Raw genomic sequence first — 247,518 nt, forward strand, 5'->3', positions numbered from 1 at the left:
TATGTTTTAAAATTGGTTTCAGAGATGACTTATGACTAAAGCAGAGACATTTTTACTGGTGCTGGGTGAAGGTGTGTGATCTGTCCATGATGGTGTTTGGTGTTCCATAGTCACCTGCATGTTGATGTGAAGAAGCAACTGAAAAATTTCAAAGGCTATCTCATCTTTGCAGAAGTGGGGAATAATTTTGCCTGTTGAAATAACTGATGAAAAGATAATTTTTTTAACTTACAAAGCAAAGTTTTGGATTTTTGGCCATAACACCAAATAATTTTCCTCAGTGATGGATAATTTCTCTAAACCAAATCCAAGTATAACATTAAACTTTTAATTGTAGTGTACTTATTTATATGCAAAAGAGGTATCAATTGGTGTAGAATTTATTCAGATAAATGGAGTATGGCTTTTTATGTGATTATTGAATGAACTACTCTTCATTATAAATAAATCAAAATGTGTAATCAAAGTAAGTATGCCAGATTTTTTTTTCGGGGGGTGGGGGGACAGGAGGGAGTGGAATGCCTAAGCTCTAAGGGTTTTAACATAAGGATTTTTCCAAATGCAAGCACATATTGACTATGATCCAGTTGGTCTTCTGTGAGTCTAATTTATTAACTTTTCAAGGGACCAGAGCTGGAAGCTTCTAGTAACAAAGATATTCACAGATCTACTGACATTCCAGACCTCTGGGGCCAGGCACTATGCTGGAGGGTGGGCTACCATGGTGTGTTTAAAAAGATGATGCTCAGCCCCTCTCAGCTCCAGCAAGGTTCATCTCTTTTCTTCACCTTACCTGGTGTTCATGGTGCCCTTCCCTACACCCCTCTTCTCCACATGCTTTCATTTCTGCAGATGTTAAGTGTTTTTTCCCGTAAAAAGAGATGGAAACTACAGATGAGTTAAATATGTTTAGTGATACAGAAGTTCTGCAAAGGTCTGGGAACAGATGTCAAACCAGGAACCGGGTTTTGCCTGCAGTGAAAAGAAGTTGTTCTCATGGGTGGAGAAGACTTGTTCCCTCAAGGCGTTTGTCCCTTTCCCCTTTCTCTCCAGCTGGGGACAGGATGCATGATATCAGCCAGAAAAATTTCATTTAACAAGGTGGAAGTGCCTGGTGACTTCCTGCTGAATTCTCATGACCCAAGTAAATTAATTGCTGATTGAAATATGTTATGAAAATAAAATCTAATGTAATAGAAAACTAAACCATAGTCCTTGAAGATAAGGAACTTAGCCTTATGTCACATAGCAGTTGATATAACAATAAAATACTTAAGACAAAGTAATAGGATATTACTTAGCTAAATAATTATATAAATTAATGGGCACTGACAAGCAAGGCTTCAGGAGGACTGTTTTGTTCCATGTGTGCATCTAAAGGGCTCTTAAGTATGTTGCTTAAATCATTGCAAAGAAGAGAGAAAAATCAGAAATTACTGTGGAAAGGAAAACAGAAATAAGTATCTTGAGATGGTGTGGATACAGTCTGGGGTTTTGTAAGAGGAAATAATCAGTATTAGAAGTACTGGAGAGACTGGAGGTGAATTAAAAGCTTAAGCAAGAATTGCCTAATGCAGGATTTCTTTTATAAATCTGAGAATTAAAGGTTAGATATGTAAGCATTTTCTGACAATCTTTTATTTAAGGCAAAACCATTTGGAATTCACAATACTATAGGTTTTTATGTGAAATCTTACTTTCACAGAATCACAGAATCGACTGGGTTGGAAAAGACCTCAGAGATCATCAAGTCCAACCGTTGGTCCAACTCTAGTCCGTGGTAGATGTGGTAGTTATAGTGATGGATTTGGATTTAACGTAGCTTCAGGACAAATGTGAGAAATAAGTCCACCTCAAAAAATATGTGTCCTTCTGGCATGAAATTGCTATACCTTTGTGGTGTGACTTGGACTGACTTGATCTGTTCTGTTTTAGAAAAGGAGATGTGCTAAAAAATAAAGCATTGGTCCAGCTGAATGGTTGATTCTTTATTTATTGTAGACACTTTTGTAAAATTAATTCCTTCAGTGTCCTAGAGTTAGGTTCCTGGAAACTTCCTGGTGATTTTGCTCATATATGAAGAAAACCTTAGCTTTTATAGTTCTGTGGCTCATTTGAGCTGCTAGGGGCATGGTAACCAATATGTACTTCATTGTTTTGCTCAACCCTGTATGTAGTCGCATTCAATCAGAGTCCTCTATTTCAGTGTCTCAGTTGACAATTATAATAACTGTATGGCTGATGAATGTTGTAACGGGTACATTGATGGGAGTGATTTAATGTTATTTCTTCTATCTGAACCTTTCCTACAACACTGAGGCAATATCTTTCAGTTTTTTTCCTGTGAAAATTTAATCCTGTGAGAATATCGTCAAAATGTTAGGGAGGAGGAATGTTATGCTTTCCCTGCCTCCAATGTGTTGTGGAAGGTGGGATATCCTGGATGAACTATACTGGATTAATGCTTGTTTATTTTCGTGATTTTCTACATCTCTAAACTTCATGGCCATTTTTAGATGATGGCAAACTATGAAATTAATCATCAAAATCTGAAGCATGGATTGTGATGGATTCTGTCCTTGCAGTGCTCCAGTGTGTGCTGCCTTGAATTCAGTATCCTGCAAGCAGATGGTTACAAGTTACCTTTCCAGTACTGTCTTAATAACACAAAATTCTTGTATTATAAAAAAATGGAAAAAAAAAAAAAAGTAGTATTTTTCAAATTTGCCTCAGTTCAGCTGCCCCGGCTGTTTTCTTATTTCCATTCATGAGCTGGCTTAGAGGGAAGAAGCGGCAGGGAGAGGTGCTTTTCTCTGCAGAGCAGACTGAGGAGTAACACAGTGGCAAGCGTGGTGCCCGTGTGCACAATTCCTCTTGACATTAATGGCCATTATGAATATAAAGTGAGGCTAGCATGCAGTGATTACACATGAGGAGCCAAATTATTATTGTTAATGATGATGTGTATATGTTTCAACAAAGGCTGGATTGCTTCCAATGGGTTTAGTTTTCAGTTCCTTTGTTCACTGTGAGGTACTTCTGGCTCCTGAGTTCTTGTTTTAAATAGAACTCCCCTCTTCTCCTGTCTGTGAAACATAATTCCTGGTTTCTCTCTGTTGATTTACCCACTTTTATTTCTGCTGTTCTTTTTTTATTTTTTTTGTTTGTTTTGTTCTTCAGCTGTCAAAAGAAGCATCATATTTTCACATATATAAATTAGACTATATATAAACTATGTGAACTATAAGGGAAGGCTATACATTGAGAGAGAAGTTTGCAAGTAATAGTGGATCAAAAGCAAGGGAACTGGGATTTTAGAGGAGGGAGGGAATACGAGGAAAAGCGTTCCTGCTGCTGGGGCTGAGTGTGCCCAGGCAGTTGGGAAGGTGTTACCATGGCGAAGGGGCTGCGCTGGAAGGGGTGCAGCTGGGAGGAAGGATTTTGAGCCGTCATTCAGGTAGTGGGGTCCATGCACACTTGTGCTGGATCCATTGGCTGCAGCCAAGGAGAATCTCTTGTGAGCAGCAAGACTTGGTTGCCAGTTCTGTTTCACTGGTTTATGGTGTGCTTGCACCATATGTATATTGTGGTTTAGATGTATATTGCTAATGAGAGAAGTGGCCAAGATATTTCTTGTCCTCCTCCCTAGCTCCTGGCTGTGTTTCCTTGTACCAGTTTGTTGGTCGGTGGAAAGCTTCCCTATCTTCCACCCTCACTGACCCCATGCAGCCCATGTTGACACCCTGACCCTCCTTCATTCAGCTATGGCATGGCTGCATGATTGTGAAATGCAGCGCAAGGGAGGGCTTCCCAAAGAAAGGGACTGTCCCTTTTGGTGTCTTCCTGACTTGGTTAAAACGAAGCACTCAAGTCTGTGCCTCAGCCTCCGACTCAGGTACGACTCGCTGCTGTGTGTGAGTTTACGGCAAGGAAGGGCATTCAGTAATCAGGTGGGATCTCAGATGAGGAGGGGAGGTTTGCCTGTTGTCTATCAGAAACGTTAGTGAAGTGGGTATAATTGTCACTAATTCCTCTACACCTAGGAAAGCTCCTCAGGCCACTCAGGAGAACAGTTCGCAAGCCTGGTTCACTGATGGGTAACAGGCCTTATTTATGCACTTCCTAATGTTCGGTGTCTCTCTCTGAGTTTCTGTATTTGGCAGCCCAGCCTGGGATGCCTTCTGGGATGCTTCCCACCCCATCTTCTAATGATGCTAATGCTGAAACAGCATGACAAGTGATACTTGGATGTTAGCTTGTTCCTGGCAAAGAGTATGAGCAGCCAAGCTTAAAACATCTGCCATTAAAATAATAAAATAATGTCTGAGTGTTTCATCTGGAGACAAAGATTTACCTGTTACATTAAATGAGTCTTCATTTGCTGCAGAAAACTGAAAGAAAAAAGAAATAAATAAAGAAAATTTTGGTGGTTTTGGTCAGTCTTCCTCATGAACAAATTGCCACGGAAATGAAATTTGTTACAAGTGCTGTTGGCGAACCTGAATCGTGTGTATTGTTCAGCTTCTTAAGAGGAGCTTTCAAAGAAGAAAACAACCAGAATACTCTACCGGAAGTAAAAAAAATACTGTGAAATTAGTCCTGTGTCCCAGGAAGTCTTCATAAAAGATACCCTTCCTATTTAACCAGGTAAGAGAAATAGGAGCTGGGAATTTTGAACAGAAGAGGTGTTTTGATATTTTATTATTTTATTATTACTTGTTTGTTTAACAAATCAGAAGTGGAGCCTTGTTGTGAGTTAAACTGAAAACTTAATATCAAGGTCAGACATGTCAGTAAACCCAGATGGATTTTCTCCCCAAGACATTTCAGAGCAACTACACTAAGTTAATTTCATTTCTTTCTGCTTTTTCAAAGTGCTTTGCTTGGAAATCAAGTGAGGTTTAGCTCAGGAAACTCTAGTTTTGTGTAGTTGTCACTATCAAGCGTGGACAGTGCTTACCAAAAGATTTTTATTACATCTTTAATAATTTCAAGCTATGTTTTTGTTTTCTTTACTGTCTCCAGACTGAGAGGATTTTAGTGGCCTCCAGGCAACTGCTTAATTTACCTAATGCACATTATGGTATTGAAAAAGCTATCTCCATGTCTGTGAAGGGAGGTACAGATTAAAGGCTAGGAATAGCTGGCATAGCAGTTGGTTTCTGCTGATACTTTATTTTGGCAACCGCCAGCTTTCTGATAAGATTTAATATTTGCAGCTGTTCTTAATAGGGCATTAGTTTATTAGCCTTCAGTAAAGATTTCCTTTCTTTAGTCACAGTAGGATAAGTGTTACATTGGGCTTATTTGTTCTCGTACTTTTTGGTTGTGCCGAAAGACTTATGTACAGTGCAGGATGGAAGCATATTGCAAATAGAACTGGGTGGGAAAGGATAGAAACTATACAACTCGAGGAAGAACATCCAGATTTGGTCCATGGGGTAGAGGGAGATAATTATGACAGGAAAAGAGAGGTGTGAGACAGGGAAAGTAGGTTGGATTAGGAGCTCCTTTGGGGTAAGGAGAAGCAGAAGGTTGCATACATTCATCATGCATACATTTTGGCTTTTACCCATGTATCTTAAGGTTTCATTTTGACACAGATTTGGGTTCACTTTCAAAATGCTAAGTAACTTTAAAATAAATCCTGAATCTCTAAATCTGCAGTGCAGACCTCTTAGGGCATGAGGAAAAGAAGCCATTTTGATTATCCTGGGGAGCCAAGTGATAGGAAGAAGCTTGATACATTTGTTTCTATTAAAACTGGTAGGCAATAGGACAATACAGGAGTCAAGTTCAGGCTTCAGACCTGGGAGGTGAGTGCTGTCCGTAGATCAGTCATAAAACAGCCAAAAAATAATTACCTCGCATGATCAGTCCAAGAGTCCATTAATTTATTGGCTTGGTGACAGTTGCATAGATCTGCTGCATGGGTGGGTGAAAATTGCTTTAGTTTATAGGGAAGGGCAAGAAATCATTGCTGTAGGTAAAAGGCAAAGGGAAACCTAGAAACACAGTCAAATCTCTGTTAAAAAGAAACAGAAGTATAGATCTTTCTGCTTTGTTTCTGGGGGAGAGATGAGATGTGATCTAGTTGAAATGATGACATATACTTAAAATCGACCATTCTTGAGATGCAGAGGTATGTGTGTGTTGTTTGGGATTTTTCGTTGTTGTTTTGTTTTGTGAAGTTCTCCAGTATTTGGATTCAGATTAGTGATGGTTGCAGTTCTCATAATTTTCTGTCGAAAGTTATTATAATGACACTCATAATTTAAAGGGAGGGGAAGAGATATAGGATAATATCACACAGTTATGCAGTGAAAGGTGATACTTGGCTTTTTTTTTTTTTTTCCCTAGTTGCTTTAATAATTTATTCACCCAATATTGTGATTCTGGGATTGAGGAACAAATTATTGGCAGCTACAGAGCTCAACCCTACTTCTGAATCACTCTCTCAGAGGAATGAGCACTCTTTTTGTTCCCCAGTGACCATTTGGTACACCAAATTAACATCTCTTGCTTGGTGTAGTTGCAAGAGCGCCCTAAGGAAATGACACTGTAGCTTTACTAAACAATAACAGAGCTGGGATATGATACATGATTGAGATGCTCTTAGGTCTACCCAGGCTGACAGTATTAACATGCCAAAACATGTTTGGACTTAAATAATTGCTCTCATGTTTTATCTTAGCTGTGTAGTTATGGTCTTAGAGAGTTAGTAAAGTAATGGAAAAAACCAAACTTATTGTATTTCAATTGTATTTCAGGAATTATGCTTGACTAATCTAAATCCACTGTTACTAAGCAGGCAGGAGGCAAATGCTGGTTCACTCACCTCATATGCTCTGAGATTGTAACGAGCCAAAGGATACATCTTCCACACACTCCTGTGTCCCTGTCCCAAGTCTCCCAGCTGTGCTCAATCCTGCCTTTTTTTTTTTCTTTTTTCTTTTTTTTTTTTTTTAAATTGGCAAAGCTTAGTTCAAAAATCCTGAAGAAGCCACCTTGACCAAGCAAAGTTTGAATCTGGGTTCAGAGAGGATCCTCCAGATGGAAGAAGATAGGTCATTCCTGTGTTGGACACAAGGGACACGCATATTTCTGGAGTTAGTGTTGTGTTGGGACAGCTGTTGAAATCAGGCTGGGGAAGGCTTCCTACCACTGTTTTACATGCCTGCAAGTGATCAGGAGTTTGATTTGGCTTGTGTAATTTCCAGGTCCTGACTATTTTATTTTCTGTATTTTTGCTTGAAGGATAACATCAAAATTGAAACTTTTTGTTACTACGAAGTGAACGTATGATTAATACAGGCCCAGTGCTTTGACAGGGGAAAAAAAAATCCCCAAACCAGATGCTGGTGTTAATTGGACACTCGAATCGCTTCAAATCATTCATTAGCCTGTAGGTACATTGTTCCCAATCACCTGCAGATTCTTTTCAGTTAGAAAGTGATAAGATAATCTTTCTTTAATTAAAGTGACATTATAAATTAACCTGTCAATAAATGGCATTAACTTTTTCAGCAGTGCAGTTACAAGTGGATGGATTTCTAGCACTGCTCTTTAGCAAAAAGAGAAATACTGAATTCTGTATGCAGTTGTTAAATACTGATGAATAATTTATTTAATGAATTTTGCCTTCCTCTGGTCAGAATTACTCTGATATTTCGGGCCTTGTTTTTATTGATGTGCTACCCAGGTTGCTAACTCCTTTGCTGTATTTTGGATTTGGTAAGTACCTTATCTGTTAACCTCCCTGGTCTGGCTGAGAAAAATTTTTGTATTATAGGTTTTGGTGGGAATGTTTATTGGTAATTAGTTTTTAAATTCAGTTTCTATGGAAGCTTAAGTTGTGTGCTCTACTGTAAATTTGATTGCATAAATGATCATGAATGTGCAGTGTCTCACTCATCAAAGTGAATTAAAAATATGTCAGACTACAGTAATATTTTATACCATATCTGATTGGATTCAGCTTATTATTCTCTTTTACAAGATTAATAGGACTTATGGAAGAAAAGTGAACTGTCTCCAAAACCATTATTGGAAGAAAATTGGCTTTCAATGCACATTTGGTGTAAAGAAATATGTAATAAAATTATTTCCAAGATTCATAAATGCTTGTATTAGAGGAGTCAAAGCTATAGGTCCAGCTGTTCATTACTGAACTGTTGATTGAACTCTCTTCAGAAGATGCTCTGCATATATAGTATCTCTTGACCAGATTTAAAAATAAAACAAAACAAACACTATGAAGTACTCAGGTGTAGTGTGCTGTGGTGAAAATGAAAATCAGAGTCTGTGGAAGGGGGTAGGGGGGAGCTGTATTGGGATGGGTCTTTTGCTGGAAGTGTTGCCCTGATGTGAAGAGCAATCCTGAGGCGTATGTGGAGCTAGTGAGTGTCATGGCTGCTCTTGTTCATGGGCTGCTGCTGCATTTTAAGCTCATGTGCTCCTGCTGCTGGCTCATCCCATACGCTGCAGTAATCTGGTTTGCAGGAAGACACTTGACATTTCAAGATTTGTCTTGTGCTTATTTTTCTCTTTGTCATCTTCTGACATTTGCACACGATTTAAAATTGTGATAGCACTGTCCTTATGTCTTACTCCATCATCCGCTTCTTGAAGGCTACTAAATCTGCTTCTGTGGGAAGAGATTTTCTTGTGTCTCTTTTCTCTTGCCCTCTAGCAGGCAGTTAAGTTTGGAGGTTGTCACTGAGGTCTGAGGAGATGTTTTTCATTTCTAAGTGTGAAAGAGAGAGGCACATGAAGGAGCTCATACGTAGACTTGGACAGAGGCAGGAGAAAAAGGGCTTTGGTACTCATTGCTGGACCTCTGCTGGGAGCAGTTGTGGGACCAAGGTCAAAATATTTCAAGTGCAAATGCAGTTTGCTTAGTCCCTGAACACAGATTGTTTGGCTTACCTGGTCTGTCACAGGCAATAGCTTTTAACTGGTCTTTAAAATAATTGGTGTGATAATTTTTATGGCACACTGGCTTTTACTGAAAGTCTCTGTCCTACAGAAAACCAGGACCCAGGTCCTGAACATATGTGCTTTGAGCAGTAGTCAATTATTTGATAGCTGGCTGTCCCCCTGCTATTTCCATGACGTTATATGTGGTGTTACCCACAGGCATATTGGGATGCTGAAGTGGATTTTTTTTTTTAATTACTCTTTCTGATTGATTTCAGAGGGCATGGAGGAGTGTGAGGAACTAGTAGTGAAGGTAAACAAAAAAAAGAAAACAAAGCACCTAAAAAAGCCAAGCCACAAGACACTGAACAGTGATTCAGTTGCATTTATTCTCCCTTTGCAAAATATAATAATTACTTTTTAATTCCTATTTCCTGTCTGAATTAATTGTATTTTGTACTCAAATATGTGTTCTTCTGAATTATTATCTTCTTAATGGAATTCCTGTTTAACTGCATTTTTTCTCCTGTGCCCTTCATAGTAACAAAAATGTTTGTATTTGTTTCCTATTCCCTACTTTTTATATATTCCCCCACAGTTCATACCTTTCAGCAGTGCTTTGAGCTGCCACTTTTTTTTTGCTTGAATTCATTACATGTACCAAAGGCTGTTGATTTTGTCAGTTGGCAGTTTCACCTATTTTAAGGAAGACTAGGCAAATTCTATGTTGCTGTACAATGCTGTAGCAGTGAGAGCAGGAGATCTGATATTACTCAGGGACTTCCAAAGGATCTGTAGCCTAGAGGGAAATGTGGAGAATGTGTGGATTAAATAAAAGAAATATTTATTTTTTTTACGTTTCTAGCGGTGCTGTAACTCACCAGGAGGCAAGAAAAGAAGCTGATTTTCCTTCAGCCTCTTGCAGAGACTGTGTATACACTTTGTTTAGGTTGTTGAATGGTAAGTAGAAAATTAAAGGTTGGCCGGTGTGGAGTTTCACCCTAAATGGAGGAAGCTGCTCTCAGCTCAAAAAAACAGAGAGCAGGCTGTCTTCTCAGGATGGTATGGAGAAAACACTTTGCTAGATTTTGTGCTCAGAAGGGAGCAAACCTGCTTGCCCAATGCTAGGTTAGTCTGAACATCAGAAAATGCTTCACTTGAGAGAGTGATCTTCTCTCCCTCTCTGGCCAAAAAATATTATCAATTTAAATTAGCACCATTTTAGGACTTCACTCTTGGTTTTGGCCCTTGCAAATTCATGCTAAACTATTTTCTTGGTGGCATGCATGGTTTTGCGTGCTCTGTGTGAGAGTAGCTGTGTGCTGGTCTGTCATCATCCCCTTCGTCATCTGTCTTTTGGTATTGACAGGGCAATTGTAGGAGTCTCCACTTTTTCTGATTTTATTTTTCAAGGGTTCGACTTATCTAGGGATTTTGATCTTGAATACCAAAACCTTTTAGCAGAAGAGCTTGAATGCACTCTTTACTGTGTAAGCCTAAATGAAGGTCTGTGGCTTTGGTGGATGGATGCATTTTTGGCCATTGACAATTGATTTAGCTGCCAGCCTGGAGCTACTAAATGAATGGAAATTCTCAGAGAGAGAGACAGCGCCAACAGGCAAGCACCTATTCTGAGCTTGCTCGGTATGCCAGACAACCAAAGTTTTGTGAAGCTGCATAACACTTGCATTGTGATTAGTTGCATCGCTTATTCATGTTCTGCAAAATAAACACATTTAGGTGTCCGACCATGGCAAGCATTTCAAGAAGTAATGATCTTTGAGCGTCAGCAAAGACATAATTAAGCTGAATATTGAAAAGAGCTTCACAGCTGTGAGTATAGTTCATCAATGCAATGGACTCCGGGAAAAGCCAGGGATGTGCCACATCAGCTTTCAGTCCTATACTTTTGAGTCCTAGAATAACGTAATTAATACCCTACTTAAGGTGGTTGAGCCTTGATGCGGACAGTAACCATCCATTAATGCAGGGCCTCTGAAGCCTTTTGGGGAGTTGCTGTGCTGTAACCCTGCTGGGGATGGGCATACAGTGGGTTAATTCAGAAGATGAGATGCTTTTATGTCATTTACAGGAGGAACGATTGCTGATATGAAGTGGGTGATAGTGTGTTCAGCAGTAGACAAAGTGCACAGTAACATGGCGCTCACAGTACAAGTCCTCGGGCTTTTCTTTAATAAGAGGAAATGTAGTTTTCCACAATAAGACATTTTATGCTACTGTGTTTCAGCTATGAATGCCTTGGTCTTCAGAACACTCACTGTGACCCCATTTCATTTCAGCCATAGTTACATACCTTAGTTGCTTAGCTGCTTAGTTTTACAAATGCTGGTCTTGTAGCAGCAGCCTGATCAAACTCTGAGGTTTCACTTTCTGCATGGTGGTTAAGATGATGGAACCAGACACGTACAGGCTGTTGTCATCTGAGCTGGTCTGCAAATTTGGGCTTGCTGGAAAGGGACAGGAGACATGCAACAGACATCCAGTTGTGCTCATTTCAGCAGCACATAAACTAAAATTGGAACCATGCGGAGGAGATCAGTATTGCCCCTGCACAAAGACGATATGCAAATTTATGGAATATTCCATATTTTAGGGAAGTGGTCACAGCACCAAGCCTCTTTGGGGAAGTCTTTGTATCAGTCCTTTCTCTTTACATTTGGTAGAGTGCTTACCCAGTTTAGCGCTGGTTTGATGATCTTCTAGTAACAAATTTCCGTGTGTACAATGGATACTATGAGTATTCCTCTGCAGCATGAGAATTTGTTGGTTGTTCCCTCCCCACACTCCTCCTTTCCTCCTGGCTATAGATTTTGTCACGGTTTCTTATGAACCATCAGTACATTTATTCTTGAAGTTGAGTTTGCCTCCTTGTTATCTGAGTGGCAACTATAGGCAGTCAACACTGTCTTTTGAGTTTGTGCAGACAGGCATGCAGCTCCTGCTGCGTTGGGTGGCATCCTTGGTCGGTGCAAGCAGGAAATTGGAACTTTATTCACTTACCCGTGACCCGGAATGAAACTGGGCCATGGCTGGGGCCTTCTGCAGAGGACGAGCACAGAGATTGTGGCAGAGATTGAAAGTCCTGAAATGGTTTAGTCCCTGATTTACTTCCATTTTAGAATTAATAGCACAAAAGAGGACTTACCTGGAGTTTTTAACTCATTTGGTTCAAATGGGGTAAGTGGAGATCGGTATAATAGAACAACTACTCTATTGTGCACATGGGTGGTGCTTCCAGTTCGAGGTCTCTGAGTACTGCCTCCTTGCTGCACCTCTTTGCTATTTATGAGTAAAGGTAAAGCAGCTGAAAAAAGGAGTTTCCTCAGCAGGCAAAGTAGAAAAGTCTTGATCTGAATACAAAACACCTATTACTTTTCCTGGAATTATTCAGCAAGGGACACACTAGAAAGAGGGTGCCTTCTTAGCTCAGAATAAAACCGAACAAATCAAATATTGAACTAGTAGGTAGTTGACATTCCTTCAGCTCTTAGATTGTTCCCTCTTACACGTGTCTCATAGCTATGATGTTAATTAAGTTGTAGCGCAGTCAGTAGTCTTGAGCAGATCCAATTTCCATCAGATGGAATGTATGCACTTCAATCCATCTTCTACTTCAAATAGGGAAGACAGGAATATTTTTCTTGCCTGAGAATTTTTTGGTTTGTTTTTGGGTTTCTTGTGTGTGTGTGTGTGTTTTGTTTTGTTTGTTTGTTTGTTTTGTTTTTTATTGTTGTAGTTGTTTGTGGTTTTGTTTGTGGGTTTTTTTGTGGTTTTTTTTTCTTCCTGTTCATTTGAGGGAAAGAGGGTGTTTGATAAATGGATGCCTTAAGCTTTTGCCTAACCTCCATATTGAAAAACCAGAAACCCCCCATATTTGAAGGTGCAATAATTAACTTGCAGTCTGTTTTGAACAGGAACAAATATGGAACCGGCTGATACTGAAAACCCCTAATAGGTGATTACATGTTGAATGAACAAAAATCTGAATGTTCCTCTGCTATCTAGAAATCCCTTGATGCTCTGTTTCCCCACCAGACAGGCATTTCCGTAGAAGAGCATGGAGCTACAGTGCACATGGAATTGGCAACTCTGCCTATATAGAAAGTTTTTAAAAATTCTTCATTGCAAGTGTGAACTGCAATCAGTACAACAGGGGAAAAAAAGATACCAAATGAAAGTGTAGGACTAGTTCAGCAAACACTTCTGCACATGACTGTCTTAGGCGTAACTCATGAAGCATATGAGCCTTTGCCAACATCAGCATGTATTGCATAAAATCTCAGCATGAAGCCAGAAGGTACAAAAATTGAATCTCGGTTCACGCAAGAATAGTTGATAGTTTTCCATCTGAAAATGTTATATTTATGTATATAATTTACAATTAGTATAATTCTCTGGAGAACACTACTTTGTCAGAACTTATGTTTCCAAAATTGTGTCCTTAAATTTACTGTTTTTCTGTAATACAGTTGCTGTGTCATTGCCTTCCTCTGGACATGCTCTTATGGCCGATTCCCATTGAAGATTAAACAGAAGGAAAGGAGGTTCTTTCTCTTTATTTCCAAAAATGATGGATTGCCATCTTTACATGTTGTTACTTCTTTTCTCCACTAAAAAGATAAGCAGATAATAGAATAGCATCAACAACAGTAAACAGAATAGAAAGACTTGGAAAAAAATGTCCATAGTATTTTCTTTTCAGCATCTTACTACACTGCTGAATGTTTCCAAAAACAAGGTTGTTTGGAGTTGTGTGTCTTCATGCTCTTTCTAAATTGCCACCAGTCTTTAAGGATCACCAAGAATTTAAGCAGAATGATTTTGTCACACTGGGGATACCGCCAGTTTGGCCTATCAGCCCATAAAGCCCCCGACAATTTGTGTGATAAGTCCTTAACACAACATAGCCTGTGGTGTTGCATCTGTAAAGAAAATCTCATTTCCAACAGTGTGAGACCTTTCTGAAACTCCAGTTGTACTTTGTGGGATTACATTGTGGAGGATCCCTTCCTTGGCATGCTGAGCAATAGTTGAGATTTATCCAGGACAGTCAGTGGAGATTTGTGGTGTATCCCACCCGCCCCTGAGCCAAACAGTCAGATGCTCTATAGAAAATTCCTGGGGTCAATCCTGCTGCATAAGTGGTGATAAAGAGATGGTGTTTCAGTAAGCATGTAGTGATAGAATAAGAAATACGGTGTTAAGAGGCGTGAATATTAAGTATATAGTGAAAAGAATAACAAGAAACAAATAAATGGAAAAAGCAAGGAAGATACAGAAGCCATCAAGATGACTTATATTTTTAAAGCTTCATTTTATTGGACTTTTATTGTTTTAACAAAGATAATAGTGAAAGGTATTGCCATAGCACTTTTCGGGAACTCAATATTTCTAAGAGATTTTCATTTTGAATGGCAGCATCTCTGTCCCATTACTTGTGGCATGCATTTTTATTATGACTAGGAAACCATATTTTTAAAAGAATAATTTTTCCTTCTGGCTGTCCTGGAATGGAAGATCTTTGCAGCAGAGTCTACTTTCCTACCTGTGTAGAAGGCGATTACTGTGTGAAGAATGCTCCTGAAATATAAATAATGTATTGATAGAACTGTAGAACCATGTAGGTGGAGGACTAGAAAAACTGAATGTTTGCCAGGCTCTTTTATTATTTATCAAAGCTGGTGAAATCTAGTTGTCATAGCCCAAGATACTCAAAGATCTCAGTAAAAGCCATTCTTTCTATAAGTCATGTTTCTTTAACCAAAAATAACAGTTGCACTAGTAACGTTCTTTAAAGGGATGCAGGCTCTAGGAAGTTGGTTATGGTTTTGTAGGTTTTTTTTTTTTGTTTCTTATTTATTTTGGGTTTTATAAACAGGTTATAACCAACAAATTTTTGCTGACAAGTTCAGAAATTATAATTTTTTGTCATATGGAACTCTGATACTACAGACAAAATAACAATTTTTAATTAAGAACTGTATTTTTTAATTAAACTACTAGGCTTTCCTCTGAGAAACAGCCAGTTTATAAAATGAACTTACCTTTAAGCACGTTTGAAAATCCAAGCCCTTCTATTTTTGCTTTTGGAAGCCAAAATAGTTTTCAAACTGGTTGTTATTAACCAGAAAGTTAGGTGTATGTAATATCAGCATAGGTTTGTTTGTTTGTTTTTTGTCAGTATCACATATGAGTGCTTGGAGTGGCAGGGTTGGTTATTTTTTAAATAGCCTCAATTGGGTTATAATGCACGTGTGATTTATAGCATTCCTATAAGGTACCGAAGGTAAATAGAAGTTTATGGATAGCATCTGGCCGTAAAAGAAGTGGAATGGTTGCAGGCATGTTGACACATGCTAGTGAGAAGAAAGAGAGCCCGGTAATAAAATCTCATTGGGGATGCAGAGAGTACGTTTCGGCATTAGGCATTCTCCTCAGGTTTCACATAAATGCATCCTCCTCTCCTGAGAGAATGAACAGCATTTGCACCGACTCATTCAAATTGAATGTTGGTAAAAGAAGAGTCTTGAGCAAACACCGAACACTCTGGCATTTTTTAAAGACAGGAGGAAGGTTAAGCTGTCTGCTGTTTAAACTGCTGTTTATTGGATGTTTATTTGCTGACCCTGTGTATTGAAGGTGGCGACGGCATCATTGGCAAGATTTCGGATGGCTGCATAGCACAGGTCAGGATTGTATTAAACTAAGGCTGCTTTTACAATAAAGTTAGATCTTCATAAGTGACTTAGTATGTTTTTATATCTGAGGGTAGTTAGATTGCATTTTACTGAGAGATAAAAGAGGGTAGGATGTGCCTTCTCTGTATCCTTTTCTGCTCTCTCTGACAGCACTGCAGCTTTAACTTCACTTAGACCTATAGTAAATAAGAAACTTTGCTAGATATGGCATTTACTAACCAGAACAGTTATTAAAAATATTTAAAGATAGACTTCACTACCAGTATTTTGTTTCTGTTATTTTTGTTTGTTATTTTGAAAATAACGTAGAGCTCACTGAACCCAAACTTGCTGATTTTCTCCTTAATGTACTGAGTGGCTGCGTGGAGGAGAGTCAGAGTCACTCTTTTGGGTGAAGCACAGCGTCATCTTGCAGTGCCTGAGGCATATTTTAAAAGCATCACTAGTTAATTGTAGGAAGAAAAGGTAAGGCTATACGTGCACACTAGATTAAATCTTGCATTGCTCTCACAGTGAAGAGATTTATAAGAACCAAAGAATTTTTGATGTTATTCTAAATTATTTGCCTGTTTAACTCTTTCACCCTGCAACAGACACGCATGACCACCACCTATGTATGTAGAAGAGTATCAGAGATGAATGCCTTCACTGTTTCAACAAAGCCTTTGTTTAATGGTGTCATAAACATTAGGGAAAGTCTTGTGTTATAAACAAACCTGAAGTGTTTTTACTTCTCTTTCTGTGCATCCACACTCTCTGTTGTTTTTTGTTGTTTTTTTTTTTTGTCCGTTTATTATTAATTTTATTTTGAAGGCACCTTTTCCGAAGCTTTAATACTGATATATATTTTATTATTATTATTAATTCCTCATTTATTTTTCTGTGTCTTTCCCAGAGATAGGATAAAATGTCTTGCAAGACAACTGCTGCAGTGAAACTTTGTGTTCCTGTGTGTGAAGTCTTGCTTGTTTAGTGGAAGTAGTCTGCAATAGTTGCTCAAGGGAGCTGTCACTGAGAAAATGTTCAAAATAAGAGTGAATTACTAAAAAAATATGTCAGTGTGTGTATTTTTCATTTATGTCTATAAATATATGCTATAGGCATGGTATCTAGAGCTGGTTTTGATATGTCTGTGCAAAACAGACATATATAGTAGTTGCGTAAGCAATACTGTCTTCAGATGGCTTAGACAATCTTCCATGGACGTTCTGGATCAGAGGTTCTACAGGAATAACACGAACTTGCATGCACTTCATCTTGGGGTTGACTGGCTCTGTTTGGATGATTTACTGTACAGATGCTGTAAGCAGTGATATGTTCCTTGGAAACTTTGATTGCATTAGGTGAATGGCAGGTGGTCCTGCTGTCATTAATGGTAGTAAAGTATGCATTGGTAAATAAACTTACGAAGTCTATATAGTATTTCAGTACTAGAATGTGGTTTTGCTTTGGTGGGTTTTTCTTGTGGTAGGAAAAACAGTCTTGCACTGCTCTGTGTGTATGTACCGTATGAGCTGCAGTCACACTGGAAATCAGAGTAAATCTGGAAGCATAAGGCCATAAAATGTGCTCCAGAGCTAGATAAATGCTTTCTGCAGGTTTCCCAGGTATCTGTTCAATAGGTTTCCAGAAGGTGTGGTTTAACTGCATGTTTGCATGGAAGCGTTAAGTGAGCAGCGCAACAAAGATTTGTTCCAAGACTCTCCCCTACCACTTCTGTTGCAGCAGCTTTTTATGAAAACCCTGGATGTCATGTTCGGTTTGCAGTGAAAGAGGCTGCTATGGAAAAAGTCATGACAGAAAACCTACCAAATTATTGTAGTCCAAGGGATTGCTTTGTTGCCCTCGTGTTTTTCAAATACTCTGGATTTGACTATATTTGTTGCTTGGTCCAGTGGGGAATGACAGGCAACTGTAATGTGACAGTGTTTGGGGAGGGGGAGAAATTGATGCAAGTCAACATTTTCACCACTTTCAGTACTGATTGAAAGGCTGAAAGACACTAATGGTTTCCTAGGCTGGACAGCCCTCTTCCTATCCCATACACACAGTGGGTTTTTATTTAATTCTATTTTATGCTGTTAAATTTATGTCAGTTTGTGGGGCATGTGTGGTTTTATTTGGCTGTTGTTGGGTTTTATTTTTTTAATCAACCCATTTTGTACTCTCCTTTGAAAACTGGGAGTAGACTCTCAGTATTAGCTTAAATATTAATTAACTTTCAGTACCAGAAGATAGCTTCTTGCTCTTCTGAAATATGATGATTAATGCTTTTGTTTACTTCTGAGCGATATGTTGTTTTTCACGTCACCGCTGAAGTCCTGTTCCTTTTCTAAAATGGATGTTCTTGGCTTTACACAGGCAAATGTTTTGTTTTTGCTTGCAGAACTGCCTTAGCTCCTTGTCCAGAATCCAAACAGAATGGAGTTTAAAATTTGATTCAACCTTAGAACAATATTTAACAATTAAATCTTAACATTGATTTTCAATAAGTTAGGGTTATTCCTTTCTTCTGACTGCCTCTAAGAAAGGTGAAGGTGATGACAACCTGTTTTCCTGTATGTACACAGGGTGCTTTCAATAATCATAATTAGCTGTTTCTTCTGATAGACTCAGCAGGCTCTAATTCTGAAATAATTCAAAAATAACCAGTCAGCAGCTCTGTTTCCACTGTTAAACATTGTAAATATTTGTATTCTAGGAGAGCTGTCACCCAGTTCTCAATCAATTTACAGTATTCAGCATTCTCAGAGAACACATAGACTATCTGCAGGTATATTATAACACACATGCCACCTGTGAGTGAGTGCAGCCTTTCACTTGCAGGTAAAGAAATGTTAAAGGGGCTGTATGATTGTCCCCAGGTAGTTTCAGCTTAGTGATAAGAGTTAACCATTTATAGAGAAGACCTAAACTGGTACTTTAGAAGAGATGGAAAGAAAATCAGAGTTAACATTGGTTTGGGAAGGGTTCAGCATTACCTTTTGGAAAACGTAACTTCACTGCTGATGCCCGTGAAATGGTCCATTTATAGTCTTGTGCTTTCACAGCAAGTTTGTATGTTGGTGTTTGTATGCTTAGGCTGTAAATTTAAATACCATGTCTGCTTCCGATGGATGCCCGCTGAATGTGAAGGCAGATTACGAAGAAAAGAGTGCTCTTATGCTAAATTTAGTTGTCTTCTTACTCATTTTGCAGATTGGGAAAAAAAAATTATCTCAGTTTTCAGAAGCTTTTGTTCAGAGAATATGCAAGTATCTCTAGAAAAACAATAGGAAATGGTAATTTACAAAATATTCTTAACATACACTTTTTTTCCTAGTTGCAATTGAATTCAAGAAGGAAAATATTCCAAATTGAGGTAATAGCTGGGGTATTTGAAGTTGCTTTTTCAGTTCAAGCCATAATAATTTGGGAAAGTTTTCATCATTTTTCTGCGCACCTGACATCTGCATAGAAGGGAGAGGCTCAAAGTGGTGCTCATGCTCTGAGGAGTGAACTCAGCCCTTTCTTTTTCTGGTGTCTGGTCCATGAGCTTGGAGGTGGCCATGAGCTGCCTTTTTGCCCAGCTGTTCTAGTGGGAACTAGGGGGAGAGAAGAAGGGGGAAGAGAGGATTTTTTTTTAGGAAAAGAGAGGTAGCTCCATATCTGAGGACAGCTGCTTCTGTGGAAGAGCCTCAGTGTTTGGTGAAGAGTTTTCCTTTCAGATCCTAAAGAACAATTTTGGATTGTAATTTCCTTGGGATTTAGAGTGTTACTATTACTCTGTGAAGAAGGAACAAGGTCCTTGAATTGCTGCAGTCATATTAGATAGACTACTGGATTGTATATTGGGTTGAGTATCTGCTATATATGTGAGTTAAACTTCAGTGAAGAGGATGCTGCAGCTGTTGGAAAATGCCGTGAATGAAATTAAAAGGTAATTATGACTCAATATTTTTTTTATATAGAGTTTCTAATAAGTGGGAAATTTATTTGCCAGTGAAAAGAGTTGAAGTTCATGCTTTATGTTTATCAAAGGAATAAAGTTATAAGTGTTGTGGAAAGTAGCAACAGTCCAATGAAGTCCTTGCTACAGATCAGATTGTCTTGTTAAATGTTTTTCTTGGCCTTTGAAAATCCTTCTACAGTCATGTTTTTTGATTTTTTTGGTTAAACTTTTTTCCACTCAACATTTTAAGATGCAGAAAATGTAAATGTCAGTTCCATATTAAGGATTAGCTTTGGGCTTGGAGAAGAAAGCATGCATTTAATTGAAAGGTCATAAATTAGTGCTTTTCTTGTGTGTGTTTGTGCATGTACTTTTAAAAACCTGTTTGTAGAGAAATAAATCTTTAGTTTCTAAAGAAGATCTGGGTAAACTTAGTACACTTCTTAACCATTTTAACTGCAGTCTGTAGGATTCTCCAGTTCTCAGTTTCTCAGAACTTGAGAAAACTGTTATACAATTTTAGGAGCTGGCTAGATTGCTTTAGAAACAAAAAAGAAATGCCTTATTCAGTGCTAAGTGAAAATAAATTTCTAATAATTTTATCACCTGATATCAAATACTTAATAAAAGGAAGAGGAAAATAAGAGAAAGCAATGTTTATTGCAAGAAAGAGAGCACTTCATGGAAAGTTCGTGAATTTGTGGCTGTTTATTGTGCTGTATCTTAGAACAAGTTTGATTTTTCAGTTCCATTGAGGCTATATAGTGGAAAATGTCTACCCTCTGAAAAAAATGAGTTTATTCAGGCCCAAAAATGTGTTATAAACCAGGTACTGGGTGTTTTTGTTTGCTTGTTTTGTTTGTGGTGGTTTTTTGCACTTAAATGTATGTAAGTGCTGCTAAGGCACATAGAGGTAGGTAGGTCTGTGCAATGGAAGGGTTTGCAGAAGCCCAGGCTGAGCTGCCTGAGGTGCCGGAGGTACCGTGCAAGACCCACCTAAAAAAAGTTCCATGGGAACTCTGCATTTGAACAGTTGCAATTCAGACCCATTGAAACACAAGGGTTTTTAGCATCAGCCTGTACCATATTAATATAGCCTGGTTTCATGTACTTTTGAATGAAGATTTAAATATAGAAATCAGTCAAGTGATGATTTTAAGCTATAAAATGTATAAACTGTGTTTATACAAGTAGTGAGCTAATGCAAAAATATTTTTAGCATTTAAGAGGACTTTTTTCTTCAAAATTGTAGGAGAAATGATGAAGAGAGACACCATAGCTTTTGCTGTAAATGTGAATTTGAGAAATATTTCTGTTTTTCCATAATATGAACATTTAAATTAATATAATCTTAGGTGCACAAAAATTAATGCACATTTGTGATTTTAGAAAGAGGGTTTCCAAGAGATGTTTTTATAATATATGTGATGTTAATTAAACATTAAAACTTCTTCAAGCACTTAGTACAGTTAAGTTGCCTCAGTCATGGTGAACAAGTCATCCTGGCAGCTCAAAGTCCCGTAAGAGCACTGTGAACCTGTGACTCCACAGGACCAGGGGACAGCGCTGGTGTGCAGCCTTTCTGCTTGAAAAATGGAGGAACTTGCAGCAGGTCAGAAGCAGAGAACCCCCTTCTGGCTGGAGTCATGGGGATATAGTTAATGGGAGCAGATGGCCCTTCCACTGAGGCAGGGGACAGGGAAGGTCTAGCCATGATGTGGGGTCAGTAGAACAACTTCACATGACCTTCGTCAGTCCCCTGGGTCTGTAGAGTGATCTGAACTGTGGTAGTTGTAGTTATTTGTAGTTGCTAGAGCATCTCATCAGACTTCGGTGACTTGATACCATTTAGAGTTGGTATTTCGAATTCCATAAAGGTGTAGGGATGTAATGGGAGAGAGCATGTAGTTCATGCAAAAGGGCTTTGCCAAAAAACAAACAACAAACAAACAAAAAACTGCACTAAATCGTTGTGGGGTGAGGATGTTTTAGGTTTTGCAAAGTATTTTGTGTATGATGTGCTCTAGATTAGCTGTAGTTAAAAGTATACTGCGAGGTTAATGAGTGAAAATTTTATGTATCTTGGTTATCTTCCTTCTCACATTTTTTCACAGCTTTTTCATGCACTCTTTCCAGGTGCAATCTCTTTCCATAGATTCATACTTCTTTAGTGGCAGGTGGAAATTCCTCTAATAAATCTCATCTTGCTTGTATTTTAATAATTTAAAAAAAAATTTAAAACAGTTTATAGTTTAAGCAGGACATAGTGGTGAGTTTTTTGTTCCTCTATCTTGGTAACTATGAAATTATACTGAGTGGGTGCTATGCTCAGAAAACAAATGCTAAACATAATTCTATTTTGAATTAAAGTGGCAACATGCTAGTGTATATGCCATTATTGATACTCTTGTGGGCCTTGTGAGGCACATATATCAGTGTTCTGGACTGCAAGCCCCTTTTCTGGGATACTGGAAAGCAGTTATGGGGAATATATGAAAATCATGAAGTGGCAACTGGTTTTACTTAGTCTTGTAGCAGTGCCTGTTATAAATAGGTAGCTATTAGACCAAATAAATTGCTGTTCTGCAAGGTAGAATTTGTGAAAGATTCAAGATGCTTTCTTTTTTGCTGAGAATCTATTTAAACTATTTATTTGAGCAAGTCTGCAAAACTATTCGTAGTTTATACAAAGTTTTGGATGCCCAAGTGACTTGCTGTAAGCTTTTCTTTCATCTTGGCACCCACTATATGTGGTGAGATTGTGGCTTAATGCTGCCTTCGAAGGATGGATGGAAGCCGTGGTGATGGCTTTGCTGTAAAAACAATAGCCAGCTGTTACATTCTGCTCTGCTTTTCCAAAGACTTTGTGTCAGATGAAATTGCAGATGATGAGGATAATGGACCCAAGGAAAGGAGTGGGGGGGACTTCTTAATGTATTAGAGCTCAGAGATGACAGAAAGAGACAATGTAAAATAAGAAACAAGAAAATGAATCGAAAGAAAGGTTCCTGTTCAAAGGCTGGTGGCATGACCAGAGGAAGTCAGTACACATTTGCACTTGTGGGTTGTTCGTACGTTGTGTTTTGTCTGTCTTCCTGGGAATTTCCACTTCAGATGGAGGAAAAAAAACTTCTAACTTTCCATGAGGGTTCTTGGGGAAAAAAAGTCAGCTTCTTCTGAAAAGAATTTAGTATCAAGGGATTACTTTTATATATTTATATATGTATGTATTTATATATATGTGCACATACAGGAACATACACACATGTGTCTTGTCAGTGAGACTGGGTATTATTTTTGGCCCTCTTAAGTTTTAAATACTTAATCTGTGAACAAAAGTCTTATGGAGCCAAGTTGTTTTGGTTGGTGTTTTTTTAATAACAATGAGCTATACCTCATAACTGCCTGGCAGAGCTAAAGTGCAGTTGTTTACATCTCTGTGCTGGTATTTCATTTCTGCTTGGAGCCAAGGTGCTGAACCATAACAAATCTACAATGCAGAATGTTTCTTTATAAAGATGGAGCACAGTAATTTTGCAAACTGGAATAGAGTTTATTTAACAAAGTGCTGGGGAAAAATAAATAGCAAATTCATCAGCCCAGGCCCTTTATTCCCACCCCACTGCAGAGTGATGCTTCCAGGCTTGGCAGAGCAGGGTTCCAGCTCCCCACTACAGGAGCCTGAATTTTACAGAGGATAAAGGTTGGGCATTGAAATACTAAGCTTGAACAGGCATCTGTTGTTGTAGGCAATGACCACTGACAATTTCAGTTCTCCATCTCTGCGATCCTGATGCATTGTGTAGGCTTTTAAAAGTTGTATTGACAAACATGTAGTCAAGATAATTAACCTCTGGAGACTTCATTGACAGACAGGAGAAAGCGCCTGCCTGGTGTTGTAATGACACTGAGGCCTTTGCAGAAGCAGTGACATAGGGCTGAAGTTCAATTTCTGTAACATAAAAGAAGATGTGTGATTGCATTTTGTTGCATTATATCAACTACTAGCTGATGGCAATGTGAATTTTTGATAGACTCTGCAGAGCGTGAGAGAGGATGGACTTTCCCAGTAGTGGCAATGGTGATATTTGCTGAGGCATCTCTTTGTTAGCTCTGAACCATTAATAATGGTGAGTGATATTTGGAAACAGGAAAAAAAAATATTTTTAGGTGGGGAGGGTTTGGTAGGAGTAAGAGGAAGAAGAAAGTGTTTTTCTTTGTGCTGCTGTATCTTCTGAAGAAGGGCAGGAACCATTTTGTGGTGTAAAAATAAGAGTGTAGTGTGAAATATGGCAAAAATGGGCTTCTAGCTATTTTAACTAGATTGTTTTTAGTATACAGAGTCTGGCATGGCTTGTTCTTGTCCATCCATGCACATGAACGTCTCTTTAGAAAAGAATAAAAAATCCCTGTCAGCAGCTGGAATGTTCCAGGGGTCTCTTTTCAGCAGTGCCATCGAGAAAAAAAAATTGCTTGAGAAAATACAGGAGCAAAGCCTGCTCACCATGTCTTTAGCTGTGGGTAGGATCACGCCTTTTCATTATGGTATTTTTTTCATCAGTTTTGGTTGAAAACTTAGGAGTCTAGTGATATTTATGCTGGTTATAACTTATTTCTGTAAACTTTTTGCTTCTGTCCTTAGGTATATTGTATTGAAATGTGAAAACTGAAAGGGAAAACTTGCAGAAAAAGTAGATAGATGAGCCAGAGTTTGACTAGTCAGCTTGATGGAAACTTTGAAAAAATGCATATGGAGACATTAAAGCTGATTCTAGCACTTTCCAGCTTGGTTTCACTGTTTACTCTAGTTTGTTTTCAAACTCTGATGGAATTGTTGCTTTTTGTTAGAATTATTATTTAAGAATAAATATTCTAAAATGTTATTGTATGTGAGAAGCAAAAAGTTCCACAACGATTTCCGGGAAGACTTTAATTTGAAGAATAATTTTAGTAGTATCCTATAGTATCCTAGATTGCACCGAAGTGCCTGGGATGACAAATAATTTTTAGCTCTGAACCAGTTTCAGTTTGGACTCATGCCTGTTACATTTTCTAAGTGCAGAGCACAAGGATGTGTGACAAGAATCTGGGTGCAGGAGAGCAGTGCATCTACAGTTTGGAAAGAACATTTCTCTTCCATAATGTTCAGTTTCTCAAATTAAATTGGAAATTAAAATTTGAGCATTGAATTCCAGTAGTGAGCTTTCTTGTTTTCAGAAAAATGTTCTGATTTTTCTTCTTGCGAACAACACAGGAGCTGCCTGCCATGCCAGCCTGCCTGTAAGAAGTAGATGATTTTTTTTTGGTGAATGAAGTTCTGTCAAAAGCCAAGTTAGGAGCTGGAGAAGAAACCGATTCTTTCCTCATCTTTTTTCCTTCTTTTAGGAGCTGTTTGTTAGAGAGTGACACTAAGTAAACCATCTGGGTTTGCAGAAATTATTTAGGTGTTTTGTTGTTTGTTTGTTTTTTCTTTCCCTGTACTTGGCCATTTAAATCTAAAATACAAGTCTCTGCACAGCGACTGTCAAAAATCGTATTTCTGGTGCATTAAATGTGTTTAAGCAGGGTCTACAGTCCTAGCTTGTAAATACAGAATAGCAATTGTACACTAGCATAAATACATATGTATGCATGTATGCTTTCTTTTAATACAGAAACTAAACTCTGGCCTTTCTTCTGATATGCTACCTTGTTGGCTGGCTGCGGACAGGGCAATCAGAGTAAGATCGGGGCCATTGATGTCAGAGAGTGAGGTGGGCCTAGGCTGGTGTTGATTTAAGGGGATGTAATAAGTAGCTATGGTTTGTTCCTAAGAATTCTATGATTGCAGAAAAATTATAGGGCAACATGCAGTGTTTGTGGTTTGATTATTTGTTTTTTTGTATGTGTGTGTGTGTGTGGGGGGGGGGGTGTTTGTTTATTTTTGTTGTGGGGTTTTTTGTTTGCTTTGTTTGTCTGTTTTTAAACTTGGTACTAGTATTTTATTTCGGTAATTACCTGGAAATATACTGCCCAGAAGACACAGTAGTCTTGAATATTATTTTTTTTATTACCAGCAACGGCAGCAATATCCTCCCCAAACCTCATTGCTTCTGTATCAAAACTAGTTTAGAGCTCATTACGTGGCTTTGGGCAGCTGAGCCATGTGGCGCAGGAAGCCACATGTCATTACTGAACACTCCTGAACAAAGTTTACTATTTCAGTCAATCTGCTAGGTTTTGTGAGATACGTACATCAGGTGGTATGTTGGTTTAGTGAAGGCAGCTAAGGTGTGGTCTTGCACAAAACTAGTTTAAATATCTCCTTGGCCGACTTCCTGGGTTCTGTCTGTTTTCTTCAGAGCTTCACCTCTGCCAAGTACTACATTGCTTGTATTCATAGAATCATAGAATCATTTTGGTTGAAAGAGACCCTCAAGATCATAGAGTCCCACCATTAAACTAACTTTGGCACTAAACCATGTGGATGGTAGGAGTGGAGAGGAGCTGCATTCTGCTGGGTGCTGGCAGTGGAATAACAATCGGATTGCAGTGTTCCCCCTGCTGCTTAAAGAACAGCAGTTCCCTTTGTATCCTTTCCAGTTTAAACTCTAAAGTTTGTTGGTTTCATTTATGGTATATTTTGGTAAACCATATAAAGTTTTCAAAAGCTCATTCCAAGCTAGATATTGATGTTCTTTAAGTCTTTGCTCGCTTTAGGGAGAATTAAAGGCAAATTTTTTGTGAATTCTTTCTTGTCTGTTCTAGAAAGAAGAAACTGGATGTACCTTTTTTTTTTTTGTTGTGCTATTGAAAAATGTGGAAAAATAACATGTAGATGCTAGGTTGAGGTGTGGCTGATGCACAGCCATGATATTTTGGAGACTGGACCCTTTGAGAATGGTTGGACTTTTCAGAGAAGTTTTTTACTTAGAGGTTTGTGAATGTCATTTCTTATCATACAGAAAGGAAAGGCACAGAACTTGCTATCATGAGTTGAAAAGTTATATTTATTGCCTAAAAAAAAAAAAATAATAGTGCAAGCTGGTTTTACCCAGATGAATAACTCACTCTAGAAAGGAGTTCTCATGAGAAGGTTGTCACTGGAGTAGGGTGAGAGAAGGAAGATCTCTGGACCTCTAGGGTGTTTCAGAAGAAAGCTAAAAGAAATTATTATTTTCCTTGTTTGTTGTCTCAAAGAGCAGAGTTCAGCAAACTTCCACATTCAGCAATGAAATCTTGCCTTTACATCAAAGGTAGCTTTGTTCAGAGCAGTGTGCAAGGAAGCCATAGAGTGAAACAGCTCTGCCTGTTCATTGGGGTTTGTCACCTTTGTCAAAATGTGTATTATGTCTAAATGAAGAAACTTCAAGACGTCGGGTCCAATGGAGCTTCTTTTGTGGGAATCTGTGTACCTTTGTTTGACTTATTGCCATCAGTCCTTGTGGTGCTGTCATGTAAATCAGTGGCCAACTGGTCTTTCTCATATCACTTGCAGCAATTCATTAGCTGTCTCTTATCCAAAGGGCTTTTAATTTTGGCTTTACAGTCCTTTAATGTGCTGCATTCTGGCACTGACCCATGACTCTGGGTCCAGCTTGGGAATGTGTTTTCCTACAGGGTACAAATACGGTGAAAATTCATTCAGTTTGTCCAGTGGCTTGTACCTGAGACTTGCTGGCACATCCTGTGAACCTGGACTTCTTTTGGAATGGTTTCTTTAGTGAAACTCAGCAGTATGGGAATGGGTGATAATGACTTTACAGACAGAATAGACTTTGATAACAGGCTTAGACATACTCCGCTTCTCTTACTAGCTAGTGAGTGCATTACGTAATTTACAAAGTACACATTGCAACATGGGCATCTTGCTAACAAGTGCTGCCAAAGCTCAGCATACAGTCTCCATTTAAAATGCTCACCGACAGACTCTGTCACAAATTTATTTTAATTTATTTACGTTTATCCATCTCCTCTGTAATTTAACTACATTATCTTTCTCTTAGTAGCAAGCTATCCAGTAATAGCAGACTTGCATGTGACACCAATGAGTAAGTATCATTTAGGTAAACTAAATATATTTAGAGGGGCCTCTCACAGTTGTTAACATGCTAGATTTAGAGAGCAGGAGCTGAGTGATGAATTTAGGTAGGAAGGTGTTAGGAGAGTGTGCCTAGAAATTTGTGAGGAGTCATCATCAGCAGGTAAGAGGAATCTAATGCACAGAAAGGCCACCAGAGACTGTTCTCCATGCACATCCTGCAGTTAAGGAGGAGAAAATGGCTCTTGCAAAAGGGAGTTCACTGCCCAAGCTGGAGAGCAGCTGCTGCATCCCACTCCTTGGAAGAACTTCTTTGTCAGCGATAGATGAAGCTAAAGGGGACAAGCATCACTAAGCCAAAGACTACTTTTCTGAATAACTCCCACAGGCTCTCTGAGGGCAGTGTTCAAGTGAAATATGTAAGAAGCACTTAGGATTTCTAAGAGACATTAAGAGACATCTACTTTCATTGCTGGATTTGGTTGGATTTCAGAATAAGGAGGAAATAGTGCAGTGGAGGTGTGCAGATGTGAGATCAAGCCGGGGGAAAAATGAAATAAAGGTAGTATTTTTTTTTTTTGAGACTGCTGTCTTGTCTGTAACATCCTTCTCCATACTGAGAATGTATTTGAAAGAGAGTGTGCAACAGCATTGAAAACCTGGGTTATTTAAATAATCAACCAAAACAGTCTTTGCTCTAAGAAGTTTAAAATTCCTTGTCTATTTAGAAAGCACAAACAGAGGGAAGGAAAAGGAGTGGTAGGTGTGGGCGTGTGTTGGAAGTAGGATTGCAGAAATGACATCTCTGCATGTCAGGCTTCTGAAAAGACACCTTGGCTGAGTGGTGGCTGGTTAGGTAGACATTTGCAAAGAGAAATTGTATTGTGAGGGGTGGAGTTACATTTAACTCAGCTGGATAAAGGCTACAGTATGACTTTGGTTCCTTCTACTTTCACATAAACTTGTAGTACTATTTAACACTACTTGTGACACTTGATTTGTCTTCAGCAACTGAGGTGCATCTTTGTGGCCCCCTTAGTGCAGATAAATAATTTTCCAGAGTTTTCTGCCTGAGACTGCATCATTTCACACTCTGCTGTGTTCGAATTTCTCATGCAGATGGAGTCATCGGCAGCAAGTGTAATTGGGTAATATTTTTGTCTAAATTGATTTGGTTTTCAGTTTCAAAGCAATACCAAAACAACCGTAGTAAAGAAGCCCTTCATAGTCATGTTGTATTTCATATGGATATAACATCTCTGCAATCTGTTCTTTAGTGATGGCACAATTATTTTTAATTTTTTTTTATTTTAAATATATGGCTTTGTGTTAAGGGCTTCCAGCACATTCTTGACACTGCCTTATTCCTGGCCAGTTTGCCCCATCTGATGGTAGATCAGAATCAGGGATGCAAGTGGCTTCTGTCCAGTAACCTGCTTTTTCCCCAAAGCTGAGAACATCTGCTCGAGTGCTCAGCCTCCTTGCCAAAAGCCAAATTTCAACCCCCTTGCCATTGTTTGACAGGGATTTGGCAGATGTTGCTATTGAGGGGACTTGAGGGGTAGGTTGAGGGCAAGAAGCATGAGAAGCGATGCCTCCTGGCCCCCAGGGACATGAGGAGCTGGGTGTGTGGGTAGGGACGAGGTACCCAGTTCCTGCTGGGGGAATGGACTTTGGGGAAGATGCTGCACAATGGCTTGTGCTTCCTGTGCTGCTAAAATTGTGAGCATCTGGACTTGAAAGGGGAAAAGGGAAAATAAAAATCCCAAATCCTGTTAGCAGGAAGAGGTAAGTGTAGTGTCATGTTGTGGATAGCCCTGTGCCTCTTGCTCTTTCAGCATAACTAGAGATTTCATTTCCTGCATCATGTGGTGTGCCTGGGGCTCATGGCCATGTGTTATTGAAATTTAAGACAAGATTTCTGTGAGATGTATCTTCCTACCACGGTTTTGCCGTCACTAAGCAGTTGTTCACTCTGACATCTGACTTGTTCTTTTAGTTCGAGTTCTGCTCACAAGCCTCTGCCAGCTGGTGGCCGGACTGGAGAGGTATTCAGAGGTGAGGCTAATGTGCAGGGTGTGCCCTGGATGGATAAATTACTGAATGTCTCCTGGACAAAAAAATAGCTGGGCATGGTCTTTGATGCAAGTAGCTATGTTACTTTGCAGCTGAGGTGGTTGTTGGGAAGTGGTGGTGCCTCCGGTGGTGGGAAGAGACTGGATAAACTGCTCATTTAATAATTACCTGTACACCTTTTAAATAACCTTGCAAAACTATTTGTACTCATCATAAATTCAAAATCTGGAAAGCAGTAGGCAGCTGCATGGATGAATGCTTAGAGCAAAGATTCTCTTAGAGCTGCAAGTCCAAATATACTGATGGACCAAATGTTCCTCTCTCTGTAAAAAACAAAAAAAAAACAAAAAAAAAAAAAAAAGGAGAAAACAAAAAACAAACAAAACAAAGTAAAATGAAAATTTGAAATTATTAAAGAAGTCAAATCTCTGTCATTACAAGGTGTATGTGTGTGGAAAATACATATGTAGAGGAGTTTCTCTTCATCATTCCAGTTCAAGGAGTTACTAATTTTCCGCAGTCTTCATAGTAGTAGTAGTATTTCAGCATTTCAGATGTACTTTTTCTTCCATTGCATACCATGCAGTGTCAGGTTTACAACCTAGTATTGCCAATACGAGTGACTAGATACTGTTGCTTCACACTTCCTACTAGAATGTGTATCCTAAATTTGTCTTCTGAAAAACCTTGCTGCTACAACTAAATACTTTGAAGCAATGGATGTGAAAGGAGCACTTTATACCTGGTGGGAACCACTCAGCTCACTTATTTATCTGGGAGTTATGGTCTGTAGAGTTACCCAGCTGAAGCCAGTGGATATTTAGAACATCTTCTACATTTGGGTCTTCAAATGTTTTCCTCCTCCTGCTTGAGGCACTAGGTTTGGTATAATCTGGTTTAGGGGCTGGATTTTGGTTGGTTGGTTGGTTTTTTCTTTGTCAAAAAACACATGGACAATTGAGCAAGACATGTCTGGGGACAGGTGGCTTTCATACCATATTGTAATGATTCTGTAGTCTGAATGAAGGTGTCTTCTGAGAAAAAACAGACACAGAGATTTATCATTGCAATAAATCAGCCTTTTTGCATGCACAGCATTTCCTTCTAGGATGAGCGTTTGTACTTACCGTCAGTTTCAAAACAGATCATAAGAATAAAATCCATTAGGTTAAGCCTTTATTATATGGACAAACAAAAATAAAAAATGTGCCTTATTTTTGTTTGTTGGATGTTCTGTGGGCAGAAATGAGAGTAGTAACCAGCATTATCTTCAGGAGCCGTAAGCTCAGGCTTGATCAGTGGGAAGAGGTGTTTGTGGATGTTAAACCTCCAGCATCCAGTTACTCTGTGTTTAACTTCACTTAGTTTCTATCAATGAATTTGTAATCAGTAGACAATTTCATTTGACCAGAAAAAAAATAAAAAAGAAAAAGGGCTACAGTTTCTAGGAAGCTATTGTGTAATACTGGTGACTTATGTGGTGACAGGATTTTCACTGTAGAGAAAAGCCCTGCATTGGGTTGCAGGGCTGCCAGAGGTATTTTGAAACAAGATGCACTGAGTTCCAGAAGAAACAAAAAAAAAAACATAATGAGAGAAGAATTGACTAGTTTAGTTTTTTTGATGGAAATCAGTGTCCTTTTCTTTAAAATAAGACATTTTCCTCTGTATTACTGCAAAAGCTAGTGTTTGAAATACTATTGCAGTGTAGCTATTACTTGGCAGCTTGGCTTGTTCTCACGTTACAAGAATGATGCTAATAATTCCAATTGACTGCTGTAACCTCTGCTGGAGGGAAGAGAGTTCATTTTCTTGTAGCCCTTCCTCTCTGAGCCTGACAGCATATTCTCTATTTATTTATTTATTACCTGTTTATTCCCTGCAGCAATTTTCCCTACCTGCCAGGTGGCTGAAATGATTTGCATACTTTGCCATTTATCTCTCGTCATAACTCTGGTTCAAAAGCAAACATCTAATGAAATTTTAATCCTAATAAGCTTTCAATTCTATGCGTGTGTGCTTTGTACACATCGTGAGGCATAATTTATCTTTGCATACAAATATCTGTCTTAATGTTTAAGTCCACAGCTACATTTCTGTTTGCACCTTTGCCTCACACTGCATTAGGATTGTGTTTGTACAACATGTCATGCTTTGTGTGTCTCAGAGATGTTGATGTGTAAGTCTAGATTGCATCACCTTTCTGGGTGCATACATGGAATCTACAGTCAGATCTACTTAGTTTGAAGCCTGCTGCTATTCTGCCTCCATTTAGTTAGGAACCACTGATAGTGGAGGCATTTCAGAATAGGAAATCTTTGGCTTCACACTGTAAGAACAACTGCTGATTAAATATTTCTCATTGTTAAACACTGCAAACAGTGTCTTGCATTTTCACTGTATACTCCAGTTTACTAATTAATTTCTTCTTTAAGGAGATACATGTATCATTTTTTTTTTTTTTTTTCTTTTTTGAAACTTTACTATTGTGTGTAGGGAGGTTTTGTTTGTTTGTTTTCACCTGAAGGACTTTTTGCTGAATCTAAAGCAGGCATGTCACGGTGTCAAGTTAACAACCACCTTTACCACAATGGCTCTGCCTCTGAAGGTTTGCAGTATGGAGCTGCAGTGAGCAGGCCTGCGCCTTGTTTTGTGCAGGGACTCCACGCAGTACGTTGTAGCCATGTTGTACCAAAACAATCCAAACATTTTGAGCTCTGACCCAAAAAGTGTGACTCAAAGTTACTTTTTACCTGGTAGCACTCGCCACCCTAGGAGGAGCTTACTAGAGACACACATAGGCTCACATGATCTTTGTTCTTTGCAGATTTGTGGGCAGTGTTGTTGTGTTTTGGTTGTAGAAGAAGCCGCCTCAGATGGGGAAACAGGTCAGCAGAGTGCTAGGTTTTGGGTGTGAGTGGGAAGCTTTTGAGGGCGGAGTGCGACATTGAGTTAGTTGCTTCCCTACGCAGCCTTTGAGTTTTTCTGTGTGCTCCTTTCTTCTGGTGAAATGAGGTCTCTCTGTGCCATCCTGGCTGCTGGTGGTGAGACAAACATACAGATTAGGTGTTGGGGTCACAGCTGTGACAATGACAGAAGAGAAAAATAGCTGGGAGGGACAAGCAATAGGATCCATTTGAGAGATTGGGTTTGTGTGTGAGGGAGGGAGGTCTGGGTTTGTTGTTTCTGTTGTGGCTCTGGGGGCTTGAGCTGCATCAAAAGTTGATGCAGAACGAAGTGTGAGAATACTGAAAAGGGAAGGCATCTACAGGGCATAAAGGAATTTGCGAGGAATTAGAAATGAAAAAGTCTAGATAAGCATTTTTTTTCACTATTCAGTTTCACCTGTGTTTTAGCAAACAGCACAGAAGAATCAAAAACCTCCTTATTTCAGAAGGTTAAAATCTAAAATACTTTACTGGGCAAAAAGAAGATGGTTCCAGAAATAGTTTTGAAAGTCTGTTTGTCTCTTGGTTTGATTATTTAAAGCTGAATGTCCTCATCCTGTAATATCTTACTAGGCTTTTGTTGTTGAGAAGAGCTATCTCTGTGTCTCCACCTTCTCTTGCTGCTTGCTAGAACCCCTGGCCAACGCTTGCCAGGCAGATTTTACCAGGCTTGCTCCTTCATGTCTAAAGCTTTGAAGCTTAGTGAAGGAAAACCACTTGAAATCTTGGAGACCACCCTGACCATGCTGTTGCACTTGGAGAGGAATCTATTAACCTAGAGGCTGCGGCTTTTGCTTTTATTAGTAGACATGAATTAATTACAGAAGAACTTTTACACAATTGAAATTATAGTTACAAAAGCCATCTCCAAAGTGAAAACAAATATAACAGTGAAAAAAAAAAAAAAGAAAATAATAGATTTTGAAAAATAGATAAGTCTTACAAATCCAAACCTTAGAATTATTTTCTTATTTTATTTTTTAAAAAACCCTTTGTCCTTATTCCAGGGAACGGTGGTATTTGAACACGGTGATGTTTACATAGTATAGTGGCAGTTATTTCCTTTTCTTTCAAGACTGATTTAAGCAACATTTCTATTGTATGGCAAAAGAAGTCTGCCTACCTGCTTGACATCTCCTCTTAGCAGCTTCTGAAGCCCTTGTGAAAAAAGGTAGTCTTTTAAGAATCATAATTACCATTTACGGATTACAAGATTCATTCTAGCATAAACTTCAGTTGAACAGAAGAAATACAATGGTTACTGAAATTAGAGTGCTTAAAATACATTACCTCCACCTCTTTTTTTTTGTGAGAGGGGGCTCTTTCTGTAAGCCCATCTCCAACATGCATATTGAGACAGCACTCTTCTGTGGAAAGTATTTAGATGTTCTTTCATACTCACAGAAGTGCTTCCACCTTATGCAGAAATCTGAGATGTGGACAAGTGGAGTCCTTACAGCACCCATAGGAGTAGTTCGTGGTAGCATTTCTGTTACTGGTGGAACACTGAAACACAGGTGGATGCAGAATCAGAAGAATTTGGAACACCCATTCTTAGAATGATACTGAAATATGTAAATGGCAGCCAGGGTGAGTTTAGTAGGGCCAGCAATGCAGTTTCAAAGCAAAGATTTTATTTTATTTTATTTATTTTATTTTATTTTATTTTATTTTATTTTTTAATTTTTTTTATTATTATTTTTTTTTTTAATGATTTGCAGTGTTTTATGTTGGTGTGTTGTGATGTTGCAGACCCAATATGCAATCATTGGGACTGCTAGTGCTCCAAAATATGCCTTTATGAGAATACTTCCAGAAAGATAAAAGAGGACTATGTTTCTGCTTAATCACTGCAATATTCCTCAGTTTGTGGAAAAGTTTGAAGAACTATTTCCATAGGTGCTCCCTCACAGCAAGCAGTCATGGGTATCTTGACTTCCAAAGAGGATTGTGCACTTGCAGAATGAAGGGATAACATTTCTCATGTTTAGTTGTATAGTCTGCACAGGTTGTTGGTGGTGGTGGTGGTTTTTGTTTGTTTTTGTTGTTGTGTTTTGAGTTTTTGGGGTTTGTTTATTTTCAAACTGCAAAGACTAATGTTCTTTTCACATCGGAGGTCTGAAAATGCAGTCTTGTGTCAAAGAGCCTGTGTTAAGATAGATTTGGAAAGAATACAACCTAGTTTGCTTTGGTTCACCTGCCAAAAATGTTTCAATCAAAGGATTTCTTCTCTAAAGGATAGGGAGAAGGTTAGTGATAAAGCCTGATTGTTTAGTAATTTTCTGCCTATTAATTCGTAGAAGTCAATTCTCCTTTTAAACAAGACAGCAATAGTTATTTTTACTGCAGATTCTATTTAGGCTAACATCACTTTGCCACTCCACTCCAGGAAAGTGCACCTGAAAGGCAGATTTGCCCATCCTTTTGTTAAACTCCTGCCTTTCTGCAATCTGAATGACTAAGTTTAATGCTTACATCTCAAGTATGACTATGGCTTTAGATAAAATGTTACTGGACTTGCAGCTTCTCTTTGCATCTAGCTAGTTACCATTGCTTAGGGCAGGCAATCTCATCACTTCCAAAACAGAATGGTGAGCTGCAATTTGACAGTTAGGCTTGTCAGGAAAAACATGTTTTATGTCCAGCTTCTTGGTCAATGACAGGTTGGTTTATGTTCTCCCTCTCACCCTGTAGTGCATTAAATAATGTTGTACTGTTACCTTCTGTTCTTCAAGTGATTATTTTCTGGCTTCAGTGACACAAAGGCTTTTTGTGGTGACTTTTAAGAGAGTCTGATTGAAGTTAGCTTTGTGCCATCTATTAAAACTAAGTCTCAGTCATTGGCTTGCAATAATCAACAAGTCAGAAATTATGACCCTGAACCTTCAGTTGTTAGCTAGAATTTCAGCAAGCATGACATATGTGATAACGAGTACTGAAGGGAAAAGTAATTAGTGTTCCTTGAATTTTATTTAAAAAAAGGACTGCATGCAGGTTTTTTTCCTAATACTGTTTGGTGTTCTCTTTTCATTATCTAAATCATAGCTGTTGAGGGGAAAAAAATCAGTATAATTTGCTTGTATTATGTCAGTTGCCTAAATCCCACAAAGGTCTGCTTTAGATTTGTTTTATTTTACATTACAGCTAAAATGCCAGTCAGTAGATTTGACTCAAGCTTTTTTATTTTTCATTTTTGTTCTTCATTTTACTGTAATTTATATCTTGAATTAAATCTGCTTTGAGGAATGTGGAAGATGTTAATTTCCCAAATAATGGATTATTGAATAATTTAGGATTGGTAGAGGGGAGTATGAAATTAATTTTTGTAACCCTTCTAATGTGGGAAAAGTATGCTGCATTCCAAATGGCTACATTTTCAAGATTATGGTAGTGAATCCGCAATCACATTTTAGTGCAGTTGGGCCATTTAGATAATTTCTTGATGGAACCAAGTAACAGATAAAACTGTCAAGCAGGAAGACTTGTGTTTTTAGCACCTGCTTTATCTTCTGTGTTTAAGCATAAAGCAAATTCTGATTTTTACATTTTTTTTAATAGCAGTGTGTCAGAAGAAGGGAGTTAGAAAAAATCTTGTGTTGTGGAAACATCCTGTATCTTTTTTCTGTCATGCAGAAACAAAAAAGCATGATCAGACTATATGATCTCCATAGGCATGGAGAAATATCATGGCGATGTTAATGTTTAGCGAGTAAAAGAAGTGTTTGCTGATGTGGAGGATGTATGCATATGTAGGGGTGACTTATTAGCCTGGTTTCCAAACAAAAAAAAAAATAAAAGCTTACATAACTTTGCTGCCTGTTTCTGTGCCTGTCACGCATTTTAACTCATTGTCGAATGTGTTTCAAGCTGGCCAGATGGGTGGTGATCTCAGTGGTTCTAAAATAGTCTACCGCAGACTTTAGCCAAGAGGACCTGTACTCCCTTCCCTAGCACTTGTCTGTGACCTTCTTGGGTAGCAGAGGGGCAGTAGGCACTTGCCCATGGCCCCAGGCAGCTGCCATGTGGCTGGCCAGCTGGTGCCCACACGGGGCTGGATTAGCCCCAGCTTGCAGTATTCGCTTGCTCTTTCCCAGCTATCAGGTCAAATTAACCTTGGTACGTGTCCCCTACCAGTTTTTAAGCGTTGGGCTGGGGCGAGGTTGGCAGATGCACACACAGAAGGCTCCATCTCTGTTTGTGGCTGCTTGCCTGAACTTCATCAGCACAGGAGTATGGCTGATATCTACTGGCAGGAGGACTGTAGGCTGGACACCTTGCGTTACCAAATTCAGACCCATCCTATGAAGATGCCATGGCAAGCGTTAGTGGTTTGTGACTTCGCCCAATGTGGGACAGAACATCCTGTTTGCCAGCCAGATCAGTCACCCAGGAAGTTTTGCTGCTTGCCTGAAGCATGGATCTGTGGTGTTGCAGAGAGGATGCCATGGCTTCTCTGGCTCTCTGACTGCTTCTCTGGCAGCTCATCTAGACAGGCATCAGTGAAGCTGCCAGGAAAAGCCGTCAGCAGATTTAAAGTGACTGTAGGGCTCTGAGGGCAGAGGTGAGGAGGACGGGTGCCCAAGTGCCAGGCTCCTCAGTTCTCCCATGTAAGGCTTGATTTTAATGAAAACTTATTGATAGCTCAGGAAAAAAAAAAATTGCGCAAGAAGACTGGGGGCTCATAAAGAAGGCCCACTTGTCTAGGCAAGGAACTGCTTTGGGAACTGAAACTCAGGAAGACAGCATGCAAAAAGTGGAGCATACAAAAACAAGGACAGATAACAGAGGAGGAGTACAAAAGCATAGTTTGGTTTCATAGGAATGAAATCCGGAAAAAAAAAAAAAAAATCCAGTTACAGTTAGAGCAAAAGCTAGCTAAAGTAACAAGAATGGATTCTTAAAGTAGATTGATAGCAAAGGGAAGTTCAGGAAAGCTGTAAATTCATCAACAATTAGGAGAGAGACACAAGTTAGTGTATGAAGGTACAGAAAAATAGAAACACTGAATACTTTATTTGCCTCAGGGAAAAGCCTGTTCCCCTGCCTCTGTATGTGACAGCATTTTTTGAGAAAGAGAGGCACAGCCAACAGCTGGAGAGCAACAGGTATAGGGACCGCTTGGAGAAGCTGGATGTATTCAGATTAGTGAGACCGTGTGGGAGCTGCTGAGGGGGATGAAAGAGCTGGCAGATTGAGACCACTACAGAAAAACTCTGCATTTGGGGGAGGTCCACAATAAATGGAAAAAGGCTGACATTTTACCTGTCTATAAGAAAAGCAGGAAGGAGCATCTGAACAACTATAGGCCAGTCAGCTTCAGCTCATGGCCTGGAAAGATCATGGAGTATATCCTCATTTCCAAACACATGGAGAACAAGAAGACAGTCAGAAACAGTCAGCATGGATTTAGCATGGGCAATTGTGCTTGACTCATTGCTGCCTTGGATGACATGATTTGCTACAGGGGTGAGGGAGAGCAGTAGATGCCTTGAATTCAGTAGGGCTTTTGTCACTGTCTTGCATAGAAGTTTCATTTGGAAGATGAAGAAGTATGAGCTAGGCCGGTGGAATTTTAGATGGGTTGCAAATTAGCTGCTGAAAGATTCGTGATGCTTTATATCCAGTTGGTGGTCCTCAACAAGCAGGATACTTGAGGGGGTGATACTGAGAGTGACACTATTAGGGTTTTCATCAACAGCCTGCATCATGAAGCAAGGTGCATTGTGTGCAAATTGGCAGATATGCTAAATTACATTGTCTGACATGCTGGGTGGTAGAGCTTCAATCCAGAGAGAGCTCAAAAACTCTTGAGGACTAGGACAGCAGAAACCACTTGAAGTTGACTTAGGAGAAATACAAAGTTCAGCACCTGATGCAAGTTAACATCATGTGTTACGTTGAACTGAGCATGAGCCATACATTTTCTGTCATTGTAAATAAGATAAATCAGACACCGGGCTACACTAGAAGCAGCACTTCAAGGAAAGTTTTTATTTCCTCTATTTAGTGTTTGTGAGGCTGTCTGGAATACTCCATTCAGTTTTGGATGCCTCCTACTTGAAGAAGTAGGTAGGAGTTTTGGAGAGGGACTATTAGGAGACCTAGCAAAATGGTGAGGGGTTTGAAGAATGTGGCTGCAAAGGAGAGGCTGACAGAGCTGGACTTGCACAGTCTAGAAAAGACAGATCTGAAGGACAGTCCAGTAGAAGCCTAAAAGTTCTTCAAGATCATTTACGAAGATGTTAAAGCTGATCTCTGTTCAGTAGGGGCAGATGGCAAAAAGGGAATGTAATGGCACAAATTTTAACTTGGGATTGAATGGTAGGGAGGAATTTCTATCTGCAGGGGGAGAGCAGCACTGGAAGAGGTTGCTCACAGAAGTGGTTAGTCTCTGTCCTCAGAGGATTTTGAGACTCGTTGGTACAGAGCTGTGGCTGACTTGATCTGCCGTTAGCAATAGCTCCCTCTTGGTAGCAGACTTGGGGAGAAGTTTGTTCCAGTCAGCACTTCTTTGATTCTTTGAAGTCTCGGAGACGTAGGGGATCTGGAGACAGTTTGGTTCTAGTATGATTGATTTGGTTTGGTTCTAGTATGATCGTTTTGGTTCTAGTATGATTTAACCCCAGGTTCCAGTATAAGTTGGGGAATGATCCATTAGAGAGCAGTGTAGGGGAGAGGGACCTGGGGATCCTGGTGAACAGTAGGATGACCATGAGCCCGCACTGTGCCCTTGTGGCCAAGAGGGCCAATGGTATCCTGGGGTGTATTAGAAGGGGGGTGGTTAGTAGGTCGAGAGAGGTTCTCCTCCCTTTCTACTCTGCCCTGGTGAGACCACACCTGGAATACTGTGTCCAGTTCTGGGCTCCTCAGTTCAGGAAGGACAGGAAACTGATGGAGAGGGTCCAGCACAGGGCAACAAAGATGATTAAGGGAGTGGAGCATCTCCCTTATGAGGAAAGGCTGAGGGAGCTGGGTCTCTTTAGTTTGGAGAAGAGGAGACTGAGGGGTGATCTTATTAATGTTTACAAATATACAAAGGGCGAGTGTCATGAGGATGGAGCCAGGCTCTTCTCGGTGACAAACAATGGTAAGACAAGGGGTAATGGGTTTAAGCTGGAACATAAGAAGTTCCACTTAAACTTCTTCTCAGTGAGGGTAACAGAACAGGGAGGTTGTGGAGTCTCTTTCTCTGGAGACATTCAAAACCCGCCTGGAGACATTCCTGTGTAGCATCATCTAGGTGTTCCTGCTCCGGCAGGGGTATTGGACTAGATGATCTTTTGAGGTCCCTTCCAATCCCTAGCATTCTATGATTCTATGATGCAAAAAGCTCTAGGAAACTGGTCTTCATTCAGCTGAATGCTTTCATTGACCACTTGGTGTTTTTTTTTGTGTGATGTCACCATCCTAGATATCACAGATGACTGGAAAAAAGAGCTGCTTCACTCTGGATCTTTTAAAATGCTTTAAAATTTCATACAAAAGCATGGTTACTCTGTCAGTATTATTATGCATCTCCTATATGAGTGTATTTTTTGCCTTAGGATTTAGGCTTTGCATGTGGATCTCCAGTCACTGTTCTCACTTAAGCTGGAATAAAGCAGCTCAGTATTTTTACACCTGAGCTATAATTTGAAAAGTTTACAATCACTTCTTTTTACTTGAGAAATGGATACTTTTAGTACAGGTGGTTCGACAAGCTGCAAGTGTTGCCCATGTATTCTCATCTCCTCTGTCAGCAAACATTAGATAAAGGTCTAAAGTCCTGAAAGTGTGGCCCATTTGATAAGTACTGCCTCGATGCAGGGAACCTGATGAAAACACATGTAATTCCAAGCCTGACTGCTTTTTGCTGTGCTGCTGCTCAGTCTCACGGTCTGCTGCAAAGAGAGTGATTTTGTTCCATTGAGTGATGGTCAATAGTGATATTTTTATATACTTTATCTTTGAGAGACTAAGGAGATAGTCTAAAAGTAAATGTATCACCACCTTTTTGTCCTCTTTCATGTTTCAGATCTGTCTTCACAGAGCGCTCTCTGTGTGTGTGCTTGCATGCTTGTAATCAAATTTTTAGTGCCCTGCTTATTTTTCTTTCTAACTCCCGCTCCTATCTTCACAAAAAGCTGTCTTTGTGCACATGAAATGATTTGGTATATGCCACTACAATGTGAAAGCAATGAAAAGAGATTTTCACTGCTTCTTTAAAAGATTAAACAAACTGCAGAATTTCCAATCAGTTTATCAGATTTCTTGTTTAATCTCATCACTATGCATGGAGCCTGTTTACTGTTCTAGCTTTCATTAGTGTTTATGCAAATGTTATGTTGAATCCCATCAGTAATAATCTAGCTTTTATTAGCTAGGCAGTTGCATTTCTTGGAATTTTCTGAAGCTATGTTTAATAGCTGAGGAACAAACAATATCTGAAATGTTCATTTTAGGGTATGCCTAAACTGAAATACCACTGAACTAGTTAGCTTGTTTGAGAGTAAGTGTAGTTGATTGCAAAATCATATGCTGCTACCATTTATGTGCTTATTGTTACAGGTATGGAATTACTGTAGAGGAGCATATGAGCAATATAGGAAGAAGCCAAATGTGTAGGGATGTGGTGGACATGTTGCATGAGCTTTCATGTGTAGCTTATGCACCTGAACTCAAAGATGTGATGCATGTGCACTGACCAGATACGCTGTGTATCCCTGTACTTAATTCAATGACTTTGGGAATGTTTTTTTCTCTTGGTATTTGTTTCTAGAATGCTGAAGGAAAATGTGGAACATGAATATACACCACTTGTAGGTGGTTTTGCTGTACCACCTGTTCTTGCACCATGAGACCAAGGCCGTACTTGTCTAGGAAGCATTTATATATTGAGTGTACCTGCATGAAGCATAATTATACTTTTGAATGCAGGATTGATATTCCTAAAATAGACTCAGGACCTGACCTGAAAGTTAACTAGGAATTATAAATGTATTTGTTCAGATGTATTATTGATGCATGATGACTGAAGTCCAAAACAGCTGCAAAACATGGTGCTTTAAGTTGTCTGTGTTTATTTACTGAGCTCTATGCCTAATGGGAGAATTTCTAAAGCTCGTACAGCAGCTCAGACAACGTGTTGCTAATATTTTTGATCAGTCTGCTCATATATCCAAGAAGGCTGACAGCTAATACCTATTTGAGTGGCAATTTATGGAATTTTGGGGTAATTTCTTTCTGAATCAACTTATTTTGCAAAGCTAAAAATTGTCAGATCACAGTGGCTCTGATTTGGGGTGGTTGCTTTTTAGTTGCTGCACTTGCTCATGGAAGGAGAGCACTGTCAAGTTTGAAAATCAGGGTCATCAGTCTGCTTTTTTAGAAGCCCCTTCTGAAAAGATGTTTTTTTTTTTTTTACTTTTTCATATTTCAGTTGTAAACAAAAATTAAAACATTATCTTGTCTTTTTGAGTTCCAATCCAAAATTGATTAGCTAATCAATTGTTGTATTTTGAAGACTGCTAAATAAACTTTTAGTAAAACTGACTCACACAGAACAACGGCCAATACAACAACTTGCAAGGAAGTTTCAAGGAGTGGTATACTTCTTAAGTATCTGGATTTAGGAAAACAAAGATCTGATTTGATTTTAAGCATAAGTTTTTCATGTAGAAATGCTACTGAAACCTATGTCAGTTTTCTGCTTTTCCTATTCAAATTAAACACTTTGCCAGGTGAATTATGTAGCTTTTATCGGTTCTGTTAATAATGTCATAGGTCATAAGTAAGACCCAGAAATGTTATAAATGTCTGAGGGTCACTAAGGATTTTAAATCTCCTTGGCTTTGGGAAGAAATTTATATGTGATCTTCTGCGACATGAAGTTTTTTTTTTTTTAGTCCACAGTTTTTTGGCGTATGGTGATTTTTACTTATATAACATAAAAATTAATTGTGTTATTTCTGGGAACTTCTGTTCAGTATTTTAGCTTCAGATGTACATGTCTGCTTTCAGTATTCACAAAGAAAAATCGTGTGATTAATCTCAGTTTGAGGCTAATGATTTCAAACCTCCAAATTTGCAGGCGAATAATCTGGAACAGTGTAGTCCATCATGGTTTCTTGCACTGGATTGTATTTTGTATTTTTGAAGTGACACATCAGTTTCAGCACTTTTCTTGGGTAGATGTTTGACATCATCATCTTATAAACATATAGTACAAGTACACAATACTAATAATTAGGTGTTCATTTGGTAGGATCCTATGCGTAATACTTAATTGTCCAGTTCTCATGGTTTTGCTGTACATCTCAAAAGGGTCAGGGCATTTGCTGTACTGTGCAGCCAAAGTGCAGAGTAGCATTTTGTTTTTGTTTGTTCTTGTTGTCTGCCTGGCCTTGTGTCTAAGTGCCTCCCAAATAAAATTAACATTAGTGAAGTCAGTAGTAGCAACTGACTTTGAACCTTCTCTGCCTCCTAGAAGGATTCCTTTCTTTTTTTTTTTTTTTTTTTTATAAATACATTTATCATTTTGAAAATGAATGTCATATCAGTTGGTAATGGAGATATGTAGGAGATGGTCACTGTGTACAATAAAATTCGGGAAATTAAGACCTTTCTGTTCCAAACATTGGAATAGAACTGCCTGTTCCTTACAAAAGGAATTACGAATTCTAGCCAATATAGAATTGCATCTGATTTTTCTCGGTTAATATCCTTTTTCATATGCATTCCCACATTTGAAACTCTGGAATTTTAGTCATTTTACTGGGCAAAGGATGATCTTTATGCTGGGGTAGTCACTGGGTGCCTTGTGGCTTTATTTTCCCAGTTTTTCTGAATGAAGAGCAGAACTGTAAGCAGCAACATGTTTTGAAAACAAGAACTCAGACAAAATCTGGATGATAAGAATGCAGAGCTGAAAACACTAATCTTAAAGTGCACAAGAAGAATTGGGTTGCTGCATGATTTCTGTAAGCCAGCAATACCAAACCAAATAGTTGTACTCTCGAGTCTCTTCCTTGGGCTACTCACATCAGCATTGAGTTATCACTTGTTCCTAATGCCACCTAATGCATTTTGAAGAGAAACAACATGGAGTGGATGTATGCATAAATTCGTATGCTTTTAAGCCTGCAATAATATTGAAATATATTTTGAAGACTATTTAGAAAATAGGTATTTTTCCCCTACAGCAAAATACAGAAGGTCTGTCTTCTTTTGTCTTCTCTAGCCTAGTTTAGATGTTCTACCTTTCCTGCCTTCATTAATCATTATGAGTATGGAAAATAACTAATTATTTCAGTGAGCTAATTCTGACTAAATCCTGTGATGCAGAACAGCATGTGGAACTGCTTGTGCCCATCCATTACCCGGGCCTGTAAGAGAAAAGGGGAGGAAAAAAAAAAAAGCCTATATATCATGGATTATATTTTGCTTCAGGCATTCTCTGACCTACTGTATTATGATTTGGCAGCTACATAAAAAAATTAAAAGCTATTTGGGTTCTTACCAAATACATTATATAAAAATAGAAAATACTAGTAATTCAAGCTGTAGAATAGCTTTAGATGGATGATTATTCTGAAGATTTTAATAGTCCAATAAGAACCTAATCTAATTGCATGTTGAAATGAAGTTAAATATTTTCCAAATACATTAGAGAAAGGGAATTGCATTTTGGCAGTGTGGTACAACACCCGTCTTTCTCATTGAGGACACACATTTAAAACCTATATAATTTTGAATAAATGAACGCGTCCCAAAGGAAATAAATATAACCAAATGATTATGATATCCACATTGCCCACTTAGCAAGAGGATCACCGACTGTTTTGCTCTGTCTCTTTGGTGTATCCGCAAGAGCCAACCACCTCTTTGTTTCCCAGTTATGGTCTCTTTTAGACATCTGGTAGGGTAGAGGCAAGTCCTGATCCAAGTTTAAAGAGGGCCCAATCCTAACAAGGGCTCAGGGCTGCATTTTGGACGGTTTCATGGACACTGGCTGATCCCTGCACAGCCAGCGAGGCTGAAGTCAGTAAAGACAATGATCTCGGAGTCCCATTTATGAGTTGATGGAGCCTCCAAAGCATGTTAGTGCCTGTGGTGCAGACCCTGAGGGACAGGGGGCTGCAAGAGCTATCAGAGATTGATCTCATCCTTCCTTCCGGCCCTAAGTGAAGAGAACTGGAAGCAGCGATTCAGGTCAGAGCTTTTGGTACCAAGACAAGTCTGGGATAGAGCGTTTGACTTTCAGATGCATATGGCCTCCTTGATCTTGTCACATCTGCAGCTATTTCAGGTCAGTGCACGAAGCTCACACTTCTAACCTTCAGATTGGGAGGGGGCACACCTCACCTGGGTGAGTGCAAATATGGTTATGAAGTACTCATACTGTGAATATTAAATACAAGGCTAGGATGTGTATGGGGGGAGAGAATCACAGAATCACAGATGTTAGGTATTGGAAGGGACCTCAAAAGATCATCTAGTCCAATCCCCCTGCCAGAGCAGGAACACCTAGATGAGGTTACACAGGAAGGCGTCCAGGCAGGTTTTGAATGTCTCCAGAGTACAGCAAGAGTAATTGCAACCCTTCCCCTTGCAGCTCTAAAACGTTTTTCTGCTTTTGAGCAACGCTCTACAGATCCTTTGCTTCTGCTTTTGTTATTACACTTTGGATAAGCAAGTTGAAGTTTGCACAGCGGGCACAGAGAGCTGTGTTTTATCCTGTGCCCGAAATGGCCTGAGGATGTGCTTTCAGAAGATGCTGAGAAGCATGAATCCACCTACAGCAGGTGCAGGTAGAGGCTCCTCCACAACCAGTGGATTTGGTTTGGTGCTTTTGTGCTCAGTGCTGGTTGAGCACCCAAAGAACCATGAACGCTTTTGGTGAATGAATTTATGGACTTCTGTGATATCCATGTTCTGACTGTGTCATTGGAAGAATTACTGAAATGGAGCATGTGTGTTTCAGGCACAGGGATGTGGGGGCAGGAAGGGAGATGGAAGAGTTCTCTTCAGGTGCCCAGTTTTTTGCATAGAAAACTAGTCCCCCTGAGGGACTAGTTAAATGTACTATATTAGCCATGCTCTTTAAATACCAAGATAAGAAATACTCTTTTTGTATGCTTTGTATTAAGTGTTACTTTAAAGAGAAAAGATTAAAAAAGAGTAGAATGGGAAGAAAAAATAAGTCTTGAAAGGTTTGTAATTTTTTTTCTCCCTTTTTCATGGGATGGTTTCTCTGTGAATGATTTCTTTAACCAGTCTGGTATTGTCTTTTTTGACATAGATTATTTTCAATTAAAAAAAAATAAGACAGAGAAAAGCCGAAGTTTGAAAACAAAATGTGTAACAACTTAGGATGTATTTGTGAAACTGGGAAGAATGATTAGTTGGAAATGAAAGATATTAATTGTATTAGTACAATTATATTAATATTAGCAGCAGTAAGCAGCATTAGATACTCTAGAGTTAAGTGTGCTCTTATTTTTACATATGCTGTTTTCTTAAAAAATACCCCAACAATTAAGAGACTTTTCTTGCAAGAATTTTCTGAATTTTGAGTTATTAATTTAGAACTTTTATATTACTAAGGGGTTATTATGTCTGTTTCAATGAGGTCCTTTCTAAAACCAGTAAAATAGATGCACTTTTCTGACTCAGTAACATTTTTGGGGGGTAACTTTCTGTATGCAAGGTGTGGAGGTAGAGTACTGCTGATGACACCATGTTCATGAAGGTATATTTTAGCACTGATCTAGAAAAATTAAGAAAACTATTACAATCATTGTGCCTGACTGTTGCACCTACTGAAATGCTTCTGTTTGGCATACACTAGAGGTATTGCAACAATTTTATTAATATAGGAAAATAATTTTATTAATGCTAATTTAAAAAACATGTTTTCATATGAACCATCAATGAGTGTCACTAATCTTAGGAACTAAATACTCAAGTGTCTATATTACTTATTAGTCTGTTCTCATGTTTTTACTAACCTCTGTAGAAGAATTAGTAATTAAAACTAATGCTGTTTATTAAGAAATAAGGAGACAATGTATGTCAGTGTAAAATAAAGCTGGAGTAGAGGAATTATCAAAAATGTTGATTGGCATCTGTAGTTTTATTTTACCATGTTTGTGTTCCGCAAATTTTGTGGTTTCAATTTTTTTAAAGAAATACAATGTCAGAGTTAGGCTATTTGCATGTAAATAGTGCATCCTGAAAACTGTTTCGGTTCTTTTCCCTTGCCTTCATGAAGAGTGAACTTATTTTGCCTAAATTTTAAATTTCGTGGTTAAAAGTTCGCTTTGGGCTGGATCTTTATTTTATTTTAATGGAGAGTTTCACCTCCAACATTACTCTCATGTTAGAAATTTGCTGCCTCCCCACTGTGAGTAGCACAGTAACTGCTTTTAAGGTAGTGCTCTGCCTCTTGCCCAATGTGTGTGCTGGTAGGAGACCTTGTACATACACTAGACAGTTTCTGCTTCAGCAATCAAGGGCTAGCCCTTTGGTGACTCCGCCTTATTTCAGAATTCAATTGTACACATTTCTGTGCAGTGCAGTGCAGTGACAAGCGAGGTGTATGTTCTGCCATAGTAGAGCTGGCTGAGAGATTTGTTTTCTTTTGTCGAAGGGAGAACTTCACACACAGCCACAGCATGTCAAACCACAGCTGGGAAGTGGCTGGAAACTGCCCCTACTCTCCAAAGTTAGCTACAGCAAACATACTAAGCTTTCATTGAAGAGGTTTCAGGGAGATCTTTTCCCTTGAAGAGGGAGAGAGAGAGGAAAAAATGGCTGCAATATTGTGTTTGATATTCTTTCTTGATCTCCTCTGGCAACTGTTGTTCTTGCTGTCACCCATGGCCAAGAATTTAGCAGAATTTTTCACTTCAGGCTCAAGAAACATCTTGCAAAACATCCACTGAGATATTTTAAAATTGTGTGGCACTGGGGAATAGAGCAACAGAAGTTCACAGAGACAAACAAAAGGTTCAGTTAGTTCTAGGCTGAATCCATCGTGAATTCAAAAGTAAAAAAAGCAAATACATTCATGTAAAACTGGAAATGGTGTGGAATGAGCAAGTTTTTATTTTCCATGCAGTTTATCCTCCCTTCTTTCATATAAAAAAATGTTCCCCAGCCCCTAATTGAGGGCCAGCAGGACTTCAGATAATCTGGGAAGTTTATCAACTTACATACCAGTGCAGATACCCTGAGCACAGATGTGTATTGTATACTCATAGTAGTGCAGACATGGGCTGTAGAGTCCCACATCTTATAAAATAGTGATAAATGATAAATGTATTAATCACAATACTGAGATTTTTACTTATAAAGGGAAGTGGTGAAAAAAACGTAGTTAACTAAACTACGTACAAAGTAAAACCACATTTTGTTATCAACAGATTGCTGTATTAATTAAGAGTATTTTGTGTACAATTTGTACTTTTTCATGTTATTCTTCAAAACTGACTAATTGAGGAAGAAATGCCTGACCCTACAAGATATGCAAAGTATCTCATGAACTCTGGCACTTACTGCTTAAAAGGACTGCCAGATGCTGTAACAAGGAAATGTTAATGCATTTAGACATGCTTGATTACTGATTTGGTTTAATGATGTTCAACATACACATGAATGTAAAACAAGAAGAAAAACATTTGTTTTTGTCAATATTTTTAAAGTTTTCTACTTTAAAATGTTGCCTATTAAACGTTTTTGATAGTACAAACTGATGTCAGAAAATCAGACCCAAATTTCTCCTGCAACTTTCTATATTCTTAAAAAGAAGAAAAAAGTAAAAAAAAAACAAAACAAAACAGAAAAACAAACAAAGAACCCACAACAACAACAACAAAAAAACCCAAACAAACAAACAAACCAAAATAGAAACCAAGCAGAATACAAGACTGTCTATATAAACTAAATGGACAGGTATAGCTATTTTCTAACGATTTCAGGGTTTTTTTTTGTATGTTTAGATAAATGAATAAATACAAGAAAAATATTAAAAAAAAAAAATCCTGAAATGACCTGTTGGCTCAACTGCTATTGAGTAGTGATAATTATTATGTGCCACTCATTTTGCCTTCTGGCACTTGAGTTGTCTTTCCTTTTGGGGCAGAAAAACTGAATGTTTTCATTTAGCTTCCTTGTAAGAAAGTAGGGAGGAGTATGGTAGCGTTGAGGGCTGGCATGCTTGAGAGAGCTATGGAGCAGTTGTTGAGCAGCAATCAGTCTTGCATATTGCAGAATCTAAGTGGGTAATGGTGATTAATGTTCAGCAGGATGCCATGTGCTATAGAAATAATGCCTCTTCCCTTCAATCTGTATGCAGATAGAGTTCCGTGAAAGCTCTAATAAAATCAGCGCAATTTGCTTTGGCACAGCCTTGTTAGCACCAGGATTTCTTACATGCAGATTGTGTGTCTGCTTACATGGGTTTTTTTATTTTTGGTTGTTTGGGCCCTTGATTTGTTGTTCTCTTTGCTGGAAAGTGACTGAGACTGTGAAAAGTCTTGTTTTGTTTTGTTTGAGTATGGAGTGGAGAGAACTGGAAAATTGCTACTGCAGTGTCTGTTAATTTCCAAGCAAAATATAACTTCTTCACATTCTAAGATGACTCATTTGAAAGGAGAGAAAACTAGACTGTATGAACAGTCTGTTGATTATTTTATTGTTTTTTGGGGTGTTTTTTTCTTTGTTAATACGCTTGTATGCATCTGATGCTCTCTAATATAAAGGGTGATTGCTGTGAGTACACATTCTGTCTGTGTAACATGCTTTAATGCATGCATGTACCTGGAGGGATTAGTTGAAAGGGGACATGGCTGCAAAATCAAGTTGTTAGGAGAAATTCTTGCCTGAAAAAGCAGATTTTATGATGTTTTATTTTGTAGAACATTGGAATTGTTTTCTGTGAAGAGCTAAAGAAGCCAGGGCCAGCTGAGGAAGGAGCCATAGGGAGCTCAGGAGCCCACAGGTGGGGAACCCAACACAATAGAGGGGCCTGGCCTAGGCAGGGAGACTTCTCCGAAGTTACTGCATGATGTCCTGACCCCTATGGTGATATATGGTGTTTTTCTTTCAATTTACTCTGGTGAGGACCATCCAGTGGGACTGGAACATTGAAAGGTTGGCATGTTCTGCCATTTTGCCAAATTACAGCAACTCAGCAAAGATAATTTACTTACTGGTACTGCTGTGAGGTAATACATGAGTTATCTGATGGTGAAATATGGTCACTTTAATCCACCTTTTGCTCTTGATGTCTCTAAATTGTGGGAAAAAAAGAAGCCCAGCAGCTGCGTGGCAAGTCCATTCAGTTGAGCTACAATAGCTAAGGTAGTAATAACAGTGTGATGAGACCTGCTGCTTGCAGTAAGTGTTCAAAGCTGAATGAGACCAAATCAGCCCGAGGAAGAGATAATCAGGCACTTGACTGTTTCAGAAAATTGTTCTGTATTTTCAGTACAATAAGTAACATGCTATTGCACTGCATAGACTACAGCTTAGTTGTTTTAAAATCACTTAATTAATAAAATAGTCAAATAGTCAAGTGTTTTTTTTTTTTCTAAAGTTGTCTGAGGAGATTTTGTGACTGTTTAAGCTGGTCTGGTAAAATCAGGTTTTTAATATTGGGAATGCAAAAAAAAAAAATTAAAAATGAACCAATTACCTTTCTTGAACTTAACAAATGAGGTCACTGTAGTACTTACCAATATGATTTATTTTATTTTTTTTTTACAGATTTTTATCAAACCTCTACTTAGAACTACCAGTATTTGAGATTATCACCTTAACAGTCACGTGGCACAAAATGAACTGAAAACTGGCTAACCAATCATTTTCAAAATACAGCTGTTAAGAGAAAGCCAGCGATGGGCAGCTATTCCAAGCAATATGATCTCTTGCAGAATGCTGGTGTTGCAGTACACAATAAGTCCCAATGTGACTTGATTATCTGTCGTTGTGCCACCTATGTAAGGCTGTTGTACCTGGGTGGCCTTGGTGTCTCAGCACTGATTGCAATCAGACATGTGCTTCTGCACAGCAGTCACAATTACCCCCATTTTGGAATGAAGTATGTCAAGCGCTCTTATTTCGTCTGCTATCTGAAACCCAAAGGGACCTTTGGACCTTGTATTTTGATCTCCTGCTTGTTGCAGGCTGTTTAAACAGGCTGTTCCCTGGTCATGTCCCCTAACATGTGTGACTGAGACCTGTCTGGTTCAGAACTGTGTTTGTCACCCACATCCTTGGGAGATGGCAAGGTTCTTTCCCTGCTTTTACTCTCATTTTATATATGAATGCAAATACCTTCTCTTCTTCCTTTGCATAAATTTATCTGACTTTAGTGTCAAATTTTGGCTCTTGTCTTGCACTGTGAGAGTAAAGAGCCTTTTCTCAACCTGGTATTATCTCTTTGCATTCGAGTCATGGAGGTCTTCCTCTTGTTGGCATATCCAGTCAGGATGTCCAAGTCTCCCGGAACAGTCCTGTCTCTCTTTTTCTCCAGATATGGTGTGTGGTTCTCTGCTGTGTCTATTGCAATATGAAGATGCAAGATGAGCCCACATTTTGGCATTGATCTCCCCAGAGGGAACTGGGTTGCTCTTCCCTGTCTCTGCACCAGGGCCATGCAGCTGACGTTGGTGGGGCCTGTTTTGTGGGGACATACCGGGTGGGCTCCTGTGTTGCTGCTGCTGCTCAGAGTAATCTTTTTTCTAGAACTGTTCTGTTTGTCAGACTTTTGTTCACCGTCCCTGAATGTGTTAGCTTGTGTACATAACTTAAGATTTCAGTCAACTGTTTAAAAAGCTTTGTTTGAATGGCCAAAATGACTAAGCAATCTGGATTTCTTGGTATGACTGAATTGTTCCTCTCGTTTTTGCTACTCCATCCTTTGCTTTCTCATCCAAAAATTTTCATCAGACTTTCATGCTCTTAGAACTGTGAAATACCTGTGCTTGAATCACACTATGATATGAAATAAGAGTTGAAACTGTTCTTTTGGTATTTTGTTTCCATGGAACTCTGTCAGTGCTAAAGGAATGAGATGATAGTTCAGTGATTAATTCGGTGTTACTTGTCATAGTGAATTCTGAAGTGAAACCAACCTGCTAAAGAGAGATCGCTGCTAAAGAAGTGGTTATTTTTCTGATAAAGCGTAATTCTCTTCTTGTATACACACACCTATGCATGCACAATTTAAGTTTTGTACAGATTTCTATGGGAATTTCTAGCCAGAATTTTCAAAGTTTTGAAATTTTAATTTTTTTTCTAAATGAAAATCTCAGACTGTCAAATAAATGAGGATTTTCCAAAGCAGCTCAACATTTTGCCTGGAAGGCGTATGGAAATGGAAACTATTTCTGGGCTTAGGTAATGGGAACAATATAATTAAAAATACACGAGCCTATTCTTTTTTTATTAGTTCAACATGGTATATTTTTAGTTTTTTGTATTTCTTTTAAATACTTCAGTGTTTCTCTCTCTTGGAAAATGTCAACAACATACTAATTGTTCTACTGAGTAAAGAAGCATAGGCTTTTTACATATGAGCAGCAGCGAACTGCTACTATATGTTTACAGAAAATCAATGAGAAAACTTTAGCTAGAACACTGTCACTTCCCAAAGGTAGTCGAATTTCATTTTCACCAATCAAAATGTCAACTTGATGAATGTATGTAAGACTATGTATATCAAACCGCAGAGTTAATTATACTAATATAAATTACAGAGTAATAATTATGTTAATTATATAATATGCCTAATAAAATAAGCTTGAAACTTTTTTTTTCCCTTATAGTAAACTGTATAATTTCATGTTATTTTAAGATGAGATGACTTTTAATAGCTTCTGGCTTTTAAAATCATATTTACCCATTCAGTGTTCTCCAAAGTGCATTTGAGGGTCTCAACTCAAGCATCTGTCTGTTCTCTTTCAGCTTCTCCTTTTCAGTAGGTGAAAATGTTAATGTCCTTCTAGATATTTCTGTGTAAAACACACCTATATTGTGATTGTTACTGCTTTGTCCTTTTCTAGCTTAAGATACTTGTTAATGAGTTTTATTTTGTTTATATTAATTTTTTTCTTCAGAACTTTTGTGGACTATATAGAAAATATACATTTTGTCACTCAAAGCCTTTCAGTTCACTGTGCGGTACTTTTCCTTCTCACATGCATCTCTCCACGTCTGAAGACTGAGAAGTATTCTCCTAGGAGATAGGCACCCAAAACCAGCAGAGAGGCAGGAGCTGGCTGCACCTGACATACCGTCTGTGTTGCCCTGTCCAAGCAATGGTGGTTTGGCCAGCAAAGCTTCTGAATTTCTCTCATCTTCCTTATGAGCAGAGCCATCCTAGAGGGATGGAACGTGGGCCTCTTTCCTCCCAAAGCAGGGCTGGCTCTGGGGTCAAACTACTCAGGGTTTGGACCAGTTGGAGCTTGAAACCCTCCAAGGATGGAGATGGCACAGCCTCTTAGGGTGACCTGCTCCACTGCCTCCCTGTCATCACAGGGAAACAGTTTCTTTCCCACTATGAGAACTGGATGCATCATCTAGATGTGGTCTGATGTGTGTCACATAGAGGGGGCAGACCCTTCTCTTGACATCCAGGTTGTACCCCTGCTCATACCTCCCAGAAGCTGCAGGATGCCTTTGCTACCAAGGCAGAGTGCACACCACCGCCTTCTCTGGGTCATGGATAAAGATGTTAAAGTGGACAGGTCTCACGACAGACCCCTGCAGTTCACTGCTTGGGTGTGGTGTCTGAGCCTGACCATCTAACCCAGATTCTTACACGTTTGGTTTAGTTGTGTGTCACTCTTCTCTCTTTCTCTGCCATCTGTCTGGACATTGCGTATTTTGTTAATAGTAATTATAGTTGTACTACTTTCCCCGCTTCTTTGTTCCCTGATAGAGATCCTGTATGCGCAAGGCAGACAGAATGGGAGTGACGTAGTAACCCAGCAAGATTTACTCAATAAGGTTTTCTGTACTGTGGCTCCCATGCTTGCCTTTCTTAAAACAGGAAAACCGTAGTTGCTCTAGAGTAAGTAGGATAATTAAATTCCTTCTGGAAGGGCAGATCATTCTGGGTTGCTGCATTGCATGTTTAAGCTACTCAGGCTATGATGGAGTTTAACAGCCTCTATCTCTGCAGTGTATTCTTTGAAGTAGATACCAGACAGTTTTTACTGAATTGCCTCTTGGCTTTCATTTTTCTTGGTTATCTGCTATTGGAATCCTGTGTTTTGTGCTAAGGAGATAGAGAAAGCTGTGAAAGGCTCTGACATGACATGAACTTACACGTGAACTTGAGAGAAATGCTGTAATTTCTGGGGTTTGACAGTACGGACTGTAGCGAGTTGTGTGCTACTGACACACTGCCTTTGAAAAGGTGAAGAAAGCATGGACTTTGTCCCATTTTTCTTTTTAATACCTGTTATTGTTATAGTATTGGTATTAAAAAGAAATGGTTATGCTCTCATTTAATGATTTCAGATCATCATTTGTTGAGGAAATGAGTGAATATAAAAACACTCTAGTTACATTACAAGAAGTAATGGCAATAATTTGCTTGGCTGTAGAAGTCAGAAATTTTTTATGACAAAAACAAAGAAAACTAATCTTTGTACAGTGGCAAATGTTGAACAAGGGTTACATTAATATAAGGTTAAATAATTCTGTAAATACATTAGCTCTGAGGACAGATGCAGCAAACTGGACTTGCTCAGTTCAGGAGGAGCAGAGACTCCAGGAGAATGTACCTGCAGCCTGACAGTACTTAAGTTATGGAGAAGGCAGAACTGAGCCTTTTTTTGATATATCTAGCTGGAGGATGAGAGATTATAGTAATAGATTGAAGAAGGGGAGGTTCAGGCTGGATATAAGGAAATAAAGCTTTATTGTGAGGATAATTAGGCAATGGAACAGCTTTCCCAGAGGCTGTGAAGTTTCCATCCTCTGATGTGTTCAAGACTAGACTGGATAAAACCTGGAGGAGAAACCTGGTCTGACCTTACCTTGACCATAAGTTGAACTAGAAACCTCCATACATCTCTTACAGCCTGAATTACTCTGTGATTGAGATAAGAGTGTTCTTTATGCAAGAATCGTAGGGGCCTGACTATAAACTGCATGGGCTTTTGGCCTGAACGAGATCTGCAGTCCATGCCCTTTGAAAAAGCCAGTTCTGCCGTAGTCTTTTGTCATCCTCTGTGTTTAATAGATAAAATTTCCCACCAAACTGGGTGTAACAGGGTTCTTATTTTTAATGCATTACAAACCAAACATGACCCTCAGCGTCAGAATTTGATTCTGTCTCTCCAAAGAGTTGGGGTATTTGGAGGATGACAGCAGTGTCACGTTGGGCCTCTACTGAAAACGTAGCAAAAAAAGCTCAGGGTTTGGGGGGTTTTGGTGTGTCTGAGAAGCTCAAGTGAGAAGGCACCTGGGACAGTCTGAGGAGAGAAGAAAGAGATAAGGGATGATTTAGGGACTGGAAGCTCCAGTGGGAAGGGCTTGGGGGCTGGAGTAGATGTTGGGAGCCATAGGTGAGAGAGGACATCTGGGAAGAGCAACTCTGGGGCAGGATGGGGTGGGGAAAAAGAGGGCAGAGGCACTGCGGGAGGGGAGGGCTCTGAACCACAGTGGCTGGGGCCCCTGGGCATATGTTCCCACAGCATCTCTGTCTGGTGAGGATGAGGTAAATGTGCAGGAAACGCTGCTCCTCTCTCCCTCTTTTCTGCCCCTAAAAAATAAAATTTAAAAAAATAAAATAAAAAAAAAAAGAAGTAAAAAGAAAAAGTTTGTTTGTTTTACTTTAGGAAATACAGCATCTCTAGATAGCAGGGTGCAAGCCTCAGACATCCTGCAACATGCAGTAGCTTAACACCAACAAGTTCAAACAAGCTTTACAGCTAAGTGCATTACGAATTAATTGAACTGAGTGAATTTGTGGAAGTGAATTATGCTGAGACCTGTGGCTGCTCAATATTGACACTGATTTACTTTCATAGACTTTAAATTGTTGTGTAATGGTTAGCCTCGGTGTATGATATATGGCAAAACCATTAGTCATTATTATAAGAGATAATTTCATGTTGAATACTGTGGCAGTTCATTTGATTCTCAGCTGGTATCAATTGCTGTAAATTCAGAATTCATTTTGTGTGCTTTTTTTCATCGGTTTTAGACTGAGTGCGCCTCTTTCTTCATATTAACTATGTCATGGGCTTCTTTTTCACTTCTTTCTCAGGCTTCCTTTGTTGTTAATTTTAAGTATAGCTTTGTGCTCACTCACTCCTGCCAGTCTTTCTGCTTAATTTTTCCCTTTTTGTTATTCTCCCCAGTGTCTAGAGATATGATGGTAGCAAGGAATTTGGGTAAGTTTATTGTCATACAGAACAAAGAATTTGTTGACAAGAGAAAACAAAACGCAGATGCCCTCATTGTCTGTGAAACTTGTAATTCTCAGGATTTTTATTGTAAAGTTATCATGAATCTGTTGTTATTGTTACTGTTATTAATAATACATTCTTCTGCTGGTTTCTGCCATAAGACAGTCTTCCTCAGCTCTTTTTATATCAGCTTCTCATGCTGCTTTCTGTGTTGCAAGAACCATTTCTTCTTTTTAGCTAATGCTATCAGCTTTCGTTCATATTCTTAAGGGAAATATTTTTTGCATCAGAGGTACCTCTTAATTTGATTCCAAAATTACATACCTCTTAAAAAGAAAGTATAGCTTTCCCACTTAGAGCATAGTTTAGTGAATTACAGTCTTTCTGACGTGATTTGAGAGAGTAATCCTGTAATTTGACATTTTAAACATTTTAAAGCTCCTTGAAGCACTTCTGTCTCATCTTGCAGAGCTGGAGGTTTATCAATTGAAGGACTTAGATGTGGTAGGAAAAGTATGTTTTTGGGAAGTGCATGACTGGGACCCAGAGGTAACCCTGCACTGGTGAGGACTGTTTGCTGAAAGCTTTGACCTGACTTATGGCTTCCTTGCTTGTGGTGCAATCAGTCTGTGTTCTCACTCTGACTTTTTGCAGGCGATGTCTTTGCCCTGCTCACTTTTGCATACCCCCCTGAACTGAACGGTGTTGGGATCTGCTCCATGAGGAGATTGGAATTCCGAAGGCAAGGAGGGCAGGGCCGCCTCGTCAGGTTGTGTGCGTTGTAGGTGATGAGCAGTGCTTTGTTCTGGTGGCGGGTCAAATGTGCAGGCACTTAACAGTGAAATATGTAGGTTAGCAAGTCCGTGTGCTCTCACATAAACGGACTGCTTTAAAATGAGATTATACCTGAGAAATGTTAGCTTTCCCATGACATGAAGCATTTTGAAACAGGGAATCAGGTCTTTGCAACCTGGTTAAGAAAATAATCATGCCATCTTCATGCCGTAGTTTTGATTTTGCGTATACCTACCGCATTGTTTGGCTTATGGGCAGACATATTTCCTTTGAACTATGTAAAAGCTAATGCCATGTTTTCTAAAAGACTGCCAGCAGCCTGTTCAAATTTTTTTTTTTTTTGGTAGCTATGTGAATTGCTCTGAGGAAAATATAAATTAGTTTTGAATAAATTAGAACTATCATTCTGGCTTAAGGAAATACAGGAACATAACCCATGATTGTAAAGCATTTGCAGGTCATAGAGGGGCTTGTTCCTGATCATCAAGTATTCTTGCACAACGTAGATGCAAATGGCTCATTACTCCCTAAGTAATACGGAGATTCATTTTTAAAACATTGTAAAGCTGAGAATTACTGTTTCATGTAATTATTGATATATTCCAGCTGAACATCTTACATCTTAATTTATTCTGCAAATGTTAATTCCTTCTCTAGAAACTCCTGCTTTGTGACAGGGCGTTTTGTCTTGCAACTATTTTCTTACTAGTGGCTTGGTCATGATGTGTCCTCTGCCAGCCTCTTCTCACCTGTCTGTCCTCTCCTTTCCAATGGCAACCAGCCCTCCTGCTCTTATTATTCTGTTATTCTTGATGGGATGTGGTGTAGCATCAATACAAAAAGCTTTTAAATTACCACCGAGGAGAAGAAAAATTACTGGTTCTAAGAGGGAACTACTTTGACACCTTCCTGTAGTGTCATTCAGGTAAAGTTGGCATTGGCACAGACTTTTTGGCCAAACTACAATAGATGCCATGATTGCAGCTGTCCTGGAAACAGGCATGGTTGCACTGCCCCATTTAATCTGTGTAAGTGCAATTGTATGTACTTCTTCCAGTGAAGGCTGATCACAATTGAGCGCACTGGAACAAAATAATTACATAATTTGACTCTTGCTTTTGGTCTTTTCATTGTCTGTGCTTGTGATGTTGGGATTTGTTCCATGAACTGGCTCTTGCAGAAGTAAGCATGGCTTTAATTGACATTTTCAAAGTTTATCCAAATATTTTGAAAATTTTATGGCATATTCTTTTTGAACTTTTATCTATAAAAGTCTAACATTGGATTTTTGTATTCTGCAACAAGTTTATAGTTAAGAAGAAAGGCTCTTTTCCCCCTCTTGCAGAAAATAAATGTCTAATTTGGTTTTTGTATTATTTTCCACAGGTCTAATGTGCTGAATTTATAGTAATAGGTCTAATTTGATGAACCTTTCTGAACACTATTTTATATATGTATATATAGTAATGACATGATGCTCCTAGGTTTGAGTCCCAGCTCATTAAAGTGGATGCCTTGGAATTCTAGCTGGGCTGTTAATTTTTCATGTATTTATACAGTAATAAATGATTAATGTGTGTTCCTGCACTAGAGCCTAAGATTTTGAAACAGAGAATAACAGATGACACAGCATGCTTTCAACTGTGAAAATGTTTCCCAGGGCAGCACTGAAACCTGAAAAAGAGTGAGCAGACTAAAACTGAAGAGTTAAGTTAAAGAAAATGCTTTAGGTTCTTGTCAGCTGAAAACAGATAACAAATATTTTAACTTCTCATGTACGTTATATTGTTACATACAGGTGTAGGAAAACGTAGATATTTAATGTCGTGTTAGATAAGATACTTCAAAAACCTTAAGTAAAGCATAGATGGGCTTATTTATTTATTTATTGAGTCTTTGCATTGGAGTGATCTTCAATGGGAATTTATTCTATTGGTAGCAGGGGAGTTACTTTACCAGTAGTTCCCTGCTGGGAGTTATTTTAGCATTAGTTCTTTGCTCCCATCACCTTTGTGGAGATGCAATGAGGTCTCTGCCGGTTGAGATGGTTCAGGAAAGCAGCAGTAGGGGTTGTGTCTGATATGCTTGTCCTGCTCGCATGCTTCTGAGGTGTAGACCACGAAACACACACATGTAGAGGGCCAAAAGCCAAAGGCTGCAAATGAAAGAGAAAGCAAGGACTGGGATGCACTAGAGGATGTTCCGTGCCTTTGTGCTGTTCATTTTCCACTGCTGATGGCAGTTTGAAGTCATTCAGTTCAGAGGTATGTGAAATGTATGACTAATGCAAAGGGTACAGTATAAAAAAAGCACAAGTTTATTTGTTTCAAAATGCTATTACAATAAAGTGTCTTGCCTACGCTTAGTCCTTCACTGTTGTTTAAGATGTTTGTATTTTTATAAAATCACAGCATGAATTTTTACAAGTTGCAAGGTCTCAACTCTGCCTCCTGTGAAAGGCTCGCTAGATGGTATGTGGTGAAGTATCCTTGAAAACAGATAATACCAGACCTCAAACTGATTCATGGACTTTATTGGAGGTACATCAACTCCTGATTTAAGAAAGACTTTCTATGAGAATCAGTGTATTTGGCTGCATTATTTCTGTAGGAGGTATGTGCTCTTACCAGGTTTTCTTGTAGAACATTTTTACTCTTTCAGCTTTCCTGGCAAATGAACACTGTGTCAGGGGCAGCACCCACAGCTGGCTGCAGGTCTGGGGCAGCCCTTAAGCAGCTCTTCTCTATCCACAGGGTATCAAACCCCTGGTTGCCCCTCATTACATGGTGTGCTCAGAGTATAGCCTGCAGGCTTGGACAGCTTCCAAGGAAATTTCTTCTTCCTCTTCCTTTCCATCCCAGTCTTTGCATCCCAGTCTTTGCCAGATTTGTGGTCCATAGAAAAAAGTTAAAGTACTACCTTTTTGCTGATCTGTTAAGTAAGACCCTCGGAGGAAAGCGTAGTGGAGACACATTGGTGTGGTTCATAGGGTTACTTTATCTGCTGGAAGTGGAGAGGTGGGGAGTTGTCATGAGATGCTGCATCTGACCAGCATGCCTTTGGGGCATCTTTGCCACTGAATTTCTCCATCCTGCAGTTTTCTCACCTGTAATACAGGTGTGGAGAAACTGCATTAGCAAGGATTTTATGAAGTTGAACTTCATAAGGTTGCAAAGCTGTTTTGGGATCCTTGAAGTGAAATTTCAGTGTAAAGGGCAAATAAGTAATTATCACTTGAGTGCTTTGTTTTCCAAGGCAACTTAGTTTTAGGCTAAATAAACGTCAAAGCTGATGTGTCACTAAGAAATAAAAGATGGCTGAAAGTTAAGGAGGTTATTGAGCCAAGCTGTAATGTATTAACTGAATTAGTGTGAAGTAATGGCAAAATGTTGCCACATTTGTAATTACTTCTTTACAAACCTAAGGAGTTGTGAAATTAGTGTCAAAAGTAGGCTTTTGCCAAAGAATCCCTTTGTACTATTTATATTTCTTTACAGCAAAATAGCTAGTGCCCCCAAATTAGATGAAACTGTATTATTATCTGGGTGTAAAAGATGACAAAATGAAATTGAGTAAAAATTTTAATGTGTAGGTCATTTTCTCTCATATTCACACCCTTTCCTTTTACAAACAGAACAGAGATTTACCAGTCATGCATAATAAAATAATTTCTGCTGCGACAGGTTTGGCTTTTTTGAGGATTCTTTGAGGTGTAGGCTCCAAGTTATTATTCAGATGTTGCCTCAGTGATATGCAGGTGTGTATTGACTGAATGTTTTATTGGGACTGCCTATGGTAGAAAATGAAAATGCAGTAAGTAAATACTCCAGTGCAATAAATAATATTATTACAAAAATTTTAGGGAAATTCAAGTGAAATTAGTGTGGGGTTTCTGGTGAAGGAAAATTTCCTACCAAGCCTTTAAGTTGACCTATCACTATATAAGATTAGCCTGTTTGAGACAGATTATTAATTCTCTGATTTCATTTCAGTCGGGAGAAGGAAAAGGCTGTGCAGCAGGGCTTCAGGAACCATCTTCTGGTGCACTGTGCATGGTCATTGTTTTTCAATCAGCTCTTCAGCTGCAGTCTGCACCCCTGCTTCTTCATCGATGTGCTGGAGGAAAGCCGGGTGTGCTGTGTGTGAGGAATGTAACATCTTTCTGTTGGAGTTTTATTAATGTTGGGATTTTTTTTTTCTGTTGCAGTATGAGTAAATGCAAGCATCTGGTACAAGTTTCTGGTAGGGACAGCAATCAGGTGAAGGCTACCATATATATTATTTTCTATCTGACAACTGATGCAAGAATGAGAAGCAAGGTATTGATACTGTTATGTCAGCTTAATATTCATGAGGGGGAAGGTGTGTAGAGCCTGCAAGAACTGGCTGCTGAGTGCAGAATCTGTGGCAGTATTTCTGTAGATGTCATTCTATGGTACTGCTTAACAGGATTTTTCATAGACACAGCTTTATCTGCAAAGCACAATGATAATACTAAGAGTCATTGATGTTTCATTGCTTGTGTGTTGTGTGGAGGTAGTCTTTAATGCTATATGATTGGCCAATTTAAAAATTCAATGGATAGTTCCGAGAAGAAATTAGGTGTTATACACATCAAGAAAATAAATGTTAATCTCTCACTGTAGATGAGCTTTAAACAGCTTCTGCTGTTCTGAATATTTGCACATTATATCTTAGTGCTAGACAAATGTATTTGCTATTTCTCCCTTCATTATTATTATTATGTGATTATACAAGAAGCTGTCTGGATTTTATAGTCTTTGCCTTTGCTGCCAGCTCTCTTTTAATTAATTCTGTCATCTCTATCATACATTTCTTGACTAGAGGTTGCTCAGGAAGTCAGTATTGGAGCCTTTCAGGACCATTGCTCCTTGCCCTCTCCTGGTATCCCCTACAGATGACAGTGATGCTGCACCTATAAGACATTTTCAGGCTTACAACCAGAAAAGCTAAGGCCTCCTTAGAATTAAACCTTGCAAGACGAGTCAAGGACAACAGAAAGAGTTTCTTCAAATACATGGCAGATAAAACTAACACCAGAGGCAATGTAGGCCCACTGATGAACGAGGTGGATGCCCTGGTGACAGAAGATACAGAGAAGGCAGAGCTACCAAATGCCTTCTTTGTCTCTGTCTACCCTGCCAGAGGCTGTCCTGAGGAGCCCCGTACTGCTGAGGCCCCAGAGGAAGTCAGGACAATGGAGGAGGTTGTCTCGGTTGATGAGGACTGGGTTAGGAAGCAGTTAAGCAATCTGGACATCCATAAATCCATGGGTCCAGATGGGATGCACCCGTTGGTGCTGAGGGAGCTGGCTGAGGTCATTGCTAGGCCACTCTCCATCGTCTTTGCCAAGTCTTGGGAAATGGCAGAGATGTCTGAGGACTGGAGGAAAGCAAATGTCACTCCAGTCTTCAAAAGGGGCAAGAAGGAGGACCTGGGTAACTATAGACTGGTTAGCCTCACCTCCATCCCTGGGAAGGTGTTGGAAAACTTATCCTTGGTGCCATCTCAAGGCATATCAGGGAGAAGAGGGTCATTGGGGCAGTCGACATGGCTTCACCAAGGGGAAGTCATGCTTAATCAACCTCATAGACTTTTATGAGGACATAACCAGGTGGCTAGATGATGGCAAGCAGTGGATGTGGTCTACCTTGACTTGAGTAAGGCATTTGACACAGTCTCCCACAGCATCCTTACAGCTAAAGTGAGGGAGTGCGGACTGGATGATCAGGTAGTGAGGTGGACTGCGAACTGGATGTAGGGAAGAAGCCAGAGAGTTGTGGTCGATGGGGCAGAGTCCAGTTGGAGGCCTGTATCTAGTGGAGTGCCTCAAGGGTCGATACTGGGACCAGTACTATTCAATATATTCATCAATGACTTGGAAGAGGGAATAGAGTGTACTATCAGCAAGTTTGGTGACGACACCAAGCTGGGAGGAGTAGCTGATACACCAGAAGGCTGTGCTGCCATCCAGCGAGACCTGGACAGGCTGGAGAGTTGGGCAGGGTAAAAGTTAATGAAATATAACAAGGGAAAGTGTAGAGTCTTGCATCTGGGTAGGAACAACCACAGGTTCCAGTATAAGTTGGGGAATGACCTGTTGGAGAGCAGTATAGGGGAAAGGGACCTGGGGGTCCTGGTGGACAGCAGGATGACCATGAGCCAGCACTGTGCCCTTGTGGCTAGGAAGGCCAATGGCATCCTGGGGTGTATTAGAAGGGGGGTGGTTAGTAGGTCGAGAGAGGTTCTCCTCCCTTTCTACTCTGCCCTGGTGAGACCACACCTGGAATACTGTGTCCAGTTCTGGGCTCCTCAGTTCAAGAATGAGGAGGGAACTGCTGGAGAGAGTCCAGCACAGGGCAACCAAGATGAATAAGGGAGTGGAACATCTCCCTCATGAGGAAAGGCTGAGGGAGCTGGGTCTCTTTAGCTTGGAGGAGACTGAGGGGTGACCTCATTAATGTTTATAAATATATAAAGGGCGAGTGTCATGAGGATGGAGGCAGGTTCTTCTCAGTGACAACCAATGGTAGGACAAGGGGAAATGGGTATAAAGCTGCAACACAGGAGGTTCCATTTAAATTTGAGAAGAAATTTCTTCATGGTGAGGGTGACAGAGCACTGGAACAGGCTGCCCAGGGGTGTTCTGGAGTCTCTTTCTCTGGAGACATTCAAAACCCACCTGGACACATTCCTGTGTAACCTCATCTAGGTGTTCCTGCTCCGGCAGGAGGATTGGACTAGATGATCTTTCGAGGTCCCTTCCAATCCCTAGCATTCTGTGATTCTGTTATTTTTCTTCTGATGAAGCTTTTGCTGTGATAATGCAGTATTTACACTTCATGGTGATAGCCACAATCAGAACCTTAGTGTTAGTTTTGCCTCTTAACCTCCATGGATAAAGCCAATATCTGTGTTACAGGTTACTTCCCAAAGCTAATTAAACCTCATAAAACATGTTTTTCAAGTCTAGGTAAGCTACTGCAAGTGAAGATGGATTTCAACTGACTGAGTGGCTTAGCTGGAACTTGTGAAGCATCCAGTGTCTGTAAGTGGCGCTGTCTTTCATGGTTTGGGAGCAGATTTATTCCTATTTTTTCAAAAAAGGAGCTGTAAGAAAGTAATACGGATTTAGTGAGTAATACTTATGCCTTGAGGTGGTGGAGTGGCAGTGGTTGATGACAAAGAATTTTCCAGTGTTGATCAGAGTCAATGGCTGAAATCTTCCAAAGGTTTGAAAAAACTACTCTATCAAAAGATTCCTGTCCCATTCAACTTATACAGCCTTCCCCTTTCAAAACAAGCCAGTTCAGAATATAAATGTTAAGGCTTTTATTCTCATGATGACACCTTTTTGGAGCATAAATTAGATTTTTATAACCTCCCCTAGGTAATATAACATTAGTTTTGAAGAATACACAGGTAACCATAAGCTGATAGGCAGTTGATAATGCTTGCAGACTAATTACTTAAAAATGGATTAATATAATCCATGAAAAACACTAATAATGAATTTAGCTGAAAGCTGAATGCAGAGGATCTTTTAAAACTTGTCTAATGATTCAAGGCTGCCTTTGAATTTCAACTGTTTTTTTTTAACCTGATAAGAATCTTAGATAATATGTTAGTCTTGCATAATTGCTTTATTGCAAGAAAAATATTTCTGGAGGATGTTTGTTTTCTTTTGTTACTTCAGTTTTCACTGTAATCCTATTTCTGCTGCTTTATAGAAACTAATATAGATTATTTTTTCTTATGACATTCACAAGACACAAGTTTCTTTGGACTAAAGAAAAAGCCTCATTTGCTGATTCTGAGAAGGTATTAGTAATTTCAAATGTTGGTGCATTCTTCCCTCCTACATTATTGTATTCAGTCAAAACCAAATATTTTTTCAAATGAGACCTCCAGATCTGCAGTTCTTGATTTCAGACCGCAAACAACAGTGCTGAACAGCTTCAGTTCATCTCGCTAATGAGCATCTCTTTATGAATCCACTTTGCTTTATTCTGCTCTCCAAGCAAGATGGTTGAAGAGCACTTCATCTGTCTTTGAAGAATCACACTTAGCACTGGTTTCGATTCCTGTTCGCTTTGTTATAAGATAGCATTAACTTTCATATTTGAACTATGAGGTTCTTGAGTTGCAAATGTGAAACAAAACAAAGTGCAATATTCCTCAGATGAATTTTAACTCTGGGAATCTGTTTTTTATGAAGTCCCTCTATGATGAGTGGAGAGAACGTGGCATCTCCTCTAGGAAAAAATGTGTTCCACGTTCCTCTTCTGGCTTTCTCCTGGAAGAAACTTCATTCTCTGTCCATTTAGAGCAGAGGAAACCCCATGAGATTACTCTTCTAAGGCTAGGTCTTTTGGATATTTCCCAAGACAGATGTAAGGGAATAACTTTGAATAGCAGGATGCTAAATCAGTATGCTGGATATACACCTGCATGCTGATTGTTGTATTGTAAATGCAACATACTTACTCCAGAAGAAATTGCTGTGCATTAAACTGTATTGCTGCAATTTAGAAAAAATATGATACATGAGCAGCCAACCTATCTTTTCTTACACAGACCTCAACCAAGATTTCAAGAAAAAAAAACACTGTAGAATAGGTTTCATCAAAAGCAAAAAAAGGGAATAGTGTTTTTCAGTACTCTAAAATATCTTCCCAATAGAATAACAAGTTGTAATCTGATGAATTTATTTTCAAAACTTGTATATTAACATAAGAATGTGAGAATCTGTACTGCAGACATTTCTGATGTTTCTTCATTCTTTATTTTCTTTAAAAAAAAAGCAGAACCATTGGTATGGTAGCTTACTATGTGCTGAACTATCCATATAGTCATATTAAACAGTGAAGACCATTGGGTTTTTATCATACAATTTGAATATTTTTTTTTTAAAACAACGTCTTGCAGCTCAGAGTAATGCTTTATATTTTATTATTTTTTTCATGTAGTTGCTGTTATATAAAAAAACATATATTGCCAATATATTCCAGGTTCTGTACCTCAAGCAAAAAAATGTAGTTTCAAATTATATTTTGAAGTAAGAAGCTGAGATTTCTGTGTATTACTAAAGGGTTTTATATAGCATTTCATTAATAAGGAAAGAGAATGTCTAATGACACATTGCATTAATTTGCCATAATTACATTACTCAGTGGTGATGCACCTGGAGATCATCTGAAACATATGTTAATGAGAGTTTCATAACAGTAGAAATTAGGAAGTTGTTGCTTTTGCTAGAGATCTAGAAAAAAATCAGACCGTCCCCAAAATAAAGTATATCTTTCTGATACAAGACAGTAGCATCAAACAAGCACACAAAGTGAAGGTTTCCCATATTCTTTTAATCATAGGTGCCTGAAAGTCTCAAACTGCTTTAAGTATCCTCACCATGATGTGTTAGTTGACAGATTATAGATAATGTAATCAAAATCCTTATTAAACAGTTTATAGCCTGTTTTTACATTTTATCATTAAAATAGTAATGCATATGTCATGCAGAAGTTTATTAATTTGCATGACTAGGTTTGTCTGGAACATGACATACATAAAAAGACATATGAATTTATTCTGTACAGGTTAGCTTCTTTCAAGCAGATATTTGTCTTTTGTCCCACTGTAATCCCATTATCTCTCTTTTTCTTTTTTTTTTTTTCCCCCCTCCATAGATAATGGGGGGTTTTGTGGGTATAATGTTGTAAATAAGCATTCATAAGAACTCACTTTTAATGCAGTTTTTGTACAGTTTTTGTAAGATGGTGGGTGGCAGCCAAGAAAGTATAATATTTCTTCTCTTCTCACAAAATCTAAGATGTTACAATTTAGTCTTCCAGTTAGAGTAACAGCCTAAGTTGTGTATGTTATGCAATACATACCTAATCTCTTTTATGTCCATTGCTCTGAACCAGACAATGAATGTTATTCTTCATTCCCATAATTGCCAAATATGCTGGGAATTAATGTCTAGCAATAAGTATCTGTATTTCATTCACAGCTATATGTGCCAGCTTTCAAACTCTGGAATGCCAGATGCTCTAATGTTTGGGGATTTTTTTTGTTGTTGTTTTGGTGTCAGAGTTAAAGATGGAAACAAAGTGAGGTGCTTTGGTCTGCACTGCTCTTGATCAGCAGGAAGGTTCATTCACTTGACCATAGTGGAAGCTGCAGCTCTCCATCAGCCTCAGATCCTCTTGGTCTGCCTCAGCTCACATTCCTTTCCCTGTAGCAGCAGTGTACCATAGACAGTCTCTAGGTATGAGATTGCTCTTTACTTTGGGCTTTGTATTCCATGTTTTTAATTTTTTATTTAAGATCTTTAGCACGAAATGATAGTATTTTGCGTGGAGCGTTTTTTTGACTGGTTTCTTTGGGCATCTTCAATATGGCAAAAATGCAACATAGTACATTTGAGTAAAAGAGGTAACACACGGCATGTCATAATAAAGAATATTTTTGATTAAAAAAAAATCTAAAAATAGAATCATAAAATATCAGGTTGGAGGGGATCTCAAGTATCTCCAGCCTTTCTTGGCAAAAGCATGGTCTAGACAGGATGGCCTAGCAGCCTGTCCAGCTGTGTCTTAAAAGTGTGAATGCCTGACATTCAGCTAAAGGATGTTGCACACACAGTCTTTGGTTTATTTTCATGCAACATTACATTGATCTGTTCAAATTTAGTGAGAAATAGTGAAATATAGGTGCAGAATGAAGCATAAGGTCTATTATGTTATCATCTGAATTTTAACAGTAATTTTACAGTACGAAGGGATAGCTAATGCAAGAAGATTGTGAAAGCGTTGTGACTTAGCCCGAGCTGGCCACTAGGACCATGTGGCTACTTGCTCACTCCTCCCCTCCTCACAACCCCACTGTTCGATGAAGAGGAGAATCGGAAAAAACAAGGAGAAAACTTGTTGGTTGGGATAAAAACAGCTTTAGAGAACAGCAAAGGAATAGATTAACAATAAAATAATATGCAAAGTGAGGGATACACAATGCAATTGCTCACCAACACAGAAAACCAATGCCCAGCCTGCTCCTGAGCAGCAATACCCTAAGCAATGATCATGAACACTGGTCCAGTACAGCTGACCCTGAAATTGTGGAGACCTGGACAGCAATTCATGCTTGAACACGATAGTGTCAAACAGCTGGTCCCAGAAAAAAGAGAAGCTGAAAAAAACATCTTCAGCTATAATGGAGCATGATGCTAAATGATAGGGAATATCTCATTGGCCAGCCTGGATGTCAATCTAGTTGTGGTCCTGTTATGCTTCCTCCTACCTTCTGTGTACCTGCAGCTGGAAAGCTGAAAAAGTCCTTGGGCTCCTTGGCAACAGCCAAACCATCAATGAGTCCTCACATTCTTTTCAGCTCCAATACACAGCATAGCTACTGGGAAGAAAAAATAAACTCTATCCCAGACAAAGGTATGGGGAGTTCAGTGTGTTATCACATTGTTCTCATACTAAATCCAAAACTAAAGACTGTGCTAGCTACTAAAAGGGAAAGATCCTAACTACTATGAAGAAAATCAACTCAATCCCAGTAAAACCAGCAAGCTTTCCAATGTTTTGATGAACATTTTTTTCTGCAAAATAATGACAAACTTATGCTTTTTATGCAGATGCACTAATCTTGTCAGTATCGTATATCTTTAAAATATTACTATATTTAGAATATAAGATGAAGTTAGAAGTAGTTACATGAAATTTGAAAGTTCCTGTTTTTCTGTGTAATGGGTAGTGTTCACATATTGATATGAAAGGTTCAGTTATGCTATATAATCAAATTCACAGTAACTCAGCTTCCAGCTCGTTTGTTTTAATCAAAGCAGAGTTTAATCCAGTGGGTTTGTTTCCAGGCAGAAAGTAATTTGGAAATGTTTGGGTTCGCATGGCAGATCTGAAGGGTTTAGAAAAAGTCTGATGTGAATGTTTGGACGATTATTTTCAGGCAGCATCAGAAGGCGTGAGCAAGGACTATTCTGTCCTTCAAACAGACCAGCCTGTCAGTAGCCTTGGATGAGCTTTATCAGTTGCAGGGACAAGCAATATTAGGATTCTTCACTGCAGCCTCTAAAATTGAGTCACGGATTGTATGGAAAGAAAAATTTATCATTTATGAGCAAGGCATTTATATCTGCAACCATTCTGTAGTACTGTGCCTAGAAGGAGGAGGAAACTGGACTGAAGCATTTATAGTGTTGCTTATCAGGATTTATGATTTATAAATATTTTGGAGAGATGAAGTAGGATTTTTCTTCCTGTTCCACCATCATATCCTTTCTATAGATTCCTTCTCTAACTGTTCGTTAAACAAAGACTAGTCAAGCTTGTTTCATTTAAGCGGCATAGTGTAACTTGATGTTTTCTTCCATTTCTCTGCTTAATTCCTTTTTGTCTGGTCCATATTCTACCTGGGAAATAAACACCCTTCCTTCACTGTTTTTCTCTGCGCTTTTCCTGGATTCGCCTACTGATCTGTGAGCAGTACAACATTTCAGATGTGCAGTTATTCAATTTTATCTCAGATTAGATCTGAACCAAAGAAGCACTAGCCTGTTCCCCACAGATCCTTGATGAGCTACTGTAAGAATGTCTTAAATCCTCTTATCCGCTTTTTGTTTAAGCCATCATAGATCAACTGGTAATGTGTGAACGAGTTTGATCTTTTGATTTGACTTCTTGCACAGGTAAAAAATCTTCACGCATTGATTTCTTCATTAAGCCTATGTTTTCTGTTTTACCCTTTATATATTTATATATATATATATATATATATATATAAAATTTTTTTTTTTTTTTAGGGTTCTCCAGGTTTGATTTGATTTGATTTCTTGAAGTGATTTCCTTGGCTAATTACTTGTTTTGCAATTATTAGAATGTGTCCCCCATTTTTCATTTGAATTTTCCAGTGACTGATTGTTTTCTGAGTAGATAAGAGATCTACCATCAGAATTTTCCTCAGGAATGAATTTTTACTTTCAATTAAAAAAGAATGTGCACAGGGTAGGGGGAATGAAGAAGCTATGAGGTCTGCTACTGCTTTATCTCTGCTTTAATCTATCTCCTATTAATTTTCATTTTAAACATAATGTATTTGGTAGGGTGCAAGAAAAAAAATAAGGTGCATTAGAAATTCTACACTTCTTATAAGTGATTACTTCATTACCATTTGTTGTTTTTCTCTGAGGTACATCTGTCTGCTAAAGGTCATGGTACCTGCCAGCCTAAACCCCTGCCAGGTGTTGGGGGTGCACTATAAGTCAATTTATTCTATTATGCAGAGGGGTTCCACAATTTCTATTCCACTATTTACCTCTAATTTCTGTCACTGATCCCACTACAACAGGTTTAGTCTCAGCTAAAACAAAAAAAACCTGCTGTCTGATAAAAAGAGAAATGAGGAATATGGTACCTGAAGGAATATTTCAACTTGTCATTCCTTTCCAAGGAAAAAAATGTCTTCTTGCTTTACTATTACTCCAAGAAAGAAGACAAATACAGAATGCCTAAGATTAATATCTCTTCTGGTGCATCACTCAACCATTTCCCTTGACTTAGAAATAAAATTTTTTCTGATGGTATTTCATGCTTGCTCCGCCTCTTTTCTGGGCAGCATCTCTGCATAACTTAATGCAACTCCGGACAGCAACTTAAATACAGGGCTGCAGGCTGGAGGGGGCTGGAGTTTGGTGTGTCTTAGGTATGCTTCAGGTATCATTTTCAGATGAAAGACGAGTTTTGGAAGAGAAGGTTTTTAAAATCTCAATTAGGAAAGTATATATATCTATTTAGAGAAAAATGAAAGCTCTCCAAAGTGCTTTTATAATAACACAGCTGTCTTTTGTAAGTAATCAATAGAGACTTGATTCAAGGGCTTCAAGCATGTACCTTTTTGAAAAGTAATACAGTGATGTTGCTGTATTTGATATGACTTGGTACCATTATAACTGGACTTCTGATCTTCTACCCAGCAAAATGAAGGATAAAAGCATCAAAAGACATATCTGAAAATATAAACATTTCATCCAGTATGAGACAAATTATCCTTATCTTAAGGCAGACTCTCAGAGAGAAAATTACGAATGCAATGCTGTACTTCAGTGCCCTTGTATTTGAGAAAACAGCTCTGTGGGCAGTCAGGGAAGAATAGATCTGTGCTCTAAGGGAGTGTTTGGAGTGGTTTTGTTTTATTTGTGTGTGTGTGTATGTTTGTTTTAATGAAGAATTAAAACCTTTGCACCTAGTTATTTACTTTCCACCCCTGGAGAGTGCATGTCCAGGTCATGCTGCTTCCCTGTTGTGTTCCCCACATCTCTAATGGCTTGCCAGGGGCTACGGGTGTATGACCACCATGAAAGGATGTCACTGTTGGTGCCACTCTGCTGTCACCAGGGCCTGTGCTAGCCCTTCTTCCTAGATGTAAATAAGGTGTGTTCTTCAGCTTCAGGGAACTTTCAAAACTTCGTGACCAGATGTCTCAAAAATATGACTGAGTGGCCTTTACAAAGACTTTGTTCTTGTGAGATCCAAGTATCATTTGTTGCTCCTATTGCCAAGCAAGATTTAAAAAAGTATAATTCATCTCTTTTTTTATAGCACACAGCTTCAGGGTATTAAGAAAATGAACCCTGAAAGAATGACATGTAGCAACAACTGAAATAAATTCTAAAATAATCTTCCCTGATACTTTTAAAATCAACAGCTTCAGGCTTTTTCTTGAGGCTTCCCTGAACTGGAGCAGTGATTATTGATCCCGCAGAGTGAAGCTTGCTGACATCCATGCTCCAAAGACAGCCAGTAGCACCTTTCTGTGAGGGACAGGTTCACGGGACAGTGTCTGACCTGCCGGCTTGTGGCCTGGCCAGGCAGCCCCTGCTCCAAGGATTTTGCAGGACTGCTGGGTTTGGGAGTAAAATCATAACCCTCACAATAACGACTTGAAAAGTGAACCTGGCTGTCTCACTGTCATTAGGACACAAACTATTAATGTGCCTTTTCATAACAAGGATCCTGATTGTGCTTGTTTATTCCCAGATTTTGGATTAGTTTTCTTGGATTTTGCTTTACATCCCTTCCTATACAAATGGAGGAATGAAAAGATACACACTTGTGTATCCTCTCCCCACCTCTTTCTTTCTCCCTAATTAACTTTGGTCCAGTGACTTTAAAGCTAATTAGATCATCTGAGTTGGTGCTGAGGAAGCAGGGAGACATTTCTTGTGTGTTGAATTCAGTGAAGGTACAAACTGGATATTTTTATGTCAGCAGATGGTTTTCTGCTCTTCCTATGCTAAGAGAGCATTTCATTTCTATCCTTTACCCAGTTCTTTCAGGTAAATTAGTTAAAAACATGTTAACTGGGCTAGCCTTGGTAGGTGCAACAGCTGATAATACTAATTTTTTTTCTTAAGAATATGCGGGATGAAATGCAGCCCAGTGATATAGCCAATGGTGTGCTTGGAATGAATGTTGGGATTTCACCGCACTGACCTTTTTGGGACTTAAGCTGCTTGTTATGTTCTCAAAGCAGTGCATTTTCATTCCTGGTGTTTGCTTTGCTTATGTATCTCATACATTTACTCACAAGGTTAAAAAAGCTACCAGACTCATACTGTTATAATAAAAAGTGAGCACAGTTAGCCTTGTTAACTGACTTCCTTGCAATAATTTTTGCCCTGTTTTGCTTGTTTCTCAACTACAGATTGAACTGGTGTCCTATTTTTTGTTTCCTAAATAGATGAGCACTTAGACTAAATAAGCAGTAGCACTTTGCAGCTAAATGTAACTAAGAGGAGGCATGCAGTGACTTATGGTAACACATGGAGATTCTCACTCCTGTCAAGTACAATAAATTTGCTCTGTTTAGAGAACTGAAAATTAGGTATTCGGTTGCTTTTTCACTGGAAGGGGTGACCACATTTCCTCTTGGGGTGCTGGCAGGCCTTCCCAAAGCATGCATTGATTAGAGAATTTTCTCTAGTGGTTGCCTGCATGTGGTTCTGCAGCAGACATATATATCAAAGTAATAGTTGTCTTTAGAAAGTTTATATCAGTAAAATCTTGGGATCAATAAGGCATATAAATACTTGAAAACCTTGATCTATATTTAATTTGCAATACTTTGTAAATATTTGAATATTATCTTTGGCCTAATCTTTCAGAGACCACTTGTTAAATATGCTGTGTGATTTTATGGTGAAATTCAGCTTAACAGATTCTGAACTGAACTTGTTCATATGGAATATGTTAATAAAATATTTAAGATGTATTTTGTCTATTTAAATGGTGCTGGAAAGAAGTTTCATCATCTTGGGAAGGGAGGAGGGGAGCCAGGAACAGCTGACATTATTTGGGAACTAAGTAGTAACTCATGTTTCAGCCATGGATCTTCTTTTCTGGAGTTTAACTGGCTTTTAAATTCTGTTTTGAGCTGCTTGGGAGGACAAGCTCTGAATTATATTTTTTTCCTAGCCCTCTGTCCTATCCCACTCAGCACCTGGTCCTGCAGTCCTCATGTGGAATCAATAAAGGCAGTTATCTTACAGAATGAGCTCTAATAATGTGTGTGTGTATGTGCACACTTTTGCATGTTGGTGAGAGGCAGGTGGAGAAGGGGATGATAAAGTAAACTGTAGTCACCATTTCTACCAGTCAAGGACCAAAGGACATTGCCAATTTATCTCTGAAAGCCTGTTTGTAACTTAAGAAATCACATGTTATTCCTTCTAGATAATAAGGCAGACCCTGATGAACTCATCCACGGATGACTCAGGACCTGGAATAATTTGATAAAGTTTGAGTTTAGAAAGGAAGCTCCTGAAGTTTAATTCCCTATTAGAGAAGAAGCACTCCAGCTGTCTCCATCTTACCCACAACAGCTATGACACCTCTTTGAAGGGGAGCACTTCTAAGAGAAGGTGTAACATAGGGGACAGATACTGAATTGGTTTGTGAATAATGAGGTTCACTCAAGAGAGGGACAAGAGGTGAAGCAGGTGATCAATTCAGGCTGCTGAGAGGGGACCAGCGTGCAAGTCAATGGGAGTGGAGAAGGATGATGGACAGTGTCCACAGGGTGCTCCCCAAGCAAGCATGCTGTGTGAGGAGTCGGTAGAAGCAGAGATCAAGAGTCAAATACCGTTAGTGTGGCAAGAGGGAAGAGGTCGTTTTAGACTGGTGAGAAACCAAGAAAATTATCAAAGAAGCTAAAACTGCAGTAGGAAAAAGAGCTTCATGAAACACATAAACAGAGGAAGACTCTGCCTGCAGGCCTGTACTTGTATTTAGTGGAAGCGTTTAGCTTCAGTGCCTTGGGCAGTGTCAGGAGAAGAGTTGTGCCTTGGAACTAAACACGCCTTTTCCCTGCTTGTCCCCCTGCACTGCCACCTCTTGAGGGAAGGAACTGTGCCCCCTGCAGAGCGAGGGGTGGCCCTGGGGCTGCCCTTGCTCCTCTGATGCTGCTTTGCAGTCCTCAAACCCAGCTGCAGTAACTAGGGAAGGAGCACCAAGCTTGCCAGCTCTTCACAGTTCATGGTAGTTCAGCTATAGGGTGGAGGAGGGTGGGTGAGCAAGCCAAGAAATATATTCAAGGATCATCATGTTACGCATCTGTGCAACTGCAAATTGTTTTGTGCACCGACCAAGTAAGGAAAGACGTAGAGGGGCAGCAGGGGAAATTGGTGTCAGATGAAGTTTGCATTCTTTGAATGGAGAAAGACACTGTTTTATGACTCCTTGAGCAGCAAAGCACATGAGGTAAATATGCCAGTAAATTGAGAAGCCCTTTCCTTCTCAACAGACAGTAAATATTAACGAAGATACAGGTGGCATGCACAGAGACACACACACACACAGAAGAAAATATTAGAGGAAGTAGAGCAGTTATAAAAAGTGAACCCTGGAAAAGTGTGATGACTGCCTTCCCGGAGGCTTTTGGCTGGGTAAAGGTGGAAGAAAATGCAACAGCAGCAACAACAAAAGAAAATCACAACAAGATTTTATAAACTCCTGAGGAACTGGGAGACGAGACTGAAGAGAAGTGAGCAGCATCCTCTTTTTAACAGATAAAAGGGAATGTGCGGTAACAAGCAGTATGGAGGTTTGATCTCTTTGCTGGTGACATTTTTGTGATTGATTTAGGGCAGTCCCTTTGCGGAGGCTGTAACAGGCTGTGCTAGGTCTAACTACAGCATCTTATGGCTGCTCTAGGGAAGCAGGCCCTGAGGGCTGGCAGCAGGGGAACAGCTCTTGCTGTGGTAAAGACAGCTCAGAACTTACTAATGGGGCTCAGGGCTGAGTTTCAAGGACAACAAATATTTTGGTTCAGTGGCTGCCTGATGCTTAAGGACAAATGCCCAACCTACCAGTCCTTAGCAGAGGATGGTGACCCAGAGACCAGAACTAGGTGGGAGGCATTTTATTTTAGTTTAAACCCAAAGCTGCCAAATGCCAACTCATGTTTGGCTTTTGTGTGGAGGAAAGTTCAGGTCACCTAAGTGACGCTCTTGGACCTTCAGAGCAAGGCTGAAGCTTCCCACTCATGCTCCACACCGCTTCCTTTCCACTATCAGCTGGGGCTCAACCTGTGCCTGTCATGCCTCTTGTCACCCCATAGGGCTCATAACAGGGGAGGAGGCTTTTGCTTGGCCTATTGAAGGAGAAGTGGAGAGAGAGGTTTGAAAGACCTTCACAGTTATCTTTCCATGGAGTCAGGCTGTTTGGAGTTGGACTTTCTCATGTCTGCATCAGAAGGATGCAGCTAAAGGAAGGCTGTCACCAACTGTGCCATGTTTCATGTCAGGATGCAGAGAAATGACAGCAGAGAAACCGTGCAGCTCTGCAGCCATTTAAAACCATCAGCAAGAAGTGTGTTCTGAGGATTGAATTACTTCTTAAAGTCATGATTGCAAAGTTTACCTGTTTCAGAAGGCTGATGGCTTTTTGTCACCAGTACTTTTTGAGTTACCATTGACTCTTGATGTGGCAGTGGGATGCCGGAGTAACACAAATTGTTGCTAAACAAGGTCTGGCTACAAAATGATGTTGTTCCTGCTTAATGGAATTCTCTCTTGTCACATTTTATTTAGTTAGTTTTACTCTCATTACAAATGATATATCTTAAAAATCCTTTGGCATTACCAGTGAAATTGTTTGGCAAAAGATATAAAAAATATGTCTGAATCTGAGAAATTAATCTGGATGAGAAATTTTAAGGTCTAGATTTTGAACTGTATCTAGAGGAGAATAACATCAAATTTCCACTGTCCCATAGTGCAAGAGCTGATCTGCTCTACTCTGTTGTGTGTAGTTCATCCAGAAAGAATAAACTTAAAAGTTTCCTCGGCATCTGAAAAGAAATCAAGGTGTTGCTTTGAATAGGAACTGAAGAGAGCAACTGCAAGAAATCTGCTAAAGAGCAATGAAGGATAATCTATGGAGATTCACAAAAGAAACAGTCATAAATAGTTTGGTTGGTTGTTTTTTTTTTTTTTTTTAAGTTATACTTTAAAGGGTAAGATACAGAAAAACTCACAACTTAAAGGGGGCTGGGATATGGTTAGTATATAGAGCTTGCAACCGAAACGATTCTATGATTCGATAAGGTAGCTTGCATTTTGCCACCACGTAGTAAAGACCAATGTATAATGCCAGCAAAGACTCTTTGGCAGCGAGGTGCTCAGTTACACACTGGCTTCATGTGTGTGCTGGAGGAAGTGTAGCTTTCGCACAACGTATGCTATGAAGATGTAGAGACTTATGAAGATGAATCATTTCCATTTCAATTTGATATTTTTCCATTGCTGGGTAAACAATGCAGTATTTGCACTTCCTGATGCCTTTATATATATATATATATATAAAAAAAAAACTATATAATACTGTATACTTGAAATTGTATGCCTTCTGCTAAAATTTTTTGCTAGACCCCGTGCAGCTTCTAGGGAAAGGAGCAGCACATTTCATTTTCTGTCCCTTAGTAAACAAAATTTGGAAGTCTAGTTTTTGTTTTGTTTTGTTTTTTTCCTAAAATGTGATTTGTGGTAGTAGAAGTAGATGATTTTTTTTTTTAAATGTGGTTAAGAATAAATATGGAAAGACAATTAAAAGTTTGGCAGATCTCTTATTCTTTTAAAAGTTTTTATGCAAGTCCTCTTCTGCCATGGCATTTCATAGTTGAAATTTTCCTTCTCTGCTTTGAGTCCTGGAAACTTATTCTTGTATCAGAATGGAAATGATCATAAAAAAAGGAAGATTCCAGGAAGTTTAATTAAAAGACAAAATCATGAAACTTGCAATAAAATCAGAGGTCCTGGCTGTAAAATACTGAAATCGGGAAGAAGGCTAGTAGTGGAAATCTACAAACATATAGGTGAACTGATGGATCGTGGGAGAGCAAAGTACTTTGCAAGATGTGTATTTGCAATACTTCACTCTGGCATTTTGTGTGTGTGTATATATATATATATTCGCATATCTCTCTTTTCTCCTTTTTACATGCAGCTGTATATGCTTTTTTCATTGCTTGGTCGTAAGCTGCTTCAAGAATTTAAAATGATTTTGCAAACTAAGTATTTGACAGAAAAAGTGATAAATGAATCATGTCTACATATTTTGGCAGGAGCATAATCTCATGCAGTGTCCTGTAAACTTGTAGACATCAAAGTGTTCCTATTACTGCCACAGTAGATCACAAAGACCAGTTTGAAAAACATTGTTTGCTGCCTACTTGGATTTCAAATGTGCCTACGTGTCTACCTGCCCTGACAGAGCTGATGAAAGGGAAAAATTGCCTGGTGGTGACTTTTAAGAAAGCAAGTTTATTTTCTGAACTATCTCTTAAATATTTACTTTTGAGGAGGAAAAAAAAAAAAAGTATATCCCTGCAGATATATATTTGTTTACCTGTTGAGGAACGAACATCCTTTTTATACATAAAGCAAATCAACTTCATGGCTTCAGGACTCTGAATCAACTCCGTTTAACCCAGCAGCAGAGATAATGCTGTTGCAATTCATCTTGACAGTCTGTAAATATTTACCATCCAAAACACCCTGTATTGTTTCTTTGTGCTGTCAGTTCTGGGGAGCTGATTTTACGCTGGGTGAGGTGCTAATGTAGATGGCAACATTGCTGGGCGTGTGCTGCACTCCAGTGCCTGCTGTCCCAGCACAGACCTGTCATGAGCTCCAGAAACCTTCCTGCTGGGGAAAATGAGAAGATCAGCTGTGCCATGGATTTCTGCAGCTCCACCGAGTAGGGTTTGTCATCGAAAGTACTCCAGCGATAAAAGCTGACCCCACTGACATCAACATTAAGATTTCCACCACATTAGATAGGATTAGAATTTCCCTATATCAATAATGGTGTTGTGAAGCTGTAGTTCTTACGTGTAAGTGTGGTCCTCAAAAGTGAATTTTCAATAACAGTATACTGTTGTTTGAGAACAGAATATAATCCTCTTATTTAAATTATAAATGAGAATAACCATTTTAATTTTAAACTTTAGGTATGTCTAAATTTATTTTGTTGGGATTGGTGATAAATTGACAATTTAAAAGTGTTAAGGTATGACCTTTAAAATAGAGTTAACTAAATAATTCAGCAATAATGTATCTGCTGACATACTAATTTATTTTAAAAATGCTTAATTCAGCCTCAAGTTACTTAAACTTAGCAACATGTTTATGAAACCTGGACCCAGGTTGTTTTAAAATTACATTTATCTTTCTAAATCATTGCAAGCAAGTTTTTAAGTGTATTGAAGCATCTAAAGATTCAGGTGGGCTTCAATAAGAATAAAAAATAAAAAATGCTACAGTGAATAATTCCTGTTACCAGGTGCTTTTTTGCCTGTTTTATAACTAACTGGGTCCTTATGAACACATGTAACATTTCTGAATGTCTTTACAGTAAGTAAGCTGTCAAGCTCTGTCTCTGTGCTTCAGAAAATGGGTGGGAGAATGAATACTTTGAAGAAATAAAAATAGCTCCACAAAGTATAATAGAGTTGTGGGTGATAAAATCAGCCTGCTGACAAGCTGCTTGAGCTCGTGCTTGCTCGCAAAGGGAACTGACAGCACTTGGTACCCCTTCCAAGCAGGCTCCAGCATCCTCCTGGACTGCCCCACAGGGTGTGGTAGCCCTGTGACTGGCTGGGAGGCCAAATACCTGGGTACTGCATCCTTGTGGCCAAAGCAGCACAGAGCTCCATGTCTGCCAGGTCACTTGGTATCAGTCTTACTGACAGCCAAGACTTTAGGCTAGCATTAGAGGTTGACTTTATTCTGTCAAGGACAGAATCAGTTTCTAAATGGATTTGCAGTGGTGGAAGCAAGAGTGCAAAAGGTTAAAAATTAATGCCCATGTGACTCTCAGATCACACTTGGTAAAGGTTTTCTCGGTTGCTTCTGTCTACGGTTGCTATCTCAAATAAGTTATATTTGTGCGAGAAAAAAAATGAATTTAAAGGATGGCAAGGATGATTTGTAATCTAAGGGTTTCTGTGAAAGACCTGTTTTAATAACTCCAATAGGGGAAAAGCTGGTTTGAAATGAGGGTTTCTTCTTCCTCAAGTTTAGCTGCTGCCCACTATAAGGGACATGATGAGGCTGGGCTCAAGCCAACCTGGGTCCAACCATCCGTGTCCATTCTTAAGGTCATTTTTCCCTCTTCCCTCACTGAATCAGGCTCCTGCAAGCCTCCCATGGGCACCACAAGCTTCCTCTACCTTGGCATGGGCCAGCCCTTCTTCTGGCCCTTCTGTCAGGGCTTCACCATTTGCTCTGTGGCACACGGCAGCAGGAGAAGAGCAACTTTATTTACTACTTCTTCCCAAAGCTTCCTGGGTTTTGTATTCATTGTATTTCTAATTTTATATATTTACCACTTTATCTTTCTTTAGTTTTTATTTGTTTACTTTTTTTTCCCTAGCAACTCAGGAAGATGCCACATTGTTTTATTCTACAAATCACATTCTAACTGAATAATCTTTAAACTTATAGAATCATAGAATCATTTTGGTTGGAAGAAACTCTCAAAATCATTGAGTCCAACCATTAACCTGACACTGCCACTAAACCATGCCCCTAAGAACCTCATCTACACATATCTTAAACATATCCAGGGGTGGTGACTCCACCACTTCCCTGGGTAGCCTGTTCCAATGCTTCACTACCCTTCCCATGATGAAATTTTTCCTAATATCCCATCTGAACCTGCCCCGACACAACTTGAGGCCATTTTCTCTTGTCCTGTTGCTTGCTACTTGGGAGAAGAGACCAATCCCCTCCATGTTACAACCTCCTTTCAGGTAGTTATAGAGAGCAATAAGGTCTCCCCTCAGCCTCCTTTTCTCCAGGCTAAACAGCCCCAGTTCCCTCAGCTGCTCCTCATCAGACTTGTGCTCCAGACCCCTCACCAGCTTCATCTCCTTTCTCTGAACTCTCTCCAGCACCTCAGTGTCTTTCTTGTAGTGAGGGGCCCAAAACTGAACACAGGATTTGAGGTGCAGACTCACCAGTCCTGCGTACAGGAAAACAATCACTTCCCTAGTCCTGCTGGTCACACTATTCCTGATACAAGCCAGGATGCTGTTGGCCTTTTTGGTGACCTGGCCACACTGCTGGCTCATGTTCAGCCAGCTGTCAATCATCACTCCCAGGTCCTTTTCCACCAGGCAGCTTTCCAGCCGCTCTTCCCCAAGCCTGTAGGTTGTTGAGTTGTTGGGGTTGTTGAGACCCAAGCGAAGTGACTGTATCTCACTACTTCCAGAATATCTTCCATGCTAAGAACATCTCCTGGAAGCCAGGTGGGTCACAGCTGATGGTGAGGTTGGGACCAGTTCAATTGAACAGTGTGCCTGTCATACCGTATTGGTGTGAGGGGACTCAGTTTAGAGACTGTTGTGAAGTTGTTGGGAGACAGTACAGTATTAGCTGGAACGATGCATGTGTCACCTGTTAAATGGATTAAACCTATATGTGTGCCATTCTTTTAACAGCAAAAAGCAAATACAGTGAAGGGCAGAGTTGGCTGGATGACTCCAAGCTTTGCAATAGCAGTTTCTGCGCTGAAAACACTGAAGTTGATCTCAGACTTGCATTGGCTTTTATACTTAGTGTTTCTCTATGCCCTCACTCACATTTTCTTCTGTTGATGCTCTGCCTAATTTCATTCCTATTAGCAATGCAGTTTTTAGCAAGCTCTAAGAGTAGCAAATGTAGAAAATGCTTCATTTAAAAGACCTGAGTTGTATCTAAATATGTGTGTAGGTGCACTCCTCAGTTGGAATGTGCAGTTACAAGCTGTAACCAGATTTAGCTTTATTACTATAGGAAAACATTCAGAAGCACTACAGCCTCATGTCAGAGACCAGTATTAACCTGTATAAATCTCAGAGTCCCTTGAATTTTCCGACTGCAGGGAAACTTTCATTTTCTGCTGCAAGATCTTTAGGAAGCTGCTTGTCAGTGGCTGCAAGTAGGTTAGCTGAACCTGCTGTACTTCTGCCAGTGTCATTTTCCTTAGCTATCACTTGCAGCTAGCTGAGAGGGGTTTTTTTGGGACTTTCTAGTAGCTGTCACAGTGGTGCAGTTGCAGCTTGCCAGGATGTGTGCAAGCTTATGTACCCATACTCCTACTGCAATATATAACCAAGAATTGATGTAAATTGCAGGAAATATTTAGGTTATGGGTTTTTTTTTCATGTTTTTCATTTTTAAGAATCTGTTATTACAAGAAAATTATTAGTCCATTTACTAAGATACATAACTATATGGCTTAATATAAGATATTAGAGATTTAGATGGCTAGAGCCTTAGTATTCCAGCAGCTTTTCTGCAACAAGATCTTATGATTATGTTTTTCTCTTCCAGTTATAAAAGTGCTATCTGCCTTCGGATGCTTTTCAGATGATGAATCAAACTAAAGGAAAAAAAAAAACGTTTTACATTATGGGTTTTTGTTTTACAGATTTTATCTTTAAAAATTACCAGATTAGGAAATACTGATATATAAAGAGTAAGGATATAGGCCAAAGAACAGAAAAGTGAATTTCTCTCTTTTTGTCTTGTTTAATATATAATCGAATAGAGTAATAGCATTCAACTATATAAGTTTAACTGCAGGCAACTTATTTTGCAGTGTAACACCTATTTTTTGTATTGTTTTACATGAAGCATGCTGAAATGCTTTTAACACAAGGCTGGAGTTGATGACCTTCTGAAGTCCCCTCCAAAAAAAGGAGTTTTCCTGTGATCCTGTGACACGTACAAGCTGGTTGCCTGCCGGTGGAGCATAAATGCTGCTGCCTTAGTGCTCAGCAAGAGCTTCTGCTGTTCATGGTGTAAGATGAAAATGGGCATTGGCCCATTGGTTTTGGGCTGCTGGTATTAGAAATGACATTCAAGTTAAACTTTAAGCCGTGCTGCTAATCTTAAAGGCAAACAAAAGGAAATGGCATAGCTATGTGAATTCACTTAAAAATACACCTTTATTATTTTTCTTAAGCAAAGCAGTCATTCAAAACCATCAGCGAAAAACATGTGGTTACAGTACCAAAAATACTGGGGAAAAAAGTGATTTTAAGGTGATGGAGAAGGTTAGTGTTACTGGTGCTCCTTGTGGTGATATTCTCGGACAGATGGGGTTCTTATCAAATGTTAAATCTTGCCTTAGTTTTGTTTTTCTTTTTTTCAAGACTAGTTGTAACCAATACATTTTTTTCTTTGGCTCGTGTCTTTCCTTTGCAACTTTTCCCTTTTGTAGCTCCTTGTGTGGAAATCAATGATTTCCTTGGAATGTCAGGAGACAGCTTCTATTGATGTGTGTTACCCAGTAGACAATGCAGGGGGGAAAAAAAAAAAAAAAAAGATGTTTGAAATTCATTCCTGAGCCTGCATCTAAATCAAATTGCATGGGAAACTGGGTCTGTCACTTACAGATGGAGGTTTTACCTACCTTGTTCTAACTTCCCGTCTGGTGTGGCCTCGGATTTGTTGAAGGGACTAGAGCTCCGAGATCACTTCTCTCCAGTTTTGAATGACACTTGTATAGATTCTGTTCAAATGTTCAGTAAGTTACATGACTTAGTTTTTAACCCACCTCTTTTAGTACTTTCTCTTGGTAAACATAGTTATATGTTGTACTTGGCCCTTAAGTTTATAAGAATTTAGAATTAAATTATTAAAATTTGAAACATGACATTTTGGTTTAGTTTTGTTGATGCATGCTTTGTGGAGTAATTAAGGCTAAGGACGAAATGAAAAAAAAATGTTCCTTTTAATTTGTTAGAAATAGGGTTTACATATGCCTGCATTTGCAACATAATTCTCAGACAGAATGTGCAAAGTGTTGGTGGTTTTCTAAGAATGCAACCGCTTCAAATTTGCTGTTTTCGTAGGTGTGTTTAAGTTCAAAGTGCTTTAAATAACCTCATGTCTGGTTGAAGGCTTCTTACCACTGGTGAAAAGTTCTGGCTATTACAGAAAATGCCCTTTACTTGCATTATTTCTCGGTAGGTTACCATATAAACTATAATTTCCATAATGGAAAAATACAAAGGAACTCAAAAGAAGAAAAAAGCCCAGCCTTGTAGCATGCTAGCAGTAGAAACACAGGCTTCTCTGCAGATGTCTTAAGAATGTAAACAGACTGCCCAGAACAGGTTTCATGTGCTCCTTTTCTGAAGTGTTTTGTAACTTCAGTCTGGGAGTGAAGTATAGAAAAGTGCATGGTACAGTTAGTCTTTTAATAAGGCAATTAATATTTGTTTATATATCCTTAGTTTTAAGAATTTTTGTTTAAAGCCAAGTGAGAGGCTTTTTGTTATCTAGAAAGCAGAACAAAATACCTTGAACTAAAATTATGTGCTTATATATAGTATTCTAAATAGACTTGTATCTGGCAGACTGATTACTTTGGTATTGAGACTTCTGAAGAATGGACTTGTTAATTCCTGTATTGGTTGATTTATTCCTTATTGTTCTCTTGTGAAAAGATTTATATCTCTTTTTTTGTAAATAATGATTTTAAAGGCTTATGGAAAATGAAGTAAGCCAATGATCAGTGGCTATATCTCATTTCGAGGTCATTGAATATGTCTTATAAGGAGAAGACTCTTGGGCTTTTGGAACTGATTCTGGAATCACCAGGCAGTGATACTTCTTATTATTTACTAATTTATGGCTAGGGAAAATAATTTAAATAGTGGGGTTTTGTTTTGTTCTTTCTCAAAAAATAAGGGGATAGTATTAATTTAATTTCATTTACAAAATGTTTTTAAGATAGGCTGCTCTTCTTTAATTTTTTTACCACTTCTTTTTATTTCCCAAAAAATCAAAAGGGAGAAGAGGATAATAATTTGTAACTGAAATCTGAAGACCTAGTATATGCATGAGAGTGTTTTCCCTCTTCTGTCTTCTCTGCAATACTCTGCTCTTAATTGAGGTTCAGTCAGATTTTTTGTTCTACTATTTTCTTGATGGAATTCTTCTTGAGACCTAGGAGGAATTGCTGCCAAAATCAAGCAGTAGGAAACTAGGCTTTATTTCAGCTTTAGACAAGCAGTTTTGTTTCCTTTTTGGCAATTCAGTCTTTGTTCACTGCATCGTTCTGATGCAACTTCACTCTCCTACAGGCTAAAATGTCACCTACAGCAAGAGCATGCCATGAAGAATTTTCAAGTGACCACAGGCCTGAAATGTGAGTGACATCTTTATAGAAATAGGAAGTTCTCATAGAAATAATCTCCCAAGAAGTGCCTGAAATTTTTCTGAGCTACTTTTTGTAGTGTATGATTATATAAAATTTGTCAGCTCACAGCAGGCAGGTTGTATTCATATCAGGGTCCTGAAAAACTACAAAAATTGCTATGTGTAAAAATGAGATTCCCTTTGCTCTTCCAAATGCAGTGTGCACAGTTGAGTTTTGATGAATACTTATACCTCAGATTTTTATGGCATAAAATGAACAGCTGTGTAATAGGTGGTAAGAAAGTATACAATGTATTGTTAGTTTTATCTAAAATATGATTAAGTTTTACAGCATTGCATTTCCAGTGTTCTACTCTATACCACCATAAACTTTTATATTGGTAAGAATGGAGTCAGTGAGCTAAATGACATCCTATTGCAGGTATTACAGGACTCCTTGTCCGTAAGGCAGAAATGGCAAAACTCCTGTAATACTCACTGAAACTTAACAGTGAACCATGACTACATTTTACTGGAAAAGTGGTAAGAGGACAAATATGCAGTAAGAGTAGAGATAACAATGCTTTAAAGCAAAAAGCCCCCAAACAAACAAAAAACCCACCCCAAACAAACAACAACAACAAACAACCCACAACTTGTAAAAATCTTATGTACAGTAAAATTTGTCATCTGATAGTAGTTGTCATTTTGTCATAGATGCTGAAGATTGTGTTGTATGAAAAATGAGTTTGATGCCTGCTCTATAGGTGGATGCTAGCTGTGATATGGTAAGGTTTTCCAACATGTACTAGTCTGAGAGAAATCAAACCCATTTTAAAAAGGTTTTCCAGAAAATTCAGAAACACACACCAATAATCCATTCACTAAATGAGAAAGAACCAAATATCCTTCATGTATTTTTTTTCAATTTTTCTTTTTGTTCCTGAAATACTGAGTAAACCTAGGAAAGCCTGAGGTCAAAAGCCCCATTAAAATAGGGAAGAAAATCTTGCACATATCAGTTCTTAGAGATGAAAGTAAAGCATCATGTACAACAGAAAGTCGAAGAGCCTTTTACAGGCATCTGAGTCCCAAATATTATTTGCTGCTTTGGGTACTTCATAGCTTTTGCAATACAAGGTTATGAAGGGGAAAGTATTTCCTTCGGGACTTTATATCTCTAATGAGGTCAGTGTGCTTTGAATGAAAAGTCCTGGCAGTCTAAAGGAAATGTAGTGTAGACTTTCATTTTCTATATTATGGGAGCACATGTTTAATAATAATGGAAGTGTAACATGGAGGGAGAGGAAGACAGGGAAATTGAAGATGTGACCTATATCAGATATTAAAAACCCTTCACAAAACCAACCAACCAAACAGAAAACAAACAAAACAAAACAACAACAGAAAACAAAAGAACAAAACAAGCATCAGACGTGACAAGTGCGTTTACTGGACAGCAGTGACTGTAGAGAATCTGAATACAAGAACATTTTTGTAAAAAAGAAAAACTTAGCTGCTGCTGAACAGGAAAGTGCAGACAACAACTATAACAGGGTTTAAGAGTTTAAAACTTATTGTGGTAGCAGAGACAGGAAAGGAAGCACCCCAGGTCAGGCAGGTGGCCTCAGGGAATGACAAGGCCTTCACCTTGTCCCTTTTCCAAGGCACGTGGAGGTTTCTAGTACCTGGAACAAACCAGCATTGCTTCCCATGGTTTGTTTCATCCCTTATCCCAATGTGCTGTCTATACTTTTGCTACCTTGTGTCATATTTTTTTTTTTTAGTTCTGGGACCACAGTGGACAACAGTGGCTCTTTGGGGAGGGGACTGCTCCATACTGATGAGCTGTCTACCTAGCTGGAGGCAAGACGTGCTGTTGATACTTCACTGCACTGCTCAGGTATTTGTGTCTTCGGCCATATAAAGTGAAGCACAGGGAAGAAAGCAAAGGAGCAATTGTGGAAGATACATGGTGAAACGTGGTCTGTGTGTAGACCATTAGCACAAAGCCTGTGAAGAAGTAACATTGTGTTGTAGTCTCATATTAAGAGGAGCCATTTTTATGTAGCAAATAATGTAATAGGTACAGCATACATTTGAACAGCCAGTGGTTTTCTTCTGCATCACTCTGCCCTGCCTGTAATACAGACGAGTCTGGAATTAATGCTGAAGTGATGGGAACCCATGAGGAGACTTTTCTGATCATGTGGAGTTGCCTCTTTTCCCCTCAACAAGTGATGGACAGCAGCCACTGTATTCACCTGCTTGTCTGGCAGGGGAGCAGTAGCAAGGTCTTTCTCATGGCAGCTGGGAGGGATCCCTGGTGAAAGGGAACCCTTACCTTTCTGATCAGATGCGTGGCCATGAGCCATCTCATGACTGGCAGCAGTAGCAATGACTGGTGGAGGAGGAATTCATTTCAGTGACTCCTATTCTTTCTCCAGCTATAGGCTGCTATTTAGAAAACCAAGTTTTAGGCACTGAAGAGATGGAAGCTAATGTAATCTGTCACTAAAATAGGCTGACAGGCTTCTCTAGAAATGTATTTCCTCTGCTGTAATGAAAACTGGCTTTGAGAAGTTCAGGACTAAGTTTTGAGTTGTACTTATTTTGATTTTTTTTCTGCTCCACTGAATGATTTAAAGGTTGAGTGGAGCCTTTAGCATCATTGTTGGAGTAAGTATGAGTGGTATTTTTCTCACTTATTCACAATTTCAGAGTGTCTGTGATGGAAGATGGAAAGGGGAGGCCTGCCAGTGATGGAAAGTACAGAGTTATTAGCTCCATCCAGAGTTTGGGGAGTTGTTACTGCCTAGGTGCTCTTGCTAAGAAAGTGATGTTACAGCAGGAGACAGTTTCTGAACAACTGTCCTGAGGCAGTCTGGCTTTAGTTGTAGTCCTTACTGAAAAAATGGAAAAAAAACTAAGAGAATTAAAATTAAGAGCAGACTAAAAGGGGGAGGTGTAGTGTGAGAGGTGTGTGTCTTTATTTTCTGCATAGCATTTGTGTTTATCTGGTGATGCGTGGTCCAGGGAGAAAATTCAGGACAAACCTGAAAAGTATAGCGACATTATTCTGCCTTTGCCCAGAACATGGCAGTGTATTGCAAGATTATTGAGATGGACAGGTGTGACAGGGCAAAAATATTTTTCCAGCACTTTGTTCTCATGGTTAAATAAGAAAAACAGTCTTGGGCAATGGTTTTACCTTTAATGTTTGTCTTAATTGCAAACTTGAAAGTCTGAGCTCACTTTCTTTTAACTGAAACAATTCCTAGGAGTTCAAAAACAGTACATGCTTATATGAGGACTAAAACACCCTTGATTTGTCTCCAGCAAAAGACTTGAAAGCATGTGAGTTGTGGAATATGGACAGTGTCTGACTGTGAGTATCTGAAGTCCTTAGGGTTCTGTCTCGTACGTGATTTAGTAATAAGAAGCTCAGTGTATATGTGTGTAGAGCAGTTAAATTTCTTCTCTTGTGCTTCTGAGAGGTCGACTTACGGAGGGAGTTTATAGGACTTGTCTGCACAGAGACAGAGATAGCAAGCCATTCAATGTCCTTGATTTGGATCCAGAAATTATTGTCCACCACTTCTGTCCTATTGTACAGTGCTCCTCAGGAGAGTTTCAATAGAAGGGTATGATGATTGATCTTGATAGTATAGCTACAAAGTATTTAAAACTTTCATTTCCTCATTTTTTTCAAGTTAAAATGGTAGGATGGGAGGTAAGCTTAGTGCGGCAGTCTTCTGGGACAGGAGTGCGTGAGAACTGGATTGAGAAAGCAGGTTTCTGTTCCTGAGGCAGTGAAAGATTAAATATCATAGAGAGACCGTTATTGAACTCCGCTTGTGTCACAAGCGTGTCTCTTACTCTCAGGTAGACATGCCTCACAGGTACTTCAGATGTGGTGTTCTTACTTTTAAAAACTAATAATACAAAATGTTATGCCTCTGGTGTTCCTCGCAGTACATCCTAGGGATTGTTGTGGCTAGACTGACCTCCCAGGAGGTGCTGTAGAGCCTCTGTCCCCTTGTAATTAACTTTTGGGAGCGTAACATGGCATGTGTTCGGGATGTCTTCCTTTCATCATAGAATAAAAACATAGAATAGTTTGGACTGGAAGAGACCTTCAACAGTCATTTACTCCAACCCCCTGCAATCTTCAACTAGATCAGGTTGCTCAGAGCCCCGTCCAGCCTGGCCTGGAATGTCTCCAGGGATGGGGCATCTACCACCTCTCTGGGCAACCTGGGCCAGTGTTTCACCACCCTCATTGTAAAAAATTTCTTCCTCATGTCTGGCCTGAATCTCCCCTCTTCTACTTTAAAAACACTACGTCTTGTCCTATTGTAACAGGCCCAGCTAAAAAGTCTGTCCCCATCTTTCTTATAGGCCACTTTTAAGCACTGAAAGGCCGCAATAACGTCTCCCCGGAGCCTTCTCTTCTCCAGGCTGAACAACCCAAGCTCTCTCAGCGTGTCCTCGCAGCAGAACTGTTCCAATCCTCTGATAATTTTTGTGGCCTCCTCTGGCCCCTCTCCAACAGATCCATGTCTTTCCTCTACTGAGGGCTCCAGGTGGGGACTCACCAGAGCACAGCAGAGGGGCAGAATCACCTCCCTCAACCTGCTGACCCCACTCCTTTTGATGCAGCCCAAGATACAATTGGCCTTCTGGGCTGCAAGTGCACGTTGCCAGCTCATGTCCAACCTTTCATCCCACAGAACTCCTAAGACCTTCTCGGCAAGGCTGCTCTCAATCCTTTTATCCCTCAGCCTGTATTGATACCAGAGGCTGCCCTGACCCAGGTGCATGACCTTGCTGTTGGCCTTGTAAAACCTCAAGGGATTCACAAGGGCACACTTAAGCTTGTCTAGGTCCCTCTGGATGGCATCCCTTCCCTCAGGCATAGTAACTGCAGGGATAGGGTGGAGAGGAACTGACTTCTGTGTTGGCATGTGGGAGGCAGGGGAACTGGTTTTGGTACCAGTAGAGAGGTGAAATGAATCCAGGCTAAATGCCAGGACTCAAAATTGAGAAGTTTTTCTCATTATGGTAACATAAAGGAAGACATTATATCAATGCTATTGGCCCATTGGCAATGCTGAGTTGCTTGTGTTAGATGATCAGCCTTGAGCAAGTCATGGACCGACCTCACCGTAGATAGTGCTTTCAGAAATGAAGAAGTGTTGTAAAGAAGAAACTACTCCAAGAATAACCAAGATGTTAAATGAGATGATTCCAGAATATTAAATAACTGAGTAGTAAATATGGTATTAGACTGTGAATTTTCATAATACAAGTTCTGTAGCTTTAGTCATGCCTTGATGTTACAGCTGTGTTGTTCAAGAGATTGCTTTAAAAGACTAGAATATAGTCCTTCTACTATTTTAATCCATCTGAGGAAATCCAAGGTAGATGCTTAAAAAGAGGAAACATGCACAGAATATTAATATTTTAAATTATTTATATTTAGGGAAATTAAATATGGCTCCACAATTCAAATTTTACATGATTATGAAGATATCTGTCAGAAACTCTGCGGATAATTTCAGCTTTTGATGGAGTTTGTGAGCTATCAGATAGTAATTAATAAAAGCAACACATGGAGAAAGTACAGCCACAGGATAAAGATATGTAAGTACTTTTTGCAGCCATGTGTTGGAGGGAGGTTTCCAATGGAAGCTAATTCATTGGGAACTTTTGGGAAGTTATGGCCCAACTTGAAAAGTTAGTAAGTGATCTGAGAGATCTGATCGCTGAAGCAAATGATAACAAATTGATAGGTGGTACCTACCCCGAAATTCTAAAGCTCTTGAGATTGGAAAAACTCATTTGAGAAATATAGTGTAAAATTTCTCACTGAAAACTAATGGTACTAGGCACTTGGAAGACAAGTGCTCCCAACAAGACTGACAGTGTACTCTACGCTGGGTTAAGAACTGGCTGGAGGGCTGGGCCCAGAGAGTCCTGGTGAATGGGGCTGCATCTAGCTGGCAGCCAGTCACTAGTGGTGTTCCCCAGGGGTCAGTGTTGGGTCCAGTCCTGTTTAACATCTTTATTGACGATTTAGATGAGGGGATTGAGACCATCATCAGCAAATTTGCTGATGACACCAAGTTGGGAGGGAGTGTCGACCTGCTGGAAGGCAGGAGGGCTCTGCAGAGGGATCTGGATAGATTGGAAAAATGGGCTGATTCCAGTGGGATGAAGTTCAATAAGGCCAAGTGCCGGGTGCTGCACTTTCGTCACAACAACCCCCTGCGGCGCTACAGGCTGGGCGCAGAGTGGCTGGAGAGCAGTCAGACAGAAAGGGACCTGGGGGTACTAATTGACAGGAAGCTCAACATGAGCCATCAGTGTGCCCAGGTGGCCAAGAAGGCCAATGGTATCCTGTCCTGTATCAAAAATAGCGTGGTCAGCAGGACAAGGGAGGTGATCCTTCCCCTGTACTCTGCATTGGTGAGGCCACACCTGGAGTATTGTGTTCAGTTCTGGGCCCCTCAGTTCAGGAAAGACATTGAAGTGCTGGAGCGGGTCCAGAGAAGAGCCACACGACTGGTGAAGGGACTTGAACATAAGACCTATGGGGAGAGGCTGAGGGAGTTGGGGTTGTTTAGTCTGGAGAAGAGGAGGCTTAGAGGTGACCTCATCACTCTCTATAACTACCTGAAGGGAAGTTATAGCCAGGTGGGGACTGGTCTCTTCTCCCAGGCAGTTAGCAATAGGACAAGGGGGCATGGGCTTAAACTCTGCCAGGGGAAATTTAGGCTGGATATTAGAAAGAAATTCTTGACAGAGAGAGTGGTCAGGCATTGGAATGGCCTGCCCAGGGAGGTGGTGGACTCGCCGTCCCTGGAGGTTTTTAAACTGAGATTGGACATGGCACTTAGTGCCATGATCTAGTAAACGGACTAGAGTTGGACCAAGGGTTGGACTCGATGATCTCTGAGGTCTTTTCCAACCCAGTCGATTCTGTGATTCTGTGATTTGTACTTGGTCTGGTGTTTTGGAAGGGGGTATAGAATGGGAAATAAATAATGAGATGATAAAAATTGCCAATTTTGTTACATTATATGTGAATTTAAACATAAGGGCTCACCATTTGTTGCAAAGAGTTCTGAGAGTGATGAAGAATGCATCTCTACATTCATATGCTTGAAATTCCCAGTTTGGTGTCTACATGGAATGAGAGGTCGAAGTTCCAAATTAGAGTCAGTGGAGAGCTAGTGAATAGCTTGAAAATTCAGATGTCTACTTGAGAATACTGCTGAATCTCTAGCTCTTCATTGAGACCTTAGACACTGGAGATGGTCTTAAACTCCTTCTTGAAATAACTTCTTCTGTTAATAACTTCTACTAAAGCAGCAGACTGTCACTCATCAATCCAGGCCTATGAGGATGATTATTTTGCAAATAAATAAAAAAAAGGAGGATTTCAAGGTTGCTACTACCTTTTATTACTGTTTTAACTCTGTCAGCAGAGTATGAGTTTGGAGTCTTGGGCAAGGAGTGAAGACTACTCCAGTGATAAAGGAGATCTCCTACATCTTTGTGCAACTTCATTCCTAAAGAAACAAGGATTTGTCTATCCTCTGTCCATGGAGAAAGGTAGAAGTAAACATAATGACTATCTTTGGAGTGGGTAGGCACCCTCATCTTATATACCAAGTGTTATGCCCCGATAGACGCTAAACATTCGAAATAGTCAAGGGACTCCATTTTAGTTGAATGTTTTCTGCCTTGTCTTTGCCTGAGGACTGTCTGAAGCAGGCAATTTTCATCTTGCCCTTCGTTTTTCCTGCCATATGGCCATCATTGAGGCCACAGATTAGGAAGAGATGAGTCTGGATAAAATAGCTGCTAATTTTAAGGTGATCCAGTTTACTTGTACTGGCACAAAAGCAACTGTGATGTGAAGTGGGACTGTCTGATGCCAAGAGGATGAGAACACTGCTTTTGGCGTCAGTGCCAGTTTGTGCTGGTTTCAAATTGCAGCCTAATTTCTACCAGTTCAGGGAAGCACTGCATTTATAATAAAATGTATAGTTTTGGGCTATAGAGGTGGTACAATAAAAGAGTCTGCCAAGGTTTCTATAGGGAAGACCTATTGAGAAAAATCTCCAGTTGCCCCAAACTTATTTTTTTAAACAGCAATATTACATGCTTATTGTCTGAATCTGTAGATTTTTTTAAATATATATCTAATTGTATAGAAAATTAAAATGTTAGATTTTTGAGTGTCTGAAAAAAAGTTAATAGTGTTGCTTTCCACTTTAAATTTCAGCATTAGCACTATGTAAACTGTTCTGGACAATAGGCTTTAATAGTATGCTTTAAAAATTTAAACTCTTCTGGTTTAGATCTTTGAAAAAGGGGTAGATAGTATTACAGACTTTCACTTCTTTTCTGTTTCTGCTGAGTATGTTCTGCATATTACATAAGTTGCATACTGCTGATGTTGAGTACAGAAGATTTTACATATGAACTCATGTTTCAGTCATGCCTCAAGCACAGGGCAGAAAAAAGGCTGACGTGAAGGATATTCGCTGTGGTGCAGCTGTGATATTCTCAGTCAGAAGGTCCCTCCATAGGGCACACTGGTTCCTTACGTGCCACTGCATTGATTTTAATGAACTGATTGTTCACTGTGAAGTAAGTTGGAGGGATCAGATTTTCTGCTTCTGCAGCAAGCATGTCAAAAACAGGCTGATGGGATATGGTAGCCATGGCTGCCTTGTTTTCAGAGCTCTGCATGCATGATGCTGGCCTAGGATTTCATGATGAAGTTTGCCACCCAAGAGCTGTGCAGCCACGGGTCTGATTGCCGTGAGCAAGCCACAAGTTACAGTGGTGCCAGCGCTTCTGCTGCAGGTGGGCTTGCTGAGGTAGAAGGTGTATTTTCTTTATCTTTCCAGTCTTTGGAAGAGTGCAGGTCTCCCATAAACCTAGGCACTCTTGCTGTGCTCCTTCTGCTTTGCCTGTGAGGGAAGACAGGGCAAATGGTGATCAGAGAGCCTAGGGATTTTATCCAAGACACCAGGATTATCACACCAGGATCTTCCATGGTGTGATAATCTTCTTCACCAGGAAGGCATCCTCTTGACTTAAAGCTTGCCAAGATGGCTATGTCCTTCCCCTGGGTGAAATGCCTGACCTGCTCATGGTTTCCTCTGGAGACTTTGATATTCCTTCTGGCATTTATCTCGCTTTGCCATCTTTTGCCCTTTGTAGTGGCCACTGAATGGAATCCTTGCAGACAAGCAGAGTAATATTGAACAAGTAGATGGAGATGTGTAAAAAGAAATAATTCAGTTTATTTTCTCTTTCAGCACTAATCACCTTTGAGTATAAAAAACTTGTTTTGTTGTTATGACATGAGTGTTTATTATTGAATTGTACAATGACTATAGAAAACCTTGTGTATTTGTTTTTCCTGTGTCTGGAGTCACCTCACTGAAGTTGCACACATCTAATGTAGGTGTACATAGCGCCTTGTGCTAATTTCTCTCCCACTGATTATAAGAAGATCTGGAGGACTAGATCAGATATAGACATATCTGTAGTTAACGAGGACAGTTATTGCCCATCATACTTAATAGATTCTGACACCCTTAATGTTTTAAGGGCCCAAAGAAAGCTTTCAGGGGAATTAAATTTACCTTAAAATCCACTGATTTTATAATCCATACAAAGATGAGCCCTTAGCTTTAATACAGAGAGGAGCAGTATTGATCATCATCACTGTCCTGTGCTCCTACAAATTTCCTGATAATGGAAGTTTGGTGTGCTTTACGTGGGAATTTAAATGTCCCTGTACTCATTTTACAGATGGAGGAACTATAGCACAGATGTTGTGAAACACATTTAATTAAAGTGAAAAGTGTTAAATGCGTGGGTATCCCTTTATAGTCCAGATAAAATAGGTTTCCTTCTCTTTTATTTAGTTAACTGCAGTGTTTAGGATCCAAAATACTCTAATGTGTAATTTGAAGTCTATATATATAGTTAAGCTGTCATTCTTAGATTGTAGGATGGCTCTCATCTGAAAAAGGGAATCACCCTTGATCCCTCTGTCAGGCATATGGAGAAACAGGAATGATGAAGCTCAACTTTACATGAAACTACATGAGATGGTGTTGAAAGTATTTGTGTTCTTTCCTCAGATGCCTGTTTTTTAATTCATTACTTTGATCGGGAATGGGTTAGTTGCATTTATCTGGGGTAATGTAGCATATCTGACATTTATGTGTTTCATTAGCCATGAGTAACTGTAATTTTATTAAGATTTCTAGCATGTTCAAATATTAGACTTAAACCCTGTCCTATGGCAAATACCAGGGTTTGACTATGCTAACAGAAATGTTTTTCTGCTCCTTGAAGACAGAGTACTTAATGTAATTGGTAAATCAGATGATATCGAGCACTCCATTGTAATGCTCTACTTTACATGTAAATTATATTTTGAAGCACCTTATCTTTTCTCAGTAGTGATTAATCCTTGAAATTAAGGGGGAGGGGGAAGTAGCTAGTTTATTTTTAATGATGCATTCCCCCTTTGGGAAAGATTAACTATGTACAACTTTGTTGAGTTTAGCAATTTGCAATGAATTGTTGAGTTGTCCGTGGAGACCAATTCTGTTCTTTCAGAAGAATGTTCACCAGGTTACATTGCGCTCCATTTCTCTAAAGGAAATAAGTTCTTACATCTTTGTCTAAGCCAAGAGATAGCAAGTTCCTTGCTAGCATTTGAACTTAAATAAATCTAGCAAGTAAAATTAAGTTATTATACGTTTCATGGGTGGAGAGAAGGTGGCTAATTCAAAACACGCTCTTTTTTATTTTCAGTGGTTTTGGTCTGCATGTCTGAATTTCAGATGGTATTCATTGTTGTGTGCTGATTCATCCTGGCCTGCGATGCCCTAAGTCCTTTTTCTGCTCTTTCTCTTTTTTAGATTGTAAATAGATATTAATCACTTGATTACTTTTACTGAGAGACCTATTTGTTGCTTTCTGTACCTCTAAGTTTCACAGCAGAAAGTGGGAATGTGCAGTAACATCTAGCTTAATTCCTGCAAATGAAGAGTAAAACATCAGTGCAAAAGTTGGGTTTTCCTATGGGAAACTATAGGGGGTTCTTGCTAACTGTTTCTTTTTTGCGCATGGAATTGCACCTCACAAAATGTTTCAGATCTAGTGGGGAAATGCTGTCATTGGGGAGTGCTGCTGAATCTCCTTTAGTTAAGTGAACTTGGCCTTTGCTCAGAAGGGGGAAGGCCAGCAGAGAGTGCTCAAGCAGTGTTATGGAATGGTGTGTGTGCTCAGAGATACTGTAGCCTTTTAAAAGTTATTTGGAGCAAGAGCTTAATGGATAATGATCAAGTGCAACAACATCTGCATATTGAATCAATTTAGCATCCATATAGAGAAGCGTTACAATCTTCCTTTGCTCTGACACATGAAACAAAAAATGGTTTGGTAGCAATGAAAGAAGGTGTTGAAGTTCCTTTTCATGCCAAATAGCATGAAAGTAGCACCCCACATGAGTGATGTGGAGCCACATAGTGGATTGTTTGGTTTGGTGTCGTTTATTGTTTTGGGGTTTTTTTTGGCTAAAACTATACTGAGAACTGGCATTTGTCCAGGGTATGGCAATGAGTGGAAATGCTCTTCATCCTCTGTACTGAAAGCTATAGGAAATTAGTATCATGGGTGTGGGACTAATTCACTTGCCAAAGGATTCGGCTCAAAGACTGTTAGAAGTGACAGTGTGTTGTTCCGCTTAGTAGGAAAATATTACAAATGTAAGTAGGACTGATAACCTGGTTTTGTTTGCTTGGGACTTTACTGCAAGTTTCACAACTTTGAAAACTGTTCAGGTGCCAAGTGAATGTGAAATAAGTAAATGAGAAGAATAAATACAACAGACAAATCTTTTTTTTTTTTTTTTTTCCTCTCTCTCTTTCTCTCCCTGCTTCAAAATTTTAGCCACAGGAACAAGTCTTCAGGCTGGCCGCACCCTTCAGGGACCTGGAGCTTGAACCAGGGGACACCTTATGGATGGGAGATGACGGCAAACAGAGATGGAAGAGACTACTTCATCAAGTAAGTGGGCAGTGTGAGCTGTACAGTCTGTAGGACAGCACTGCAGCCCTGCTCTTAACTATATCTCCTTGGAATCCTAATTCCTGCTTCAGCCCACAATTAATGTTCAACTGTTGTGATTTATTGCACAGAGAGAGCTGTGACTGTACTTTAGTGGGCCTCGTTTTGGTACTTGGTGATTTCATTTACCCAAGAAAATGCTGCTTATATAAGGGCCTGTAATTTGTTGAGGAATTACAACAAATGTCATTAACAACAGGGAAAAAAAAAAAAAAAGCCATGTTTAAAGAATGAGGCAAAAGGTCAGTTCTGACTGGTACTAACAATTCTCCTCCATCTCTGCCATGTCAGCTCTGTTAGTTTGTCTAATATGTTAATTATATCGGTAATGAGAAAGTGTATATTTTGATCCTGTACAGTTAACATCCTAATTCTTAGATTTCCTGTAGCCCTTTAGCCGTGAATTAAAGGGTTTGCAAAATAAATATGAATGTGGATGATGTGACCGTAAACAAAATTGGCTTTTATTTTCCCAGTGAAAACTGTGTGCAACTATTCTTTAAAATCACTTAAATGGCTTGGATAAAATACAGTTTGCTGTTCTAGCAAATGTACTCTTATGTGGCTTTGGAACTTCTTCACTATGGAGGGGTGGTGGTGGTGAGTTGGCAGAACGATTGGTTAATTTTGCAGCATTACTTGCTTTAGTTTATATCCCATTTTTAAGGCTAGCATTTTGATTCTGTTCATGTGAAGAGCTGTTTTGTTTGTTTGTTTTTAATTAGCATGTCATTTTTATGTTTATTATTCTGATTGGAAAGTCATAGATGCTTTAAAAAGTCATAGATAAGAATTACTATTTTTTCTTTTGACAGAGGAAAAAGATCAGACGTTTTAAGTTGATCATTAAAAGGATCATTGAGATCCTTCATCTGCAAAACCAGAGTCTTATGGCGTTAGAACGAGTATATCCATTACTTTGCTTTCTCTTCCTCCCCACTTTGCCCAGAGTGGGTGCCTTGACTTCCTGGGAGGCATTTGCTTTTGGAGCCAAAGGAAGATTTGTAGCAGCATGCTGTCCTGCAGCCTTTCAAGATTTAGAGCAATTTCAGACCTGTCCAAATTGGAGCAAGTTGTCTCAGTTAATGGGGGCTCAAAAGCTGACTTTGAAATGTCGTTTTTTTCCTTGGACAAGTATCTGTCATGCTTCACATGTCTGGGAGACACTGGGTGCAGCACTGGGCAGTGTGAAGCTGAATGCCAGGCAGAATATAATTGTATTAGCATAGGTTTTCTGCCTGAACTAATTAGGCTTGTCAAGAATTAGAGGTGAGCCTTGAAAGCAGTGTGCAGATATGACCCTACTGCTCCTATTACTCTAGGTAGTAGAGGGATCTGCATACCTTGAGTGTCTGTTTCTTCTGCAGACTGTGAGTATGTTCTCCTCTACATGACTGAAATTCATCTGAACAATTAATGTAGTGCTTCTGAGGAAGGGCACCGCATTTGATTCCTCCTCTTTTCTCACTGGTCACATAATGGGGTGCTGCACTTATTGTGTAGCTATAAACAGCTGTGGCTTGCAGAATGCAGTGCATTAGTACTCATTAATTTTGCAATTTGGGAATGTTTTCTAACTCTCAGTAGATAATGATGATTTTGTTTATTTTTTAGATTGCCTTTTAGTACCTTGAAGTGCCATATCTGTCTCTTAAATGCAGAAAACTGCATCTAGGAACAAAAACGCATAACAGGCAGTTCCAAATTATGCCTTAAGTGATGTTGGGCTTGTCATTGTTGTGGTTGGTGGGTTTTTTGTTAGTTTGTTTGGGTTTTTTTAACGTGATCTTATAAGGTATTTGCTCTCCATTCTCTTCGGGGCCCTGGTCTTTCTTACATTTTTCTCCGCATGTGGATAGCAGACTATGTGGGAAAAAATAGCTTTAAGGCATAGAGTGAGACCTCTGAGGCAGCTGGTCTGTGGAAGCCTTTGCTATTTTGTGCCTGACTTTCTTAACCACAAGTTGAACCTTGCATGAGTTACAGTACATATTCCTGTATCAAAAGTTTTAAAGCAACAGCACTGGCTGTAGCACATGCACCAGCCATTTTTCCAGAGTACTAACATGTGTTATGTGAAATGACAGTCACCTGGGATGCATTAAAAGCTTCAGAAATGGAAAGAAACCAGGAAATCATTTGGAACCGCAAACTGCTATACCGAATCACCAGCTCTCCACCATTAGTGGCGAATGTCAGCCCTGGGAGCTACAATGATGTGAGTGGGTAGTCGTGACATAAACACTTGGTGACTCTGCCAGTGATTCCTCTGTGGAGGTCAATAGCAGCTACCCTTACAGTGCCTGTTTCTTGGCCAAGGAGTTGCCCTCTCTGCCTTTCAAAACAACTGTTTTTGCAAAAACTACATGGAACTACATAGATGAAAACACCATTTAATTTTCTTTCCTTTGTTTTTCACCCCTGGATTTTAGGAATGAAATAGTGAGGTGGTTGTTGACAGTTATATCAATAAAGGCAGGAGAGAGATCAGTGAGATAGCATTTCATACTGTCTCCAAGGTTTTTTATAGCCATACAGATTAACAAATTGCATCACACTGAAGGAGAAAAAGCAATTCAAAACCTCTGCTTGGTTTTGATTAAAGTTGTATAAACCAGGTATTATTACAATGAAATGTGCACATTAGTTCTGTACAAGCAAATAGCGTAAGTCACAGCAGCATTAACTGCTTTTTAGTTAAATAATTTACTCAGTGCCATATGTATATGTCCATTCAACTGCAAGCAGATATATTGTCATTTTGAAATTGTGGGAGGAATAGAGAATACAGGAGAATCTTTTGGTGAAGTGAAAAGTAATTATACAGTGTTGGTGCAAATGCTTTCAGACATGAATAGGAAGAGGTGTTTATTCTTTCTGCTGAAGCAAATGTGGTTTCTTTTGAATCTCTGAAAGCCTCTATGGCCTGAGCTAATCAGGGGCAGCTTCCATCACCCGGCAGCACTTCTGTAAAAAAGTGCGAGAAGAACCTTTTATCAAAATGTTTTGAGATGTCACTATCAATTCATTATCTCCTCTGTACAGATGGCACAACCAGGGTCATTTGGCAAACCTCTAAAATACTTTTTCTTAAGTTTAGGCCATGGTAAATTAAAGTTTCAGAACTTCACCCATTCCCTTTTAACTTGCCACTTCTACTTGAAATAGCTTTATGAGATAAGTAATACATTTTGGTACAGAAGGAGAGCAGTCATCTGGTATTCTTCCAGCAGGTTTCTGTACTGCACACACTGTATTAAGCTGGGCCTTTAATATGAAATGGTTTGCAGTATATATTTAATTCACTTTAAAGGCCTGCTTTCTTTGCATTTATTGTATATGCTATGATTATGAGACAGTTCTGTAATGCTAATTTGAAGCCAAAGATGAAACTTATTAAAAATGTGTTTGGTGTGAGTGTAGGATGTCAGAGAGATAGCAAGCAAAGCTGGAAGGTTTTGGCTGATTTTTTCCACAAAGGGCTTAGCCTCGTGGCAATTTTGTCTTGCCTAAGTTGCCATTGCTACAGTTTTACTGATTTTCAGACCTGTACATTTTCACCCTTTCCCTTATGTCAGTCTTGCTGCTTGTCAGACCTGGAGGTGAGTTGATGGAGGGAAATAAGCTGGCAAAAGCTAATAAAAAATCAGTCCTACAGAGAAAGCCATAAATTTTATGACAGTTTAGCTCCTTGAGCCAGTCTTCCACGTGGACTGATAGAGTTGCAGAATAGTTTAACATGGAAGAAACCTCTGAAGGTTGGCTGGTCCAGCTTATTTGCAAGAGATGCTATTGATCATGTTTACTTCAACTCTTGTCATTCCCTCAGAGAGGATGACAGGGTGTGTCTGTGTTACCCCATTTTATTCCAAGGACCCTGACCATCTGTATTTCATGCATATTAGCTTGCTTCTGTGCTTCAGCCTGGAACAAACCCAGCAAACAGCTGGGACCCCAGGCATGAAATAAAAAGCAGCACACCCAGAGATCAAAGCCTGCAGCATTACTGCTTGGTTTGACACACTGCAGGTCAGTCCCTAGAGTGCACAGCAGAGCTGGGAGACCTACTTGTCTCAGGTCTTTCCGAATCTTGTTATGTTAGTATGGTGTGCTTGCTATGCCAGTTGAAACATATCACAACATATTTTGTTATCTTGAGCGTTATGCTGTTGTTTTCCACTGATGATTTTGTATTTAGTAACACTAAATTATTCCAGACTTCTTCTAGGTGTATCTGGTAAACTCAATTCTTTCTTCCTCTAAGGTATGTTGTCCTATATATAATGCCAGCTCCATGATTTTTGGCTTGTGAAATTGTTACATTTTGGTTGTCTTTTCTTGGTTTGGTAACTATGTTTTTCCTGAAATATAAAATTCTTGAATGTCAGCTTTTTACCCATACATGAAACATAGGTAATGTGCTTGTGTTCTTTGGTAGCTAGTGCAGTTCATAACATCTAAATTCTCAAAGCATACACAGTACAGTATTTCTTTACCATACAGCAATGCCATGATATTCTTCTATACTCAAATACTTACCTAAATTTTCTTCAGTAGTCTTCGTCTTATTCTTTCAGTGCTTGCTGTGCTTAGAAGAGGACCGTCATTCATGTTTTCTGAAAGGTGGAGTTCTCCTATGGGTGTTGTGTGCATCCTGTCTGGCCTGCATGGTCCTCCTTGTACAACCAGCTCTCATTGCTGGCCAGCCATGTGGAGTAACAGAACACTGTCATTGATGATATTAATGACATATCAATCAAGCATCCTGTTTATTAAGGGTCACTAATTTATACCAGACGCAAAACTGAGGCTCACAGCCTGCTAATCAGTTTACTTCAAAATAAATAAGTGCTGAAGAGGATCAGACCATTCAGTTGTGGGTTTTTTGTTTGTTTGTTAGTTTTTATATTTCTCTTGGTATGTCTATCCTTACCCCAACTCTCAACTTTCTTGTCCATGTGTTCTGCAGGTTGTACACACCCATTGCTAGTTTGGTCCTTTCTCATAATATTTCCATGGGGTTTGCTCTGTTGGAAGGTTCTGAAAACAATCTAAATATATAAAATACAGTGAAAGCCTTGATTGTTGTTACAATGTTGTCCATCTTCTTACATTTTGAAAAGGTTGGTGTTATTCGTACCTTAAGACTACCTTAGTACCTAAGGGCTGTAATGAAAGTTTGAAGCCACAGGAGCCACCTTCTGCCCTGTAGGTATGATGTTATATAGCACTTTACTGAATGCATTGCATCCTTACATCTGTAAGTACTTAAACAATGTTGACTCGGTTCACTGGAGGATTTATGTGGCATTCAGAAAAATATAAGCAACATGGCTGCTGCTGCTCTGCCCTCCCTCAGCCGGCGTGAGAGCATTCGCGGTTCTGCAGGGTGTCACAAAGAGGGTTCATTGCCTTCTCCTTCTGATTCAGTTTAGGGGGATGTGAATGAAGGCAGCCTGTATGCCAGGATAATGCCTCAAGCCAAAGGCTGACTGCGGTCGGTGTACATCTTCAGGCATCTCTGCTCCCAGGTGAGATGCCAAGGGAACAGGCAGAGGAATCACTCTCTCTGGCCCACTTATTCCCACATCCCTAAAAGGGACATCCAATGAGATTGAATGGCAGGCAGTTTAACAGTGATAAAAATAGTACAACCTATATAATTAGCAAATATAACTCTCAGCTACAGGTTAGAGTAAAACCTAAAATGCTTCATAGGATTTAAATGTACATTTGCAATGTACGTTTGTAATGAGTCTTACACTGTTAAATTACATAGGATTAAAAAAAAATTAGAGCAGATATAAATTCTTATGTTTCAGACAAGCGGGTGAGTCAGCTGCTGACTGCCTAGGGCTAGGACGAAACTTCCTGTATTAATCAGGTTATTCTATAATTACAAGATTTCTTGCACCTTCCTCTGAAGCGGGTACTGAGTGCTGTCAGAGTCAGGATACTGGACCAGGTGGACAACAGGTCTGATTGGTATGGCGATTCTTAATTTTTATCTTTTTTTTTTTAATTTTAATTCCCTTGTCACTAATACGGACTGTTGATATGAATAGTGTGCTATTACAGAAAGAGTGCTACTGAGCTCATTTCAGGCAGCATACAAATTTGCTTTCTGTTGCTAAGGGTTTGACCTGCTCAAGGACAGGATCGTATGGTGGAAGGGAGAGTGGGGCTAGAAGAGCCGAACGGCAGCTTGGACACACAAACACAAGTGACTGTTTAAAGCAAACCTGAATAATTAGAAAGGAGAAGAAGGAAAATTATATAGCAACCTGTTTGTGTCAGTGGTCTGCCTAGATAAAACTCAGGCATATGGTGAAAAAGTATTGCTAAGTCAGCTCAGCCTCCTGAAAACAGATGATTTAACAGTCGTCCTTCCTTCACACAGAGCTGTTGCTCTAGCCATAAATATGGCAGGCATAAATACGACAGACAAATTGATGTTAATATCACTGGGGATAAATCATTGTTATAGTGGAGGGAATAATAGCAAGGAGATGCTGATTTGTGGGGTTATTTTATTTTAACTAGAGCATGGAAAAATGGGGAGTTCGTTGCATTGTAAGACAGCTTGTACCTAAGCCAGCTGGTGTGCAGTAGCTCAGGCATTAGCCACAGCTGCATGGCTCCTTACCTGTCTGCTGGCTTGCCCTTTCTGAGTCCTCTCTGCACACATGTGCGATCATCATGTGCTGAAGCAAAAGGATTCCTCAAACTGGAAGGGTGAGGGGAGTTATACAAGAAGGTATGAATGTGAGTGAGACTACTCAGAAGAGAAGAAACTTTTGCTCAGTCATTAGCCTTGAGTTGCTTGGATGTAATTGTACCTAAGTGGAGTATGGTGAATTATGTACTTGGGGCCTCTGCTAAGGCGAAGTCAGTGTTTCCAATCTAGTCCTCAGTGTTTTCTCCAACCACAAGGTGGATGGGGATGCCATGAAGTTCAGAGAAGTATTGCATCCTGAAAACTGTTATTCTTGTGTGTTAGAAGGTGGATTAGGAAGCAGAATAAAACTTCTGGAGCAGAACCTGTATAGAAAAAAAAAAAAAAAATCAAGGCAACCTAACCCAGGGTCACAATGCATAGAGGTGAGAAGATAAGATCCTCATTACTCTTAAAGTTCACGTGCTTCTGGGTAGATGCTTCATATGGCATAACAGCATCTCATCTGTGCCTTACAGCAAGTAAATGTATTGTTAGAAGCATTGCTTCGGTACACCAAGCTATCCTTCCCAGGAGCGTAAAACAAATTAATTCTTGTAAAGAGTTTGTATAAGTATGATAGTGCCAGTTGGAGTGGGCTTTTTCAAATTACTCTCTTGTAAAACAGAGTAAAGTCACAAGAAAATTGGCATTAAAAACACCAAATTCTGGTTCTACAGAGCCATGCAGGTGGTCGCAAGAGTGTTAGTGGTTTGTAAGAAGCTATAAGTCTTATCACAAGTCCTGTGCTGGTATCCCCAATGATGCAAACACAGAGGCTCTGCATATGAAATAGAACCTGGCTAGTTGAGAGTCCTTAAAAATAAAGAGGGGAAATCAGCCCTTGAAACACTAAAAAGGGAAAACGATCCTGCAGGCTGTATATCAGGGCCTTAGTGGCCATGAGCTTGAAAAAAAATAAATAAGGCAAAGCTGACTAATAGTTGATCATGGAACTGGGACTTTTCACCCAGCCTTTGCTATGTAAATTTTCCCCAGAGCTCCAGTTATAGCATTAAGAAAAAAAAAGGGCTGGAGCTGGGTTATAGAGCAGAAAAAAAGGAAAATAATTAGCACAGTATATTGCTGCTGTTTAAATAGCACAGTTGAAGTACACCCGCTCATCACGATATATGTAGTGAATTTAAAGCACGTTATCTAATATGTTATGTTGTGCCAGGAAATACCATATTGATGGTGCCTTTCCAGCAGTCATTCATATATTAAGGAACTGCATGCTGAGGTATATGGCAGTGAGCACTGAAGAAGCTGTATTTATCCTTTTGGCTTAATTTCTGTCCTGTTAATATATTTACAGTTTTCTATAAATAAAAGTGTAAGCCTACTGTAATATGTTCTTATGTGGATTGTTACTGTAGAACAGCAAGGTAATTTGTTTCAGGAAGACAGGATGATACTACCAACAAAACCTTATTGTATTTTAATTCTTATTTAGGTTTTAATTGCCTTTCTTACAATAAAATACTGCTTAATTATACTCCAAATGCTCAGCTCTCAAATATAATGCTAAAAATCCCCATATTATGTATGTTGTCATATATATGTAAGATTACGGTGAAGAAATAGTTTAACTGAACTCAAATTAATCTAGTTGCTGACAACAATGCAACTCACTGCAATATTTTGAAAGGCATTTATCTAATGTTTGTTAGGATCCTGTGTCATTCCACAGAAAATCTCCAATTTAAAATAAACCAATCAAACTGTGTGGCTGCACAATTAAATATCACCATGGTAACAGGGATTAAGCACACAAGGTAAAGACTTGCTGACAGTGCAGAGATTATTTCAAGTTTCTTACTCTTCCAGCAGTAGCCAAATAAATTTACATTTTTTGTATCAAGCACTGGGAGATGGAAAATGAGAGAGATTGAGGTACTTGTGTGGCATCTTGGGACTTCAAAGAATATTTTCCTGACAGGGGAAGTAATTAGCTGGAATTACAAATAGGAACTCAGCAGACAGATACTAATAAGTGTTCGCTCATGGGATTTATTTAGTGTTTCATAATTAAAACCTGGAGAGGCATATTATTTAGGATACAAATAGCATGAAAAAACTTTACCAGAGTTAAAGAGATTGAACAGAATAATAATGCCATTTTGCTTTTAATTTTCAAGTGAACTTATATGCACTTAGGAAAGATGGTTGGTTGCAGCTCTACTATAAAGTAATGTTTCTGATGTGTAATATACGTATAAATTTATAGTGCAGATAGACGCACTGATATTCAGTGAAGACATAGGATGATGCTTTAATCAATCCTGATGCATTTCTGCTTCTCTCTGGTTCTATTCCTAGCTTTTTAGTGTTAATTTATGAAGAATACTAGAGATGAAAATCTGCTGGCCTGTGGAATTTTCAGCTTTTAGTGGTGTGGTTTAAGGTTGGCTTGTTTTTCTGTATTCAGATTGGCTTTGACTTGGTTGCAGGAGAGCTGTTCTGATCACCATTGTATAGTCTCTTACTGCTGTATCAAGCTGAAATACCTGGTCTAAATTGGGAGCCTTAATCCCTACCTTTGGTTTATTAGCAGGTGTTCCATGTGTTTGGGGGGTGTTGTAGTCGTGGGGTCTTCTGTCCAAGAAATGGTTTATGAGACTTGGTGGTAAATGGGCCAATAACCACATCTTTTCTGTGGGCCTCAGGACTTGCCAAACTTGTCAATGCATTTTGGTGTCTTGTTTTGGTTATGGGAGTCTATACAGTCCTTGATGTTTTTGGTTCCCTATTCAATTCAAGCATAAGCTTCAGTCTCTTGGTGTAAACACAGTTTTTTAGCTCTGCTCTTACAAGAAATGTTGCTTCAATTTCACTGGGTATCTGACATCCAGTTTTGTCAGCTTTAAGTTAAAATGTCTTTCTTTGCATGTTGAGATCCAATTTGTTTTTTCTCATCTTGGGATAAAAAGACCTTTGTTAAAGATTCACGACAAATGCTGCAGTTATATCTAAAATATCATTGCATCTGGCAAGTTTCTGAAAGAGCAGATGAATACTGAGCACTGTCATGGATGAGTGATTTAGAGTCCTACTTGCCACAGAGCAGCATTTAGATCACTTAAAGAAAAGTGCAACTTAACAGAGTTTGATGGCAAGGTTCACTCTATTACTTACTGCATGGAGGAAATATGCTAAGAATTGGGTGAAAGTTGTTTTAGAGTGATTTCTATGGGGACAGAAGATGTGAAAGGGTAAAGGGAGGCCCTCCAGTTGAGTCACAAGGTTCAGAATGGACCCCTTTGCTTACTAAACTCCTTTTCAGAGAGGAGTTCAGGTGTGGCTCGATCTAAACTTAGTCCCAGACTTGGTCAGTGGTTTATGTCTAAGAGACAGAGAGGGTAAGGAAAAGCAGGTAATGGATTATATGTGTTTATGGCCAAAAGATTATATGTGCACCACCCAGTTCTTTAGGTCACTTGGCTGGGATTTCAAAGTTCCATCCTGCTGCATCTCAACCTGCTTACCTGCCCTCTAGGGGTCTGGTGCCAGGTCGCTCTGAAGTCTGGATCCTAGGACTCTTGAAGCAAACTTTCAGACATCAAAGTTAATAGAAATAAATAATTTAATGGAGTAGTACAGCAGCAGGGTTGGCTTGAGCTGAGTGCCTTTGAAGAGGTGCCAAACTGAGAATAGAATTCCCTGGGTAACTATACCCTTACAGAAGATTTACTCGCCCCTCACACGATGATTCAGTCCAATAGTAATATTTGAGTCTGAAGTCTTCTTGATTCTCATTGGATTCTTTCACTACCTTCAGACAGGCCTTTGTTTAGCTGCAGACATTGTTGATAGTATATAGCTGCTTTCTCCTGGCCTTGAAAGTGTAATTTTGTCCAAGTGGATCCCATTTTGCTCAATAAGGTACAAAACAGGCCTTATTTTGCAGGTGTTGTTGATGGTCTGTAGCTGCTTTGATTTGTTCAGGTGGACACAAGTTTGGTAAATATGAGCAGAACTCTACAACATACAGTTTAAGACTTAAGCCAGTTTAGCTACTAAGTAATGCTTAGCAGACAGTAGACTAAAAATCACATGACCTTAGAATGCTAAGTGATTCATTGTATTTAAAATGTACTTATTTAAGCTAAATGGTTAATACAAGACTTTAATTGTGCTAATCCAGTGATCTGTGATTAGTAAAACATCATTGCCCTACAGCCACGCTTGTCTAGCTGGGAGACTTCAAAGTAGGCTCACCAAGGCTCTCATATTTATGGGATAGAGTGGTTTGCTTGTAGTCAAACTGCATACAGTGGGAAAGGTATGCACCCGCAACTTACCAGTGTTTGCTGTGTTGTCTGCTCCTTTATGGGTTTCCTAAAACAAGTTCTTGGCTCAGCTACAGCTCAGACCTTTACCTCCTTTTGGAATCCGTACCAAACTGCTGCTGGTTTGGATAGGGGTAGTTGAGTGCATCCACACAAGTGCATTTTGTAGGAATGAGTGTCCAAAGTATCTGTTTATGGTGGCACTCTTTCATCATACAAAAATGCAGAAGTCCTGTTAAAGTTAGCTCCTGGCATATGCATCCAGCAAATGTAGAAGGAAATAGCAGTGAAATATTGATGAAACAGAAGGTAAAATCAGGTGTATACGGGAGAAGTTTCTTAAGAAATGGCTTATAAGATAAAGGACATGGTTTTTAGGAGAGCTGTGTTAGACAGTGCTGTCCCTGGGCTTGATCAGGTGGGAACAACAGAGTTTTACCTGGAGTCTAAAGAGGTACTTTATGTTTCTCTTCCTGCTATAATCCCTTTTGTATAGTGTTTTCTTTTTTGATGCTGTTTTTGTTGTTTTTTATTTAATCCAGTTAGTGCCTTGAGCTGGACAGTAGAGGCTTGGCAGAAAGCCATACTGATAAAAGACATTTTGTTTTGGGCCACGAGGGGCTGATTCTGGCAGCTCACAGTAATGACATTTAGGGATTTGGTTGCATGATTCCTGTTGCCAGCATCCTATTAAATTGCAGTTCCACCATTTTAACAAAGTACTAGGGAATGATAAGCATAACGGTCTGCCTTTGAAAAGGAAACCATACAAAAGATTAACTCAGTATTGGTGTTGCGCACTGAAAAGTTGAAACTTTCCAGTCAGGAACCTTTTTAGTTAAAACATATGTACTATAAAAAAATATAGGAGTTTCCATGCCTTCAAACTTGGGCCAGGATTGTGCCTAAGTTGTGAAAATAACTTTGGTTCCCGAGAGTGTCACACCATGACTAGCCAGAAGTTTCCAAAAGGCATTGAATGATGCCAGCTCAGTGGAATGCAAACATCAGTATCCTCATACTAATTTAAAAACAGTGCTGTTAGTTTCCGAACTCAAATTAATTAAAGCAAATGCAAGCTAATGGGCAGATCACAGGACCAGCTGCTTTCGTGGTGTGAGCCTTCAAGAATACGCTTCCTGAAGGAGGAACCCTATCACCTGAACATAATGTGTAATAGCTGCACAGCTGCTTTTCCAGCCTTGCCTCTGTGACTTGCATAGGCAATTGAGCCTGGGCACTGCTAGGAAGGGTGACAGGATAAGGCCATCTGTAGTGCTGCCCAGAGAGGGAAGCTTTGGTGGGCTGGCTAGTTCCTTTTCCATGTCATGACTCCATGTGCTCAGGATCTGGCAGCCTAAAAAGGAAGTTAGCCAGGTAGCACTTAACTAACTGCTATTTGATTTTGTGCTCATGTTTAAAGAATTGACCAACTAAACCTCCAGACAAGTTTGCTCAAAACTCATGGGTTTGGTGGCTGTTTTTGTGTTGTTTTTTCTTTGGTTTTATGCTAGAGGAGCACATGAAGTCTGCCATATAAAACTGGAATCCTCAATTTGTGGCAAAGAACTAAAGGGACTATATGTTTAGATTGCAAGCTTTCTATTATAGCACTGGATTGAGTAATCCAAAATGGGTTTATGCTGATAATTGGTAAATATTTAACGGAGATTATATGATACAGTGTAAAATATCAAGGGACTGGAGATCATGGCAAAACAGATCCCTTCCATTCCTTTTTTCTTGTGAGTCAAGTGGCACTTTACTTGTTGCTTTAGCATGTCATGAAATCTGAACATGTTGGCAAACCAGACTTCAATCCACTGTGTGCCCTTAGAACCTTTTGTAGATATTAGTGAAACACATTTAATTATCTCTGTTAGACAGATTATTCAAGGCAATTTAGATTACCACATATAAGGTGGAATAAAGATCAGTGTTTTTAGTAAGTGTATGGGCAATAAAAGTACTTAAATGGAATGATATTCAGAGAGATTACATGATTTGACAAGGCTTTTAGATAACTGTATAAATGTTTTTTCCTAAATGCTGTCACAAAATGATGTATTATAACTCTATTTAAAAAACACTTTCATTGAAAGATAGGAGAGGAAATATTTTTGCTTAAGTGTTTATACGTAGTATCAACAAAATGTTTTCTCTGGCAGAGGGCTGTTATCATCAATCTCATTAAAGTGAAAAACACAGAAGTGGGCTGAAAATATAAGGACAAGTTCAATGAATCAGCAATATTTCTTGCTGTCAGTTTTGAGTTTTCTACTGTTGTCTGATAATAACTGTGATGAGTTATTAATTTCATCAGGATATATTTGCTATCCTATTCTCCCCACCTAAATAAAAAAGTGATCACTAGTATCTGGTACCATTTATTTGAAGCACCATTTAGGGAATCCAGTTGTTCATGTGAATTTCTGCATAACTATGATAAATAAATTAAATGATGTAAGGGCTGTGACATTTTTGAGTGAGTAGACTTTTAGTGCCAGTAATAAAAATGGTAATGCTTTGGAAATATCCTAGTTTGACAGCTCTTCAGAGACTCAAAACCCGACAATTTTAATTCATTTGGCATGTATATGATGCAAGTTGCCAAAGCCTTCGTAGTTGAGGCAACCTGTGTAATAATAAAGTTCTTCTTTCATCTAACGCTACAAGTTACATTCACGGAGGTTGTTGATTTGGGGTTTTAGTGGGTTTGTTTGTTTTGAAGACTGACTTTTATTGTCGGCATTCAGTATCAGTAGCATACTTTTATTGACAGTTACGAACAACAGCTTCCTTGAACAGTCCCATCAACGACTTGGGACATTGCAGCACAATTACCCAAGGAAGAGCTGCACATAGTGCACATTTCAAGGAAGTGTAGATGTAAAGTAGCATCAAGCAAGTGATGGTATTGGAGTAAGACAATAGGCTACATATGGTCAGCATGTTCTGGTGTATATTTTACGTGCTGCACCAGACGTCTTTTCTAATGGGGCCAATGTCATCTTTCCTGCCTTATCTTAATGTATAGCATATTAATGCTCTTTGTGAGTTCTCAGGCCTTTTCATTCTAATAATGTATATTTTATATGTTATTGTTTCAACTAAAGTAGCACAACTGAAATAATGCTGGTCAAATATAGAACGTGCTTTAAGAGAGCACTAGTCTGTGGCCCTCTAGACCAAAGAGGATTCCTCCCATCCTGGTCTGAGAGTACAAGACTGCTGCAATTCCCCATCCCCACGTCCAGCTCACAGTGAGGCTGAGCATGCAATCCCCATGCTCTGCACAGGCAGAGCCAGCCACCAGAATTACATGTATAGGCAACCAGTGCCTTGACTGGCACAACATCCACACAGATGGCATGCATGTGAACATAATCAGTACAAATGGTCTGTTCCTCGTCTTATGCATCAGAAAATCAGGATACTTGCTATTGAGTCATGCATACACATGCACACTCAGCCCCCACATACATGTGCAGAAATGTGTCTCTCCAGTAGCTGATCCACACCTGTGGTCTTGCCTACAGCAGACTCTCAACCCCAGTCTCTCCAGTGTTCCACCTCTGGTTATTTTCCCTGCTTAGTTCCACTTCCATGACATCTGTACCTAAATGGGGTGTTTGCAGCACCATCACCTAGATACCATCAGCCTTGCATGGCTGAGACCCCTTGGTACTGTTGACCTTGTGAGTTCAGCTCCCCAGGGGTCAGCAGGGTTCCCCTCCAACATGGTCATCTTTCACATGGCTCCCCATCACCCGGCCATGAAACCCAGGCAGTCCTCATCATGCTTGATCTAAATTTTGGCACTTCTCACTCTGCTGTGTGTTACAGCCAGCTGTTTCTCTTGACATGCCCAGCAGCTTTTAGGGGTCAATTAGCTGAACCTCAATCTCTCTGCCCATTAAAAATAAAATAAAAGTGAGCCTTTCTGAAAACTGAAGTTACTGTAGTACCAGGAGGCATCACTTCCAAATTCTGTCAATGGCCATCAAACTCTGGGGGAAAAAAAGGTGGCACAATATAAGTTAGAAGAAAGATTTTGATATCCTTTTTTTCAATGACGTTTGGATTCTAATTTCGCACTTTAACTATTGTATTTGGACTCTTTCTAACAGTACTTCAGGAACTCTAATATTTTTATTCATATGTGCTTTCTCTCCAGAAAATGAAGATTGTTACCTAAGCCAGATAATGTAGATTTTTTTAAAAGATATGTTGCTTTATGCATGTTATAAAATCCCAGAAAAACTGGAATGAAATGACTAGGCTTTGCTTGGTACCTCTTATCTTCAGACCCTTTTTAGCCATTTGTAACTTTGCCCTGCTTTCCTTGACTGAGCTGAATTTTTTTGTCCCCTTGCTTTCCTGAGAACTAATTGCTATTTTGAAAAAAAGTATGATTCCCTTTCCTGGAAAAAGAGAAGTAATTTTACCAAAGGTCATGACAAACCTTGGTTCCTAGTTTTTTGAGAGGGATGTTTGAAAGGTGACCCACATACCACCTTTCAGCCAGGGATGTCATTTTTGATGTTGCTGTGAAGTTCTCCTATATTAAAAGCCTTCTGAAAATTTTAGAAATTGCTATGCTGAGTGGAATGCAGAAACTGAAATCTCCAAAAGAGCATTCACGCAGCATGTCCAAAAACTGAATAACTAAAAAGAAGTATGCCAATAATGACTACTAGCTGTCAGAATAGAGAGGTGACAAGGAAGCTAGAGAAGAGTAGAGACGATACAATTTGAGGAGGAACTAGTGTGAACGGCAATGCTTGGATTACCTGGGTACAGGACAGTCATTGGGAAACAGGAGAGGAGGGGAATCAGGTGGAAGAGAATTGATCTGACAAGGAGTTGGGATGTGGAAAGATGGAGGACAAAATAAGTTAAAAATGACATCTGTAATTTTTTTGAAACACAGTGGTGTTGACTCATGATCTGGTTATGACCTGTAATAATCATTGTCTACGGTTCTGCAGATTTTTTTTTCTTAAATGTTGTTCTGGATGTTCTCTGGTTTTATTAGAAATTCTTTGCTTACAGATTTTCTGCACTTAGTCTATCAAATGGATAGGGACATTAGGTCTGCAACATGAATGTTAATATTTTACCTTGTCAAATGCCCAAAACACATAGCCATGTGTTATAAACAGATGTATAGTCTACATTATTAAATCATTATGAGAGTTCAGGAATGGCATGAGATGAGTTAAATATTGCAGTTCTTGATAACTGATTCAAAAATTATCTTATAAAATATTATTTAGTTGTCCTGAAATATGACTCTTACTAGTTAGTTCTAAAATATTAATTTCATGCTGTGTTCCTACCTTTCACAGAGGTGATTATTAATACTTTAATTATGTATACCAATGCCACTGGCAATATGAGACCACAAGATGAATACCGCAAGACAACTCTCTTGCACAGACTACATTGGTTTTGTATTTTACTGTAGACCGTTAATTATAATTGTATAAAATCTGTTGAATTTAGACATCAGTCATCATAGCAAATAAAGTGCCAAATTCTCTGCCATAAGTCACTTTAGCTTCATTAGTGTCAGCAGAGTCTCACTGATTTACACCAAAACAGATGACACAAAAGCACTTGTTATATTTTACTGCCTCTCCCATGAGTTGTGCTATTGCAGTGTTTCAGGACTCCTAGAATAACAGTTGATTTTTTTTTTCTCCATCTTTTCCTCTCTGTGTGTTCATTGTTTCGTCAGCCACTTATGCTTGAAATTATCCTTCCCTAGTTTAAGTGTAGAAAAGAGTTTGGTATTGTGATGTTTGTCCGCAGCCATCACAGACGCATTCTAATTTTTACTTTTTAATCAGAGATAATAGTCAAAGTGTGTTCTGGGTTTTAGTGAATGGTAAGCTGCTGCCTGTAGCCTTTCTGGCTTTATTCTGCAATTAACTACTCTTAAATGGTTATGGATGTGAATGGATGTCCTTATAGCTCCATAGCAGAACACAAACTGCAAATAATGGAGCACCCGTTTTCCTTAATTAGGCCTGCTGAGTTCATTATGAGGACCTTGATGCACTTCTCTTAGTGAAGTGTGTTATGAGGTCATTCTGTTGGATTGAGGTCTCGATTGTGTCTCATGAAAAAAAAAGGCCCATTGAAAGAACAAGGATCTGCCTGCACTGCAGTCACGGCAGTAGTTATTGTGAATCTTGTGGTCAATGTGTCCCAGTCAGCCTTAAACAGGCTGGCTTGGGTACTAGTAAAAATCTTGCTATGGCAGCACCAAGTTTAGGCTGACGTGAAGCTGGGTAGATTATACCTGTGCTGTGCCTTGCTCTGCAGTACAGCAGCCAGGCTTCCCACAGTACCCGAGCACACTGGTTGAAAACCCTACAGATTTCAGGCTTCTCACAGCTCGGTACTCAAGTCTTCACTTTTATAGATAGTTGTCCTTAATGATGGACTCAGATTTTTAGCCTGACCTGTCTTCTGATGGAAATACTCTCTGGGGATGTAGTAGTTTTTTCTGCATGGAAGAGTCCCATATATTTTGTTACAGTTAACAGTCTCCATGAGAACTTGCAGCTATGTTCTGTGAATAATTGTTTTTTCAGCTTGGTTGCTATTTTGGCTCAAATAAAATATAATCTGTGTTACTGTTTCTTCTCTTCCTGGTTGTTCTCTGACTGGAACAAAAAGTACTCCAAAACTTACTTCCTTCTATGCAAAATAGCCCATTTAGAGCTAAATTCACAAAACTACCTGAAGATGGGAAACTGTATTTGCTTTTCGAAGTGATTCATACTTTCATGTTGGCCAGTTTTGTCCTCCGCGTGGTAAGTATGCAATTCCTACTTCCCATACAAGATCACCCAGCACTCGGCATTCCTGGTCATAATGGTACAACTTCATGTTGCATAAATATGAATGAAATCTTCACTGAAGCAGAGGTGGGACCAAGTGTGACACAGAATTACAGAATCACATGGTATCCTGGGGTGCATGAAGAAAATTGTGACCAGCAGGTCAAGGGAGGTTTTCCTCCCCCTCTACTCTGCCTGGTGAGGCCCCATCTGGAGTCCTGTGTCCAGTTCTGGGCTCCCCCATTACACAAGGACAAAGAATTACTGGAGGGAGTCCAGTGGAAGGCTACGAACATGATTAGGGGGCTGGAGCATCTTTCTCTTCAGGAGAGACTGAGAGAGCCTGGAGAACAGAAGGCTGAGAGGGGATCTCATCAACGTTTACAAATATCTCAAGGGTGGGTGTCAAGAGGATGGGACCAGACTCCTTTCAGTGATGCCCAGAGACAAGGTGAGGGGCATCAGGCACAGAGTGAAGCACAGGAGGTTCCATCTGAATATGAGGAGAAACTTCTTTAAGTGTGACACTTGTCAGATGAGTCATTTGGCTTTGCTTCAGCCTGCCTATGGGTAATGTTTTGAGGAAACTTAACCGATGGACTTTACAATGGAGCATTGTGCTAAGCAGATAACAGTCATTCTTCCTCTTGGTACCATGGGTGCTTGTTTCGTGCCCGGACCCTGGGAAGCTGAGGAAAAACCTGTTGTATGTTGTATGTTGTTGTTGTTGTTTTGTGGTTTTGTTTGTTTGTTTGGTGTTGGTTTTTCATTGTGTGGTGGGTTTTTTTTGTTTGGGGTGTTTTGTTGTTGTTTTGGTTTGGGTTTTTTTTCAGTCCCTGGGACTGCTTTTCCTGGGCAGAAGTGAGTCCTGAGTCCCAGATACTTTTCTTGTCTGATGATCTTGAGTTTTTAGCTCTTCTCCTGTTGATCCCCAGGACAACATTTTAGCAAGATCAAAATCTGTACCAAAATCCACAGCAGTTAAGGGACTGGCTCATTGCTTTCCAGAACTTGGTTTTTATGGGAGAACAGAGGGATTGTATCTCAGTTGTCCTCTCTTTTGTATTCTCCTGTGGGATATATTAGGAAGCAGAGAGCAGCTGTGTCACTTTTTATTGATACTGATAAATCAAGAAAAAACAGTGTTGTGCCCATGTAGCAAATGTGTGTGATCTGTTCTGTTTCTAGAGAAACCTTATTTGCTACAGAATAAACACTTGGTCTTCAACATATTTCCATAAAATCTCTTGTTGGAGGTTAAATAACTATTTTCCCATTCAGTCAAGTGGAACAAACCCCCACTTTTTTTTAAACTGAAGGCAAGAGAAGAGTCTGAAATAATTTTTAAAAAGTTATAAAATTAACAACCGTGGCACAGAACATAGTTTATTTTAATAAACCTTCTGTGGAGTTGTATTAAAAGACCTTGGTTTTAATTCCTCATGCAAAATTGCTTATAGTTCAATAATTTATTCTGCATATACCCCCCAATAAACATTCTACAAGTCTTTTTTTACCTCAAACACTTTATTATTTCTTCATTTTTCATATTTGATAAGTTTTTTTTTTAAAGTAACCACTACTTTTGCATGTGTTCTATAAAGGCTCAAAGAAGGTGATTCAGAGCTTGTGCAAGTGTGTTTTAGTGTTTATCGTAAGAAGCACTCATCCCAAGGCATCTGAAAAATCTTGACCTGTAGTCAAGCATATCTTAATCAAGGTAAACATGAATAGTAGTAATAATAGCTATTATTTTTTCTTATTCTTGGTCCAAGTATATAGTTAGTAGCTGAACAGCTTACACACACTATTACATTTTGTTGCCAGCATCATGTCTTTCTGTAGGGGATATAGAGTTTGGAAATGAAGTCATATATCCCATAACTGATTTATGTTTGTACACATACATATGTATATATACAAAAAGAATGTATTTCCTTTGAGGTCGTTAATTATAAAACTATTTACAAATCATTGTTTAGCCTATAAGGAGAACTAGCACTTTGCTCATACACTGTCTTGTATTTAATCTGTATTGGGTGGTTTGTTCCATTCAATTCCATTTATTTTAAGAAAGTACTTTGGGCTGTGTTATTTGGCACATATGGAATAATGCAAGCTATTTTAAAAATGTGTATCTAAGGTTAGAGGTGAAAGCATTATTAGATACTATAATGCTTTGTGTTTGCAGGAAGGCTGTATTCAGAAATAGCAAGTATATTTTTTTGTTTAACCTCAGTACTTTTATTACCAACACCTGTGAGCAGAAACATGAAATCTCTATGTTTTCATTATAGGTTTCTCAAAGGCTTTTAACAGAGAGTATTCTTTATCTGCTTGTTCCCACGTTTAGCATATACATAGTAAAGACTTATGGGAAAAAGTAATCAGAGTTATAAATTAGTCATTTTTTTAATTTGGTCTGAGAGAGATTTTTGCAATATAAGCTTCATGGTTTTGCCTAGGAAAAAAAGATTTCTTTATAATGCTCATCTGTGATTCTAAGTAAGACTGTAAGTACAATTTTATTTCTAAGATCAGAAGTCATTCCAGCCCATATGCTTGCATGTGACACTGGACAGTGACTAACAGCAGATGCTTAGGCAAAGAGTCAAAGAAAATGCGACTGGCCAACCTGGTAAGAAAAGCTTTAAAGTAGAAAAGATGGAGATTCCTCAACAGTCCAAGTGTTGGATGTGGCAGGCATACCGAGTGCCTGGCGTGACAGGAACAGAAGGACCGTGGCATTCAGCAACACAAGGTTGAAGCAGAATCACCTGAAGCACATTAGGCATGTAAAAAAGAAAGGGCCTGTGGGACAGCCCTTATGTGGAAAGGTCTCATGCCCTTTCTGGGTAATTGGCATGCTTGGGTGCCTCTCTGAGATGTCTCCACACTCATTCCCATGGCATGGAAATCAAACAGGAGGAATGTGTGTGTGTATCTGCATGCATTTATGAGGCTATAACCTGGCCTGCATCATGGAGATGTCTTGGGGCAGCTCACACAACTGAAGTGCTGCAATGGAGGGATACAGGCTCTTTGGGAAGGATGGGCTAGGGAGGCAAGGAAGGGAAGTCATCCTTTCCGTGAAACAGCAGCTAGGAAGCAAGGAGCATTGCTCTGGGGAGGTGGGGGGAGCCAGCTCAGAGCTTGTGGGTCAGGACTGGCAGGTGAACCAACATGGGTGATGTTGTAGTGAGTCTGCTATAGGCCACCTGGTCATGAAAAATTAGATAAGATCTTCAAACTTCTAGAAGTAACCTCACATTCACACACTCTGGTCCTCCTGTGTGATGTGAACCACTCTAACACCTGCTGGTGTGCAACACAAAGCAAGAGTTTTGTGGCACAGGTGATCAAGGAGCCAATGAGAGGAGATGCTTTGCCAGATGTCATACTTAAAAACAAAGAAGGGTCAGTTAGGTATGTGAAGATCAGGAGGAGCCTTGGCTGCAGTGACCATGACATGGTTGAGATCAGGAGCCTGAGAGGAGGGAGCAGGGTAAGAAACAGAATCACAGCCTTAGACTTCAGTAAAGCAGTTTTCGGCCTATGTAGGGATCTGTTTGTCACACATGGTATCCCATGGTCATGGAGAGAAGAGCAGTCCAAGAGAGCTGGTTTATGTTAAAGGATCACCTTCTCCAAGCTCTAGTTTGGTCTATCCCAACAAACAGACTGCATGGAGGTGAACAAGGAATTGCCGACTAAATTCAGACGTAAAAAGGAAGTCTACAAGAGCTGGCAGCAGGGTTAGGTGACCCAGGAGGAGTACAGAAACACTATTCAGTTGTGCAGGGATGGGCCCAGGAAAGCTAAAATCCACCTGGAGTTGAATCTGGCAAGGGATGTGAAAGGCAACAGGAAAGGATTTTACAAGTACATCTGTAGCAAAAGAAAAACTAGAGAAAACATGGCCCCACTGCTAAATGGGGCAGGGCCACTGCTGACAGACGGCACAGAAAATGCTGAGGTACTCAATGGCTTCTTAGTTTCAGTCTTCTCTGGTAAAACTGGCTGTTATGAATCACAGGCCCCTGAGACCAGAGGCAAAGTCTAGAGCAAAGAAAACTTGCCCATAGTGAAGGATGATCAAGTTAAGGAACACTTAAACAAATTGGATGTAAACAAGTCCATGGAACCTAATAGGTTGCACCCACTAGTGCTCAGAGAACTATCTTATGTCATTGTGAAGCCATTAAATCATCTTTGGAAGGTAATGGAAATTTGGGAAGGTTTGTGAAAGTAGGAAAAAAAAAGTATCACTCCTGTCTTCCAGAAGGGTGAGAAGGAGGATCTAGGGAGCTACAACATAGAATCATAGAATCATTTTGGTTGGAAGAGACCCTTAAGATCATGGAGTCCAACCATAACCTAAATCTAGCACTCAACCATGTCCCTAAGAGCCTCATCTGTACATTTATTACTTGCTTCTCGGGAAAGGAGACTGACACCCTCCATGCTACAACCTCCTTTCAGGTAGTTGTAGAGAGCTATAAGGTCTCCCCTCAGCCTCCTTTTCTCCAGGCTAAACAGACCCAGTTCCGTCAGCCGCTCCTCATCAGACTTGTGCTCCAGATGCCTCACCAGCTTTGTTGCCCTTCTCTGAACTTGCTCCAGTGCCTCAATGTGTTTGCTGTAGTGAGGGGCACAAAAGTGAACACAGGACTCAAAGTGACGCCTCACCAGTAGTGAGTACAGTGGGACAATCATTCCTCTAGTCCTGCTGGTCACACTATTTCTGATACAAGCCAGGATGCTGTTTACCTTCTTTGCCACCTGTGCATACCACTGTCTCATATTCTGTTGATTATATATGCCTGTTGATGAACACCTCCAGATCTTTTTCCTCCAGGCAGCTCTTCCCCAAGCCTGTAGCACTGCCTGTGGTTGTTGATGCTTAAGTGCAGGACCCAGCACTTGGCCTTGTTGAACCCCATACAACTGACCTCAGCCCATCGATCAAGCTGGTCGAGATCCCCCTGTATGGCCATCCTGCCCTCCAGCAGATCAACACTACCACCCAATATGGTGTCATCTATAAACTTACTAAGGGTGCACTCAATTCTCTCATCCAGATCATTGATAAAGAGATTAAGCAGAACTGGCCCCAATACTGAGGCCTGGGGAACACTACTCGTGACCAGCTACCAACTGGATTTGGCTCCATTCACCACAACTGTCTGGGCCAGGCCCTCCAGCCAGTTCTTTATCCATCATAGAATACACCCATCAAGGCTGTGAGCTGCCAGCTTCTCCAGGAGAGTGCTGTGTGATACGGTGTCAAAGGCTTTACTGAAGTCTACACAGCATCCAGAGCCTTTCCCTTATCTACTAAGTGGGTCACCTTGTCATAGAAGGAGATGAGGCTGGTCAAGCAGGACTTTCCCTAATAAATACTAGCCACAGGTGGTTTTTTGCATGGACTGTGGTTTCTCCCCACAAGGCTTTTTGGACATGAGACCTTCTGTTGTGGAGGTTAAGAGAATAACTACGGTGAGAACCATAGTGCAGCAATAATGTTGACACAGACTGTTCTGTACTGCTTGTGTTCGGTGCCAGGGAACAGCCTCTGGCATAATTAATTTATTAGTATTGCCATAGTGATAGAAATGTTCTCAGGCTTGTATGGCTTGCATATTATTTTAGAAATACATAACAGGAAGGTGAGGGATGCTGAAAGTCTTTTAGTCCGTTTCCAGAACAAGACCGGTTATCTATCTAAATGAGTAAGTACTTGGACAACAGGTCTATCTTAGTGAAACTCCATTTTCAGTTTTCACTATATATAAATATCATTTTTTGTCAGTAATCCAGCTGGCTGAAGCTAATTTTTGCTGAAGGAGGGTTTCTGTTTCCTAGAGAACCCGTGTTAAAGAAATTATTTCCTTTCAAGGCCTGATAAAGGATACTTTAAACATATACTGTGTAAATTTGAAAAGGTAGTCTATGTTGTCATTGAATCATACAAAAAGTACAATAAGTAATGTTATTACCAAGCTGTTTGAGTCTTTGGATCAGTTAAAAATTGTATGGCAGACCACAGCCACTGTGGCCATCCACAAAGACAGTATCTGTTGATTGCAGGCTTTGGTAGGTAAGAGCATAAGGGTTGACAGGGGCAGGTATACTTAAAGGAGAGATTTATCATTTGAATGGTAGAGGGAGACAGTGGATGGATTTGTTCACACGCCTGATTTATGTACCACTGTATCTTTCTTGGCACCTTACTGCTATAATGAATTATTCCTTTAAAGTTTCTTAGAAAACCTTAGAAATTCCTTTAAGATAAGCACAGATATTGGCTCTGTATTTAGTCTCATGTTTAGTTAGTTATACCATACTTTTGATAAACATGAGCGAATCAGCAAGAATTTTCCATGCAAATTAACCCTTGTTATTGGGGGCATGAAATGCCTTCTGATTACTGATCATTTGTATTAAAGAAGAGATCCAAAATACGGTTGTCTGCTTTTGATTGTTCTATTGTTGTGAGCAAGGCTGTGGCATTTTACACATTTTGTATGTGAAAGTAACCAAATCATTTGTAGCACTGCGGGTTGAAAAGCAAAGGGGTATAGAAGCTTCAGGCATCCAGAAGCTTCAAAGGAGTGTATGGAAAGCTTCATCTGCTTTCCATATATGACTTATCATAATCTGTAGCTGATTTACTGAACAGAAGAGCAAAGCAATACTTTCCAGCTGATAGGTTCCAATATTTATGGTTGAATTTAATCTGATCTAAGATAAGGCAGGATAAGCCTGTATCCAGTACATTATCCAGTATCCAGTACATTAAAAACAATGAGTCAGAAAAGCCTTCCCTGAGAAATAGTGAATAAATTTGTGCTGGTAGTGTTTCTGCAGCTGTGATGGGTCTAGAAAAAGAAGTGAGCAGAAGTACTCTCTTTTGCTGGCATGACAAAGATAGTTTAGGGAAAAAAACCCAACACATCATACCAAAGCCAATAACAAGCTTTGGACAACTTGTTAAAAACCTGCTTGTTTTTCTAGCTACATAAACTATAAACTGCTCTAATAACTTGTTATTAGGTAAACTGGTACTCAAACTATTTTTTGTGTGCAGAAGCTTTTTTTTTTTTTCTCCTAACAAAAGATAGGATGATGAAGCTGGTGAGGGGTCTGGAGCACAAGTCTGATAAGTGACTGAGTGAACTGGGGCTGTTCAGCCTGGAGAAAAGGAGGCTGAGGGGAGACCTTATCACTCTCTGCAACTACCTGAAAGGAGGTTGTAGCATGGAGGGGGTTGGTCTCTTCTCCCAAGTAGCAAGTGACAGGATGAGAGGAAATGGCCTCAAGTTGTGCCAGGGGAGGTTCAGATTGGATATTAAGAACAATTTCTTCATGGAAAGGGTTGTCATGCAGTGGAACAGGCTGCCCAGAGAAATGGTGGAGTGACCATCCCTGAAGGTGTTTAAGAGACGTATAGATGAGGCTCTTAGGGACATGGTTGAGTGCTAGATTTAGGTTATGACTGGACTCCATAATCTTAAGGGTCTCTTCCAACCAAAATGATTCTATGATACCATTCCTGCCTAAGCAAATAGGTACAATGGAGCCTGGCTGTAAATCAACATTACAGTATACCTATAGCTTGGTTAAAGGGTGATGAACTCATTACAAGCAATGTCATTCTTTATAGAGCATCCATAAATAGGTTTGTTCATAAGGATCATAACATTGCACATAAGCACACTAAGCAATTGCTGTTGGATGTTGGGTCTGTCTTCCTATGTACTTGCTCATGGGACAGACACATGCTGGGAATTCTTCTGGGGTTGCCACTGATGCAGCTGAGCTTTGCTGCTGGGGCTGGCTGGACTAGAAACCAGTTCTGCTGTACTGTACTCAGATAGACACAAAAACTGATTTTAGAGTTTTCAATTAGTAGAAGATACAGGTGAGTTGGAAGCTGTTTTTCTTAAAGTTTCTGCTCAGTGGGTGTACCTCCCCACAACTCAAGGACCTAGCTCCCAGCAAGTAGGGTCTCAGCCACAATTTGAAAAGACTCTGATAGCTTGCTGCTAGAGCTAAGGACATCAAACACGTGCCATACCAGACTTACTGCTCAGGCTCGGAGGATGCCATGCACTGTGGATTCAAACGTGACTCTATATGCCATGCATGCTGTCCCTAGTTCTTCAAACTGATGAAGGTAGCCCTCAGGGGAACTGTCTACCATGTAATTTCCTGGACAGATGAATTTAAACACTGACATGGTGCTCTAGACTCGTAAGCTTGAGTTCATTTCCTCGTGCAGGACCACTGCAATACAGTCTGTCTGATCATGGTGTAATTGTGGAGGTATATTTGGAACAGGTGGTGTTGAGAGCAGTGTGTTGGATCTCCATTACTGTTTATGACCTTTGTGGATACCATGAAATAAGTATTCTCTGTATTCTTTTAAGACTGTAAATAATTTGGGATGGAGGTAATTTTCTTTCCTAACATCAGGTCATTTGTGATTTCACTTTTTTGGCACAGAAACACATACCACAACACTTAGCCCTTACTTGTATTGAAGTTGAGCTTTCAGAGTCTGGTCCAAAATTAGGAAGGACAAAGTACTGCATCAAAACTTGTCGTTTTCTGATTCAAGCATAGAATATCTTAATACAAGATTAATACTATACAGAAAAAAAACAAATATGACATTTTAAAATATAGATATCTGTTGATTGGAGGACAGCCTTTTACTATATTTAGTAAACAATACCCATGTTGCCTTGTGCTCAACTCGCCAGCATCCTTGATATGATACAATAATTATACAATATAAGCTTTAATAACAAATTCAGATTTATATGATGGATCTCTTTACTTTGTAGACTCATCTGCTTTGATGTTTCATCTGATCAGTCATTAGCTATTCCCGTATCTATAACTACTGAAGAATTCTGTTTTTATCTTTCAAAGGATATGTCTTTCTGGCTTAAAACCCAGCCATTTTATTTCTTTAGTTTCACAGTTTTTATAGTACAGTCTGTCATCCAATTTAGTATTTATCAGTAGTAATAACTGACTGCCAGGGTATTTTCAACATTAATTCCGGGTGTCTGTGTCCTGCATTCAAAATTACTAAGCAGACCATACAGGCAGACACTTTGGCTGTAACTTGTTTGCTCATTTATATACAGAAGAATGGAGACGAATAGCTAATTTTGCTGCAGAGAGTTGTCTGCTCTGAATCCCAAATGCTCCATATTTTGTAACTCCAAGAGCCTGGTCAAACCATTGTAGCAACTTCCCACTGGTAGAAGGGATTAATTGTTCCAAACTTCCTTTTCTTTCTCTCTGTGCGCCACGCCCCCCCAGCTTTCAGTAAAAAGAGAATTTGAATCATGATTTAGAAAGCAAATTAAATATTTCCAGCATGACTGATTTTAATTTCTTCTAAGGATTACACTGCAAGTGTAGTCTTGCCTGAAGGTCTAGAAAGGAAAGCACATGCAAAGGCAGGCAAGCACCAGCAGAGGATCTGGATGTGCAGATTTTCCCAACTGGATCATGCCACATTGTTTTGGTCTAAGGGATTGATTTGATTCTAATGGCATATAAAATGCAGGTTTATGCCCACCTGTCCAATATGGAAGTATTGCAAGCCTCAAATTTACAAGAGCTGTGAAAAATAGGAATGAAAACCTAGTCATCTGATAGCCCTTAGTTGCAGCTATGAGGAGATCCAAGAGGAAGAGACAGGGTCTTTTTTCTTTCAGTAACCATTTAGTTCACGCTCATGTTTTATTTCATCTGGCAATGTGTACGCAGCTTTAGGGTTGGGTTAGTGATGGCTTTTCTTCCAAGGATCTAGGCTCTACTGTTGATTTCCCATGCAGAATGACTATTATAGCAGTGACAAAAGAGGATGCCAGTGGCTGTACCTGGGCTTGTGTGTGCTGAAGTAATTACAGACCTTTGAAGTCAGAAGTTATTTCAGTCTCATTACGGTGAGTTTACAGTGCCCTCACCTACAGTTTAGTTGGAAGCGTCCTTTCAGTGTCACTAGGAGTACAGGGAAAGCAGGTTGATGGAGCACACTGAGGACAGCAGTGTTTGATGGATGGTGAAATAATAAGGGTTTCCAAAGGCTTCCTGATGCTTTTCTGCTTCCCGCAAACATCACCTTTGTCTTGCCTGTGCTGGGTTTCAGTCAGGTGTTGCTGTAAGTCAGGCTGCCAGTGGACTCAGAAAGGAATTAAATATTGGTTGATGTTTGCACTAAGGAGCATCCTGGTAGGAGAACAAGTAGTCATCTTTTTGTCAGTCTGTGGGATTACACTGGAAGTTATGGAGGTTACTAGAAAGTTTTCCTTGTAATCTTTCCTGCACTGAGAGGCTGTAATGTCACAAGCATAACATGGAATGTTCCCTGTAGTCCAGAAGTTTGACTGTGAATTTTCTCTTGGCAGTAGAGACACTTTTCCCATGCTCTACACAAAAGGAATTGAGGGATTTACTGATGAGTGGCTTCTCCTCTCATTTCATCACTACCAACTGTCCTTTCCTTCCCATTCCTCCATTTCTCCTTCTGTTGCATAGTTTGATGACTGTGAAAAAAGTCACCCTGGACTTGGTGTGCTTATATTCTTTGGGGTTGGTTTATTTGTTTATTGGTTGGTTGTTTTTTGGTTTGGTTTGGTTTTTTGTCTCACATCACTCTTCAAAGATTGTATAATATATATATATCGCCTGGAGTTTGGTGCTTGGGTTTTGATTTTGTTTGTTTTTTTTTTTCCAAAACAATGCTGGTGTATAACTTTCGTATGAACATGAGATTCTTCTTTTACACCTGGGTACTTTGTATTGTTGCAAGGCATCTATATTTTAAAGATAAAAACTTATAATTTAAAAAGTGGTTTCTTTTTCCTATCCTTCTCTCCTAGAAGAACAGAAGAGTAGAAATTTCATTGAAGAAGCGTAACAGAAAGATTTATTACAGGACATTTTCTATTTGTTTTGCAGTTGCAATCTTTTCTGGTTTGTTTTGGGGTTTTTATTTTTAGTGCTTTGTGTTTGAATCAGACTAAAATCAGGAGGTAGAAATACACTTCTGACAACTGGCAATATAATAACCTACATAACTCTACAGAATGTGGGTGCAGAAGTTTAAATGGGACTTCTTCTAAAACACAGATTACTTTTTCCTGCTATTTCACCTATAGCAAAACCATAATTGTCAGACATAATGTCTCCTGAATCACTGATGCTTTAGCGGATCTTATTTTTTTTCCACACCAAAGAATATATTGTAAACCATGTTGTGCAAAGACATGAATCTGATTGAAAACGTTAAACTTTTCCAACATTAGTTCTCTATGTATATGGAGATTTTGATAGAACAGTGAGTAGGTTACTTATCCATCGCTAGAGAAGACTTGTTATTTTCTCTTGCCAGATGTTTTAATTAATTTTAGAAAATAGCAGAGTGAGTTTTGCCCTTTTTAGTTCCAGTTGGTTTAAGCCAATTGTGAGAATGTATGACTCCTGTTTCAAAACAGAGCTTAGAGAGTATTTTTTTTTCCAGATGCAATAGATGTTTTCTCACCCACCACCAAATGTGAATTATATAGATTTTGAAGTTAAACTATTTGTGACAATTGAGTAAAACTTCTATAATTAAACTGAGTTCTGGATTTCTGGAATAATAACAATTTGATTTGCATATTTTGTTAAATAAAAATGCTATATGATTAAGTGATGAAAATTGGTTCCATTTATAGGTTAGACTTTATGTGATCTAAAAATATAGTGGTTGGTTGTCTTGAGTAACTAAAGATATGAAGGGTGTTTTTCTTTTGAGGATTATGTTCTTCCTACACATGTTGACCCTTTATTCTGTTAAAAATTGGTCTATTAAATGTCCAGAAAGGGATTTCCTGCTTTCAGTTTATAGGTTGTGGCATGACCAAGAAGTACGTCATTTCTGGAGGTGTCAGCAAATATATGTGTGTGTGTATATGTACTTTGCCAAGTTTGTGGTTTTTAATATGCCAAAGCTGAAGTAGGTGGTGACCCCCATGAAGCTGTTGTGGTTTGGTGGGAAGGTGTTGGGCAACAGGTGCTGCTGGGGAGCAGAGAAGCAGGGGGGTCAGTGAGGCCCTTCACATCCCCAGCTGTTGTGGTGCAGGGTGGCATGAAGGCATTAATGACCTCAGGCTGGTGGCTGAGGTCCAAAACTTAGGGAATGGTCTTCTGGGCTGGAGTCAGCGTGGAGCTCCCAGTTGTACTGATGCCCTAGCACAAGGGTCCATGAGGGGCTGCAGGCTGAGAGCAGCTCTTCTGGCAAAGCATGTCTTAAATGGCTGCTTGGAAAGACTGAGGGCCTGACTCCTGTTTTGGCTGAAGTGGGTTAGACTGCTCTGACACCAGTTTATATGCCATGTAAATGAAAATACTGGCCTCTGGTCTCCCTGGAGCAGTAGGCTCAGACCTAAGTCAGCAAGTTCTGCTTGGCTTTTCATTTTGTGGTGGAAGTGCTCTTTACATTTACTTTTATAGCAGACATTTAAAACCAAAGTTCAATATGCTTTGTATGGGCACTAAAATGAGGCCACAATATATTTTGTAAAGAGTCAAGGGTTTGACTGATACAGTTGTGCAGAGTTCTCCTTTCCTTTTTTTTTTTTTTTCCCATGTGCTATGCCATGCAGTTTTAATTCTGCCCTGTATTTTAAAAGTCACTGTGGTTCAGTGATGTTCTGTGAAAATTAAAGTGCTTTGGACAAGGAAATATGATCTAACTCCAAAATGTTATTACACAATACCCTGCTTAATTGAGATGTAGTAAACTGGGGACTTCTTCACTGGAATGTTTCCTACAAAATTGATTTATACTGATGGTAGAGACCGCAGCCTAATGGGGTGATTGTATTGCCCTAAATTTAGCTACTGCTATGTAGTCAGATCATGTCACATGATGTTTAAACAAGTGTGTATTTCAGCACTCTGTTATTTTCTGTTCTGTTTTGGTTTTGTGTTTGTTTTTTTTTTTAAGGAAATAAAAAAAAAAAAAAGGCGCCTTGCTGAATATAGTATGGCTACTGAATAGCACTCCTTCCTTTTAATGCTGAACCCCAGAACAGCCTGAGCCTGAAAGTGAGTGACACTTACAAGCTGAACCAATTTACATTCACTGCTGATGGCTTAAATCCATCCTTGTTCTTAAATTTATGAAGATAAGTAAGAAATGAACATAATTCTGAACATTAGGCCTTATTTTCTTCAAGTTTAGCCTGTTCTGTGAATATGACCACTATATGTACAGAGAGATTCCAGTTTGTATCTTGTATTACAGCAGGTTGAAAATAAGTGTAGCATCAGTGACGAAGATTTTGTTTTAATTGTACTTGTCTGAAAGTCTGCGTCTCTAAAGTCTTTGTTTCAGCACTGTAAATGCACCAGTGTTGTTTTTCATTTAAGAAAATCAGTATTTCAAAATACTTTTTGTATGTTTACAGTTCAAAACTTTAAAGGCCTTTAATAATGTTTTTTCATGAGATTAGACTTTGCAGAGTTTATCAGCTTTTAGATTTCAGAAGTTTGTGGCTTAACCAAAAAGCAAACCATCTGGAAAATTGTTCTCAACTCCAAAGTAAGGATCGTTATAGTGTAGAATTAACTGAAAACTGTAAGTCCCATAGAAGTTAATGATACATATAGAAGTCAATGATAAATTTTCCCCGATATACAGGAGGGGCAGCTGCTCTAGACCACTGAAGCTGTTGCAGGTGTCAGTAACACTGGCTGTGGGTTTGCTCCCGTTAGATGTGATAGGGCTGATTGTGGCAATAACTCTCTGTTTTTTGATGCTCTCAGTAGATATAGAAAAGTGGCTTCTCAAGACCTTGCAGCATTGCACATTATTTTTATAGATTTCTCAAAGATGTTGATCGGACATCAAAGGTGACGCTGGCAGAACTTAATCATCTAACAGTAGAATTAATTTTTAGAAAGTTCTGCAATTAAGCATGTTTATGCCACTTAACTGTCTCACATTCTTTGTTAAGAGTTTATTACATGTATAAAGACTGCATTTTTCGTAAGATTCTGCCAACTATAACAAGATGATAATTAAGCTTGTGTTTTATGTGGGCTTTTTAAAATGCAAAAATGCTGTATTAAATCTTCGTATTTCTGCCTCATCAAAATTAAAAGCCTATTTAGAAACCTTGTAAAGCTCTGTTATTTACAATAAGAAAAAATCATTAGTATGTGCTGTATATATTGCAGAAGAAATTTTATTCCTCAATTCAGTCATTTGCCACATTTTTCTCAAAATGGTAAATTTATCTTAAACATTAAAAAAATATTTGTGATAGGTGAAGAACAGTAGAAGAGCAACACACAATATTAAAAGCAGAAATGCCTCCAACTACCTTTCTTCTCTGGTTTTATATTTTTCCTCTGCTGATGGGACACTGGTCTGAGACTGTTACTGTGTAGACAAGAGTTACACAGCTCAGTCTGTCTATTCGTTTCTTGTTTTATTTCAGAAGTCATAAAGGTTTGTTTTTCTCTATGGGAAAAGAACACAATCCTAGTGACTTAAACTTCATGGGAACTTCACCTAACATTGTGATTCCTGTTAGAAACCGCTAAATTGAACAAAAAGTTCGGCTGTCTTGGTAGATTACGTAATAAATATTTATATTAATATGTATCAGTAATCTCGTGTATATTGGGTATATTAGTAATATTACTAAAGTTGGGCTAGACAGTGGCTGGTTATTGACTAGCTCAATTAATTCTTGTGTTTTGCATGTAAGATTTTTTGGTCAGTATTTATTATTCTGATGTAGTGACTCAGCCGCTGCCTGGGATACAGCATCCCAGCTTCACCTGGATGTACACTCTTCTCCTTTTTGAGTCTCTAACATAGCATTTTCTTTCACTTTCTTATGCTTTGAAATCAGTGTTCCGCTAAAATCTATGACCTTCACTCCACCATGTCTGAACTCCTCTTCTGGCACATTTCGTTTTCCTGCCTTATTAAGAGCTTCCACTATCTGTTTAGAGTGGATTGGGACTTCTCGAGATGAACAGGGAGATTTGATGTGCTGATCAGCCTGGCTGCAACTACCATTATAATTTCCTTTTTTTTTTTTTTCTTTTTTTTTTTTTCGGTTTTGGTTGGTTGGTTGGTTGGTTTTGTGTGTGTGTGTGTGTCAAGGTTACTGTAAATTACGCTTGTGTTTGACCTTTATCTTTACCTTTAAATAGGGGGTTTCTATCTGAATAGGCTTCCCTAGAGCAGCTGTCAACCCAGTTTAACCCCAAGAGGTCTGTTTTGAAATGTCGAATATTGCCTTTTAACTCCTTTACCTCTTGAGGAAGGTTGCTGGCAGTTATGAATGCCAGGAAGTAATGTTTCTTGTATATAATTACCATGCGTACTGTCTTTAATAATATTTATGTAAATAATGGATTAGTAGTTGGGATTTTTTTTTCATAGGTAGATAAATAGAAATTACCCACAGGCTTTAGTGAAAGCTTCTTGGATATAATCAAGCTGGAATATGATCAGCAGCACCCCTGTTTTTAAGTTATGTAAAATACCCTGTGGTTACTAGAAGTGCTCTCACTTAGAAAGGTTAGCAACTTACTTTGAAATAAAAATGTAGGCCTAGAAAAATCATTGAGCCATGTTGTGCTGAAGTATAGCGAATTATCTATCAGGAAGGAAAAAAAAAAGATCAAATGCACCTGATTTTTTCTGCTTTCTATATCTTAAGTTTAATTTTCGCGTGACAGCTCTATCTGGCAGCCTCACCTCCCATCAGTGCAATCTGTCATTCTAGATTATTTCAATTAAGTTCTCTTTCTCGTTTTGCATTTGTTGAGGAGTTGTAATGGCACACTCCCAAATCAGCAGTCAAGAAGAGTAATCCTCTCTATTTGTATGTTGTTAAAAGTGAGGGGAAAGCAAGAGATGTTTTTTCCTTCTCCGCTCTGTCCTGGAGGCCTTCTCTAGAGTTGTTACAAAATTAGATTTGCTTTGAAGATCGACTGTGAAGACTTAGTTACAGTATATGAATGCTTGATTGTGGGGCTTTTATGAGTTATTATGAAAATCTTTTAAATTTGTTCTATACACCTTGGCTGTTTGTAGATTTCTTTCACTTTACCTAAACTCACTTCCGTTTGATAGCTGGAGAATGAGAAGCTTTTTCTTGCATTCATTGCTTCAGTGCAGAAGTTGGACTTCTATATAAAAGCACAGCAACTCTCTAAGCTTCTCTGTGGTCAAGTCTCCAGGGAAGAGAATTCGTGCTGGGCATGGGAAACTGGAGACAGCTTATGGTACTGATGTACAGTTTGCTTCTCTGTGTGTCGCTGAACTTGGAGAAACTCCCGTTTCGAACTGGGTTGCTGTGTTGCCCTTTGCTGCAGTCAACTCTCCAATCTGCTTCCGAGTGCAGAGACCTGTACCCATGTGATTGTGGATAAACTAAGCAACTGCAGTATTGAGTACCCAGTTTGTATCTACTAACCCGTATGTTACTATTTTCACTCAATTGTTGCTTCTCACTGATGTTTAGTTTCCACCTGAGAACCACTGTGTTTTGCTGGAGAGGCAATCGATGAAATGCTGGGTTGATGTGGTACCACCAGAAGGGCTGGCTTGGTTCAGGAGCCCGCCAGTGCAAACTGTGAAAAGGAGGGAAATGTATAGGTAGTTCAGAGCCCTTTCTGAGACCTGCTTATCCATTCAGTTGCTGAAGGAATGAGGAAGATTAAGTTCAAAGGAGAAACAAATGGGTTTTACTTCTGTTGTAAGTGCTTGCCTTCATATGCTCATAACCATTCAGAGTTACCAGGAGTTAGGCAAGTACAGAGATGCTGAAGCAGGGGCTTTGGTATTTCGGCTGTTTTTTCATGCCAAGCCCAGCAGTGCCAGTGGGTTACAATGGGGACATTAAATCTGGATTCGATCTTCTTACTACATTGTCAGGGTACCTAGACTTAGCATTTGGAGTGAGTGACATGTGCATGTCAGAGCAAGCCTCCAGCATTGCAGCAGACCAGATTTTTTTAGTCAGTAGCTTTCCTAATCTAAACAGCACCTTAAAAGCTATTTCCATGGTGTTTCTCCTCCCTCTTTCTTTTTTTAACATTTCAGTTGGACAAATCGTTCATGTTGAGTTGGAGGTGGCAGCTCCTTTTCCTGGCTGGATGAGAAACGCTGGCAGCCCTCAGCGTAGGTCTGTGCTGTTTGCTGCAGAGCTCAGCTAAGCAGGAGCCAACAGATCGCTTTTTGATGTGGTTAGTGTGAAACCTCTCAAAATCAGGACACATTCAGCCTGAATCTATTTATTGTATATTTGCAGTTTAGTAAATCTTTTTTTTCCCTTTGCTATGTCTTTACCTGCAACAGGGTTTATTGATGCATGGATAGAAGATAATGAAAAGCTACATTTCAGTTCATCTTTAAAGGCCTCAGCATAGTTCGCTATCCAAAATGGAGCTGCTCAGATCACATAAAGAAAAATGCCTCTTGTGGGAAAAAAAACACAGTGTACTTTAGATCCTAATCCAATAAGTGTAAGAAATTCCTGTCTTGGAGGAGAGTCAGTAATTCTGATTTCTAACAAAAGCATCTCACATGATTTCCTCCTAGAAGGACCCATGCCAGGCAGGTGGCCGAACCCCATGCCACCCTGAGCCATGCCACCAGCCTGTGCTGCACACGTGAGAACCAACTTGCTGAACGGCTTTTTCCAGGAACGAAATGCCAGTGGCTCGGTGGGGTCTTAAATCCTGTTCCGTGAAAAAGCAAGGCCCAGTCGGTGCTGCATTTGGGGCCTGTGGCGTAACCAATTTATGTCAGCCCTGGCCATTTCTGCTTCCTCGCTCCTTCCCACAGTCGGATCACTCTGTCCCTGCACAGCCCCAGCACAGGCCTTGCCTGGGAAGTGCTTGTGGGAGGCAATTGGCTCTTCATCCATCATTTCATTCACCTAGTGTAGTACATATTAATAATTTGTGAGCATCCTTTGGCTTTGAGAACTTGCTGAAGCCTACAGATTGGGCCCCTGAATCTCCTTCCATTTAGAGGTTACTGGGAGTATCTTTGTGGAACCCAGCATCACCCTGGTGGGAAAAGATTGCTGGGACAAAAACTGGATGCAGAAATGACGTTCAGAGCAGTGTGTAGCAGCATATTTGCACATTAAGTGGGAGGTTTGTCAGATATGCCATATGTGTACAGGTGAAGTTTAGATAGACTCATTGTCAGTGCACCGGTGTTGGCTGTGCATTTCAGGCAGTGAGGAAGGCAGAAGTTGGCATCATGCTCTGTTTACAGGGGAAGATTGATGAAGGGTTTGGAGAAGAAGCCATATGAGGAGTGGCTACAGTCACTTGGTTTGTTCAGCCTGGAGAACACGAGACTAAGAGGAGACCTCATCATGGCTACAGCTTCCTCACAAGGAAGGGGAGTTGCCAAACTCTTCTCTTTAGTGATCAATGACAACCTGAGGGAATGGCGGAAAGATGTGCCAAGGAGGTTTAGGTTGGACATGAGGAAAAGGTTCTTCCCCCAGAGGGTGGTGGAGCACTGGAACAGGCTCCCCAGGGAGGTGTCACGGCCCCAAGCCTGACAGTGTTCAAGAAGAGACTGGACAAGGCCCTCAGACACATGGTGTGAACTGTGGGGTTGTCATACGCAGGGACAGGAGTTGGACTCAATGATCCTGGTGGGTCCCTTCCAACTCAGAACATTCTGTGATTCTATGAAGAAATTCCAGCGTTCAGGTGGCCAGTGTTGCTGGGAGCTCCTATTTTCTTCCTTTGGGACAGGTTCTCCCTTGCGATTTTTTCTAACATATTTAAGTGTTGAAGCCCTTATTTATGTTCATTTTTGTCCTTTTTTTTTTTCCTGTCTGTAACTCATTTTATGATATTCATAACTTCTTTCTGCAGAGTCCTTTTGCAGCTTTCCTTCTCATCCTCTGGGACCTTTCTTTGCCATGGCAAATTTTCACCAAGATGTTTCTAGGCAGTTTCTGCTATATGGCTGGTGTCTGAAAAACCCCATCTCAAAACAGCAGGCAGAAAACTTGATGTTCGTCATGAACAGAGCTCCATAAATGCTTGTGGCCATCCTGAGAGAAGAAAAATAAACGGGAACCTGTCTGGCAATCTGTAGATATGCAACTCAAAACAAATGACTGACAGTCTTCAGTTGGGGCGAGAGGCTTATTTCCACGTCTTTGTGGGACTGAAGTATAGAAGTTTGTTTTCTTCCCAATATATAGCATTAGTATATAGTATATATAGTTTACAGAAGCATTCACATATTACACATATAATATTCTCAACATGGGAGTGCTAATTGTCATTGTAAAATTACTTTCAGTGTATTTCTCCCAGTGCCTGCCTGAAGCTGCGCATAAATCCTTTTATCCCCCCAGATTTGTATTCATGTCAGTTTTATTCACTGCAATTTTGCTTCACTTTGTCTTGCTTTAGATTGCACATCATGCCCAGCAGTGGAGGAAGAGTGGATTTTGAAATTTTTTACGTGTCAGATTTCCCTGTATCCAATTTTATCAAAAAGATGTCACCAGCTTCTGAAACCAGCAAACCTTTTTCGTTCTAATTACATTTTTACCATATGTTCTTCCAGATGGCATATGCCAAACATTTTCTGGGGTGCTATAAAATGACCTGACTTTAGAGGATTTAACTGCTGAAGAAGCTTATGAAAAAAATAGAATTGACATCGGGGCAGAAAAATAGTCCTAGAAGGAAAGAAAAAAAAAATCTGATAGATCTTCCCAGTTATATTTTGTGCCTGTGATATTGAATCCTCAACATACACACCTGCATGAAAACAGTGAAAATGTAGGGAATGTTTTATTGAAGTGTTAAAAGTTGACTCCTTTTTGTACAGCTGAAAATAAAACTCTTGTCTGTTGAATATACCTAAAAAGAACTCTGGAGCTGTGAAGTGACTCTATGGTTTGCTGCAAGATGGGGAAAAAAAGAGTTTGTCAAGCCACCAGATTCTCTGTAGGAACAGCAGTTTTACTTAGCAATGTAATAACTATTTGGACACTTTTTTTTTTTTTTTTTCTGAAATATCATTTCCAAGTAGAAGACAGATACAGGTGATGCGTGACTTTGACACTTGTGTCCTGATTCTTAGTAATTCTTGTGTGATTTATTGGAGAAAATAAAGTTTCCTGAGGAAGGGAAGGGAAGGGAAGGGAAGGGAAGGGAAGGGAAGGGAAGGAAAGGAAAGGAAAGGAAAGGAAAGGAAAGGAAAGGAAAGGAAAGGAAAGGAAAGGAAAGGAAAGGAAAGGAAAGGAAAGGAAAGGAAAGGAAAGGAAAGGAAAGGAAAGGAAAGGAAAGGAAAGGAAAGGAAAGGAAAGGAAAGGAAAGGAAAGGAAAGGAATTATTTTTCTTATTTAGCTTCTAGCTAAGATAAATAAATTAAGGCCAGTTTTTCATTTTCTGGAGAGTTTGTGTATTTGTTTGCACCTCTGTCAGTTTCCTTTTAACTGCCATTGCCATTTTTATATTATTTCCAGATTATCCAGGGGAAAACTATAAAATAATCTCATGTTATGATCAGTTTCCATAATACTGTCTTGAGTCTCAAGCTATTTTACTTATAACTAATTCCTGAAGACAGGCAATTGAGAGAGAATCAAATATAGTTTCTTTTGTGGCTGCACTAGCTTCGATGACTTCCAGTTGAAAAGGAAATTTCAAGTGCACAACCCAAGGCTCTTAATCAAGTATGAACCAATATGTAGTTTTGGAGCAGAATGGTCAGGGTCTCGTGGTCTCAGGAATTCAGGTGGACATTTTTAAATGAAGGTTTGTTTGGTGTCCTTAACTTGCATAGGTCTTTTTGAAAATCAGCACTGCAATCAACAAAGCATATCCTCCACCTCCTCTGAGTTAATGAGACAGGATTTTAACAGTGCTCAACAATTTGAAGTGGTTTTGTTATTTCTGAATTAAAACTTTGATAAAAAGTCCTTATCTCCATCCTCTTTGCCCACTTCTACTCATCAGCCCATGAGTGGTTTGACATTTCCATAGACTCTTCACCATCGTTGACCAGGATTGCACCTGCTGTGCCTCAAGTCAAAACAGAGTCTATTTTGTAGTTAAATCAATCTGTATAGCAGAGACATTGTAACTATTTAGAAGCTAAGGATTAAAACTCCTCAAAATTGGGAACTGGTGTTAACTTTTGAAGTAATTGAAACAAGCTGTAATATGGAAATACAAAATGAAATACCAAAATGCAGCTGTTCTTCATGCTGTCATGATATGATGCAACAGACATGTGATTATGGTTAAGATGTTCTAGTGTTTGTGGGCATGCAGCTGTATTAAACTCACTTTGAGTTACAACCTTTTCTGCTTTTTATTCTTTTATTATTGTTGTTGTCATTGCAGAATGGAGCTAAAGTTGTTCAGGTGCCTTTGTTATGTATTTCCAAAATAACTAGGGTCACTGGATTCATGTCATAATTTTCAGTTTCTTAGAAGAGTTAGACCTGTAAGTATTTTCCTGTGGAAATACAAATGCCTGCGTAACATATTTCAGCCTGCTCAGAACTGGCTTTCTTAGCTGCCGTAAACAAACCTCTCAGAATTAGCCCACTAATCCTTAAGTGTCAGTGAATGATACATCAAACTCCAAATGCTGCAAAAGCTTTGTGTTCAGATACTTTGCTTTTAATTACTAATATGCATTATTAAATCATACTCTCTTTTCAAGTACAGTCTTTGTTTAGATATTCATTGGGTTATTCAGTGTGTAATTTGAATGAGGAAAATGCTAAGAAGGCTTCCATTGAAAGCATTACCAAGTTAATAATTATTAAGCTAATGATGTGAAGATTCAAAATGCCACCCTTAAACCATACCTCTGACTTTCCCAAACATGAGGTCAGGCATGCACTTGTTTCGTTAGGCTCCCCATAATGTCCTGGGCAGCTGAATTGTGTTTTCCAGAGCTGTCTGCCTTGTCGAAGCTGGTCACTGTTCCCCAAGGTGGTTTTCTTTTTTAATTTTCTTCCTCCTTCACTCCCTATAGGCCCTTTTGTGATGAGTGTGCACATGAATTTTATGCCACCCTACAATGCTCCATTCTGCTTCATGTGTCTGTGCACGCACACTCAGATGCCTTCTCTCTCATTTCCCGTTACCCTCTCTTTTGTGTAGAGTAGTTGCCGCAGAATGCTTTTGAGAGTAAGTACTTGGAATTACACTTCTGCTATGATTTTCCATAGCTGGTAGTCTGTCTCTTGGAAGAGGCTGGCACATAAAACCTCTGCTCAAGAAATTTTTGTAAGAATTACTCTCAAGAATGGCAGCTGTCTCACCCTGCTTACAATAAGAGTAGATCAGAGAAGATAGCCTTTTGTAAAAAAGGGACTCATCTCAGTTATTGAAAATGGTAGAAAATAAGTGTGTCTCTTTCAAAAGGTGATCTAAGGGCAACTTGTGTTTGTATATGTGGAAAGAACAGTTCATACTTAAACTCTCAGGCTTTTCCCTTTTCTTCCATTTTTCTCCCAGAAAAGTAAATCTTCAGGTATGATCTAAGTACAGTAAACTAAACACATTTTCCATTGTGTTTGGAGAAAATGGGAAGTTTGCAGTGTTGAAGTAATAAGATGTTTCACTGTTCAAGTGATGCTCTGTGTGAGTTTCCCCAAGGTGGCTGTCCAAGTTTATTAGATTCTGCTGTAGAAATCTTAGCATAGTTATTCTTCAGAAGTCAATATTTTCCATAGCTGAGATGGAGATCAAATACCTCCAATTAATGCAAAATTCAAATTAGTCTTGAACTATGGTACTGCAACTGGCATCTCAATAATGAGCTATGCACAGGAGGAAGCGAGTTTGTCAATGTACCATCAAACAAAGCTTTGAGTATTCATCTAATCGCTTCTGGGATCATATTCATACATCTTGCTGCTCTCTTGAAATACACTTCCAACGTACTGAATGATACAAGAATATCTGATGCAGCAAGCTGTGGAAGCACGAGATGCAGGGTCTTTTTAGTTGATGTATTTGAAGGTGGATAACCTTAAAAATCAATAAAACCTGCTGCGCCACTCAGAATCGTGATGGGCTGTTCCTCGCTGATCCTCTTGCTTAGGCTTTGAATAACTGATGCTCTGCAGCTGCAGATTTTCAGTTGAGCAGATGCAATGGCTGGAGAGAGGCATCCAGTAGCAGAGCTGCTCCTTTGAGCAAATATCTATGTTTGCTCTTGGAGTTTGTCATCTGAAGTGCAGCTGATGGTTGGGTTATGGTTTTTGGTGTTTTGTTTGTTTGTTTGTTTTGTCAGGTTTTTGTTAGGTTTCTTTGGGGTTTTTTGTTATTGTTGCTGTTTGTTTGTTGTTGTTTTGTTCTGGTTTGGGTTTTTTTTTTCCCCCATGATTTAGTTTTCAGACCAAACTACACAAGTAGTTGAAAAGAGAGGATGTACAGTGATGAGAAAGCAGTTCTCAAAGGCTCAAGGAGTATTTTCAAGTTGCTTGTAAATACAGCATTTCATCTTTAGAGACAGTGTCAGTTCGTAGTGCCCCATTTACAAAAATGGAAACAGCTATGATGAAGAAATGATTAAATAGAACGTTGTAACTTTGTGGGAAGTTTGGTAAGGCTGTCACCTGAAAGACGTGACAAATGGAGAGTTTCATATTCTCTATTAAAGTTCACAAGTTGAAATAATTTCTGAAATACCAATGACACCTCAGAAAGTGTCCCATTTGAAAGACAAAATGTTTGAATATCTAGAATTCCAAATCACAAAGAGGTGTAGACAGGGAGGAGGGTGACTAGGAGGTCTTGAAGATAGATTTCTTAAAGAGTCTGCATAAAACTCTCTGGATTTTCTAGCAGTTCTTTTGAATAAACATAGTAGAAAATTATCTAAAATTAATTGACAAAAACTGGGGGAACAGGAGGAAGAGAATGAAGTATCAGATGTGATACCTAGTAAAAGAAAATATATTTTCTTTGCTGACTTCACCTTATGCAGACTCTAGGAGAGCACAGAAATATTCTCTCTCTCCTGTTTTTGTAAGGAAGTAGCTTCTGCTACCTCTGATCATATGCATAAAAAGACAGCATGATACTCTTAAGCAGACTGAACCCAACTATAGGGATAGAGAATTTCTTTGAAGAAAAGCCCTAGAAAAATCCAGTCACAGGAATAAACTCCCACTGAGAGTTTACTGAGATTTTGCTGCTTTCTGTGTATCAGTAATAGAAGCAGACCATGGAGAGAATGGAAATTGATGTCATGCCCAAGGTATATGTGTGGGTAAAGATCAGAGAAGTTTTTACATGTCATTAATGCTGAAAACAAGTCTCTGAATGATGCCTTCCTCCTTATGGACCACCTGTCTGGAGTCCTTCAGAGGATTGTGTGGAAAAGGGACAGGAGATGAGAACAACAATTCTGGTCGCATAGGATGTCCCCTAACTCTCGTGTTATAACATGCTATATGTAAGAATATCAAGGAAGTGGGAAAATTACTAGATTTTCATATTGTTAATTATTTATGAAGAGACCAACTTTCAAACTGATGATACTGTAAGGGTATCTGTCTCTCCGATGTCCTTTGCAGTGTTTTGGGTTGCGCATCTGGCCATTATTTTTCTCAGCACAGGACCCTGTGTCCTCCCTGCAGAGGGGCTTGGGACTTGGTTCTGTTTGTGTACTGATCTATCCACCAAGAGCTGGAGTTAGTTCAGGACCTGCAGATTTACAGTGTCCTGAAGATACAAAGTTTTAAATCTTGGCCAGGTGGCTTTAAACAAATATTATCTGAGCTCTGTCAAGACTGCAATAACCTGATGCCCTGAGGTGTAGTCCGTCTTCATGCTATGCTGACCAGGTATTGTTCATTGTCTGCAGTGGTGACTAGGTTTCCTGAACAACATCAGTTCGATTAGTGGCCTTTGGAAGGGTATGGCACCAGAGTGGTGTTTGTATGTCTGGTTGGCACTGGGAATTGGTAGCTGTGATTCAGCAGAGAGCTCCAGGCATTGGGTGGGAAACACAAAGCTTGTTTCAGTTCAGTCTGCATGCAGCATCAGTCACATTTCAGTGTTTATTAATGTTAATTAGAAGTTAAACATCCTCTTTTGTGAATATGTGCTGTTGGATAGCTTTCATCCTTTTTATTTTCTGCTTGAAAAATCGAGACCCCTTTTCTTCCAGCCATAAGAAGTTTTTCTTCTAGGTACAATAAGTAAGGTTTGTCATAACACTGTAGCTGAAAATAAAGTATTTTAGTAATTGCTGATAGATTTTTTTAAAATTATTTTTTTGTCCCTGGAACAATTTGGATGCACTTCAAAGAGTGTACCCAAGAAATAGATATAGAGCTGTTACCTGTGCCTTTGGTAACCTGTTTGAAAGGACTCAGCTCAGAAGCTTGCTTAACATTTTAGTTAAATGTGTGTCCTCTCTTCTTGCAAAAGGCTGGCAGACTCTAATTGTTATCTTTCACATCATGCGTAGGTCACTCTATTATTTTTCCCTTCTGAAAAATGAAGGATGAAAAATTCAAGCACAGATGACAAAGGCTTTATTGTTGGCTTATTTTTCTTTCATATAATGGGGTAAGATTAAATGTATGCTGTCAAGAGAGACCTCTTTATAGGTTGGTACTATTGATTAGTATTTGAGACCTGCCAGCAGCATTGTTACTTCATGTATAAGAAAATCTAATAGAAAATTATTAAGTTCATGTTTTAGTTCCTATAGTTAGAACATTTCAGGTATTCATCTCATATCGTTGCAGAAATTGCTTGGCTCAAGTAGATACCACAAAATCATGTTTTAATGATTTTTTCCTTTTTCCATCTTTTATTTTTTTTTCACAGTCACATGACACAATCAGCCACATTTGAAGACCCTCGAATAGAGAGCTGCCAAATAACCCCTCCAGCCCCTCGGAAAGTGGAAATGAGGAGGGATCCTGTGCTAGGATTTGGGTTTGTGGCTGGTAGTGAAAAGCCAGTTGTTGTACGCTCAGTAACACCAGGTATGTTTTCCTCACCTGATCACAGAAGCAAACTTGGACTTGATCTACTGAGGTGAAATACAGTTAAAAATTTGAGTACTGTTAAAATATTCAGGCAGACAAAGTAATCACAAATACCAGGTAGGATTTTAAGCCTTGTATTGCCCAGTAGTTTCCCTGCTTGCTTTCATTTTCGAACATTATATAAACATGTTAACAAAAAGCCAGTATTAGGTTATTGCTCTGACCCATTACTATCGCTTGCCTGAAAAAAACTGATGCACTTAATTCAAGGAAAGAAGATCTTCTCCCTGTAATGTTTATGTTGGTTTGATGTCACCTTCATTGCCATTGAATCAGTTTTTTCAAGAGGTGTGTTGAGTTGTGAGATTAAAACTTACATATTTTCATTCTTTTTATCATCAGCTTCCCAAGGGGAACTAGATTTCTAACTATAATACTTAGTTCTAACTTTAATATTTGGTTTTGAAAAAGATAATGTTATTGCTGGCTTTCTTTTTTTTTGTTTTACTTCTGTGTAACTATGTGGCAAAAAGCTGGGTTAAGATAGAACCTCAAACATCTTACCTAAAGTGAAAATTAGTGAGGTTTTTGGTATTTTTCAACTTATGGGGCACCTGATGTGGGAGTAATCAGTCTCTCGAATAGCGGGCTCCTGCTCTCTATGCTTTAAAAGTTCAGTTGTTACGTAAAATTGCCTTGGAGCCAAGGGCAGGGATTTGACTTTGCTCTTGTTCGGTATGTTCTCCAGAACCCCCACAGAGAGCAGAAGAGAGGCAAAATTGACTTTTGTGAAGTTCTGATATCATTTACCCACATGTATGCATTGATTATATTCATATTGTTTTCAGATGAAGTAAGCAGTGTAACCAATATTTGAACTACAGCCAGAGAGAGTTCTTTTATCCCAAGTTAGCGTTATTAATGTAGTATTATGTTAAACTTCAGTTTGGAAAGGGCATTTATTATATTCCGTTCCATGTGAATAGGAGAAAAGATGAGCTCAGGACAGCATTCTCCTACATAGTTTTGTATCCATTTATGCTGGATATGTAAGTAGAGTTTTCAAACCAGAGGAAAGGAACAGCATTAGCTCAATTGTTGAATGAATTGGTTTTGATACTGAAACATTTAAGACTTTATCTTCATATTGGTAATATTATTGGGTTTTTTTATGTGTCATCATTGCAGAGTTTAAAGACAGAAGGCTAGACAAGATATATCTTTTCACTAGCAGTTGAGATGTCACACCCTCTTCTGGGCATGTAATCATGCTGAGAAGCATTATGTGCATTTTATAAAGCATAAACTCTGTATGCATTTCAGTAGTGTCAGAATCCAAAACACATAGACATATACATGTCTGATTGTCTGCTCAGACTAATCCTAAATATCTGTGTCTAACTGGAACTGGCAATGCTTTTGGAAGTATGTAAAACTTGTGTTCACCAGGTGGTGGGAATCCAGAGGAAAAGAGACTTGTGGAGGTATAGAAACTTACTGTCTTCACTTTGTGGGAAACAGGTTTGTTTTGCTCAGAACAACAAAGTCAGAGGAGAGACTTGCAAATGATTTTCAAATATGTAAGTGATGTTTCATAGGAAAGAGGAATGAGATGTTCTCCAGTGTTCTTTTGCCTGGGACAGGAAACAACCTGTTGCTACAAGATAGATCTGGTGTAGACACTGGGGAAAAAGACCTCCTAATCTTAACAGTAGTTAAACAGGATCATTTATTTACAGGAAAAGGAGTTATCCTCAGGGTGGTCTTACAAGAATATCAGACAAACATTGATCAGGGATGAGTAAGGTATGGTTGATCACACCTCAGAGTGTGAATTAGGCGAGCCCTTTTGGGTCCTTTTGGCCCTCCAGAAAATTGAGCCCTTATTTTGGTGGCTAGATGTGGTTTCAGAATTTCACTTGAGAAAGTTCAGTAGAAGCTGCTGAGCCACTAACTTCTGAGATTTTCCTGGTGAGTGAGTACTGGTAATGTCAGAAATAGTGGTAGTGTTAAACATGCTCTTATTTGAAGAAAAAAACCCCACTCATAGTGTGTGAACAACAGTGTGTGCCTGTGCACTTACAATGGTCTGCTAACCTGTGCTTTTTCTTTTTTCCTTCATTTGTCTCCAGGCGGCCCCTCTGAAGGAAAGCTTATACCGGGGGATCAGATCATAATGATTAATGATGAGCCAGTCAGCACTGCTCCAAGGGAGAGAGTCATCGACCTTGTCAGGTAGTCGATGTCCTGTCACTTAAACGATGAACCCAGTGGCTTATTGCCTGTGCAGTCATTTGATAATAAAACAAGTCTTGCCTTCTCATGGCTGAGAAAAGAGAAAATAATGTTACTTTAATCATAATGAAGAATGGTGAAGTATTTTAGTACTGAAATTAAGAGTTGTCTTAAATGTCTTCTAGGTAGCTGAAAAAATAAGATATTGGAACAGCTTCGAAATACTTCAGTATCAAAAGAGGAATAGTATTCTCCTGGTATTTATTTGTGGTGTGGGTTGTTGAAAAGAGGATTCCTGGGGCAAGGCAGCTCCATACACTGTTGCTCTCTATTTTTATTTTATTTTATTTTTTTTTACATTAAGAATGTTGAGTTGGGTCTGTCTTATGTTCTTATGTGAAGAGGAAAGAAAATGTGGTGGCATAACTTCTGAGAGTGGATGGGTGCATGTAATGGCAATATGTAGGGAAGCTCCAAGAGTGTTTGGGTGGATTGCAGGTAGGTGAGTTTTTGTGAAAAGAGCATTCAGGGCTGTGTAGATAGGAAGCAGGCAACAAGACAAAAAAGCAATTGTGGAGAGAGCAAGAAAAGAGAAAGGTTTGTAATGGGATGTAGAAGGAAAGAATGGACAGGGACTGACAAATGTTCAGAATATAGGAAAAGATGTGATGTAGTTCACACAATAAGCTTTGCATTTTGAGTAACAAGAAATGTTAGTGCATTTCATAGAAAAGTGACTAGTTATTAAAAAAATAAACATAAAAAATATTATTTTAAATTCCAGTAGCCTGATTTCTGTATTTTCCTTCTCATTGGTGTAAACTCTGAATTGGTGCATCTGGTCAACTCCTGAGAGATACCTACACAGTTAAAACCTAAGTGTCTCTTCTCCGAACTGCTAGCTGTCAGTGTTGTCACTGTTACCCTTGTAACTTTGAAAAGTCACGTTTACTTCCAGAAACTTGTGCAGGAGGTGTTGTGATAGTTGTACTCCTCTTGCAGATCATAGTTTGAGAATATGGGTGTTCATTCACTGGTCTGTGAAGCAAACTTCCAAACAAGATACAGAATCCCTTCCAGTCCCTAACATTCTGTGATATCAAGATGCCAGCAACTCTGATGCCTTTATCTGTGTTCAGCGGGTTTGGACCAAACAGAATATATTTTGGGATTTAAAAAAAGCCCTGCAAGTCAACTAACAGGAACACAGCACATTAAGAGGGGACTTCAACACTCTTTTGTGAGAAAGAGACCCTGTGAACTGCAGGAACTGCCTTGTTCCTAATAAAATTTTGTCCTATGGTCCATATTGACCATCAGCATAAGCCTCACAAATGGGTCTTAAACTCTTTTTTGATGTCTTTGTTTCTTCATAAAGCAATCATATTGCAGTCTTCATTCTTTCCCTGATGCTTTGATATGTACGTAATCAGAATTAGGATCTGTAACTCATTTCTTTGCTGCCAGCAATATGTAGTAATAACAAGGAAAATATACTGATTAGACCTGAGACAAACTGAGATTGTTGTGTGCCTGATTCTCTGTCTGCCTTCAAATGAGAAACTGAGTAAAAATGTCACTCTGCCCAATTATGCTGACTTCATAGGTAGTGTCTTAAATTAACTGTTTTTCCATTCCAGGGAAAGCTTTTGGTGACACATTTCTTACACTGTAATTCTACCTCTGCTCTCAAAATCTGTCTGCTGTTAGGAGAGACTCATTCTTTGATAAGACTCAGAGTGAAATGTGTTGGGGTAGTATATTACAGCATTTGAAATGAAGAGCTTTCTTTTCATGCCAGTGGGGACACATGAAATGATTAGACACTGTCAGTGTACACTCCTGACACCGTATGAGAAGTAATTCTTTACACCGATGAAATAATGAATTCCTTCTGTATGATAGAAGGTTTTCCTATGGGCTAGACACATCTGGAACTTTGAAAATTGTTGCTTTCAGTTTTCAACATGCATGGAAGCAATTTTGAAATCTTTTTTTCTAGCTGGTAGCAGTATATCTGTGGTCAGCAATGAGAATGTTTTAGATGCGTAAGTTAGGCAATGGGCAAAATCACAGAAGAATTGAGATGGGATTTCTGGAGGTCATCCAGTCTAACTTCTTGCTCAAAGTGAGCTGGTGTCAAAGTTAGATGTGGCTGCTTCACACTTGTCAAATCAAGTTTTTAGTATCTTCAAAGATGGAGATTTTACAATGTGATTGGGCAGATGTTTCCGTTCTTAACCTGTGGTCTTTCAAAGATGATAGAGAGCAGCTTTTGCAAGACATGAGCAAACTCCCTTGGCAGCCTTACATGCATCCCATCTAGGCCGATGGACTTGTGTCTTGCCTAACCAATCCCTAATTCAATCTTTGTCCACCTCCATTCCCTGAATTCTGCTGGTAAGCTCAGGGACCAGGGTGGCAGACCTTGCCATTAAAGCCCAAAGCCAAGAAAACATCGAATACCTCACCTTTTTCAGTGTCCTTCATTATGTCACCCACCCAACTTAGCCATGAGTTCTTATTTCCCTTGGCTTTCACTGCTGATGTAGTTGTAGAGGCCCTTCTTGTTACTCTTCACATCCTGTACCAGCCAGTGCCAGCTGAGCTTTGCAGACTCCATGTGGCGTGTCTCTGTTTCTCCTTGGTAACTTCTCTCCCATTTCCATCTCTGGTTGGCTTCCATTTTGTGCTGGAATTCAGTGAAGTGTTCCTTCTGGAGCCACAACAGGCTCCTGCTGTGCCTGTTCACTTCTTGTGGATTGGATCAGACTGTTCTGGCTCTTGGAGGAGGCTCTCCATGATGAACATCCAGGTCTACTGGGCTCTGGCCTCTTGGAGCTGCATCCTATGGGACCCTGCCCACCAGTGCCCTGGACAAGCTGAAGTCTGCCCTTTAGCTTAGACTCCTCTTCCTCACTTCCCTCAGGATCTTACACTGGACCATCTTGTGGTCACTGCAGCACATCAATGAAAAATTCATATCTCAACACTGTATTTTTTCCATGATTGCATGGTCTCTTACTGATTAGGTATAACAAGGTATATTTTATATTAATGATGTGAAATTCTGTGCCTATTTTTATGCAGCTTTCCCTCAAAGCTTTTTGTAAAGTCAAGAAACTATTTGTCTTTACAATTGCAGAGAGGGTGGAAAAAATTAATCTGCTTTCAGAATACAGACATAAAGATCATAGTATATCAATCAGAAAATCCCAAACTGCATCAGAAAAAAAAAAAAGGCAGATTTCATAACCAGGTGACATCAATGCTTTAACAAACTTAGCAAGACTCGAAACTTCCAAGCAAAAGTATACACAAGTGGTAGATTTTAAGTCAACCTTGAATGTTAGAGACAGTTTTTAGTGTAATGCAATATTTACTTGTTTTCCAAGAAAATGTTATGGGGACATTTACTTATGAAACGAGTTATGCTATTGAAGGAAAAGAAAATGGAAGAGAGAACCTCTGCTATAGTCATATCTTAAATCCAAAAAATAAAAATATTCAGAATGTCCACCAAGAAGGGTGTCTGTAAAATGTCAATTAAATCTTTTTCCACTTGGAAAAAGCATGTCCCTAAGCAATAAATTTACCTCATTTCTAACTTTTCCACAAAATAAGTCAGAGCAATTTTTTAAGATAATTTGATTCCTTCAGCCCTTTTCCTGTCAGCTCCAAATTCATTGTGTGCTTCTTACTCCTACAGGGCTAGAAATAGACTGGTCTTTTAAGAATGTCCCTTTTTCTAATGGTTTTACTACAGGAAAATGCAATAACATAAAGGGAGTGCATAACACAGAAATTTTCACCTTGTCTCTTTATTGCATTTTAACATTTTAATTATATGTGTATTTTCTAAACATTCATTAAAATAAGCTTCCTTAAGTAGAAAACTGTATTAAAACCACCTCTGCTCACTCTAGGGGGTACTGAGCAGAAACATGCTGAAAGATTTGGGTTTGTTTTTTAAGAATCAAGGGATAGTGTTTTATCCTAGGAGGTCTCAGGTCTGGAGATTATCAGGGATATTCATTATAAATATCCCCTGTAGTTCATTGTCATCCATCTAATTCTTTTGGCTCTGCTTTATTGGCATCATTTGATTAGTGTCCAAGTGGTCCTTTGAAAGCCAAGGTTGCAGAAATATGAATACAGTATGGTTTGTAGACAAAATACATAAGGACTCTTTATTTCTGTATAATGTTCAATGGCTTTTGCACCATACTATGTTCTCCTGAGCTATTTTCAAGCACAAACCCAGAAGTCATGTTTATGGTTCCCCTTACAAAGAGAGGTCACCTTTATGAGCATCACTTATGGCTGCAGTCTAGATGTGTTCCATTCAAGACAGAAAGTTATTGAAGTTGGAAAAAAAGGAAGAAACAAGTCTGCTTTTCTAAATGTATGGTTACAGTCCAGGCAAGGAGAAAGTGAAGAGAATACTAAAGAAAGAAGATGTATTTGAAGTGCAGTCAGTTCGAAATTGTAGCAGGAGCTACTTATCTTGGTTTTCTTTTACTGCTGATACAGATTCTGTGACTTAAAGCTTTTCACACATACTTAACAATAAGTACTTTGAGATAACATTAAAGTCATTGCACAATGTAGCAATTTTTTGCATATTTGAAGGTGAGCAACAATGTGAAACTAAGATATTAGGTGTATTAATGTATTATGTCAATTAATTGATTGTGCAGAGGTGCATGTATTTCATTACCAGTCGTTAATGTTAAATTCATGTCTTGTAAGGATCAGTTTAGCCAACCAAACCTTCTTTTAAAACACTTAAAGAAATATATCTAAAAAATAATTTGCCTTATAATAAGTTTATAGGTAATTTCTTTAACATGAATGACTTACTTGATTGTCTTAGATTGCACCAAGTGTGCATTAATCTACAAAGATCCCAACATACGTAAAATGTCTTCTTATTTAGCAAGATATTTTACTGAAATTTTAAGTGACACACAGATGCACTGCTTACCCCATAAAGCAAACTCTGAATAGGGCACAGTAGTGGTATTTTGTTCATACTTCAATTTAAATAGTTATCCAGGCAGCCTGTGAGGAGAGATGGGCACATGAAGAGGGTGATCCATCCAAGATACTTGTTTTGGAATAAACTACCTTTTTGCAGAAGGTTTTATTTATGCTTTGACTAAAGAAGGAGCACAGAAAACTATCTCAGAATAGAAAGCTGACTTCTACGTTGCTAAATTAGGCTACATTAGTCCATTCCTTGAAACTGTGACATCAGTAAATGAGTATTTGATGTCCTGTGGAATTCCAGTAAAAGGCTTTAATTGTAAAGCAAGAGCTGAAAAAGGTGAAATTCATTAAGGGCTTTCCTTTCTTGTTGGCTCTGTTTTCTATTTAAGAGAAATGACTCAAAACCCTTTCTGAAATAACTCTTGCTTTGGCAAGTTAATGTCATGGCACGTTTTCATCAAGAGGATCTGGAGGATTCTTTCAGTTCTGCAGTAGAATTTCTGTTTTAATTCTGTATTACCGTAAGACTGGAGAGAAGGAGCCCTCCAGGATTTCAGGCTGCAATGTTGCATTTTAAGTACCAACATGAATTTAATCAATGCTGACCCTTCTCACCACTGTCATGGAATGGATGAGGATTCTGTCACTGCCATTTGACTCTGTGTGTGTCAGAGGACCCATTTGCCTTCTCTGCATCATCATATCTAAACACAAGTGCAAAAGGGAGCTCAATGGCATTGCCTATCATCGTTGTCTTCTCACAGCAGCTGAAAATACCACTTTTCAAATGTAATTTCTGTCTCTAGGCCTAGACAATTTCATATATTTCATCAAGCCATTTTGGTGGACTTAATAAAGACATTCTTTCTTTATCAACATCACAGAGAAAAAATCAAGCATATTAAGCTATTAGCTATGATACTGCTTAGCAACAGAGACTCTGAAAACCTGCTTTTCCTGAAAAAACAGTCATACAGCCCCTTTAATCCGAAGTTACTCCAGTATACTTCCAGTTTGGTATATAAATCCAGAGACTATACCCATTTTGTTTCAGGCCTTAATCTATGAATCGCTAGTGTTTTGGTTTTTAGATAAATGACACTGAACAGAGGGACAAAATGTTAGACCAAATTATCTGAAGGAGTTTTACAAGTGATATCAATGGAAATAAGCTTTCTGCCAAGGCATTTAATTAGCTACCTCTAATCAGCTGGCCCAAGCACAGAGCTGGGAGTCAGGATATGAGAAGTCAGTTCCTGTCTGACTCAAGGGGTGTTGTTAGATGTATATCTTCTACCTTTTGAGGTGTTTCTGCTACATAATACAGAGATAACTCAAGTACTTTAATTCAGCTGCTGCAATCTAACTGTGAGAGCACATATTTAGTATTGTCTACTTTATCTTTTTTCTTGGCTGCCATGGTGAGGTGCTTCTGGTACTTGGGCTAATATACTGAGAGCTAATTCAGATCTCTCTAGATTTTAATTATTAATCTGTAATATGGTTTCAGAAATGCTTGCCCACCTTTTCAAAGGCCTGTAACAGTTAAGCTGAGTTGAAAGCTGTGTGGTGATATTACTTGTTAAAATCAGTGCCAACTATGGAAATTGTTCTCTTTTAAATCCATTGTATCTGTAAAAGCATGCAGTGTCATATCCTTGCTCTGTTCTTAGCAGAAAGTTGGCTGACATGGTTCAGACAGGTTTGGGCTCAATAATTCAAATGTTTGGAATGCTGAGAACTTAATCTATAAGTTTCTTATCATTTTCACCATAGCGAATGCCCCTTGGAGTCAGCAAGTCTAGGGTCTTTTTGAAATTTCAAGGCTTGATGTGTCATCCGGTTGAAGTGTTGTATCATCATCTTACTCTGTTATCATGTACAAAGAGGAGTCAGCCATGGTGAATTTCAGGTCAGCTGTTACATAACAAGTTGCTTTATGGTTACTGAATGCAAGGGTGTGGACAGAGATGTGGAACAGCTGTGACTAAAACACAAGCAACTGTACAAAATACCTTCTTCAGAGATGAACCAGCAAATATTGCTCTCATTACCTTGTTCTGACAAGCAGGTTGGCCACTTCTCATACAAATCAACAAAAGCATTGGCTTGTCTACATGGAGAATTTACTTTGAAGCCAAATGCACTGATGTGAATGTTTCTAAGTAATTGTTTCCATGTAAAGTCATACAAATGAACACCAAGCTTTGATTTTATTATGAATTAACCCTTCAACATGATGGATTTCCTCTATATTGCATGGTCTGCAATAGATGTTTATTCTTCTTTGTGCTGCTGCTGCCAGCCCCATGCATCAAAGGCTTACTTCCTGTTGAAATATGTAGCAGGAGGTACCTAAAAATCTTATGTTCTATGTTTGGGGCCAGGAGGGTTAGAGAGGAGATGTCAACCTACAGAAATCTCATGGTTTCTTTTTCCCGACCCCATTATCTGTCTCTTTTGGGGTGACATTTCCAAATCAAAAGATTATATTAGGCAAGCCAGCCCTCCACATTGTGCTGTTGGTACTTGAATGTTCTGTGGCTTGTGTGGATGCCTTGAGGACATTACTACAGGACAGCCACACTTGAGCAAGACAAGCACTGTGATATGGAGCAGTTCAATCAGCAGAAAATAGCGAGGCAGACAAGACAGAGACTGCTTCAGGAGCTCACTTGGGAACTACTAGTCTGTGCAGAATTTTCTGGGCTTGGAGAAGCAGCATGGACTGACAGGAGAGGATTGTGCTGTGCATATGGGGCTGCTAGCAAAGAGTGACATGTGAAGTGTGAAGATGACAGACATGCCTCCACCACCACATGCACAAAAACTCACAGAGCAACTCTGCCCTTCCAGAAGTTTGTGGCTGCCCTCACTGGGAAGTTTACAACTCCTTCATCCTGCCAGTTAGTCGCTGACTGATTCAGTATGTTCACATCAGCAAATGAAGCTATTGTAATGGAAAACATAGCTATTTTTGAGAAGATATGATAGTTGCGTGGTATAAGGTCTGGGATGCTTTGTGAAGGCGTCTCTCACACATTATGGACAGTGGTGGCATCAGCATTCGCTTTTATCCTGAGACAGTGCTGGACATTTGGATCATAGAAATCTGCTGCCTAAATAGCTTCAAGCTGACAGAAAAATACTTCTTTAAAAGACTGAAAGGTAGATAACAGTATCAAGCAAACGGCTTGTAGTTACCATGAATTATACACAAACGCTGTATTTTGATAGAAGGGCAGCAAAGAAGATGTCAAACGCTGGGGGACAAACATGATGTGTTAATAGTTTTGCAAGTTGACCCTTGGAAGGTTGTGTCTTCTACAGATGCCTTGTATCAGGGAAAGGCAGAAAGATTTTAATCTCCTGTTTTTAAGGAATGCTGTTTTGGAGATGGCAGTTTGATATGCACCAGTGCTCACAGAAAATGTAAAAGGTAATTTGAACTGTTGGAAGAGAAGGGTGAAAAGACTGTGTCCAATTTGCAATGTCTTGTATAATTTCATGAATTTGAAATACCTTTAGTCTTTAGCTGTGAGTTCTGTAGAAGCTCCTGGCAGTGTCTGTATTTGAAGGGGTTTGTGCATTTTACAAAACCTTATCTGTTTGTCAAATTGGAGAAAATTAAGCTAGCATAACTGCTAGTGTGGTGACTATGTATGTCTTTTTTTATAGCACAGTGAAAATGGAGGGGGGAAAAATGAATAGCTTCTAAAAAATCTTTAACCATGTAATTGGAAAATATGAATAAATGGATGTCTTTCTTCTTGGGACTGCTTAGATACTGTGTGCAGCTGGCATGTTGAGTGTTGGTATAATCTGACATTTACAGTTAAGGGAGCACTTTTTTTCCCTGTCAAGGTGGAAGAAGCACTCCCTAGGGTGGGAAGGAGATAAGGAGAGTGATGGGGAAATGGGTAAAACCCTACTCAGAGCGAAGTGTCATGGAGACCTCTTGGTAGCTCATGGTCCATTGGTATAAGGTGCAATTTTCATGAATTATATAGCGGAAAGCCAACTCAGGACCTCCTGAATATGACTTGGTCTGCTGATGCTGTGTCTTTCTGGCTTCCTGACTCTCAGAGTTAGTTTTTATTGTCTTAATCCTATTTATTTCCCAGACAACATTTAATCTATTAAGTAAAATAAAATGAGGAGTGGTGCCTCATGAAGCTGTGTGTGCCCATAAGGTGGCTATCTCTCATAACATGAGGGTCAAGTTCCAGTGTCTCTCTCTACGCTTCCATTTCCACACCCCTACTCTGACATTAATGTTGGATTTTCAGTTAGCCAGAGGCATGTGGGGATGGCAGTGCTTGACACCAGTAGTTTGTCTGTGGAGCTGGAAAATCACAAAAATTGTAAGAGATGAGAAGCACCTGTATGATAAAACTTTCTCAATCCAAACTGCTTTTTGATTCCAAGGGAGTGAGATGCCTAGACTTAATTTTGTTGTAAGAAAAGTAGATCTGGCTCTCACTGCAGTTGGCTGAATTTTTATGACTCTTTTTGCATTGGCAAGGCCTAATTATTTTTGGAAGCTTTTTCAAAAATTCTGAAAATTATGATCAAGAGGCTTAGGATTGTCATTAGCAAGTCCTTTCTCTTTCCTGCTTCCCTCCAACAAGAATAATTTTGTGACTCAAAGTCTCTCTTATCAGTTGATAGTATAATGGAATTCAAATAGAAATGTTGTAGGGATGTCTGTGTTGCTTAACGGGCTAGTAAACTTAAAACACAGAATTAGATCATATTTTTAACTTAGTAATAATAGGGCCAACAAGGACTCCCAAAATTGCCAAGTGATTGAGTATCAACATATAATTTTAACTGATATGCCCAATCAGACATTTAGTTAAAACGGAAGGAGAATAGTTTTACATATTCTGACTCATTAGTCCCCAAAGTGAGATTCTTCATTTAAATATTACCACTGATTGGGGTGCCTCTGGGTCATAGTGGAAGGTCAAAGGATAAAAAGAGTTTTTCATTAAACAAAGGATTGGAGTAAAAAACTAGTAGAAAATAAAAATGACTAAAAATAAATATACCTTTAAAAATATCAATTGTTTCAAAAGGAAGATTAACACAGTAGATATTCTGTGAAATTTATTAGTCAACTCTTCCTGTTTGATTTCTCATGTGAAAATTGATCATCTGTAATTTATTGCACACAACACATGACAAATAGCGTAAGAGAAGCATTTTAGCTTCTGCTTTCGGAGTTTTTTATGCTTTTTCCCAAATATACCATTCTCTGACTTTTTGCTGGACTTGAAACATTCAGGTCTTCACAGACCTCCTGGAGGTAGCAACAATAATAGGGGAAAGATGAATCGTGTATTTCACAGTAGGTGACTTCCAAAAGATGTTGGTCTTAGTCTTACTTCGTCTTCATCTGAGAAACCAAGAGAAACTGCTTCTAAGATACTCAAAAGTAAGAAATACCAAAATAGAGACTGCCAATACCAAAACAAATTCTGCAGAGATAAAACCAGTTTGCCATCAACCTCCGCTATCCCAAAGGCATATTTCTTACACAGTATGTGCTGAAATGTTAATTGCTGTGTTAGCTCTTATTCCTCTTCATGCAGACTAAAGCTTGAAGTATTTCGCTTACTGCACAAGGGAAAATCCCTGCAGTCCACTGTCTATATTGTTAAATAAAGTGATTCAGCTCAACTGGAGGTTTAGTTAAAACTGAATTTATTCAGCTTATAAATCGAGCAAGACTCAAGGAGAGGCAAAGGTCTCGTCAGCTTATATCATAGAATTTACCTGTTTTATGATGACCTCTTCAGCTTTTCAGCAGGTCTGTTAGTCAGAAAGCAATACACACAAAAATGAAGCAGTTCTTCTAGAGAAAACCATTGATTGCTATAGGCGTTTAAAATTCTTGAGGTCATCTGTATTTCATAAAAACTGTAGGAGTCATGAGGTTTAATTGTTGTACTGAAATCTTTGTTTCATACATTGTCTTTCTGCTCAATATTATTTTCTGTGCATCATTACAGTGTGGCTTAGACTTAAAAGGAAAAGATCATCTGCCTAAGAGTTTATCAAGAATAATAGCAACAACTCTCAATTTAGGAAGACAGCAAAAAATTAAAAACTACTCATTAACTGAGATTGCAGGCTAGTTTCTTTTTAATTCTTTATCTTGTGTTATTCTACTTATTGCTCATTTTTACAAGGAAATTATACTTTTGTGACCAGAAATACCCCTTTGTTCTGCATTTTATCTGAAATTCTGTTTGTGTTCAAAGCCTTTAATTAAATATTAGAACAAATGCATTAGTAAAGATACTGCTTTTTTCTCCTTAAAGAGTATTGAAACAATTTCTTAGTGTTCTACACCAATTATAGTCATGTAACAATGTCCAGCAGGCTTGTTGAATTCATTAATAATTTATAGAAACTGCTGTGGGTTTAAGGAAGGAACTATACCATATATTGACATATGGAAGTGGAAGATAACATTCTCTTTTGCAAACAGGTTTTTTGTTGTTTTTTTTTTTTTTTTTTTTTTTGTAGAAAGAGGAGATTGTATTGTTTATGCTCTTAGGTGCATATACTGAGGATACAGTTTGCTAATGTAAGTCTTGTGGCTGTTTATTGGACAAATAATATATCATAAGCATGCAGTATGTCTTCTGCAATTACATGTATGTATTTGCATATGTTTGTATGTATGTGCAGAGAGAGAGAGAAATGTAATACATAAAGCTTTGTTGTCATGGATTTGAGAAGTGTCTGTTACTTAGAAAAGAGAACCTGAAGTTCTGCAGCTCATTTAAAGGGAAACCTTATCATGACACTATATATGGTTTTTATACAGCTGATGTGTTACAAGAAGAATTGTGTTAGAAAGTTTTAAAATATTTGTTTGAAATATTTCCTGTATCTCTACCTAAAACTGATAAACAAAAAGCACCAATTCTGACATATCATCATAATTTTTTACCGTATTAGAAACTCATGTCTCATTTCCATTTTATTATGAAAATACATGTTAAAATAGAGAATGATGTGAACATAGGGGTTTTTCCATAACCTTCATCATTTTTATGACTATTACTCATTTTATGTGGGTTATTTTAGAATATTAGTGGTCATAGAATATACAAGTTAGCTATGGATGTATGCATATATGCTTCATACATTTTTCTAAAGATACCTAATACAGTTAATTTAATCCTTTTGGGTATCTCACCCACAGGAGAGGCTGGGAGCGTCATGAGGCTTTTGTAAGTCAGGCAGCAGCAGCTGTAGCTACAGCTCCTGTGAGATGCTGAGGGGTTCAGGAGGGCAGAGCTGGAGGTCAGCATAATCCAAGGCAAAACTGGTACTTCAGGCTGACAAGCTAAAGCATTTCCATATTTGATAAAAGAATGTTCCAGATGGAGCAAAAATACCACTGAGGATACTGAGCTGCCCTCACCATCCTCAAACAAAACCTCTCAGCATTTTCTGTCCTTGTGCTGCTGTCCACTGGGGTGCGGTGGACTCTTGCACTTCCAGGAGTTTACTAGGGAAAATTCTGGGAGCTGTATCCATCAGAAAACTTTTGCTGGTCGCTTATGAAGCCCAGGTGTACATCCACTGGGCCTGTGGACCGAATACCACTTCTGCCCTCTGACAGGAGCCATGCATTCGTCTTCATCTCACTCCAGCCCATGGCACTGCGGACTGAAAGAGCAGCCGTCAGCTCCCTAGCAGATGGAAACATCTTGGCCAAGAGAGTGGTGGAGCCCAGGACCTGCAAGGTCATGGTCTCTGGCACTTGAGCTGAGAGGCTGCCTGGGCACTGTGCAGAGGGACCTTTGGAGAGTGGGACCATTGGATGAGGGAAGAGACTGACTGTGGGAAAGGGGAGGTGATTGAGGAGATCATGGCAGAAGATTGCATATAGGCCATCAAGGTTAACATGCATGGTGCCTGTCTCTCTCTCAGAGGCAGGCCTACTGTTCATTGTGTGTTTTGGTTAGGGGATGGCAGTACTTCATGGTCCAGTCTTTTGGGCTTCCTTGCAAGCTGTTGGTGATGCCCAGCATTTGGTAGAGCAGCCTCAAAGAAATCCTCTGGTGCCTCCCATCTTGTATCAAACTGTCTGTGCAGCGTGGTGTTGCACTGACACCATGCTGTGTCTTCTCACCTCTAGCTGGTGGCACCACTGTCGTGTGGCAGTAGCTGGCTAAGTTCCAGAAGTTCAGACATTTACAGAAAGGAGCTTTGGAAGTCGTGCACTGGAATCACAAGGCAGGTGCTATTTCCCAGCACAGTGTGGTGAATATGACCTCTGTCAGTAAGAGCTTTACTTCAGAAGCCTGGCCAAGGTGAAGGGCAGGTTGGATGTTCTTGTTGCTTGGAGCAAGTGAATTAAAGCTGTTATCATGAGCATTCCTGTCCCAATGCCTTTGGCTTGCAGAACTGAAGCTCACCCTAGGGTGAAACTACCATTGGCTTTTAAGAGGCAGCATTTCGTGCCTCTGCTTGCCATTGCATTAAATAATTCATTGAATCTGACCTTTCAGAGTAGTACATTGTGGGTAACAGAATGAATATTAAAAAAAAAAAAAAGATATAAAAAGGAAAAGAATATCAAGTGGGAGCAGGGAGGCAATATAAACTTTATATATAACCATATAAAGTCTGCAGTGCTGTCCGTTCCTGAAAGTGTGCCGGTAATTGGACGTAGTTTGGGAAGAGCAGCATAAAATGAGCCAGAAGTTGTCCCTTTTATGAGAGACATAAGCTCATTCTAGTTAGGTTATTATAGGAGAGATCAAGACAGCTTTATCTGAATGTGGACATCTGAACAAAGAACTTGAATAGCAGGCACCTCTATGGCTTCATAGGAAAAGTACAGTCCAGCCCTAAGAAACTTCAGCTATTAACACTGAGAGAGATGAGAGAGAGCGGGCTGTGGTCGTTCTCCATCATTTCAAGTCTTCAAATGAGAGTTTTGTATGTGTTTGGAAAGCTGTGCTGTAGCTCAAGCAGAAGTTAAGGCCTTCACAAAACACCTACCAACTATGCTTTGCGAGGGAGTTTGTGTTTTGCAGGAAGTCAGATATTGGTCTTAGGATCTCTGGATGCATAGGAGTAATAAGCCTGCCCTATCTCATATCTGAATTCTGACTATTGACAGCTCAAAAAGCCATGATCAGTCCTTGTGGAATTGTCAGCCCTGTGAAGGTGTGACTTTTCTGGTAAGGTGGTAAAGTGATTAGCCCTGTCTTACAGCAGTAATGTTTTGCTCTTGGTCACTGTTACCCATGCCCATGTTCTGTGTACCTGCACTTATCATGACACTGAGGATCTTTCAAAGGCTTGTCCAGAACTAGATGTGTTCTCCTGCCTTGCAACCTTGCCAGATACTGATGTTATGCAGGACATGGTTTCTTTAGTTTTGGTTGGTTTATTGTTTGTTTGTTTGTTTGTTTGTTTTTGTTTTTCTTGAGGGGGGCAGTGTACGTTATTTCACTGGAGCTAGTGAGCCACTTTTTTGAGTAGAAGTGAAACGCAGCATGATAAGCAGCTACTTTTCTGACAGACAGCGTCGAGCATAAACAGTTTAGAGTATGCTTCCTTCAGCTTTTAGTATTATTTTTTTTTTGCACTGAATGCTTGAAAAAGTTCTGTTTTGGCAATTGTAGCTCTGAATGTCAGAAACAGTAGGAAGAAAAATAGTAATTTGGTTTGGTTGTACTGCGGTGAAGAGCATGACACAAGTACCTTAATCTGATCGCATTTACTGATATAAGACCTAGTTTTCAGTTGAGCAACAGTTTATTTACAGTAGGGAGTAATCACTCCTAATGTCTTGTTTAGAAAGACAACATGCAAACATGGGCAACTTGCAGTAAGTACTTTAAATAGCTACTTTACTGCACATGTTTAAAATGTATTCATATATTACACTTCATATATTTCACAGAAATTGTCTATTAAGAGTAAACTTAAAAAAGAATATTCCAATACATGCTTGAATAAGTGTTTGGTAGATGCTTCTCAACAGTTAAATTGTCTCAAGCAAAAAATATTGGGATTTTGAATTGCCTGCTGTCTTCATAGTACTCTGTTTGTGACAGATTACCAATATCTCCATGAGAGTTTTTCCTTCAGCTGCTGTTTTAGAATAATTACAGTGCTTTTGCATATATGTCATTAACAATGTGGGGAAAAAGAATCTCTTGCAAAGGCTGATCATTTAGATATCTGATGCGCAAGACAGGGTAATATGAATTTCCCAGCAGGATAGCGGTTGCTGCTCATAGTGCAGCACCAATGTGCTGTTCTGTTATTGCAAAGAAGGCAATATCATTATAGGCGTGGATTTTTATGCCCGGCTTAATTTGTAAAGACAAACGCCAGTGGCTCTTTGGTCAAAAATACATTTGTTATGATAGCTGTTTAGCAATACTGTAATTATTGTAAACAGAGTAACCACACACAGCATTTTACAATTATTAAACATGATTCAGTGGTAGCGATAGTGCCATTTCCCCTTATCCTGCCAGTGCTGGATCTATTAAACGTCCTGCTCGCTAGACAGCCAAGTGCAAATAAAGCAATTCTACAGCTTCATAAACTAATTATTTTTATTTAACTGAGATAGATGATGGATTTGTTTTTGCAGGCATAGAGCATAATGCCCATTTTGATTTTTATTTTGAGACAGCTCTGAATATGATTAATATTCTGTATGCTGAATCTATAAATTATGTGTTTATAACTATAAATGCTAAAATTTATACTGCCTGTTTCTAGAAATATTTATCTTTTGCTTTCTGGGAAGAAATGCCTACTTCTTTAAGATTTTGTTAGGGGAAACATTTGACAAAGATGTCTTAAAAGCAACAAGAAAGGCATTGCTTTGCCACCTGTGCTTAGTTTTCTTGGTAACTACAGAGTGATGTTCAATCTCCAGCAAAATGGGCCTGATCCAAAGCCTGATGATGATGGTGGAAATCTTTTGATGGATTTCAGGGGGATTTGGATTTATCTGTTTATGCATTACCTCATGGATTACTTGTAGAGGCTCTACTTGTAGCCTGCCAGTTTATTTAAGATATTGCTGTCAAATGGAGGAATAATAAGCTTTAAGAAAGCATTTACCTATTTGATCTTGGGTAATTCAAGGAGTGGTTTTGTGACAATGGTATTCCTGGTGGTTACCCATGCCAGCCACTGCAGATCCCTTTCCCATCCCTTTCCCTAATTCTCTCCCTTCACTTTCCCATCACTCCCGCTTCTCTGAAACTGGGTGCCTACCAAGGGCTTCTGAAAACACGAGGTAAAAATTAGATATTTCAAGTAGGCCAAACCCATTTTAAGGTAATGCTATATATTGCAAAGCAAAAACACAGAGGAGCAAGACACTGGAGGAGTTTTGAGTGTGTTAGGTTTTATGACTCTGTACAAATGACAATAAATGATGGCTGTAAATAAATGAAACCATGCAGAGCTTTAAAAAAGTTTTTTGGTTGTTTTATGCCTCAGCAGGAGGGTCTATGCACTGGCTTTACTACCATTTTTTTCACTGCATCACCCTCTGTTTGCACTGATTTCACATCAGCATCTCTGGAGCAGGATGCAGAGGGACAGAGGGCTGTTCTATCTTGCAGTCATAGCCTTCAACTTCGCTTTGTAGCTACAAGAGAAAAAAACATTGGGTATTTTTAATGTAGGTACTGAACAATAGCAGGCAGTTGTAAGTCCTTTCTCTATATTTCTCTTACGAGTCCAAATTAAACCATTAGGTAATTCTGCTATGAGTTGTAGTGTTCCTGCAAATGTGTGAAAAACCCAGTCATGTTTAAGTGGAAGATGCCAGTCCTGTTGACTGCAGAAAGAGTAGAAAATCACGAGCTCTGAAAGACCAAGAATGCAAAAACAGAAGATCCACAGTTTATCATAGCTGGCATCATGGCTTTTAAGTCGTGGTTAACTTTGATACGTAATTACCTAATGCACAAGTTTGACAGCACTGAAATAAAGTTTCTGATATAAATTAGTTCATCTTCTTTTTCTTGAGGCTGTTTTACTATGAAAAGAGGTTGGATGGGGAGGAAAGAGAGGCCATGCCCAGGAGAGCTACCTTTGCCACATCTCCTCTGCTACTTCTTTCTTCATCCTCTTCTTCACAAGTGGTACATGTAGTTTAACCATTTACCTGATAGATTTTAAGGCATAGCTTTATATGAATCATCACTACCTTATTTGCAATAATAATAATAATAATAGGCAGTTTTTAAAAAATAATTTTTCATTACTTTTCATGTTTCTGATTTTACTTTCCTTAAGTTAGTTTTTTCATTTTCCAGTCCTCAACAGAGTGTTAGATCTGGAAACCCAAATCAGGCAGAATCAGAAATGTTTCCTCATTTCAAATTCTGACCTACTAAAACAGAGCTTAAATAAGTAAAACAAAATATATGTTTAATTGTCAGGACCTTTCTTTACAACATATATTTTAGAGTGTTTTTCAGTAAAATCATCCTCCTTCCTGAGCTAAGTGTTTTGAGCAGAGAAAGTTGATTAGATTCAGGACTTTCATTTACCTTCCATATAACAGATATTTCAGTGGTGATTGCTGAAGTCCAGGAGAAATTTGATGAAAAGGAAATGTCAACCAAAAATGTCAGTACTGTGTGTACTGGGTAACCTCTGAATGTGAGCATTATCACAAGCTTTTATGAAACAAATTAATCACTTGGAATGGGAATACAACAATTTAGGAACCACCATATCAAATCAGATCTGAAGTCCTTTTATTCCAGCATTTTGTATCTGATAGGACCAGCTCCATTTGTTTCAGAGAAAGGTCAGAGAGACCACACGACGATTTGTTTACAGAATATTCTCTCTTGGGGAAGATTTATTTCTACAACCATTTTAATTAGAAAATGCATGGGCATTTTTTTCCTCCCTTCATTTTTCTACACATCTCCTAACAGTCCTGAATATTCTTGGTAACTTCTGATCTTTTTTTTTTAACTCTAAAAAAGCAGCACATCTTCCTACAGGTTCCTGTTTTCCTTTCTTTTCTCCAATACACTGTAGCCTACAAGATTATCTTGCCTTTATTTGCCGCACATGTAATCAAAGATATGCTTGATTAATACATACTTGAATATACATAAAAAACATGGAAGTCATAGACTTATCATTGTCTTCCCCTTTCCCTTCCACCTTCCTCCCTGCAGTGCATAGGAATGACTCTGTGTCCAGATCTTATTCTTATTATGCAAAGGGAAGGACTTATCTATTTCCAGAGTAGTACGATTTTCCAAATTACTTCTTAGTAAATGAACTGGAAGTGGGCGGCATCTGAAGGAGCAGGATGGCAGGAATATTTCCCACCCCAGGACAGAGGAAAAAAAAAAGCAGATTGAGGAAGAGCTGTCTCTTCTGCCCTTGCTCTTCATGGTGAGCTCAGGATGTGGCCAAGGCAGCCTAACACTTCTTTCATCTCCCAGGAAGGCAGATAAAAGGAGTGGCAGGTCTAAAGCCAGTGTAACATAGCTGTAGGGATCCATAAGCACCTCCAGTGGCTGGCTTCATGTAACCGATGAATTTGGATGCAAGCCACCAGAACATTTGTTGCCTTTGGGACTTTTTGCCCAGAGCCAGGGAAGGAAGTTCTCTTTGAGCATCCGCTCAGACAGGGATGCTGCCCCACCTTACAGCAAGGCAGCAGCAGCACTGCGAGTGAAATATGAAGTCACCACCACGTTTTGCAAAATGTTGAGGTGTATCAGGCTGAATAAATAGGTTAATGATATTGGTAACAGCAGCAAGCAGGACAGCAAAGCCAAAGTTAGACATCTGGTCTCATAGCAAAGAACTAGGAGAGTATATTATTTCTAATTGCCTTTTAAAAATGCTCAGAGCACATGATTCAAATGCTGAACTTCTGGACTTTGAGGAGCAAAGATCCCCTTCACAGGTCACCTTCCTGAAACTTCCCTTTTGATGATCAGATCTTTGGAAAAGCCACGGGGAAGGTATCAGCTTTTAACATTTCTCAGGAAGCTGCACCTGGGGAGAGGGTAGAGGGAGGAAAGCAAACAAAATAAATCCTCTCTAAGCTCTCTGATCTCCCTCCTCCACTTTAATTTCTAACGATTAGCTTTGAGAATCTGATTCTATAAGGATACTTCTCTCCCCTACCTCTTTTCTTTATATGATTTTGTGGCTGTTGATCCTTTGTAGCCTAAGAGATCATGCCCTGAGATTATGTTTTAGCATCACTGAAATGTAAAAATTCAGGATAGGACAGAATAATGGAATGAAAAATAACTTGAAAATAATTGAAAAAAAAAAAGTATTTGCAAGGCTTAAAAAACTTTTAATAGTTGGATCATTTTCTGTAGAATCACAGATTTTGAACTTTAATTTATTTTTTTTTTATTCTTTTCCTGCCATACAAGACGTGACAAGTTAGTGAAATGCACCTGGTCAGTTTTGTATCTAGTTTGGGTTGCAGGTGGTAAAAATGTATTATCAGTGTTCTGTGACCCGTTTACTTCTGGTTCTTGCTGTCAACTACTTTCCACTGACAGATTCAACTTAAAGGCCAAAATTATACATGAGGATGGGCTCTAACTGTTCTCCTTTTGCCTACATGTATGTAAAAAACTACTCATCTATAAATTTGAAGAAACTACCAGCCAATCTAGCATTTTGCATCAGCAGTAAATATGATTTTAAATAATGGTGGGGGTTTTCTTTAATCGCATTTGCAGTATAATTAGACTCCAGAGAAGTCTCCAAGTTGCCCAGAAAAATTACTATGTGACTACATAATGAAGAATATTATGTCCATTGGAACATAGGGGATGCTACGGTGATTTGTGTCAGACTTGATTTTGACAAGTCTATTTTTAATCTTGCAGTTCGACATATAGCCTTTAAAGAACATGTATCCTTTGCATGCTAAATCCTCTGTTTTTTCCCCTTTGAGAACTGAATTTTAATGTGTGTCCTTGGAACAAGGAATTTATTCTTGCAGATAGATCACTGTCAGTGTATACAAATGAAGAAGATAAGACTTTTGAAGCTTTTTTTGATGCTTATCTCATGATTGCAGCTGAAGTGAGGGATATCTTTGGTGCCTGATGACTTCATCAACTAGCTTTAAATGAAAGTTCTCAGCATACCAACAATGAAACAGAAGTATAAACTGTTCAAGAGAAGAATGGAATGTTCACCCAAGAGAACTGAAAACCCCTACGGTTGTTTTTTATAGAAGTTATTTGTAGGAGGTAAACCTTGATATTACATACTTTGCGGACTCATTGAAGTTGTTTTGTTTGTTTATATGGGAGACATTTTTATGCAGCATACTCAGGTTGCCTCAGACTACCAGAGCCAGCCCCACAGTGTCCAAAGCCAGGCAGTGCAGGTGAGGTGAATCTCGCCACCGAAGCCCTGTTAGGAAGGGTACCGGGGGTGGCTGGCTGGACTGAGTCTCTCAGCTGTGGTATCCCACCAGAGGCAGCAGCAGTGGTGAGCCCTCACCCCTGTGCTACCACGGCTTGCGGAAGGCAACTGGCTGCTTAAATCGTTTATGTGAAATAATTGCTTGATACAGTAGAGCGGCTATGCCACAAGCAGAGGCTGTGGCCTTGCCAGGGCAGTCTCTCTGCCAGGACCTGGCCTGGTCCCTCCCCAGCACCACCGGCTTCCAGCCTCTCTCTGCAGCTCCAGCAGGTCCTACCATCTTCAGGGGAGCTCAGAAGCAGAAGTGCCCTGTCAAGCAACAGTGGATATAAACCTAGCTGAAAAAATACCAGTATACCATAGAATCATGCAAAGACCTGAGTTGAAAGTGACGCACAAGGGTCATAGAGTCCAACTCCTGTCCCTGCGTAGGACAACCCCAAAATTCACACCATGTGTCTGAGGATGTTGCCCAAATGCTTCTTGAAGATTGTCAGGCTTGAATGATGAATTATTTAGAAAATACCTATAAAATTAATTTAGTAAAATTGCATGAAGTCAGTCCTTTCTTCTTTTTTTCTGTACACCAATATCCATCTTCCCTCCTACCACCTTCTGGCTGCAGCTATATGGTGAGTTATATATTCGCCTCCTCCACAAACAGCTTCCCTTCTCCCCCTCACCATTTACCTAAAGAGCAGAGAGACGTTTTACTGTCCTTCTCTTCAGTCGTGACTGTTACCCACAGCATGTAAGGAGCAGGAGAGGACAGTGATAAAACTGGTTAATTTACACTTCTTTTTTTGCTGTGGTGCTGCAGGGGCGGTGGTTGGAGCCAGCCTGGGTGCAGCATGTCTGCAAATCGTATCCCCAAGTGAACTTTAATCTGGCTGGTACAGATAACGAAGCACCAGCTTGGCTTTGCGGACGTGGGTGTTTTCTGGGGGGGGATAACTGATATCAAAGAGAGTGGCACGGTATTTTTACTGCTGTTGTTACCCATCGTATCTAGACTAAAGCTCACGTTGGTGCATCTGACTGCACTGCAATTATGTCTTCATTTTCTGTGTGGAAAGAATGCAACCGTTCAGCATTTTATGCTTGGTTTGTGTTTGCAGGGTAATTTTCTTCTCCCCTTTTCAAACAGCCCTTCTCTCCCCTATATTTTGCAATATTTTTGCATTCATCAAGAAATGCTTTCTGCCTAAGTGTAATTTAACTTCTATCTTAAGGTCCACATTTACGTACAGTGTACATTTGCTTTGTAACTTTTCTGTGAGACTTGTATTGGTGATTCTTTGTCCTAAGGAAAATGTGAAACAAATTTTGTTGTTCAAGTGATACAAAAGGGGGGGAAATAAAGGGTATAACATGTAAATACATAATTAGGTTAAACCAGCATAAATATTTAGATGTATTAAATGGAAATAAACAACGTGATTTTGAAAGGCTGGACAGAGCTTTAAATAAAATAGATTTTTAAAGTAATATCTTATTGATTTTAGCACAATAAACAAATACATACTTAAAAAAAAAACCAAAAAAATCAAAAAACAAACACAAAACCAAAAGAGGGGTAAACTTTGAATTTTAAACATTCTGGATATGTGGTATATATTAATGGCAGGACTTTTTAATAAATAATGCAATTTAACGAAAACAAGTTGTTAATTGGCTGGCAACAATTTTGGCTCAATTTATCCTCCCATCAGTCTACATCTTAAATATATTAAGCAATGTGTGGGGACAAAAATATAACCAAATGGTTTGCACTTTGGGACTGCTGCTGTCTGAATTACTGTGCCACATGCATGGGAGCTTAAGAAGAGTAGCCTCTTTGACCGCCTTTCCAAATCATTATAAAATCACATTTGCCATCACTTATACTGCTTCAGTGGCACATGGATATGTCTTTGGCATCTGACCAGCCAATTTTCTATTCCAGACTCAGTAAGCGAAAATCATTCTGTATTAGTCTCTGCAGCTGAGTATCCATCAACTGTCTAACCTAGCAGATATAATAATAATAATAAACCCTACAAAACTCAAGCTGCTGACCACAGAAACTTTTCCACATGAAGAATTGAATTAATCTTTTGTTGGAACATTTGTTTCTTAAAACTATTTCCATTAGTCTTTAATTATTTAAAACATAATTATAGCAGTGTGTTCCATAACAAAGAATAGAGATGCTCTTAGTTTGGATCAGATAGTCTGGTTCCAAAAAACAGATAAGACATAAAAGCAAAAATGATAGTGTTCAGGCATCTGAAAGAACAATACCATTTACTCTTTGAATGAATGTGTTTTGCTGAAAGAACAATAATAAAGCAAATAATATTGAACTGAGAGCAGTATATAATACAGTGCTAGAAAATACAATATTCTTTAGAATTCAAGAGCTTTATCTCATTTCTGAATACATCTTCCTTTTCATAATTTTTTTTTCTTTATTGACTGGATTGCTTAGAGCTAAGGCAATGTCTGTGAAGGACTTCCAACACAAAATAGCCCTCTGTGAATGTTATGCATTATTAATAAAAACACAGATAACTCTCTGTTTTAGATGCTCCTAAGGCATTTAACATTTAATCAGCAAAACTTATCCGATGTTCTGCTTTTTGAAAAGCATTAAGGAAAAGAAAAAATTGAATAGCGGATGGAATGAAAGATGTATATGAACACCTGACCTTTCATTACTACATACACAATGCCCTAACCTGAAAGTGAAAATGCCAGTGCTGTACCAATTATGAGTAGCAGCTGAAATTATTTCTGTTGCTTCATTACAAATAAAAATCACAAAATATTATGGTTATCTGTCACATAATAAAAATATCTTTAAGATTTTCTCACTTCTAATGATCTTTCCTCCTGAACTGCCTTTTATTTCACTTCCTTGTTTTCAGCTTCTTTTTGAAATGTATTTTCAGAATATGTTATTTCCTTGTTTCTCAGCAAGGAACAAGTTTACACCAGTGTTTATTTTGAATGAGGAGAAGGCTGAGGTACTTGAACTTTGTTGCCTCAGTCTTCACAGGCAACCTTTTCTTTCCATACCTCTTGAGTGGATGGATGGCAAGACAGGGACTGGGGGAGCAAGTCCCTCCCACTGTAAGTGAGGATCTGGTTCATGACCACCTATGGAACCTGAATGTACTTAAGTCCATGGCACCTGATGAGATGCATCCCAGAGTCCTGCAGGAATTGGCTGATGTAGTTGCCAAGCTGCTCTCCACTTTGAAAACTCATGGCAGTCAGGTGAAGTCCCTGGTGACTGGAAAAAAGGAAACTTTGCACCCATTTTTAAAAAGGGTAGAAAGAAGGACCCCAAGAACTTCCAACCTTTTAGCCTCACCTCTGTGCATGGGAATATCATGGAACAGATCCTCCTAGAAGCTATGCTAAGACACAGGGACAGCCAGCATGGCTTCACCAAGGGCAAATCTACTGGCCTATGATGGAGTGACTATATCAGTGGACAAGGGAAGAGCTAGACAGGTCATCTGTCTGGGCTTCTGTAAGTCTTTTGACATGATCCTCCACAACATCCTTCTCCAAATTGGAGAGATATGGATTTGATGGGTGGGCTATTCAGTGGATGAGGAACTGGCTGGATGGTTGCACCTGAAGTGTTCAATGGCTCAGTGTCTAGATGGACACCAGTGACAAGTGGTGTCCCTCAGGGGTCTTTACTGGGACCAGCACTGTTCAATAACTTCATTAATGATGTAAACAGTGGGATTGAGTGTACACTCAGTAAGTTTGTAGATGACACCAAGCTGAGTGGTGTGGTGCCTGAGGAACAGGATGCCATCCAGAGAGACCTAGACAAGTTCGAGAAGTGGGCCTATGTGAATCTCTTGACGTTCAATGAGGCCAAGTGCAAGTCCTGCGCCTGGGTCAGGACAACACCCAGTATCAATACAGGCTGGGGGATGAAGTGGTTGAGAGCAGCCCTGCTGAGAAGGACTTGGGGTACTGCAGAATGAAAAGATGGGCATGAGCTGACAATATGTGTTCACAGCCCAGAAAGCCAACCATATCCTGGGCTGCATGAAGGAAAGACAATACCTGATACTGCATGAAAGCTGTTTTATTAGAGTTCCGGAGCATGCTGGTACTTATAGATGCTGTTCACACAACTCTGGAGCTGTCAGCACAGAATCACAGAATGTTAGGGATTGGAAAGGACCTCAAAAGATCATCTAGTCCAATCCCCCTGCTGGAGCAGGAACACCTAGATGAGGTTACACAGGAATGTGTCCAGGCAGGTTTTGAATGTCTTCAGAGTAGGAGACTCCACAACCCCCCTGGGCAGCCTGTTCCAGTGTTCTGATACCCTTACTGAGAAGAAGTTTCTTCTCAAATTTAAGTGGAACCTCTTGTGTTCCAATTTGAACACGTTACCCCTTGTCCTATCATTGGTTGTCACCGAGAAGAGCCTGGCAATCACCCTTTATATATTTGTAAACATTAATAAGGTCACCTCTCAGTCTCCTCCAAACTAAAGAGACCCAGCTCCCTCAGCCTTTCAAATCTGTGGCATGCAGCCACAGATTTTTCAATCTGGTGCTGGAAGCTTGATGTAGTGTATTTTCAAACCATGACCATAGCTGTTGGTCTTTCGATGATTTTTTCCCTAGTACTATGTGAATCTTCAAAGAATTATTATTTGTCTTTCATTCTTTTTTACCTGTTGTCAAGATGTCCTCATCTTAAGCATGCTGCTCTACCACTTATAATGAAAAGATGTATCCCAGCATTGATGAAATCAAATCTTTTGCTTCCCTCATAGTGTCAGCAAAAACAGACCTTAAAAATAAACCATTAGAAGAAAGAACTTATTTCCTAAATGAAAATTTGCATTCTGCCTCTTTGAAAGAAAACAAATAAGAAAACAAGGCCTCATTATATGAGTATTAGAGTTATCTTTGCTCTCTGAAACATCCATTTCAATTGCTAGTTTGTATTGTTAATCTTCCTTTTGCACTGAGATAAGCAAATGAAGTAACACCAACTTTCAGGGTTTGGAAAGTTACCTCATCTTTTCCTTGAGTCCTTTAAGTTTCGTTATTTTGTCTGTTTCTGCTATTGAGGTAAAAATCCAAACAGCTATGTGACTGCATCAAGACATGTAAGCAATTGCTGAAAATTCAGTAGAGCACAAGAAAGCCTCTCTTAATCTAATTCAGATAATGTAGAGGAGCATTTGGGACCTGTACAGAAAAGCACTCAAGGTGTTTTAGTCCTTTTTCTCTCCCAGGTACATGAACTCTGAATCCAGTTGGTATATCCAGATGTATTTCCAAAAATTTAGAAGATTAGAAGAATGTTGTAATTACATTTAGCATTTTCAAGTTAGATTTTGCTGTGACCACATACACAACTATAACAAATTCTCAATGTCTCCATTTTTGAAAGCTGAAGTTAAGAAATGACGGAGTAATGAGACTAGATTTCATAATCATGGCTCCATCCCTGGTGGCTGCACCAGAGAGTTGGTGCATGAGTTCATGCCACTGTTTCAAAGCATAATCATTCATGTCAGTGTTGGGTTGGATTTTGTGGAGTGGTTAGAATTTAGCATGTTGTGCACTTTGTTCTGCAGCCTTGGTGTTTTAGTACAGTCCAAGTTCCTCGTAGTCCTCAGTAAGTCTGTTAGTGCTAAAGATAAGTGATAGCAAGATAATTTCATGAGTTTAACATACCTGAGTGCAGTGGGCAGCTGTTGTGTCCCTGTCAGCTTCCGTGCATGAGCAGCTGCAAAACGGGAAAACAGAATTTGACTCTGTCTGAAAGAGCTCACTCAAAATGCCCACAGAAATGCCATTTAAAAGTCATTATGTTCTGACGGAATCAACATGGTCTGACAAATAAAGATGAGGAATTTTCAGGAGTGTTGAACTGCCCTTTCCACGGTGAGACCACCCTGTTCTGTAAATATTTTATTTTGATAGTATTGCGTAGTAGCTCCATAGCACAATTCCTAAAGATGTCTCATCATTAGATATCTTGGGGCTGGCTCATCTTGTGCTTTGTTCATTACACTTTGAGAATTAACTTTTCCTCTGAGCTTCTGAGGCTTTGGCAGTTAATGACAGGAAAACTAGCACTGAAACGCTGGCCTGGATGAGTGACCGGAGAGACCAATATTATCCCACTTTGTCTGTCTTTGATCCTTTAAAACTAATGTGCAGGAAGTCTAATTAGAAGAAGACAGCTGAACAATTAATTAATAGGGCAATAAGTGCTACATTTTTCTCCTTGGCAGTATGGCATCTTCATGCAGCATGAAGTGATTTATGCAGTGATCGTGTGGCAGTAGCACTCTAGCAGTTGGATTTGGTGAAAGTCTCAGTCCATCAGATGTATGTGTGTGCCCATCTGGCTCTTGGTTTTTACACTAGCCAAAATGAGCAAATACTGATTCTGCTGGAGTAGACAACTCCAGTGTTAGTAAATCCTAATATATCCTCTACTCCATCTCGAGGTTTAACCCCATGTTCTCTCAGGGGCTGAGGGAGACAATAATGGATCTGTGTAAGTAGGAAAAAGGTTGCCTAAGGAAGGCAGCCCAGCTTTCTGTATATTGCTGCTATTCAGAGTTGCACTCCAGAATGAATTGAAGGCTGACATAGTAAGAAGGAGCTGATAAGATGCTGTCTGAAAGAGAACTACAGGTAACATTGCTCAGCAATTAGGTAGCAGAGTGACACTGCTGTTAATATTCAAGCAGTTTTACCAAAGCACTCTTGTACAACATGCACAGGTATTTACTGTTTGACTGACATTATGGTAACTTAGTTACATTGATTATAGGCTTATAGTTGAGAATATAAGCAACTGGACAACTTTGGGTGTTTGTGGAGAGGGTGATTATTTTAGCTAGAGGTAAATGTACATCTTCATAAAGCACTGAAATTCAAGAACAACTTTATAGGGCTTACCTTGCCACAGTGCTAATAAAAGAGAAAACGGAGTGAATTTGGTTCATGTGAAAGCTTGACAGATGGACAGCCTTAGAGAACAGGAAACTTTTTTATTCTTAAAGCCTTTGCTGCAGAGTCATCTGAAATGGCATCTCCTATGTGAAGGCCCGCCAGTGTGCCACAGCCCGGATCTGAAGGGACCACTTCTATCAGAGGAAGCAAGTGTAATTCAGCCTGCAGGCGCTCTCTCTTCTTGGCCTCTTACAGAGACTGCCAACAAGGGTTCCAATTAGTGCCAGCTGCAGACTGTGACAATTTTAAAGATTGACTTTCACACCATGCTAGACCTTTAAAGAAAGAAGAACATTTATATAAAACGCAATTTGCTGTGACAGTAATTTTCTGTATGCTATTATTGAAGTTATTTATGTTTGAATCAGAGTATCTTTTCTCTCAGCTGTGTTTCTGCTGCTGTTTGATCCTGCAGTGCAGTAATAATCCTCTGCTTATATCTTTTATACTTTATGTGGCAGTGGTCATTTCATCCATTACTTGCACAGTTTTTAGACTAGCTCAGTTGAACAGGAATCCTATAAAACCCCCAGATTCTTGTACAGATTGCTTCTGCTGCTACAAGTCTTCACATATTTAATGGAAGACTTTAATTTTAAGGACCTGTGAAGCAGCACAGCTATTCAAATTAAACTGTAGGTTCAGGAGTTCATAATTTGAATTTGAGTATTTCACTGCATTGACAGTAACGCTAGGGGCAGGTAAGACCATTAACAGTGGTGGAAGAAGCAGCCACCAGCTTTCCAAACATGAGTGCAATCCATCTGCCTTCTGATAGCAGAGATTCCAATGTGCCCTGTATATCTCCAAAAATAAGACCTGAACACCATGGTCGTGTGTTCTGTGCTCTGTAATCCCAAGGAAAAAACAGCATCCAACCTGATGCTTCCATTCACCTCTTGGGTTGTTCCTCATGTGTACGCCCCCAAAGCAAGGCCTTGGCCTCATGTCCCTTCTTCTCTATATACCATGCAATGTTACCCCTCCTCCTCAAACTGGGACCCCACGCCTCACTGTTGTGGTATCGCACATGAGCTTCTTGCTACATTTCTTGCCTGCTGTGCTCCTGTAACTGTCTGCTGAGATGGAGGTGGGGAAGTAATGCCCTGTGTGGCATACCCTGCCTTGCCTGTATAGCATGATGGCAGGATAGCCTACATCTAGCTGTGTACAGGATCTTGAGAGAGCCTTCCTGGAGGTCACTGCAGCCAGCTGGATGGGCAGAGACTGAAATCCCACTGCCACCTTTCAAGCAGTTCTTGTGCCATGTGTTGGCAACCTCTTGAGAAAGTATTTTTTTCTGTGTTCCCCTAAAAATTGTCTGGAAAACATCCTTCTCCTAAGCTTGGAGAGGTCAGATTCTTCACCTGCTGCTAAAACAATATTCATCTATGGGTAGATGTAATCAAGAGATCAGAAGTGATCTGCCCACAGTAGCATGGCTTCCAGTCTGGTTTAATCTGTTTTACTTCTCATTTGGATGTCCTGAGTCATGGAAACATTGTTTGTGGTTTGTGCACTGCAGTGTTGCCTTTAGAAACGGGGCGGTGGGGGGGGAAGAGCCACACACGCAATGGCTCTTGCTGGAAGAGTTCTCTGGTGCAGAGGAGCTGGATTGCATGAACTTTTAGCTTGTGTGTTCATATCTGGCAACAGCACTGCTTCTCCTGTAACAAAAACAGCATTGGGAAAAGGCATAATCATCTTAAAGCATCTCACCCCCTGTCCCTCTGCATTGTTTCAGGGATGTCAATGGATACCAAATCTGTTCACTAGCTTATTACGGTTCTCCTAGTCCACTCAGGCAGGTTGGCATCATTGCAGGACCTGGAGGCACACTTGGGGGGACTGCATGATATCAGTGCAGATACCTGCATCTCTGGCAGATAAAACTAACACCAGAGGCAATGTAGGCCCACTGACGGATGAGGTGGGTGCCCTGGTGACAGAAGATACAGAGAAGGCAGAGTTACTGAACGCCGCCTTTGTCTCCATCTACTCTGCTGGAAGCTGTCCTGAGGAGCTCTGTACCCCTGAGCCCCCTGAGGAAGTCAGGACAATGGAGGAGTTTGCCTCGGTTGATGAGTTAGGGAGCAATTAAGCAATCTGGATATCCATAAATCCATGGGTCTGGATGGGATGCACCTGCGGGTGCTGAGGGAGCTGGCTGAGTTCATTGCTGGACCACTCTCCATCATCTTTTCCAAGTCTTGGGAAATGGCAGAGGTGCCTGAGGACTGGAGGAAAGCAAAAGTTACTCCAGTCTTCAAAAAGGACAAGAAGGAGGACCCGTAACTATAGACTGGTCAGCCTCACCTCTGTCCCTGGGAAAGTGATAGAACGGCTTATCCTTGTTGCCATCTCAAGGCATATCAAGGAGAAGAAGGTCATTAGGGGCAGTCGACATGGCTTCACCAAGGGGAAGTTGTGCTTGACCAACCTCATAGCCTTTTATGACGACGTAGCAAGGTGATTGCAGAGTGGTGGATGTGGTCTACCTTGATTTCAGTAAGGCATGTGACACAGCATCCTTACAGCTAAAGTGAGGAAGTGTGGACTGGATGATCAGGTAGTGAGGTGGACTGCGAACTGGCTGAAGGAAAGAAGCCAGAGGGTCGTGGTCAAGGGGGCAGAGTCCAGTTGGAGGCCTGAATCTAGTGGAGTGCCTCAAGGGTCAGTAGTGGCACCAGTACTATTCAATATATTCATCGATGACTTGGATGAGCGACTAGAGTGCCCTGTCAGCAAGTTTGCTGATGACACCAAGCTGGGAGGAGTGGCTGACATGCCAGAAGGCTGTGCTGCCATCCAGCGAGACCTGGACAGGCTGGAGAGTTGGGTGGGGAAAAATTTAGTGAAATATAACAAGGGAAAGTGTAGAGTCTTGCATCTGGGTAGGAACAACCCCAGGTTCCAGAATAAGTTGGGGAATGAGCTATTAGAGAGCAACGTAGGGGAAAGGGACCTGGGGGTCCTGGTGGACAGCAGGATGAGCATGAGCCAGCACTGTGCCCTTGTGGCCAAGAAGGCCAATGGCATCCTGGGGTGTATTAGAAGGGGGGTGGTTAGTAGGTCCAGAGAGGTTCTCCTTCCCCTTCACTCACAGAATCACAGAACGTTAGGGATTGAAAGGGACCTCAAAAGATCAGCTAGTCCAACCCACTTGCCAGAGCAGGAACACCTAGATGAGGCTACACAGGAATGTGTCCTCAAATTTAAGTGTAACTTCTTGTGTTCCAGTTTGAACCCATTACCGCTTGTCCTACCGTTGGTTGTCACTGAGAAGAGCCTGGTTCCATCCTTGTGACACTCACCCTTTACATATTTGTAAATATTAATAATGTCACCCCTCAGTCTCCTCCAAGCTAAAGAGACCCAGCTCCCTCAGCCTTTCCTCATAAGGGAGATGCTCCACTCCCTTAATCATCTTTGTTGCCATACGCTGGACTCTCTCCAGCAGTTCCCTGTCCTTCCTGAACTGAGTGTCCTTGAACTTGCCCTGGTGAGACCACACCTGGAATATTGTGTCCAGTTCTGGGCCCCTCAGTTCAAGAAGGACAGGAAACTTAAATTTGATAAGAAACTTCTTCTCAGTGAGGGTGACAGAACACTGGAACAGGCTGCCCAGGTGGGTTGTGGAGTCTCCTTCTCTGGAGACATTCAAAACCTGCCTGGACACATTCCTGTGTAACCTCATCTAAGTGTTCCTGCTCCGGCAGGGTGATTGGACTAGATGATCTTTTGAGGTCCCTTCCAATCCCTAACATTCTGTGATTCTGTGATTCTGAGAGTTAAGATGAATGTACTGTGTCCCACTGAGGTCTCTCCACAAGATGTCTCTGATCCTGGAAATAAATATAGGCAGATCTCTGGGCTAAACTGTTCTTTTCCACGGGAACTGTTGCTCATTATAAAAGTCTGGAGAAGTGAAATTTGGAGTTCCCTAGGTGAAGATAACTATTGTAGAACGGGTTTTATGTAAGAAAGTATACACAGCTCAAATCAAAATGATCATTTTGAAATGTACTACAGTAGAGTGACTTTGCGAACTCTTTGTTCGTTATTATTACCTTAATCTTCATAATAATGAAAGACATTCAGATGCTGAATGATTTTCCTCTAGCCTAGATGCTATTATAGAATGTGAAGATTCATTCCACTTTCCTTAGCTTTGAATAGGGCATTTGAGGTAACCTGTTACATTTTGTAGTTTGCTTTGACCCACTAATTTCTGTTTCCTTACTTCGAAACTGTAGTGTGAAGCATACTGTGAATCATGGCATCACACTCCATCATTATGAAATTCAGACCTTTCCCATCAGTAGAGAGACCCAAAGTGAAACAGAGAAAATAGGAGAGAACAAAGCGTAGTGTTTCAAATCAAGAGTTTCAGAATTTGATGTTTAATGTGAGAGATAAGTTAGGAGAAAGATTTTTCTTAATTGCATTACCTGTAAATGATATTATTCATTATATGTCAATTCCTAATTCATTTGTCTTCACTGGGAGAGAAACCTAGTACTCCTCTAGTATGTAAAATTGCTTAAAGCTTTTAAATTAGCACAAGCAATAATTTTCCTTTCTTAGGAGTGAGTACAGGTAATAAATATCATTTTTCTTTATTCCTGTGCTATATTTGCTGTAGGACACATATGAAGAACAGAACAATTTATTCCATATCACTCAGATACTGGGAGTCCCCCATATCCCTCATCTGCCCCTGCAGCCCTTCCTCCATTCCAGCTAGAAGGAAGCAGAAAAGAGACAATAATTTGCAGCCACAAGTTCACAGACAAAGTCAATGGCCGGCATTGTAGATGAATGTTAACGCTTCTTGTAGCCCAAGACACGTCATACTTAGCAATACAACTTTACCTTTATAATGCGCCATAATTTGATTTTCGAACCATCTATATTCTCTCCTTGTTCCAGCCTAAGTAGCTGTAAGGAGGAGGGAGAACAGACAAATATAATCACCACACAGGGTACAGGGAAGGACAAAGAGATGAATCACTGAAATTCCCATTGCAGTTTTCAGATTTTAGCCATGTTGTCACCATTTGATTCTGATGTCAGGAAATGAAAGAAATATGATGATATTTTATTGTAGTGTTAGTGTTTGCTGGTCAGATGTCAGAGCACCCAAAAAGTCCAGAGCTGTTGTCCAAGCTTAGAATTTCATATGTTTGTTCTTGAGTGACTGTAAAAGAGTATGTTGATTTAAATCAGAAATACTTAGGTTGTGGTGAAGTGAGCATGAAAGGCAATTAAGTGTCTGTATTATTTTTTGTTTCTTTAGTTACATTCTTAAAAGAGAAAATAACTTTTCAGGGAGAAAGTAAGACTGCAATTGTTTTTTTAGCCTTTGCCACTGGCTTTCTGAAGTTGTTAAAAAGAAGTAGCTTGCATTTAAGTGTGGTGGTGTACCTAGTTTATGTAAACTAATGTAAACTGTTTATATGTGCTACTGTCAGACATGGAAATACATATATACACACACATTCAAGCTATAAAACTTACAGATCACAGCACAAAGTCAGTGATTCCATTGGTTTTCCATTACTGATTTATACAATACATGGTACAATTGACAATCTCTAGTGCTGTGCAAGGGTTATTGTTTAGATATATAGAATTTACTAACAGTATTGGAAGTAGAAAATGAAGTGCTGAGGATGGAGTTTTGTCATCATCACTTGAGGAGGTTTTAAAATGAGCAGTAGAGTCATGACTGAGTACTGCAAATCAAAAAGCTGCTGATTAAATAGTTCTCTTGTACCTGTGCTGTGTTCTGTATGTAGCATATGTTTCTGGAAGATGTTTTCCCTAATGATGAGGGGAATGTACGTGGTGCTTGACACCTGCTTAGTGTGTGTGTAGCATGCTCATATCCAGATACTCCAAGTGGCCTTATTATAGCCTCACATGTTGGATGAGTGGTCCAGGGTCTAACATCCTTCCAATACAAGTGATTAATCTGTAAGAACATCTTGTCCCAAATAAATCTTAGCACTGATGACCTTGGGGTTTAAAAAAACTCTTGTTAGTCAAGAATGAATCTTGCCTACACTGACACCTGGACAGATTTAATCCAAGAATAATGAAGAGATGAAAAATATGTTTAGAAGGAGCTGATTTCCTTTTTCAAAGGCAACTCTCTAAGGTAGCTGGACCTCAGGAGGCAGAGGTGGTGGTAATCTTATGTTGCATGAGAAACATAGATTAGTGGGTTGAAAATAATAGAAGAGGTCAGTTGAGCATGGAGTAGTTATCCCAGGACTGCAATTTATCTCATAGCTAACAACACTGTGAAGTTTTCTGTCTACTTGTATGTATGTCTACATTAATATAGCAGTGACAAATTGGATAGATGTGGATAGCATAGGTGTGACTGTGAGATTCCTGGAATAAATTACATTTCTCTATCATGCTATTTCCAATTCCCAAAAATGTGGTATGTAAAACAGAAAAAAAAGGAGAGGAAATCCTGTCATTAGCCAAAACAGAATGGTGGTCGGGTTCTTTTAAAATTACAAGCTATAAACTCTTAAAGAATAACAATGGAAAATAACAAAGAATAATTGTGGAGATTTCCAAAGCTGTAGCTTAGAGACCTTAAAAATGAACTGTAAGTTTCCAGAAATATGAACACTGTGCATAAAGGCTGTTTCATGATTGAATAAATAATTTCTGGAGTTTGACTTTGGAACATGTTTTATTGAAGTGAAAAATAATTGTGGGAAATTCTGTAAAGTGGTTATCATTATATCTAAAAGGTATAAAATTATGCTGGTTTGTGGCAGAAGATTTAATTTTCACCACACGTAGCTCCTCATTAATTTTTTTTTACTTTCTGACTTAGTTTTATTGCTGTTGTTCCAGACACAGACAAGCAACGAAAGCCTTCAATCCTTCCTTTTGAAAAGTCTAGCTGTACTCTTTTACTATAATAATACAAATACCTAATGAGAGTAGTAAATATTGAAACTTAACAAATTTTTCTTTAGTTGGGATATTTGGTCAGACCTTGCCCCTTGCATGGCTGAAGGCTTTGACAGAAGTAGAATTTGCTATCCCAATTGGCCTTCATAGATGTGTTGACTTCATCAAGTATAGCTAAACTTTCCAGACCAATTTTCTGACTGGACCTTCAGTCTCTTCCTTGCTTTTTGACGTTTTAAGTTGAGTATCAGTGATGGGAATATGCATATAAGGTGGCACTGTGTAAGACCAATACAGTGTGATTTATTTTAGTTAATTCTACTGAATGGGTCAGGCATGCCAAAGCAGTCGCGCTTCAGTTAGCCAGGCAATAAATCATACAAATAAGCAATTAATTGTTTTTGAAACTAGTAAAACCAGCAAAAAAATCAGCTCCATCTCACCAAAATGGCAACTGACCTTTTCTTAGCTAATATCTCCCTCAGCAGCCATCTGACCAACAACGCAATAAAAGAGATGTTGACTCTAATTTGCTTCTCTTCCTTCCTCTTCCACTTTACCCTTACTTTTCCCCAGTTATCCACCACACCCAAGTGCCCTGCAACAGTCAAAATATACAATTGTCATTTGTCTAGACCACTTGATCGTATCAAGATTCCTAATCGTTTCTTATCTTTAGCCTGGAAATCATTTGGGTTTTTTAGAGCTGCTTGTATGCTTTCCATCAACTAGTTTCTTCCTAAACAAGAGCTATTTAATTTTAAAGAAAACCTTTATTTAGTAAAATTGTAAAAATTCTAACAGGAGTATTTACCAAACATTAGTCTTTTCCCACCCATTTAAAAAGGTGAGCTAAAAAACAAATAGGGGGGTAAATTTTGTCCTCATCTTTAGTTTGAAAACACTGCTGTCTTCAGATAAATTTGGCATTAAGTATACAAGAGCTAGCTAGTATAAAAAGCAACTTGCATTTGTAAAGTAGGTGAAGGAAATTCATAGACTATAGATGCTGAACTGATAGGGTTAATCAAATGTTACTCTGTTCTTGCTAGAGAAAACCATTGTTGCAGCATGCAGGTCTCTCTGATGAAGCAAATATTTCATAGCATAAGCTGTAAAATTAAGTCAATTCAATTCGTTAGGTTGGAAAATTATTTTTAATATCCATTGTTATTTTGGCATATTATTCATCTGTGTAATTCTCTGCCATGTGATTGTAATAAACATTTCACCATATTACTGCAGTTTTCTCCATTAGAAAGAAAAGCTTTTATCTGCTGTGAATAAAAGTATGAATCTTTACTAGTTTTTACTTTCTTTTTTCTTTTTATAGAAGCTGCAAAGAATCAATCCTCCTTACTGTTGTTCAACCTTACCCTGTAAGTATCGTTGGTGTTTTCTGAATTAGTTTCCTAGCAACATAGCAGGGGTTTTTTTTCTGCCCATATTCTTTCTGTGTCTCTACTTTATCTGTGCAATAAAAAGAAATAAGTGAGATAAGGGCCATGTCTCTTAAAGGTGATGTTTAAGACTGTGTTACTGCGTCCTGCAGTCAAAGACTGCATTAGCAAAATAATAATAGTGTATTTAAACTCATACTAGGATGATATGTAGAGCAGGATGCTGAGTTCTGCTTCAGTTTCTAATCTGTTGCAGCTCCCGGTTTTCTCTTGATTCTGCCTCGGTCCCACAGAGTTGCGCTCCCCATATCAAACCAGCTGTACCTTCTGCAAGGGAGGGCTCTGCCTGTATCACCAGTGCAGGGTGTGTAGAGTGGAAGGGAGAGAACAAAGAGACAGACAAGGGATTGTGTGAGCCTGGCTTGAAGGAACAGGCAGAAACTGCAGCCCACCTCAGAGCTGGATGGCACCTTTGCACCTCACCCAACGCTTTGTGGGAGATGAGTTCATGAACTGTCAGCTCAAACCCACCTCCTGTGAAAAAGGAGAGAAGCCAAGCCAGGGAGGAAACACGTTTCTCTCTTCCCGTGCATCCATGCACAGTCATGCCAACCTTGCAGACTGCTGAGAGACTCAGCCGCGCAGCAGGAGTGACTTCAACAGGTCCATTCACTTCTCCGTTGGCTAACCTGATACACAACAGTTAATTAATAATGGATAAATAATTGCATCTTTTTCACCCAAGATTAAGAGATGAGATGGATTTCAAAGAATATGTGAAAACAATTTTATCTGATGAAGCTGCCAAAATATACATCTTGCAAAGCTTTTTGTTACAGAAGTGGCCATATAGTTGTGCTGGTCCTGCACCTGGTCCTGCACCTTTTCTAGAAACCAGTCCAAAAAACAACTAAATGAGGAAAAAGCACATGCTGCCCAAAACCAGACGGGGGAAAAAATCCTTACCCACTTTGCAGGCTTCATCCTTTTCTTTACATGTCAGGTGAAGAAAGGGCATATTCTTCAGCACAGGTTTGTGTAGTCCTTAAAAGTAGACAGTAAAGTGTAGTGCTGTACGTCTGTGAGGTGTTGTGGCCTGTTATCACTGTGGTGCTGGTATAAGAGCAAGCCCATACACACTGAATGTAAGGGAAACTGGAACCCAAATGAACTGTGCGCTCCATGTTCAATGAGACACCTTTCCACCGTGGGTACGGTCCTCCCCCAGCCTTTGGCCTGGAGAAGAAGATAAGCCATGACCTGGCATCTTACCAGCAATTTGGGTCCAAGCTCAGTTTGAGGTCTGACAAGGCAAAATCTCCTCTTGTTACATAGCACAAAAAGCTAATCAATAACCACATTACCTCTGGATGTCACTGAGCCACGTGTGGCACTGAAACACTTTGCTGTCCTGTCCACCATTTAGGCTGGTATACCCATCTTACGTGTGTATTTGTGTTGCCCCCCTCTGGCATGTCTGCTAGAGTCCTGCAACTCCTTCTCAGCAGGGAAAACACTCCTGTTTTCAGGGGCAATGGAAGTTTTGTCTCACGTAGGTGTGAAGATTGTCTCCCTGAGAACATTCACACAGCAGTCAGAAGATACAAAAGATGTATGCATATCAGAGCTAGCTTTAACTGACCCATTTTTATCCCAAAGTTGGCATGTTTCAGTGGCGTGAGCTTAACTGGGAGAGCCTCAGCTGCAGGACTGTTGCATCCTGCAGATCTCTGCTTTTCTCCACTCTTGTACTTCCTTACCTGGTCAGACCAGGGACATGTTGATTAATAGTGTCGTTCCCTCTCCACTTTCAAGGCCAAATTCTCTTGCAGTGGAAATGAAGATGTGCATAGGGATGGGGAGCAGTTGGGAATCCTGCCAGTACATGAAGCCCAGTTTGAGCCCTGTAGCAGTTCAGGGTCCCTTAGTTTATGCAAACCCTGAGCTGTGAAGTCCCCTGGGGGCTCCTGATTCACCTTGAATACCTGGATCATGCTGGCCCTCATACTGCCTCAATGTTACTGTCAGTAGTGCCTGAGTCTGTTGGGTGACATCCCTCTGGGCACCACCATCCTGGGTGTTGCTGCACTCCAGCTGTGTGTCTGTTCTGCTCTTCTGTGCAGGGGATCCTCTGCCAAGTATATTTTGTCTTGCAGTTTGTAAACAGTATTTATGTCTTCAAAATTTATGATACACGTGTGCTTTCCCCTTTAATTTTGCCTCCTCCATTTTTCCTTTTACATCTTTTTGCCAATAAAACTGGAAAGATGAAGTAGAAACTAGACCAAAAAAAAAGAGCTTTTAAATAAAGACTGAACGTCTTCCCCATTCTTGGCAGAAATACATCTTTACAAACATTTTGTCAATCTCTCTTCTTGATGGTGAACCTTTTGTTTCTATCATTGCATGAAAATGATGTGCCAGGATGGATTACAAGAGTGCTGTTTCTTAATTGTTTTTATTTGTACTATTTGGAGTGTGCTTTGTTTTCGTGCTTTCAAGTAACCATCTTTTATGATTGCAGGTGAAAGTAGACACAATCTAGATTTATCGTACTCTGTAGTACACTTTGTACTTTTTGAAAGCTTTTGTGGATCATTTTTGCTTAAGTGCATTCAGTTTTGTTTAATGCTTAAACTCATTAAAATTTAATTTTAATTATGACCAAGCCAAAGCATTAAGCTATAATTTTCTTCCATCAATCTACAAATCTCTGCCAGGTTCATATCACCACTGCTCATAAGGAGGTCACTGAACAGCTAGAGCAGTTGAAGCAGTTCAAAGTTTTGATTTCTGGAAGTATGGCATTTGATTATCTTTTCTGACCATTTTATTGTAAATGGACTACCGTTCTGATTTTTGCCTTATCAAGTTTTAAGCATTACTCAAATCAAATAACTTGTCTGCTTTGATATCTGTTCAGATTTTATGTATAGAGACCATTTGATAGGTTGCTTTCATGATTAATCTCTTAAGCTCCTTGGATGTCATCCGGGCCCAACAGAGATCTATGGCAATCTTGCTGTGCACAGTTCTGCAAAGGGGAAAGGAGAAGATCTTTTTCTGTTTTGAAAGAGATGGTTCTTGTTGTAGCACAGCTATATGTCTGAGACATAACATTTGCAGAAAAACTACAATAAATAACACTTATTTATGGATCATAATGATTGTGGCAACAATCTTGTTGAGGGTCTCACAGTATTTTTCATGCTGCTTTGCGTTCTGGAGTCGAGTAACAGCAGCAACTACCATATCTAGATTTGTGGTGGTAAAGCAGGATATAAAAATGAAACAGATTTGTCACAAAGATTTCAAATTATAAAGTCAAAAAGACTACCAAGGTGTAGTTTTGGAAGTCGCTTGGAAGTCAGACATGTGAGCATTTTGAACAAGATAATTTTTGACTGCTTGAAATGGTGAAGTTTGTGTAGAAATGATAGGTTTTCTTCTTTGAATGTGTACATTTTTTGCAGTCATCCTGAGGACCTTTTCCACTGTGTAGCTTCCCTATCAGGTTTTTGGTATGGTCAGTTCTATACGAAGCTTTAGTCTTACACAGGAGAGCATCATGTTGTGGTTAAAGACAAACCTGCCATCGCTGTGTTGCCTCCTGGAAGCACTGGCTGGTCCATGGCCACTGTCCAACCACTCTTTGCTGTTTGAAGCAGCCTCCTCTCATTTAAGACATGCTGTGCATCCTTACTTCTTCCATCTGTGTGTGGTGCAAGCCCCAGTGAGCACTGCTGCTCCTGACCTTTCTTTCTCTTAGGATATATGGATTTTTCTGGAGTGTAGGTGTATGAAATGCATGATCTTTCAGCAGTGAAGACTGTGAGAAAATTCAACATAAACTTCCATGTTAAATGTTTCAGAAAAGTGGAAAAAAGCCCCTCCACCCTTCACCCTGTCCACTGTTTTCTCCTTGTAGTTCCTCCCCACTTCCACCCTCAGCTGCCATTATGTCTCTTTTCCCTCTTCATTAGTCCTTTCTCCCATCCTAGGTACATTATTTTTCATATAGACCTTCATTTGTTCATTTTTGTAGGATCATAGCATAGTTTGGGCTGGAAGCCACCTTGAAAGATCATCTGCAATGAGCAGGGACATCTTCAACTAGAAGATGGTCTGGAAGGTCTCCAGGGATGGGGCATCTACCACCTCTTTGGGCAACCTGGGCCAGTGTTTCACCACCATTGTTGTAAAAAATTTCTTCCTCATGTCTGGCCTGAATCTCCCCTCTTCTAGTTTAAAACCACTACCTCTTGTGCTATTGCAACAGGCCCTGCTAAAAAGTCTGTCCCCATCTTTCTTATAGGCCCATTTTAACTTTAGTTTGTATGGGGTGAAGTTTTCTTTCATTCCCAGAGTTTCTCATCCTTGCAGAGTTGTGGGGCTGAAAGTAGTATGCCATGGCTCACTTCTTTTGTGCTTTTCTGCACTTAAGTGCATTCACCTGTATATGAGAGGTAATCATAAAGGTAAAGGAATAATCCGTGAATGTAAAGGGCTGAACTTTGGAGAGGCAGAATCCCAAAAAGCCAGTGGAGGGGATTTTATGGAGGACCTCCACATTTAATAAATACAGAGATAGATGGCCCAGGCCCATCTGGTCATGAGATGAGCTGCAATGTCTGCATGTTCCACAATGTCTGGAGCTGACCTGTGGTTTCACTCGTGGTTTTTGAGACAATCACAATAAACTAGGCTTCTCTTTGCTGTAGATGGAATGGATTCGATTTTCTTAATGCCTTCATTAAAGTAAGGTATCGTATTCCCCACCTTACAGAGGTGTATTATGCATATATGGGACTAATGATCAGACTGTGATTGCCATCTAAAAATACTAAAATATAAATAATGCAAACAGTAAAATGTAATTGTGATAGATCACCAACTCTTAAAAGAGAACACAAATCTGACCACTATTGCAGCAATTAAATTTGTGCCAAGATTTTAACAAAGAAATACTCATGATAATGATCTGTCAGTGTCCTGTGGTTATAACAAATTATTGCATGGCAAAACTTCTCCACATTATTGCTTCTGAGTCCCTACCTGCTCTTCTACAATGCTCTTTTGAGCCAGTGTAGTTGTTTCAGTCTTGCTCACGGCTATGAATGACAGTGTTTAGTTTGCCTTTGGGCATTATGTACTGTTCCACTTAATAAATTTAATTCTTCCTCTTATTCACTTTTTATTTGCTTGCTAAATTTTGCCTCATATAATTGCCTTTAAGGATGGACCAAAAAGTCAACACATTTTTATGGTCATGCAAGTTTTCTTTATTTCCTAACAAATATTATATTTCATATTAAACTAATGACTAATTTTGAGTAACAAAATTAAAACTGATTGCATATATACAGTTTGTGTATTTAAAACTTTGGTATTTCTGACAGATTTTGACACTCATTGTCACAAAGCAGTTTTCCTTTTCACTTTGTGCCTGTACTGTACTGCTGCCTTGTTTCATTTCTCTCAGAACTGTACTATCCTCTTCTAAATGCTAAATCCTTCTTTTTCTTGAGCATGAGTAAAGGTTTTGTTGCTGCAGCATCTCTACTGGCAAGAGTAGTGAAAAGCTCTTTTGCAGCAAATGAACACTATTTCACTTGGAATCTCCCCCAAGTTAGAGTTTACCTGCAAAAGCAGACAAAGTACTAGACATTCCTGTTTTCATCAAAAAACATTTTCCCTCAAAATGAAGGATACTGTTTCTAAAAGCTGTCCAAAAACGACCTGCCATAATGGTGCTGACAGAGTTAAATCTAATTTTGAAAAGTGCAGAAAATGAGAAAAATATTTTCCAGAAAGCCTCCTCTTGTTATAGCAATCTCGTGTGTTTTGACCCTGCTGATGGGATGCCCATTGACTGCAGTCCTTAGTAAGCAGGGTTCAAAGGAGAGTCTCAGTCTTCACTATCATTTCCTCCAAGCAAATCTCTATGCAATGCTTCGTTTCTCTTGTTAGGAGTTTCTCTAGGTAGTGTTGAAATGATCACCTGAATTTTTACTGCATTTTGCATAAGCAAGTAAAAAATATTTAAATTCCTGATAAATTTGAGTTTTTAACAGGAAACAGTGCTTAACAGTTCAAGTAGTGTGAAGTTTGTGGGTTTTTGAAGTATTTTGATTCCTTATTAAACTGTGTCCCCTCATTTTGCACAAGTGTCTCTAATTGAGCTGTTTTTACCTGTGACAATACAAATACTTTACTTGCAGTAATAAATATTCTGCTTTAGTGTAAACACCTCCTGCTTAAGGTCATTAACTGAGGATAATGGCTTCCATTTGGCTAAAAGACAGAGTATCAGAAACAAATGAACCTGGCACTCTGAGAATCATTAATTGATAGCATTCTTCGCCTACAAACCTGAAGACATTAAAATAGAATAGAGCAGCACATCATCTTGCTGATGATTTGTTAGATAAGCAAGTTTCAACAGTCAAACCCAACTGTTTTCCTACATATTTGCCACACTCTTTAGAAGCAGGAGAAAGCAAAGAGAAAATGCCAAGTGCCAAGTTGATGCAGAAGTAGAAACAATGAGATTGTGCAATTAGACTCAAAAGCTGTGCTATTACTCAAAATTTTAACCAGCAGCAAATGTTCCCCCAAATACCTGGCACAGCTGTTCTAGTTTTTCTTACACCCTTGATTTATCGTTTGAAGCTTTTTAGAAAGCAATCTGCTTCCAGGCTCACCCAGAGTGCCTGACGAGGGGCTGGAGTCCTGACCACATTGCCAACAGCAGAACTGGAAAGGGAGGGAAGATGCACATTATATGACAAACTATGGTGTGATCCCCTGGCTGTGCAATAAATATACATTAAACCTCATGTCCCAGAAGGGTTCTGGGGAACTTGCATATGTTCATACTTTTCGATTGCATTGGACTCCCCTATCACACTTTTGCAATAACATAATTTAAGTGTTTATTTCCCCCTGCAAGTGAATGGAGGTTGTAGAGAGGAAAAGGGAGACGTTGTAGAGAGGCTGTAGAGAGCGACAGAGCCGTGTAGTGGTTTGCTGGATTTGCTGTATAGGAATAAGCTTTCCAGAATCCGGTAGAAAATTTGGCAGTCTGCCTATAAAGAGAGGCCAGACTGGTGACTCATCTGAACTGGGAGCAAACAACTGTAAAAAGCCTCTTCCAGCAAGCAGAGTAAGTGAAAGCCGCTTTTTTCCCCTTGCCCTCACAAGGGAGAGCCAGTAGCCTGCTCGTATGGTTGTGCTGCCCCGGGGCAGCAGGAATGAGCAGGCTGCAGTCCCTTCCTTGGTTGACATATAGACTGTCGCACTTACACGCTACAGAAAGGGACTATGTGGAGAGGAAGGAAATTATAAAAAGCATATGTCAAATTATTATATTAATTGTGGTATTACTGTATACTGTGTCTTTCTAGGAATTCTTCCTTAGAGTACAACATATAAACATGCTTCTTCAGTGTTTCGATCTTGTCCCTTCTTGCTGAAGAACTGTTTTCTGTCCCCCACCCTGAGACATTAACTTTTTTTCATTTTGTTTTCTTTCTTTCTTTTTGGTGGTTGTTGCAAATCTTCTGGGGGACATTCTGCTTTTTTCAGCACTGGCTTAGGAAGCTGAGCTTGGTTTGATCATAGGGTTGAATTTTCTGTCATTTACTGTTACTGATTAAAAAGATGTATAGAGCTGCTAGAGAAGAGGTAAGAAGAACGAACTGTAAAAGTGAGAAACATTCATTTTTAATTCATGGTTCTATTTTGTGATCAGAAATTATCGCATGGCTCTGGTGTTTCCTGGGAGAATGTGGCATCTTTCATTCCTTGTTCACTGGTTGATACTGAGTCTATGTTAATAGTCACCATGTTTTCGATGTGATAATAAATTGGTGGCATACAGAAATGAGCTAAAGACTTCTTCCTGCAAGTTACTAGAAACACAACTTCTGAATCACAATAAAATAACTTTTTAAGCAGTTTCAGAAGAGATTAGAGATGACAAGGTCACATGGTCTCGGACTACTCCATCACTCCTGCAAGACTGTTAGTTGAGTCAAAATCTGAGTGATGGTGACAAGACTTCTTGTGTTTACAAGGCATCTGTCCTGCCATGTTGACAGTAAGAAATTATTCCAGGATCATCATCACTGATGCCTCCACTAATCTGTCACAGGCAAACCAACATGAGTTAGTCTTCTCAATATCCAAAACTAGTAAGACCACTTCTCAGAAGCTACAATAAATTCTGAAAATCTTAATTCCCATTTTACTGAAGCAGATGGACCAAATCCTCGCCTGTAAGACCGCAGTGATTTTCAGCCGAAGCCAGGATTTTTTCCATTGCCCATTACCATGGTTATGGAGTTATGCAGTGCCTAAAGCTCTGTGTTTGGTACTGACCTGAGAATAAAACTACCTTGCTTCTGCTGCTGAAAATGGAAATCCCAGTGACTGTGAATATTTAATTCGTTACTAAAAATGGGTTGTTAGTCAAACTCCCCAAATGGAAAGAGGTTGTTGTTTGTTCTTTTTTTCAAGGGCTGAACACTCGATCACAGGTTAATCCCTTTGGTTAATGTAGTATGTAAAATTCAAATAGGTCCCAGAAGAAAATGAGGAACGTTTCTAGATTTCTAAGCCATGATGTCCCACAAAGTGTCTGATCTATTGAAGACAAGCCTTGCACAGGGTTCGTGTAGGGCATGTGTTCAGGGAAGCCTGCTGTCCTGCTGGTGCCTTTTCGTGGTTCTACCCTGTGTTTTGAAATGGATTAATAGAGTGAGATGCCACCGTACTTGGAGAGCTCTCAGACACTTTTTTGGCAAAAGTTGTGTGTGTCTGTATCTAGTGGATCATAGATTATGCAAAAAATTTCCATTCAGTGTTTGAAGGAAGGGTCACTGGCTGGTCACTGTTCGGTGTCCGTTCATGCAAATGAGTTTGGTTGACAGAAGTCATTGTGGAAGTACTACAAGGAATTTGTATGTACACCAAGACCTCTTCTCATCACTCCAGTCTGACAGCAAGATAACTTACAGTATGTGAAGTATGCATTGGTGATTCCTTTTATGTATGGATTATCTCAGATAGCATTATGGTGTGACAGTATTTCCATTCTTCAGTGAATGGTACACAAAGTACTGCTGTGTACATGGAGTTCCTGTGTGTGAGAAACGGGGAATAACTGAAAAAGGAAAGTTTTAACCTGAAATCCCATGATATATCTTGTAATAATTTTTCCTTCCAGTCTCCTAAATCAGCTTTTATTAGTGCTGCAAAAAAGGCAAGATTGAAGTCCAATCCTGTCAAAGTGCGCTTCTCAGAAGAAGTAATTATCAATGGCCAGGTGTCGGTGAGTATTCAACTGTTTAACCTTAGGAAGGACTGAGCATTTCAACCAAAGGTATGCCTCAGGGCTATAAAGTGAGGGAACTACATGGTAGGAACAGCAAAGATAGGCTCACAAAGGGAAGGGTTTTTCTGTTTCTGAAGATTTAGAAAGATCTGTTCTTAAAGTCCATTGGGCCCATAATATTGGGAAACTTTTGTCCCTTCTTAAAATAAAATTAAAATGCTATTGAATGCATTTTGTGACAATAGCGTATATAAGACTATCTTTATAGTTTTGATGATGCTTGCTTGTTTTCATTGTTGTTGGGGGTTTTTTGATGTGGTTTTTTTGTTGTTTGTTTGGGGGTGTTTATTTGGTTTGGTTGTTTGGTGTGTTGGGCTTTTTGTGGTGTTTCTTGTTGGCTGTTTTTTGTGTTTGTTTTTTTTTTTTTTTTCTGTGTTTTTTTTTTTTTGAGAATAATTTTGTAGTAGGAAAACCCATGCGCTTTAGAGAAGGAGCATGTCAGGATAATAGATTAACATTACCTTACAGACCTCTTTAAAATTTGTTTTACCTACTTGAACTTCTTGTTTCTGGCCCTGAGGCAAAGTCAGCATCCCTTTGAGAGGCACTGAACTCCTCCTTAATCACGAACTCCCAGCTCATTTTCATAGTTTGCCAGAACATCATTCCACACTGATGTCTTTATCCAACTGTCTTCCAAACATAAATGGATACTGCATTTTTTCAAAAGCAATTACTGCTTTTCTTCTTTTTTTTTTTAATAAAAAGCTTTGTTTCACTTCCCTTTTCCTGTTTATTTTACTATCCTTGTAATGAATCATCACAATTAAGTTGCAATAGTATATGTTACTCTTCTTAAATGATGACAGATGTTACATTTAATATCCAGCTATAATGAGAATGTCAAACATCTTGATTGTAATTCTTAATGAATCTGCAGTTCCAGTTTTGTAGAGTGAAGACACTAAATAGGTCACTATATTCAGAGAAACAGTAATCTATTTTTTCTGTTCTATTGAAAATGTTTCAATTTTAGAAGTAGCATTTGTTGTCAGAGAAATACTGTTAAGGGAGAGAAAGTGCTCCAAGCCAGACATAAAATGTATGTGAACAGTTATATTTTTCCAGGAAAGAGACCTATAGAGTGCAGCTGTAATGAACATGGCTAGACCCGTGAGCTTTCAACTTGAGCCAACACACTTCTCTTCAGTGTTACCTTTTCATCTGAATGATGTCCTTCTTTATAGAACAACATTTAGATTTCCTTTTTTACATGTTGTAATCTCATTCACCGATTTGCTTGGCAGGAAACAGTTAAGGACAATTCACTTCTTTTCATGCCAAATGTTCTGAAGGTGTATCTTGAAAACGGACAAACCAAATCTTTCCGGTTCGACTGCAGCACTTCAATAAAGGTAGGCTAGATATACCTTTGTATGCAACAGCAGAATTCCCAGTTAACTCTTTTTGAGACCTTCAGTAATGACAATTTACTTGCAATGCTTTAAGAACAAAATTACTTGTGTGTTCAGTTAGGGTTGGACTCACAGTTCAGAAATAATGAGGTTTTGTTCCAGTTTTCTGCTGCTAAAAACATATTGTATTGTCAATGAATAAAATGTAGAAGTGATCATTTTAATGTGCCTGGAGTGCAATTAAAATTCTGTGGTCCTGTCATTTTGTTATGCTGCCAAATATGCATGATTTGTCAGCAAAAGTCAGGAGCTAAGAAGATTAAGATGTTGGTTGCTAACTGAGTATCATCTAGCTTGTCATCCAGTGAACCTGGGATGGGATATTGTAGGGTTATGCTAGTGATAAATTCCTCGTCTTAAGGTAACGCCCTCTATGCTTTCTATAATGCATCTGATGTAGAGAAATAAGGAGGTGAAGCCCTGGCACACCCCTGAGGCTGCCATGGAGTGTCTGTGACACTGTTCCATGTAGGTTTCTACATGAGAGGCATTGTTGGTGTCTGTCTGTGAGTGCCCTGGATCATGGTAGGAAGCAGGACAACCAGCACTGTTGAGCTTGCTGCTTGCTAGTCTCTCAAGCATTTTTATTTGGGTGAGCCGGTTTTAACATAGATTCATCACCAAATCTAGTTCGCCACACAGTAGCATGCATGCTTGTGACATTGAGACAAGAGAGATGTATGGCTGGGAATGATCAGTGAAGGCTGGGGATGCAGTTTTCAATTGCAATGCCAGATTTTGCTGTCTCTAAGGGGTTGCAAAGTGATGTATATTTGAAGAAGCCTGCTTTTCTGCTCCTTGAGACTCAGCAGTATGCTCTATCAGTTAGAAAGCAAGGAGAGTGTTTTACCAAGGTAAACAAGAGGAAATTTACTCCAGTCTGAGCACAAAACAGATACTGAAATTGCACTTTAAAATGGGCTGCAATATCTGTTTATAGTTCGTGTATATACCTTAGGCATAAATTGAGTGCAGGTAATGGATCCAAGCCTCCACTCTACAACCATGGGAAACTGAATTCCTTCAGTCTGTTTGAGAATTTGGTTGGGTGAAGAATTAGGAGACATGCTTCATGTAGGTAGTGAGGTCTACGTACACTTCTAAGGTCCACAAGCCCACTTCTCAGTATTTTCTTTTATAAACATAAAAACAATGAACCTGTTCCAGGATATTTTGCATCTTATAGCTGGTCCCATTACATTAGTTTTCAGTAGTTCTGTCATGGGTGTGCTGCGCACTGTATGACCATATATCTAACCTGAAGTCATTTGCAGAGATTCTCACGTGGGCTCAGAGACCTACCTGTATTGATGTTGTAAGCCTGATTTAACCTTAGTCATTCTGACTTTTTGTAGGAATAATTTCCTATCTGTCCAATTCAGGCAATTATATATTCCATAGCCTGGACAGCTATATATTGCATATTCTTGCATGTATGTGTGTATGTGCATATTTCTCATTGTGGATGGGTGGTATAGATTGCTGCTTCTTTTCCTAAACTGAAGTAGATGGACACCAGTTGAGTCAAGGCAAATGCAAGTTTTTTTCCACCATTAGCAGTCCAATGACTCACGACTTAACAACGAGAGTGCGACCAGTGTCTTACCTGCAGTCCTCACCTTCCTTATTGCTGGGAGGCAGCACCTGGGCTGACTCTAAAGTTGTCATATGAGAGAATAGACCAGCAAAAAATTTGGTTCAGTAATTCAGTGCCTGTGTGCATTAGCATCATATTTTAAAAGGTACAGGACAGCTAGCAGAAAATGGTGCCACTATTAGCCCTCTTAAAAACTTACAATTAATATTATGTCTCTTCAAGTTGCTGTTATGCCACTTGTCTTTGAGCGTAGTTTAGGAGTATAAATAAAAGTGGATTTAATGTGTAAGAAATAATTTCTCTATTAGTCAGAATGGTATGATATTAACCTTCATTATTTAGAGTGGTTGCTGCAATCCATTAATGCTCTCATATATTCTTTACATTGTACAGAGTTGTCCTCATCCTCCTACATACATTTTTCATCCTTCCACAAATTTGGTGTTGATTTTCCATAAACATACTGTAATTGATCATTTAATCTCAAAACACTTAGATTAAAATTCATCATTATCTCCTTAGTTAAGTTACATCCATCTGGATGCTAATGTATATCTAAAAATCTTTTGGATAGATAGAAATGTTTTAATCTTTTCACCAACATGTGAAACTATTTCTAAATGATGGGTTATTATATATTACCTTTTCCTACTACATTCACTAAAGTGAAAGATACCTTACCAGATGATATTAATATTAATTAATTAATTAATACTTACAATATAAATTAATATTTACAAAGTGTTACAGGAAAGTAAACTATGGATTGATTGAATGGTTTTGTGAGGAGGTTTGTTTAACTGTCATTTTAGAAATGATTGTTCTAAAATTAATTACCCTTGGACATAATGCAATGTGAAAAAACTCATTCAAAGTCTCTAAAAATGGGGTTTATGTGATAAATTAACATGGTCCCAGAATTTACAACTGTTGTTCTGCACAGGTGTCATCATCATTGATATTTCTGTCAGCATTTAAAACTCAAGAATGTCCATTAAACACAAGTATCAAGAAGTGGACTTAAATAAAAAAACACAACCTTGCCATAAGAACAAATGAACAAATCAAGGCCATTCATTTAATTATTTTGTTGAACATATCAATTTGGTTTGTACTGCTTGGTGGCCCAGTCCCAACAATAAGTGAGGAGAATAGCAGCAAGACCCTCTCTGCTTTCCTCATGGAGGGGTTTTATTTCCAGGGAGACAGAGAGATGTGATTTAGGAGCCACACAAGTATAACTTGCATGTTAAACTGCACAGAAAGTTGTCCATTTGCAGCAGTTCCATGTATATATTTTTCACCTGCATATCTGATACCATCTGAGAGATATTCAAATATAAAGGTGCTGATTTTTTGCTGGGTGAATGTATGCAATGTCTAGTATACTCATGCGGAACAGGCACGAAATTTGACTGTTCTCCCATTTAACATCTGGGCTTCCACACTGTGCTGGATACATGCAGGGTTTGTGGCAGTGAAGAACCGGGTCTGAAGCACTTCATGAATTTAATCACATTTTATAAATCCTTTGTCAATTAGGATGTCATCTTAACACTCCAAGAAAAGCTTTCCATCAAGTGTATTGAACACTTTTCCCTGATGCTGGAGCAGAGGGTTGAAGGATCTGGAACGAAACTCCTTTTGCTACATGAACAGGAGACTTTAACTCAGGTTTGTGTAATGATATGTGAAAACAGATACTAATGGGACTGACTAATCAGTAAATTATTCATCTTTTTAATTACTCAAGTGAGTTAACTGCAAGATTTATAGTTAAATACAGTCTATCAAATAGCAGCAGTATTTAGACGTGATTGTAAGGATCAAGTTCTCACAGAAAACAATTATTTTTCTATTATATAGACATCATATTTCAATGCTTCATTGGGCCATTAAAAAGATTTTTAAGGTTCATTAAAGATCAGACTGAAAGCTAGACAATACTTATCAAAGCTTCTTTTCATACTGTATGCAGCCCAGCTAATAAATGTTCTCAACAGCGGGAAAATTGGTGGTAACAAAACTGAGAACCACAGTCTGCCCAAATTCCTTTAAAAACCTTATTTTGATCTTTGGTTCCTGTCTGATTATACAGCTCTGTATCTGGCTGTCAGGAAATAATACTCTTTTTGATGAAGCCAAGTTTGGCTTGTTTACGCTGCAATACATTATGTCACTTCAGTGATGATGAATTATGACCCAGAAAATGCTGGTGTGACTTTCTTCCTTAGATCAGGGACGTGTGACTAGAAGTAAAGTTGCTTCACATTTCCCAGCAGAGGACCCTGATTTTAGCTGTTTATCATTTGGCCAAGTTTTTTAGATGAAATTTTCCATCATATTTTTGTGTTTCAGCAGAACATTAGTGTTTCTTACATCTCACTTAAATTTTGAATTTAAAAAAAGACAAATAGATTCTTAGATGAGATGGGGGAAAAATAATTTAAATACTAGAATTCTTTTGATCATGTAACTAGAGTGTATAATGGTATGAAGAAGCTTAGTTTACCAGATAATAGTCTTTGTAGCATTTTCTAACCTTTAAACACTTGACTTTGCCATGTTAACATTTTTTCTTGTGGTATAAGCTACTCAATGAATGCAGAATATCCAGAAGTACTCAATACTGGCTCTTCTGGCCCAGCTCTCTCTCTTTGAAGTAATTGGTAAAATTCCCATTGAAATCAGAGGGATCAGAATAAACCAACACAATGAGCTTTCAAAAATCCTGTCCAGAGCTTTTAGTTATACATACGAAGTCTGCCTAGATACTTAGGAATCAGATCAGAGATGATGTGAAATAAAGATACGTTTTGAAAATGGTTAGGTCAAAATGAAGATTTTCATGGGGAATTTTTAAAAGCATAGTTTTATCAATTAAAAAGGTTGGTTGTAAAGTACACTGGTCTCAAACTGCATTAGCCTAATTAAATAAACCACATAAATGACATTAATTCTGAAGGTTTCTTCTTTGAAGTTACTGTAAATTCAGCAATATTTTAATTTGCCATTATAGTGTTGCTGCTGACCATGACTTAAAATGGTGTTATTGGATCGTTACTCTTTCATCCAAATATTCATGAGCTATGAGGTGGTCCCATGTGAATATACCCAGATCACGGCATTACATGCCTAACAAAGTTTTGCTGACCAATAAGCAAAGTGGTCTTTTTCATTTTGTAATGTATTGGGAGAGATCTGTCTTGCTCAGGAGTCTTGTTGTAGGTCTTTTAATCCAGAACGACCCAGAAAAATTCAAAAGACCCAATTTCTTGCTATTGTCTAGTGGATTAAAACAAGCAAGAGAATAATAGCTGCTAATCTATACTTCTAAGTCAGTCTAAGAAATAAAATACGACCTCCCCCTAAAAACCTTCTAGCCCTTCTCATTTATGAGTATTTTGGTCCTGCTGAAGCACGACTCAGTTTGTATTTCACTTGGATGGTTTTCATTAAAGTCTATTTTCTCTGTCCTTTCACTCTGTTTTTGAATGAGTGAATTCCGTTGTTTTGAGGTTGGGCTCTATTGGGCAGTCATTCCTACATGAGTCTAAAAGTCTTTCCACAAGATTATATAGATGATGTTCTTATGTGACAAACTTCCTAAGGAGCCCATGGCAAAGCTCTTTGTTGGATATAAGTATTTTTCTTGCTACCACGTGGCTCTGTAACAGGGTCATGGTTCCTGAGTCTACAGACTGCCTTGCATGACCAGGGCTGCCAAGTTCTGATATGACTGTTGTACTGTCCTAGGTGACCCAGAGGCCAAGCTCGCATAAGATGAGATGTCTTTTCAGGATTAGCTTTGTCCCAAAGGATCCCATTGATCTTTTAAGAAGAGATCCAGTTGCTTTTGAATATCTCTATGTACAGGTAAGTGAAAGCATGGCTATTGTCTGCGTAAAGGAGAAAAAAAAATAATGGATGCACTCAGTAGATATATATGCATTGATATAGATTTATATCTCCACATAGAGAAGCATGGCTGCAGTAAATCCTGGCTTTTATTTTTGCTGCATAAAGCCAATGAATGCACTTGGGGAATGTGCAAATCTTTATCATCTGCAAAGTCCCTTCCTTCATAAGTCTCTCCAAACAGAAGTGCTTTGATATCTTTCCAAAATATATTTGGCTTTAGAAAAGAGTGGAGCTGAAGTAATTGCTAATACTTGCTTCTGGTACTGTAATATCAGACAGAAATGAGGTCTGAAAATGAACTTCCAGTAAAATGGATGAGAAAACTGATGTACAAGCAATGAGGTTCTCCTGGGTATCTCACCAGGTAGAATCCTGCTATCCTTAGTCCAGATACACTGATACCCTCCTAGCACACTTTGTGACAGAGGGTTACTGTTCTCTCCAGGAGGGACGAAGAGAGATTAGATCAAAATGCTCATGCCTTCTGCTCTTTGTCAGGAGTCCTTGTGTTCTTCAGAAGTGCCCATACCCTGGTGAACATCTGGCACCTCTGAGAGCAACAGTCCTACCTTTCAGCATAGTCCTGCCTCTGTGTTCAGGGTTATTTTCCATGCAATGTTAATTTTTAAAAAAAAAAAAAAAGGTACTATAATTTATTTTTAGTACAAGATTTTTGAACTTGATGCTCCCTCTACTGGTTCTTTGGCAGAGCTGTAACGATGTGGTTCAGGAAAGATTTGGACCAGAACTGAAATATGACATTGCCCTGAGGTTGGCTGCATTACAAATGTATATTGCAACTGTGACCACCAAGCAAACTCAGAAAATCTCCCTCAAATATATAGAGTAAGTTGAGAATGCAGTGTTGTCTTTAAAAGTGAACCATTAAAAGTAACTCAGATTTTTAAGGTTGTTTCTTTAATATGTCTATATGCATGCACCAATTTTAGGTCCGTTCTTTGTCACTGAAGTTGATTCAGGTGTGTTAAGAGCTGTCAGTATGGACCTTTTTGTCTATTTACACTTTGATCGTCTGTTTAGGCATGTGGAAGCCTATAAATGTAAATAAGGTTAACTCGCTTTATGTTATTTAATGATCCGATCTAAGTTTACATGGTCTGAATCCTAAGGTTTTAATAGAGATTATTATAGCAAGATGCAGATGATTTTTAGTTCAGAGGATTATAGGATTTTATATTCCATTTGTAAGATTTCTTAGATACAGAAGTATCTCAGTAGGAAACTGTTTTTTTGTTAGATGACATGTATATGTAACTACAATGCAAAAGAAAATTTCCAAGGTGCAACTGTGTGTATATCTGCTTGAACTTAAAACAAAACAAAACACAAAATTTTGCCATTGTTTTGTTGCTTAGTTTTCTTGCAGAATGGAAATAATTGTTGTACACTAAATCTTATAGGGTTTATTCACCTTACTGAAGATCATGTTATATTGTATGCTGTCAATGAATCAGAGGAAATAGTTAATTACAAGTGAAGAGTCAGTCTTCTATCAAAAGGTGTGATTCAAGCAGAAAACAAAATTCGGTAAAAGGAGCAGGACTGATTGTTTTTGAGGGGGAAAAAACACACAAAACATAAGTGACAAAGACAATGTCTGGCTGGTTTGTATGTTCAAAAAAAATAATAGAAAATAAAATAAAATCTGATGTTGTTAAATCTCCTGTGATTTTAATTCTATAATGGTACTTGCCTATGTAATTGAGAGGTGTTTAATTTATTTTCTGATGGCATGAAGGAAGAGATAGAAGGGGTAAAACTGAGATTATGTATTATTTTAACGTATATTTTTCATAAGTAATATATAGTTTGAATGTAGAAAACTGTGTTATTTTAAAACTTTGGACTTGATCAGCTCTTCTGTTTCCAGGTATTCTTTCACTTGGCATCATAGTCACCAGTCTTTAGATAAATAATCATCACAAGAATGTGAAATTAAATATATACCTTTTATTGCAGAAAAGAATGGGGATTAGAGACTTTTCTTCCATCTGCTGTGCTGCAAAGCATGAAAGAAAAGAACATAAAGAAAGCACTTTCACACCTTGTCAAAGCAAATCAAAACCTTGTTCCTCCGGGTAAAAAGGTATTACATTTGCATCTTAATAGAAAATATGTTTTAAAGAAAAGAAAGGGTGGCATGCATGGGAAACGTTTAAAATTAATCCTTCAGAGAAACACCTAGCCATTATATTTTCAGAGGTTTAACTTTTGGTGCTCGGTACAACATAGCCAAGAACAATTAAAAATAATGAATTATACCCCAACTAAACTATCTTCTTATCTTGAGAATGCCAGAAAACCGGTTATTAATACATATTTTTTAATTCATTTAGTGCTTCCTATTAACGGCATGCTTGTTAGGAAAGTTATTGTTCTCTCTCTGATGCTCTCATCTGGACCACATTAACCTATGTGCCTTACATAAATGCTGTTTTTCAGGATTGTTTTTCATCATGCTGTAGGTAGAGACTTTTCGCTGGCCAAGATCTAACTGGATAGATGATGCTTCTTACAGTAAATGACCCTCCTTGCTGTTGTAAAATGCTTTTCTTAGCACTAAGCTAAGTAGAAGACAGTGTCTCTGAGAAATGCCTTTGTTACACGCATACAGCTGAGGCTGCTTTTAGACACCATAATGAGGTTTCTTTATGCAAGTCATCTAGTCTCTGTAGTCAATGAGAGAGAATCAGGCACTTCTAGGGAGTAATTCATCCCATCCCACATTAGGAACCAAAAATAGGTCAGATGACTTGTGTCCTAGAAATGCCTATTTCTCCCCATGGACTATAAAAAGAACCTAAGAGTGACTAGTTGGGACATAAAATGAGTTGGATCCCACTCCATGACACTTTGTTTCTGAGCAAAAGAACCCCAAAAGACCCAGTGCCTGAGCTAAGGTTCATTGTGATCAGCAGAAATTTTGCTTGGAAGTGTCAGATCACATCATGACTGTGAAAGTAGCTCTATGTGTTTGGCCTGGGATGCTCAGGAAGAAAGGCCACCTTTTTTGGCTGAAGTGCTGCATGTCTCCTGTGCTGCTGAGCCTACAGCTGGATATTGTTTATCGTGGTACTGTAAGATTTGGTTTATTTTGGAAGCCATCACTGCTGCAGGCATGGCAGGTGATGACAGTGGTATCCAGGATCAGTTCTTGGTTAGAAGAGAGGTTGCAACCGTGCTTTCCTGCAGCAAGCAAACATCATTGGTTTTGCTTCAGTTTTTTCTAATTCGAGCTTTGGAAATACGTTGTGTGCCCACCTGCTTTTTTACCACATAGGTCTCAGAAACAAAGGATCTGAGCTCATTGTCACCACCTGGCTCACTTGTAGGTACTAACCCAGAAACTTATTTCCTTCTGGGCTCTTCTCTCCCTCCACATGAAGGGAAGCCTGTCGTTCTCAAGATTCTCCTGGTTTTTACAGCCCCTGGGTATTTCTGCAGCAACTGAACAACTAGTGAAGTGAAGGGAAAACATTTCCACCAGTTGCTCTGCTCTGGATTAATTTCCACCTCTGTGTCTGGAAAAACCTTAGGATGGGGGCTCTTAAAATGCTGTTCAAGATCAAATAAGATTTTGAAAAAGAAATATGGAATAGCAAATGAGATTAGCTTGTTTTATCTTTTAAAAGTCCAGATATAAGGATTTACACCAGGGAGGTATAAGGCTTGGGTCCAGACTGTTTGGGTGAAATAAATGTTTTTCTTGCTTCCATTCTGTCTCAAAAAATATTTCAAAGTTATTTCTTTTTAAATATGTAGCTCAGATGAGAAAAAAAGGAGATAAATTATGACATGTATTGCATGATGTGATCTTATGTATTGGTCTGCTGTATTTAGTTTTCAGATTTATTCCCTACTAAATATAGTGGGAAAGTTTTACTTTAAAAAAACAGGATATGCAGTAATGAGGTGGAATAATATGCCATATGCCACAAGTACTTAGCAAAATGTAATAAACAGAGCTGACAAAAGCAAATTCTTTGTTCTCTTTCTCTGTATAGGTACATAAATGCTTAAGAACTGATGGTGATTATGAATGGAAATCTGCTGTCTAGCCTTGAAATCCTTGAATGAGCAGATGTTTAATATGAGTAGTGTAACATTTTCCCTGCTTTGGAGCATTTTTGATGTTCTTGCAGTGCTCTGATCCGCCCATACCCAAGTCTTCAGTGCATTTTAACTAAATAAGCAAGCTCTTCATTTTGAGAATGAAACTGTTTCTCCTTATCTGAAACTCAAGCATCTAATGATTTAGTTTCAGGCTCTGAGGAGATGTTATTGCAGTCCATTCTTCTTAGACTACATAAATACATTTGCTTTCTGAATTTGTTATGTCATGATTCCCTCATCTTACCCCTGTTTCTCCCTCCTCAGCTATCTGCTCTGCAAGCCAAGGTGCACTATCTCAAGTTCCTCAGTGATCTACGATTATATGGAGGTCGTGTTTTCAAGGCAACACTAGTGGTAATATTTCTCTTGAAATAATCTCTCCCTTCTCTTGACTTTTTTTATCCAAATATATTTTTGCAAAAGCCAGAATATGTAATTTTATTTACAAATTTAGGTTCTATTCATACACTTTAAAAGAATTGTTATATTGATCCAAATAACTTTTTTCTTTTAATCTTGAAAATGACATTCCAATTATAATTTTAATATTTGCTGGGGATTTAGAGATACATTAGCAACCTTTTGGCAAATAGCACCATCCAATAGCACCATCCAATTAACTATGGAATATTATTACTCTGCATAACTCTTGATGACAAAGATTTTCTTTTATCAGAAGCAGATTCCACCCATCCATCTGTCCTTCTTACTGTCCATTTAAAAATTATAATACAGTCAATATCCAGAAGCAGATTCCTTTACTTTTTGTTTTTAATAATGAATCAAGTATGCTCTTCTATACTGTATCTTCTTAGAAAAATGTAGTAATCTTTAATGCAGAAATTCCATGCAAATGTAGCTCCATGAAAATGAAAGAAACCTGAGGTGACTGCTGTCACTATGCAGTATGTATCATGTTTTTTACTTTTGCCTTCTTTCTGCTAAAGCAGGGAGAAAAGCGTTCAGAAGTGACTCTGTTAGTAGGGCCACGGTACGGAATCAGTCATGTAATAAACACCAAAACAAACCTGGTGGCTCTCCTGGCAGATTTCAGCCACGTGAACAGGATTGAGATGTTTACAGAAGACGAAAGCACTGTTAGAGTTGAGCTGCATGTCTTAGATGTGAAAGTAAGTTTGTTGTTGATGTATATTGATATAATATCTTTAAATAAAATGTATGTCTTTTTTTTTTTTTTAGTATATGATCAAGCTCTACTGTTCTAAACATTTTCATGCCAATATTCTGAGGCTGCATTTTAGCTTTATTGTGGTCAGAGTGCATGTAGAGTACGCCTTGGGCATTTGATGGTCCTCTGGTGTACCAGACTGGTCCTTTGCAGCACTTGTTTTCTATTTTGATTTTTCTCTTGGCTGACCCCAGGCGACTCACTTTGTTGCTGTCTTCCTTGCTTCTTGTGTTGTGAAAATGTGATGATGAAATCGGCCTTTTTCTAAAGCTCCTCGAGCCCCTAGAAGCTCTTTCTTGTGTAACAGACAATATTATCACTCCTAGGGAATCGCCAGCTTCATCAGACTTGTGTCCCACTTAAAGTTCACTGCAACTAGCCTTGTAGCAGTTACCAGTGAAAAAAACTGTAAAAATGCAAGGTTTTTATCTGAGCCCTTATAATTCCAGGTCAGTGCTTTGCTGTACATAAGATACTCATAGATGCTTTTCATCTACCTATAGTTATTTAATTTCTCTTGAGTCCTACTTAACATTTTTATCTGTGGCATCTAGTGGTGTGGTTTCTATTTTGTTTTGAAGTGAAAAGCTTCGTATATTGTTTAGAGCATCAATCAGGATAATCAGATATTGAAGGAAGAGTTTTCATTATATGTGAAACTTAAATATTCTACTAAAATAAATAGAGCCTAAGAGTTCTTTTTGCTTAGCCAGCTATACACAAAACACAAGGAATATTTAACTAAGCTTTTGCTTTGAATGCTTTAGGTGCATTGACCTGGAACTGTTTCCATGTATTTAAGTTAATGAAAAAAACATTGCTGTAAATTAATCTAGCTGTTCTTTGACAGCAACTTAAAAGAAACTTACAGGTTGGTGAACACATCATCTATTTCACTTTACTTAGCAATGATAATATCTGAGGATCCCAGGCTACTTCATGTGCATTACCGTGCTAAACTCAAAGCCCCCTTGTGAGAAAGCTGTTATCCCCTTTTTTTCAGATGGAGAAAGTAATATAGAAATTAAATTCTTCCCATCTGCTCATAGGTAAAATGCAGCACTGTATGCCATAGTATTATATATTACTATGATATCGTGGTGTTGTTGATGAAGCCTTCTACAGACAGTTGAGAGCAGCCTCACAGTCACAGGCCCTGGTTGTTGTGGGGATTTTAACTTCCCTGATGTTTGCTGGAAGGACTACGTGGCCAGCCAGCCACAGTCCAGGAGGTTCCTCCAGTGCACTAATGATAACTTCCTCATGCAGATGGTGGAGGAGCTGACTAGAAGAGGTGCACTGCTGGACCTCATCCTCACTAACAAGGAGGGTCTGGTTGAAGCGGTAAAGGTTGAGGGCTGCCTTGGTTGCAGTGACCACGAGATGGTGGAGTTCAGCATCTCGTGTGGCAGGAACAGAATAGCAAGCAGAATTGCAACCCTGGACTTCAGCAGGGCTAACTTTGGCCTTCCAGCAAACATCAGGGAAGTTAAAATCACCCACAACAACCATGGCCTGTGACTGTGAGGCCACTCACAGCTGCCCATAGAAGGCCTCATCAACTTCCTCAGCCTGATCTGGTGGCCTGTAACAGACGCCCACAACAGTGTCAGCCCTGCCAGCCTGCCCCTTGATCCTGACCCATACACTCTCAACTCGCTCATCATCCACTCCTGGGCAGAATTTAGTACATTGTAGTTGCTCTCACATAGAGAGCAACTCCACCACCACCACGCCTGGCCAGCCTGTCTTTTCTGAAACGGGCATAGCCATCCATGACCACATTCCAGTCATGTGAACTGTCCCACCATGTTTCTGTAATTGCCGCCAGATCATAATCTCCTGACCTCCTGCTTATTCCCCATGCTGCACGCATTGGTGTACAGGCATTTCAGAGAGCGAGCAGAGCACACCCATTTCTCCCTAGGGGCATAGGAGGCCACCCGGTCCTCATCAGTTTTAGAATGCAGCCCCACTGGGACAAGCCCAGCTACAACCCCATCCCCCTTCGAGCCTAGTATAAAGCTTTCCAAATGAGCCCAGCTCGAGAGTTTCAGAATTTGATGTTTAATGTGAGAGATAAGTTAGGAGAAAGATTTTTCTTAATTGCATTACCTGTAAATGATATTATTCATTATATGTCAATTGGACTAGATGATCTTTTGAGATCCCTTCCAATCCCTAACATTCTGTGATTCTGTGATTAGAATACTGGTACTGCCTTATTGCAAACCATGTATAGCCCCATGTCCTTGTATTTTTGCACATGCAATTTCAAATCCAGAGAGACTGGCATAGTGTTAAAATTGCAAATCTAGGAGGCTCTGGGTGGAATTTGAAAAAAATTACCTCTCTGTGGAGCACGGGTAGGTATTGTCATGGTGTCCTGTGTAGGAGATGCAGGCACACATAGGTGGGTATTCCCAGCTGGAATTTTCATCCCTTGGCCTACCCTGCAGTAGCAGCTTCATATATCCAAATTCTGAATATGCCAATATAGGTCATGTATGCCAATATTTTCTTATTGAGTAAATTAATAAACAGTTTGGATTTTTATATTAGTTTTGGTTCTTTTTGATGTCTTCTCAAACGTATCACCTGGCAGAAGCAGGCAATAAAAGTTTAGCTGTCACAAGACTATTCCATAGATTAACAGTAGTTCACAGCACTGTTTTCAGCAATCTGAGATTTCTGTGAAGATCATCCATTTCTGTCTGTCACCACAGAAAATTTGAGATGAACATGGCATTTCAAATGTTAGATTTTAGTAGTCACTCAGAAGAACAAAGATAAATTAGTCAGTTGTAGGATTAATTTATAGTTAACTTTTGTAGCTATAGTTGAATGCTTTGAAAGAAGCATGTATTAAACAGAACCTCAAACTGTGGCACAAAATACTTCAAAGAAAATAAAAAGAAAAAAAAAAACACATAGATCTTTCCATGTTGCTGAAAACTGTTCATACAACCTTCAGTACACTGGGGTATTTTGGCATAAAATGCTGCAGCACAGGCATTTAAAAAATTAACAGACCTATTGTGGGTTGAGTAGTAAGCTCAGATCATAAATTATGTTTTGGCTACAACCTCCACCAGAATCAGTTTTCTTTTCACTAGTAAGGAGTCAAATAAATTGGAGAGCCACTCCCTTGCATATAATGTTGCCTCTTGAAAAAATTATGCAGGTCCCCACATCTGTCTTTTGACAGTGGGCTTTGCGTGCTAAATTATGATAAATTGTCACAAATGTCCACATATCTGTGAGTGACTACAAGCTGTGAGTGATAAGATGGATTGTCTACAGTATAATTTCTGTCTATGTATCATGGTAAGGACTTCAGTTTGATTTGCTTTCTAGGAGCTGTCAAGGCTAACCACCTTAAAATAAATGTGAGAAGGTCACCTTTTGGTGTTAAAAGCCATGAACAAAGGGTTTAGGCAAAGAAAAACATATATTGTGGCAAAAGAAAATGGAATTAAAGAAAGTATGTTTCATGGGATTTCTCAGGTTTGATTCTCACTAGCATAGAAGCCATAGTTTTTCAAAGTTCTGAGGTCTCATAGTTTTCTGTTAGGTCTGACTGTTTTAGCATCTAAATACTTCACATTCGTTTGCTTTGCTGATCTCCCTTCTGAGGTTCTTTCTCCATTCTCTTTGTCTCTGTTCATCTGCTTATTTTTTCGTCACTTCTCTTTCCACTAATGCCAGGCCATAAACACTGAAATATTTTAAGCTGTCATTGCAATGTTCGCTGTCACTGTGGTGTGATGATAGCTTCAACCTCACTACTGTATTTTCTGAACCTGAACTTTTCCTGACTCTGTTTGCTTCCTGTGTTTTGCTTCTTTACATGTGCTTAGGGCACCTTATTTTCTGGGAAGCTGCAAGTTCCTATACTACTGCAAGACTCCAGCACCTAATGTACCAAGTTCTTAGCCCTTGGCAGTTTCACAGTAAGAGTAAACTGTGCTTTGGTGAGAATAATGTATTTATGCAAGAAAAAAGTCAGAGCAAAGGTTTTAAAGTGGTTAGCTTCATTTGGAAAGAACACAATATCAGTAGTTAAAATGTCCAGTTGGACTTCTACCTTACAGCAACTGCAGTCTTTTCTATTTAGTTTGATACGATTTGATTTTGGTACTGAGGAAAAATAAGTTCTTGTGTGTATTTTTCAATCTGTTTTTTGTGATGTAATTCCTTTTGACTCCATGTAGTAGTATTGTTGGCAGGTAAACAAACTGAGGAGGAACAACCTTAACCAAGACTTGGTTGTATTCTTATTAGCCTATTACTCTACTGATGGAGTCATCGGATGCAATGAATCTTGCTTGCCTAACAGCTGGATACTATCGACTGCTGGTTGACTCAAGGCGCTCAATATTTAACATGGCCAACAAGAAAAATACAGGAAGCCGAGAAACAGGTATGTTAGCCATGGTCCAATGTATAAAGCAGAAGCCAGCTTAAGCCAGTGCACCTCCAGATATTAATAAAGACAAGGCTATGCCAAATGAGATCTGATTGCTGACTCAGACCTAGCACCACATTATATCACTTCAGCTTTATAATGTTGTAATATTCTGCAGATTATAGCATCCTAATGGTAAAATAAAGCAGGTGATGAATGTCTTTCATACTGTAGTTAAGCAGATGCATGCTCCCTGTGACTGTTAGTATTTTATATGCATATATCTTTTATAAGAATTTGTATGGTGTTGGAGAAACCAGCTGGGGATTTTGGTTTGTGTAACTATTCGTGGAATAGCATTTGTACCTAGCTGAGCTTTCGTTTTGTACTAAGGTGCAAAAGTACCGTTTAAACTTTAGGTCTTTAAATCAACAGGTATTTAATTTAGAGCAGAGTTGAGTCTGAAGGTGCTTTTCTAAGTGTTTGATGGCCCAGCTGTCCTATTCAGGGTGCTTGTTGCTCAGCATTAACAAGTTATTGTTTAAAAATTGTATGACTTTGCTCTTTGATTTCACAGTGTTGATTTTATTTCATCATGCTGTAGGAACTGAAAATAGAGGGAAGCATAATCTCCTTGCTTCTGAGTGGAACTGTATACCAAAAACTACCACTTTCCTGGCTGAAGGAGATCAAGAGACTCAAATGCCCTTTGCTGATCCAAAACAGAAGACTGTAGATGTTTCTGAAAGTCTGTTATGTCAAAAAGAACACAGACATCTGTACATAGAAAATACTTACAGTTCGATTGGATTTGATCAGCATCTGGCCAAGCAAAGTGACCCCACTGAAGCAGAAGAAAGCAGGAATTTTAATCAGCCTTCACTGCTGTCACTCTCGGGGTTGGAATCTAGCAAGAAAGCACAGGATTCCTCCAGGGGAGCAAAAGTTTCCTTTATATTTGGAGATCACAACTTGGATGGTATCAGTCCCCAGACTCTTGGCTATGAAAGGCTTTTGGATGAAAGTCCAGAAGTACTAGAAAAACAAAAAGCGATTTATATTAGTAATGCCAATGACATTAAAGGCCTGGAGTTGTCACCAGATACTGAAAGCATTCAGTTTGCTACAAATTCTGTTTACGCAACTATAAATGATGGTAAAATATTTGGAGCTGCAGAAGGCATAGAAGAGCCTTTGCTGCATGACATTTGTTATGCAGAAAACACAGATGATGCCGAAGATGAAGATGAAGTAAGCTGTGAAGAAGACATTATGGTAGGAGAAATCAATAGGCCTGCTCTTCTCAGTCTTTCTGGTTCTAGTGATGACATTATTGATTTGACTTCACTTCCACCTCCGGAAGGTGATGACAATGAAGATGATTTCCTTTTGCACACCTTAAACATGGCCATTGCTGCTCCTCCTCCTGGCTTCAGGGACAGTTCAGATGAGGAAGACTCTCAGAATCAAGCTACGCAACCTAGAGACAACAAGGAGCAAGCCAGTGATCTAGGCAATGATGACATTCCAGTGTCGCTTATCGATGCTGTCCCTACTAATACAGAGGGGAAGTGCGAGAAGGGGCTAGATGATGCTGTAGTCTCTACTCTTCAAGCACTAGAAGCTTTGGCTGCTTCAGAGGAACAGCAGACGAATGACAATTCAGGTTCTTTCACCATAGTTACATTTATTCATTGAAAGTCATTCCATCTCATCTATTTAGCTTTGGAAATACTCCATTTCATGGGGGTTGTTTTTTTCTTTTTTTGGTTTTACTTTTTTTTTTTTTTTTGGCCATCATTTTGCATACATCATATTCCATATTATATAATGGAACTACCATTGTGTTACTAAACTACCTGTCCCGGGAACTGTGCAATAAAGTCAGAGTATTCTTACAAAGCATATTTTTGTCTCTAACACAACCCCTTTGCTTGTCACTTATCCAGGTGCTTCAGCTGCTGTCATTTAATTGACTCTTATTATTTTCTGTGGCTTGCAGGTGTAGCTATCCTGCGAGCATATAGCCCTGAGTCATCTTCAGATTCTGGCAATGAAACAAATTCCTCTGAAATGACTGAAAGCTCTGAACTAGCTGCAGCACAGAAACAGTCAGAAAACACTGCACGTATGTTTTTGACCACAAGTGAAGGCTACCAACCCCTTGTGGAAGAGCAGACTGAATTTCCCATTGGTAAGAATCAGGCTGGAGGGCCGGGCATGAAGTCCTCCCAGCCTTTGGCTTGTCGTCAGGCCGCAGAGCTACAGTCAAAAGTTGTGCCTTCAAAGCAGATTCTTCATTCAGATAACATGGAAATGGAACCAGAGACCATGGAAACAAAATCTGTCACTGATTATTTTAGCAAATTGCACATGGGATCCTTGGTATATTCTTGCACTAGTAAAAGGAAAAACAAGATGACAGACAGTGAAGTAAAAGCACCCTCTGATGGTAATGCTACTGTGAAAAAGCAACAGGGAACTAAGAAAGCAGAGACTGATGAAGACCTAAAAGCTAAATTTGGAACACTTTCAGCAAGAGACAGTCAACGCTTGAGCACTTTTAATGTGGAGAGAACTGCCTTTCGCCAAAGATGGTATGCTGCCGATGATGGGGCAGCAGATAAGCCAAGCCCAGAACCAGTGAACGGGAAGACTTTTCCAAGAGTTCCTGACCTTGGTAAAACAGAAACTGACTGTAAGGATGAAGTGAATCCTGAGGTGGATCATGATGATACCTCGGGACTTAGCCAAGGTGAAAACTTTCTGTCAGATATGACTCCTGTGTCTTCAGCCAAAGACCTAAACGATGCAGAAGATACCGATTTATCTGCAGATGACCATCCTTCAAAGCTTCCGGAAGCTGAGCAGAGCGTGGCTAGGCTTTGTGAATATCACTTGGCTAAGCGCATGTCATCTCTGCAAAGTGAAGGCCATTTCTCACTGCAAAGCTCTCAGTGCTCTTCAGTGGATGCAGGATGCAGCACAGGCAGTAGCACGTGTGCTACCCCCGTTGAATCTCCTCTTTGTACCTCTGATGTAAAGCACATTATCTCTGACCCATCAATGAAGGGCATTGCCTATATTCCAGCAGATGAAAGAGCTGCCATTCTTCCAAACCATGGAACGACATACAAGGACCTGCACCAGCAGCCTGAAGCTGTGTGTCACAGAATGACGGTGCCTGGCGTGCATTCGGCTATTAATGCTGAACCACTGTTTGGCACTTTGAGAGAAGGATGTCATCGGATCCCCAAGATAAAAGAAACTACAGGTACAGCAGTAATAAACCGTTTCTTACGTTTGTTTTTAAGGCTACACATTAAGGTTGAAGCCTAGGTGCGATGTTTCCGTTATCTTTACCTGAAACTTTGGAAGTGCCTCCAAAATCTATAGTCACATGAGTCTCAGGATACTTGTTAGATTAGGAGATGACTTCCTCTCCTTTTTAATGCATTTTCCTAGACACATAGAGAGAGAGAGAGAAAAATCTGTGATTGATTAATTATTTATCTTATATGCTATTTTAGCAGATTGTCAAAAACATGTCAATATGAACAAAAAGCTCTACATGTGAGGATGATAAAATGTCAGTATCTTATTAAGCATATGTTTACTCCACCATCTGAGAGTAGGTGTGTCCTTAAAGAATAATTTTCATATAGAAATATTACTGCATTTTTAAGTTCCAATTTTAAGAGATTTGATGAACTTATGTTATAAAAATTTGCAGTTTTTCAGACATAGCATTGGAAATGCTTTCAGTTTGGTTTTAAATGTTTCCTGTTTCCTGGGTTACGACCCATATGTAGCAGTAGTGTGTGAATGCATGAACATCCGAAAGTGGAGCAGACTAGGAACAAGAATGAGAGATGTTATTTCTCTGCCAAAAATATACATAACCAGACCAAAATTACCATCAGTACAGCTTTCCATACCCTCTCAGGTATAGTTAAAGAAAATATTTTAATCTGGAAATACTCATCTAATTATTTAATTAAAAATATCCAATCCTTATATTGGGGGAGGTCTAGGAAATTTTATAGATAATTTTCTGTTCCTTTTTTTTTAAACAAGTCTGCTGTGGTGGAAGGAACAATTAACTATTCGTAAGCTGAAAGTTGTTAATAGGTTGAAGTACAAAAGACATGAGGAACTAACAATGAATTTTTTCTGAAATATTTTGAGGAATGGGGAGACCACTGGGAAGTACCAGGAATCTGTTTGTCCTGACTGTTAAATATATTTAAAAGTTCAGTCTCTGGATATTATCAGGGTGATGCTTAATTATTCTGTCTGCTCTTCTACTACCCCTAGTGTAGCTTTCACAGAGCCTGAGAAGGGAAGACAAGGAGGCATGCCTACAGCTTTTCCTAGACAGCCTCTAGCTGACTCCATCATGCTATCATCCATGCTATCAGAATCAAAGGTGCCAAGTCAAAATCAAGACTCTTGTGACATTCCCAAAGTAAATCAGGCTTGTGGGACAACGGTTAGTTTACGGCCATATGACATGATGGGAGGAAGCCTCAGGATGCCGCACAACAGGAAGGTGCTGAGACGCAGCAGCAGCAGCATCATTGGAGGATCTGCAGGCATTGAGATGCTGTTTGAAAAGAAGGAAGCCGGAGCCAGCTTGAAATGCTTGGACATCATCCGAAGGGACGAATCCAAAATGGAGAGAAGTGTGGAACTCCCCCTGGGCAAAAAGCTGTCAAAAAGTTATTCCCAGAGTTGTGTGTATGTCAGCACTGATAGGAAAGACAGTAAGAGGTGTTTGGGCACAGGTGCCAGTCAGAAGAACTCCAAGCAGTGTCGAACGTTGCCCTTGCGGAAGCTGAACACCAGCGCCTGGAGGTGTCGTGGCCCCTTTAGCTATTGTTTCCTAAGCAGAGGAAATGATGACAATGATGATGAAGATGATGGAGACAGCCATCAGCTTTCATGTCTCTTCAAACCTCAGCTCCCATGTGAGCTTTCAGAACCAGTCAGTCAGTCATTTTCCAATGAAAATGAGCAGAAAGTCTTGGAGTCCCCGGAAGCTGCTGAGCCCCTGCAAGATGAGGCAGTCAACGTGCATGAGGAGAGCAGTGCTGACACCCAAGGTGGCCAAATTGATGTGAATCTCAATGATGTGGCCTTCGATACACGAATCACGCGAATAAACGTGATGAAAGAGAAGACGTATGCAATGCCTGATGGATTTATTGCAGCACAAAAGGATGCCAATGAGCTACTCTCACTGGTCCGAGCAAGTATGGGCAAGAGAGAAGATTCACATCCAGAAACATATGACCTTAAACTTTCTAAGTACAAACAACTGTTATCTATGGAATCGAGACAGTTGGGAAGTGCCTGCAGGAAAATGGCCATGGCTGATAAAAGCCCTGAGGAAATGCTTTTAGCTATGACTTCCAGCTTTCAAGTACTCTGTTGCTTAACAGAAGCCTGCATGCGTTTAGTTAAAGTTATGAACTCTGAAACACAGCAGCAGGAAATTATAGCTAAGATAGATGAGGTTGTAATAAACTACATTTGTCTTCTGAAGGCTGCAGAAGCAGTGTCAGGCAAGACCTCCAGTGATCCTAGCATTAAACTCTTGGCTCGACATTCGACTACCATGGCCGCTATTGTAAGCACACTAACACGTTCTCTTAAAATGCTTTTAAACAAATAAAATACAAAAGTCACTTCATAATCTACCTTTGCAAAGCCATACATAAAAAACTTTTATTTACTGTATGTGTATGAACTAATGTAACAAACTCCGCTTTCTCTGTATATTTTGTTATTTTATATAAAATAGGTATGAGATTAAAAAAAAAAAAAAAAAAGTTAAAAAAATGCTGAACACTGACAAAAGTAACAACCAGACCTGTCCTTCCGTTTATACAAAAACAAAAGCCAAAAAAACCCTCTCCCCAACACCAGAAAAATGAACAGAAACAATCCCATATAGGAGCAAATAGATGTTTGGCTATTTTTCATATAGTCAAATCTATGGTTGTACGAAGTGAACTTTTAAAGCCTGTTATGTCAATGAAGTTGTTTTCTGTTTCATCCAGGTTTTCACTTGGAGAATGCTCCATGTTTAGAAATGAGAAATTAAATCATAATGTATATAATACAGTATTTAATGTTTTGAAATTATAATTTTTAAGCATTGAAAATAGCAAAAAGACATTTAAAATCCAAGAGACTATTATAACTTACTAGAGAATATATATATAATAAATGACTCTTTTGTTCATATGGCCTGAATTACCTGATTCTTCTTTTCTTGAAAGTTCTATATTTAAAAAGAAAAAAAAAAAAAGTTGTATTGACAATACCAGCTTCAGGGGATATCTGATCTACTGAAAATTACAGTGTTGCATTTCAGATGGTGAAGGTAACTGTGGAAGACCAAGGACACAGAAACCAGAGAGGAGTCATTCTCTCTGAAATGAAAGAATCATAGAATCATGATGATGCCATACTGGTCAGACCAGAATGTATAGGGCAGGTCTACACCCTCCTTTCCCTATTGAATGAAAGAGAGGACCATCAGGAAATTCCTATGTTGTTTACTGTTTCATCATATATCTATGGTGCATCTGAACAACATGAACTGCATCTATTTTGTTAAATATTTTATACTTCATATTTTATGATTCTGAATGTTTAACTGTAAATAAGTTAGAAATAAAATGAAGTTTTCAGAATACAATAAATATCTCTGAAATATTTCCTGCCAGAGACAGTTCTTCTCTCAGTGACGGCAAAGGCAATTTGTAATATCTCCGATCTGAACCTTCCTGGAAAACATTTTGTAGTCTTGTGTTTGAGAGGCAGTCAAAGCAAAAGCTCTCATTTTCACCTGGCAAACAGGATTTCACAAGAGCTTCTGTTAAACCTTTTGGTCACTGAATAGCAGCAGCCCTTGTGGAAAGTGCAGAATACTGTTCTCCAATCTGGTGTAGGTAATTTTTGTATGTTTCTCTTAATGTCACATGCAAAGAATATAACTGCTCTGTTTTGAATACTTACCTGTTCAGCTGATGTACATGTGAAGCTTTGTCTGCTGAACCAGAGAGACTAACCCAACAAAATTAAGTTTTTGCCAAAGTATTTTCTTGCATGGAGTGATGCACTTCACCATGAAACCAAGACACACTTTTTCCTCCAACTGCAGAGAAACACCTCCAGAAATATAATACGAGAAGCTTAATCTATTGTCCATAGAAGAAAAATCTGGTGTCCTAGACCAATTCACTTAGGTTGTGAACCCATGCTGGAGGTCAACTCAGAGGTAGGCTGCAAGTTGAGTTACATTGGTGGTGGTTGACAGCAGACTGTCCCATGTGGTCCTCGCACTTGGTGCTCTTCTTCTGGCAGCCGCGGGAGCACAGTTATGTGCGCTCCTCTTTTGCTGCAAGTACCAGTGAAATTCTTTCTATCATTTTTAAGTATTTCATGCTGACTTGTTGTATTGGTACATATTCCTTCACTGCTTTGTGGGTTTATGTAAAAATGTTATCAGTGATTCAGAAATCCTGTTTCAGGAACAGATTTTAGGATTGTCACAACTAAGCATCAGCACAGATCATAGGGATGTGGCAGTTTCAGGGTTGCTAGTCCAGTCCTTTTCATTCCACTTCATTTCATAAATTGATCTAATTTTATTTCAAAGGTAAGTAGATTTTTTTTCGTTACAGTTTTAAGAACTTTTCTGATTGTAAACCTGCTCATTTTGCTCCCTAAGTTTAAATACAGTCACTTTTTTTTTTTGTGGCAACATTTTTTAGGTTTAACTAGTGGGTTTTTTCCTCTCCTTTTTAATGCATTTTCCTAGACACATAGAATAATTTGGGTTTCAGGTGACCTCTGGAGTTCACGTAGCCTGACCCCTGCTCAAAGCAGGCCTAATCAGATCAAGTTCCCCAGGGCTGGTTCAAGTTGAGTATTGAACCTCTTCCAAGAATGGAGATCTCACAACCTCTCTGAGCATCTATTGCAATATTTGACAATCCTTAAGGTTAAAAAAAATATATGCATTTTTTTTTAATCTGATCAGAATTGTCCATGTTACAAAAATATCCATTTTCATCATATCACCCTGCACCCTTTGGAAGAGTGAGGCTCTGTCTTCTCTGGTGCCCTTTCTTTGGGTAGCTATATGCTGCAATAAAGTCTCCCCTGAACCTTCTCTTCCCCAGGCTGAAAAAAAACCCAGTTCCTTCAGCCTTTTCTCATATATTGTGTGCTCCAGCCCCTGACCAGCATGGTGATCCTCCACTGGACTTGATGGTGTGACTTCATAAACTGCCAGCATGTTCCTGTCTCAGTTTTGATAATAGGATCATCTAGCCAAGCTCTCCAAGTCACCTCTTAAAAGGCAGCTTCTCTTTCCCCCAGGATTTCAGATATCCCCATCCAGTACCATATGAACGTCTTTCTCCTCATCTTTTCACACAGAATTATTTGCAGGCTTTTAAATGCTGCCTTATGAGGACTCTCTACAATGGCACAGCTGCTGAAAATAATTTGTCTGCAGTCTCCTAGAATCACATGTGTTTTCATCTTTCTTCTCCTTGTCCTGTCCAGCTAAGGAGATCCCTGGATGATAATCAAAATAACTGTTAGTAATTCTAAAGCATATGACCTTGCACATCAGTTGCTAATGAATTATAACCTATTTCTTTTATTCTTAAGCATTAAGGTGTCCTTGTCTTCCTGTGTGGTATCCTAACTGCTTCCTGCATTAATTGTATGTCTCAACTTCATGGCATCAAGTAATGTCACCAGTATGTACCTACTTCTTGTATTAAGTCAGTAAAGAAATGCTAAATAATATACTTTCATCTGGAATATACTATACTTTTATAAATTTTATGTATATACAGTATGTTTAATGATTTTTTAACTTGATGAAATGACAGCATCTTCATGTTTAAGTCCCTGAGTCCAGGCTGTTTTCTAAAGTAACATTTGGCAAAGTTTGCCATTTTGAAATTAAGAGACAAAGCTGCCTACCAACATTTCTTTTCCTTCTATTTAATTGAAACTCCATCAATTCATCATCACTGGAGGATCCAAAATGCTCTGTCATGTCCTTACTTCTCACAGGAGGTGTAATATTCTCACACTGGCACATTATTGGAAGTTGAGAAATGGACTTCTGAGTAACTTTGTCACTTATACAATTTATATCTAAGAAAGATCCTATGACTGCACTGAAATCCAGTTAAAAGGTAGCAGTATGTTATGAGGGATTAATTTGGCTCATTAGTGTGTCACTGTAGCATTGTAGCAGCATATGTCAAAAGCCAGAGCCTCTTTGCACTAAGCACTAAACTGGTACAAAGTGAAAACTTGGTTGTTATCACAAGTAGCTTATTGCTGGGTGTGTGGCCTTAACATTAACTAGTCTTTTTTGCCACTTCAAGTTCAGAAGTAGCTGTTCTGCACAAAAAGAAAGTGATCACAAGCTTCCACTGTGCTACCTGTGGAACAGCCTTGCTGTGTTTTCAGACCTAGACTTGGCCAAAACAACAGAGAGCATGAGGCACTCACCATTAAAAAATAAAATAAAGGGGTAATTACATTTTCCAGTAAGTGTTCTCAAGGTGAAATGTGAAATTTTCTTTCAGTGATGATGGAATTTGGGAGACACCGAAGGGTGGAAATTCATGAGGCTCAATAACAGCACTCCCTTTGGAGATTTTGAAGCAATAGTTTCTGGGGAGAGCAAATTCAGGCTTACAAGATCTGAGAACAAATCTCTTGATTTCATAAGGAAAAAAAGAAAAAAACAAACTAACCTAGCAGCCCATTTTACTATAGTAAATGTAAACCTTTTAATATTGATTTGAAGTGCACTTCTATTATGAAAAGAGACTGTGCTATTAATGGCATGGTTTTATGCCATAGGCCATATTTAGTTGCATTTTTAAGTTAATTTTGTCATTCTGAAAAAAATAAGTATTTATTTTCAGCTCTCAGATTCAAGGAAGAGTAAAAAGGTATGTGTTATGTCTCCTGCTCCACTAATAAAATCTTTTAAATACTTTTTTTTTTTTTTTCTTTTAAGAGGTCCTATCACACTGGATTTACATGCATCTTATTTCACAGGTTTGGGGGATGTTTTTTTTCTTTATGGTACCTGCACTTGCACCCATCTTCTCTTATTCTCACCATGTTGTGTTTGACAGGCATTACCTAGACCTATTTGAGTTTTTCACAATGATCAGCCAAGTTATTTCTTGTTCATTTAATCTTCATCAGTGCTTTTTTTTTGGGATTACCTTTTTGCCTTGTCTGATCTGTGAGGTTTGAATTATATCTTGTCACTTGTATAACAGATGCCTTTACTGCCTCACTATGAGGCATGCTCCTGTGTGATCCCTTTGCCATACTTCTAAAAGCGGAATGAGAAAGCATCAGGAGCTTAGACAGTAGCCTGAGAATCCACAAAAGCCTCCCATCATCTGTGAGGCCAAAATTGCAAAATGTTAATATTGGCCAAGTTGGAATACTTGCCACCATTCATGGTACCAGGGAGGGCTGTCATCCTAACACAACCAGAAATGGTTGTCCCAGGACTTGTGCTCAAGGAGACACTTCCCTCTAACCTTCCCATCATATTAAAATGAAGCCAGGACCTCTCAATGTAAGTGATGAAGGGCACAGACAAAGTCCGTAAGTCAGCATTGCTGTTCCTTGAGGTATGAAAGCTTTCTCTTGTGGTAGCAGCATCAAGGTATTTTCCACTGGGGAATGACCCTTAAATTTGCCCCAGCTTTCTAAGAAGCAGCTTTAGATGTGTTTTCTCTGGGTCTGACAGTCTGTTTGGGTAACAGGATCAAACAGGGACTGGCCAAAGGACTGGAGACTTCACATCAGTATCATGGAGTTCCACCTCATCCGAATTGCATGCAAGCGTTTTCATCGTACCTAAAGGTGTTCACTCAAGTGAGGACTTCACAACTTGACTATCCTTTTTTAAACTTGTTAACATGGAGAGGGTATGCAGAGCTTTTCTTCCTCCCAGAATTTAATTAGCCCTTGGCAGAGGGACATGGGGAACTAGACTCATTAATTGGTAGTTCAGCTGAGCTGCCAGGCCCTCCCCAGCTTTCTCAAACACTGCCTCAGCTCTACCAGTGCATGAGGAGTGGTGTCTCTTTGATATAGATCAGTTTGTGTCCTACAATATTAATCTCACTCCTTCCTGAACACTCTTTCATGTGTCTTCAATGCTTTCATGAGAGTAGTTCTGCAACCAGGCTGCCTCTTGGGCGATTCCCTGATGATGTGGTTAAAGCACATCCTCCAGGACCTCTGTTGCCAGTTTCAGTCAAGGTAAGGCAGGATGAAGGAGGCGCACTGCAGTGGTGGGGCAGAATTTTAATATCAAGGCCTCATCCCTTCCTCAAATAGACTTCTGCTGCTACTCCTGTACCTGTTTTTTGCAGAATGTAAGCTGTTTGGCTCATCTTGGTCTTGAAATGCTTTTCTCTGTGCTGCAGGCGCAGGACTAAGGTAAGCTCTTTCAGCACTCCTATTTCTCTCTAGTCAGAGACAGCCTTATAAGTAATGGAATTCATTACTAGGTGAGCCTTTTGGGTTGATGAGTTCTTTGGTCTTCCTCCCTTCCCGTCATTTCAGACTGTTCTGAGTTACCCACTCAAACTGAAGCAGTCTGGTACTTTGTTCTAAGTTCCTTATCACTGATGAAGTTAATTTAACATCCATCTCATCCTTGAGTTCTAAGATTATCAAGATGTTTCCCTCTGCCTGAACAGTGAGTTATAGGAACTTGAATTTGGTGTGCCCCTTTCTCATGGATTCTGCTTCTCCATAAAGCTGGCTTTCTTTGTTGTCATCTTCTTTGTGAGAAAAATGAAATAAATTCATACCCCTGTGGTTGTTTCTTCTTTGGCCTTATTACTCAAAGATAGATCATCTCTTAAGATGCAGCCATGATTTTTGCTGAAGGTAGGGTCCTAATGTCACTTTTATTTGTTTTCCTTCATGATCCTTTATGCTTCTGAGAAACATGCCTTATTTTCTGTCTGAAATAGGAAAAGAACTCTCTTTGTATTTGTAGTCAAGACTGTCTCAGAACACATAGATGATTGTGTATATCTCTGACAGATCCAGTGGTTATCTAAATGGATGATTGGGTGTTTCAGTATTTGCTATAAAACTTAGGATTTTATGCTTTCACCTGAGTACACAGGTTTTTTGAGATTGTGGAGTTACTGAACTGCTATTTATCTACCATTATTTCCCCAGGCACTGGGCCATCTGTGGTGAGCTGCCTCAAGAGCTGCCACAGCACTTGGTAGAGTCAGTCTAGAAGTGCTGTTTGCATGAGGGATGTCAAGAACCTCTGCTACATAGTTTATGCCAGGTAATAATATATAAATTTCCACGGTGTGAACAAACATGAATATTTGAGAGTGAAAAAAGGAAAGAAGACATCCTGAGGTCTATTAGCAGGGTTTCCTTCAATGTTTTAGAGGGTGTCTCTGTGGCTGAGAAAAAATTAAAACCATTTATAGCATGCTGTGGTTTTTTTATGCTGTTGTGATAAAGCTAACAACAACAGTGTGAATACGTCCTCCCTGGTCACTGCAAAAAGAAAATCTCTGCAGTCTGGAGTGATAAGATGTAGGTGTACACTCAGAACAGATTTACTTACAGACCATACATTCTAAAGAAGACTAATTACTGGTAAGTTATGTTTCTTTCTCAAAAGCCAATCTCTATTCTCTATTCCACCTGTGAATTTCCATTAAAGGATAATGGGACAGCAGTCTGTATCAGCAAAGATTGAATTAAACTTATAATAATAGACAGTATTATTGTTGTTTCTTACTATAAGCAAAGGGCAAAAAGATGATAGTTGCCTCTAATACAGAATATGTAGAGAACTGGTGACAACAAATATAAAAAACATTTTTATATCATGATTTGATATAGGAGAAACTGAGATGCTACATTCATTTTTACAGTGTTTTTCAAATTGCTCTTCAGAGAGAAAAGATGTTTTCCAAATCCTTTTTGGCAGAGCTTTGCAAGACTCCTCCATATTGCTTACGCCTTTAAAATTACAGCATGGAGTGACAGCAAATGCCATCAAGGGTTTTATCCTTGAAAGCATTCTTCTTCATGTGCCGAACTGTAAGTTTGCATGTAGGATGGGTAAAGTGGTGTATTTAGATGTTAATGGTGTCAACCTGAAGGCTTTGCCAGTGCTCCAGGCTGTGCTTTCAGTAGAAGTGCAGAGTTCCTTAATATAAATTAGGAAGACCATGGAGGGACATGATCTTAGGACTAACTCATGGGAAGCCCATTTCCCAGATGGCCAGGACTGGTTTTGCTGAAAGAGATGCCAGAGGATACTTTGATTCTTCTCTTGCCCATGAAATGGCCATAGGTGCAGCTGAGGATCTAGTCTGTCCTTGTGTCATCAATGCACATGGATGCCTGAAGAATTTCCTGCTCTGTAGTTTTGCTGAGACTGATCGTTCTGTCATCTTCTCTGCAATATCTGATACCTCTTGGATCTTCATCGATGGCCCAGAGTACTGGCAACTTCAGGAAGGACAGCCCCAACATCAGTCTTCTCCTAATACCTGAATCTGTGTTTACTTCTCCAGCTTATCTTCGACTGCTTCCTGCAATAAGAGCAGAAAACTGCTTGTGCACCCTCTATTAGTTCTAGTCCAAAGTCAGCATATTTCATTTAAAGCTTTACAGCCCCATTAAATACTTATTTTAGGGCTTCTGCTACAGGTCAGTTCTACAAGCAAATAAATTACAGGCACAAATGTAGTACAGCTAATTGTACAGCAGACTTTCTCCTTAATAATGCTGAACCATCACTGCCTGAAGCAGCCAGATGTACCTTATAACTTAGTCCAGTTTCAACAAATGTAACATCTGTGAAACATAGTTATATACACAGGACACTGCTTGGATTAGACACTTAAATACAAGCTATTTATCGTGATATTAGATTTTGGCTTTTTATAACTGTGAGTTTAATTTTCTTTCATATATTGCAGATAATGATATTTAATTATTCTTTGTTTACATTTTTTTTCACCAGATCTTGTTATTTTGTATTTTAGTCCTCCCTCCTTTGATCGTTAATTCTTATATTCAAAACTCATAGGTATATTTCTCAAGAGTGCTTCATAGGGTTTTGCTTTTAAAAGTAATTCGTGCTTCCCAAAAAGGAGAATGTTTACTGCAGCATCTTCTTTTTAAATCACTGCAAAAGAAAATTAAAAAGAAAATCTTCTTAAAATATATGCAAAAACTATGAGAGAAAGGCACCAGTGCATTCCTTGAGGAGTGTGGAAGGATAAGTATTCACCAGAGCAAACCAGGGCATGCCTTTCCTCTGCTTCATTTGTACACTGATTAGACTTCAGGTAAAATATGGTGTCTGGAAAAAAAACCCACAACTTTTGCCTTGGAGATGATTCTGTGTAGATTCCTGCCAGCGTGCCCTCCAGAAAGAGAAAGTTGCATCTGGTGTAAAGGTTCAGGGACTCCCACCAAATCTCAGAGCATGTCATGAGTAGCCTTGGACAAGTGAAGCATCTCTGTGGAGGCAGCCCGCTCAGCCCACGTGGCTCTGCTTGTGGCATGAAGGTAAGATTGCAAATAAAATCCTTTTTCACATTTTATAAAGTCATTTCCAATGCTGCTGTTCTCCCTACTGAATGAATATCTCCTGACAGTCTTACTGATTAAAAAACAAAACCAAAAAACCCCGAACAAACAAACAACAATAACAACACCAGCAACAAAAGCAATAGTCTTGAATCTTTTTTCTCCCCTGTCTTGCTGTATGAAAGACCCACACAAATGACTAAATGAAGTACTGGATGATAAAAATAAACCTGATTCTACACAAAGGTTTGTCTTGCATGTAAAACAATACATCAGTATAGTCAGTATAGGTTTGAGGCCTTCTGTAGCAGGTGTATGATTAAAAATTGCTAAAAGAAACTTAGTTTTGTGTAACTGAGTCACCCACTGACAACTTATTTAAACAACATCTGAAGATACTGCGGTCATTTTTTTATTTTTTTCTTTTTTTTAAGCTTCATTTTTCTTCTATGGTTATTCTGAAATTCAGGAAAATGCAGTTTTCTTTGCAAAGCTTGTTGAAAAGGAATCTCATTTAAAATTACATTATTCTTCCTGAATGTCTGTATTGTACTTTGCAAATTAAACATGAATATGTTTGGCATCTTTTTCCTTGTAGAATGATTTGCACCATTTGTATCTCTTATGTCCATAGGACCTTTGGATTGAAAGGTGCCGCCTTCTCACTGAGTCTAGTTTTGTGTTCTCGGTGCAGACAGGCAGCATCCAGATCCATCTTAAAAGCACCTGGGGTTTGATCATCTTTCTTTATAGAAGCCTGTTCCAGAATGTCACTGATGTAACGTTTAGAGACCTGCTTTTAATTTCTAACCAAATCCCAGGATAAAAGGCTAGTTATAATACTGCATTTTTTATTTAAATAGTCCTCTTCTGTCACTGATGCTTGTAAATCAAATTTCAGATGAGATCTAACCCATCTTTATATAGTAGTATTATTACTTTTCTATCTGTGGAAAGTTTCTTGCACATCAGAGGATTCCATTTGCTCTTCATGCCTGAAGCGTACTGGTGGCATAGAGGCATTCTGTGAATTACTAGTATGTTCACTTTTTTCTCCTCAGTCAATTAAAACTTATGAACTCCTAAGTTACAGTGAACCTTTTTTCTGTCCGCAGGGTAGAATTTATCTTGCTTGACTTCAGTTGTCTAAATGTTGGATATCAGATATAAATCACTTAAATACTCTCTACAGGCAGTGCAGGAATAGAAGAAGGCATCTCCAAAGGTGCATTCAAAGGCGGCTGGAATAAATCACCTCCTGGATGTGCTTTTTTTCTGTCTTTCTGTTGACAATACAGAGAGCTGTGACAACCTGCTCAGTCTCAGTGATTAATACAGGGAGATGAATTCTAGTAGTCGTCCCCCCCCCCCCAATTTCCCTATTTGTCACTGTACTATTTTGAATTTTAATTTACATCAACTAGTATTTGTCATCTATGCTTCACTTTTGCTAGTGACACCTTATCATCACCAAACTGATGATGCCTCCCATCTTTGAATCAACAAAGTGCCTTGAAAGGCAAAAGGCACATTGTTTCTCCAAAAGAAATTCACTTAAATCAAGTGATGTGCGGCTATTTCCAGTTCCATCCAGTGAGGATGTTATTTAGCCAGTTAGAACACATATCTTAGCTTTTTAGACTTTGTCTAATTGTTTGCCTTCTTTGTACTCATATTTTGCTTACGAAGTTTTGATATGCTGTGAGAATTTATAGGAAAGTTTTGTCAAAGTTACTGTGACTAGCTAGGTTTGTGTTACCACTTTTTATATTTTTCATGCTGAGTAATTCTGAATTTGGTTTCTTGTGTTTGATCTCTCCACTTATTTAAGACTTAACACAATATGAATTCCACCAAAGGTGCTGAAGAATGAAGCTACAGCTCAAGTTTGCAGCAAACAGTAAGGAACTGTTCCAGAACTCATAGTAATACAAAAGGTTTACTTTGAGTTGCTAGTGCTGAATATCATTTGCTTAAATACATTTGAGGTTCTTGAATCTCATGAATATCTTTTACTGGATAACTGGTAAAATGTGGTTAGTGAAACAGGAAAAAAAATGGATTAATTTAAACAACTGGAGATGTTTCTGTTAGAGATGTTCAAATATGAGCTAACCATGCTGGGCTCTCTTCACCTGGACAGAAGTAGGCACTACTAGATGCTACTCAAATCACTTGAAAGTAGACATCAAAACCAGGTAAGTGGATTCACATCTTAGAAATGCCTGTTTCTCTGTGATGAATTATTAAGGGAGCCATAAATAACCCGCTCAAATGTTCATGCTTGCCTTCTAGATGTTTAAAGTTGCATGTTCTTAATGCCAGCAAATGAAAGAACCCAGCTATGAAATTATAAGTGTATTGCAATTTATTGATTCATAAGGTCTGTGAAGCTCTCTACATTCTTCTTTTTTTTTGGGCAACTATTTTCATGGTGTTTTCCCTTCTTATTTTTATGACATGGTATCCCATCAGCCTTCCTGAAAAGCATAATCAAGCCAGTAGAGGACAGCATGGATGAATAACTTTGATACTGCTTCCCATCTTGGTGCTGATTTTATTTTGTCACTGTCATGCCTATACTCATTTGAGCTGGGGTGTCCCAGCCTTCTGAGTCTCTCTGAGCGAGCCCCATTGCTGTCTGCCAGAGCTCCTGGAGCACACACAACACACTCCCTCCATACACACTGCATGCCATCAGATAAAGCATTGAGCTTTGGTAGCCTGAAAGGGAATATTTAGGTTCTGTATAAATCTCAATGATTTATTTAGCCCCAACCTTAAATAGGAGCGATTAACAGCACTTCTAATAGTTCAGTTTAACAATAGATCTTTCTGAATCCTCGTTAGTATTTGTATAGAAATCACATAAATTGTATTTTGCAAAATCTAGAGTGGGCAGGATTCCTAACTACATCTTTCCGCATATTTCTAAATCCCAGATCAAGTAAATTGCAGACCAGTATTAGTAAATAATACCAGTAACAAATGGGAGAAAAAAGGCAGATGGAGAATGTGAAACATAATTTCGAGAATAATGTCATAGTTTTAAATGAGAAGTCAAAAGACTGTTTGTTTCCCTTTTCCTAGGCAAATGCCATGTTTTTCTTAGAACATATACTGATAATTTGGCAGAAGTTGACAAGACCTTCACGTAGTTCTTACATTCTGATTCAAAGGCTGAGGTTTTGTACAAATGAATCTCACAGTCTCAGATGGACCATTTTATAGGATTGCAACGGCTGTTTGTTTACATTCATTGTTCAGGATGCACATCGATTTTCGTGAAATTACTCACTTTGCATATTCAGAGCTTTCGTTAAAGAGGAGGCTGAGGGGTGACCTCATTAATTTTTATAAATATGTAAATGGTGAGTGTCATGAGGATGGAGCCAGGCTCTTCTCGGTGACAACCAATGATAGGACAAGGGGCAGTGGGTGCAAACTGGAACACAGGAGGTTCCATTTAAATTTGAAAAGAAACTTCTTCACGGTGAGGGTGACAGAGCACTGGAACAGGCTGCCCAGGGGGGTTGTGGAGTCTTCTCTGAAGACATTCAAAACCTGCCTGGACACATTCCTGTGTAACCGCATCTAGGTGTTCCTGCTCCAGCAGGGGGAATGGACTAGGGTCTTTTGAGGTCTCTTCCAATCCCTAATATTCTGTGATTCTGTATGTAAATCTCTTTCTCAGTTCAAAATGGCAAGTGTGGTATCTATCTACAGTTAATTTTTTTTTTTTTTAAAGCTGTGAGTTTGTTGACAAAGAGCAAAGTACATTTTAATGGTTTTAAAACATTCTGCCAGCAGTTCAGAAAAAAACTACATCAAAAACAATCCAGACACGTTCACTCTTTGAACGTACATCATCAGTGATGTCAGTGGGACTCTAGTAAAACAGTTGTTAATTAACTTATGTCCCTTCTTTTGGTGCTTCAGAATAAAAGCACAAAACGTTGTAAGTGTAACCTGAAGAGCAAACATTAGTTTGTTTGTTTCTTTATTAATAATTTATCTAGTAATGTTAAAGATATTTTAAAGTTATGAAATTCTTCCAACCTGTGGCAACATTTCTATGACCAGACCCCGTCAATCTTGCTCCATCTGGATCATTATGATACAAGAGTGTACTGTAAGACTTGCTTCAGCAAACACTTTGTGACCTAGCACATGTTCAGTTCTGACTGGCAGCTGAGAGTGACAGTGTCCTTTTAAATTATACCTTTGCAAACAGAAAAGAGAGGGGCTGCAAACCTACAATGAAATTGTTTTCAATTCTTTAAAGTTGTTTTACAAGCTCTCCTGCAAATAGACTATCGGAACATAATGGTGTTCCTTATATGAAGATCAGAAAGTAAAACAGACCCTAAAAAAAAAAAAAAAAAAGACAGAACAAAACAAAAAAATGCAACAAACTTTAAGTCCTTATTATTCTTTTCAAATTTAGAAGAAACCACAGTGGAGTAAGTATTGAAAAATATATATTATTTCAGCATCCTTAATTTATTAAGGTCAGTTCCTTTGTGTATGGATAACTGTTCCTTTAATTTAAAACAATAACTACCACTTACCTGTTTAGATATCCCTGTTTGCTCATTTCACGTAGTGGAAAGTGTTGAAGAGTCAGAACTGAGATTTGTTTTATATCAGAAGAAAACAGAGGCTTTTTAAAATTCTCATGTTCTCCAACGGGAAAACTGTAGAGAATGCTGTAAGCCATCCTAGAATCAGCAACATATTTCTTTGACAGAAAAAGACTAGAATCCCATTCTGTACAGCCATATCTGGTTACCACCCACTTAATCTATCTTTTCTTTCTACATATCTTGCTTCATATGCCATCCTGGTGCCTGTGCAATTAAACAAGAGTTCTGCAGAAATCATGTATATGAAAAAGGCCAAGTTTAATTTAGAAATGTACAGTCTTTTGCGTGCTTGATTTAGGACCTTCCCAGATTTTTTAAATTAATTTTTAAAGTGGTCCTGGAGTTAAAAATGTCAACAAATCCCTTTATATGCTGTATTGATATTTGTGATATTTACACAGGTTTCATACGTGCTCCTCCTGGATAGCTGTTTTGCAACCTTGCTCCTTCCATAGCTAGAAACTTCATTTTTATTTCCAGATATTTTTTTTTTTTTTTTTTTAACTGAAGACTTTGGGGCAGTTCTCTTCAACCTCTGACAGCGTATTTCCACTTCACATAGCATTAGGTTCCCTCTGCTTTTCTTTAGCTAGATTCAACAAGATCCTTTAACATTTTGATATAAGAGATTCTTCAAAATCTACTTGATCAGACTATTCATAGTCATCTACCTTTACTGGCAGTACCTCATATGTACATAATATTATCTCATTTACATTTTTCACTATCAGCATATCAGTAGCGCCTAATCATTGCGGCATTGATTAGTATCAGCAGTTAAGGTTGTTAACATTATCTGTTGACATTGCACATTTATCCCGCTTCTGTTCCCACTTCTATGACTTCTAGTCCCTAAGGACATCAGATTTTTCCAAAATTTTGTCCCTATATTCCTCTCTTAAAAAACAAAGAAACAAAAAAAACCACCACCTACTATAAACAATACCTCAGAAGTAAGTTCACTTAATGTAAAGAATTGAAGAGTGAAGATTTCATTTAATGAAAAGTTTTGAAGAGTTACAATTGAGATCCATGTTTCTCAGCATGGCTATATCACTGAATGGACAATATTGTTTAATTCAGCTGACCAAGGTATTTTTACACTTTCCTAAACTTCTTTTGAAAACAATGGAGCCTTGCAGTAGAATAAAAGACAGAAAAGACAGGGAAAAGTAACAATCTATATAAATTTCTACTGTGAAAATGGGGCACAGAATTCCTATATGGAAAGCAATGCTCTTAAAAACCAATGGAGGTCACAAGTGGTTCTTTCCCAGTCACATGAGTTCATCACTCAAAATACATATACTACATACTAACAGGTATTATGCCTTCTGGACCCCATGCAGGAGAGCAATATGGGAGCTCAGCTGTAGGGCCTTACTCCTGCGATATCTGAGATTCAGAGTCAAAGCATCATTCAGGTTGGAAGGTCAAGTTGCTCTGACACCAGCTGACTTTTTAGTATCTCCAAGGATCAAGATTTCACAGCCTCTGTGGGCAACCTGTTTCAATGTTGGACCACCCCAAGGTGAAATGGGGTTTTCTATCTCTAATCAGAATTCCCCATGTTCCAGTTTGTACCCATGCCTCACCCCCTATCATTGTGCACTTTTGAAAAGAGTCTGGCTCTGACATCTCTATATGACCTCCCAGTAGGTGGTTGGAGACAGCAGCAGTATCTAAGTATTATCTTATTTGGATTGAACCAGCCCAGTTCTTTCACCCTTTCCTCTTCCATCATGTGTGGCATTCCTCTAACCACCTTGCTGGCTCTCTGCTGGATGCACTCCAGCATGTCAGTGTTTTCCATGTACCAGGGAATACAAAACTCTGCACAGCACCCCAGAAGGGGTCTCAGAAGTGCTGAGCAGAGGAGAAGAGAAAATCTTGGCTTGGCTTGCTGGCCACACTCTTGCTAATGTAGTAATATTGATAGTATTTTTAAGCTGGGGACTTTTCTGTTTCGCAAATGGCAAAGAAACAGAGCAATGAAACCCATAAAGCAAAAACCCATCAGACATACATTAATAGCTTTCAAGCTATTTCAGTGTTTCAAAGGAGAACAAAGGTACAGAGTTGAGGCAGTTCTCAAAGAACTGGACTTTGCCTGAAAAGTGTCAAAGCTCTGTTGAGCAAGTAGAGTCAGGGGAGGAATGGTTAACATAGATTAGAAGATACCTCAGATCCTAAGGAGAGAGTTCCTAGAGGAATTGGAAAAAGACAACTAGAACCACACTAGCAAAGAAAGCTGTTGTTGCCTTTCATTCTTAAAAATAGCACAGACTAGGGGCCTCAGTAAGTGTGCCAGTCCTAGCAAAGCAAAAGTGTGGAATACAAAGATGACTTTTTTTGAGCAGATGAAACATTGGCAAAATGCAAATGTGGGGAAAAGCAGACAAAACTGAAAGTAGGATGAGAGGTTCAGACTCGAGGATGGCTCGGTGCCATTGAAACCTCTTTGTAACATTGAATTGGGTGACCCATTCGAATAGAGCAGCCCATTTTCCAAGCAGGATTGGAAAGAGTGCAACTAGAAATTATTCAAGTATTGCATGAAAACTCATGCCATTTTTTCATGAAAAGGTGCAAATTAAGGCTGGGGAATGGGTAGAGGCAGAGACAGACAATGTGTTCAGATTGAAGGATCTAGGGAACTTCAAGATCTCTGCTGTATTGCAGCAGTATCACCAGCAAGCATGAGCTGCTGAATGGTGATTCTCAGGAAAAAAAATAAAGTATCTTCAAAGAGAGACAATGCTTTAATTTTCTGTCTTCTCATTAAACAGTTTCTGATTTCACCAGGTGAAAACAAGGTATTTTACAGCAATATTGAGGCTTTTATTTTATTTTTATAGCCAAACTCTTTGTTTTGGTTATCCTATGCATTAAATACCTGGTCAAGTGGAACTGGGAAGAGACTGTGTGTGAAAATTCTATACAAGAAAAACAAAACTCTTTTACAGTCATGCATTTTCACAAGGCATGTGTTGGAGCATTAAATGAAAAATCTATTTTCTCTTTGTCTGCTAGATCAGGTAATGTGAAAGCTAAATAGCATCTTCATACAGTTAATTGTTGATCTTTAGATTTCAAGTGGGGACAGAAAGAGAAACTGTGTAGTAGTTTAGAAATATTTTTTAATATGACCTCAAATCTTCCAGAAGTGCAAGCAGCAATCAAAGTGAAATCAAATGTTTGAGTACAGATATTTTTCTCTTTTCTGCTCTTTTGTTTAGAGCAAGGGAAGAAATGAAATGGAAAGGGGAACAAAGAATGAAAGATAATACAAAGTATAAAATGATCAACAGAAATAAATTGTCTTGTACTCAAAATATTCTTTACTCTTTACCGTAAAAATGAATAGATATTTGCATGGATTTCCAAGGTGCATGTATGTCCATATAGTTGTAAATAAGTTTTTTCCAAGACCATGATTTCAAAAGTGTACTCTTCTCCAGTCTCAATAATTGTGTGTAGGTCCATTAGACTAAAGAAGAGGTGGAGAAGGAAAAAGCACTTCAATAGGAGGGGGAAAGGAAAGCTGATTTTTTTACTTAAATGTTTGTTTCACTGCCGCCATACTAGATTGGATCTACTTGGTTCACAGCAAGGGAAACCATTTAAGCTCTGTTGTTATTATTTTCTCTACACGCAGCTCACCCTAATGGATTGCTGCAGTATCACTCTCTGACCTGAAAAGTTAGACCCCAAAATATAAAACCCCATCAGGTCAGTAGGAGAATTTTTAAAGTCACAGTACATGGCAAATAAATAGCTATAGATGAAAAATTTGCAAATTTAGTTTTGTCAGGACTTTTTATTACAGAAGGAAAATTCACTGACACTGGAAAACACATCTCTGATATTTTCAGGTCTGATACTTCAATAATAACATGACTTTTAACAAAAAGCACACAAACTAAGAAAATTCATGTTTTAAAATTATTTTGGTTTTAGTTATGTAAAAAAAAATCTCTGGTGATAGAAAATTAGAAGATAGAGACTATGTTCTTAAAAGATTCAAAACCCTAAAGTTAAATTGTGGTGTGACTTTCAATTGTCTTTTCTCATTCCATGTTGTCTAAAGCTACCCAAGAAAAGTAGATGCTGTCCCAATTTGAACAGGTTATCATGCAAGCAGCAGCATCTGTACTTGTTAGATGTATATTGTGGTTTTATTGAGATCTCTCAAGTGTGTACCAAGTGTGAGAGAGAACAACCAATAATTCTGGAATACATCCTAATTAATTTTGAAACAAATATACACTTCTGTTTCTTCTGTGCAAACACTCAATCAGCATTTGATAGCCGTATTGACAGCCTGATATTTTTAGTGTCTTGGTTACATTAGAGTAGTCTTGTCTCAGTCTGTCACCTTAAGCTTTTCAATTATTTTCAGAGTCTCAGATAAGCTTGACAGAAAGACTTAGTCTTTTTGTTCATGTATTCATTAAAGATGGCATCAAAATCAATCCTTTATTACGATCTGTTGAACAAGGCCAATGCTGCTAGAGAAATGTAACACTACATCTCTATCCAGTGTGAATCAAATGCTTAATGGGAATATCTTCTGATTGCTAATGTCTCCTTATTAGCAAACATGTGAAAGGAAAATTAATCTTAGTAGGCCCTTATCAGGTTAAACAAGCAAATCAGAAGACCATTATGGAGCGTTTTTATCTTTCTTTCAAGAGTTAGAACAATCAAGACAAAAAGCACAGAAATCACTTCAGGAAAAACCTAGAAATAACATTTTGCATACAAATTATGAGAGTGACAGGCAGATCTGAACTTTCTTAAAGCTCATAGCTGTTCGGAAACATATTTTAGCATGTGTTTCATATTAACCTAAATGGAGATGAAGTGGAAAGCAAATATTTAATATGAACCTCTGAATGTCACAATAAAATACAGAAATTTGGTACTGATTATCTTAACTGAATTTACCTTTAAAAATGTGAGATGAACTGACTCTGCTTATTAATTTTGTTACTTATTCTATTGCCACTTCTGGACCAAAAAAGCCTCATTCTAAATTCATAGATGCATCCTTTGGCACAGTGAAAGGCAAAAGGAGAGTTGGTTGTTGCATCTGTTTATTTTCAGACAGAATTCCAACTGGGATGTTTTTGCATTAACACTCTGAATGGCATTTGTCAGACAAATACTAATCATTCCACTTTCACATTATAGGCAACAGAAAAACAAGGGACAATTCTGGAGCTGAATTCCTCTCATCCTGATGAAGATATCTAAAAGAAGCCAGATCATTTGTGGCCAAGAAATACTGTTGAGGTTTTTTTATGTTGTTTTTGGTTTGGTTTTGGTTTGGTTTTTTGTGGGTTTGTTGTTGTTGTTTGGTTGTATTGTGTGGGGGTTTGCTTGTTTGTTAGTTTTTGGTTTGGTTTGGGTTTTTTTTTCCACTGACTCTGCATGAGAGCTGTGTAGAGGTTCAGGGAGGCTAGTGCAGCTATAAAACTCTAGTTTGTAAATGTGTAAATGTTGATGACATGAATTCTACCACTAATCACAATTTGCTCCTCATTTAGAGGAATTTCTTTGCTTTATAGCCCAGCTTTATTTGAATGGGCACGTCTTGAAATCTTTGGCTGCAGCCCAGGTTTTGGAAAATTTCAGCTCTAGGAAGGCAGGGAAAAATCTTATCTTAGATTTAACAGCAGAAGCTTTACTGGATTACTTTACAATGAGAGACAGCATAAAAATCAAACAAAACAAGAAAGCAGGATTCACATGTAAAGTTTCCCATGTTGTTACAGGCCATTATACAGGTTTTACTTCCTGTGTTCAGCGCTTATTACATGTTTTAGGTCAAGTCCTGAAGTTATGCAGACTTAAATGTAGTTAAACACAGCCCTTGAATACTTCTACTGACTTCAAGAACTCAGTGTAATTCTCTGATTTCAGTGCCTCACCTCTTTCAGTTCTCATTTTTCTGGCAGCATTTCAGCTCCTATTTTTAAGTGTTCTGATCTAAGTTCATAAGGCCCATTTCAGTAGAAAATCACTAAGTACTCTCCAGCCCATTCCTTAATATTTTAGTCAAAAGCAACATCTGTCATTAGCTGTGCTAAACACCTCATCATAGGTTTTTATTAGTGAAACTCATGATTAAAGAAGGCATTCTTGGCTTTCCAGCAATTACCTAGCAATAGGTTTTGCTCTCTGTGACACAGTCCAGTATTGTCCCTCTCCACTCACTGCCAGTGTGCTCATGGAAACATTTCTTGTCAGCCTTGGTAATACCTTGCTCATTGAATCTGATATAGTGTGAACATGGGCAGCTTCATAACACAATTGTTTGCCTCCACCAAGCCCAGCTCTATGACACCTGCTCTCCCTGAATGTTCTTCTTCAGCCGTAATGTGTTAGGTGAAGGGCATTTGTCTAAGTCCAGACTTTCCAGGTGGAGGAGCCTTGATGCTCTGGTGAGTTTAGTTCTTTAGATGCATCTAACACTAGAAAAATATTTCCATCCACTCTATCCTGGGGGCTTCTATTCAGACCCCTATCCTTTGGGTAGCCTGCCCCAATCTATGATCTCTGATGGGTGTGAAAATCAGGAACCTAACCACAAATAAATATTGTAGCATATTCTCATCCCCAAGGGAAGGAAAAAAAACAAAACAAAACCAAAACAACCAAAGAATTTAATTAACTGCTACTGAAATGAAAGCACAGAGAAACATCATCTTCAGGGTGTGCCCTAAAAGTTCAATATAATAGGCATAACCATTTAAAAAATGGCTTTTCAGAGCGAATTCTGGAAAGAGAAAAAAAAAATATCCTTCTTTAACATGTAGAAGCTGAACATCTTTGTTAGTATTCACTGGTATTGACTGGATGGTCAAAAAAACTGGCCCTAAATGCATTTCTGCATCAAGAGCAACATCCTAAATTCTGTTTGCAAAGTCCCAAGTAGCCAAGGAAAGACATGGAGCCCAGATGTCACCAGTACAGTCACCTAATGACCCCTAACTAGGAGAATGCCACAGTTTGCATCAGCTCCCTTGACACATGATTTTGAGGGACACTCTGAATGAGAACAGACCAGAGACTGCATAGAAAAGTGTTGAAACCTCCTGGCTAGCAAAGGCAATTGTCCTGATTACTGTTGCCACCATTGGTATTTTGTAACTGCTGGGGGTCAACGACTGGGAACTGAATTAACAAGAAAAAAAAAACAAGTCAAACCAAAAACAAAACCAAAAAAATCTTCAAACAAATAACCCTGCAAAAAGGAAGTTCTTACTCTTGTCATATCCTCTGGTTGCTGGCCTCATTAGGCAGCACAGGTCTATCTTAGCAAATTTGTTCATATAAGGAAACATGTGGAGGAAGTAATTGTAAGGAGCAAAAGATTTAGGATGGTGATAATTAGCACCAGCCCTCAGATTTCTTGTTATTCTCATGAAATCTTTCTGGTGGTTGATCTGGGAGTAAGAAACAACTGTCCTTTGGACAAAATCAACTTGGAAAATTTTGGCCCTAGTGTATTCCTCTGCTGCAGCTGCAGGCAAGTTACCACCATTTCCCCATGTTATTGAAAGTAGGGTGCGCATTTTTCAACACCAACAGGAGCAGAAAGCACAGAGCCCAGGCCCTTTGGTAACTGCTGTTGATTGCACATGTGCAGGACTTCACCTGTCATCTCTATCTGCTATCATCCCATTGTTTCCAGCAATGAATGTACAGAGTCACATCTGAAGTTTGAAAAGCTGCTGAGAATCCTGGTAGGTAGTATGTGGTTTTCATAAGCTCATTTGAAATTCAAATTTAAATTGAAAAACTGATTTAGAAAAATTATTATTCTGCAGTGCATTGTGTGGCAATAATTATGTGACAGATTTCAAGTTACAAAGTGTGAACATTTTTGCCTGAGAACTCTGAGGAAGCACTCATATTTTGTAACAGTAAAAGTGTGTCTTTTACCACCATCTGACTTAGAAGCAGCTAATGGAATTTGTTCGAAATATTCTGGGTAAAAATTGGTTCTGAGCAGATATCAAACTCTACAAGTGCATGAAGAGATAGTCCTGAAACAGGTTCTTTCACAACCTTCTGTCCAGCTTTCTCCAACAAGGTCAAATTTTATTTATTTTGCGGCTGTGCAGTGACATACAAGGGAAGAGCGAATGTGTGCACATGGCAGGAGTCTGTTATCTGAGATACTACAATATGAAGCCAAACTCTTGAATACTATTGGTGTCCATTCCTGATTTCACCACTGTCTGATTGTATGATCTTGAATAATTCATTTATACATAACAAACTGGAAGGCTTTTAAGGATTTATGGATTTTAAGGACTGACAAGTAAAGGCTTTCAATAATGTTTTGAAGGAAATTTTCATTTGGTGAACACATATCCAAACTGAAGTCTCATTGGGGATTGGGCAATGCCAGATAAGATGCATGAGAAGGAAAGTAATGCTAAATAAGTAGTTCTGCAGTCAATCCACATTCAGTTGTGCTGAGTTATTTCCTCATTCTAGAAAGCCAACCATTTATTACCAAAGTACAAGGTATAAGTGATGTCATTTTATTTCCTGAAAATTCTCTTCAAATTCCAAGGAAGAAAAGATTTTGTGTAGTGAAAAAGGATGTGAGAAAAATGTTTTATTCTGGAGATACATTTTAAGCAATGGAAAAGAAAAAGGCAAGAACAATTTTCTTCTAGTTGCATTTAATTTCCCACAGAATACCTTGTAGACAAATGACTGGGGGCATAACCTTAATTGTCCAAACCTATTAAGCAATGTAATCTGTGAATTTATTTAGAAGTACATGAGGTTCTCTGTTGCAGTACTGGGCTTTGAAAGTTCACAGTAGGTTTCACATGAGAAGCGTTAGACTGATGCTGGCAGTCAGTTTATTTGCTTAGGTGGGGACAGGACCAAGAAGAGAAACACTGCAAATGTTTACTTTGCATAAAATAATTTAATCACATCCATTAAGTCTGTGAGACTGGATCAGATCACAGAAGCATGTAGGACTGGTGAATTGCTAGTTATTCTCTGCAGAATTATAGGGAAACATTAATGACTAACATTTTATTAATGCTGTTAATTTAATAATCTAAAGAAAAGGTCAATGAGAATTACTGCCTCTGACACCTAGAGGGAAATTAGCTTGAAATTGTTTTGTGTGATCCATGCTTTTCTCATTAAAGTTCTCAATCTGCTGTAAAATCTGTACATATAAAAGCTGTGGGTGATCATTTAATACATCAGCAAAACATCTCAGATAGGAATTTATACAGTAAAACCATCTTAACATGCATTGCCTGAAAGATTGTACTGCTCTCTGAGCCTGAGACAATTCAGTAGGTGGCCCCACACCTGACCAAGAAAGGAGCTTTAGGTGTAAATCCATGTCCTTCACTGTTTAATTTTTAGAAATGTCAGTTCCTTTATGCTGAAGTTTTCTGCTTTTAAAATGTCACTCTTAAAAATACTGTTTTGTGAAAATTGTTTAATTCTGAACTTTGAAAAGACATCCTCTCCCTCCTGATATTCTGGGGCTTTTTTTTTCCTCCTTTGATGTAATTAGGACCAGAAATACATTTAAAAATTAATCTTCTCCACCAGCGCCCCCTCCTTTTTTTTTTTTTTTTTTTTTTTTTTTCCCCAGAGGAACAGATAGAATCAGAAAATACACATTTTTCTATGGAGAGGGGAGAGTGTGAAGATCTGTTTTCTGATTTTAAAATTCAAAATGTACAGGCTCTAATAGTAAAAACAAGCAGAGGCATGCATCACTATGTATAAAACTCAGTTCATATTTGCAAAAGGTAGTCAATTCATTGTTTGCACTATCTTAATTTGTAAACAAGGGTCAAATTCTCTAAACAGTTCTGCTAAGAACTAGCAGTAACACCAAGCACCGCTGACTGGGAAGAAAGCAGACTTGTCTTTGTAGTCCAGTGGTCAGAGCCATCATGAGGTGAAATTTAGTTTCATTGTTTCTTGTATTTTTTATTATTTTGAACCTACTTTGTAAATAACCACAATATGTGTCCCACCATTGCTCCTGTGACAGCAGTTTTATTTTACACTATATGCTTGAATAGTTGTCTCTAGCATAGTGGATGGGATTTTATATCAGCTCCATCCACATGTAATAGCTTCATTTACAAAATGAATTTGTTCTGTTTGCATGTAGTCTTCCCCCCTCCTGCCCTGCGGGATATGTCCCTTGGACAAAATACCCTAGATGAATAGCACACTGGAATACTTGTGTTCTCTCACTTTATCAGTGTTCATAAACCTGATTGAGTAATCTCAAAACATTTTGGGTGTAGATAAGGGCACAGATGAGAGCTTCAGAAGCAGTATTACAGAGCTGGAAAGAACCTATTTTACTTTTCAGAGCTCAGTTGCAATTTGTTGTATCTGAAATTAATAAATGTGTGGAAATTTGTGAGAGAATCAAGCTAGACTTATCAGCATGTTGTTACCTCTAAGGAGAGACCAGGGTTCCACAGAGGAGCACTGGACATTCTGCGTTTGCGTCTCACTGAGTCCATTACAAAAATCATGTGTTATAGGTAAAAGTTACATTCTTCTTTTATGCTTATCTTACAATATGAGCAACAAAGTAGCTAATTTTTAACTTGTTACAACAAGTAAGCTTGCTGACTAATTTTGCTTTTAACGATCCCTTTAGGCTCCCAAAATCAGGCATTTGACCTGCTGAATCTCTGTGATTGGAGAAGATAAATAACACAGGAGAGTTTAAAGGGCTTAGTTGTGTAGGGCTTTCTGCTATACTGTGAACCAGCACATGGTCCACAAGTCATTGTTGAGAATTAGAGATAATCTTTTTTCCTTTAAGCCTAGGAATGGAGGTTTCAGCAGTGGTTCTCTTTCATTTTTTTTTTCTCCTTTTCTCTTTCATTTATTTTAAGAGTCTCCTTTCCTTTATGTTTTGCTTTCTTCCTCAGTCTCTGCACTGTGTTTCACGGGTAACAGAATTACTTTAATAACCCTATTCTGTTGTTAAACATGATGTGAACTGAGTGCTACTTCAATCTGAAATGACCTTTAAAGAATAACAAGCCAGTAGGTTTGAAATAGGCCTAAAAGGATCCTCTTGGATATGATCCAGAGCTTTATCATCTGAATCCTAAATACTGCTTCTTTTACAGTATCACAAACTACAGTTCCAGTACATCACAGAATGACGAGATAAAAAGTAATTGGGCCATTATAACCTGACTGCAGTATAATTAAATACATAAAAATCAAATCTAAATATTTGTATAGAATAAAAACAATACAGTGCCTGAAGCTGCCTTTGGAAAACTACTAAAGAACTTCTCCATGTTCCAGACAAACTAAATTAAGCTACTCCCAGCAATAAAATTGCCTAGAGATTTTTATATTTTACTCTGAGCCTAATTCCAGGTACAAGCCTTAAGTCTACCTGCAAAATAGCTAAAAGCAATAGTATTTTTTCCTTACATATTCCTGAGGCTTTTGAAGGCCTTATGAAGGTTCATTTAATAATACTAGAACATTTTTGCAAAGGATAAATGATAGAAATAAAAACTGCATTCCCTTCTAGGTAGGTCCTCTTCCATATCTCCCAGTTCATGCTTAGCCTCTCTATACTTCATCTCTATGGTGGTGGGACAAGTGGCAACATCTCTATATACTTTTTGCCTAGTGCCCTTTTGCTGAGTGGTCTGGTGACTGGAGACAGAGTTTGCAGGTTGTGCAGGACAAGGAAGGGAAGGGAGGAGTCACCTTTCCCTGTTTTTAAGGATATCAAGAAAAGCAAAATAATATTGTTAGGAGCTATAACTCTTCTTCAGAGTGCCAAAGGATTATTCTGTTTTTCAAGGGGCAAAGAAAAAAACCTAACAAACAAACCTGAAGAAATGCAAGCAGATTCATAAAGCTGTGTGGTGGCAGTGATCTTCCATTCCTCCTTCAGGGTCTACAAAAAGCTGGAACCAATTACTCCTATAGAAAGGCAAGGAACATACCAGCCTCAGCTGAAACACTCAAAGAAAACAGGCATGTTTCCTTCTCATGAGAACACAGCCCACTCTCCCTGATGAGATAATTTTTCTCTCAGTGTCTATTTGTGGAACTGTTACATTTGACTTTCTTTCTAGGGGGAGGGATGATTTAAAGAGCTTAGCTAGACCACATAACCTTTTGCATGAAATTCTGTAGTTACTCAAGAAGAAAATAATGACATTCAGGTCATGATAGCTGTCTCTTATATAATGTTGATAATGCACAACTTTTGTAGTATAAACAAGAGGAGAAGAGCACCCTGGTCCCGTAGGTATTGCAGTCAAGAATTTAGCTCTGAAACTGTGGAAAATGGAAGTATTACCCAAGCATTGCATCAGGTTGCAATATATTTATTTAATGAAAAAAGATTGCAAATAGCCTTGCTTCTCTGTCTCTCTTACGGAGTGCAACTGAAATGGAATATGCATGCAGCTGTGATCGGACACAGAGCAGAATACAGAGAACCAGGTTACTATGTGAAGGGAAAATAATAAAAATAGAGGAAAAGCCACACATACCATGAAAATGAAGAATAGTTGGGAACATGAAGACATACAAAATCTTTAGAGTGACTGCTAGAATGCCCCCATCTTCCAAAGGTAATTAAAGCCTGACTCTGCCATTACTCATTGTACTTGTGACCATTTCCAACACAGTACTTTCAGTGGGGTTCTTCATGGAATAACAAACAATGTGTTTTCTCTTCAATTTAGTTAGATTCTCCCTTTTACAAGAATGTTTAAGCCAAACAATAAGAATTCTAGGGCTGAGAAGTATGAAGTCACCTTACACTAAAGAAAACTACATATAGTTTATTTTTGTTCTGATCATTAAAAACAGGACAAAGAATGACAAAACTAGGTTTTGGAGCTGTGTAAGACCTGATGGCTGGAATTGAAATCTTGTTGTACCCAATCAGTCATACTCAGGTCTAGAGAAAAGAAGATCAGTCCTTTTTTTCTGTAGTCTTACTGTAGATTTTCAGCACTGAGTAAATTCAGGTTTTTTGTACCTACAGAAAACAGACCAGCCTTAGCAACAGGTTTGTTTGGCACTTACTAATCACCTTTGGTTTGCTGAACAGAAGTGTCTAAATGGTTTCTTAAACTGGGCAAGACTGTAGGGAACAAATAAATACTAAGGAATTCTCCCCCACCCCCCCATGTAGCCTTGCAAGTACTGTAATTTAGTGTTAAGAGGTGCTCATTATTTCAGTAATTCTGAAGCACCTGTCACTAACAAATTACTTATGTGCAGAACATTAATTCTATAACTAGAAAATCAAAACTAATGGACCAAGTCTAACTCCTCATCACAGAGACCCTTCATGCTCTGTAGGTGACTGGAGCTATTGGAAATGAGTAAAAGATTCCTAATGAAGTGTGACAGAGTGTGAAAAAGGTTATTCTCTTAAACAGAGAAACTCCTCTGGATGCTTTTAGACCAAGAAAAATTTCAAGTCTTGGCAATAATTTTCAGGCTGCTGGAAAGGGTGATTTTGCCTCTTGTAGATGTTAGGCTTCTCATGGCTTCACTTTTGTTGTTATTATATTTTGACAGGTAGAGAGGAGTCAGGACAAAGGAATATCAAGGTTTTGCTGCCTTGAAGGAATTATATTTTATGTTATTATTTCATGTGAACTCTACTTAGAATTTGGAAAAATTGTAAGTATCTACTGCAGGCAGGTTAATAGTTATTGGAGGAAAATTTTCTCAGAAAGGAAGGAGATGGTTCTTGGTTACGTAGCAGATCCAACTTGTGATTGCCTTCCAAAAGCAATCATCACTTCTTCATAATCATAGAATCATGTATCATGTATGTTTTAAGGGACTTTTGGGGGCCAGCTACTCTAGCCTCTTTTTCAAAGTAGATCAAATTATACTGAGTTGCTCGGTGTCCTGTTGAGTTTTAAATATCACCAAGAACAAAGATTTGTTTCAAGGTTGGATCACCCCAAGGTCAAATAGGTTTTCCTGTCTCTAATCAGAATTCCCATTGTTCCAGTTTGTATCCATTGTGTCTCCTTCTATAATTGTGCACCTTTGAAAAGTGTTTGCTTCCACCATCTCTATACGACCTCCCAGTAGCTGGCTGGAGACAGCAGTAATAACCCCCTAAGTGCTCTCTTATTTGGGCTGAACCAGCCCAGTTCTCTCAACCTCTCCCTTTCCATCATGTGTCTTGTCCCTCTAACCATCCTGGTGGCTCTCTGCTGGATGCACTCCAGAGTGTCATTGTCTTTCATGTACCAGGGATTTCAAAGCTCTGCACAGCACCCCAGAAGGAGTTTCAGAAGAGCTGAGCAGAGGCTAAGGGAAACATTTCCTTTGGCTTGCTGGCCACACTCTTGCTAATGCAGCCCAGGATGCCATTGAATGCCTTTGCCACAGGTGCATTCCTGGCTCATATTCAACTTGTTGTCCATCAGGAACCCCAGGTTCTCTCTGTAAAGCTTTGTTTTAGCTGGTTATGGCCCAGCCTGTACTGGTGGCTGGGTTTATTGTTCTCCAGGTGCTGACCATTTACCATTGTGGATGTTCCTGCTAGACAATTTCTACAGTCTGTTGAGGTTTCTCTGAATAGCGGTTCTGCCCTCCAGCATATCAACCACCCCCCCAATTTGGTATTGTTTGTGAACTTCCTGAGCATACACTTCTATCCCATTGTTCAAGTTGTTAATAAAGAAATTAAACAGCATTAGCTCTAGTTCAATCTCTCGGATGTGCAGCAGGTAACCAGCTGCCAGCTGGACTTTGCACAGTTGACCACAACCAGCTGAACCTAATGAGCAAGCCAATATTGAGATTGAGAGTCCATAACATCTCAGCTTAGTTGAACAGCACTTGATTAGCATTTAATGGTTTAAGTATTTGAAATTATACATTCTGTGCAGTTTCAAATATAGATCTTGTTGACTCTTCACTGGGAAAAGAAAAAAAAGTTTTTGAAAAAGGTACTTTTGAATGTTAAAGTGTTTCAGACATGGTAAATCTGTGAACAGAGTTCTACAGAGAGACGTGTCAGGTTAAACAGATGCAACTGAACTTTATCACCAAATAAAAATCTTCTTCAGACTTTAGCAGAGAAGGATTTTATAGCTCTGTGCTGAGTATGGGTCTTGTTCCTTCATACAGTGAGTCAGATCAAGAGCTGGCTCACATTTTCCTTCACAGCAAGTAGGTGAAATGCAGTTTTGAGAAAGCTGGCAGAAAGGGTTTGGAGTGCTAAAAGGAAGCATAAGGAGAAGGCTGACAAATGTCAGTGATGCTCTGGAGTTTGGGAAAACTGGTCAGGCCATGGGATTTAGGAAGTTTTGTGGTGTTAATATATTGGGGGATGGACAGAGGAGAAGCTTTAGGTGTGGTTAAGTGGGATGTCAGAACACTGTAGACACTTCAGAAGTCCTGTCCAGAAACAGGGGGAGGAAACCCTCTCTCTTTCCTCCACCCTATTTTCAGCTGTTCCCTCATTCTTCTGACCCTTCCTTCTTTCTCTAGCTCCCTGATACACAAGATCCATCATCATTCACCAAAACAGCAGGGGAAACAGGGGTCTGTGCAAGCAGGAGGTGAGGATTCAGACTCTATATGCTCCTGTAACAGCTGTCTGCTCTGTACGACTGTTCCTTTTAAGCAGTAAATGTCCTTTTTGGTTTTCTAACAAAGCTGAATGTTATGTTTTTTTTTTTTTTTCCACTAGATTGCTAAGGCTACCAATATAAAATATTTGCTTATGGAAATAATTTAACTTCCCCTTTCCTGATACAGAATATTTGCTTGTGGAAATAATTTAAATTCACGCTTCCTACCAAGAGAGAAACCTTGCCCCTTTGTTAGCACTAGAGGACCCACTGGCAAAAGATGTGCTGTGATTGTGTCCATGGATATAGCAATAGAATTTGTAGAGATCTGTGGACATTCCAACATAGCTACTCTAGAGAAATATCGGAACAAGATTAAGGGGCAGATCACGGGTATTTTACTCTTTTATTTCTTGAATAACCCAGGAGATCTCTGTTACTGTGAATTTCATCTTGGCAAGAAATGGCTTGAGGTTTTCCATTTGTGTCTTATTAACCACATATGTAACTTATTTTCTTTTTCATTTGAAAGATAGTTCCGTAAAGATGAACAGGGAACAAGCTTATAGGATTTGCAGAGGGAAAAATTAAAATCTTTGAAGACTTTTTTAAAAGATTTAAAGATTTTAAAGAAGATGTGAAAATACAGGGTCGTCTTTTGATATAAATAATACATGAACCTTGGAGAATGATTTGATGAAAATGGACCTTGAACACAAGGCAACAAGCTTTAACCTTCATCCAAATCATAAAGATCCCCAACTGATGCATTATTATGCATTTTATTTATGAGTTTGGTTTTTTTCTGTCTTCATTTATATCCTTCATAGAACATTAGAGAAGAACTTCAGGAGTAATTTGAAGTCAGGATACAAGACAAGATCAGAAAACAAACCTGTGTAGTACTTTTAGGATCTGTTATTTTTATACCATTATGTTGAAACAAAACTTCTGAGAAATTGAAAATATTTTAAAATAATTTCAGAAAGAAATATGCACCATTTATTCCTCTCTACTTAGCCTCATAATAGAAGTGAAGATTAATGTGTGGATGGTCTGAAGCAGATTTGTATACATATACCTTTTTTCCCCATTTATAACTCTTTTTTTTTTTTTTTTTTTGGAATTTGATGTATCTTTATCATTTTTGTGAGTATAGCAAACTTGTAGGGATAGTTGATAATTTCAGATTCAGAAAAAATATTTTTCACATTTTTATTTCTTCTCTACTTTGTTAATATTTTTATATTTTTTGTCTGGTTGTATATGAAGATACTATGGCCATTTCTTAAATAACTAGCAGCATTTATAACAATTATACTGTGTGAATGGGAAAGGAAAAAAGAAGTTTTGACTCGGGAATAGATGGGCTCTCTTTCAGCGTTGGTTTGTTTTTAGAATGTACTTCATATCTCTTCTTTTCGGTGTGCTTGGGATTTTTGTCAAGGAGTAGCTGATAATTAATGGTCCACATGCAGATCTTGTCCTGACATGGACATTCACTCAGATGTGGAAGCAAGGAAGTTGTCTTGGGTCTCACTGCATACCCACAGCCAGAGAAACAGGAGAGCTCCTAAAAGCTTCTCTTAGCAAGTTTTACGCAAAGCTGATAGAAAGTCTACGTAATCTGAGTAAATTATCTTGCTTTTGAAGTAGCAGCAGTACAATAATGTTAGGAGAATGAGCATCACAGACGTCACAGCAGTCTACACTGCAACTTTCAAAATAGGCTCAGGGCTGTCTTTCAGGGGTCCTTTCTTTAGTTTAACTTGACATCCTGGATTTCTATGCTGTCAGAACACAGAAACATAACAATATGAGAAAGGCTATACTGGGTCAGAACAAATCTGACAGAGATATCTGACAGTCTGCCTCTGACTATAGCCAAAAGCAAATGTCTGTTGTTGTGGAAGTATGATGTGAAAGACTTCAGTCTCAGAGCTTGATTTCTTTTTTTCCTCTTGTTTGCTTCTCTTTCCTTATCTTTTGCCAGTCGAAAATGTCCATGCAGAATGGTTTTCTTTTGGAAAATGTGATTTGACAGAACTGAGACACAGCATGGTGATGTGTTGATTTAGTAGAAGATTAGAGTGGAGAAAAGTGGACAGGGTTGCAGGCTAAGCTGGAGCCCTATGGCTGCTCAGACTTAGACCCAAGATGCATAAAAGACAAGCTAAAACTTTCTAGATTACCCTGAAGTAGAGTGCACAAGCTTTAGTCTCGCTAAAGAAACTGAAATCTTTGATCTTTTGTCTTGAGCTAGGCTATTTTAAAGAGGTAGAAAACAGTGTTCTGGACAGTTTTGTTCTTTTTGCCTCAAATACCTGAATGCTCTTTCCTCTTCAGGTTGGCACTGACATGCTTTTTTTTCTCCAATAGTACAGTCCCTAGAACTTATGTTCTGTGAAGTAACAGCAATCCTGTTTGTATACAGACCTGGGAAGAATATTTAATTCCAAGATTGGTCTGCTGTGTTGCTGTTGTTTACTCGTGCACGTGAGAACACAGAAGATCCCGGAGACTGGTGGCTGACTAACTGGAGGAATCAGAGGTAAAAGCCCTTGTCCTAGAGATGAAATGCAGTTTTCAAGGACGAAGATTATGAACTAATGTTTCTTTGGAGCTTAAGTGGGCAAAATCATGGGAGAAAGGAAAAAAACAGTCAAGAGGAGTTAAAATGAGAGGTATTGTAGAAACTGGAAGTTCTGTAAACACTTGACAAAAATATTTGAAACAATAAATTAATTAAACCATGATTGTTTTCCTAGAAAAAGTTGAGAAATTACCTAAAAGTAGGAACTAAATCTTTGTACAAAAATTTAAATTGTTTCATGATTCCCTGGGAAACCCAAATTGAAGGATCCCAGTCTAAACTGTTAGGACAAATCAGATTGCTTCCTATTAAGTAAATTACTTCCTTCAACTTGTCGCTTCCAAACAAGGATAAGCTGCAACAGAAAGTTGAGGAACCAAGACCTCATCTTGAGAAGGAATCAAACATGTAACAAAGCTTGCTGGACAGCAAGATTTTAATACATGGCAGTTCTTGAGGGTTAGAATTTTTTCTTCTCCATGAGAACCCAGTGCTGGGTTATTCAGGGTCAAACTATCATTTACTACAGATTAAATAACACAAATTAAAAACAACGTTGTAACTTGCTTGATCTTCGAAACACTTCCATAATGGACATAAGTGCTAATACTTATAGTCCAAGAGAAGTGATGACTTATGATGGAAAAAGTCTAAGTGATGAAGCATTATATTATTTTGAAACCCATAAGAAACTCTAAAATAATAGCAGCACTGCAGAAAATAACATTTATAAAGGATGTTAAGAAATCACCTAGTCTGGCCCTTTCCTTCATAGCAATATGTACAGTACCTACAAAAATACTTTCAGTAGATCATTTTTGCTACTGTTGTGTGGCAGAAAATTCATGCTCAAGACAAGCCCCAGATAGTACCTGTTTAGACAGGAGAATCCTGACAAGTACTTTATAAGCTGTTTGGGAAAACTGCAGCATTATGAGGTGACATATACATGTAAGTTTGGTAACCTGTCATAACTACAAGAATAAAGAAATGATTGCTTACTGCAGTTGAAACACAGCCATCAAAGCTCAGACTGGAAAAACTGTGACAAGTTTTCCAAGTTTCTCAGCACCAAAAGGCATTTTCTGTTGCTAAGTTAAAGGCAGTTTAGGATAAAATCTGTTCAAGAAGAAGAGAACATCACTGTGGAGATAAGTAAGGGGCTAAGAACAGTCTAGGCCATTGATGTGAAGATGTTCTGATAACAAAACACACAGTGAACAGTTAAGTTTATATAACTTGCAGTTTGAAAATTCTTTCTTTTCTTTCCATTGATCATGCATTGTATAAGATGCCACTTGTTAGATGATGATTTGAGCTGAGAAATGTGTGTATGATGCGCATTAGGAAAAATTTATGAAAGCTGTTTAGCTTAGCATCTTCCCTCAGAATAAATGTGAGAAGGGCAATAAGCTTTTTTACAGAATGAAGTAGGTGAAGCAGTAGGAGCTGTATCTGCTGACAAAGAAATGTGGAGCTAAGTGATCAAAGAGATTTCAATAGCAGCTGAATAGTGTATCATAGAGCTGTGGATCTGAAAGAGAAGCAGCAGCTGAAATATTCAATATTCAGAAATTATCCAGAGGTAACATTAGAAATAGCCACAGAAATTTGAAACCTTAGAGCAAAGCAGGGAAACAATAGGGATTTGAAAGACAGCTGGGAGATGACTGGAGCTATGTGGAACATGGGAACATTGAGGGCAAGTTGGGAGCAGTGGGTGGCCAAGATCATGAAGAATATGCTAAGTTATTCGGTGGTAGGAATAACTATAAGGGTCTTAGGACAAAACTTTATGTTTTCTCACTAGCAATATTCATTTAACAACTTATGTTTTTGCACTTGCAGGATAGAACAAGCTTTGGAAGGACCAGATCAGTATTTGAAAACAGTAGATTCACAGGTCAAAAATGCAGGGATAATACATTTGCACAGATGTGACTGGAATGCTGTCAGCTGCTGCTATTCCACATCAAGGCCTTCAATATTTGTTGTTTATTTATCAAGCAAAAGCCCTTCAAGACAAGTGATTAGAGGCAAATATTAGTTTTCTTATTTTTTAAGGGAGATTCTGAAAAAAACTTGAAGTCACGACTCAAATGTACACTAACAGTTAAAAATACACATGACAAATAAAAATATCCTGCAACTGTTTATTTAAATCTCAGAGTTTTCATGGTCAGCTCTTTTGAGACCAGAGCCATGGTCTGGTAACATTTTACAATTAAATTCAGTAACCAAGGGCAGAAATTGGCCAACAGAGTCTTTTGCAAATGACTGTGAAAGAAGGGAATGAAATAGCTTGATATTCACATCATATTTTTGTAGACCCCACCAGGATTTTTGTCAGTTCTTTAAAAAAGCTGTTTGTTTGTTTGTTTTTCCCCAACAGATATTCCCCCATAAAGATACTTTGTAATCTGGAAAGAAAGAAACAAATGATACAGTCAGAAGTCATTGTGATACAAAAACTACAACAGTCACGGGTTACTTTATGTGATTTTTTTTTTTTTTTTCAGGATGTAGCAGTTTTTAAAATGGGACCTGAGAGAACAGTCATAGAGTGAGCTATATGGTAAGATTTGCAAAACCATGCACTGCAATGAAACCAAGATGGGTAAAAAAATTGCAGCTTTATGTAGAAAAGTCTCAAGATAGTCCAATTTCTGCTTCTGATATTTAAAATCATACCTTTGCTGAAAGGGCTTTCTGTTGCAGAAGCAGAATTACACATGCTTTCTCAAGTCTGGCTAACTACTAATTGTTGCAGTCTTTGTCCCAGCTAAGCTGATCAATACTTTCTGACATCTAGATACCAGGAAACAGCATTTTCTTGCTCTTTGCTGATTATTACACTCTACATCAGGCAAGACCATTTCTATCCAAAATGTGATGATAAAAGGAAGAAAGCAATTTCCTATTGAGGGAAAGTTTTACTTTCTGCCATTAGGCAGGTAGTTCCTTTATTGTTCTCATTTATTTAATCAAAAGAGGGAAAATAGTTATTTTATTTTTCTCTATGAAAGTGCAAAGCAAACACAACTTCAAGCAGTGATGACATCAGCTTTTGAATTTCTATACACTATTTTAATCTATCACAGCCAAGGGAAAGATAATCATACTTTGCATGTCAATTAGCACTATTTCTTTTGTATGTCAGCCTCCACAACTGACTTTAATGACTGCAGTTTCTATATTGTAGTTACAGGATGAACACCAATTAGCAGTTGGGCATGGAAGTCTTAGTGGTTTTTGGTAACCAAGCTGAAAAACATTGTCTGGGTATCTTGCTAAGCCAGCAAACAGAGGAATAGATACTAAATTGTGTGTGAGGACAAGAGTTTTAACCGGATACTATGGGGAAAAAATAGAGTTGGTAAACCCATTCACCAAGTGAGCTAGTTCATTGTAGCGTTCAGTGCTGCCAAACATAAGTAAAAAAACTCCTGGCAGCCCAAGTAATTTTCTTGTCTTCTGCACACCATTTCAAAAGTTCTTGTATTGTTTTGAGCCTACAGGGAAGTAATGTTTTCCTTTATTACATTATCTTGAAGTTGAATTACCCATTTCCGTCTAGCACTGCTTTTAGTTCCAGTAATCCTTAGGTCATATCAACAACTTTTTCACAGATTTGAAACATGCAGTCTTAATAGAGGCTGAGATCCTCTGTCACAGAAGCTAAAGATTTTAGAATAACCAATATTAAAAATCACAGTGAAATCAGGACAGCTGGGGAAACTCAGTTGCAAGTAATGTAGCCTACAAAATTAGTTGTTGAACAAGATGTATAAACTGGAAGAAACACAGGCTTGACTTTCAGATGCCATTATGAGCCTACAGCGCTGACAGTGGAACCCACTTCTTTTGAATTGCATAAGGAGAAAATACAAAGAAGGCAAAATGGCCAGTGGGCCATATAAACAGGCCTCGTATGTTGAGGTATTTGCAATGTGTCCAACACTGAAATTTATTCTGAAATTATGCTGTGCTAAGTCACAATACTCATTGTTCCCATTCTTGTCCATAAGCCATGTCCACTGTTTGTATTGCCTCTGCAGTGATGCGATACTTAGCAAGAAGTGTCCATGACTTGTGGCAATACCTGGCTGAATGGCTTAGGCCACAGAGGATGGTATTGACCCCAAACTTCCTAACCCAAACCATTTATTACTTAGCTGTTGGTTATTCAAGACATATATTTGTTCTTTGGGGATTTATTTATTTATTTATTTTTTAAGAAGAAAGTTCTTTACTGGGAAAAAGGACAACTTTGCATAAATTCTTTTTTTTTCAAAATTCAGTATTCATCTGAAAAATTACTTTGATAGGACTTTTTGATCAGCTCCAAAGCTGCCTGTAGAGATGAACTACACAATGCTAGGGTTTATATCAGCATGAACTGCCTTACTGATAGAGCACTATTAAACATATGTTCAAGACCCTGCTCCTCAAAGCAAAGGTTTGCTTAAGGCAGGAAAACTGAGGTGGTCCTAAAGTCACTTATCCATTGCAATTTATTTTTTATACACATGAGCTAAAATAACTCTAGCTGAAACCTAAGACCTTTTTGTCTTTGTTCAGTTTCTGACAGTAGGTTGTACAGTACGAGCCTATTTCTAAGCAACAACCCAGAAAAACAAGCATGTTAATGGAAAACACGAGGTGTATATATAGAATCGGCTGCAGGTTATTTAAGGGCAGCTCTGGTAGCTAAAACTGATTAGATATCTATTTAATATTCCTAGCTGTACCTGCATTTGGTGATTGCTTTTGTAGGTGTCACCTGAACCATACATACAAAGGTAGCCCTGTTCAGACCTTCTGTTCATCCATCCCTCTCTCAAAGTATGAAGGAGAAGATGTTGAGGGGGTCTGGAACATCTTTCTCATGAGGAGAGGCTGAGAGAGCTGGGTCTGTTCAGCCCAGCGAAGGCTGGAGAAGGCTGAGAGGGAATCTCATCAGTGTTCATAAATATCTCAAGGGTGGGTGTCAAGAGGATGGGACCAGACTCCTTTCAGTGGTGCCCAGCAATAGGATGAGGGGCAACAGACACAGACTGAAGCACCGGAGGTTCCATCTGAATATGAGGAAAAACTTCTTTACTCTGAGGGTGCCAGAGCCTTGGAACAGGCTGCTCAGAGACGTTGTGGAGTCTCCTTCTCTGGGACATTCAAACCCACCTGGACACATTCCTGTGTGATCTGCTCTGGGTGAACCTGCTTCAGCAGGTGGGTTG

General features: G+C 39.0%; 1 protein-coding gene across 1 annotated transcript; it reads left to right on the top strand.

Moving 5' to 3' along the window:
- Positions 1–22,354: 22,354 nt before the first annotated feature.
- FRMPD4 (FERM and PDZ domain containing 4) lies at positions 22,355–211,348 on the top strand (the record flags this gene model as incomplete). The annotated part of the gene is made up of 19 exons (XM_082076260.1): positions 22,355–22,484; positions 55,974–56,006; positions 56,676–56,802; positions 96,550–96,666; positions 140,490–140,650; positions 142,786–142,888; positions 178,613–178,658; positions 187,909–188,013; positions 189,324–189,431; positions 192,631–192,762; positions 194,845–194,964; positions 195,719–195,855; positions 196,990–197,116; positions 199,408–199,497; positions 200,091–200,273; positions 204,617–204,755; positions 205,345–206,406; positions 206,743–208,014; positions 209,063–211,348. 19 exons carry the CDS (start codon positions 22,355–22,357, stop codon positions 210,415–210,417), a joined length of 5,547 nt encoding a protein of 1,848 aa, XP_081932386.1. The 3' UTR covers positions 210,418–211,348.
- Positions 211,349–247,518: the final 36,170 nt, after the last annotated feature.

This window comes from Streptopelia decaocto, assembly GCF_964273445.1.
Source record: "Streptopelia decaocto genome assembly, chromosome: 1".
Classification (NCBI taxonomy): domain Eukaryota; kingdom Metazoa; phylum Chordata; class Aves; order Columbiformes; family Columbidae; genus Streptopelia; species Streptopelia decaocto.